The 258,619-nt window shown below is 42.7% G+C and overlaps 2 protein-coding genes and 1 long non-coding RNA gene across 15 annotated transcripts; 2 read left to right on the top strand and 1 right to left on the bottom strand.

The window, feature by feature from the left end:
- Positions 1-57,865: 57,865 nt before the first annotated feature.
- FYN (FYN proto-oncogene, Src family tyrosine kinase) lies at positions 57,866-196,343 on the top strand. Of its 7 annotated transcripts, XM_038133627.1 has the most exons (15): positions 57,866-57,998; positions 118,937-119,007; positions 142,833-142,969; positions 155,415-155,672; positions 156,212-156,308; positions 160,290-160,388; positions 161,492-161,595; positions 165,876-166,025; positions 167,818-167,982; positions 168,455-168,610; positions 172,268-172,447; positions 174,095-174,171; positions 174,274-174,427; positions 182,929-183,060; positions 193,414-196,343. In XM_038133627.1, exons 4-15 carry the CDS (start codon positions 155,426-155,428, stop codon positions 193,620-193,622), a joined length of 1,770 nt encoding a protein of 589 aa, XP_037989555.1. In that variant the 5' UTR covers positions 57,866-57,998; positions 118,937-119,007; positions 142,833-142,969; positions 155,415-155,425; the 3' UTR covers positions 193,623-196,343. The 7 variants fall into 7 exon arrangements, with proteins under 7 accessions (XP_037989555.1, XP_037989554.1, XP_037989548.1 ...); XM_038133626.1 differs by lacking the exon at positions 167,818-167,982 and having other exon boundaries at positions 142,835-142,969; XM_038133620.1 differs by lacking the exon at positions 168,455-168,610 and having other exon boundaries at positions 142,835-142,969.
- LOC119699731 lies at positions 142,976-155,407 on the bottom strand. The gene is made up of 3 exons (XR_005256510.1): positions 154,626-155,407; positions 154,468-154,536; positions 142,976-153,311 (listed from the first exon to the last, which is right to left on the bottom strand). It is a non-coding gene; the product is annotated as an uncharacterized LOC119699731 (long non-coding RNA).
- Positions 196,344-201,689: 5,346 nt separating the features above from the next.
- Positions 201,690-229,269, top strand: TRAF3IP2 (TRAF3 interacting protein 2). Of its 7 annotated transcripts, XM_038133616.1 has the most exons (11): positions 201,694-202,491; positions 202,609-203,077; positions 210,270-210,354; positions 210,604-211,353; positions 214,396-214,585; positions 216,837-217,012; positions 218,417-218,505; positions 220,225-220,293; positions 222,562-222,678; positions 223,795-223,869; positions 228,658-229,269. In XM_038133616.1, the coding sequence occupies exons 3-11, from the start codon at positions 210,339-210,341 to the stop codon at positions 228,802-228,804; spliced, it is 1,629 nt and encodes a 542-aa protein (XP_037989544.1). In that variant the 5' UTR covers positions 201,694-202,491; positions 202,609-203,077; positions 210,270-210,338; the 3' UTR covers positions 228,805-229,269. The 7 variants fall into 7 exon arrangements, 6 of the variants coding, with proteins under 6 accessions (XP_037989545.1, XP_037989544.1, XP_037989543.1 ...); XR_005256509.1 differs by having other exon boundaries at positions 201,690-203,077; positions 220,225-220,288; XM_038133615.1 differs by having other exon boundaries at positions 201,694-203,077.
- Positions 229,270-258,619: the final 29,350 nt, after the last annotated feature.

Here is a 258,619-nt window from a genome sequence, read left to right as displayed (position 1 = left end):
TACAAGCTGCTCCAAGTTTCAGGGCTGAAAGGATTTATTCCTTCATTCAAAGGTACATTAAAAATAGCAGAAGCTGGGGAACTAGTGGTAGAAAGTCCAAAGAGCAAAGGCCAAGTGGGCACAGCAGATCTGACCAGGGTCCAGGGTTCACAAAGATGGTAACAGCCCATGTTCAGATGCTTGAATGGGAAGACTTTGTAAAGGGCATAAGAGAGTTTTTGTCCCAGCCTTCAGGCTATGTCTTTCATGGTCTACAAAGCAATGAATTATCCAAGAGAAAAAAAAATCCATACCTCTTTATGACAAAGGTATGGAAATTAGGGTATGAAATTTCTTTATTTTTCCACTTAAGAATCTTACCGTAGCATATTTGTATCAAAGTTCAAAACCTATGGGAAAACCAGTTTAAGCATTCACACTTGTCTGGTTTTTTTTTTTTTTTTTTTTCCTTTTTCCTTTAGAGAAAAAGCATCAAAATCTACAAACATCCAATCAAAACCCCCCATCTTCTCAAAAGAGGGATTGCAAGCTTGCCCAGCTTGCAGGAAAAAAATGCAGCTGACTTGTGTTGGGTTGACTCCCTCAACAATTCAGTTGTACAGTTATCCTTCCTCTTGCATGCCTAATGCAAAATTCCCTGTAAATCATCGGGGGGAAGCAAACAAACACCTCTGTTGCACGACTATGTCCATTTATTTTATCCCAATTCTTTGGTCAAAATAACATGTTCACCATCACCATCAGGATGAAAGAGAAGAGATGGTAGGATGAAATCAGCAGGTGACTTGCCCAAGTCTCATTTGCCATGTGGGTGGAAAGGGAAGGATAGGGAAAAAAAAACCAAACAGGAAGGGGTTAAGGCAGAAATCTCCTGGTGAATGATTGCACCTGAATCAGACATTTCCAATCCAGAAAAGCCCACAGGGCAGTTCAAACAAGAGAATAATGTGTCTGGGATCCAAGGTTTTCAGTACTGTTTTGCTTAAAGGATTACTTCATTTGCATTTTCTATAAATGTGTCAGGACCTATTGATAGCTACAAAACGCTCCGTATCTATTCTGCAAAAGTTGCACTTCAAAGCTGTCACCTTATGGTTTTTTACCCCATTACAATTCTGTGTCCTCATGGTGGGGGACATGGTGCTGACTCAAGTGGGACAATGCAGTGACAGAAAGCAAACCCAGGGAAATCCAAATGGAAGAGAGAAACAGAAGGTTTAGTGCTGCTGGAGCCAGATCATTCATGAGGCAGGCACTGCACCAAATACCTCATCCTGCCATTCCTGCTGACCAGTTACCAGAGGAAGGATACCCTGGAGTAGCTGGGCAAACACCCAGAAGGCTTCTGAATAAAACAGGCATGGCTCTGCACTGCAAAGCTAATTAGGAAGAAGGAAGAAAACCTTCCCAATGTAATTTAAGGCAAGAAAGATATTAGGGTTTTCTTTTATATATTCTCAATACTGCATCTATCCCTCCACCCCTTGCCTTTTTAGATCTCTTTCAGACCACCTTAAATTCACTGGAGAAATGCTCACTCTTGCATTAGGTACAGCCCTGCCATCTGTCATATTTTTTTTAATTTAAATTAAACACTTGTTTAATATCAGGGAAAAAAAAAAACTGCAGCAGTGGCTTGGTTTTTTATTTCAGTCAAATACATGTTTGCTCTCCTAAATGAGTTCAGAAACAAGCAGTAACCCTGACATTTCCTGGGGAATCCAGTTCATCCGGGACCTCATCCAGACATCCTGAGGCTGGACTCCTGCCTCAGAGCCTGTCTCACCAAAACTGTAAACCAGCTTCAGTGATGGCAACATCCCCCTTCTGTGGGCATCTTCATGCATGAAAAAGAAAAGCTTCATTTTAAGGGAAAAAGGTTGGGGTTTTTTTTCTCATAAGACTAACATGTCATGTATGTTTATCTGTGCTCCAGAGAGAGTCTCTGAGGGAAGACTACCAAGGTACCAAGAGACCCTTTAACCAAAGAAAGAGAGGGCTAGGAAGACACAACAATGGGAACCTCAAGCCAGACAAATTCTTGTATTCAACAGAATGAACTACAACACAATATATAGAGGCATGTGGCAGTTCTCTGCCTTTGTTTTAGGTGAAATTCCCTTACGTGTCCTCGTGGGGACAGGTCCATGTCAACTAGGAGCCGTTTCTGGAGAACCACAAGTACTTTCATGGTGCAGATCATTTCTTCAAACAGACACTTCATCTTCAGGCTGAAATGGATTGCATCTCTTTGAGTATCTCTGTACCTTTTTGTCTCTGGTGACCATGCTGGGATCTTGGGATGACATCTGGTGAGACAAGTGTGAGTTTTCTGTCTAGGCATCTCTCTGGCACAACTACTTGAATGAAACAAGTAATTGTGCCCAAGGCTTAGGTGACCAGGTACCGTGTAAAACTTGCTGTTTAGACATGCTCAGATGACCCCACAATCCCTTCTGGCCTTCTCTCTGAGCTTCTGGAGCTGTCACCACAGCAGAGCCTTGGCATGGCATAAGCCATCAGGACCAGCTCGCGATCCAAATGACTTTGAAAAGTGCTTTTGGTTCCCTGCATCATATGAGGGACAATGAGAAAGGATGGCCCTTTGGCAGTGCCCAGAGTGAAGTCACAGAAGAAATCAGCCACCAGCAAGCATTGACCTGGCAGGTCTGCCCAGCACAGCACTCTCTACCAGCTTCTTCCTTTCAATATGAAGTGGGCTTCAACAAAAAAATTTAAAAGAGACTCACTAGAGCACCTCTGAGCACGGAGGATTCATTCATCGTCACTGTTCTGATTCACTGTTCTGAAGATGTTGAATATGCTCACATTACTCATTCACTCTGAACAGAAGAAATGAATGCTTTGGCTTCTGTTTCCATATACTTAAGCTACACTCAACAGAAAAGAAGCCCAAAGTGTTTTTTGTTGAGAGACCCTGGTAAGGTTAGATAAACTGGCAACTGTTTTTTTTTTTCCTTATGAAACTATGAAAGGTGGTATTTAGTAACTGCTTGTTTGAGATGCTGTTGCAGCTGTGGACAATGGCAGATGTTCCCTGAAGTATGCTGTTTGGAAGTAGGATATTTAGAACAGTTGCTGTACTCGTGGTGGAGAGCTTGCATTGTGCCTCCAATAGCCTTGTCTAGTTTCACACAGTAACTCTCATTGCTGTGTCAAAACCCAGGCAAATTTCCTCTCTGAAAGCCAGCAGGCAGATAAAGGAAGCAACTGCAAATAATGCCACGGAGTTTCTATACTGACACAGAAACAACAGGAAAAAGCTCATATCTAATCTGTACTTGTGAGTACAAGTACACCCTCCAGAAGTTCTTCCCCACAGTGGACTCAGACTAACTCAAAACCTTTCAGAGGACTTAGTCCTGCCCCAACTGCAGTTGGATCCTGACAAAAGCAATGGAGAACCGAGGCAAAAATGCTTCCCTGAGTCATGTATCTGATTCAAGGCAAGGTCGCAGTGTGCTGGGAGACAGCCCGGGGTGCCCACGCATGGATGAGCGGCACTGCCTGACACCCAGCCTGTGTTATGACAGCAGCGAGAAGGTGACATTAAGTGGACTGCAGAACTCACGCTCCAGACCCATTTGCCATGGGCAAATGCACTCCCACAGACATAGCCCAGAGGATGGAATTGCAGTGGTACAGAAGGGTAAAGCTCAGCTGTCAATTAAAATCTCAGCAAAGTCTCACTTAGCATCCACGTTGCTCATACACATGTATGGACAGCCTGAACTTCGCCCAGACGGAGACGAGGCTGGAGGGGAGGACAAAAAGGCCCACCACTTCAGGCAGGGTGGCCACACCATCTAAATTTAGCGGCTCATGTATGGATTGTAACACCTCAGCTCCATGCACAGCCCATATAGTCTTCAGGCATCTTCAAAGCAATGAACCAAGCTCAACTTTTCCTCAGTGATGCTGGGCCTCCAGCTGCTCACACTCTCCCAGACAGTCAGGGCTCAGCATGGCTCTGGCACCCTTTGCAGTAGTTAGGGCACAGACACTGATCCAGTTTTGGGGGAAAGTGAATTTACTAGTACAGATACAAGCAGTGCTGTGCCTGCAGCCCTCAGGGCCAGGTAATGATCTCTGCTCTGTTTTATTATAGTGGAGAGACAGCCTCTGGGTCTAAAATGTACCTGGTCATTTTTTCATGTACCTTCTGCTAACAGAATCCAGAGTGCAGTTGCCTATTATGCATTAAATCAGGAAATTACTATCATTAAAAATCACTTTATTCAATCAGTTTTATAGTCATCTGGCAGTTGCCAACTTTTGTCTCCAACTACACACTGAGACTGTGTCTACGTGACTGTCAGCCCTTTGTAGGTCTCTTGAAAATACCAAGTACACCTTTAAAATATCTACCTGGGGTCCTGCAAACAGAGTTGCCATGGCAGCATGGAAATCTGGCCCAGCAGAATATCTTTGCTTGCCTTTCCAAAGGTGAAAAACCATTCAGAGCATCCAATGGATACTTCTTTAAAACAAACTGGGCTTAAAGAAAACCTGGTTAGTCCCTCTCTCTTAAAACAGCAACCTGAGACCTAAGATCAGTAGTCACATAAGAAAAGGGGGAGGCCAGTGGCATGAGAGGCCTAATAGGATCTGAAACCTGTGTAAGTCTGTCCTGAAATCAGAGCAAATCCCCAGCAATGAGAAGACAGACAGTGTTGCTGTTGGTGGCTAGAGCAGCCCTCAGCACAGCAGTGTCTCAGCTCTCCCTTTGCCCTCTGCAGATGTCTGTCACAGTAGCAATTACTGCTGTTGAAAATACCTGCCTTTATTCTCCTTCCTTCCTTCCTTCCTTTCCTCCTGACAGGATAAACTACTGCACTTGGAAAGTAAACAGCTTTTGCAGTTCTCCTGAATATCAGTGCTGCTATAAAACATTTAGAAAAAATGCACACAATGCAGAAAATAATACTGAACAGCAGTTGTTAGTATTTTCATCATGCCATAGGAGTGCCTCATATTTAACTGGTATTACAAGCTGAGAGTACCTTCCCTCCAGGATCCCAGGACTCAGTTCTTCAAAGACTTCAGGACATGCTTTCATCTGACCAGTGCAGTTGCACTGAGGGACTATTTGATGTGCATAAAGGTTTGTGCCTAAGTGTTTGTAGGGCTGGAGCCTGACCTGATGAGTACAGAAAATTGGAGAAAACTACAAGGAGTAGCAGATCAGTTCAATCTTGATTGGATGAAATCAAAGCTGAGGCACTCAGCAGCGCCAAACGCCATTTAGGACAAGTAACTTCTGACCCTTTGAGAGAGAAATACAGAAGTTCTTCTTAAATTCTCAGACTAATTGAGTCCCATCAAGGCCTGAAGCATATAAACATTCTCAGCTCCATCAAGTTGCTCACATTATGTGTCCAGTTGTACAATGATGAACACAGGGAGGTAACAAAGGGAATCCCTCCTGATTTATGCCCTGTCACTTGACCTATAATTTAAAATCTCAGAGGTCTCTACATCTTTATATTCTACCTCACCCAACACAGAGCTTTATTTTGAGCCAGATACCTCCAGAACTGAGTGCAGAAGCTTCCTGTTGACCTACAGCATTTCTGCCTGCAGACTGTCCAGTCTGGATTTGAGGCTGTAAACACTTGTTTACAGCCTTCTTCTGTGTAAACAAATCTAATGCATAACCCCAGCCTGACTGAATCTGAAGTTCATCTGCTTGACTATTGTGCTCCTTTTAAATAATGACCCTTTAAGTCTTCTCTGAATGCATCCCAGACGGTTTTGTAGGCTATAAGGAACTCCCACATTCATCTTCTCTTGTGCAGGCTACAGGACTTGTATCTTCTTCTATATTGGCCTTCTCCTTTTCTCTATCAGCCTTTTTATCTGCTTTTTGTACTTTGGCTCACACCCAATCTCGGATGGAGCTCCTGCTAGTGCGAGTTCCAGGGAACAGCACAGTGCAGGGTGAGGGGCTCCCTTTGGTCCAGGCTCCATCAGCCACCAATTCTCACAAGTGACTCCTTGCTCCTACCATGGATCATGCACATCAGCAGCACAAAAAAATAAGGGGACAAGTAAGCTGCAGCTTTTCTCCAGGTGCTGTGTTTTTTCCTCTAAGTGATCTCTTTCCTTATAAAGGGTGGGAGGGAAGGAAGGAGGAAAGGAAGCATATCTGGGTCATATCTTCTTTGTTTGGGTTTTATTGCCCCTCCTTTCACTTAGAACATGTCACTAATTTAGAAGCCCTCTAGTGGAACGCTTTTGTTGACACTCAGGGTCAGAGCAACACATATTGGAAAAGCCACAACAGAACAAAAGCTTATACAGATTTTCTACAAACTCAACTGCCATTCCCAGCCAAGAGTAGCTGCTACCCAGCAGCCTAAAGAAGTACCCCATAGGATGGCCCGAGTGCCTCTGTCCCCACTGTCAACCCCTGCCAGCCTCAGCACAGGCTGGCCTTGGCCAGAGACTGCTTACAAAGGAGCTGGTTGCTTATTCACTGGCTGGGGTTTTTCAGACTTACTGTTGATTGGATAAGCCAGTCTTTCTTGAAATTGAGGGAGGAATTGCCATGTTAATACAAGAAAAGAAGGAGAAGCAATGAACCAGACCAACATGGGTACCTGCATGCCCAGCAGCCACAAGGGAGGCTGTTCAGGTGTATCTCTCCACTGGCCATGGCCCCTTGGAGAGCAAGGCTTTGACTTAACTGAGAGCTGCACTGTCTCCTGGTTTTGCCCAGGCTCTCATAGACAGCTGCCTTGGTGAGGCTGGCAGAAGACTAAAAGCCCTTATTCCTGAGGCTGTCTGTATTGTCTAAGTGTGGGTGGTAACACACACTGTTTCACAATCATTATTCTCCTTTACAGAGGGGCAGGAGGGGAGTTTGGGCTGAATTTTGTGGTGGGGAAAGACTGAATGTTTCACAGTCCCCTTTGTATCCTGCCAAGGTCCTATACATCAAAGAAATCCTTATTTCTGCAGAAAGCAGAATACCTGGTGGGAGATAGGAGAGAGGAATTGCCCCACACCCAGCAGCATGTCCAGCAGATCTGACATCACTCACCATTTGGGTTATTAATGCCATTTTGGAAGTGTCAAGCAGAGCACTGTGGCAAAGCCTGTATCCTGATAATCAGGAAAAAAACCACAGAAAATGTAAAAGTGGCTTTGCTGTGATATTCCTGGATGGCTACAGCTCTGAGAGGCAACCACTGAAGAGTTCTTTTTATAGCAACAGCAGGTCTAGTGTCGCCTAATAGGGACTGAGAATTTGGGTCATAAGCTGGAGCTTTTGCAAAGGGACTTTTCCAAAAGTGTCTGTGCTCTGTGCAATGCTGCACGCTGAGCATCAGCAGGTGGAAGAGGAAAAGGCAGCGCTGGGGCGTCCAGGTGAACCCTGCCCTTCCAGCCTGCCCACTCTGAAGCATTGTGTCTCAGTAGCCAAAACTCCCAGAGGGACAATTTTTCCATCGCACCGCGAGGCATCACACAGGGAGCATGAGCAGCACTGGGCCGGGAAGGTCAGCAGCAGCATTTACAGGGAGAGCACTGATTCCTCGCCTCATGAAGGAGGACAGGGCGGCTGGCATGAACTGGCCGAGGCAGCCTCGCTGGGAGCACTTTCTGCCCAGGGAAAAGCGATTTGGCTGCTGCCGGAGCAGCTGCCGGCTCACCCCGTCAATGACAGGGGGTGAAAATGTGGTTTTTGCAAGGGTAATGGTGGGAGTGCGCCAGCTCACAGGCTATCAGTGCCAGGCCATGGGCTGCCCTTTCTTTGCCTACCTCCAGGCAGCCCGTAGCTGTGCTGCTCCCGGGGAAAGGCCGGGAACTGGCATCGAGCAGCGCCGGTGTCCATACCGAGGGGCCGGGACACAAACCAGGGCTCAGGCAGCTGCCAGTGCCAAGCAGCAACCAGGGCAATTTATAGAAAAGAAGTACACGCTACCCGTGATGTAGCAGCTTACTTTGTACTGTCAGAGGGAAGCAGGGAGTGATGATGGTATTTGCCCCAGAGACACGTTTCAAAAGCTGAGTAAGTAAAGAGGAAGGCGTAAGCAAAATTTGGTGTGAGACAAGAAATATTAATAATGAATGGACGCTTTCCAGAGTGGAAATAGGTTACTAAAACAGGCTGTTCCTCTGACCAGCAGCAATTTGGGAAAAGATTTAGACAGCGACGTGTTAATTTGGCTAAGAATAGAAATACATTTAATTTAAACACAGCTTGTAAAGTGCCACAGAAGCTACAGATGAGCCTCTGCAGTGACCATTGCTGGGGTTTCAAAAGAAAAAAGTTTTGAGACTTAGGAGATATTTTGTGATATAACACTCCTGGTTATCCCTGCGGGCTTTTGGGGGAGGGTCCTCTGTTCTCCCTCTTCCCAACAGCCGGACAGAAAAGGTTCGGGTTCTGCAGCAACAGCTGCCTTTCAGGAATCACATCAAACAGCACAGTGTTGCAGAAAAAATACACGGTAAAAAAAGCCCAATTTCTTTCATCTGAAAAACTACGCAAATTTCACTCCATAACAATGCTGGGCCAAGGCATGACCTCTGATCAAAATGAAGGAGCAGCAGCTGGGTTAGATACCCCAACCCACCTTTTCATCTGAGGCTGCTGGATACCAGCTCTCCGCTACAAAAGAACAACAAAACTCCACAATTTGCCTGGAAAAACTAAAGGTTTGGGCCCAGGGCCATATTTTCTTGGATCATCAACTGAGTATCCATAACTGTCCCCAGCACAAGGAGTGGTGCCATGTTGACACACAGGGAAGAAAGAGCTCATCCTCCCAAATGTGAACTGATACTCCTAAATTAACACGCTCAACAACCATGCCACAAACCTCAAAACTCATAAAGTTGTTTTGAAAAGCACATGATTTTTAAAAATGAATGTTTTTATTATTTTTCTGTTTACTCAGTCTCTAGACTTCTGGTCCCTGAGGTTAGCTCTGCAGCCAAAGGGCTACAAACTTTTTCCAAAACTGAAAGCCTGGTTTGCCAAGGAATTGTTTAGTCACACAAACTGAGACTGTAAGGAAAAAACACCAAAGATCACAAGACTCCTGATAATTTTCTGGACTTGTCATCACACATGATTTGTCATGTAAGCTTGTGGAGAACGATGGTTTCAAAATCCTCTGAAGTGCTCTGGTTTTATGGAAACTCCTGAAGAACCAAATACTGGATTTCCTTTTTAACTTTTTCTTTTATTTTTCCTTTTTTCTTCTGTTTTTCCTTTTTTTCTTTTGTGGGGTTTGATTTGTTGTTTTGTTTTGGGTTTTTTTTTTAGGGGGGCCAGGGAATGTTTTTCTGTTTGTTTGTTTGTATGGTGATGGGGTTTTTTGTTTTGGTTTTGGGAGAGGCTTGTTTGGTGTGGGTTTTGGTTTTTTTTTACTAGTGCAATACCTAAAGTACTTTGAATGTTTTTATACTTAATATTTCAGAATCTATGTAAGGGAGAATTCAGAAGAACCAGATTTCCATCCATCCAGCTGGATTCAGCTGGGAAACATTCACTCCTCTCTTCAACATATTCCCCAGTTCAGATTTTCTAATAACAGAAGAGAGAAGTAAATACTAAATTGGCTTCTTTTATTGAGCAACAGGACAGACAGAAATGTAAATAAATGTGTAATATATGAAAAATGAGTTTGTAAAATAGGTTAAAGTAGGTTAAAACTTTTTGTCAAATTGTATAATTTGTAATCCCACAAATAGTTCTGTTAACCTGCCAGTGGGTTAACAGTTACTTTAATAAAAAATGAGAAGCAGCAAAACATTTTATTACTTTGTCTTTTGTCTGTTTGTACTGTCAGTAAAATACCAAAGAGGAGTAGCTAGCTATCAGAATTAAACACCCTCTTTTCCAAAGTCTGATCATGTACAAATAGATGGTGCCAGGCACTAAAAGAGAGATTTTTACAGCTGTGGAGTTTCTGTGTCTGTCACCACAAGGCCTTTCATGCTGGGGTGTGCTGAGAGAAAGGCAAAAGGCTCAATGATCCCAATGCCTTCCTGCATCCTGGAATTTCTGCCTGCAACCAGTGCCATTGCCCTGTAACCTCAATAAAGCCATGACCACACCAGGTCTCTCCCCTCCTGCTTCCTCCCGAGCTTAGTAAATAAACTTCCTGCAGCACTTGCTAAAGAACAGACAAACACACTTCTTAGCAGCATGACTGTGAAAGCTGCAGTCCCTCTTCTACTCACCCCCCTGTGTGTAAGGAAGCTCGGTTAATGTGCCTGACCTTAGCACTAAAATGAAATTTTGATTTTATCATAACACACTAGCTTGACAGTTTCTCACTAAAAGAATCAAAAGCTCCACAATACCTGTCCTCCCAGACTCACACGCCACTTCCTCAAGGCTAAATAGCTCACACTGCACTGCTGTCTCCACTACTTGAACATAATTGTATTTTCTGTGTAAGTTTGTGTGTGTTCCTCATCTCACAGCAATTCATACAGACACACTCAGGTGGCAGACTCTTGTGCCTGCCTTTGGAAATTGTCTGTTTTCTGTGAGATTAAGTTCTTCCCTCCTAATTAAAAGAATTGCTCAAATTTGGCAAAATTAATTGAATATACTATTAGCTAATTTATTTTTAGTTAGACCTAAGGGAAAATCCAATTATAGATGACAAAGTTCTACAGCGGATCTCCATCTTCTCCTTTCCCCTCAAGAAACTATTTCTGATGAGCCAAATCCTCCTAACATTTCCTACCTCCAGTACACCACTACCACTGCAGGCTGTCTGGAGAGCTACATGTGACCAGTCTACAAACCAGGGTCACCCCAAGCACCTGAAGTCTGGGTGCTGGAGGTGGCTCTGAGTGATGACAGCTCCCTCCACCAGCTTGCATTCTGTAGAAAACCAGGCAGTACCCACTCTCTGTAGCTGCAGTGTCTGGGCCCCCGCTGGTGCCCAGATATGAATTTAAAAGAATTCCCTGATAGTTAAATTGAATATTTGCTTCGGAAAAATATCTTCGAGGGTAAACGCTTCTTTGAAGACTGAAGGGTATTGCAGTTCTTCAGCCTGATGCTTCACAGTTATGCACGTGAATGCCTTTTAGACATCCTGCTCTTTCTTAGTTGAAGCTCTCCTGGTGGTGCACTGACAGTTTCCCCAGCTTTTGTCTTGGTAGAAAAGGACAATACTGCAGCACTGGCTGCCAGGCTCTGCTGGGAGTGCTCTGAGGAGCCCAGTGAGTGGATGGAGTGCATGCACACCATCGGAAACTGCCCAGCTGAAAGACCACAACAGCTCCATTTTGCCAGCTGGCAGCTGAGAAGCAGGGACAGGATTCTCCCCTCACAAATAAGAAGGTGAAATAAAAGAAAACAGTTCTGTGTTAACACTCAACTGAGAGGCATCTGGCATTCAGGTCCAGGGCAGTACGTGCACTCGGGATTTAGGATGACCTGTCAGGACCAACCTCTTCCCAAATCAGGATGTTTTATACAAAAGGGCACTGCTTCCCTCCTGGATGGGAGTGATTTTAGGCATCCGGGCATGTGGAGATAAGGAATGCACTTCAATTTGAGAGACTCCTTCTCCTACCTGAATTTGCCTTGGATTATCAGAAATGCAGCTTCTTCTGCTGTTTGTCCTCTTGTTGGATTCAGTGTGAGAGAGAGGGAAGGGAAGGGAGGAAGGAAGGGAGGGACGGAGGGACGGAGGGACGGAGGGACGGAGGGAGGGAGGGAGGGAGGGAGGGAAGGAAGGAAGGAAGGAAGGAAGGAAGGAAGGAAGGAAGGAAGGAAGGAAGGAAGGAAGGAAGGAAGGAAGGAAGGAAGGAAGGAAGGAAGGAAGGAAGGAAGGAAGGAAGGAAGGAAGGAAGGAAGGAAGGAAGGAAGGAAGGAAGGAAGGAAGGAAGGAAGGAAGGAAGGAAGGAAGGAAGGAAGGAAGGAAGGAAGGAAGGAAGGAAGGAAGGAAGGAAGGAAGGAAGGAAGGAAGGGAGGGAGGGAGGGAGGGAGGGAGGGAGGGAGGGAGGGAGGGAGGGAGGGAAAAAACAAAAAAGGAAAAGGAAACAGTGAAAAGAAAAAATCAGGTGTCTCTCCCAAATACATATAACAATTACACTGGCTGTTTGCTGTGTGCCCCTCTACAGCCTCAAGGCCGACTTCACTGCCTCTCCAGAGGCAGAAAATGCCAGTGACTATCAGGAGGATTGCAATTCTGCTGTGAGAAGTTTCTCTGTCCAGCCTGAAAATGTTGGTAGCCTGCATGAAAACTGGATGCTGCTGCTTTCATCTGGCCATCCTCAGCACTCAGTTTTCAGACCACATTTGCATTTCCTTCACTGCAGAGCAAACCAGACCCTCCCACCATTTCAGCATGATAGCAAGTGACCTCAGGGTTCTACAAAGCCCTCAGGGCTGGTGAGAGCTGCCCAGTTCCCCGGAGGGTGGCACCAGCATTGCCTCCACCTGCAGTCAGTCCTTCTTGCTGAGGCTGTGCAGCAGGAAGCCGGAGCCTGATCCCAGGGAATGGCACCATCTGCCTCTGGCACCCCTATGAGGAGGCTGCCTAGAGTAGCTCTGGACACTGCTCCTTCAACAGACCATGTTCCTCTCAGACACCAGCAGTGGTGTCCATCTCCTGGTGCAGGTACCTGTGGTGTCAGCAGCCAAATCACCCATGCCAGGAAGAAAGAGGGTTTGGGCGGGGCTGTGCTTCAGTGGAAATGGCCTCCCAAAGCACTGTAGGGTGAGGTTTGTTGCCTATTGAAGGGTCACCTGCAGTTCTGGGTCAGCAGGGGATGTTGCAGGCACAGCCTTTGCCAAGTAGTTCCCCACAGCCAGCTCACCAGCTCCCAGACGAGCGAACCAGCCACTGCCCCGAGGCCTGGAAACAAAATTCCTCAAAGGCTTAGTGATGCTCTCAGCAGCATTGCACAGCTGTTGAGTGCCTGGCGCTGGGGAGAGATGGTTTGCAGCTAAGTGCTCTGCTGGTGCCTGCAGGGCAGTGGTGACCCATTGGAGCTGCTGCTGAACCATTTCCTCTGACCCTGCTGTGGGGATCTATCTTTGTGTACCACTGCAGTGACCAACAGATCTTGCCTGCTGGGACTTGGCTCTTCCACTGGGAAGGCTCAGGGCTGTAATTTGTCAGACCAGATGCAGCTGACTGTAGGGGTTTTTTGGGGTTTTTTGCAGGTCTTCAATTGCAAACAAGGGAGATGTCTGTTGCAAATACACATCTAATGATACCCACCCTTTGTTTGTCCTCATTGGATAAAAACTATTATTTGGGTGCATTTTGTCTTCTCAGAAAAAGGGGTCTAAGCAAGTCAAATGACTCATATGCAAGAAGGGTCTACTCCTGTCCTTCAGCTGAAAGGGGCACACAGGGCGCCCAGGGCAGCAGTGGGCACCAGCAGTGTGCAAGCAGCAGAGGTGCTCCCCAGTACCCCACCTGGCTTCCAGGGCTTCCAGGGACCCCCCCCCCCCCAGCCTTGGCACTGCACAGAGATCTGCTTTCAACATCAGCAGCTTTTCCTCCTGTGAGCACCCTCACAAAGCATAGAGCATGGAGAATCCTGACTGTACAAACAGAAGTGTGTAATTTTGTTACAAACTCAGTGGATATAGTAACTGCATGCATCACCTTTTTTCTGCAGACCTCTCTCCTGGCAGTTCTTCATCAAGCACAATGTCTGCCCGGGTGAGATGCGGTCATCTCTCTACTACAAAGGGATGCATCTCTCACCATCTGAGCTCTCATTTTCCTTTCATGGCCAGAAGATCTCACCTAGCATGGAGAGTAGCCAGACATCTGTGCTGTGTGCAGGGTAACAAGTGTCCTCTGTTTTCTCCCATAAGAATAATAAGGCTTTCACTGGATGTGCTCAGAAAGAACAGACCTCTTGCTCTGCTATCAGATGTTCTCCCTTATGGAAAATGCAAGCCCCAGGAAATAGTTATGGCTCTACATCATTTCAGACAGGGCCTGGCCCCAGCTAGATTTTCAAAACCCTGTTAAAAATAGATTTTCACTCCCCGATTTCATTCTCTATCCAATTTTCTCTCAGTGCTGCACCACGCCCACACTATTTCTCCTTAAACTGAAGTGCTTCCCACCACTGCTTCCTTTCAACACCCCTTGCCAGGCTTGTCATTTACTGTACATCTGCATTTTGCAAGCCACAGTCAGCAACCAAAAGGACAGAGCCTTTCATGTTTTGCTTAGCACCAGAGGTGGAGGAAGCAACATGTTAAAAGGAGGCACCCACAGCTGACGAGGCACCCCAAAATGGGGGAGGTGTGAGGCTGAAGGAGCAGTGTGGGAATGTCTGGTGGTTCTGCAGTAGTTAAGCATGGAAGATGCTGGGGCAGTCTGACACATGAAGGTTATTTAGGGCTAAGAGCCTTCTTGAGGTAAATGTTCCACTGCAGTCACCAAAGAGAGAGAGCAAGACTCACAGTCAAGTCAGTATTGCAATTTGGAGAAGGGCCTTAAAATACAGTGTGAGCTAGATAAGTTGTGGAAATGCAGTGCAATGAAACTGAGATTTAAGAAGACAAATGTGAAATGCTTCCTATCTAAGGGAGACATCAGTTGCATAAACACAGAAAGTAGGGATTTTGTTTTTGCACAGCACAGCCCAGACCTCAGAAGAGAGTGGATCCTGAGCCATACAGGAGCACTGCATGTGCATCCCAAGCAGAAACATTGCTCTTGCCTAAAACTAGCAGGGGCTTTTCCCGAGGTAGACTGACACAAGTAGGTCTTGGTGTGAGAACAGCATTTTTCTGTGGGGCATTCTCCTGTCACAACTGACCAAAAAAAATGCTGGAGGAAATCCTGAGAGACAAATGAACAAAAGAAGTTTTAAATAATCTGGCAATTGAAAAAGGTGAAGCTAAATGTGTTCAAAAGAGGTAGCAAGACACCCAAAGAAATCAGTGAGGTGTAGAAGATTATTTCTACAATTGCACAGACCACACCCCCGTCCATTTATTGAGAACAAAATAACAAGCATAGCTCAAGCAGAGAAAGGAAGGATGAAATTACATATATCTTTAAGAAACCGTGCAGAATTTCCAAAACTGATGGAAATAGATGGGACATGCTGTGTAGTCCAAGCAGGCCTGTGCCCCTGGCTGCAGCTACTGTGAGCACACCACAATTTCATACAGCAGCACAGCCCTGACAGCTCCTGCAGCTCCAGGGTGCTGCTGCACCAGCTTGTGCTAACCAGGCTCCCTCCTCCTCCCACCCACAGGAACTTTGCCCCATTGCCCCCTGATAACACTTCCCACACTTCATTCAGTGGAATTATCTTAACGAACATTTTTGACACAGGTATCCTTGGAAGGATTTTCTTGCTCAGAACTATAGGAACTTTAAAATGTTGATCTTGCTCATATAAGCTTTTTTTTTCACAGCTTGTTTATATCACAGGTAATCTGTTGAAAATAATGTAAATTTATTTTTTGTGGGTATCCAAAGTGATACATCAGCCAGCACAGAGAGGTGCTGAGGGACCTTCCCACAGTGTGACACTTCAGAGGGTCCCCCGTCCTCTGGCTGGAGCTGGACACTGCCTCCTGCAGAAATGGTGAGTTGTTTTGAAATGCTGAGGAGAAATGGGTAACCCTTTTCCTAACTTCAGGGTTTCATTTTTTTCCCCCAAATGATGCACCGTGGATGTTCTGAAAGATTTATTTTGCTCTTCAGAGGCAAAGCTATGCTAGCTGTAGCCTCCTCCCACAGCTCTCTTCTGCAGAGGCTGGGGACCAGAAAGCCCCTTGGAACCCCCCAATGCTCCACAGCTCCCCAGAGCCACTGGGCTTACATGGCAAAAGCAGATGGGTTCATTCACTGGAGCAAGAGGTCTGCAGGGAAGTGTCTCATGGGCTCAGTGAGCAAGGACACAGGACTAAACTGTTTATGGCTTCAGCTGCCAAATTTCATGTCAGCCTCTCTGTAGTGAGAGTCATGCTGCTCTTGTCTTTCATCAGGCACTTTGCTGTTTAGTTTAGCCAGCACCCTCTGTATTAGAAACCCCTGGGCACATGTACAGGCCTGGGCTGTCTCACTTGGACGCAGGGGACACCACAGCAAGGCGTGGCAGATGCCCATCAAATATTATCTATCTGGCTACACCAATGCACAAAAGACCCTTCTTCTGTACAACGATGATGAGAGGACTGCACACACAGCGTGGCAGCAGGAGGTGTCCCAGAATCCCGACAGATTCCCTCCAACATCTGCTCAAGAATAGATTTTTCTTTGGCTTTTAATATTTTTTTCAGTTTGAAAAGAAGAAAACAAGCAAAACCACAGGGTGCAGTAAACTGCTCAGAAGGGCAATGATCTGAAGTTGTGGAAATCACCACAGTGCTGTGTTAGGACACTGGGAATTCAAAATGTTCAACAATAAAAGGACAGCTCGCATTCTAAGGTGACATTCAAAGCAATTCAAACAGCATAATAAAGCAGTATGTAATGAGGTACACAGTTCATATCAAAGGTCCTCTAATTAAAGAGCTGCTGAGTGTGCTGTGCAAAAGGATTTAAAATAGACATTTCTGGTTAAACAAGGTCTCTTTCTAACATATCTTCCTTTTTGACTGTTCCTGCAGTCAGGGAGGTCATATCATAAGGCTAAATTTGTGATGACATAGCTGTTTCCATGGTAGCTAACTATTGTCATAAACACTGAGCTTTATGATTTCACAGCTGGATTAAGAAAAAAAGAGAATCGGGCTCGAAAGGGAGGAAGTTTTTTATTCCAATGAGAGTTAGGGGAATACAGAAGATTGCAGGCAAAGAAAATTGCTTTTTGTGTAAATGTTCTTTTTTAAGTTTACCCCAGTGTGAAAGTCCTTTTTAAGGGATGTAATTTGGGTAACGATCCCTCTCCTATTTAAATGCTCACAAGGCTAATGAGCAAGCTTTTCTATTTTTGGAACACTTCAGCAGTAAGGCTGAATGTTTTGCAGCAGGAAGCCAACAGTATTAAAATGTGTTTTCTTCCCTTTCCTGAAAGCTCCTGACCCCTTCCTCCATGATTTTCTGTAACTTCACCATCTGGAAAGCAATGTACAGGTGAGGTTAGGTTATTTATGATGGTGAATAAACCCCACCAGCCACCCTTCACCTCCTCATTACTTGAATTATGGCTTCTTTTTCTCAATTATATTGAAACATCCCTGACTACTTAATGGAAACGCCTGTCAAGGTGGACAGATTGAAATACAATTGTGTTTTTAGGAAGAGTTGTTTTCCTGACATGGTGATTTATGTCCTTAAGTTAAATTAGCATTGATAATTATCAGTAGCCCTTGAATATGAATATGCAGTCAAAGAGATTTTGTTGTGGGTGACCAGAAGTGGTCTGTGATGCCAGACCACCAGAAGGTGAAATATACCATCACACCTTGGATGACAGGACTCATTTTGCCAGGGGCAAATCCCAGGACAGCTTTGTGGGCATGAAAGTCCATTCCTGCATCCCTAGCCTCATATCCCAGCCCCTCTATGGGCAACATTGAGGACTGGAGAGATCCCTGGCGCCCATCACTTGCCATGGGCAAGTTCCTCTCCAAAGCAGCATCCAGTTCTGCCTCCAGGGGAAATAAGGCTGGGGTGTCTGTGCCTCTCTCCAGGGAGAGGAGTAAAAGATTCAGTTCTCTGGCAGCCCTCAGTGGCCCTTGGAGGGATGTCTGGCAGGTAACTGGCTCGTGTGAGAGGGCTTCCTTCATGCAGCTACAGTGGAACAGGACAACCTCCATCCTCACTGTCTGGGAAGAAGCAGTATCACACAATGTAATCCACAGTATTCCTACAGGAATACAAGTGGTGAAATATCCTGTGTTGGCCTCCAACAAAGACACAGCTCAAAGCTAGAGGAAGATTATTACCTTGTGTCCTAGTGATTCCCCTGGAATTTCTACAGCAGAAACAAATTAAACGTAATTCATCTTACAAATAATTAGCACATTTCATTTCAAGAAATCCCAGCTGACTTTACCTACTAGGCACTAGATTAGTGTGTCCTGCCCTAAAACGCATCTGACATTTAGCTTTCTAACAAAGAAAATTCATGTGCAGGTAATCTACTTTGTCAAAATATAAAATAACAGCACAGGCAGTGCTACACGCTGCAGAATTTCTTCCTGAGCCACTCCAAAATGAAAATGTTTTAGAGCATGAAGGCTGGGCAGCCACAGATCCAGCGTGCTGATGTAGCCTGACTTTACTGACTATTAAAGTCTCAAGGGAGTGTTTTTTATTTTCTTTGAAAGAAATCCAAAATAAACAGAAAGGTCACTTGGTAAGGCTGCTTCCTTCCCATGAGATGGAAAATGGCCTTGCTCTGCAAGCTGGAATTGCCAGGTCTGGATACTGAGAGCTGTACACTAGAGGTCACTGCTATAATAAAGGAAAGAGCTATCTAGCAGCTAAGGCACCCTACTTATTATAAGGTGACTCACCACGAAAAGCAACAGCTAACTGAATTATACTCTATCAAGTGCAAAGAATCACTGAATAATGCCTATTCAGCTAGGGATGAAAACTGAGAGATACTGAGATTTTTGGAGAAAGAGGATAAAGGCACATATAAGGCCCTTTATTTGGAAACACCAGTTCACTTTTATCGGTTCCTATTGCTTTAATTGGAACTTGATAATTATGTCAGCCTGTGGGATTTCTGTCCCACTGGTCCTCTTCTTTATATTTTTTTTTCTCTGAAATGGGTTCTACTGGGTTGGCTTATCTTGACCAAAAACCCAATGCTGCCTTTAGCTCCAGCACTCAAGTTGTGCTTAACTATACTAGCAATAAATGGACACAAGGAATTTTAATATGAATCAGAGATGCAAAGCAGTGGGTAATTAGTTGAGGATTACAGATGGGATGCCAGTGAAATAGTTTCCTGTAGAGAGATTGTCACTGCTTACTGTGCACAAGTCAACTTATCCTGAAGCTTCCCAAGTCTCCAAGCATGCTTGCCTCCTTGTATCTGTTTCTTTATACTCTTAATTAGTGTCTGGGACTGTTTGTTTAATGAGGCATCCCACACTGTGGCAGTGTAGCTTCTCTCTCGCACGCATCTTGTAGGGCTGAGCACAGATGATCAGACTCAGTTTTCAGCCTGTATTTCCCAAGCTTGTGTCATAATGTTATGGTGCTAATTAAGTCTCTTTTTTCCCAACCTTGCTGAATTATTAATTTAATTCAGGATCAAGCCATGTAACCTGTCCACAGCCTGTTTGCTGATGATTCATGACATTTCCTGTTTTGTTTCCTTCATAGGAACCATGGTTCCTGATGATTTTGCACATCTTCATGTGGCACATCCTGTGCAGGGAACTTCTTATCACAGTAGACAACAACATATTTTGTCAGCTGTTTCTCCTTATTCAGTCTTAGTTCCAGCATTTCACATCCTTCTGGCATTATTTTATCCCGTGCACTTAATTTTCAGAAGCTCATTCTTCTCTTGCATCAAGTGGCATGCCGAGCAGGAACATGACAGAGAAAGGTATTTTTGTAGTGGGCAGCTGTGATGAAAGGTCGGCTCATCTCCCAGTCCTGGCCCATGCCCATGCTCACCTCTTGTAAAATCTCTCATGCTTTATCTTGGGCAGGTGTCAGGCACCAAGAGACAAACTCATCATGACTACAGAAGCCACCTAAGGCCTGATCAGCTTCTGCACAGATCACTCCATCTCTATAAAGCATTCTGCCAAAACATTTTTCAGGAAACTCAGTTTATATATTTCTTTAGTAGCTATCATCTTTCTTATCCCTGAATAGTTTTCCTTTTTCCTTGCTTGTTTTCTGTCGCTAGCAAATAGTAAAATTATTATTTCTCAGTTCCTCTGACAATACTACTCAAATATCTGCAAATTATTTTTTCCCTTCTGAAATCTGATCTGCTGTTACACTTTTAAGGCATCACATCTGCAAATGAAACTTAGAGTCAGCTTTGTAAAGATGCTTTATACTACAGGTCCAGGTTCAGTTCAACCTTCGCCTGTCTGTTATTTTTCCCATGCCTTTTTCAGCATGATAATTTCTCAGGTTTCCTACATCTTCTTGAAAATCCATTTTCACTTTGTATACACCAAAAACTGTTTCTAACATTCATCTCATTGCTGAGTTATTCCCCACCCAAGAAAAAGTTATTGGAGAAAAATTATTAGGGTTTATTTTGGTCTAATAATTTTCATTTAATGTAGTATATGTAATATTACACACACACACACACACACACACACACACACATATATATATATGTATGTATGTATGTATGTATGTATGTATGTATGTATGTATGTATGTAGTGTGCCAGAGCAAATTTTGGGAAGCAGCAATCCAGACCTATGAGTACTGGTAGTGTTTTACATGAATATTAAGAGTACTTTCTACCAAAATGTTGCTGGTCATGTCCATTATCTTCCTACAATTCTTTGTAATTGAAAACAACCTTGCTGTGAAGCTGCTGAAATGCAGACAGGCTAAGAAAAAAAAAAAAAAGAAGACCAATTATTTCTGTGCCCTGAATTGAATAAGCAAACTGAAATATGTTGGTCATTTGGAGGAATTCCTGTCATAGCATAATTCCCCCGGTGTTGCTTAATAATTGCAAAGCTCTTCTAGCAAATGCATCAATTTTTCCTGCCTTGCCATACATCTGCTGTGAAAGGAAGTCCCCAGAAAAGCCCCTGAGCAACCCAGGGTGTCCTTCTCTGCTGCTCCCTTGAGCATCCTCTGCCACAATGCCTGTCCCCCGGGCCTCAGGAGCCTGAGCCTCCTGGTCCTGCTGCAGCCACCGAGCCGCTTCCTCCCCTTGCTGTCATCGACTGCCAGCCACCCTGCTGGCACCCAGCCCTGCAGCATCTCTCTGGGCCTCCCTGCAGTACAAATAAATAATAAGCAAGGGGGTTGCCTCAGAGCTGCTGGCCAGACGGTGTTTCCAGGTCAACAGTTCCCTCTCTTGGAGCCATGAGCTTGGAAGCACTCATGCCAGTGCCACTGCCACTTGAGGCCACAACAGAACAAGGTCATGAGAAGAAAAGTTTAAAAATCAATGCTTCAGACTGTTCATTTTTCTCAAATGGGGCTTTCTTTCAAATGTCTTTATAGAGTATTGCTCACACTGACCTTTCCAATGTGTCATAAGAAACAGGGGAGACTGCATTCATGTTGGGTGTATTTTGGTGCTGTTACATGCAATAAATCCAGAAACATGACTACATTTCTAGGCTGGGCTGCTGTACACACTCTTTATTGTCACACATTCTCCATTCTTCCTCCTGGGGTCTAAACACGTGTGCACACATGGTTTATTCAGCTTATAGCCCTACTCCTATTCTTTATTTGAAGGTACCTTGGGACCCTGAGATCTCCAGGAGATTTTGCACATGAGCATCAGCATTGTCTGGAAAGTTTTTTGGTGACGTGCACATGACACCTGTGGAGGGCAGAACATTTGTCAGAAGGCCACAACAGCAATAATTCTGAAATTTAGTCACAAAACAGAAGCAGGCTATGTAGCTGGCACCTTCATCCATTTTTCTCATTCATAAAAATTCATTCCGCAAAGGAGTGGTTTTGAAGACTCTGGTAAGCCTAGACTATAACCCAACCTACATTAAATTCCAACTCCACATTTTATATAATACTTTTGTTGAGTGTCTATTTCCCTTTTGCGGTTACAGAAACTCTAAGCTTGCATATAAAGAGAAGAATAAGTGAGCCATAAGGTGTGTCGCTTCATCACTTATTTACCTGGAATGCATGAAGATGCATGGTTGCAAATACAAGAAGCAATTTTAATGTCAGATCTAAATGTTTCCAAAACATGGGTGGAAGAAGGACAAATGCCCTAGTTAGCTTGAAGATGGAGCTGGGATGAGATTTGGGACACAACTTCCTGCAAGCACAAGGACCTGACCTTAGTGACCTCCCAAGTCCTTTCCAGGCTGGGATTTCCACATCTGCTTTATCCGAGTTCCCCAGCGGGTCAGTCTGATCGCAGTGCACTTCTCCCCGAGCGAGTTCATGCTCTCACATGGTATTTGTGTGGATGAAGCTTTTCATTGTTTTCAAGTGTTGTCAAGGAGTAGGATTGCAACTGTACATGTGAAATTTCATCATATCACTTGGCTGAATGCTCCTTGGGGCTGGGATGGAAGCGTACAATGAGTTTTTGGATACTAAACAAATCACTATTAATATTTAGCGTGTTGTCCTGCTGAGTCATGGAAATTTGTGTGTAGAATTTCATTGTTTGAAAGATTTTGGCTTTTTTTTTTTTTTTCCCTGGGTAGACTTGTGAAAATGCCTAAGTCCTGGCATCAGCCTCTTCTTGCTGTTTCCCAAGGATGTTTTTGGAAAGATCTTGGAGACTAATACCACTTTGCACAGACAGACTCTTAAACCACAGAGCTCAGCCATCTGAGACACTCTCAAGATTTTGGGAGAGGAAGATCTAAAACATTTTGATTCCCCCATGATCTAGGTTGTTTAGGGGAACAGTGTTTGTCCATGTCATAAAAATAGCCATGTGGCCCCTGAGCGCTATCCCTTTGAGTAGCACATGCTGGCCACCACTGTACAGGACGTCTTTACTGGGAACAGCAAGCATGGGTAGTGTAGAGCCCATGGAAAGGTCTGAGATGACTAGAGAGGTCCTCTGAGCAGTAAACCTTCTCAGAGGAGCTTTTACAAACCATTTTCAAAACTCTTTATGTTCACAGACTGATAGCTAACATAGGGTTAAGCTGTGGAGGCTCCTGAGCTTCTGTGACTGTGGAGGGAAGGTTCCCCCTTGTTTGCAAAGGATCAGTGGTAGGCAGGCTGCTGTCCAGCCAAGCCATGTAGATGCCCCACATTATAAAGGAAAGATTACATCTCCTCATAAAGACTTTTGTTTGGTACTCACCTGCTATTCCTGCTTTCCCATCCCATTTTTTCCCAACCAAAATAAGAGTGCATTGATTGTGAGCATATTGCCATCCTTCGTGTGTGGAAAACATGTCAAAACAAAAGCAAGATATCTGCAAAGGGTAATATTAACAATGTCTCTCTGCCTCAGAGGATCCTAGAGAAATTCATTTATTTGCAAGATGTTCTGACTGGAGTAAGGATCCTGTAATTAAATACCACTTACTCATTGTCAATGCCTTTATGTGCTCTTAGTAAGAAAACAAAGGAAAACATAAACATGCAAAGGTACTCAATTTCAAATAAGACACACAAGAGACTCTTGTGCTCACAGATATGATTGTTTTTTCTCAGGCTTTCATTGCCCAGATTACTTTCCACAGACATGTGGCATTTCATAAACTGCATCTCTGAGACTACAGGGATGTGGGATTTCTGGAGACAGCACAGGGTGACACGTGCCATGCTATCCTCCCTGCCTGTGTAACTCCTCCTTAATGGATGACTACCTACCACCATGCCACCCTGGCAGGACATTGCCTCATCCCCCAGCTGCAGGAGACACCCTTGCTGCAGGAGACTTCCATGGTGCCCTACCTTGCTCTGGCAGACCCTTAGCTCAGATGGGCTCTGAAATTAATTACCAGAGTATCATCAAGAAACTTGCAGAGACAAGGGCAGGGGGAGCACAGCCCCCATGTCAAGGCTAGGAAGAAGCATTGCACAAGCAAGGGGGGAAGGAAAGTCTGACAGGAAGATCCTGGGACTCCCTGCCTGCAGCAGGAGATGTGCTTCTGGGACCACAAGTATACATGTACAACCAGAGAACTGGTTCATCAAGTCATTTAAGAGACGCACAGGGATAGAAGATACAACATCTTGGTCACTAATCTGAAGAACTTTCATTTTAGCAGAGCTGCTGAGGCAAAGTCTTAAGAAGACTGTTAATGAAAACTATTACCTATGATTATCATCACCATTGACCCCTGTGTGAATCTGTATTTCTGTGAAGTCTGGATCAAAACCAATTTTTTTAATCTTATCAGAAGAAAGAAATTTTTACTACTGCTTTCACGCAGAACAGTGCAAGGTTACCTGCAGACTTTAAGTGGGAAGCACTGTAGAAAAATGAGCTCAGTGGAAGGTGCTAATGGGGCTGATCTCTACAGCACCTGGAGGAGATAAACAGTCTGTAATTTAAAACCAAACTATTTTTTTTAAATGCTTCAGGAAAAAAAGGGGAAGGAACACACCACAAAGCACAGCCCTCTCTTGGCAAGTCCAGAAAAGCACTAGGCTTGAACTTCTTTGGTTCATTTACTTATAAGAAATACATGTCTACACAAAAACTATCTCTTAGTGGCTCTATACTGGGTATTACTGTACCCAGTGCTGCCATTCAGACTGGACAAGGAGCTAGCAGATTACTATTTTCCAATTTGATTGAAAGAAGTAATCTCAGAATAGTACTCTTTGTCCTAACAGCCATGCAAGAAAAATGTGCATGTCAACATAGAGAAACAGAGAGAGTCAGATCATCAGCTCTGGTAAAATTAGAAAGAAGCACAATGGAATCTCTTAAGGCTACTCATAAGCAATAGGGACTGTAACATAAAACTGAAGAAACATAAAGAGCTTGATCATCCACAAAGATTATAACAAGGTCATCAGAAATAACAGCAGCAGGGGACTTCCTATGCCAAAAACAGACTTCACTTTCTTTAGTATCATACTTACAATGAACTATTATGGACAATAAACTGCAACATGAGCATGAGGGTTCTGGAAAGTTAGAGAGCAGTCCCATTTTAGTTTTTGAGTTAGTTTTGGTTCAGAAAGAAAGATACCAGAAAGGGACACACCCCTCAGTTTGTGTTCACATGAAGGATACCCACCAACAAGCAAATCAGGTAGGTCCTGACTATTGCTCTTGCTAGCACAGGGCAACACTGAAGCCACTGCCTGTGATGCTGCCATCAAGAAAAGATCCTCTCATCCATGAAGAAAACCCAACACAGACTACAGCCAAAAAGCACAGTCAGCAGTAGATACATCTTGCAAGGATGACAGTAGTACTTCGATCAAACACAAGAAAAGATTCAAGCTCAGAGGCTAAAGGGGTCACCTGGTGGTGCTGCTTGACAAGAATGTGAGTGATTGCATCCTGACGTGGTTTCACCCTATCCAGCAGCCAAGCCCCACACAGCTGCTCGCTCACCGCCCTGCCAGCAGGATCAGGGAGAGAGACAGAAGGGTAAAAGCTGGAAAACTCACAGGCTGAGATGAAAGCAGTTTAATAGGGAAAGCAAAAGCTGTGCACACCAGCAAAGCAAAACAAGGGATTAATTCACTGCTTCCGATGGGCAGGCAGGTGTTCAGCCATCTCCAGGAGAGCAGGGCCCCATCACGCGTAATGGTGACGTGGCAAGACATCATCACTTCAAATGTCCCCCTCTTCTTCCCTATTCCCTCAATTTTATATAATTATTATTTATGTAATGAACATGATGTCATATGTTCTGGAATATCCCTTTGGTCAGTTGGGGTCACCTGTCCCAGCTGTGTCTCCTCCCAACCTCCCAGCTTCTATGCCAGCGTGGCAGCAAGAAAAGCAGAAAAGGCTTTGGCTCTGTGTAACCCTGCTCAGCAAAAACAAAAACATCTCTGTATTATCAACCCTGTGTTCAGCACAAATCCAAAACACAGCCCCATACTGTGAAGAAAGTTAACTCTACCCCAGCAAAAATCAGCACACTTCCCCAGTCTTCTGCTTTGTAAAGTAAGAAAGAAGTCATAAGAATTTGGGTTTTTTTTGTTGTTGTTGTTGTTGTTGTTGTTTTTTAATTAAAAAAGAAAAGAAAATAATTTGGGCATTCTCACTTCAAAACAGCACAAACTTAAAACTTCATGGCTGCTCTGCATATGTGTGTGTGCATGCTGGGCCATGGGAAGCAAAATGTGTTAGGAAACCAGAATAGTAAATTGTAATTTAATTTACCCTACCCAATGTAGAAAAGGGACCTAGCTGTTTCTTCCCAGCTTATGCAATCTTTCCCATTGAACACTACCTCACAGGTCATACACCTCCTTTCCAAACATAACACTGCCTCATATTAAAACTTAGGAAAACATATTGAAAGGTCAAAATAACAGTTACAAGTTATAAAACTATTTTACTTATTCAAGGTTTCTATTTCCAATATACTCTCTTTAATCTTACACTTTCAATATTTGCATACACTTTTGCAAACTTTATTAGGGTGATATTTTGAGTTTGGGTGGACAGTGTTAAAGTGTTAATCCCTGAATGCATTTAAACACCCCCAACCAGACTGTGTAACTAAAATATTTAATGTCTCTGTGTGTCTCTCTCTCCACTTTCTTGTGAGCAGTTTTCCTTAAACTAATCCTGAATGCCCTAGCAGAAGCTCACTTTTTTGTTGAGATGTTCTGCCAGCATCAGTAGGTATTTTAGCCTCATCAGAGAGAGGCTAAGCTGGGGTTGGTCCAGATAATGGAAAGTTCAGCAGAGCAAGCAGTCTCACCCTCCCAACATAAAGTATTCCTTCCGATGGAAACCAGATCATGGAGAACAATGCCTGTGTTCAGGCATTGTCCTCACTAATTTGAGACATTCTCCAGTGTCCTGCTATCAGACACAAGTTAAAATACCTTCTCATGATCCAGCTTCTGGGAGGTAATCACAGACACTCATGGAAGTTTCATCAAAGGAAGTTTCCAATTTATTATTTTGAAAAATGTCCATTAAACAATTTTCCCAAAAGCGTAAAAGAGGCTGATGCATAGCTAGAAATGGGATTTTGGTCTTCTAAAGAAAGTCCTAAAACCCACCCCAGACTTCAGTTCTTCAGCACCACTCACTCTCCTGAGACTCAGAGCATGGGCTCATGGTTGAGTGTGAATCCCACAGCTCTGGCTTTAGGAGCTGCTGCTGATCTGTGGAGATGCTGCATTTGTTGTGTGCAGTATTCACAGAGCACATGCGTTTCTCAAACTGCTCATGATGTGTTTCTCCACTGTTTGTCAGCACCTCTCTGTCCTGGCTACCTCCTGCCATAACAAAGCAAGCAGAATAGAGCATGCATCTTTCAGTCCCCTGCAGCAGTTCTGGCTCCATCGCTGGATGTTGCATTGAGAGAGGTCAGGATTGCCCCAAGGGTCCCTGACTTGTCCCACCTGTCAGGCAAATTGCTCCCAAAAAACAAGTGGTAGAACATGACTGGGGCTAGAATGTAGGAGGAAAATTGCAGCAGAGTCTTACACTTCCATAGGTTTTACTATGACAATGTTTGAGGGGAGGGGGCAGATTACAACCTCAGACTTGCCCAAAGGCAGAGTAATCTTGCTTTAGGTTAATCCTCACTGAAGCTTGGTACAGCAGTGTCACCTTGTGCTGGGGAAGGTTATGAATGGCACATTGACAGCTTAGCTAACAGGCAGGTGTAAGATGAATTTGTGCTAACATGATTGTGTGCTGTCTCTTCCTTTGCATCCGAACAATATTTCTTGTGGTATCATGTGAAATGATGGTGTCTTAATTGAACCTAAAAGCTCCAAGTCCTTGATGGATCCTGAGGCTTCCGTGACAACAAAATTGGGTAATGATTCCAATATGAATGAAAAATTTCAAATACTAAAGCTTCTACTACAATTTCTCTGTTCTTAGCTGTCTCTTTTATCCCACTTTTACAGCTTTTTCTGACTCTGGCAAGGAATGCAAAACCCTACAGGATTTTTGCTGAGGTCTTCAAAATTGTGAGGCTATTGTAAATTGAGAGTGTTGGTGGATAAGAAGGATCGCTCATTTTCTGAGCACTACACCAGCTGCTGCATATCCTGTCCTGTATCCTACTGCTCTGCCTGAGCTACAAGTGGAGCTACACATATGCTTTGGCTGGGGCTCCTGCATCTTCAATGAAACAACTAACACTTTCAATTGTGCACATTCGGGATGCAAATTGAACTTCAGTAGCTTCAGCTTACTGTCTTGGACTACAGGCTTAACCACAGCGATGTTACTACAGGAAACCTTTGCACCTTTGCATAGAGGACGTTACTTTTATCTGCAGGAGTAAAGGAAGTCACAGTTTCCCCCGCACATCCGCCGTGCTTCATCTGCTCTCATCAGCACTTCAGTACAAGGAACACAACGACTTCTTCTCGTCAAAGGCGAGCAGCGGGTCCGGGCTGAGGCACTCCTGGAGGCGTCCGTGTTGTCCCGTGGCACTGGCAGGCGGTGGCATCCCGAGGCAGAGGGAGATGAAGGCTCTGAGGGTCTGCCCGGGCGCCAGAGGAAGCTCACACGGCGCGACTGGCTGCTCACCAGCAGTGCCTCCGGTCACTCACAGCTCAGAACTTCCCCCCCACGTCTTCTTAGCACGAACAAGGTCCTGTCACCTGTGTTTAGGAAGAAGGGAGAAAGACTGGGAAGAGATGGAGCCTCACAGACTGCTCCCCGGAGACTGCGCCTCGCCTCGGCATCCGCTGCACGCTTCGGACGTGATGGATGGAGGGCTCGGTGCTTGGAGACCGGATGAATCATATTTTCCATGTTCAGCTGTAATCTGTGTAATTTCTTTATCACAGGGCAAAATGCATTAAAGCCAGGCGGCTGCAGTGCTCTGTGGGCTGCACTCTGGTTTCCTCTGGCGTCAGGACACTATCCTTGTGCAATCCCCGGTGTTCTTCGGGGCGCTCGCCTCTTGGCAGCTGTCTTTCTTCTTTCCTTCTGGTGCAGAAGGGTTCATGGGTGCTGAGGGATGACAACTCCTGCTCAGTCACTCACCTTGGTGCCCCAGTAACACAAATCAGCTTGGAAAAACTCACAGAGAGCATTAGCATCTGCAGCCCTGAAGCATGTTTGGCTTCTCCTCACCTTGCCTTTCCCTTAGGAGGTTTTGGTTCCTCCTGCTGAACGTTGCTGCAGAAGGAGATGGACCATGTAAACGGGGAGCTGGAGTTGTGTGATGTTCCCTGCTCAGCTACTCCTACCTGCTTTGGCTGTGGAGGCAAGAAGTGGCTGTACCTCTGAACCGAGCACGAAGCTTCCGCTCCTGAGCATATTGCCAGGAAATGCTGCGTGCGTCTGTCAGCCTCACCAGGGCCCAGAATAGCTGTGCTCTCTGCCTGCCCCAGATCTTCACCAGCCGTGTGGATTTGCTTTTTTAATTCTATCACAGCCGTCACATGAGCTGCGCAACTTAAAGCAAATTTCTTAGTCATGTCTCTATCTACCAGACATAATGACACACTGGCCAGTGTGCCTTTCCATGTCATGGGGTCCTGGTTTTGACTCTCCAGCTACACCTCCGCTAGTAAACGCTGCTGTGTCATGGCTCTTCTCCTGGGGTTTTTCCACACTGTCAAACTATCCTTGTGGTTATGTTGCATGATTCAGGCCAACACCCCACAGCGCTGTCTCAGATGGTGCCCAGGACCAGCTTTGGGTTAGCAGGGACAGGTGCCATCCTCAACAGACAGGGTGGGTGCAATTTCCCTGACCTGGAGGGTGAAATGTAGCACTCTAAGAACAAAGCTCATGCTGTGCCCCAGTGATGACAAACAGTCCATTTTGTGGATGAGGATAAGAGCAGGAGAGCCAAACTTCTTTCTCTGTAGAGTTGCCACCCTCTGACCATCATGGGATGCACACCTCTAGGTGGGCTTCACCTCACAAGCCTTTGGCTGCTTGAATCTAATCATCCACTAGTTTCCCTCTTAGTAAAGGAACAGAAACAGGAACCTCTAATGGGCAACCTAAAATAGATGGGGTGAGTCACCAACAGGAGACATCTGTTACTATCCACTAATTAAAGACAGAGCCAAGAGAACCAACTCAGACAACTTTCTTCACCCAGCAAAACTTGGGTGACATGAATCTTCCTTTATGTGGTTTTGCCTCTACCTAGCCTGCTGAGTCCTAGGACAAGGCATTGCCATATGCATGCTTAACAGGTACACTTGTACCTATGTATGATTGCAGAGTTTCCTATGGCTTTTTGAACTGATCATTCCTGATTTTCGAATCATTATTTCTGCAGAATTAACATTCTGAACATTTGCTTTCCAGAGGAATATATGTCATGCCATACAGTCTGTAATGTGCAAGATTCTAGATTCATATAATAAATTAATTTCTGATATATTTTTAACCAATATATTTGTTCCCTGGTTATACTACATGGCTGAAGGAAAATACACACTTCTGTTCATCAGATGCCACAGCTCAAGCAGCAATGTATCAGTAGTAGTGACTCTGACCACCACATGTAACAATATCTTAGTAGCACCATCATTTTATACCCACTGAAGGTGGCATTTATGACAGCAGGAATAAGTGAGAAGCTAAAAAGTGGTACTGCCTGAGTCTTGTTCTTTTCCACTTATCCATTGGTGCAGCAGGATGAGATGTCAAAAGCATGCATGTTTGCTTCTCCAAAATACTGGTATGACAATTCTCTTTGAAACAGGGAATAAAACTCATTTTCCTCTTGTCTCCATGTGCTCACAAGTGTGTGAATAAATATGAGCTGACACAGGATTTGTATGAGTGCGATACTGCGAAGCATCACTTTATTTTGCACCGCCAAGCTTTTGGCACATCTCATGAGGAAAGGAACGGTTCACAAACCATGCAAGTCTCCCTAAAACACACATCACAAAACCTGTGGTGTGTTCCTAGACACTGTACATGCTGTTTGTTCCACTTACTCCATTCCAGTGCTAGTCTTCACCTTTCAGAATCCTCTGATTTCCCCCCTCTCATTGAATAGCATTAGTTACTATGGAAACTGATCTGTGGATATGGAACTTGGTGACATATCCACATGGAAGGGATGCTTCCCAGGAACCTAAATATCGACTGGATGGTTATATGCCAACACTGCATATGGCTTAGATTTTGTAAAAACCCACAGAAGGTCACTGAGGGAAAAGAGGTATCAGCTGAGGTTATGATGAAAGAAACCCCAAATCCACCCACTGGTATGTTTGGCAGTCCCATGACCTTCCTGGTGACACAGCCCTGTGACTCAGAGGGAGAAGAACCAGAGACAGGTTGTGCTGGACCACAGGACTGTGGATTCCTCCCAGGAACTGCTCTGTATTGAGAGAAACACACAAGGTCACTACATCTTTTGTGGTGAGCATTAATGATGCTTACCAGAGAACTGTTAGCTAAAGTTAAAAATAATTAAAGAAAAAAATGTCATACACAGCACACCAAAAGTATTTGTGACCTAGCTGTTTCAGAGAGGTCCTTTCTCATTACACAGAAATTCACATATTGCAGAAAACCCTTTGTGAAGATACACTTGGCTAGGTGGTACTTTGCTGTGTCACTACGAGGAGAAAAACTTCTTAGAGGGATTAGGTCCACCAGAACACAACCACAAGGAAGAGAAGGGGGCCCTGCTCTCAAGTAGGCAGCAGCCAGCAGAGGATTAGGAGCAGGCAGGTACCAACCCCTTTGTAGGTGTCATCCTGCACTTCGCTGGAATGACCAGCCCCACCTGGCCATGGAAATGCCTTTTGGTCTCATTGCTCATTAAAAGCTGTTTTCTGTTCTTGCTAATAAATGTACTAAATACCGCCTCACTCCTCCCTGACCTCCAGAGGCCAGGCAGAGGCAGTGTGGGGAGGACAATCCCCTTTCCTTTTGGGTAGAGGGAAATCTGTGGGGCAGGTAGGAGGGTGGTGGCAGTGCAGGCAACAGGGCAGAAGACTGGCATGAGACGACTGGACACAGCGTGATCTCAGCCCAGATTTATGGATTCCCAGCCCTTGTTTTTGATTAAAATGTGTTTTCCAGAACAGAGGCACACAGGCTGAGCTGGGGCATCATGCTGCAACCAAAGGTGGATGTTTCAGAACAGCAGTTTTTCATAGACACTTTTTTTAACTGTGTTTCTAGATGAGTAGGAGACATCTCCAAGCATCTCCCAGTGTTTATCAGCACAAGTCACTGCCAAGGCAAATGCTGTCAAATTAATATTGTAGGCTTATTGTGGAGGGACTGTTTGACTTGGTTTGGGTTGGGTTGGTTTTTTATTTATTATGAAATGCCAGAATAAAATCTGACCCAATTTCAAGCTCCTCTTGAAAGATTAAAAAAAAAAATAAAAAGGAAAGAAAGACGTTCAGTACTTTTTGGAGGTTGGTGCCATTGCAGCAGTAGCAGCCCTAGTAGGGGCAGAAAAATAAAGAGGTATACATTGCATACTTTAAGTGGAACTATCCTCAAAAACAACCAAGTAATTTAACACCTTGCACTGTGCTGTCACATTTTTGTTTAGCATCTACGTGAAAAGTCATCATGTCCCATTTTTAGACGGCCACCTCCCTGTTCACACTGATCTGTATAACAAGCACGAAAATGCCCATTTATATTTAAAGAGGGATTTTTGCAGAACCCTAGAAATTTCAGTGGGACAGAGATTTTAGGCTGAATACTGACAAGTACGTAAAGTGATGAGTTTTGCACAGCTTCCCTAAACTTTCAGGACCTGTTCTCTCTTGCCAGGCTTCCCTCTGGCACTGTCCCCATCCTCCACTTCTCTACTTTCTCAGGGCATTAGCAGAACACAGGCTACCCTAGAGAGGGGAGTGGCTCTAACACACTCCCCTGTCATTTCCCAGGGCATCAATTGTAGGGATTTTCCAGAGGGCTTTTTTAGATCCACCTGTTGTTTGTTCAGCCAGCCCCACAGAAACATATAAACCTGTTTTACTTGAAAAGGGAAAGCAGGCAAACCTCTCTGTGCAACCTCTCTGAGCTGTCTGTCTGCTTTCAGCCAAGAAAGAGCTGCCAACCATGTTGAAGGAACAATTTACCTGACTGACATCTGAAGAGGAACAGAAAGAGTCCCCTAAATGAAACTTTCACTTCAGCCTCAGGAAAAAAAAATCTATTCTGTTCCCAGGGTTTTGGCTGATCCCCTCTGAGACTGTGTGAGGCATGATGGCTATGAACTGTTCTTACTTGAAATAAACTGGCTGACCACCCCTAACCAAAACCAGTATTTAAAATTGACAGAGGAGCAGCTGTCCAAAAATTAACAATAAGCTGATGACCCAGATGTAGAAATTAACTGCCAAAAACTCGGGTTCTAAAATACATTAATTCAAAATTAACATTAAATAAATATTGCTAGATACCAATAAATGAGCTACAGAAATAGGCTCAATCTACTTCTGGCATTGTAGGAATCTTGCGTGCCACACACTTAAAAAAAAACACATAGAAGTGAAGCAATAGCAAAAAAAAAAAAAAAACAGCAAAAATTGCACTTGATGGGAAATCCACTGGCTGAAATCCATGCTGGTCAGAAAGAGAATGACTACATGTCATAATAAGTTGTGCTGAGGAATAATTGAGTGGAGAAACGGAAAGAAAACTCAGCAGCAGCCTCTCCCTGTCTTTTCTAACAAGAAGATGCCTCAAAATTTAGTGACACTTTTGAGATGGTAAAAAGTAGCTTCAAAGCAATCAGCAGGAGAGCTGACACCCCAGAGCTGCAGAATTCCAGACAGAATGGAAAAAATTATGCTGAATCTGATTGCTAACGTACTCTGTCCCTATACAAGCAATGCCACAGGAAAAGGCAGTGGAAATTCCAGAGCCAAGACTTGCAATAAGGTCAAAAATGAAAGACAGGAAAAAGATTAATAGAAGGGCAGCATCATCCTCTGCTCACTTGCATCAACCAGCAAGACCTCTCCCTTATTTGCATTTGTTTTTGCATACTGATGTGAGCTCCAGACTTGGAGCCAAGGGACCGAATTTTTATTAGGCACGGGCTGTCAAAGCACAGACAGCAGCAGCACAGCAAGGCTTGAGCAGCCTCAGTTTAGCTAAGCAGGACCACGGCTGCTCTCTATAAATATACGTGTGGGGTAAGCGCCAGGGGGAGGGGAGAGCTATTTCTGATGGGAGAGATTTCCCAAGAAGAACAAATGGCTGTAAAGGGAGGGCAAAAGCCCTGCCAGAAGAGGGGACAGGCTCTGCCACTGTGACCGCCCTGCCGGGCATTGCCTGGACTCAGGCCAGTCCATTGGGAGCAGCAGGTGGGCTGGAGTGTGCCATGATGCAGGGCATGGGCACGAGAAGCAATGCAAAGCCAGTGGGTTTGCCAAGGTGTGCTCACAGGACTCAGGGCAGCATCCCTCTGCATGCCAGGGACGCCAAGGCTCCCAGCACAAGGGCATTGTCACACACTGGCACCCTGGTCTCATGTGCCTCTCCAGCAGCATCCATGTCTCAGGTCTGTGTGGGACAGCCACACATTCAGTAGAACTTTCCTAAAGACTTTTTCTGGAAAGCCCAGATTTCAAAACAGTGGATGGGATGTCTCTTTGCTGCCAGCAGCAGTGACTGTGAAATGAATACTAAAAATCAAATAAACATTAAAAAATGTTCAGGGAAGAACTGCAGTGTATTTCTTCAGTGCTGGTGTTCAGAAACACTCAGTACACAGCCAGACAAAGGTTCTGCTTGAACAGTGAAATTATCAGACTTGAATAATCTCCATGTTTCTGTTTCCAGGACAGACGCAGAGCAGAAGAACAGTGAAAGAAGGAAAGCTCCACCATAAAGGGTGGCAAAGAAAGTAACAAATGGGACATGTGACAGGGGAGATCCTAATGTGCCTTTAGCACAGGGCTCTGGAGAGCCAGAATGGTGCAGGATGGAGCCTTGGCAGGGAATCACACATCCCTTCTGCTCCACCATCTTGCCCCTGGGCTGCAGGGCGTGCTGGGCACAGGTGCAGCTGGCCTGTCGTGCTCTCAGCCCTGCTACTGGACCCCAACAGGAGGGCAAATTGGTGGCCACAGACCCACAGTCTTCATGCAGGGCAGTCCTTAAGTATCTGGCTGCAGCACAGGGTTTTCTCTCATCAGTGCTAGGTGGTTATCATTATATTTAAAAGGCTACTGTCAGCTCACAGACAGACTGCTTCTTTTTTTCTCTTTTCTTTATTTTTTACCAGAACTTGAAGTAAATGGAAAATGTTTGAAAGGTTTGCTGGGGAGGGGGGCTCTGTTCCAGTAAAAACAGCTGGTTCAGATAAATAAATATTATGTTACTATGTAGTAGCCACACCACAAGCAAGACAGCACTGGGAACCTAACAGCAAAAATACCCAAATTAAAAACGGCATTTCATTCCCCAAGCTAAGAAACAAACACAGAATTAAAGGAAGTTGTTGTTTCGTTTTTTTTTAAACTCATCTCAAAAATAATAATAAGTACTGGTATTTCTGGCAGCACTAGTAAAGAAATTTGTGTTAAAAACATAAATTTTTAATACTGAAAGCAAGGCTGTAGACTGTAAAAGTTTCCCAAAAAAAATTCTTCCTTTTCAAAACTCAAAGATATCAGAATAAACCTGATAAAAACTGGGCTCTTGAGGCTACTATGAAGTATTTGTGCAGAACAGGGAAACAATTCTGTGAGAAATAGTGATCTCTAGGTTGAATCCTTATGTTGGTCTCTATCCAAATTTACTTAATTCTTAATTGTCAAGACCACATTAGAAGGCAGGTCTGTGGCTTGCAATCATGGCTTTGCAGCAGCAGGATTGCAAGATGCAAAATCAAGCTGCCACCAGACCTATCTTAATTCCCACTGCAGTTGGAGAAGTTCACCTTAATGGTTTACTCACATTGTGACCGCACAATCCTATCACTGTTGGATTTAGAGCCCCCCCAGAAGGGTGATTTGGAGACCTCCAGCACTGAAGGTGTTCAAACAAGTGAATAAATGGTCCTTGTTTGTTGTAGATTTGTCTATATTTGGTATCCATCTGCTTTCCTGACAAGACCATCAATGGCATAGTTTGCAAAATGCATAGTTTTATTTTGCCTGCCTGGAAATTACCTCACCTTAAAAGTCTGTTCAGCTGATTGGTTTGAAGTACTGTACACTGCAAAAATACTCTTCTTCAACCATGTAATCTAGAGCAAATCCAGAGTTTATCAGCCTTCTTGTCTGACTTCCTACATCCCATATCGAAGCCCTTCACTTCTCTGGTGATACTTTCAAATAACATAAGAGGCTTTTCCTAAATGTGGGATTTATTCAGCAGATCACACGGGGATCTCATTCATACGATGAACCATGCTGTGAAGGAGATGGCAAAGAGACAAGAGCTAAATGGTATTCCAGCTGGGGGTATGGGATGATACAACTTTAGAAAACGCTGCTGGACTGAAGGAGAGCTTGGTAAACACCAGCCCAGTTCACCCAGACAACACAGCTGTGTAAGTGAGGTCTACAACTGGCTGAGAGGGGTTTTGCTGCAACTCACAGCAGAAACCAGCTGTTCCCCTCAAATTTTGGCAATCTCACCCATTCCTCCTCAACATGCTGCTTTCTGAAGCTCTGTCTACCAGAGTTTTGAGGAAAAGCCTCAGGATAACTGAGCAGTTTCCCTTTTTATCTGGCCCCTCGATGAAGTTCACCAAGAATCAGCCTTGGCCAGGGTAATTTGAAAAGCTGACCCAAGCTGTCAGCTTCCTGTGCCTTCTAACCTACCTCCCTCTTCTCACCCCTCAGGACAGTGATGTTTATTGTCACAGCTGATTTTGATGGCAGTGTGGGGACTTGTTTTCTTTCTTTTAGTTGACGTGCTGCAGAGGTCGTGCTGGGAGCAATAAACATCCCCATCCATTCACAGGGACCAAAACCAACCCTGAGGTGATATTTTGGGAGTGCAAACCATCAACTTCAATGGGAAATTGACCAGAAAAACCATTTCCAAGCAGCACTGCTGATTCCAAATATGTGGAGAGGAGTTCAGCTGTGTTAAAATGATCCCAAGAAAACAGCATAATAAATCATTAAAAGGGAAGAGAAGCCCTATATCCCTTGTATCTGCCTTGCAGTGAAGAGCTAGGCACTGATGTGCCTCCTGCCCCCGTGTCCAAACAGATCCAGAGTTATCAAGAGGTGTGGAGTTACAGCAATAAACATACAGCAGTATTATTATATTTATATTAATTTTAAGATTCTCTTGTCCCTCTCATAGGAGAGTGGCAGTCCTTCATTTTAACAGGAGGGAGATATTCACATTCCTGAACATGGACTATTGGACCTCTCCCAGTGACTGTTCCTACCATGTGATCTAAAATTCCTGTTTTCCTTTCCCCAAGCTTGCAGCAAACAAAAGCATTTGTTTAGGGGGAAGCTTGTCTAGAATTATGCAGCTCTAAATAGAGTCCCATGGAGAAGAGAGAGGAAGAAAACATGGCTTAGGTAGGAAAGGTGGAAGGCTAGAAGGTTTACTCCAGACTTTCACAAGAGGTTGTGAAAAAGATGTACACTCCCCTGCCAGAAGTTTAGCAGTTCCATCATGGATGGTCTCCTTCTAGCTCATCTCTTGCCTCACAGACAGCCATGATCTAAATATAAATGCCAGGTACAGCTGCATGAGGAATACACTGCCCATTTTTTAGCGACACCAAGCCTGTGTCAGTGTATGCAAACCTAGAGAGGCAGTAAAAGGCAGTGGAAGTCATGCCTGAGTGTGTGACTGAGTGGAATAGCAAGATGAGCAATGCTGGAATGAGATGTGACTCCACTGAGGTCACAAGGGCTTCTAACTGCCCCCAGCTGGCTCCAGCCTCAGACCTAGGAGGATCTGGGCATATATAAAAATAGGGTGTGGAAACAGCCTTATCTTTTTAGCTGCTTTCCTGTTTTACATTTGCTGCCTGCTTTAAGCCACATCCCAAGGGCTGGGTAGGGTTAGTACAGAGCTGTTATGCCAACTCATTCTTGACTCCCCGGTGAGAGAATCCCCTCCCTTGCTTTTTGTAGTGCCCAAGTGCTGCCAAGGGATCATCACAGGGCTTAGCACAGAGCTCATGTTGCTGTCTCACTGTATATTGTACTGTGCTGTTATTTCTTCACTTTTCTGCCTAAGCAACAACTGCAGTGACTTTCCATCTCCAGGCTAACTCACCAATTAATCCAAGCAGGGATTTCCATGAGGTGGCACACACCTGTATCTGGCCACATTTTCTTTGTTTGCCTCATTTAGTGCAGGCAAGAGATGGGAAAGTCTGTCCAGTGAGTAAATCTACCCCAACATTTTGATATCAGCTGGCAGCCAGCAGACAGGCTCTGGGCACATGGGTAACATGTCCAGATGTGTCACTGCCAAAGTGCCTAGTGCCAGAGAAATATCCCCTGTCATACCAGGCTTTTTTAAACTTCTCTCCACAGATCAAAATCCCTGTAGCCAAACTAATGTTGTTTGCCTTGTAACTGTTTCCGCCAGAGGAAAGAAGAGTGGACCTGCTTGGGGACATCTGCTGTACACAGCCACTTCAGGCAGAACAAAGGGAGCTGCAAATAGAGGAGCCTGCATCCCAACACTGGCTGCCAGAGTAACAAGCCATATATTTTCACCTTCCTCTCCTTTCAGGAGGCCTCTTTGGTCTCAGGTGTCCACAAAGCCATACAGAGAGGGGAGAGGAAAACTTGGATTTTACACTGTTGGTGCTAACCCTGGGAGAGATCCCCAGACACATCCCTCCTCATTATCAGCTAAAGAGCCTCATCAGATTTATGCTGAGCTTTTACGGAGTCTCAGTGCTAGTGCCCCAGCTACAGTGGTCTGTTCTGTTTAAGGGTGCCATGGGATTCACATAAGGCTGAATTGCCTTGCAGCCCACACAGTTAATGGGGAAAAACAACCAAAGCCCACCTGAAGCCCACAAGAAGATCACAGGCACTGTGCGCAAGTTGGTAGGAAAAAGCAGGATAGGGATCAGTAGCACTGAGTAGTTCTGCTTTTGTTTTGTGTGTGTGATCCAGCTACAGCATGAGCCTGGGATGACTCCCCTGAAGAAGGAGGGATCTCCCTGAGGAAGGGTTTCTAAAAGAAGCTTGGTTTCTGCAGCCAGTTACCACACAAAACTTGGCAACTTGCAGCACAGACCTTTTTGAAGGCTTTTTTCCCCCCTTCTTTCCCTGCCCCTACCACAGAATGTATATCATGCCCAGGACCCCAGAGAGCAATCAGGGCAGGAAAACAGTTTGACTAGGAAATCTTTCCAATGTCAACATCCTCTATCCCAGGGCCTTGCTTTCCGTGAAAATACGGAGTTTGTGTACACATTTGTGTGGACTGGGCTTAAAGGCAAAGACCCATCCTGTGGGTTAAAAAAAAACCTTAAAAGATATTCTATGACCTAAAGAGATTGTGCTCCCTGAGTACTCCTGTGATGAATTTAGCAACATTTAGCAATATATTTATTTAGACTGAGCAAAACCTTGGGCATTTCAATGCAGAGAAGTCCTGGGGTGACGGGGTTCTATATCAAACCTTATCCATCAACAGTGTAAACTGTTGCTCCAGTCCTCAGCAAAAGTTGTGGAGTGATTTAGGGACTCCCAGGCTATTCAGACTCCCAGGATCTGGGCTAGAACATCCATGGCTAAACCGATCCCTAAGGCTTTTATGTCATCACCCTTAATTTCTACTGGAGCAGGAAAACCTTGGCTTGATCAGTGCTGTGACTTCTCCACGTAGCCGGCCCAGCTAGGGCAGAGATAAGCAACTGAAGCAGTGCATTGAGGCTGAAAGTCAGACTGGTGGTGACTGGTCCTGAAGAGCGACCCAGCAGGATCTGCCAAGCTGCACCAGTCAGGGGAACCACTGGTTAGGGATTGCCACAGCATCCCTGTCTCTCTTCCATGCCTCATCCCTCCTCAGTCTCAAGGTTGATGAAAGGTAATCCTTGATGCTACCCAAACTACACTTCCCTAAGGGACACATATCCCTGCCAAGAGAGTCCATGAAACAGGGACATTTTTGACTATCATGATGAAATATTGCCATTTCAATAGAAATATTATTAATTCTGCAAGGCAGGAAGGCATGAGCATTTTGAGAATGCACAACACCAAGAAGCAGCTTACTTCACAAGACTGACACACGCGTTATTTTGAAGGAAGTCGTATCCATGACTAAAAATAAACCTATGCCATTTCCCTGCTTGAATTTCCTGTACATCTTTAAAGAGTACAGAGACCTAACCAAGTCATTCTCTTTGAAGGAAACATTTGAGATCATTAGCAACTTGCCTGCTGGGAGGTTCTCAAATCCAGATGTCTTTGTGGTAAATTTGCACAGAGCGTTTGATACCTATTTATCCCCTCATTTTGAAATCACGTGCAACTCATAAAGTCAGCACTATACTGAGAGAGGCATGACTGGAGATTGCTATGCTTGCAATTGACAGACCTTGATTTAAATGAGGTTTCATTTTTAAGTGAAAAGTTAACTTCCAGGCACAGTTCTTAATTTAAAACATCTGAAAAATTAACATTCTCACTTGGGAAGTTTTCCAGATCAGATGGTAGTGCCTGGATATTCTCTGGACAAACTATCTCATCCACAGTAAGTGTCTAAATATTTGGCTCACTTCTCTGACGTATGTAAGTGAAGAATTATGTTATTTTTATTAATCACACCAGACTAAGTTCTAAGTTTCATCCCTCATCACAGGTACTTGTTCCATGGCTGTGTTTGGCTCACCAAAAGCAGAGCACATGTTACACCCTCTGACAGTCCCCACACACTTTGGCAGTTTCGTATTTGGGTGACTCCAGTTGCTTTCATTTTGGATAATTTCTTGAATCCTTTCAGCACCTGTCAGCTCTAGAGCTTAAATATGCTACTGGTTGGGGGTGGGGGGTGTGGTTTATTTTTTTTGTTTGGTTGGTTTGGTCTTTTGGGTTTTTGGGGGTTTTTGGGGTTTTGTGAAGTGGTTGGTTTTGTGGAGTGGGTTTGGTTTTGGTTTTGTTTGTTTGTTTGGGTTTTTTCCTACAAGGTAAAAATCTCTTAACTTGTTTATATTCCACGATTCCAAGAAGATTTAAAACACAAAGGGACTGTCCACACAGTGCATCCTACAGTGGGTCTCCACTCCTTTGGTTTGTTTTCCAGGCTCTTGTTATTACATCTTCAAATAGCACCTTTGTTCATGGTCACTGCAAGCCTGAGCAGCCCTTTGAAGGAAGGAACTTGCACTTCAGCTAGGTGGAAACTTGGGCTTACCAGACTGGAGAAGTTTACATGGGGTCTAATGGACTCCAGTAAGCCACACAGCAGAATTTTACTAAAACATGTAAAATAATCTTTGTGTTCTATTTGGTGCTTGCTTTTTATGTCTCTGATGGAAAATATCAACCAGCTTGGGGCACTGTCCTTCAAAAAAGTCAGAAATAAAAAAAATGAGAATGTAGGAAAAATGAGCTGCTAGGAAGGGTTGAAGTTGATTGGTCTAGCAGAAAAAAAAAAAACTTCAAGAGAGATATTAAGAGCCTTTAAGGAAAAGACAGTTGCAAAAAGGGAGAAAAGAAATTATTCACATGTTCTTGGGAGATAGGAAAAGTGTAATGTATTTTGATTGCACCAAGAGAGACTAAGGGTTGGTGCCAGAGACAGCTTCCTCTAGTGATAAGGACAGTAAACAGTGGAAAAGATTGCCTAGGGAGGTTGTGGAATATCCATCACTCTTGGCTTCTAAAAGCAAATGTGACAGATGTGAGTTGGAATCATTCTGGTATAGCTGGACCTGCTTTGGGCAAGGACTGTGGACAAGTTTATTCCTCGAGGCAGTCTACCAGACCTATTTTTTTAACACTTGTTGATATTGTGCCTCATGGGCAGAAAGGATTAAATACATAATAAAATTTTTTAAATTTCTCAAGAAAAGAAGGAAGATAAAAAGGCCTTGGACATCACCAAGTTTTGGGAAGCTAAAGGTATGCTATAGCCTTCAAAGAGTCCTCTGATCTGTTTTTATTTTGCATAAAGTTAATAGAAAATATCACTTTGCAGGCAGCATTACGAAGCCTGTTGACTTCAGAAAGGTCACTTGAGGGGGATAAGCTGGGTGGGTACTGAAGCCATTTGAGATACCTCATCGATTTTCTTGTATCCATCCCAGGGGTAGGCCTCATCTGAGGAAGTGCACATATTGCCTGGCCAAGCAAAGATTTGTGCTATAAAGTTCAGAATCCTTTTGGATGAGATTCAAAGCTAAACTTTTTTCCTTCTTTTTTTTTTTTTAAGAAAAAAAAAGTGGGGGAGGCACAAAAAAACTCCAGTTCCAGGAAACTGAACTAAGTTTAATGACCAGATACAGAAAGGAAGAGAGAATTAAACTGGTCATTAATGCTTATGATGAAAATATTAGAGATCTGCTCCCAGTGCATGTCATGGAGTCTCAGTTTACCATGTTTCATACTGTGTACTAGGATTACAGGTATCCAGGTGGAGGAGGAGGTTGCTGGCTTGTCCCTCTTCCCACAGAAGAAACAAGAAAAGTATGTGTTTCACAGAGCCAACAGGACCATATTTCACAATTCCAGTTAACTTCCTCTTCTCCTTAAATCATCCAGTACTCTTATATAAGCCTCCTAAATCTTCTTCACAGTTACTTCAGTAAAATCCAAAACCACATCCATCATATTAAGGTGCCTTCCCCAATAGCAACTCATTAGCAGATCTTCCAAATTCTGACTTCACTGACACAGTATTTAATGAACTGTTGAGATTCAAAGCAGAATTCAAATGATGGGAAAATTGAGGTCTAAAACAGCAAAGACATAAGATGACATATTTCCAAGAGCTTCACAGCCTTTATTTCTGTGAATATTCTCATCTGTGCTAGTATAAACTGGGAGCAACTCCACTAAATGTGGCAAAAACCCCCAATAACTGCACATCAGCACAATCCCACTGTGTCATCATGATCAGTCATGAAAGTGCTCTCACCACTAAATTATCATTTAGATCATACCTTTTTTGAAAGCCTTTAGCAATAATGGAGAAGAAAACAACTTCAATAAAAGCACCTCACTGTTTTTATCACTACACAATGACATTTGATAAAAAGAGAAAATCTATATTATTTTTTGTTTATGAAGCTGATGTGCTTTCCAAATGCATACAGCAAACTCAAAATACTTAAAACAATAAAGCATTTCCAAGGTAAATGTAGTTAGTTTCAAGATAATGTATGAAAAGTAGATGAAAAACTGGCATTTGAGAGGTTATGGGTACATTAGAGACAAAGAAGAAAAAGACTGCTTAAAATGACATACAGGGTGTTTTGATAGTCAAGATTTTCAAGGTATGGTAAGTGGACTTGTAACAGCAATTAATGCTTCCCTTTCCTTTCCAAATCACTGAGACCTGTGACAAAGTTCATTCAGAAGCAAAAAAAAACCTCAGAGAATCCCCCTCTATCCTGATACAAATGTAAACTTTAAACTCACAAATGACTAACTGGAGCAGTCTGTACTTCTTGAAATAACTTTAAATTAGGAAACTTTTGACTGTGATTTGTGAACCACTTAAGTCTCATAAACAATATGCAACTTAGTAATTTTTTTTTTCAGCTGGAAGATTGGAGAGGACAGAGTTTCCAGCAAGTGTTAATTTCTTCGATTTTTTTCCCCTTGAAACAGAAAATTGCATTTTTTTCCATTCAGTACAAAGCAAAAGCATAATCCTCAAACATACCTAATATATAGCCTAAATCTTCCAAGTTTGCATAACAAAAAAAAAAAGGGGGGGTGGGGGATGGGAGGGAGTTGGGCAGAGTAGGAGAAAGAGAATTACTTTGGAGCTAAATGACAGCAGTTGGTGAAGATGAATGAAGAAATTTGAATTCTGTGTGTTTGTATTGTGTGGATCAATTTATGGAGCCTGAATGTCTTTGAATGCTCTTACTATGGATATATGAATACTTTTGATCAAGAAAAACACCCTTGGTGAAGAATAAAGAAATTACTAGATTTCAATACTTCTAAAATCTGTATGAAAAGCCTATGCTGAATAAGAACGAAAATCACAGGTTCTTATAAACATGTGCAATTAGTCACAGTTATGTAAACATGAGTATATATTCAATTTGTAAGCACATCTTAAAAGGAAATACATTAAAAAATGTTTTCAGAATAAGACGTGTTATACTGAACAAAATCATGGCACAAATAGGGAATTTCTTTCACACGATAAAGTCATTACAATAGAGGACCCTGGGGCTGCCAGAATGGACTGTATTGGACTGAGGGCTCACCACAGAGCCACATTTCTCATTCTTGGCCATCAGTGAGGGTGCTAACACTGACATCCTTTACTCTGGCACCAGTCCCACTTGTGTAGAAGTGTGGATAGCTAATTCTATATATGCTTACTCTTGCGGGGTGGGGAGTGTTGTTGGTTTTTTTCCTTTATTTGGCCCTGTGAAGCACAGTTCAGGTAGCCAGGACAGCTCACTCACATGTATTTTAACACTGAACAGAGGATGTTCAGGTAATGAGAAAAGGTCTCTATAAGGCAAGGGACTCCTTGGTCCCTTACTTCTTTTATTTGCTACCTGTCATGTTTCCTGAGGTCCTCTAAATTTATACCTAAGCCTCATACTACCGTTCTAGGTCATAAATTGGTCAAGTTCCCCACAGCTGCTTTCTCCACTCTTTTTGCTCTTATATGAATGTTCTGATACAAAATGAAAATGTTGTAATTTCTAGACATGATACAACTTCAAGTAGTACTTATCAGACATTTTTGAGCATCTCACCTAGCTTTTGACTGATCAAACACTCTTGAAAATGTTTCCAGCATTTCATTTGTAACTTCTTGCAGCTATTAATTAAAAATAAAATCCATACTACAACACTTTCGCTCCCTTTCTTGAAACCTTGACACTGTTCTGCAATTATCCTGGCATAGATCATATCACTGTCAACAGCTGATCCTTAAACTGGAAAATGCAACATTAACTATCCATTCTAATGCCAGCCACCAAAATTGTTGACTGCAGTTCCAAGACAACTTTGCTCTTTGGTGTGCAAGTTGGTGTGACTCACAGCAAGGCTAGAGGGGTTTGTGATTCTACAAAGGCTCCTCTGTGCCAGCAGTGTGAGCATGGAGTAAGCCCAGCAGTGTGAGCATGGAGTAAGCCCAGTGAGCATGCTGGAGTGAGGACTACCACAGGAATAGCAGCTGGCTCTGGAGGCATGAGAGAGCTGCTGGAGGAATGGTAGGTACCTCTTCTTCTCTGCTTCTTCCCCTTTTAGTTTTACCTAGGCCAGCCCTCCAGTCTTAGTGTCTGCCTTTCTTTCTTGAGAGGTTCCTCTTTAGCAGCTCTGCTTGATTTTACAGGTGGATTTACTCCAAAGACCATACAGTTAAAATGCCTGAACTCACTAGACGCCAAAAGTCTTGCTCAGAATTGCATGCTATGAGGCATACAAAGCACCTAGCAGAAATCTTTGCCTTGCTTCCCAAAACATGCATAAAATTAGCAAATTTGTTGGGAAAACGGGCAGCACAACAATGTAATGTCTTCCCGGTCTAGAAGAGCTCATGTGATGCTAACTGGTGGGGCTCTGCAGTGTGCTGCACTGCACAGTGTTAAGTGATAATGCCCTTAGTTTCATAGGGTCATTAAAGCTGATTAGATCTTAAGTGTCTGCACTTTAAAAAGATTTGGGACAGGACAAAAGTACTGTGCCAGCAACAGCTCAAAACAGTAGCCCAAAACAGATCAAGGGGGACAAGCCAAAAATTGCTGATTTTCTGGGCATTTGGGATTGTTTATGGAGCATTTCCTAGCTCTATTTTCTTTTTCTGTTATAATATTTAACAATACCTGTTTTGTACAGAAAATCAGCCACAGCAATTTGTGAGTACCCACCACACATGTTGTGATATAAAATACCAGTTTTAGCCAACTGGTACTGTTACATTACTTCTGTGAGACATGCTCATAGTAAAGTCCATTGTTTTTCTCACTGAGCTGACCTAAGAATTCCCTTAAAATTCCCCAGGTAATTACAATGAGTTTTGGTAGAGCTGAGAATCTGGCCCATCTGACTACAAGCATCAGTGAAGTGTGAAGCACAAACCTCTGAAAATTAAATTGTTTTGTCAAAAAATCATCTTAAACTTTAAATATTCCAGAAGCAAGAGATGTCAAAGTAAATTTTGCACACCTCAAAGCAGAACAAAGTAACAGGCCCCAAAGAGCAAAAGAAGATTCCTGGCTTGTGATTTAAGTGTTCCTTTCTCTAAATTTAAATACCAAAATATTTTTCAAAGTATGAATCTCTCGGGCACTGTCATATTATGTCACCAAATAATTCATTAAGGAGTGTTATCTCTACCTCTGCTGTTTGAAGTGCCAGAGGTTTCTTTGCCTGAAACGGCCTGCTATTCCCAAGGATGGAGGGAAGAAGATGCCTCTCTTCGTATTTTTCTTTCAGAGCACAATGGATTAAAAGAAAACAAAGAAATCCTAAATACCGAGATAGTGAGGAAACACTTTCTAAAGTATTCTAGCATGCTGTAATAGTACGTCACCATCCATAGTAGGACAAGGCTCTGTTCCCTCTCTGTGCATATATTGCTTGATTGCTTTCTCTGCCACAGTTTGCTTCCTAATATTTGGCATGACATTTCCTGTTTCTAGCCTTGGGCTTATATGGGCTTGATCCAGCCCGCCCTGAAATTAATGGAAAGACTGCTCTGTACTTCAGTGTCCCCTTTTCCTCTTGCTGGAGCCTTTTGGCTGCTCCAATGATTTCTCTCACTTTCATTTTGGCTGGCCTTCAAGTCCTTCTAAAACATCATGCCTCTTGCTCTGTACACACACACAGACAGAAAGAGGGAGAGCACACTTTGCCCTGTGTGGTGGCCAAGAGGCATGGGATGGCTCACGTGGCAGCAGTGTAGGGAACAAACTAGGCCTCCTGTCCCAGGCAGCCCTGGACAGGCACCCCAGCCTTCCCCCACTACTCCCACTCCACTGCAGCTGCCAGTCCCAGCAGAGCCAAGAGTTGCTGCAACTCTCTACCATTGTCAAACACTACATGTTGAGTTTCTGAGGTCCCTAGACACAATCCCATACCTAATCCTGGTATAATGCCTCCCGCTTGGGCGATTTGTCTTGCAACATTTAAATTTGTCTCAAAAAATGAGAGTGAATACTGCTCCTTGTTTATGTGTTAAGATACCACTTCATTATCTCTAGAGATAATCTTTCTTTGAGCAATCTGCTTGTTTGACTGCAAACACCCTGGGTTTGTGAGGCATTGTAAAGAGTCAGGTGCATACCTTCTAGGTGCACAATCCCAAAATATGTATCAGGCTATTCTCCCACTGATGACCAACAGCCTTGCACTTCTGGTGGTGGGGTATTTAGTAATTGTGGGCTGATATTTTCTCACCTGGCTTTATCAATTTAATGTTAAGTTCTTGGAGGACTGTAGTTTGCCCACAGTGGCAGGCTTTGGCCCATAGGTATTTCCCTTTCATCCTATTTCTTGCTCTTACTACCACTTCTGTTCAATGGGGTGAAGTACCAAAGGCATATATTCATCTTGACAGCAAGCATTTTCACCAGGCTGCTGTTAACACATTCTGCAGGGAATGTTACTTATATTCAGGGATGGCTTGGCATATATTTTCTTTTTAGCAGCTTGCTTTTAGAGGTCTGTGGCACTTTTAAGAAGGGATTAAGCTTTATCATTGTAAAACGATGATGACGTAAGACTCCTCTTCCAAGGTAAATCATCTGAACAGAGTGGCCTGAGTCATGGCTATTATCTGAAAGCACGAGGCTGAGGGTAGCAGGCCTGCTGAAATGATTCCTGCTGTGGTCAGTGCAGTGTCTGACAGTCATCTGCTTCCTGCCAGACTGAAAGACAGTCCACAGTGTGTGCAGAGACAGGGAGGGATGGGCAGCCAAGGCAATTTCAGGGTCTCGGGTAGGTCAGCTCAGTCTGGCAGTAGCAAAAAATATCTGTGGTGTGGGTGGGAGGGTACAACCAAGATTTAACTTTTTCTGAAGCACCTTAAACTATCTATGTCTACACCATTAAATAAGAGAGGATCAGCGACTGATTCCTGGTCCCAATTTTCAAATGGATCACACTAGATCATGCCTACTAATTTGCAGTGTAGTTGCTTGAAGAAATCTAAGTTTGCATCATCCAAGAGAAGCCAGGAACGATAATTAAACAGTGTGGACAATGTGCTACCTATACTCAAGTTCATTCCCATGCTCTCCCTTATTTAGGGCACAGACAAACTAAATGTTATGTACATTTCATCAGCTTTGGGTTGCTTTGGCACATACCCACATGAACCCCAACCATTTACCAGGTCTTTGATATCCCTGGCCGTGCCTGCCAAACAGTGACATCTCCAGGTTTTTAGAGACACATTTCAGTTTCAGAAGGTGCTCTGAGGAAGCATCTGTGATCTGAATGCTGCGAGCCAAATGCCTTTATCTATGATGCTCTATCTTGTAGGGCCAGACTGCCTCAAAAATTCAAGTACTCTGTGCATGTGGGTGGGAGTTCTCCTTTGGCATATGCCCAGTTCCACAAAATTATAGATATGAGCTCTTGTTTCATATGGTTTGTTGTCAGCTTCCTTTCAGATGCTTCCTTGACAATGGTAAATAATTGGCTTGATTGCTTTCTGTGCCTTTCTCTTACCCATTTTTCTAGCTATTTGAGGATCTCACATATTGGTTCATCTGCTGTACTTTCATGACCAGAAAATTAAGTCAGCTATGTATATCTAATTCCCTCTTTTTGTTATGTACCTCACAGTTGAAGCTTTGCAGTTTCAGCATCATGAAGAGTCACAAGCAATAATTCTTTTAAAATGCTCTCTAGTGATTTAGTGTCGTTTTCTACTTCAGTTGCTTTACACCCTCAAACTTAATGGTGAAAAGACTCACATCAAACATGATTGCTAGACATTTCTTCCTCCTTTGAGTGTCTTTTGGTTCTGTGGTGACAATGAACTCACTCAAAAAGCTATCAGCTGTCTTCTGCTGTAGGAATTGGTACTCTAAAATACAACCCACTAACATCCCATAGTGTTGTTGCCTTTTCAGTCATACAGCCTTATTTTGGGACAGGATAAATGGTTGTCTGTTTTCTGGTGGTATGTAATGCTTATATGTGGTAACCATGTCCGTGCTGGGTTTTTTTCCCTTTTTTTTCAGAATTCAGCAGCTGTTTGATGGTGGGAAAATAGTACAAATAATGTCTGCTAGTTTAAAAAGCTATTATTAAAGGCATTTAGAAATTATCTTTAGATGCAGCTTTGTGGCTTTTACCTCTTTGGCACACAATCCTAAGGAGGTCAGAAAATGCATGTGAATGACATGGCAGAAAAGTATACTTTACTGTGGTTAGCGTCAAATTTTATTCCACTTACTGAACTCTATCAAACCAGGTTGTGGCCAGCAAAAGGTTGTGAGATACACGCTGCTCTCAGGAGATTCAGTTAATTCCACTTACGTTGTTGACAGGGATTACTCACTTCTGCAGAGAGGAGCCTAAATGCCACTGCCAACTTTCTTCATCTAGATGAGGTCCATAATCTTGAAGAGGAGCAATTTGACTTACCTAGGTGCTTTTAACATTACCAGAGTTGGCCACGAAGCACTGGGAATCATCCTGCTCCTCCAAAGCAAGCAATCCTCATCCAGGAAGGTATTTAGTCATGAACTCCAGCTGTCCTGTCCTGGCTGCTGTGCTTGCTGAGCTTTTTCATCCAGTCACAGCACCGGGAAAGTGGAAGCACACTTACATACATGCTTCAAAGACACCCAAAAGACACTTTTGGGAAAAGGGAGCTTGATTACCAGCCAATCCTTCCTAGCTCTCAAATGAAATAAACACTGAATTGAAGAGAAGCATGGGTATCTGAAAGGAAAGAACATCCTGCCATTCCTGGTAGGAAAAGTGTGTAAGAGAAGGCTGCAGCAAAACACTCATGCACAGAGTCATTGTGATCTGTGTAACAGAAGATGCTTATCCTGCCTGAGTTGGTACAGTCTTTGACAGAGTGACACTCATGACAACTCTGTTGACCTCACCTGCAAGGGACTCAGAGCAATGCTGGCAGATTGAATTTTATACCATCCTACCACCATTATAGTACTTTGGTTGACTGAGTTTTTCTCTCAGACAAGACTGAAATCTTATCCCTTCACATATTTCTTACTACCCTACTGCTTCTTTTGCATTTGATTTCCTGAGGGTTTTTTTTTTAGTTTGCATCATGGTATTTTATCTCAGAACAGGTTTTTTGATGCTACCTTGTATTCATATCATTAGGTTTTCTGAGGTTTACAGCATCATTCCTGTTTCCATGCCCTTGCACCATATTAATAACACGTGTCTGCAAAATCTGACTCTTGGTCTCACTTCCTGCCTGCTTGACAATGTTATTTTGTATTACTGCTTTTATCAGTACATTTAATCTCAATGACTTCTCTTTCCATGAATACTGTATACAAAGTCTTTGTGCAGGGAGACCTTTATTATTCCTCACATTATTCATTCTCTCCTTTTAATTTTGGTTGTCTGGATTTTGCCTCTGTGCATTTGGGTTTTGCATTCATATGGGTAGCTTTCTGTGTTTTCTCTCTTCGACTAGTGGATTAACAATTCTGGGTCTGGTTCATTTTAGGTCTTGCATTTACATGGGACACTGCTCCTCACCCTTGCATGCAGCTCCAGCTTTGGGAGGCTTGTTGAGGAACAATCTCATATTTAGGTACTTTAAGATTTGATAATCAAAAGAGCTTTGAACAGTTCAGCTAAATGGCCATCTGTTCCAGACTCAGCAGATACCCTTTCTGGGTAGAAACAGCCTTAGAAAGTTTTTGCACTTGGGTGAAGACAGCTTAGTGGCTGTGCATCTCAGAGGGCAGTGTGGCTGCATTTATTTCATTCCTCCAATGTTCTGCCTGGCTTCACTACATTCTATATCTGTTTTCCAGTGCAGCTAGGGAATGTCCAAATGATGAGCATGGTCATCTGTAAACAGGCAGCTATGGCACCGTGCCATGATTATTGGTTTTTCTTCAGCTGAAGGATCCAGAATTCATCCCTACTGACAGATGCAATTGCAATTGCCAAGCAATAAAGACTCCCAGTTAGAAAATAAGCCGATGAGGGCACAGGTTCATTTTGACATTGTCAACAAAATAGTCTGTTCAAAAATACTACAAGAGGTGAGAATGATACAAAAGGAGGGCAGTGGCATTACTGCAGCTCCACAACAGCATTCCATGGTGCTGCCAATGTGATGACAGCAAGGTGAAGGCTGCTCTGTGGGAGGTTCACACTGAATCACATCCATTTGCAGGTGCCAGCAGACACAGCGTGGGTAAAGAGCACGATGAGCACACTGCTGGCCAGGATGTGTTTTCCTTGGAGATAACACCAGCGGAAGAGGCTCTGATTAATAAGCTGAAAGCAAATGCAAATCCTATTAATGCTTACTTGGAATCCAGTCCACAAGTCAGCATCTCATTAGAAAAAGGGTTACTGTCAGTAAAACAGTGAATCAAGGCTTTTGGTGTGTGATAGAGACAAACAGATGGGGCACTAGAGAGAACACAGACTCTATGAGCATGAATAGAAAGGGGCAGATTTGGGACAGAAGGCATGTAAGACAATCTGTGAGAAGCTTGGTCCCTACCCCAAATGGTGGGAGCACCCACCAGCACTCCACTGTGAGCAGATAGCTGGAAACTCGCTGCTCGTATTTGTACCTTCTTCAAGATTGTCCCAGGCAGACAAGGACAGCCCACTGCTTCTGAGTGGTAACTGCAGCCTCCAGGAGGAGGAGTGCAGGCAACCAAAGGACTCTCCCAACCCTCTAATAAGCTTATTTGCATATGTCTTTGCTCATGATACACATGGAGCCAGTCTACTTCCAGCTGACAGACCTCTGGGTTATTTTACCATTAGAGAAAAAAAAAGAAAAAAAAAACAACCAAAAAAAACCCCAGCAAACCAAGAAAACTGGGAAATCACACCCAAAAATAGATTAAAAGAACACCAGGAGTGGAAGGTCAAGAGTTCAACAGTTGGGCAGTGCCAAAACTGGGACAGTTTACATAACCTTGCTGTAGCCTCCCTGAGTGCATGCAGCAGTTAGTCACAGGAACATGAATAGTTTTGTTTTTTTTTTTTTTTTTGAGAGGATCCTGACTCATTTGGTGACGTAATGGCCAAAAGGATTAGAGAGAAAATAGAAATATGCCTCTCCTCACATTCAGGAGGTGGCACTGTGCAAAAATTCAGCCCCACAATGGAAGGAGTATTACTAATTTTCTTCATGCTTCTGCAGTACAGCCTGCCCAGAATATTGATAATCTTCACAAATAGTAATTAATCTTCAGGCTGCACAAGTAAGAAGACATTTTCGCCCCCATTTTGTATGTTGGTAACAGAAGTACTACAGTCAAAGTGCTCCCTTGGATAATCTGAGTATCCTCATGGACTCAGTCAGTTCTTAGCACGTGCTGACATTTTAGACCTGAAGATTGCTGTGTTAGTTCTGTTACACAGTGTGGCTTGGAGACAGTGACAGACAAGAAACGGTATACTTCTATTCTTTTGGCATTTGGAGGTAGTTCTTTGAAAACTTTTGGGAATCACAAAGCTCTACGTGGGTGTATTTCCTGGAAATATATCTGCAGTTTATTAGAGCATCTACTATGGTGTTGGTGTCTACAAATAAACGAAGAAAGTAGTATTTAAGAATAAACTTGGGCTTTATTCTGCTATAGGAAGCCAGCCTTTCCAGCATCCTCTGATGCTCAGCAGAGAGCTAATGCTGACAGCAGAAGGAGGACAATGACACATCTTTAAGCATATTATATGTTCTTCATCTCTACAAAATTATGTGATGTAACATACGCACTGCCTCCTGAATCTTTGATAATATCTCATCCCAAGAAGAGAACTGCTATATTCCTTGGCTGGATTATAAATGCAACAAATTACTGTTCTTATCCCACAGGCTCCTCACTGTAATTTAAAAAATATTTTTACTGAAAGTCAATGCCTTTTACCAACTTTCAGAGAGTTTTAGATGTTTATTTGAGTACGTAAAATATGAGTAAGAAATTTTTTTCTGACTTGAGCAGGATGTGACTTCTAATAAATCTGGAAGTTATGAAAAATGGCTTTAATATTTTTATGCTATTTCTGGATTTCTTAAGGTTGTCCCATGTCTGTTTTTTCCCCTGTGTCCATGTGTAGCCACAGAGAGTGCAAACACATCTGGAACTTATAAACACAGAAATTTGACTTTTAGAAAATGCAGGATGCCATTTGAAGATGCTATTCTTACAGTTTAACACCTGCTTTGCTGGTTTTGGAAAACATCTGTGTAGTGTCTGAGGAAACATCTAATTCTTGGGTTTGGGACATTCTAAGACAGTTAGAAAAGCAGGCTTATATGAGTGTAAATGTTTGAGATTAGACCCTCTACAGCAATAAGGAAGGCCTCTTCTGTTTATTCCTTAAAGATATAAGGTGATGATGTTTCTCCTGTCTACTTGCTCCCACAAATGATCCACCTAATGCACAAATGTCAAAATGCTCTTTTCCTATCCCTGCCAATACCCTTCCTTCAGCTCCTGTGTATTCGTGTGACTATTGCTGATGAGCATGATGAAAATCTCCATTCAAACCCTCCCTTCTGCTTCCAGGTTGCTGTTCACACCTCAAAGATGTTGTCCCCAGGGAGGCAGACCTGTCACCTCAGCATTCCCTGGCAGTAATCACCTGTGAGTCAGCAAGACCCATTTAGCACTCCCCAGTTGAAGCACCTCCTGAAAATATAGTGGGATGTTTGAGGCAGATACTGTCAGCCTCCTAAAATATTGTAGGCAAGTTCAGATCCCTTTCCCCCCCGCCACTACTCTGTAATTATTTATAATATGCTATACATGACAGGCTGGTAAAATACACCCAGCCAAAACCAAAACAAATGGAAGTGTTGCCAAGTTAGCAATGCAAAAAGGGAGGAAGTGTAAGACAGAAGATAAAATGGTGAAGAGATTAGTGACCTATCAGTCTGTGACTAGTGCATTGGTTTGAATGAAGAATTTAAGCATGATGTTTGTTAATCCTTATGAAAAGTAATCTCAATAATAACATTTGTTATTCACTAAAAAAAAGAAAAATAAAGACACTATAACATTTAATACTTCAGGGATCTTTTAAAATACAAGTTCCTTAGGATCTGACTTTTACAAATTATGGCTCAGAAGTATTCAGCAAATAATTCTGATGGTTATTCCTGACAGTCAGCCTGGTTTTACCAAGAGTGGCTTGACACAACCAAGGAAACTGAACTGATGTCCTGCCCTGTTCTACAAAAGAGCTGCTTTTACATTTCCTTGCTATTACAGCTGTGAGTATGTTTGGCTTCTCAAAATATTACCTTTCATTGAAAACTGTGGATATTATTTATTCAGCATATATTCATGATAGCTGTCACTGACTTCTTGCCCACTGACAAGTCCAAAAGATAGATGCTTGTGTGTCATTTTGTGACTGCTACCCTGTATTCCCAGATGCTAAATTATTGATACCAATAAATCCTAATCAGACTCTGTAATTTTCATATTGCTGTGAGAAGTCATGTATCACTATAGAAAGATAGGAGCAGGGAATAGGAAGAGAGGAGAAAATCTTGACACCACATTGTTCAGCACGTGATTGCATATTTAAGGTTTTGACAGTATTTCCATGAAAATGACTGATGGAGAAGCAGCATTTCAATGGACACTATTTCAAGATTTTAATGAATAAGTGTTTTAAAGTGAGGTTGGAGAAAGGAGAAAATAGTTTGGCATGAGGAGGAAGGCTACACAGATGAAGGTGGGAGAAAACAGTGTCATGAACTTAAAGGTTAAGGTATTTAGAAAAGTTCAGAGAATAAGAGGAGAGTATAAAGAACTGTTCCTGTGTAATGTAGGGAAATCTAATTATTTCTTCTGTTTAACTGGGAGAATGTCTGTCAGGTTCTCTGGGTGATTCCTGAAGGCATATATGAATACAGTCAAACCATAGTGCTGAGTACTAAAGAACAAGACTTGTGTGAGGAGGAGGAGCTGCTGTGGTGTCAGGCGGGCTTGGCTCACTCAGAGGGATCACTCCAGCACGGCTGGCCTCTGCCACTGGGGCTGAGGGAACCCGCAGCAGCTTTGTGATCCTAAGGGAAGTACAGGTACCCTAAAGGGAAAACCTAAGGCTTCATCCCATGCAACTACCAGCACTCAATTCCAGGCTCCACACATTGCTCCTCTTCAGCTGTACTAGCTCAGAATCAGACCTTCAATGATATACTGCTGAGCCAGTTTGTCTGCCCAGGCTTACAGCAGTCCTGTGGCTGCTGTGTGATATTGTTTTGGTCTGATTTCATTGACTATTTGGTTACTTTCTAGTTTGGCTCCAAAAAGAGTGTCAAGTAGGTTTTTGTGTGTTTTGATTTTTTTTTCTTTGTGCCATTCTAGTTTTAATTCAGAGCAAGAGCATTCCAATTTCAGACAAAGATTCTTTATTGTCGCTTTTTTTTTATTATAATAGTAAGTGCATTTCTGCCCTGTAGCTTTTGCAGAAAGAATATCTGGTTGTTTGATTAATTTCCAACGTGTTTAAGGTCCCTAAGAAACCTCTATTGTCTTGTGGGGAGGTAAGATGATGTATAAACCCATAGAAAAGGCAAACAAAGCATGCAAAAATGCCCCTTTCCATAGAGCCACGTGCTGGCTTTCTGCTGAGCAGCCTGGAGTATTAAGACATCATTTGCAGTCCTGATAGTCTCCAAGCTGGAAGTCCATAAATCTGCTCTGCCTCCAAACTGCTCTGGGCCAGCTGAAGCTCTGTTCTGCATGAACTGCAGAACATGAACCTGCTGCCTGCTGCTGGCCCAATGGCTGCAGCCTCAGCTCCTCAAAGTCTACAGCACCAGCATCCCAAAGGGTGTTTCTGGGAAGGCATAATCAGACCTCTCCACTGAGCTGCAGTTTTCATCCGACAGCAAGAAAATCGAAAGTTGGTTTTTCGTTTGATCTATATATTTCTACTCTCGTATTGGTTATACCTTTCACAAATAAATGCTTAAAAAAAAACAATCTGCATAGAAGGATTAGGATGGAAACTAAAAATGAGCTACCTAGGAGGCTGAAAAACTTGCTTCTTGGTACATCTTCAATGAGGTTTAAAATGAGAAGTGACACAAGTGACATTTTATTTTGGAATTCCCCATCTTCTCCAAATTCTTTATGTGAACTTGTGGAACAAACTCTGTTCGGTCCTGAAATGTAATGATCAAGAGTCATCTGCACACAACCTACACAGTCACCCAGACAGAGAGGGGAAAATCCCTTTTGTTCTTAACACTCAGCTGTAGACATCTTGATAAGAAGCAAGTTTATATTTGAACTTGTAAAACTGAAATTTCATCAGGAAATCAAATTGCCAAGACGACATAATTCTCTGGTTAAATACCAGCATACAAAAATGAAATCCAAGGAGAAGTGGGAGAGAAATGTAAACCTCATTTATTTAAAATTTGTGTTATAGTTCTCTTTGCTATTTCAACATACTTAATTAAGTTTCTCTCCCTCTGCTTTTGTATTTTGTATGTCTCTCCTGCTCTTGTTGAAGCCTAAACTGCAATTTCTTCAGTCCTAAGGCAAAAGAGCTTTCCAAGCCTAGGAGAGAAGTGACAGTGAGATGTGCCAATCTGTCAGGATGGGAGCACTCAAGGTCACAGACGGGGCGGTGCTGGGGACAGGGCCTGAAGCTGGAGCACGCGGTGCTTTCAATGGGCGTTGGAGGTGGATGCAACACCTTGAGAAACGCTGGGAGCATTTATGGCGTTGCCGAGAACCTGAAGGGAACAAAGTGTACAGAGAACTTTTCCAATCACCTGCCTGTGGAGCAGGGTGCTCCGTGACAGGGCTGCCCGCACATCTTTGACTACAGTGCAAGACCGAAGCCCCCGCCGTGCTGTGGGGACAGCAGGTACACCCCTGAAAGACCAACTTCATGGGGCTGACGCTCCTCCCAAAACGGCTGGCTGAATACTCCTTGATTAAATGTGGAAAATGGAATAAAACCATAACTCTGGAAAACCTCAGCGTATTTCATTACCACCGTTGCCTTATCACCCACTATTACCAATTTCAAGAATTATGGATAAAAAAAACCAAACAACATAATAGTAAAACAAGCCGTCGTCTTTCACAAAGACGCATAATCTGCTTAATACTGTTCTCCCATTCATCGGGGATGTTGAGACGTTCAGCTCACTCCTCCCTCCTCCTCCCGAGGCGCCCCAGCGGCGCGCGGAGCATCTCGAACCGCTCCGGCGCTGGCAGCTGCCGGTCGCGAACCCCGACACGAAGCGACAACCCCTCCTCTCCTTCCTCCTTCCTCCTCCCTCCTCTTCGCCCCCTTCCCTTCCCTTCCCTTCCCTTCCCTTCCCTTCCCTTCCCTTCCCTTCCCTTCCCTTCCCTTCCCTTCCCTTCCCTTCCCTTCCCTTCCCTTCCCTTCCCTTCCCTTCCCTTCCCTTCCCAGCCCGGTCCGCCTCCCTCTCGGCCGCGCCGTGCGCCCGGAGCGGCGGCCGCTGCCCGGGGGCGTCGGTGGGCGCTGCCCGCCCGCGGCCGCGCGCCCCGCCTCCCCCGCCTCCCGCCAATCAGAGTGGCTGCTGCTGCGGGCCGCGCCCCGCCATTGGCCAGCGCCGCTGTCAGTCAGGGGCCGCCCCCGCGGAGGGGCGAGGCGGGCGGGGGGGCTGCCGGCTCCGGGCGGGCGAGCGGGGCCGGGCGGCGGCGGCGGCGCTGCGGTTGCGCCATCTGTCAGGAGCCCCGGTGGGAGGGAGCGCCCGAGCCGCGCTCGCCCGGGCGGAGCGGAGGCGAGGCGGCGGCGGTGGCAGCAGCGCGGACAGCCCGTGCGAGCTCATCCGTGCCCAGGCTGCGGCTGTGCCGCCGCACGGAGTGGCCGCCTCCGCGCCCGGCCGCGGCTCGGCGCAGCGCGTCTGCCCCGGGGAGAGGCAGCGGCGCCCGGAGCGGCGCCCCTCGCTGCGGGCGGGCGGGGGCAGCCGGCGGAGGAGCGGAGCGAGGAGGATGCGAGTGCGGCGGCGCCGCCCCGGCCCCGCGCTGCGCTGAGCCGAGCCGAGCCGAGCCGCCTCAGGTAACGGAGGGGCCGGAGCCCGCCCGGAGGAGCGGGGGCGGGGGGATGCATGCACGGATGGATGGATGGATGGATGGATGCTGCGACGGGTCTGTTTCCTTTGTGCGCCCGAGCAGCGCTGACGGGGTGCGGGGGCTCCCGGCGAGGGGAGGCGGCCGCGCTGCTGCGGGTCTCCCCCACGCACGCACACGCGGACCCCGCGCCCGCCTCCCCCGCCGGGAGCCGCGGCCGCAGCGCGGGCAGGGCCGGGGGCAGCGCCCGTGGCCGCCCGTGCGCGGCCCCTGCCTGCCCGGGGGTCGCCCGTGTCGGTGTCCCCCGCCCCCGCGGACGCCGGCCGGGGAGAGGGGAGGGGGCGCAGCACAGGGACGTATTTGTTGTCGCCGAACTGCGAAAAAGGGGAGGGGGGGAAATAAATAAAAAGACCTTCTCTCCCTCTGAAATAAATCGTATAGGATTTGCGCGTCTATGACAAAGGCCTCTTTCAGGGAAGAAAGAAGGGACGCACAAAATGCCCAAGGGTGGTAGGATGTGAAAAGAGGCTTGTTTCTTGTGTCTCCCCTAGAGCCTCTCTGTTCCTTCCCAGACGAGGCCGCTGATCTGGTGCCAGTTCCTTTTCAGCTACATTTGTGATTAGGGAGAGATACCAAACGCCACACCACGGGTGCCAGCGTTTTGCTGCGTCTGCAGAGCCACAGTGTACGTGTCGCCCGACCTCCTTAATAACGCTCAGTTTGGCCTCTGCTTCCTCGGGATCTCGCCTGATTTCTGCTCTGTGTGGATTCTGCGTGTGCGTGAGCTCTGGGAGAGGGCTGGCCAGGGAAGGGGGTCACTTTGTGGAAGCAAGCCCATGATACCTTGGTCCGTTCAGCAGTGACGGGGAGGGCAGGGCTGAGGAGGTGCTGGTGGAGAAGGTTTGGGCTGAGTGGAAAGCAACCCTCTGCAGTTGCTCATCCGTCACTCTGATATGCTCTGATTCTTAAAACGCTAAATAACGAGTGGCCAGGGCGGACCGGGCTTTTGAAATGCACGCACAAGACTGGGAACGCCTTTGAGACCTTGTCATTTTCCTCCTTGTATACAACCTCCTTAACTCCCACATCCTTCCTTCCACCATCCCTGCAGCTGTAACACTTTTTAGGATCTCCTTCCCACACCCCTTTTTGTTTTCTTTTTTTATTCTTTTTTTTTCTTTTTGTCTTGATGTCTTTTTAACTAGTGTTCTGGAAGCTGAGAACAGTTGCAGGTGAAGATCTGTTTGTTTATGTGCTGGTGGAGGAAGTGTTTTCATTAGGGTTGACTGGTCTGGTCTCCCATGAGGAGAAACAGTAAGCCAAAGGGACACTGTCAGCTTGAAATCCAGAGAATGTGCGTGATGAATGGAGAGCTGTGTCCAATATTACACCCACCGTTGAGCTCCCTGCTGGAGATCTGTGGTTTTTATAAGCCTGTCTTCTGACTGTGTGGGTTGGTCATGCAGTGAAGGAGTAAAAACACACTTCAAACAAAGTCCTGTTAAGTGAACAAAGGAGTGCTGAAGAAAAATACCAGAGTGGGAAGGGAGGGAAGGCAGCATCTCCAACTTCTCAGTTACATCCATTGTAGCCACTGCTTGACCCAGTGGGAGACTGGAGGGGCTACAGTTCATTTTTACAGTTGCACATTTATTTGGTATCACTAAAGTGGAAAGGTTGTTACTTTTGCCTCAGTGTTTCAGGAGTTTTCAGCTCCTTGAAGTGTTTACTCAGAAAACTGGTAGCACTCGATGGATGTCAGTAGGTCAGTGTCTTTTCACAATATAAGAACAGTTTTAAGAATGGTATCTCTCATGAAAAAGACATTGGATTCCTTCTTGAGCCCTTTTTACCCCATGAAGTTATAATTTTGATGAAAAAGAGAAAGATTGCCTAATTAATGCTTTAGAAATTTGTATTTTGTTGATAGTAGGCTGCAGATTTGTTGCAATGTTCAGATGCTTCTTAGAGGGTGCCTGTAAGCATCCTTCCTCTCCACCTCCAACAAATTACTGCCTCATCTGCGTGGCTTGTCTTTGGCAAAAGAAACAATTTTCAATATGAAGTTGTCTGATGGTAGGCCACTGGCTGTGGTGTTTTGTGGTTTATGCTTCAGGTACGTTGTTTCAGAAATTCTGTGTTGCCTGCTAGTGAAAGACGTAGTGGCATAAAATACCAGTTAAGTATAAAACTCTGAACAGCCTTCTTTGGAAATTATTTTGGTGTGGAGTAAATACATGTCTTCAGTGAGGGACAAATGACTTTGGCATACGGACATGGCAGTCAGTGTAAGCCAGAAATTAATAAGGTGGTATAAAGAAGTTGGTTACTAATAATTTTAACAAGTGTCTTTAAAAGTTAGGACCAGTGATAAATCCGTATGAGTAAGAAAAACATTGCTGAGGAACTTTTTATTTTTGACAGACTACAATAGATTCCACAGTACTTTTATGTGAAATAGCTAAATGGTGTCATCTGAAATCATGAGTGGAGTCTGATATGGTGAGGGCCTCTGTGACCACTGGCCCTGTGGCTTAGCTGAATACACTAATCTGGACATGGTGTCATTGGCACTGATTTACAGTGTAATAAAATTGTGACCAAGGTGAGTGAAAACTGCTCAGCACATTTGTGATGATTTCACACTGTAATATGGTACATCTACAATATCATATGTTTAATTGTGTTAAGGAAAGTATAGAGCTGTTTGCCATCTTATGCCCAATTACTTTTATTTAACCAGCACCTTCACTTTTCTGTCTTACTGCATTACTGTGCTTTTTACTTCAGGGAGAAAAAGAGTTGGAGGCATGTGCTTTCCCTTCGTCCTTCTCTCTGGGGTGCGCATTAATATTTGATTCAAACTTGTTCTGTAAAGTTCTGCTTAATTCAGTTTGGGCACTACTTTGAATATATAATAATGGTGTTTGTTTGTGTCATGGACAGTGCTTTGTAATTTGCTTTACAGGCAAGTCTGCTGCTGGCAGTGTGTATTGTCAAAGTGACCTTCCTTTCAGAGGGAGAAAACCAGTAACTCCTGGCCCTCTCCCACCCCTGCAGCTCCCACAGAAGTGTCTTCACAAGTCGCTTTGACCCATTACTCCAAAAACAGGACTTGAACCGACAAATCTAGTTCACCCGAGCAGTCTCATTGAAATCCAGCAATTAAGGATTCCTTTGGTGACAAAAGGCCCACGGATCTGTATTGTGCAAGTCAGCCATTTACTTGAGGCGAAACCCACAAAAGGGTTTGCGTGCCTCGGTGAGGAGCACCCTGAGCTGTGATCCCTGTAGATGTGGCTCTCCTGAGCCGGGGATGTGGCTGCTTGCTGTGCTGTGCTGAACGCTGTGCACCTCAGAGCTGGCTTCCCAGCAGCCAGGGAAATGCTGCCAGGGCCACCCAGTGCAAAGTGCCTCAGAAGGAGGTGAAACTTCAAGGCTGCATCTGCCTGCTTGCTGGGTGTCTCACTTGGTACCACGGTGGCTTAAGGTTAACTATTAGAGGTTAAAAACCCTAACCTTCTTTTGGTGAGGTAGTAATAATTTATATATCTATATTAAAAAAAGAAAACACACCAAAATGCAAACAAACAAACAACCCCCCCACACAAAATTACAAAAACCCAAACAAACAAAAAAAAAACTAACAAAAAAACCCCAACCAGCTTTGCATTTCAGTAGACAATAAACATGCGGGTGTAGAAGAATTGGGATTTCTAGCATTTGCATCCTGCCATGGGTTTCGCCCTTAGTGCCCGACTTCCAGACAGAGAAATGACAGGTGCAGATGAAACAGGAAAGGTTGAAGCTGTGTCAGTGCATCCGAGGCGTGTGCGGCTCTCCTCAGGGAGCGAGAGCCCCGTTAGCACTGTGCTCTAGGGCAGCCTCACCTGCTGGCTCAGGCAGGGCTCTGGTTTCGGGCAGGTAATCTGCCTCCTGGTGTGGCAGTGGTCAAGTGAAACCTGTCTGTGGGAGGTGTCCTTGAGCCCTGAAACTGGAAACAGACCTGACCTTACAGGAGTTGCAGTACCCTGTTGCTGTCCTTACCACTGACTGCAGGAAAACAATCACATTTTGTGCAGCTTTTTTGGAACTTTAGTTCACTTGGAACAGAAACAAAATTGAACGGTATCACTGCTTTTACTGGGGGAGGTGAAAAATCATATTATTTCAAGTTAGTCAAAACATGATGCCTCATCTTGCTTCTGACTGTTTTAAATGGTAACTTGCTGTGAAAGCGAGGATTTCAACTCAAAATACTGCCACCTGTTTGGAGCAAAACAGAACCTTTGCCACCTTGACTTTCTACTGGAGTATAAAATCAGCAGCAGTTTTGCAGAGCTTTAAGGTGTCGATAGAACTAAATCATCTTGCAGAAAATGACTGTCAGATTTTTCCTGACCAGCTCTATTCCTTGTATACCATGAATTTGAATGAATGTTTTTAATCTGAAAAAGCTATCAAAAAAGATAGCCTGTCAGTATCAACTGATTTGAATTAGATGGTCCAGGTTAAATCTTTTTTCCAAGAGAGAAGAGGACAGCAGATTAATTTTAAACTTGCTCTTCCTAAAATGTAGCTCCTTTTTTGTATCAAAGACATCCCAGTTTGAATGGATGATGTTGGTTGTGACAAGGTGCTATGGGGAGAGGTTACCCCACATTTTCCTGCCCACCTTCTCCTGATTCAGAGAAGTCTTGCGTCTCTGAAAGTTGCCTCTCTCTCACACTATAATTTTTTTAGGTATCTGTGAGTAATAAGTCCTTCTTGCTTAAGGCAGAAACCTAAATTTTTAGAGCAAGTTCATTGATGTTCATCGTACTGAGATGTGGTTTAATGTGGTAAACTCCACAAGGCAGTGCAATGTGAGAATGTTTTGATGAAAATGGGGAAGGTGACCCTTCTGTGCTTGTTTTGCTCTGTCTTGGTGGATTTTTTCGGAGGCAACAATGACTGGAGGCCTTTTCTGGCCTACGGAAATTCTTTGTTCCATCCTGCTTTAGGTTCCCTGTGGCTACAACCAGAAAGGAGGGATGTTGAGAAGCGGCCGTGAGTGATGTGTTCAGTGCTTTAAAGTACAAAGGATCCCAGCCAGAGCTCCTCAGAGGAGCCAGAGACACTTTTAATAGTATGGAATCCTGTGCTGTGAGAGCAGCTAGTCTGCTCTCCCCAAAACAAAGGCACTATCACCAACCAGCCCTGAACAAAAAGACTCCACCTCACATAGCTCACTTTGCTTCACGGCTCTTGGCATGGCCTCTGGAAGATCATCTGCACATCCTCCAAGCTCCCGTGCAGCGGCTCTGGGAGCTCTAAAAGACAGATCAACCTCTAAAGCTTTGGCTGTGTAAGGACAATTATAACCTGAAATTGAGACCTTACATTTCAGACAAAATGTACCATCAGTACTGAAGCCTTCATAAATGCTTGGAAAGTACTGTTTTATTCACCAAAGTGTTGTTGCTCGCAGTGGTGAATGTGGAAAGTGTTTTGAAGCTGAAAGTGATGGTAATGGTACCAGAACAATATATGAAGGGGAGGGACATTGAACAAACCAAGGGAAGAGCTGGCTGAAGTGGGCAGAGGAAGCTGCCCTTGTGTGTGTGTGATTGAGGACATTTGCTTTAACAGAAAAAAAATGTTTGGCACCACTTTAACATGAAAATAACTCTTGTTTAGTGATTCTGGGAGGAGTAAGGAGGAAACCTCAAATGATTGGCTTGGCTTGCATGAAATATCTTCTCTGTTTAAAATTGTCCCTTTTCCTCTTGGCTCCAATTTTCCTCTGTTAACAGATTTGACCAAAATAGTTCTCGATCCTTTTTGATATAGTCCAAGTTGAAAATATTTTTGCCAGATAATCTCAATCATCGCAGGTCTAAATTTGCTATATGAAGCTATACAGAGAAGTTAAACAGCCTGTGAAAATGAAGATAATATTAAATGCCCATTCAGGTTTGTGCTTGCTTTTTTAAAGAAAATCTTTACCATTCCATGGCAGTTCCCTAATGACCTGTCTGGTGATTTCCAGCATCCTTTTTTCTTTACAATTTCAGTTCTTTTACTTGTTGGGGGTGGCGAGGGGGTGGCGAGGGGGTTGGGTCTTTTTGTTTCACTGGTTTTTAACAAATAAACTTTAACATTCATTTGAAGGCTTTTTATTGTATTAATAAAGACCTTTCAACCTCCCTTGTTTTTGAATAACCTGTGTGTGAAAGAGCACTGTGTGTAACGTTGATCTTTGACTTGCAGCTGTACCACTGACAAAAAAGACAGCTCTGAAAGTTTTCCTGGCATGACTTTGGAATATCATGTATTTCCTATCTTGGCTGCTGATAACAATATACAGATAATTCTGTTGGGTTGGTTTTTTTTATTTTTTTTTAACATGTATGTTGGATTTTTTTCCCCTTTGTACCTGACCTTTAAACCACTGAGTTGCTCTGGGGCTTATAGTTGAAGTTGATGCGCTTGCCCAGAATAATTGAGAAGAATTGTTGTTGGTTAGTTCTGAAGTTCTCTAAGCCAGAAGCCACCACAGTGGGTGATGAAAGTGCTGGGCACATAGCTTCATCCCATCCCTGGTCATTCCTTAGGGCTTAGCAGAGAAGACCAGCTCATAGCCCTGTTTGGAAGACAGTGATGATAGTGTCCTCCAGCCGGCTGCTTTCACCCCAGGGACAGAGGGGGAGAGCGGGTGTAAGCAAAACAAACTCTCACACCCTGAAAAGAAAGGCTATTTTTTTGTTCTTGGGACTGTTTTTTCTTTATGGGCACTCCCTCACTAGGCAACTATGATATGTTTTTTCCAAGAAAAAAGAGCATCTCTAACACTCAGTATGAAAACCTCTGTTGTCTGAGAAGGCAGTTAGACTGTTTCTTGTCTCAAACTATATGTAAATGGTCAGTTTTTGTTCTTGGTCATGAGGTTAATGGTGGAGAGAGTTTATTATGGTGAAGTTAATGACCTCTTGCATGCTTTTAGGACTTCCTGTGAACAGGTCCTCTTGTATGTTGTCACTGTATGCCAATAAATTTTGAATTACAGAGAGGGAGCCCATATGCAGCAACATTTTCGTCTAAAGACCAGCAAAAATGTCAGTTCTGTTGCCTATCTTCTTCTCTGGGAAGTAACTGAAAACTCCTAAATTTCCTTCTGGGGTTAGTCTGTGAGATAGCCAACAGATTGTGAAATTTTTGGATCTTATCAGTCTGTGCAGCATTTAAATTGGTGATTTCATCAAGAAACACTCTCAGTCCCATTTCCAAATGAATTGAAAATGTTTTGCTGGTTTCTTTCTCTTCAAGAAGGAATAAAACTATTTAGCACAGTACCTGAGGTTTTTCATAATTTTAATTTACAGTCTTTAGCTAAATATGCAGGCCTTTCTTTCCAAATATTAGATTCTCTAGGTATCTTTGAGTGGTCAGTGATTTTTATATTCGTAAGACCTCATACTTTGGACTTGTGAAGAGAAATAGATATTGGATTTTTATTTTATTTTTATTTTTTTAATATCTCTTCTATTTTATTCAGAAAGGCTGAAGCAAACCACCTTTAAAAGGAGAAAAAATGTTTAATGAAACCCATTGTACTAGCTGTATTCACTGTTGAAAAACTTTTTAAGCCCACCAGCCTACAACTGGGATAAGATCAGTGTGCAGGAGCTGAGAAGCTGAAAAGGCAGATTTAACTCTCAGTATAGCAGGCTGTATGCTCTCAAAAAAAACCCACACATAGCATTGGCTTCAATTTCTTTTGAATACCTCTCTAGGAGTTTCTCTTTTGCAGGAAAAGTAGTGAGCCCAAAAATTTGACTGAGAAGAGAGCTGCTAAATGTTGTGACCTTGTGGAAGAAACATCCCCTACATTTGGAAGTCGGAAGTGACCTTTTGTGCACGGGGGGAGGTAGAGGACAAGCATTGACTGTCTTTCTTGCTTAGGGCAGCATTACTGGCATGTCTAAAAACTGCAGAACTCCTTGTCCTAATGTTCAAGTGGGGCTGCCAAAAAGGAACAAATAGGGCTGCAGATAAAAGTGTGCAGGGAAGACTGTGTCCCTTTTCCTCCTCCTCAGTCATGGCAGGCAGGGTGGGGAGACCATCGCTTTGCACTGCTTCATGACTCGACATTCACAGAAATTTGCTGCTGGTCCTGTAAAAAGTTTTAAAAATTCTTGCATTTATAGATTTATTTTTTTTTAAACCACTGACCATCAGTGTGATTCAGTGACTTCTTTAAGGGTGAGGTAACCTTGTCTCTGCCCTTCCTTACATTTTCAGCAAATCTTAGTTCAAAACCATGAGGTTACGTTGTTTGGGGTTTGGGGGATTTTTTTTCCTCCCTGTGCAGTAGAGTTAGTAGGCAGTTCTGCTTTATGAAGCTGAGTGTATAGATGTAGATGTTAAACGAGTCAGCTTAATCTTGCTTTTGTGGTCAACTCCTCCATGATTTTTCATGTCAGTTTGTGTCTTGCAGAAGATATCTGTCATCCTTTAGAGCTGGTGTGGCACAGCAGGACTGTGCTGAGAACAATCGGGGCCTGCATGTGCACAGCATTACTTTGATTTTATTTCCTTGGGTAGGGCAAGTCTGGGGCCCAAGCTGTGCCTGCTCAGCACTATGCTGCGGTGGGCAGAGGAGCTCACATGGGAGATTCAGGAGAGCCCCAGAGGCCCAGAGGAACACTGTGCTCATGTGCCTGCACTGCTTCCAGGACCACTGTGACATGTTCATGGTTGCTGTGAGTGTATTTGTGTGGTGTGGTAGAGGCTGTGCTTCACTTCTTGACTCAAAAAAAGGAGAGACAAGAGAGCAATGACCAGAATGAGCGGGTTAACTAGATGAATGTTCATTTTCATAGCATCAGACTACTCAAACTAGTTTTTTTTTTAAAGTTGTTACTACACTTATTATCTTTTGGTATTATTATAGCCTTTTGTTTTGTTTTTGTTTTTGGTTTTTTTTTTTTTTTTTTTTACATTATCTGCCCCACTAAAGACAAGGATTATTATTATATTATTATGGATTATTATTATTATATTATTATGTTCCATAGGAGCTTCATCTAGAACAGCTATGCACGAACTTTAAGGTGACAGAGTTTGTGATGGTATGCAATGTTTATTTTCAATCTACCTTGTTTAAAGAAGGATGCATTCAAATAGTATCACCCTAAGAACTGGAGAGTAAATCTTGATGAGCGAGGTCTTACCAAAGTAAACTAGTGCAGAGAGCTTGTGGTTCAAGTTTAATTTTGATGTTTTAATACATATCTGTGAATTTCTTAATGCCACTGACTGTTGTTGACGCTCTCTTCCAAAAGTGAAATATCACAGAAATATTAACAAAATGCAGGTATAAGCAACTCTGCAAAGGGAATAAAATCTGTTTGCTGATAATGTAGGTACACCAAACTGCGATAAGAATTTCTTCCATAATCAGCAATTGCCATTGTGAGGTATAATTTCTGAGAAAATATCTTGAAAATGGCAGTCAAACCACGACATGTAGATTTACTTCATGATTGTTGGTATGGGAACTTGCTAAACGTTTTTAAATTGTGACAAGTGTGTAGCTTTGAACTCTTTCACATCATACTTTAAGAAGGGGGAGGGGAGCAATGGGGAGAAACACCTAATGTTGTTTAAAGGAATGGTCACCTATGGGTTTTTTCCCCAACCATATTGTAAAAATTTATTTTCTGTATCTGATCTCTCTAGAGAGAACAGATTTCCTTCTAGAACTACTTTTTTATTAGCTTTTTCATTAAACTACTTTTTAATAGTTTCTCTAATATCTCTGAGGTGAGCTGTAGGTTTGAAGGAAATAATCTCCCTGAACAGAATAGGGGTAACTTCAAAGCCAGGGCCTCATCCAGGCAGCTTTTGAGTATCTCCCAGGACAGACTGAACAGACCCGGCTCTCAATCTCCCCTTCATATGTCAAGTGCTGCAGCAGCTTTGTGGACATCCACTGGACTCACTCCAGTACGTCAGTCTTTCTTTTCCCAGGACTCCCAAAGCAGACCAGTACTCCAGATGTGGTCTCCCAAATGCTGCAGAGAGAGGAATAATTACTTCGCTCCACCTGTCGGCTAATTAAATTTCTCATTTGGTGCCAGATCTTCAGTTGCTGCCAGTTATCTTCATTTCTCTCAAGCTGGAGCTGGTGGAAACTCTCCCTTAAAGGGGAGTACAGTTGTAAGCTCTGTGACCTCAAAAAAGAGCTGGAGCAGTGATGGTCCTCTGCTTAAGTTCCATGAAGGAGGTGACCAATCCAGTGTTTGTGTACAGAAAACTGCAAAGGTTTTCAATTTCCCTTTAGTGAATTTTTTGTACCAGTCCTTCAGGCTTCCTACTACAATATAACCTGAAGCAGCAAGATTGTATCACATTTTGGTAGAACAGTAAAGAAAATGCATAGTAAACAGCATATGCAGAGATGCATTGTGTGTATTCTGTTTGTTTTCCTGGCAGTACTTTGGCTATTCTATTAGCTAAGTTACCTGCTTTAAAGTTAATGTTTGGTAGCAAATGTGAGGACTGAGCTAAGTGTTGTGCCACCCAGGTGAGCCTTACGGGAGCTGTGGGACAAAAACTTGTGCTTAAAATTTAATACCCAGAAGGTGTTTTCTTCTCCACTTGATTTCTGAGGCTCTGTCATTGTGAGTGGGCTGTTACAGGGTCTGACGTACTACGTGTGATTTTCTGTAGTTTGTGTTTTTTAAGGTCTAATCTTCCTACACTATTTGATTATTTTTTTTCCAAACATACACAAAGTGAAAATTTCATGATTAGTGGTTTAAGTCATGAAATTAATGTTTGCCTGAAAAAAACACAGAACAACTGGAGTACAAGATAAACCCCCAACCATCAGCAAACCTGTGCACGTGGGACTTATCCTGCAGTTGTTGCTTCTTCTAAGAGAGTGTGGCTCACATCACCTTGCTCAGAGGTCCAGTGTGGGAGATCAGCTGAAGGTATAGATTTTATACCTGCATGCTTTAATGTGTAATATATTAATGTTTAGTTTAGGAAATTCTGGCTCACAGGTAACTGTGGGAAGGTGTCTGAGGTGTTGAGTGTATGCTGTGTGCTGCCTGACTGACTGGTGGGCAGGGAGGTGGCTGGGTTGAGTGCTTGGTGTGCCTGGAGGACCTCCTGGCTATCTATTCCATCAAAGAAAAAGGAAGCCTTAACAGCCCATTGGTGCAAAAGGAAGTGGTAGAGAGGTTTGAGCAGGGGTAGGTCACCAAGGGAGGGGAAATGTCAGGCTGCTCTTTCTTATTTTCTTTTTTTTTTTTTTTAATTCAACCTTTAATATTTATTCCCACCAGAGTAGTTGTTCAAAGTCTCCCTTCCTACTCTGGCTGTTGCTACCACTGTTTTTCTCCTCTGATTTTGACTTAGGTGTTTGTTCTAGCTCTGTGGCACTGGCTGTTGCTGACAGAAGCTCTTTTAGTGGTCCCTCTTTCATGTGTTCTCTTCCCATAACCCTTCTTACAGCAATCCTGTCTTCATGTTTGCTTACCTTGGTCTTCTCCACTGCTCACCTTCCTTGCCTTGCCTGCAAATCCTCTCATCTCCCAGCACAAATGAGCTGTTTATCCCTGAACTAATGGGTGCTCACAATGCTCTGCTCATAATGTTGCAGAACTGCTTAAATTCATGGTGATTAAAAAATAAAAAGACGGATTACTTTTTTGCCCAGCCCCGTAAAATTAGTTGTATTTTTTTCACTCAGTATGGTTATTGCTGTAGGATGAGTTGTTTGCAGTGAGCCAGAAGCCCCTCCTGGTTTTGAAGCAACCCTTGGGTTACCCAGCTCATTCAGGTTACTGAGCCATTGTCACAGAGGAGAAGGACTTTGTGCAAGAGATATTTCAAAGTGGAGGCTTACTACTAATCTGATCACTGGTTTGTGTGGGCAAATGGGGAGTTTTGCCTGTTCCCACACACCCTGACCCCTTGGGGACACACCCTCCCCAGGTACTAGTGGCAGTGCTGGTGAACAGCTCAGGTGAGGCTCACCAGCTCTGAAGGGTGCATGCTTTTATTTATTTGCTTTTATTTAATCAGAAACTAGGGTCACTTGGCCCAGTATTTAAGCTCTTGTCGGGGAGAGAATGAGAGTTGAAAGCATTCAGAATTTTTTGTTCCAGTTTTGATTTAAGTCATGTGAAGAGCTCTCAAGCTTTCTGGTGTTCAGTTGCAGCTTGAGTAAAATAGTTCCAATTGGAAGATGAGGGGGATGTGTGTTTCAACTCACATTTAGAATTTTTTCAAATGGGCTATGCAAGACTAAACTTAGGTTATTGACATCTTAGGTCAACAAGACAGAGAAGTCAAAATCTCCTTTTTTGAAGAGTGTGATGTGTATTATCTTGGTAGAAACTTTGGGACATGAGGCAACAAACAGCACTGAGTGCAGGAGATCAGTATTTACTCCAGACATTGCCAGCAACTTAAGTCATCTTCATCCTGACCCTGAGTAAAATTTGGATGGTGGCAAGACCGGAAGCCAGTGTTAGCAGTCTTAAATATTTAAATACTTGAGTGGTTTTGAAGTAGAGAAAGAAGGGGGTGGGAGTTTAGAGCTAGAGATATTACATATTCATTTGGCCACTGACGTCCAAAGTAGTTTGGTGGCTGCTGCTGCTGCTCAAGATCTCAAAGGTGACTATCTTTTCCTTATGGAATAAATGTGTGTGTACTTGTCAACACCTTCTAATTAAATCTAACACATTCAAATTGTGTTGGAGGACGGCTCCACCAGTGTGACTCAGGTATTTTTAATATATATATTCTTTGATTGCTCTGTCTGGAAGACTAGTTGTTAGAGTTGATTTGTGGCTGATCTATGCTGTTTTGAAATTGCTGATGCATAAACAGGGGTAGTAGAGGCTGATCCTAAAAATATTCTTAATTTTCTTATGTTAATGCTGGCAGATATTTCTAAGCAATACACTGACTTCTTTGTGTATTGTTTTTAAGCTCAAAAAAAAATTTAACAAGGGAAGTCCTCTATAAAAGGAGTAGTAAGAGCTGGAGCATTGCTTTGTATGAAGTATTTAACACTATTTTCTCTTCCCTGTTTTGCAATAGTTAAGGCACTGTCAGTGCTGTCCAAACAAACAAGCCCACTGACTCCCCATGCCCTTGCCCCTTCCACCCCAGCCAAATCTCAAACCTTCCTGGAGATACAGGTGCCCTCCAGGGTGACTGACCTTGGCTGTTCAAGCGCACTGCCGGCCTGTGTGCAACATGTGTATGAACCAAAAATGTCAGAAATGGTCCTTTCATGTTATAGATGTGAGTCAGGTTTTTTTTTTTTTCTCCTCTTTTTGTGACTTTATTCTCTGACAAGCTTGTGGTGGCTTACTGCTCGAGAAGCGGTGCCTTGGGGTTTCACCCTGAGCACATCACGTATTGACTGCTGGTTTAAGGTGGCTTCTTATTCCCTCTGGTTCAGGAATTTCCAATGCCCTTCTGTCAAGAATTACTTTTTAAGAACTTATAAGAGCAATTACCCCCTATGCTAAAGAGACAAAGTAAGGCATAAACTGTATTAAAACAAAAGGATTGGGAGTATCTCAAGTAACTTTATCTCTGAATCATAATTTTGCAGACCATCTTTGCTGATGCGCTTAAATCTGAATACATGCCACATGCATGGACTAGAGGTGTAATACCTGCCATTGCCTGTATATATAGCTAACTGGTTTTGAACACTTTTCCTTTGTGTTTTGGTTTTTGGGGGAGTGGGCGAACATGTTGAAGCTATCTTACCCCTTTTTGACACAAAGGGAGAGAGATCTGGATGATGATTTATATTAATTAGCAATGGCTGAACCCAGAAGGAAAGCAGCATAAACTACAGCCTTCTTGGCAGTAGTTTTGTTGTGTTTTCGGGGCATTTTTTTCTTTACCTAATGTTCACAAGAAACTGCTAACCTAATTTTGGAATTCCTATGAGAGCTCATTTGTGATGACTTGCCAGAATTCCTCAAATAAATTTTAAGTTCCGTGTTGGCACCTGTGGTTTGGGTTCCTTTGCTTCAGTTTTTAATACCAGTTCTTTTTTTTTTTTTTCTTTTTGCCTGTGTACAAATTTGCATTCTTTAACAGAAATATGTATCAAGCAAACTAAGAATAATAGTAGTATAAGAAGTATAAGAAATTACTTGGGTTTACATAATGAATATTTGAAGATTCATGCCATGTTTATGGCTTTCTGAAACTGTACTTTCAGTCTCCTGTCCATGTAGTGTGAGGAACCACACAGTACAGCTGTCCATACATTGCAAAATTTAAAAAGTATTAAGTAGTACAGTGAGGTTTTTAATATAGAAAAGAAATAAATGTTAAAAGCATAGATTTTTTGTATATTTTGTTTCTTGTAGGCATAAGCTTTAAGCAGTTTATTCACTTGTCCCTCAAACTTGGAGTCTTTTGATGTCTCAGAGTAAATCTGAAGATGATTGTGAATGAAATTCATGACCAATGTTTTTCAGAAGAGGCAGGTGTGCAGAGGAGACACGGCTTTTAACCTTCCTGGAGGGACTCTCAAACTCAATGGTTGTGGATGTCAAACACCTGGATGCTGCCAAACCAAGTCAGCATGTATGCTCTGCTTGACTAACCATAGCTCTTCTCTCACCTTTTCAGGGTGGCAGGAGACATGGAGCAAAAGGGAAGGTGAAAGGGAAGGCTCAATGACACAACTAACTAGGAAGTAAATGGGAGAAAAGGAGGATGCATTAGTAAGAAACAGAGCTTTGTTGGCCCAGGGATTACAACTTGTTATTTAAATTCAGTGACCCTTGTTTCCAAGGAAGTTCAAACTGTAGCTACTCGGTACTTGAAGTAATGATTTTCTTTTTCATTTTTTCAATGCAGAATTTTTATCAGTAGATTTATTTATCGGGCTTTTATAGAGCAAAAGAAACCCAAGCCACTTGAACTCACAATGCTCTATAGAGGGTTTGAAAACCTGATAGCCAGTTTGCCTTCTAGGCATACCCAGCAATCTCCCAGACTTGCTCTACCAGCCAGTCATGGCATTTTAGTGACGTTACTTGGCTGCATCTGCGTCTCAGTAATGTTCCTCCTCAAGTTCGTTGGAGAAATGGTTGACTGGTGTGTAACCAGAAATAATGCCTTACTGTATTTAAATTCACAGGGGTAGTACCCGAAATGTGTAATTTTCAGTCTCTTCTTCCTAGGAGTAGAGCTTTTTAATGTCCCAAAAAAGATGTTTCATTTGTATCCCTTTCATTCTCCAGAAGTTCGGGAACTGTCTGCTTGATCTCTTTAAGGTCTTGCTGGTTTGATTTCAGTGACATGCAGTTACGGAAACTACTCAGTATAAGAAAATTTTAGAGGTGAATTGAGCAGAAGGGGGAGCAGACAAAACTTTTCATTCTGTTTGCATGCTGGTGTTTCTATGTCTGTGCTTTATTCTAGAAGTTTTAGCTAGGGCCAGCCCATTCCTCTGACAATATCATGCTCTGAAATTTCATATTTGTTCTGCATTTTCAACAGCAGCAAAGGTAGCAGCCAACATGCTGCTTTTTTTCTTTGCTTCTTCTGCTTTTACTGGAATTGAGATAAATTCATCCTCTAGAGAAAAAGAAAAAAGAAGGAGGGAGGGGAGAGGAAGAAATAGATTGCTGCAATATAGGGTGCTGAGAAACTTGGTGTTTCTTGAGACTTCCTGTTAAGCATTTAATGGTTTGTCAGTTTTGTTAACCAATCTTTTTGTGAGTAAGCATCCTGCATTAGTTCTCATTGAGTAGAACTGGACAAGTTGTGCCACCTTGGCTTAAACTGATATTATCTTTTATTAAACTGATAAGTGAAAAGGATTTATCTGCACATGTGTGAGCTTTAATAGATTTATTCAAGGTTGGACAGGATTTGGGGGTGTTTTTTGCTTGGTTCAGGTTTGGTTTGGCTTTTTATGTGTTATTGGTCTGGGGCTTGCCCTTCTGCTGGATGCTGCTGAGTTGGACACCTATTAGTTACTATGGATTACATGGTTTTTGTTGGGTTTACCCTCCTGCAGGCTGCTCACACCTATGCAGCTTGCTTTGGCTGGGGTGTTGGCCTTGCCCTTGGTGAAAAGGGTAAAGGGGCATGTAGGTGTCTGTCCATCTGTCCACACTGCTGTCAGCAGAGTACCTGGGCTGACAGGTCAGTGCAAAGGCATCGTACAATTGTAGGCTGGCTGAGCTGCAGACACTTAGTGTGGATTCTTACCATGGAGTCAATGACACTCTGAACCTCCAGAAGGTTTAACAGGCTACTCACAGCCAGTAGAATGCCTTCTTTTCTTCCCAGTGATCTTCCCCTAAATTGCTATGCAGATGTGTCTAGAAGAAAAATATAATGCACATAGTAATTTGTTTTTATGATCTTCTCTGTGTTGTATATTTGAGGAGTCTGCTAATAGATGTCCAGAACAGATCATTTCCCACCTACTTCAGAGAGTTAGAAATTTGCAGTTGCAATAGCTCTGTTGTCTTTTGAAAGGGACTTTCTATGGTCCTCATAGAGGAGAGTGGAGTGTTTGGAGATGTGCAGCTCCTAAGGTATTGCCAGTACTTCTATACTAATAACCTGCTGCTTCCCTAAGGGAAATTGGTTTTCTTAAGTACAGAAGAATAGCCTTGAGTTGCCAGCTCAGCTGCAAATAATTGCCCAGTGCTTTCCAGCTGCTGTTAGAGCGTGTACATCAGCAGTGTTCAGTAATGGTGCTAAGTGGGAGGAGTGCCCACCCAGAATCTCTGCCAAGTATCTCTCATGGCTTTTTGCAGTGTCTGTATCCAGAACTGACACAACATGTATGTATTTACATCAGCATTGACTCAGGCTGCGTCTTAAACCACAAAGCACACAGGCATGTTGAAATAAGGGCGGGCAGATGCCAGCTGAGGTTTTGTGAATCTTGCTTTTCTGAGAACTGCTTCTGAGAGTGACACAAAACTGTGCATGGTAGAAATTTAGAATAGGCAGGGATCTTAAATCATTCCAGTGCTAATGGCACAAGTTAGGATACAGTGAACGCAGGTTACTGCCGATTTCCAGAGAGTTCAAGGGAAGAGCATCTCCAACTGCTCTCTCCATCCTTTGGTTATTGGAGAGTTTTTAATATCTAACAGTCATCAGTATTTGCACAAAGCATCTCTGTTACCTTCAGTGTACTCAGAGAAATAGCAGACCAAAATGGAACAGGTCCTGGAAGATTGTCTGTCTGTTCCTGCTTGCATTTCTTGTGCAAGTAAAAATGCACTGTCCCTTTGTAAAAGCCTTCCTCATCTCAAGGTTGCTCATGTGTTCCTTTCTCATTCTCTCTCCTTTTTAATCATCCTGACCAATTCCTCTAGCCTCTCTGAATATGTTTTCCAGCAGAGAAAAGACTTTAAAGCAAGTTGAGCAAGAAGTCAGGGATTATAGAGTCTGCTTTGTCTAATCTGGAAGTAATTGAACTGAAGATTTGAGGGCTTGGGCTCTTCTTCTGCAGGTAGCAACAACCCACTCTTGATAAATGGTGTGTACCCCTTGTCCTCCCCCTTGACTGTGGTTAACCCAGCAGTAAAAACAGCATGAAGTTTCCCATTTCTCCCTGAGCTTAAAAAGGAGAGACAGTGCATCAGCCTGCTGATTAATCACACACACTCATATGATGAGAACTTCTCAGGAAAGGGGAAACATTTGCTTTTAACAATCTTAAAATAGTCTTCTTTCAAAGAACATATCCTTGATTTTCTTTTCCCTGATGTCAAGGATGATTTTCTTTTCCCTGATGTCAAGTGCTTGCAATATCAGTGTTTGTGTGTTACGGTTTGGGTTTTAGTTGCCTGATGTGATCCTGGGCTTTTCAGCTGAGAAGATCCGTGTTTACCTTAGTGCCCCGTGGAGCAGACCAAGGCAGTAGCAGGAGAGATTATCTCCTGCTGAATCACAGCTTCACTTGTTGCAGGAGCTGGGAGGTGCTGCATGAAAGCAGTAGGGAAGTTTGGAGGAAGGGAAAGGCAAGAACCTGCTGGGCATCCGGGAAAGAGGCTCCATTTAAGCACACTTTGTAAAGAAAAGTGATTTATTTTGCTGCATAGCAATCTAATAAATTCTGGGATGGCTGGAGAAGTGTCAAGTTAGTACAACTGCAAAGGAAGTCAATGGACTCATTGCTGTGGATGTACTGAATAATCAGGCCTTGGTTCTCTCAAACTGGGCACCTAAATAAAGAACTTTGGAATTTATCTTGTCTTTGTCATCAAGTACCAGTAATACTCCTGGTGTCTTAGGACACTATAAAAAAATGCATGCTTTGTGAGGGAGAACTCATGTGCTGAGCAGTGCGGGGACCCATAAGTGAGCTGGTTGTGTTTCTGGAGCAAGCTGAGATCATTCTGTAAATGACAGTGAAACGGGAAAAAAAGTATTAAACATCCACATTGAATAAGCACCAGCCATTTTAGGCACTGAATGGAGGACTCTGCTCTTATGGGAAGCTTTCCATGTGACCATGTAATTAGGAGCTTCATTACAGTAAAGTCTTGGGCAAGCTGGAGGAGGGCAGGCAAATGTGAGCAGCACAACCAGTAACAGCTCTGGGAAGTCTGGGGTTTGGTGCACAACTTCACACATAGCCTTAATATTTTTGTCATGCCAACACATGTAACTGGTCTTTTGCCACAAATCTGGCAAAAGTGAGATGGGGGAGAGCCAAAGCTGAGGCGTGAGCCTTTCTGTTGTTCAGGTATGAAGCAGCACACTCAGTAACCAGAGAGGTCTCGCTGCGAACTGGTGTTGCAAGTCGGCACATGTGAAGCACACGAATTTGCTGTTGCCTGCAGTGCTTGTGGCAAAGATGACAAACCAGCCTTTGTGCGAGCGAGAAACCAGCGAGACACAATGCGGAATGGAAATTTGGTGCTGTTGGGAGAGTAGGCGTTCCAGGCTCCTCACCTCTCCCTTCCTGTGGGTGCGAGGGGGTTGTACACGTGCGTGTGGGGAATGCTCTGAGCCACAGGCTGGCTTTCCAAACGCCTCAGTGGGTTAGGGACAGCATGGTTTATTCTACAAGGGAGCCTGGCACCCTGGAAAGAGCTTACAAATGGAACTTCTGGTTTTCTAATTACCTGGCTCTAGTTTGGGGTGACCAGAGTGGTTTTGTTTCTTTTTGGTTTTGTTTGGAGTTTTTTGCTTGTTTGTTTGTTTTTTAACACTAATATTTAGGAGTTCAGTCTGTACCATGCTAAGAGCTCTTCAGACAAAGAATGTGAAGCAGCTCTTTAATGCATATGTATGAAATCTTATTGTCCTTTACAGATAATACAAAGCAGAGTCAGAACATAAACAAGCGATCCCGTGTCTGTCAGCACTGTTAGTCTGTTTTATTTTAAACCTAATTATACTTGAAATGTGTAGGGGAAATTGAGAACTTGACTTTTGACACTTATCAGCACAATCTTAATTAACCATCAGCACCTCTTTTCGTGGATTTCTACAAAGAGCTCAATCCTGTGATCTCACTTTCGTCTTCTCATTTGACAGTTAATACTCTCACGTTAATTTCTCTTAACTTTATAACATAGTTTATCATCTGTTTAAAAGTAAGAGGTAAAAAACTTCTGAAAGCTGTTTGGGCTTCTTGCATGTCAAAGGACAAACTCATCAAGCTGTCCTTTTCTGACTCTGCAAGAGCCTTCAAGGATATATATAAATCTCTCTACTGTGGCAGTGGGGTGATAGGATATTGTGAAATGCACTTGTGATGAATGAGATTATAGGATGAACAGAAAACATTAAGGGGATGAAACTACATACAAATTTTACTTGCTAAATGAGGTGTTTGTAAATGAGCCCTTTGTTAAATGTGAACTGAAATTTTTTGTTGTTTTTACTGACAGAGTGGAAGTAGAAGGCATTAAAACAGTCATTGAACAGCTGGCATGTGTCAATCAGAAAAAAAAATAGAATAGAACCAAAAGGTTATGTTCTTTGTGTTTTTCAAAAATTTCTACTTTTCAGTGCTACAATGACTTTTACCTTGAACATGACAGGTTTGACAAATTGTCAGAGATATTGAAAGTTGTTGGGGTTTTCCACTTTTTTTTCACTTTTTTTTTTGGGGGGGGGGGGGTTGTTGTTCTTTGTTTTGTTTTGTTACTGCTACCTTGGTTTTAGAAGAAGGGAGAGGATTGTTAGAGGCAGTCAGGGGTGACGAGATCTTTTTTGGCAATTGACTTTTATTTGAAGTAAAGATATTTTTAAAGCCACAAAACAGCACTTGAGTCATATAATCCCTGGTGTGTTTGTATAAGCCACTTATGAATTATAATAAAAAAAGAAAATCCTGGAAAGCCCATGGTCAGTAGTATTTGGATACTTGATAAAACACTTAAAAGAGTCTAAAGAAATAATAAAAATGCAATCACATCCTCTGCCCATTAATATTATAGTATGAGTAAAAGCTGGTTCAGTGCCTGCACTGCATGTGCTCAACACAACATTGATGACATTTTGAGAGAAGTGGGTAAACATTTATACTGCGCTCTGAGAAAAGGTTACCTGAAAGCCCTCTGATGGAATTTGGATTTGCAATTTCAGTTTTGTTTCTTTAAACACACACAAAAAACAAAACAAAAGGAAAAAAACCCAAAAATGCAAAAAACAACCCCAGGTCAGTTGTGTCTGTGAAAGGCTTTCTTCCTTGGGCTTAATGGAGCAAATCATTAGTTATTATGTATATATAACAGGTATTGTATCATTCCTTCTAGACTTAAATATATTAATATTTATTTAATACTATATTCATATTCTTCAACATACTAATAGTAAGCGATTTTGCAAAAATTTTTGTGATGCTGCTTGTGGTTGTAACTGAAAGAAAAATCCATTTGTGTTTAATGACACAACTTGCCAGAGTGTACACTTACTGAACTGAAAGGAACACATATCCTGTGACTGGTTTCCTGTGAACCCCAGAGGGCAGAAGTCTTTTCCACTGTCATTTTGTCTGTTGGTGTAAAATAGAGATTATCTGCTGTCTGCCATTTCCTCTTCTCCCTCCATCTCTAGTTCTTTCTGGGGAGAGGGGGAAATAAATTTTCTGTCTTCTGCAGATGTTAGCACTGCAGGGAGCCTCTCTCTCTCCAGCTCCAGGAAGCATTTCCCAAATCGACTGTATGGTCCTTTGTCTTTCATTTCTTTCTATTTGGTTTTATTTAGGATCATTAGTGTTTTGGGCTGACAATTTTTTCTACATGCCAGTAGTATGTGTTTGTGGAAGAGCAATCATGCTGTGTGGAGGCACTCGTGTTAAAACAGCGCATGAAGAAAAAATTATTCAATTAAAAAAATTCTGAAATACAGCTCTAGTGCATTTGCCTCAGAGTCCAGGAAAGGTGCTTTTAAGCAAGTTTACAGTAGCACATATTGTACTGCTGTGTGACCAAAGCATCTGTGTGACAGAAACACTGTGAGAAGATGACATGTCCATGGTATTGAGAGATTCACTTCTTTGAGAACTGAAATTTTCTACCATCTATTCATTAAGACCTCTTTCATTCCACCTGTGGAGTGGGATGAAACCCAGACTTCAATCTTCTTGTGTCTCAGTACAATGAAAATCTTGCTTGCAAAACTCCCCTGAAGCCTACCGGAAGGAAGCACCATGTCTATATGATTTTCAAACACTTTTAAGGATCAGAAATATTTTGAATAGGATTTTAATTTATCTTTAAACGTTTTTCCTTGCCCTCTCCCTCACCAATCCAGTGGTCTGCAATACCAATGTATTGTTTCCACTCCCAGACAGAGCTGCAGCATAGGCTAGTTAAAGAGGTAGGGAATGAAACAGAGTGAAAACCACATTGACTTACTTAGTGTTCAGGAAAAAAGTGGTGTCAGTGGAACATTCAGGAGAGACACTGCTTGTGCTATTTAGTCTTTGAAGAAAAAGTAGTATCTATCTGCAGAGTGAGGGATCTTTGTGCCAGTCACAAGTCCTGAAATAACCAGTACTTGCATGTTCTAGTCCCACTTTATTCTTTTGGTGCTTACTTGCAATCAAATTGCATTTCAGTAGTATCTCTCCTGATCTTTAGAGCTCATGGAAAGCTCAAGTAGTAAATGAAAACCTTCCTGCTTGTTAATAAAGTGGACAATAAAGGGATTGTGAACCCTCCTGTGAACCTGCTGAAGTCAGGAAATCAGTAGTGAGAAAGAAGATGCTGTTTCTTGCAAACAAAATAAGGTTTAAGTGGATTGGTGTTATAGCCTTTGCAAGGAGCAAAGAAATGAAGATCCACTGACAAAAACTTACTAGAAATCGCATGCTTGCATTATTTTCCTTTCTGTGCTGCTTCCCTGCCTTCCTCAGCGGAGGCTGTTTATTTATATGGAAATAAAACCTGTTTCTCTATTTGAGGCAGACCAATGTTGTCTGCCAGGGCACAGCTGCAGCCACCACTCTTTTTGAAAGAAACAACTCTAGCAGAGTGCTTCTATTCCAAGGTAAAGGAGAAACAGCAGCAGGGTCCAGGTGGGGCTGGCTTTTTTGTCTGGGCTTTTTTTGTTCCTCCAGTGTGTGTTACAGGGAGGTGCTGGGGGCAGAGATGCCCAGAAGGGCTCTGAGCAGAGCGGGCAGGCAGCAGATCACAAACAAGCCTGGGAGTTTGAGCGGGCGTCTGTCGGAACACGGGTGAGGTGAGAAAGAGAATTTGGGTGGGGTTTTGTTGGTCTTTGGTTTTGGGTTTTTTTTTTTAATAAAAGTTGAGGAAAGGTTCAAGGGTGGAGGTAGTGAATATAAAAAATACAGCCAGGACAGGAGAGCATCTACAGAAGGCAGAAACTGTAAAGATAAAGCCAACAGTGTAGCTGCGAAATGAGGGAAAACCCACAGTCCTGTATATAATAATATAATAAATAATATAATAATAATATAAGTCCTGTATATAATTATATATATATATATAATTTATATATATATATAATTATATATATATATATATATATATATATATATATGTATGTATGTATAATTTATAAGAGTGGGTCGCATCCAAGAAGTCAAATGGAGTTTAAAAAAAAAAAAAAACAACTTGAAGTACTTTACACTCACTGACCAGAAAGCTGCTTGGTTGTATTATTAGCAAATGTAGGCATATGCATTTTGGTATTTCAGAAAGTGCTTTTGCTTAGAATGTAGCAAGCTGGAAGTTCTTTTGTTTAGCTTGGGTTATTGCTAAAGAGTGGCATAATGGCTTCTGCATTGTCCCAGTCTGTGCATAAGGCTGGTGAGACAGAGGGAAATATGCTGAAATATGGAAGTGCTGAGTCAAGCTGAGGGCAGAACAGCTCAGAACAGCAGGCATGGAGGTGGCTGCAGACAGAAGGAGGATACGAGGACTTGAAGAGGGATTGAACTGGGGAGAGGGAAGCAAGAGGCAGCTTAATGTCTTATTTAATTTGTGAAAGTGTTTGGCAGTTTATTTTTACACATATGTGCTTTATCAAGCACATGCATTGTAATTGCAAGTTCATTGACAAATATGCTTGATTAAGAGAGCTAGGAGAGTTGGCAGCAGAAGTCTCAACTGGTGGGAGAAAAGATGAGAATTTTTATTTGGAGGATGCAAATTTAATGTGGTACTGATAGGAAAAGTCACTGTACAAGGGATTTTTCTGGTGTCTGCCTGGGAGAGTAAAATATAAAAATAAAAAGGAAGAAGAAAGAGAAAAGTGCTTTGTTGAAGTGTGAGGGAAGAGATTTGGACAGTGAACAAATGTCAAAGTTCAGACCCACAAGTCAGATGAGACTTGCTCAAGCTGTTGTAGTTTTCCAGGACAAGTTATTGAAGAGGATGACAGGCAGGTGAAGTGCTTTCTACTGGAGAGGAATGGGAATCTCTGCATGAGGAGCAGGAGACGGTCTCCTTTCTCCTGCCATCTACAAGACAGCAGTCCTCTAGGGAATGGGAGAGAAGCTGGATTTTCTGGGTTTGTGGTTTATAGGGGCAGGGAATCTGCTTAAACTAATAGGAGACACAGTTAGTGTTTCACAAGCTCAGTTTCTTAAACCTGTGGATGAGCTATTTTTGAAAAATCATACCCCACTGCAGAAAGCAGGATCATGTCTCACATCCATCTGAAGTGGAGAGGAGGCTTTGGCTTCCAAGGAAATTTTCTTACCACAGTGATGGTGGAGCTGTTGTGTAAATCTCCCCTTGTAAGAGGGACCAAGTTGCCCAAAGCTATTAAGGTGAAGAGCAAGTTAATCTTCCCTGAACCAGAGCTGTGGGCCAGGTGCTGTGGCATTTTACATATTACTTGTGACAGGAAAACATGGCAATCTCTGCTTGCTGGTCCATACGTGCACATGCTAAAATGTCAAAACAGTTCTCCATAGCTCTAGCTGTCTTGGAGTGGGGGATGTACTGCTGTAGGGCTCTCAGGTTTGTTCTCAATTGCTTCATTTCCTTTCTTGGGTTAAGACAAGAAAGTCCTTTCTTGGGTTAACACATGGAGGCATTAGGGTTTTTGTGTTTTGGTGGGGTTTTCTTGGAAGGCTGTGGTCTGCAGCAGAGGGGAAGGAGCAGTGAGTAGTGTCAGGGAGTGGGAGACAGCCAGGGGTGGACTTAGCTGTACAAACTCCCGTCTGTCCTTCTCCAGGAGGAAAGCAGTGTAACGGCAGTAAAACATACTTTCCTTTAATCTGCTTCTCTCTGCCTTTATCTCAAGATAGACTGTAAAATTCAAAGTATCGAATAAAGGCATTGCATAAAGGGCAGCTATTGCTGTACCCTGGAGCATGATGTGCAGCACAATAGGAAACTCTTCAGCAAACCTGGAAATCACAGTGAGGAAATAGGACAAATGTTCAAAAATGCTTTTAATTAACTTGCATTATCAGTAACTGCCCTGAGTTGGTTTCTCATTTAAAATTTCAATCTAGAGGTCCTTCTGACTAGAGAATTTCATCATTATTGCTGCAATTTAGCTTTTGCAATTGGGACACTTCAAAAGTGATGGCCTTTACTATCTGAGAAAAAGCTGCTCCAAGTTCTGGCTTTTAAAGCTTAAAACTTATTCTGATATAAATGAGGAAAGCATAGCTTTGCTATGAATCTTACTTTTTTATTTGAGAAAGTTGGGAGGTTTTCATATTTATTTAGATACTGATGTTTCGAAATTTGCATACAATTTTTTGAAATTCCACCTTTTGTTGCCACAAATGTCATTTTTGGTTCAAAATGAAGAATGATAAATACTTTTCCAGGAGTCTGGAGCTCAAGGATTAATGTGGTTGAACTAGTTAAATGTTAAATCTATTCAAAGTAAAGCTGCACAGAGACTGCAAATGTTCTTGCATGCAAGTAAATCCTTTTTATATTGAGTGTGGTTTGCTAAAGATGTAACTGCACTGCCAGCTTGTTCTGTACAGATAAGTTATGTATGTTATAGGCACTCTATCTTAGGGTACTATATTTGCTGTTCCCATTAATGCTGAGCTGAGATTGCAGTTTAATTCTGGTATTTTTAAATGGGAATCAGCCTTTTTGAATGGAAAAGAAGTTGCTGTAGCACACTATATTTTATACACAGACTTCATATCTCTGATGGCTAGAAATAAAAGTTTCTCAAGAAGATTATATGGACCATGATAAAAGTTTAAATATTCTCTCATCTCCTGCAAGTAACTATCTCTTCAGCCTTCATCTGATAAGAGTCCTCAATGGGTTTTGGTTGAACTTAGTTACACCTGTGAAATGTAAGTATCAAACATCCCAACACCATCATTTTGTACAAGTAAACGCTGTTGAAACTTGTGCTTATCAAATGACTGAGAAGCGTTAAGTCCTTGATTTAGGAGGCTGGCTATCTGTTCTCTTATATCTAATTTTAAACAGGAATATTTTGCAAAAGAGTAGTCAGGATGATGTTTTTATTTCACTTGACTTATACAAACCTGGGGAAAGACACTGTGGAAGAGCCGGTTTGGAATTCTGAGTTCAAGTACTCACAAGTTGGGGAGTGAAAAGAATTTATGCTGGGACAAGTTTCAATGCCCTGTGTTCTGAGAATAAAAGGTTCCCTTTTTTGCCCAGCTACATTCTTGGAAGTGACTGGGTTGTTTTGGCTGCAGCTCCTCAGAACACTCAGCCTGAACTCAGGGCATACAACTTCAGCACAAAAGGTCCACAGACACAAAGGTTTCCTAAGCAATGAAGTGCAATGTGTTGGGAAGTTACAGGTACCCCCAAAAGTAAATCACTGCTTTTTTCCCATAAGGATCTGGGATTTTAAATTTGCATGTCAGAATTCCACTTGATCCATTTCTTCCTTTTCTGCTGGAATCATCACACAGCCTTTTCTTTTTTTTTCTTCCTCTTTATTAAACAAAAGGCAGAGTTGCTACACCTGGGTCATACCTATGGCCCAACAAGTCTAGTAGCTCATTTTGACTTAACCAGATTGTGTTGCTTTGGGAAATGTTTTTAATACCACATGAGACAGAGAGTAGACAATGAATCTTGTCTTACCTCTTTTGTAATTAGACTGTAATAAAACCTTACTCGTGACATTTAATAGCCCTTCTAACACGATTGGCAGCAATGCAGCAAAGCTAGGCGCTGTTCTGCATGTAGCAGATATGGAGGAATGGACTTACGTTGCTGGCCCACTTTCTCCCAGAACCACAGAGCAGTTTGGGTTGGAAGGGTCCTTTAAATGTCACCTAGTCCAACCCCTGAAATGAATGGGAACATATTCACCTAGACCAGGTTGCTCAGAGTCCTATCCAGTCTGACTGGGCAGACTACTAATGTAGAATAAAACTTACTCCTTGTATTTTGGCTCAATTTCTATAATGGGTCTTCTTCCTGAGTTTGAATTCCTTCAGGGTCTGCAATACTCAGAGATGCCCACCTTGACGTCAACAGCAACAAAGCTGCCCAGATGGTTCTGCAGATGTTATCAAGCACCATCTCTTCACACATACTTTTCTATGGGGGATGTTAACCTGGGACTCAGTGTTTCTTCAGGGTTGTTGTGGTCCTGAAATAATTAAAAAAAAAAAAAAAAAGCTGCAGGGCATATGTGCAGTTAGTGAAATTTCTGATGGCAAAGATAGGACTTGATATGTAAGTGTAGTGTTAGTTTTTCCAAGTAGAGACTTGAGGGTAATCTAAAGGCTTAAGTTAAGACTATATCTGTGAAATCAGGATAAGAGAATTCATGTAATTTGAGGCTTTTCTAATTGCTTATGCCATGTGATACTGAAAAGAAGAGAATGACTTCTCCCACTCCTGGGAGAAATCTGGTTGCAAGATCACCGAGCTGCAGACCAGTCATCTATGAATGGAAATATCTGTCATTTTCTTTGTTTTCCTGACTAATTCTCTGTATTATGAGAGCTGTAGAATTACTGTGATGGAATCAAACATAAACTCATCCAAGAAGTAAGCAGAGTGTTTCAAAAAATTATCCTGCTTGGGATATAATAAGTTTTAAATCGGTGCTTTTATATATAAAATCTGTGGCCAAAAACTCAGTAAAACATTCAAAAACCTTCGTTTCCACTTCAAAGAGAAGATTTATTTAGCTTTCAAGTAATCACAAGGCAAACATGGCTGTGGTCTGTAATTTTTCTGGTTGTAGTTAAGAAGTTTTTTTGGGGGTTTGAGAGCTGTTGATAAAATGACAAACTACTTGCACTTCACGAGCATTTCCCTCACTTTGGAAACTGCAAATGCTCTAGACTGTAATGGTGATAAGTTATGTATTTCACCCATAAATAATACATGTTTATGTTAATATATTTAATCATTAGTGTGGCATATTTGCAGGATTTATTCTGTATCCAGCCTAACTACCATTGTTGCTTTCTGTTTGTCACTACTTACGTTCTCAAGAAGTAGCTGTGCTTTGGGGGAGTGGACTGGAAGGTGGTCACAGTCATCTGTCATATTTCTCTCAGCTTTCTTACAGGAAATAAAGGCAATTCCTGTAAGAAGTGGTTTTCTGGTCTTCTAAGTGTGCCATGGGGGAAAGGAGGCTGTTTGTGGCTTTCCCTTCCAGTGTTTCATTGTCTAAGATGCCACTGCCTGGCTGCAGTTCTCCAGGACTTGGGTAACAAGAAGTGTGCAGAGGTCCTGGAGCTCACCTCCTTGTGGAGAATGAGGACGCTGGGGGAGAAGCAACCTCAGCCTAATCGGAGGCATTTGTTATCCATAGAATTCAGAAAGGCACGACAAGACAGGGCTGTGTGATAGTTCATTTCCATGCTGCGGAAATGTGACTGTGTAACTGTTCCTCCAACACATCTGCATGTATGGGGTTGAGGGCACTTCCCAACCTCCTGCTGGGATGGCTGGGTGGGTGAGGCCTCTCCATCTGAGCCCTCTTTGGCTCCTGCACAGGGAACACAGGCGCTTTTAGACTTCCAGGAAGTCATGGCAGCCCCTCCTACAGTGAAGTAATCTGCCTTCCCTTCCTTTTTTATCTAGTTAGGTTTGCTGCTGCTGCTGGTTTTCTGTTTGTTAGCGTTTTCCTTAATGTAACTCTGAGAAGCTTCTGAACTGCCACTAGTCACAAACAGCTAAAACAGTGGTTGTAAACTTAATTCTGTCAAATATACCTCTACTTTCAGGAAAGACACAGTTGTTGTTTTTAATTAAATCAGACGTTACCTCAGCCAAAATTTTTTAAAAACATAGGAAATTTTAAATTCTGGGAGTATATTGAAATGTAGCAAATTTGTAACAAAATGGACAAACTTCAGCCACCTTGCTTTCTTGGAATAAAAATGCTCTCAGGTAATTCTGTCAAATTAGCCTGGTAGAAAAGATAACGTATCACATGGGAAAACATACACCTTTTAACAGACTTGAATGTGCATTTGTTTGCAAGAGGCTTGTGTTGGCTCCTTCACATTTTTCTTTCTTCCATCCTTCCTTTGTTATCTTGTGCCTTTAATTATTTTTGAAATCCCAAGAAGCAGCTGTATCTGTGCTGTGTCTCATAGGGTAGAGACACAGTGATGTCTGGGAACTCTGTGAAGTGCTGCAGAAAAAGCTCTAAGAAGAAGAAATGAGAGAGTATAGGCTTCAGCAGAGATTCCTTTCATCAGGACATTCAGTGTTGCAGCCATCACGTAAATGGCAAAATCAGGTCAGAACTATCAGACTTCCCCTTTCTGAAAGAAAATTTTGTATAAAGCTACCACTTAAAACTTTTGGAACAGAAGACTTTATAAACAAGTATCATTATGGTTTTTAATACAGAAAACAATATTGCAATAACTACGTTGCCTCAGGCAGCTTACTTTAGAATTTTTCTTCACTCAGTTTTGTAGTATGTATGGTGCATAAATAAAATCTGTGTTCTGACACTTGTGATTGTTCGGGAGATTCTAGTAATGTGCTTGCTAATGCACTCTCAGTGCTGTAAGGCTTTTGCCTTGGGCTTAGCTCTTTGATTTTCACCGTGTTAAAGCGAGGCGAGTGGTTATGGCTTGGTTCAGTGGGTGGTGAGGCATGTGGCCAGAGCCACAGAAGAGGTTTCTTCTCGTCTTTGTCCTCTGCAGAAGGTCTGACGAGCTGGAATGGAGGAGAAAGCCTGCGGTCCTGTGACATGACAGCTCTGAGCAAAGCTGAGGTAGCCACGTTAAAACAGGTGGGTGAACAAGTCCCCTGCTGCTTCTCTTCTGTTGGTAGCCTTAAATCTCAAAACTTGCGAAGCCAGCTGGGTGAAGGAGCCAACATTTGTGGTTATATAGTGTAGAGAGCTTGGATTGGCACATTGGTGCAGAGCGGCTGGTGGAGCTTGGAGTAGCAGGGTGGACTCAGAGATGAAACTCTGTAGTTGTGAAGGAAAGGCTTGTGCAACACTGACTAGTTTGTGAACAAGAGATGTGGCTCTCTAGTGTGGAGCCAGATGGAGAAATTGCTCCCCAGTCTTTGCCCCAGTTTTCTTGTAAGTCTTTGCTCATCATCCTGGTCTCATCAGTCTGTATTTTTTTGAGGTTCCTCAGGGCTCTCAAGTCCTGGGATACAAAATGAAAAGCTTAACTCCAGTAAGTGTTGGCCTCTTTGTCGAGTTTGGCTTCTTTTGTCTCGTGGTTCACATTAGGACACTGGGCAGCAAGATGAGGAGCTCAACTTCCAGTATTCTTTCCAGTCAGCACCTCTGTGTCAGCATCAGCTTCTTCTGTCCTCCTGTGAATCTCTTCAGACCAAGTTTGTGTGGCTCTGATAGAAGGGAAACAATGTTTTTTCACCAAACTCAAGTATTTGCTGAAGGTCTCTGCTTTCACAACATCTGTCACTGACAGCTGTAAGAAAGCCAGAGTCATCTTGGCTACTGCAGCAATTTGACAATTTATTGTGTGTGTTTCAGCAGCACTAATCAGAGCTAGATTTGACCAAACTGAATTTAAATTTGTTTGCTTCTTCACTGGTCAATGGAGGTATAATAATGTCTTCTGGGAGGTTGATGAGATTTCACTGCACTGGCTAGAAGGGTTTCTCGTAACTGAATCTGACCTCTAGTAGTTCACTGTTTTTGTTTGCTTTTCAACTCTTCTCTCTAAGCCTGAGTACCTTGACCTTCTGCGACCTAAGCCGGGGCTGCTCTCATGTGAAATGCCACAACTTGGACATGGTGATCCTTGTGGATCCTTTCCAGCTCAGCATATTCTGTGATTCTGTGCCCTTCAGAGACATTTCCTTTGACAACATGACTCCTAGATTGCCCCATTTTTGTAGGGCTTAAGCAATCGAGTTTTACAAGTACAAAAAATGTTGTGCATAGCAGGGGTTTTAGTGGATGGATTTGATTTGTTTCTTTTTGGGGGAGAACTGCACTGGAGATTGCCTTTATGTTGTTGACGTGTAAATTTTAAATTAGTAGTATGTTTATTAATGCTTCCAGCTGTTTTTCTGTTTTATTCTAGAAATTAACACTTCAGCCATTTAATTAAAACATTTGGGATTTTTATCTTTTTTTTTTTTTTAATTTCAGTTTCCCTTTTTAGTTTAAATATCTTCTATATGACTCTTAAACCAAATTTTTAAAATACTTTTAAATGGTTGATTGGTGATCTGAGTTCTAGTGAGTCAATATAATATTATTTCTAAATTTGACCAGTGAGATGAAGAGCAATTCAAAGTTTTCTGATAAGCATGCATGGAGCTTTGGATTATTGCTTTCTTTCTGTGTATTCTAATGAGTACAGTTTCATCCTTTTGGTTGCTTCCAATGGGGAAATTAACTTAGAAGATATTTGCCGTCAGATCATGCATGCAGGAAAAAGAGTGCTTGCAAAAAGTTTTTAAAGGTAATTTCAGCATGATCTTTATTTAGTATCGCACCTATTAAATGAGTGTGGGGAGCAGTAACTATTTAAGAGAAATGAGGCGTTAAAACAAGAAGTGTTGGAATAAGGTGGGGGGTGTGTTGCAGCTTGCGGGTTTCTGAGCAGCAACTGCTGTAAAAATTCTCAGCCCTTTGTCTGGAGTAACTCTGGGCTCTCCTGCCCAGTTGTAACACAGAATAAAAGTATGCTTGTGGATAGCTAACACTCAATATACACCCTCTACCAGAAGTTCAGAAGCTGCCACAAGCTATTATATAGCATTTGGGACCAGAACATGGGTCTTGTGGCCCAAGGTTCATGCAATTTGAGCTACACAGATTGTGTCTCCATCTACACAGAAGTTTGTATGAAACACTTACCTTGTAGTCATGTTAGTGCAATCTGCATTTTAGGACAGAGGGTTGCTCTGAAGGAGGCCATTGTCTTCCCTCATAGAAAACGTTTCCTGGTTAATCTGGGTAAAGACTGTAGTTGTCTTCGTATATGTGTTTAGTTCCATTCCAAATGGCCATGACATTTCAAGTTCCTAGATAAACCTTCATCTGTTACCATTTACAATATGCAGATTCAGGATTTAATCATTCACTTGAGCTGCCATTGCGTTCTGGTGACATGTATCTTTGAGACTACTTTAAAATAACCCAAAAGTGACTAGATCCTTGGATTGGTTCAGCTTTCACTGTTCAGTGTCAGTAATGTAAAATCAAACCTTAATTTTTTTATTATTTTTAAATTACTTTTCTCAATATAAAGAGATAACACAAATTTAATTCCTTGTTAATGTGTCAAGCTGACATGTATCTTGGTGAAAGCATAGAGAAGTCCCAGCTTTGTTGAGGTAAAGAAGCCAAAAACTAAACAATTCTTAGCTCTGAAGTGATAAAGCAAGGATGGAAGTGAGAATTAACCTCTTCCTTTTTCTTTTTTTTTCCTTCCCCAAAATATTCGGATGCCCTATCAAATGATTGCTAATGAAAAATAATTTTGCTACTGTATTTTAAAATTATTTTTCAGTTTCGTAATTGGGCCAAAATAGATGCTTCTTGTGTCATACATGATGCTTGCTCATCTGGTGAATGTATGTTTATATGAACATATCGTAGGAGCCTAAGATAAAACAGTAAGTAGTGTTAACAACTGCCTCATATGTAATGACCACAAACCAAAATGCAAGAAGCTCCACTTCAAGATGAGGAAGAGCTTCTTTACACTGAGGGTGGCAGAGCACTGGAACAGGCTGCCCGGCAAGGTCTGGAGGCGTTCCCATATCACTTGTTGTAGGTCCCTGCCTTGGTAAGGTGGGTGGAGTAGATCATCTCCAGAGGCCCCTTCCAACTCTAACTGTTCTGTGATTCCGTATCCAGTTCAGAAGCAGTGATACTCCCCTCCCACACGGAGCTTTCTTCATGGCACTGAGGGCTGTAAACTCGCCTGGGAGGGGGATTTGGTGAAGGCTGTTACAGTGCAGGGTGAAAAAGTGCCAGCCTCAGCTGTAAGCTGAGCCTAGATTGTTTGTCAGCCTATTTTAATAACAAAAATCTGGAGAGTGCTAGGGAACTTGCTGAAGTTAATGGAAAGACCCTAATCAGTGGGATTGAACCAGTCATTGATAGTGCAATTCTTTGGCAAAAAGGCCCTTCTGTAGTGTTCTTTCAAGTACTTCTCTAAAAGCAGGGTGCCATTGGCTGCGTGGAACCATTTTCAGTCCTTTTCATGCGCTGGTTTCTCTTTATCATGAACTAGTTAGCAGCTCTTTGTGTTTGCTGGTCGCATGGCTACGTGTGCAGTGCTAGTGCTGGCTGCTGAACAGCAGACTTTGAATGAAGCCTTTGGGTGTGCACCGAGAGCTCAGCTGCAGATGGGAAGTGCCTTTCCTGTGGAATTCAGATTGAAATTGCCACATGTAACATATCATTCTGCAGTAAAAAATGTAGATTAGGCTGTAATTCATGAAACAGATATTGAAATTTTAAATATATGATCTTGATGGATTATATCTTTCTCCCCAAGCTCAGTGTTGTCTGTTATCTGTTGTCTGTAATAAAGCAACTTCATGAAATTATACATGAGTGAAGAAAGTAGACCTTAGATATGAGCCTAGGGTTAAAATATTTCTGCATATTATTTCCTTTGAGTTCTCTGTTCAGGTAAGTGTGTAAGTGTGGGGTTTTTTTAACGTGCAGATGTATCTGTAGATATCAATCATACTTAATCTGAATAGGCTTTTCAAATATACCTATCACACAATGTGGTTTTGTGTTTAATTAAACATATGTCTAATCTTACAGTTGTTAATCTGTCAAACTACCCTTGGAATCTATAGCCATCTGATCAACTAAAAGAGGGCTAGATAAAATCTCATATAAGGTTTTGAGGAAGTGCATGCCTAAGATAAATCTTTGCTCCTAATTTTAAATAGTATTCTAGTACCATGTAAGCTTTTAGTTATTTAGCATTTAAAGTGTTTCCTCCCATTTTGATGGTGAGTTGCTGTATCTGTATAATTTTTCTTGGATCATTTCCTGTCCACAAAAGACTTTATCTTAATATTGAGCCTTTCTAGTAAACACTCAATAGATAGGAAGTTATAGCTTCATAATAGACCACATCTCTGTGGAAATCTGTAAACATCCTTTTACCTCTTTTTTTTTTTTTTTTTTTTTTTGAGATTTATTCATTAGTCATTCCTGCTATGCTGTTTGATTTGTGTGAGAGCTTGGCAAGGCAGTGCTTGTCAAATAGGAACCTTTTCACTTTGTCCACACACCAAACTGAAGCTGTACAGAGGTATATCAGTTTGAATGTTAAGGTGTTTTATGTAGCCTCAAAAGGAAAGTTAATAACGTAATAGGCATCTTTGATGGCCAAAGGAAGAGCTTTGCACAAGCATAAAAGTTGCATAATACCCTGGGAATATTTTTTTTCCCCATTAGCACTTTGGAAAAGGTTGGTATCAGGAGAGGGATAAGCTGATGACCATAGATTGAATACCACTAGTAGGCAACCCGAAACAGTAATTTTTGTGCTGAGCTGATGGTCCTGCCCATAAGGTGATCAGAATTTTTACCTGGTTTACAGCTTGTTCTCTGCACACTGAAGAATGTTGGTGTTCACTGGTTAGGTCTCCAGCTCACCAGTTTTATGCCTGAGGTTGTTTCCACAGCAGGACCCCTGTCCTGCTCCACAACACGAGCTCCAGGGCCCTCAGCACTGCAGTAAGCACGTCTGGGACTGGGATCCCATGCCTGGCCAGCCTGGCTGCCTGCTGAACCTGCCACGCCTGCTCCTGGTCCACCAGGAGAATGCAGCACCTTGAAGAAGCTGCAGGGCTTGTGCTTCCTTCAGCCACAGCTTCTCTTTGGGTGTACCCCATTATACGTCCCAGGGAGGAATTCTGTCAAAAACATCTGCTCCATTGAACATGTCTTTTTTTCCTTATGGATCAAGACAAATAGAAATTACCTCAATGGAGATCAACTTCTTTTGTACCTTTTAGCATAATTTCTCATATTTATTGGTTCAAAATTTGAGATTTATTTCCAAGAAATTCCTCTGTGTGTGCATAGATAATACATAAAGATTTCATCATCTGCTTTCCTATAGTCACTGACATAATTATAATGGCTCTTAGGAGAGATGCACAAAATATTCTGCCTGAAGTTGTTTAAATTAAGACTCTAATGCCTGAGAACCAGGCAAGTCTTGATTTTTAACTCCAGCAACTGCACTGCTGATGTTCGTCCTTTTAATTCCTTTGCTGGTTAATTTGGCAGAGTGATGGTGAGGCGATTTTCACTAAGAAACCTCCATATCATGTCAGTTTTGAAAAGTATCTATTTCCTTTCCCCCATGACTAATCTCGCTTAAGAGCCCATAAATAAGTTACATCGCCTAAGGGAAGCTAAGTTGCATCAGAGGTGGCTGATGTAACTTTTCTGAAGCCCAAAGCATTGCTCTTGAGGCAGCCACCTGAGTCCCCTCATTTTGGCTCAGTGAGTGTGATTCTTGCTTATGCATCTCTCCTTTCTCATGTGAGCCAAGGAGCAAAGGGATGTGCTGCCTTCATCCTGGCTGAATTGAGGTTGTGAATTCAGTGGGTCTGAGGCCCAGAGAGTGCTACTTCCCCTTTACCTACTGAATTAATCTGATTTTTTAAATTATTATTTTTAATATCTGTTATCTAGGAAAACTGACAAGAACATCATCTCAGGTCAGGCTTTACTGTGCTGCTGTAATGCAAACCAAAGTGGGAGATAACTTCTGTGTGCCATAAAAACCAGCTTTTACTGGCTTTCTTTGGAGAGCTCTCTCAAATCCGTTTACTTTCATCTTCTTACCTTCCTGTTTTTCTCTCATGCTTGCACCCTGTACAAAATACCTGTATTTCTGCATGTCTGCTCTATATTGTTGGATGTTTTTGGAAAAAGTGAGTATCCCTTTCACAAAGCCTTTTGGACAGCTGGTATAAGGAAGGAAATGGCCTGATTTGTGTATTTGAATTACTGACAGCCTCCAAATACCTCGGATTGCCAAGTCAGGAAGGTCTTTTCAATGAAAGCAATACTTCAGAGACCTAATTCTTTCACTTAGATAAACCACGCAGAATCACAGCTCTATACTTCTTTCTGACAGATCTAATGTTATTGATGAATTATGAGCTGTGGTGGGTTGATCCTGGCTGGATGCCAGGTACCCACCAAGCCACTCCATCACTCCTCAGCTGGACAGGGGACAAAGAATATAGTGAAACATCCATGGTGCAAGATAAGGACAGGGTGAGATCACTTGTGACAGGTACTGCCACAACCAAAACAGTTAGGGAAATTAGTTTAATATTACCAAATCAAATGAGGGTAGTGTAATGAGCAATAAAAACTAAATCATAAAGTACCTTCCCCCCGCCCTTCCTTCTTTCCAGGCTTAACTTTACTCCCAGTTTTCTCTACCTCCTTGCCCAGCAGTGCAAGGGGGATGGAGAATGGGAGCTGCAGTCAGTTCATTGCACAGTTTTTGCCTCTCCTGTCTCCTCAGAGGGAGGACTTTTCTTCCCACTCTCCACCTGCTCCAGTGTGGGGTCCCTCCCAGGGGAGACAGTCCTTTCTCCATGAACTTGTCCAAAGCACATCCTTCCTACGAGTTGCAGTTCTTCGTTAACTGCTCCAGTGTGGGTCCTTTCCAATAGGGTGCAGCTCCTCAGGAGCAGGCTGCTCCAGCATGGGTCTCCACAGGGTCACAAGTCCTGCCAGCAAACCTCCCACAGCATCACAGCCTCCCTTGGGTCTCCACCTGCCTTGGTGTGGGGCCCTTCAGGGGCCTCAGGTGGATCTCTGCTATACCATGGACCTCCATGGGCTGCAGGGGGACAGCCTGGTTCGCTGTGGTGTGCACCAGGGGCTGCAGAGGATTAAAGTTCTCTGTAAGGCTGCATGTTGTGCTGTTTATGTTTATCAAGAATTAGCATTTTTCTCATGTTTTGTGCCTTCCATAATCCAGAAGAAGTACAGCTGGTCAGGATTTTTTTTTCCCCAGATAGTGTTCCATTTTTATTCCTGCATGAATTAGCAACCAAAGAAGATCCTGCAAGTCTCCTGTTTCCCTAGCCTCATTTGGAGCTAGCAAAAAGGAAGCAAATATAAAGCCAGTCCAGCTTTGCCACTGATCTTCGCTCTGATAATGACACATTCTAATACATTCATTCCTGAAAACACACAATCACCATGCCCTTTTCCATTTACTCATCTGCTCTTAAGTACAATAGAAGTTTCATAGAGACTCAGAGATTAATATCTGATAATCAGAGTAAGTTTAAAAAGAAAACAAATCAGCAGCAAACAAAAGCACCAAAAAATTATTTCTAAGAAGATTCCTTTTGTATTTTCCAACTTGAAAATAAATGACTGCAGCTTGTATTACATGAATCACTTAATAATTAACCAACTTCTGGTGAATGTGTAGTTGAATAGTATCCTGTGGTACTTCCTAGGCGAATGCTGGACACAGAGATGTTACAGGTCTTGTCTCTACCTGAAAATAATAATATATCATCACGTAACTTAGTAGAACTGGTAGTGAACATGTCTTTTATGGGCCTATATTAACTGACAAGCTGCAGCTGCCATCGGTGTGTTTGGCGCTGTGAAGTCCCAACTGGTGCATTGAAATAGTAATACTCTGGGTGCTAGTGCCTCGTGCTTAAAAATGCTCCTTCCTGTGTGGTGGCATTTGTAGCTGTCCTGTGCTCCAGTGAGAGACTGGTCTCTGAGGTGTCTCTGTGTCACCCCTTCCGTGCACTAACCTGTCTCCTTCCCCCGCAGTGTTGCTTGTGCAGAGCTGCCTCTTGGCTACCCATTGGCGTAACTGTAGCACTATTTCAGAAGCAGGCGTGTGACTTTCCAGTTGCAGATCATTTGCTTCCTGCAGAAAGTCCTGAAGCAGACCCGTGTTGTAATGTCCGCTGTGCAAACCGTGCGTGGGCGTTCTGCTGCCATCACTGGTGCTCACTGCGCTGGAGGGAGCGAGAGGGACGTCAGAGCTCGTTTCTGCAGAGCTGCCATCCTCCGCATCATGTCCCGCTGGGCATGGACGTGGGGAGAGGTGAAGGGGAAGCGCTGGAATGAAAGCTCTGATCTCATGGCACATGGTCAATATCTGAATTAATTATATAGCTGTCTTCTCCTGGAGTGACTGCAAAGCAAGAGATGATGGAAATGAGAGCGGCTTCCTATTTCCTACTAGAAAATAATTTAATTGCCGAAGAGAATGAGGCGACTGTTTACAGACAGGGCTGTCTGAAGACAGATCTGAAGGCAGGAGTTAATACCACCTACTGATTTTCCTACTGTAAAAGGAAACTGGAAATAATAAAGATTACCTGTTTCTGTGGAATGGTTCTCACTAGTAAGCGTGAAGGGAGGTAGCTGCCATTGACCTCCTAAGTGATGGTGCAATAACTAGCTATCTTGAGAATCATGTGGCCTTGAGGAAAAAGGAGTAATTGCTTCATATCTCTGGCTTTCCTTCTTCGCAGTTGTGCTTTTCACTGTGCTGTTCAAGAAGCTCCTGCTCAGGTGTGAAGGGAGAGGGTTGTTTGGTGTGAAATACCCTGCATCACTGTCCCATCCTTGAGATCTGCATGGCAAGGCTTGCCAGCTTGGGCATTGGTAGGGACACGTACAGTGTGTGATTAATCTGAGAGCTAATTAGGTTCTTACCCTGACTGTACTAATGTGTGTCTCATGGGGTGTTCAGATGGGCATTTAAGATTTCATTCTTCTCCAACTCTCCCTGTCCATTTGCTTTCTATGAAATAAGGATGTGTATGATTTTAATCTCTTAACTGTTGCTGGGTTGCCCAAAGGTGGTGGTGTCACAAAGTGACTTGTGGTTTTGGGACTATTTGAGGAAACTGCCTGGAAAAATCAAACCTCATTCAAATGCCAAGTTGTATGCCTGGGATAACTAATCACTTTTTAAAATAGTAATTGTCATTTAAGAAGCCTACTTATTTTAGTCTTTTAGAACTGTTTTGTATAATATTCAACTCCTTATTTGCATAGACCTTGGAGTGCTTTGTAGACTGAGTATACTTTGCTAGCTTGGAGTAAAGTCATACTTTTAATGTGGGATTTTATTAGGAGATACTCATCATTTTTCCATTTGAGGTTTTGAAGAAGCATTAGACCGGCAATTTTAAATTGTGCAAGTGCTGTTTCCCCAGGATATAAAGAGTGAATAGTTTTGGGGTTGTTGTATTTGTAATTATGCACACTGAAGCCTTGAGCTTTTATTATCTCATGTACAGATGAGGAAAAGGACACGTGTGAAATCCCTAATTATTTGCCCTTTTCCAGTCTCAGTTTTGGGAGCTGCACCAGTAGATTCTTTTAGTATTCAGTAAATAATTTTTCTTTTTGAGACACTTTTAGGAACAATAAGATGCTTAGGTGCAGGGGTATTTGGTGTCAATACAAATCTCCCATGAAGCAGCATTACAGTAAAGGTTTTGAAACTGGAAGGTCTTTTCTTTCATGAGATATCTGGCCCAACTTACTGAATTACAGGTAAGAGAGCATTCTTTTGCTGAAGTTGCCAGTGTCCTTGGTGAGCCCTGGGCTATTCTTCCTCTTTCTCCACTGTGAACACACTGCTAGGGAAATTGGCAGTAGGCGTCTCAGATACCACATAGCCTCTGTGAGGGGACTGGGTTTTGTTCCTCACTGCTCCATTTTTCTCCTGGAGAAATGTTGGTCAGTTTGTCAAGGTCCTTACACTTGCCCAGAAGGAAATGTATCTTTTTTTCTTTCTCAGAAAGTTCACTAATACTTGCAGTTCCTGTCTCTGGCACCTAAATTTCCCAGCCTAAAATGGGTGGGGGATTGTTTAATGAGTTGCCATCCACAGTGGTTGCAGAAGCCTATTCAAGTATGACCTGACTTTGCTTTGTAAGCTCTGCTGACCTTGGTGAAGCCAGAGGATGTTCTTTTTAGGTGCATTGAGGAACATGGAGGGTGACCACAGAGACAAATAAATGCATCCACTGACCTTGCTGCTACATTGCTGTTGCCAGCTTACCTTCCTCTCCCAAGCTCACATGACAAATCACAGCTACAGACAGCTGAAAGGAGATAAGCTTAAAGGGAAAGAGAAATCAGACTGACACAGATGTTTCACAATCTGAGAGTTGTGTGGTCACCCATGTAAATCAGGTTACAATTAAAGAAAGCTCGTGTTTTATGTGAAGGCATATATCTAATGGCTGCTTGCAGTTGTGTTTAGCTGTTTGGGTGGGTGTTTCTAATGCAGATTGCATTCAGAAATACCAGTGCAAAGTATTTTAAATTCTTCATGCTCAGTTGCTTGTGCACAGATTTTCTCTTCTCTTTTTAAATAAGAAGCATGAGAACATGTTATTATAAAACAGTTATTTTGCCACGTTCTTCTTCATGAAAGTAAAAACACCAAGTTGAAGGAACAGTTGATTAATCAAAATGTTGTTGGCTACCTTGTTAAAGCTGTAAAGCTAAAGTCAAGGTGATCCTTAAGGATTTAAACTTATATTGAATAGAATTTAGAAGCCAGTTTCCTAAATACCATTTTTGGGATTCTTCCCCAAATCTTTTAACAGTGACTACGATCATCTTCACAATTTGTCACAGCTGAGAAAGCTACTAACCATCTTTCCATATGAAAGGAGATGATAGAGAAGAGAACACAAGTTAAAGGGAAGCAACAAAATTGTTACACTGTTTTTTACTACCCTAATGTGAAGTTCTCCCTAGTTATTGCCCAGAAACCTGGAGAGCGGAACAGAAAGTGAAACCAGGGTCTGCCTCCACAACAACACAGTCTTCCTTTCAAACCCCTGTGCAGTCACCTGCCTCTGCAGAGAAATAAGGATGAGAAGCCTCTGCTAGCACTGGTCATTCTGGTGTTTGCACAGGGGACTTGCAGCTGACAAAGCCTGCATCAGCATTCACCCCTCCAGAGGGATGTAATCCAGAGAGATATGTCAGATGCTTCCTCCTCAGAAATCACATGCTCTTCTGAAGAAATGAGTAGTGGCTTCATAGCAGGAGTAGGTACTTAGCTGGAAGAAAATGGTGGCATGAAGCAGATGATGCTTTATCTTCAGACAATTGCTCATCCCAGTTCTTACACAAGCCTGTGGGGCTCTGTCTCCCCATACTGCCTGACCAGAGTCTGGGTGAGCTTCTGCTTTGTGACTGTTCAGGGCATGTGCACACAGATACCCTAAGACACAGCTGTTGGGGTCTTGGCTACGAGGTGTGCAGCAGTAAAGGCGCTCTGTAGAACGTCCTTCCCATCTCCCGAAGCAGGGACTCGCTTTGGTGTTTCCAGAACTTGAACACCTGTACATTTGTGACCTTTTGGTTTCCACACCTGCTGTGAGTGGTGCCACCCTGCCCTGCTCCCCACCAGGAGGGCATTGTGCAGATTGGAGAGTAGATGCTACCAGTGCCAAGCTGCTTGTGTACTGCGAGAGGGAGGAGCATTGGTGGGGGATTTTTTTGTGGGGATAACTTCTTCCCCATACCCACTCCAGACCTCCTTCACTGTCCAGAAAATTTCTTCCAGTAACTGGGCAGCATCGCCTGGCATTGAGGTGCATTGAAATTACATTTCTTTCACCTTCTGTAAAGGACTTCCTTCCACCACTATTAGGCAGAAGGAAGTAGGTGTCTACCCCTCGCCACTCTCTCCACAGTTTAAGATTTCTGCTGAAGTTCCTACACAGGGATGAATGTTTGATCTGCTATCAACCTGCCTCCCACAGTTTGGGGTTTTTTAGCTAGACAAAGATAATGCTTTGCATGCTTTTTCTAAGCACCCTCCAAAATGAGTCTGCCCTCTGAAGGGAACTCCCAGGTGGAAATAAGAGGCTGAGGCTGGGCTACTGTCTGCAGTCCCTGCTGAAAGCTTTGGGACTTGCCCCAGGCATGTGTGCACGGGGCCACAGGTTCTGCTTTCGTCTCACACATCAGCCATGCTCTCAGCAGTGGTGCTGTTGGGCAAGGTGGTATTCCCCAGCTGGGTGTAGACCTGCTAGGGGTGCTTTCTGACTTCAGAGCTGGAGGGCAGCTCCCTGGCAGAGAGGGAATGAAGGGGGTTCATCTGGAGAAGGACCTGGATTTACTTTTCCAGTATATTCAGGGGTTTGCTTATGTTCAGGGTTTTGAGCTCTTTCTCTTTCAGGTGTTTGCTTTGCCTTGGGATTCAGGCCACTATGGCAGTGTAAAGTTTAAATGAAAGGTTCCAGTTCCTATCTGAGGTTTTTCAAACAAAAAGGTTAAATGGTTTATTTGTCCCTTTTATCTTACCAAAGTCCTGCAATATATTTTCACTAGGGTGTTGTACTTTATGTTAGGAGAGAATACTTGTGATTTTGGGAATGCAACATTTGTGGTGGATTCTGCTGCTCCCTAAAAAGGAACTTACATTTTACTGACAGTATGAAGCAGTTGTACATGCTTTCTGGGTTTTTTTCCCTGTCAGAAGGAGCATGCTCCTACAGAAATGAGTGAGAATTTTCCCATTGAAAATTAGAAGGATAAGAAGAACAATACAGAGCTGCCATACTAGGAGTCCTCAGTGATGTTGATCCTTTTGATGTAAAGCATCTCACTTTGCCCTCATGAAGATCCTAGTCCATAAAATCCTTGTTGGTGAGAGTGGTGAGTTCTGGATGTAGAATGATGACAAAAAACACATTTCCTCTCTGTGGCTAAGCCTTTGAAATTGTTGGCCCAGAGACATTATCATTAGAAATTTTATAGGACAGAGAGTATAAAAACCTGCAAGAGGGGAAGGCCTCACATAGCTGATGACTGTTTGTATTGTGTGGACACTTAATGGCATGAAGTGGGCTTCACAGAAGCAAAAAACATCAGGAGCATTGAAGGTTTGGCTGAAAGTGAGCATGGCACTCTGACATTCCAGAGATTTAGTACCTGTGACTTAACATCCTTAACTCACCCAAGTCTAAAGTATATAGTTACAGCTTTCTAATACAACATGATAGATCAGCTTTCAAGATTAAAAAAAAAAAAAAAAAATCTTTTTTTTTTTCTCTTACTAGTATTCCAGTAATGTGTGTTTAATAAAAATGTTGCCTCTGCTAGAGGAAAAAAATAGAACTTGTAAAAGTTCATTAGTGAAGTCACTAGACTGGCAAAGGGCTAAGAAGATAAATTCAGAGTCTGAAGAGTTTTCCCAGGAATCTTGGTCTTTTAAATCCAAAGCTTCAAGCAAGGTTTTGCTCTGTGTCGTATATAAGGACTTATCCTTATACAGGAGACCTGATAGGGCAGTCTGTGCAAGATGTGTCAGCTGGAGCTTTGCTGCATTCATCTTCAGTGCCAAGCAACTCCAATTCCTCTTTGGTCAAACAAACTTTTTATTCATCGAGGTGCAGTTGTTTGCCAGAGCTATTTGCAGTCATGTGTCAGAGGGGTTACAATTAATACATTGTAAAAGTTTTGGGTTTTTTTTAATAGCGTATGCTGTGGAGATTTAATAGAGCCCCGCTGGCAGTGCTCTGAGAACCAGTGCAGGGTAAGGATTTGCCAGATCATAGCTGAGCACTTGAAATTCTTCAACCAGCAAGAAGGAAAAAGTGTGTGAGAGAGCCCGTGGGAACTGTATTTTGGTTCAGCTGCGTCCGCTAACACTGTCAAACTGCCTGTCTCAAACTGTTAAAGCTGATAAACTGCCAGTAATTATCATTTAGAAAATTAGCGGCTGCCAAAACCATCACACGCATCGCATGTGTTGGTTGGACTGGTTGGAAATTACTTTGCTTAAAAAAAAAAAAGAAAGAAAGAAAAATTCCCGAGCCTGCATCTGCTCCAAGAATAGCATGGAGTTTTGACATATGACAGTTGGTGCTGGCAGAAGTTATTTTTGTTGTTCGTTGGGGGATACTTTCTTGGAGTGCGTCACTACTGCTATTTACCGTCCGGATAACAGGACAATTGAGACCTCTGAATATTTGCAGCAAATCTAAATAAATAACTGAAGTATGTGGGATCTCCTTTCCCTTCCTTTCTCTCTCCTTTCTTGCCTATGACACTGGACAGAGAGAATTAAAAATACCCGTTGCCAGAAGGAAAACTTTCTTATTTTGCAGTTGATTTCCAACCACTGCAAAGAAACAGAATCATCATGGAAGGGCTGAGCAGGGTAGAGCAAAAGCTTAAAGGCAGCTTTGGCTACACACCACCATCACTTCATGTCCTCACAATCCTCCCAAACTGCTCACATACAAAAAACATGACTTGAGGCAGAGCAAATTTCATTCATTTCCTCCCAAAGGAAGCTGAGTGCCACCATGACCAAGATCTAGGGGTGATATGAACACAACCGTATCACCCAGATCTTGCTGTGAAGGAAGATGAGGGTGGTGAAATGACCATGTAGAAGCTTGCACAATGTTTTTCATGCAGAGGTTTGTGATTTGGTCAGTCATCAATGAATAAGTTGGTGCAAAGTCTCTGAATCAGTGATCTGGAAGGCTGAAGAACTCAGAGTCGTTGGCACAAGAAAATATCACTTACCTTTTAGCTTGCATTTTAGTGAGTGTACTTTTCTACTTCTATTGAATGCAAGGGTGTAAAAACTTTGTCTGCACTCTGCTTTTCCTTCCAGGCTGTGGTTCAAGACAGGACTTCTGGGGTGACGCAGGCAACCTCTGAAGTTCCTGCTCACACATGCTCTCCTGTGTTGCTCACCCATCACTGTCCCATAATTTAAACCAAAACATTTTGGAGTGATTGGTATTAAAAGCCCATGTCTCAAAGATTCAGTGACCAGTGCAATGTAACCAGTGGTGAACTGAGGTAAATGGAGAATAGTAGCAGAACAGCCTCTGCATCTAAGGGATTGGGACAGCTCAGGGTTTATCTTCATCAGCACTTTTGATTTATTTTGGAGGTACACCTTTTCAATAAGGGATGTCGTGTATCAGCTTAATCAAACTCTTTGTGAAATGCAGAAGGAGAATTTTCTCTTTTCAAACAAAATTTCTGGTACTGTGAAGCAAGTACTCAGGGAGTACTGAATGGGAATGGAAATGAAAGGAAAATGTATTGCATTTCATTATTTCATCTGTGTGAACACTTTAGTGTGTCTAATTCTGTTAATCTAAAATTATAAACAAACTTAGCCTGATATAATCTAATTTTCATTATAGACACCAAATGCTATTATATTCAGCAACAAATTGGCTTAAGATAATTCTGTCTTTACAAAATAAGATTGTAATCAACAGATTTATAGTTTAATAAAGTCTCGTGATATATGTATACCCTATAGCTTTTAGAGCTTTCTTTTCAGTTCAGAGTTCCCATTAGTCTAATTTAAGATTATTGGTACAATAATTTGATTTAAGATATGTCTTTTTATAAACCAACTAAGCGTGTCAGCATGAGATACTGAAAGGAAGCAGTGTAAGGGAAGCATCTATGAGATGTTTTATTGCAGAGTTGTTGATGGATGAGACTTAGTGACAAAAGTACACAGGGAGAGCCTGTGTTCTCTCTAAATTTGCAAAGGGGTGGGGATAGTGAGGATATGTAGGGTCCCAACTGGGGAAAGTGAGGTTATTTTAGTCTGAAGTAATGCTTTTGCCAAAATACAAAAACTTTTTGTAGGTTAAAAAGACTTTTTTCATTATTTTCTCTTTTCTAAGTCACTCTAAACTGTAATCTCTGAACACCAAGGTCTAGTTTATTGGCCAGATAGCACTGATCTTGAGATATAAAAGCCCAACAACAGAACCCTTACTGACAGGGATATAGAAATCAATTGCATCTAATTTATGTAAGTACTTAAAAGAAATTAGGGATTTGTCTGCATGTGCATGTTTTAGTTTCTGATTTATTCATCTGCTATTTTTGTACTTTGGAACAGCAAAACTGCTCCATTTTGCGCTTTTTTTTTTTTTTTTTTTTTTTAATAGAATCACAGAATGGTTGGAAGGGACCTTAAAGATCATTTAGCTCCAACCACTCTGTCAAGGGCAGGGACACCTTCCACAAGACCAGATTGCTCAGAGCCACATCCAACCTGACCTTCAACATTTCTGGAGTGAAATGTGGCATCCACAGCTTCTCTGGGCAACCTGTTCCAGTACCTCGCCACCTCTGAGTAAAGAATTTCTTCCTTATATCTCATTTAAACCTACTCTCAGTTTAAAGCCATTTCCTCTTGTCCTGTCACTACATTCCTTTGTAGAAAGTCCTTCTCCAGCTCTCTTACAGCCCTCCTTTTGGTACTGGGAGGTGCTATAAGGTCTCCCTGGAGCCTTCTCTTCTCCAGGCTGAACAACCCCGGCTCTCTCAGCCTATAGCGTATATAGGAGAGGTGCTCCAACCCTCTGATCATCTTCACGGTTCCCCCCGGACTTGAAGGATGATGGACAGGACATGAAGGATGGACTCCCACATCCTTCCCATGTCTGGGGCCGCAAAGCTGGATGCAACATTCCAGGTGGGGTCTCACAAGAGCAAAGGGACAGAATCTCCTGCCTGGCCATGCTGCTTCGGATGCAGCCCAGGACAGAGTTGGCTCTCTGGGCTGTGAACACACAGTACCAGGTCATATTGAGCTTCTCATCCACCAACATCCCCAGGTCCTTCTCCTCAGGGCTGCTCTTGATCAGTTTTCCATCAGGCCTGTATGTTTGAGACTGCCCTGACCCTGATTGCACTTGGTCTTATAGAATGTCCTGAGGTTTGCACAGTCCCACCTCTCAAACCTCCTAAGGTCCCTCTGGATGACATTCCTTCCCTCCAGCATGTCGACTGCACCACACAACCTGGTGTCAACAAACTTGCTGAGGGTGCAGTCTTGTGCCTGCAGTTTGCTCAGCTTCTCGTCTGAGCAAACTGGCAGAAATAATTAATTAAGCTTGCATAGTAAGCAGACTGTGGATCTGGGTCATTTGTAACAAATAGGTGAGACTTCGTGTAATGATTTTGCTAATGTGATGAGGTTTGTGAAACTCACAGGAATGTGAGTTTCTAGCTGGCTGGCTGTGTGTGATCAGAATTAAGGTATGTATACCCTCATTTCAGAAAGTGTACAAAATATGAGGATATGTACATGTTGCTCGTTGCTCTGATTTGGGATGTTCTGAAGGGCTGGCTGGGGAGAGACCGGGTTCTCTCCCTCTTGGTTTGTCCCTATGCCCTTTCAAAGGAACTGTATTCTTCCTTAGGTATACTTGGATTAACGTTGCTTAAGAGCCTGTAATTAAACATTCAAGTCTTGAGAAACCTGGGAAAGAGCAGTCCTGCTTGATCCTGTGTGTCCATGAGCAAGGACAGGCACAGCTCAGAGCTGTGAGCAACAGGCCATGGCACAGGCAGCTCTCTCACTGCTGCTGCATGGCTGAGGGGGCTGGGGAAGGGTGCTGTGACTGCGCTGGGCCCAGGCCATCAGTTCCCTTTTGTGCCACAGCACAGGAAGACCTTATCTCCAGTATAACTGGAGCCAGCAGGGTGTATGTCAGAGAGTAGCTTCCCTTTCCCCGTGCCCCCCTTCACCCATGCTTTTAGAGTAAAGAGAGGGTTTCTCTGGATGAAAAGCTGCGTTTCACGAGGACAGGAACCAAGAGACACTTCATTTCTATGGCGAGTTGCTATAAATAGCTTGCTCTGTTAACATAAATTCTTTCTGTGAATCCTACAAACAGGGTTTTATTCCAAGCCTACAAAATGCTTTGTATACCCTTGTTACTTTGTACGTGCTGGTGCTGGTGCTTCCCCCCACAAAATGAGAGGTAAGCCTGACACTTTCAGGGCAACACTGCAAGTTCTGTTGATGGAGTAAAGGAGTCAGTCTTCCTAACAGGCCTGTTACAGAGTTAATTTTTTACATCACTAATACCAAAAGGACCACTGAACATTTTTAAGGCAAGTAGGGCAGGACTTGCTGAAGTCCACACACATCAGGTTTTATTTATTCACCCAGGCTGCAATGTTTTCTACTGCTCTACTCTCTACTAATGCTTACAGTGAGTCTGGGTCAGAAGCTGTAGCTACTGCAAGCCTTAAAGCTTTGCAGGGCTTTTAGGAAGCTTGTAATTGCTCCACTGTGAATCCTGGAGTGAGAAAGAACTTTCCTAGGAGGAAAATGTCTTATTGCTCATGCAGTGAAAACTCTATGGACATAAATGGTCCCAGCTGTATGATATGCATCTGTCACTCTGCACCTTTTTATTTTCTTCCTTTTACATAGTCCTGGTACTGGAAACCCTCTCTTTGGGAGATGATTTTCAGCTTCCATTTAAATCCATTTCTGCATTTGACTATTTGATGCTCAGTCCACATCCCTTCCCCCTCTTTACATGAAATGGAAGGCAATGGGCTGTTGAAATTTTCAGACAGCTGAAAGATGTGACCCAGAGGTGTCTGTCCGGAAAAGGGAAATGCTTTGGTGTTCAGGCAGTTGATAGAACACACGTGTTTATGAGGAACCATGCTCTCTCTTACTTTTTATCCTCTTCTTTTGAATGCGTCCATCTGCTTGCGGAGAGCGTTGTTTTCACTCCCCATACACGTGTATGACAAGGTCAAATACAGATCCCTTTCTTGATACCCTTCCATGCAGGAGGTGCTTCAAAGTACTTGTAGCTCTCTGTTTGTGAGGTTGGGCTAGAAGTGCAGTAAGCAGTGGATGAGCACATGTGTAGCACGGGGGGAGGAAGCAGACCAAATACACTGGTGGTTATCCAAGGTGAAAACTGCAGTGTGTGGTGAGCAGGGCACCTTGACATGCCAGGTAGCATTTCTGTGCATACTGTCCAGCTGCAGTGCCAATGGCTTTGTGGGACTGTTCTGGTCCCAAACTCTATGGACAATTTGTCATTTGATGTAAAAGTATATGCGAGGAGAAGGAACCTCACGTTTTTATCATGTACAGTTTAGGTTTAAAATATGACTGTTGATTAGCTGTTGATGATGGTGTTTACTGTTGAAATCTTCACAACTGGCCCTCACAGCAGCTCCCAGATTGTGCAAATGGGTTTTTTTGGAGGGGAAATTAATTAGCTGGCTTGATTAGTCCAAAGAAAGAGTAAAAAAAGGTCTTATCTCTTTGTTGCTGTCAGGCGTGCGTCCCTCTTTTTCCCAGAGGATTGTTATGGGTATGTACTTCCAGGGATTGTACCGTCAGCCTGTACCATTCATGCATTTGGTGGAGTTCATAATCAAATGCGTTCACGGCTGAAAGTGGCACACGTGCTGCTCTGAATGCTCCTTCTCAGATGTCTCCTGCTGCTGGTAACCCACATTCTGCAGCTGGAGGCTGCGCTCCAGGCACCGCATGAATGGGGCGTCTTGTGCTTCAGCGAGGCAGAGTGAACTTCATTCTAGGTCAAAATAAAATGTGACATTTCCTAAATGCATGAGTCCAAACTGGTTGCAGCACTAAAAAGCAGAGCCTGTGAGTACTTTCTGTGTGTTATTTCTCAGTGATTTACAGTCTATTTTACTTGAGATGGGAGGGACATTGAAGGTGGGTTTATTATTCTGGTTATACCTGCAAAACTGAGAGTAGGAAGAAAATAAACCAGTGTCACCTCATCACATAGAGGGGCAAAAGACTTACCCTTACCCAAAAAGCCACTTCTATTGTTCCGGGGTGAGGGTATCCTGTTTACAAACAGTGGCCTAGATATTACCTGCCAGCACAGCTCCTTAAATCCACAGCCTGCTTCCACTGTTCTTCCCCACAGTCCTCACAGGCACAGCGAGAGCAGGCAGTGACCCAGATGCGCTGCTCTGAAAGTGCCATTTGTTTCCAGCACTCAGCATGCTGGCAGATTTGACACATGGCTACACACGCATCCATCACTAGACCAAAATACGCCTCTCCCGTGCTGTAAGGGGTGTTGTATCAGATAAGCCACTGCTGACAGAGCCAGTAGCTGTTCACACATCCTCGGAGGTGTGTGGCAGTGTGGGTGCATGGGACACCTGCCCTCCGAGTGTGGAAGGATTTGTTGAGCTGCATGATGCAGTCCTGGTGCTAATTTTTTTTTGACTGCTTAAACTTTCCAGGGGGTTAGCAGGCAAGAATTTTGCTACTACATGCTTTGTTACCAACGCTACAAAAAAAGAAAAAGGAGAAAGGCTTTTTTCCACTTCTGTTTTTTGTCAGGGAGTACAGGGCTGTGTTCTTTCTCTTCTCCTATTCTGACCATGGCTTTATCTCTGATTCCTTTACATACAGAGCTATTACATGTATGTATGCAAATATGTGTTTATAAAAATATTTCTTTACACACACACACATGCACACACACACACACACATATATAATCACCAGCCATAGATACATAGCTATATAAGATTGTTAAGACTGGAACATAAAACTAGTTCTCTCTTCCCTCATCCAAGCTATAACCTCAATCAGTCTTTTTTCACTTCTTTGTGGATACCAAGCCATGAAGTCTCATTCAACATGACTAAACAGATATCCATTGATACCTCCCTTCCTCCCTCCACCTGCAGCTCTCCCCATTATCTCACACTGCTGTTGCCATGGACAACATCAGTGTCCCTCAGCCAGGCCAAAATCTGTCCATCTCTGAGTTCCCTGTGTCTTTGCTCTGAGATCAGCAGATTCTTCTTGCATATAGTGTATATGTATAGATTCTTCTTGCATATAAATGCCCTGTGCTATCCACCCCACACAGTTGAAATTCACATCTAAGTACTCATTTGTTGTCTTGAATTGCTGCAACATCATTTTTTCTGGCACCTTCAGATTGTAATTCCATCTGTCCAGAATGTCTTCACAAAAGAAATTTGTGCCATTTCCTCATTTTTTAGCAGTGTAACCTTCCCTATGCACTCCTCTACTGATTTCATCATTCAGCACAAGATGCCTATCTTTATCACCAAAGACCCTCCCTTCCTCTCTACTCCCATCTGTCAGCCAGCTCCAAGAGGGCATCTTTCTCCTCCAGCCTCCTGTGATGCCTGTCTCCTCCAGTGCATGAGTTGCTTTCTGACATGTCGGTACAGATTTTCTGCTGACCTAACCCACCCGGTTAATATCAGCAGTACTACGTTCTTCTTGGCCTTTAGGTCTCTCCTTTAAAATGTTCTCTTTTTGTCCTGGATGCAGGCAATGCAGAGCAGCTCACCACCCATCTTCAGCTTTCAGAGTGCAGCACCTGCACAAGTAGTAAGCACTCATTGTAATTTTAGACCTTACTGAGATTAAGGCCTTAACCAGCATCTCCTGTCACTGCAGGCTTTCAAAAATAGGCTGAACATGCATGGTGATAGCAGCGTTGTAACCATGGCAATGGAAGGAAGGCAGGGTTTGCAGGCAGAGATCTTACCAGACCAACTGGCGTGTCTGAGGGCTGGACCAGGGCAATGCAGGGGAGAGGTTTCAGGCTCAGCAAGGGACTGTGAGCCTCAAAGCACATCTCTTTTTCCTCAGCCAGGTCAGGAGGCCTAATAAAAAGAATAACATAGGTATAGTTGTTCCTGCCTTGAGCAGGAAAGCCACCTGGATGGTCATTCAAGGTCCCTTCCACTCCTATAGCTCTGTTTTAATAGGCAGAGCTGACTTCTCCTTGTCCGTGTGCCGTGTGTTCGAGCGTGTGCCGATCTTCTGCTGACACCCACAGAAGGCCTCTGAATATCAAGAAACCAGAATATCCTCATTAAGGATCTTCTTGGAGGATAGGAGAGTTAATATATTGCTCTTTGAGCAAAGGCTGGTTTTGTGCAGCAATAAAGCATGAATATTAAACAGGAAATCAATGACACTTCTGAAACATGTCTGAGACAGAAATCCAGATGCTGTATGGGGATATAGGCCCTTAAACCTTATGTCTGTGCTACTCTTTTTTTTTCTTTTTTTTTTTTTTTTTTAAGCTACATCTGCATAGTTGGTGGTGTAAGAGGGGGGCACAGCCAGAGAAAAACCAGATCTTTTAGCCTAGTTTCCTGAGGAAGTGGGGGTTAGGCTGTAACTCAGTGTGTTTGTACACCAGTCCTCCTCTTTATAAGTTTGCAGGCTGTCTCCAGCCAGCAATTCCAACCTTTCAGGGGCAGCATTTGACTTCCCAGCCCTTTCTCCAGGGCATTAGCTGCTGCAGGGATATGGGCTGGGTGTGGTGGCAGCAGAAGCAGGGTGCTGCAGACACCCCTGGAGCAGCTGAGCAGTGGCTGCAACAGGGCTTGTGCAGTAAATGTGACTGGGTACCAGGCATCTGGGGCTGTGGGAGAGCCAGGAGCACTGGGATGAAATATGGGAAGGATTACAATTACTTTCATTGTAAAGTTAGCATCACACGTCCAGATGAGCTGGAAATTCACTTCCATTAGTTCCACGGATCAGGCGTTTGCTTAATCTTGAAAAACAAACCGGAAAAAAAAAAAGTAGTAATGGCATTTTAAATCCTTAGAATATTTCAGAAAAATAAATGCTTTTGTGTGGCTTCTGTGCTGCAAAGAGGTTTATATTAATGTAGCACAATCCTGGAATTACATGAACCTTGTATTTTTCTGGTTCATACTGGGACACTTGCTTTCTGAGGGAAAACCTGTTGTCTTTAAGGGCGGTGTGAAAGAATAAAGACTTGATCTAGAGCTTGAGGCTGAAGCATTGCATCAGTGCAAAATCTTTTCATTCACAGTTCTAGTGTGTTGTCCTGAGAATTTAATTTCCTGTTTGTACTATGGGAGAGTCATTTTTGGAAGCCACTAAAGAGCAGAGGTAGTTGTTCAAGGTGTTTTTTAAAGGTAAATTGTCAAAATACAGTAAATTTTGTGGTTGGTCCTTTTATTTATTTATGTATTTATTCATGTTATTTCCTGAATATAGAACCCAGCAACATAAAGTCTCATCATTAAAGTAAGTAAATAAATAATCAGTGAAGTGGCATGAGGGACAGCCTGCTTTTTTTTTTTTGCTTTTTTTTTTCACTTATCCCCATCCTCAGCCCATTGGTGAGTTTTCCTAGGTTTTGCAATGCTTCTCAGATTTCAAGGTTATGTTCTCTTCCGTTTTGTCTTATGTGACAATGAAGGACCTTATTTATTTTCTTTACTTGTCTCACTATTAAAAAAATAAACCAGAAAGTCAAGTTTTTTTGTTCTTCTATTTCCAGTACTCTTGTTTATTTTGAAACTTCCAGAAAGAGATAAGAACAGCTTAAGAAAAACGCTCTCCAGAGTAATCCCTTAAAGAGCAGCAAACAAACACTGCAGATTGGTCCTAAAGGCTGTGCTTCCTTTCTGGGGAGGGAGAGAGGAGGGGAGAGAGGATGTTTTCTTTTTAGCTGTGCTCTAATCATCCGATCTGGGATTTGATAAGCTCCACACGTCTGAAACCACTGCCTCCTCCTGTCTTCCCCCTTCCTGCCTCTCAGAAGATTAAAGTGAACATGGCAAAAGGGAAACAGTTTATTTTCAGCTTGTTGTAGTTAATAATTAGTTTACAGTGCAGCATTCTCATTGTTTGTATTCTAATCGTGTTGCTATATTCTTTTCTTACACTGTTTACTTTTCACATCACGGGCCTTCTTTGATACCGAAATAAGTTTACAAATAGCCCATTCTTGCAGAATTTCAGCCTCTTTTCAACATTTTCATATTGCACATCAGGAAGTGTGACACATGTAGGTGGGGTATCTCTGCAAAGGCTCACCTTGCCTGCCCCCCCATGCTTTCTTTTCACTCTCAGACAGTTTGGAATTACAGCAGTTGTGAAACCACAATAGGAAGTGATCAAGCCATTAAAGTATTACATGTACAAGATAGAAGTATTATTTGGCTCATTTAAAATTAGCTAAATCCATGTATTGACTGAACTCAATAAGAAGAAGTCTTATTATCTGAAGAAGTCCTTCGTAAACAGCCCCAATTTGTCCTAAGAGATACTTGTGCTGAATTCTTTTAACCTTTAAAGCCTCAAACTAGATTTGCCAGGACTTTGAGTCTGTGTGTTCCCATGTGTGTATTTTTAATGATGTCTTCCCTAATGGGAATGGCTGACATTATGGGTACTGTAAGATTGCAACACTAGCATATATATTCTATATATATTCTCTGTGTATGTGTTTATTGTATGTCATGGAAAACACGTCCTTAATTAAAACCATGCGCACTGATCAAAGCACAAAAATATTTATTGTATAACTAAGATTCTCTCTTAAGGGGAAGGGGAAATTTGTTTATAATAACAATTGCTTACAAAAGCAAAATTTTGTATACAAAAAACCTCCATTTGCATTGCAATGTAATTGTACTTCTAAATGGCCTTTACTGCTTCTGCAGAAGGTTTGTAAATACACTGTCTAGCCAGTTTCTGCTAAAGGTCCTTCTGGGTCAATCCTGTATCTTTAGAAGGAAGGCATTTTCTTCTTGGAAACAAACTGGAAAATCAATTATTAAAACAAAAGCTTCTGAAACCTTGAATTATGCATGGGGACTTTTCCCCCTGCTGTATTTTTTAACTTTCATAATGGTGTGAGTACTTATTTCTGGCCATAGAAGTGTTTCACTGATGCCACTGGGATACAGGGCAGGTAAGGATGAGCAGGCTGAGAGTCTGGGAGAGGGATGCAGCACTGGCTCTAGCCACCATGTCCCCGCATCACTGTCTGCCTATGCCTTCTCTCAGCTCCAGAGATGCCCAGCAGCATTTCTAGGAGCCAGCTCAGAGGGATAGAGAGTTCAGTCTATTTTTAGGACTATGATCTCCATTCATTCATTTTTTAAAATATTGTTTGGGGCATAGTACTTTTCATTTTTCTGCAAGAGAAATGCAAGTGCTCTTCCCGTAATTAATGAAGTATTTTTTTCTACTATTTTGAGAACTGAAGTGTGCTGCTGCAATCACATGCCCCTCATATGTAACACTCTCAGTCTGAGTGCCTACTCAGTATTGAGCTTGCTAATAGCTTCCCCTATGGATTTCTCAGCCCCCATGGCTGCCCACAGCCTCCTGACCCAGGGACAGGAGTTCCAGGGGGAGGCTGAGCTGCGCACAGCATGTGCTGGTTTTCAGCTCAAACAGAGCTGCACACTTGCTTCTCTTCCCAGCAGTACAGATGACCAGGGGTGCTACAGGGTTTGGGTTCTTCTCAGAACACTTTCAGAGGGCAGGATTCATGAATGGGCCATGAGTGCCATCGCCTTTCTGTCGCCAGTGACTTCACTGTGCCGTTCTCCACTTGCTCACCCTAACCACTGGCTGTCCCACTGAGGGTTTCTTAAAGCTGTTGGCATCTTTTGATTCTTTGCATCTGCCTCCACTGGGTCTGTGTACACATGCACCCTCTCTGCCTGTACTGGTGCTTTCCACGCAGGAGTTGCTGGTTGGATGGTGCCGTGTTTCCAGATCCCACCTTTATGCTTTCAGCTCTGCTGTGGCTACAAGGCCAAGCTGATGCATGGAAAAGGAGTTGTGAATGAAGATTTTGTTTTGTTTATCCAGTTGGAAAGTAGAGAAAGGGGAAAGGTACTGATATCACTGATACTGAGCTGGCATTATCAAAGGGCTTGAACTGCCTGGGTGAGGAGCACAGCCCAGGGTGAAGGAGAGCAAGCAGCTTTGGCAGGGCTGGGAGCCACAGAACATGGGCAGCCGCTGACAGCAGCACGTCTGCTAAAGGTAAGTCAATATAGCAGCTCAGCTTTTGATCTTTAGCACAGTTTGTGGGTTTCTTTCTCTTCATAGCTCCATTTTATTAAATCAGAAAAAGTTTGAGCAAAGCCTCTGTGTTTTCCCGGTGTTTTCCTCCCACGTTTCCTGTTTCTTAAGACTCGTTGCCACTGCAGTGGTGACTTTGCATCCGAGTTCCTTCTGCTCCAAATGGAAAGGGCAGACGTGTTTTTAGACAGGAACAATTTTAATGGTTCAGACAAACATTCTTGTTTTGAAACTACTAAACTACTTTTGGACTCCTTTAACAGAGGGACCCAGTTATCCTTATTTACATCCTGCATGTGCGGAAGCTTTCCAGTAACTGTTTTAGAAATCCAGTGACTTTGACATGAAAAAATGCAGAGTGCCTCTCCCATAGCCACTGTCCTCTTTCCAAGTTTTGGCACTGTTGCATGTGAGGACAAACCACTAGAATAGTATTGTCTTGGTATAAGTCTTCTAATGGTGTTGGTGGTTGTGGTTTTTTTTTCCCTTTGCATTTGTCCTGGGTTGTGTCGGGACTTGTTGCAAGAGCAGATTTTTGTTGGGAGCTCTTTCTTTCTGCCCTCAGCTCTCTCTCCCCAAGCCTGTTGATGACCAGGCTTTTTCATGTCATGTGCCAGCTATCTGGGACCTCACTTAGAAAAGGGGTGGTTTCAGGCTAACAGGGAGACTTTTGTCTCTGTGTAAGAACAAGCCTATAAGCTTCCCTTAAACTTTAAATGTTTTATTGTTGGAAGGCTTTCAGATGTTCACAGGATAAGGGCTCTTTATATGTAATCTGGCATTGCACAGTAAAGGATTACTTTATGTAAGTTAAGATGTGCAGTTCCTTTATAAACTGGCTGTGTGAATTCAGCATGTAGGAGATTGTTTTTCTCCTTCTGTTCAATGTTGCTTCTAGAAGGGGTTTCTTTGTTTTGGTCAGTTGGAGGTTTTTGGTTAGTTGGTTTTTGGGTTTAGTAGGGTTACAAATCTTAGGTGGTGGGAATAGGTGGAAAATGCTGCATGCACCCTATTAAAAACTGAACATATGTGCTTCCATAGATTTGTTCAAACAGGCAGTGTCAGCAGAGTCCTGGGTGACAGAATCCTCAACCAGTCTGTAAAGGGTAACTCGAGATTGTTAGAGCAAGTCCCAGTAATCTACTGCTGAAAAGAACTTTCTGGACCAATTCATGGCCCCAAATCTGTGTGGTATAATGCAGTGTAACATAAGCATGACTGACATTGAAACAGATAAAAAAGGCAGGCTATTACTCTGAAGAGGCTAACCAACACTTTCTTTTCAAAGTGGATCCAGCTCATTTATTGGTTACACACTCTGATCCAGACATGTTCCTTTGTAAACTGTTCAGCATTAAAAACTTAATCTTCCTAGTTTTTGCCAAGTAAAATAGCAGCCCAAGCACCAGGAATGCCTGCTTCTACTTGAGGTTTGAAAAAACAGCAGCAGAAGCATGTTGCTAATAGAAAACTGACAGATGTTCATAATTATGTAGATTTTCTTCTGTGTTTGAGTACCATAAACTCAATTGCATCTACTGGCATTTGAAAAGTATGTAAGACCATTTATGACTTCAACCAGCCACTTCCTCCAGCTGGGTGAAACTCGTATGAACTGCAACATATACCAGACCAGCACCCTCTGTGTGGCTGTTTTTATGCTTTCAGTCATGCTATTATCTGTTTTCAATGGTGAGTAAATTGTCACAGAACAGTTTTTGCTTCAGTGAACAATCAGGAGTTTTGTGGGTTCCCATCTAGGATTATTCACAATGCGTTTGATTCAAAGATCCTTGAAGTTGGTGAGTGCTGATGGATTTGGGAGTGCAGGCTTGAGAAAAAAGTACTTAGCATGTCTGCTTTCAGTGATTTCTCTTTTGTCAGTAGTAATAAACTTAATTCTGATCCCAGTATGAACTGACAAAAACACATCTGAAAGCTGATGAGGAAAAATAGAGGTTGTCTCATGAAGCAGACGATGTCATGAAACCCAACACGCAAATGATGTCTAGTTATGCTACTTGCCACATTGTTTCACAAAATACTTCTTTACAAAAAGAAAGTAACTTTTCCACAAGGCTAAATCACTACACTGCTGATATATATGTAACACTAGGAGAGGGATATGGGTTTTTGGTAAAAGGTGGCAGTTTGTTGAAGCTGGTGCTGCCTGCAGGGAAAGGCTGTTCCTTGCAGATAATAACTTGGATTATCCCCCAGAAGTGTTTTGCTTTTCTTTAATGTTTCAAATCATGTCGCTCTGAGACTCAGCGCAACTTTTGGTGTCCATTGGTGTGCTAAGGATTTTCTGTATCTTATCACATAGGATGAGATGCTTGGACAGCTTTCATTTGGATACTGGTTGGACAAACTGCTTGTTTCCTCTTCCTGTTTGTTATACTAATTGTAAAATAAGCCTATATTGGTGTGTCTTGAGGCCTGTATTAGTTTATTTTGCATCTCCTGTGCTGTACTCTCCAAAGTGAGCACAACGTTTTTGAAAAGTGCTCATCAAAATTTGCAGATATGTATCATGATCCAAAGCCTTCAAGAAAAAGGAATATTTCCCCTACATTCTTGAGTAGAATGAAAAGAATTAAGACTGAAATTGAGTTCTGTATGGGACCCCAGACTGAACACAAATAAAGAGTGAATAATCTTTGGTTTACTCTGCATGCTATATGTCCCCCCCTCACCCTCAATTATGCAGCAAAATACTTCCCTTCTCCTTCCTTGTTCCATCTCCAATCCTCTCTTCTCCTTTGTAGCCTAAGATGTAGACCACGTTTTTCATCATCTAAAATCAAACAAAAGGCTTCCCCAAGCTTTCTATCTGCATCCCTACAGTTCTGAAAAGTTTGCAAGGCTAGAGATGTGGCAAATTGTGTGGCTGCCTCGGATTTAACAAGACACCCCTTTCCCTAGCCCTCTTGCTAGCTTTGGGCATACATGGTCCCAGTGAAAGGCTTGGGCTAGACTCCCTTGGCACGTATTAAAGCAGCTGCCTGCATTCCCATGCTGTAACATGGGAATGTTATATGTTACAAGTGAAGCTGTACTCTTGGTCCATCCTTTCCATCTTTTCCTCCCTTTTATCCTAGAGTCAGTACAGGCCTTTTTTATTTCTTCTTCTGTTCATCTTTTGGTTTTATTTTATTATTTTATTTTATTTTATTCAGTCACTCCTCAGACAAACTTCTCTGAAGAATTTCCCCAGTTTGGTTTAATCCTGGTTGCTGCACAGGCATTTGTGCTGGGGTGAGGGAGGAAGGGAGCATTGCCAGGGCTGCATCCAGAAGCTCCACACCAGTGCTGGGGGAGTTCAGCCCCTTTTGGCAGTGGTGCCAGCCCTTGTCTTTCAAGTATTCCTGGGACCAGCAGCATGGAGTACAGAGTTCCCTTATTTGTCACTCCTCTGGGGAAATTTTTTAATCAGTCTCATGGTGTAGAAGAAAATAATGAGCTAATCCAGAGTTGAGATGCCATTGGATTGTTTTGGACCTGGCTCATTTCTTAAGCTTCTAACTTTTCTGCATGCAGATTTTATCCAATTAGTTCGGAGGCAGAAGTAGAGTTTCTTGACTTGATGTTTTCTTTCCAGGCCAAATGCCTGGAAGCTAGGGAGGGAAATAGATGGCGCTGGAATAATAACCACCTTCCCTGAGTTTGAGCAAAGCAGTTAAGACCCACTTTTTTTTCAGTGTTTTCATAAACTTTGCCAAGCTGTACAAAAGGTGATGGGAGAGGAGGGGGTGTTCATTTTTTTTTCTTTATTCCTTGATATACCCACTCTTTTTCTCAACTGCTAAACAAAGAAAGAAAGCAGAGATGCTTACATTTTTACTTTTCTATTAGAAAATGTCTGTTTCTAAAATCTCTCACAACAGCCTCCTCTGATTTGTAATGATGCTTTTTTTTCTTCTCTCCCCTCCCTGATCCCTCCACTCAAATGAAGTCTGAGCTTTATAATATCAAATGCCTGCTTGCTAATCGGGACTTAGAGCAATGTGATTCAGTTTCCATGTTTTAGAGGAATATTTATTTGGTTATTCCTTAGTAGAAATTCTAATTTCGTAACTGCTTTTTATGTAATGATGACCAGTAAAAATAATTTGATTTCAGAAGCCATTCCCCTTTTGTTTCCTGTTTATGCCTACAGCGTCTTTCAGGAGAGGTGCTGGCACAAGAGTTGCTGTTTCTGCAGCTGAGGCAGGTTTTCATGATCAGTAGTGCAGGGCTCCGAGTCATCTGTGAATAGCTGTGAAGTTACTCATTCAGCAGTAATTTCACAGATACCTCTCTGCTGAAAAGTTCAGCCACGTACTTGGGGAAGAATGGGACTTAGAAGCAGTTCAAATTTAGTCTGGCTTCACTGGTGTGGACACCTGGGCACTGAAAGTTATGTTCTTCTCCATTTGCTGCAGAGTTACCACTCCCAATTGTGAGCACCAGCAGAATCCTTGCCTCCTCCCTCTTCACAAATGAAACATTTTAACATCATTGTTAGTCTGTGCTCCATGAGTTATTCTTTCAAAGATTTTGCCTTAAGGGAAAATAAAGCTTAGCTGTCATTTGAAATTTACTCAGGGTCGGCAAAATGATGGCATTTGTCACTTTTGCTCTCCGTCTTCTTCAAATGGGCCCTAGTGTGTGTCAAGCTGGATATTGTGTTGGCTTCCTTCTTCTCCCTCTTTGTTCTCCTAGAGAATGCCAAGTAATTAATACAGTCTAAAAATGAAGTATGGCACAACCCCTTTTTTCCCTTTGTGAAGTTTTCAAACAAGGAGGCTGTCATGAACCTATGTGCATCCAAATCCAAAACCAGTTTGTTAAAACAAAATTACTTAGAGATACTGGGTTGACCAAATTTTTTTAGGGTTGGATTTCCCTTTGTGAAGTTTTCAAACAAGGAGGCTGTCATGAACCTATGTGCATCCAAATCCAAAACCAGTTTGTTAAAACAAAATTACTTAGAGATACTGGGTTGACCAAATTTTTTTAGGGTTGGATCTAAAATAATTGGCACACTTGCTGTGTGCTGCTGTGCGTTTCTTGTTGTTGACCTTGTCTCCCTGAAGTCTGAATAGCCATCATGTCAGTGACAGTGATGTGTCTGAGCAGTCTGAGGGAGTCCTGCAATTATTTTAATATTTTGCATAATACTAGTGAAATTCAATAATTAGTTGTGAAGGTTCAGATCCAATTACCTCCTTCCCTATACCAGGAAAAATGGTGGAAGTTGTTGATAAATGTTAGTAGAGAGAGAAGAAAGTGTAACATAATTTGTGGTGTTCCAGTCACTTATTATTTTTCTCCTTTACTCTCTTATTTTACAGGGCGTGTTTTTGAGCCATTTGTGAGGAAATGTGGTGAATGTAAACTTGCTCTGTTCGGGGGGGAAATTGTGGTAAGTGGTGCTGTCTTGATCAATTTTGGTTTTCAACAATAATTTCAGAAAGATTGTCTCAGCTTTCTGCAGTTTAAATTTTGTTTTGTTTTGTTTTGTTTTGGGTTTTGGTTTTTTTTAGCTCTGGAAAATAAAAAGATATAGTTGATTATATGTGTTCTTTCTCTGCTACGGAGACTCGCAGTATGAGAAGCATTAACAGAGAACAGCATGCTGGGCCTCAGGGCAAGGAATGTGTTTTCATTTGCTCCAGTGGCATCTGCTTATTGTGTTTGTAGCTGTTCCATTCTGCTGAAGAGTGGTTGAGCTAAAACCTGGAGTAGAAGAAATAAAAAGGCCTAATTAAAAAACAAGGGGTACAAAAAAAGCATGCTAGCTATGTAAAAGACCAGGAGAAAGGTAATGCAGGGGAAATATGTATTTCCCAGAGTGGTGGGGGTGTTCAGTCCCTCTACAATCTTTCCATCTCTTCCTAGAATGTCTGACTGACCCCCCCTGCCATGTGGAACTGGGATGGTTTGCTTATGTCTGAGAGATAAGGGGATGGTTAGTATGTGCTGTACAAGTTTTCCTATTCCTCCTTTCCATTCCAGATGACAAGCTTTGCTGCTTGTCTGACTGTACTGTATGCAACACTTCCAGAGGCATCAGCCTCCAACAGACTTCTCTGGTCCTCTGTGCCCTGGAAATATGGCACATCATTTGTCTGTGCTGCTGAGCTGCACCACTCTGAAGTAGAAGGAGAGAGAGAAGTGCAGGAGGTAATTAGTGACATGTCCCAACTAGAGGGAAGTGATTCAGAGAAAGCTCTTCAAACCTGCAGAAAATAAAGGCAGCAGATCTGGAGCAGTTAGTGGGCTCATCTTGCTTTTCCCTCTAGGAGACCGTCCATATACACAGTTCTGGATAGTACCAATCAATCACCCTTGGGAAAAGAAACATGTCAGCAGAAGACTGTGTCCCTGCTTTCCCTTGGCCAAGCAGGGTATTGGGCTGGTGCTTTTTCTCCAGGCAGAATGTGCAGATTGCAGATGAAAACTGGTTTATTCTCTGCTGGCAGAAGACTTAAGAATCTGATAGCCTGCAGGGTAGAAAACTGAAAATTAAAGACTGGCTCAGTGAGAACATTTGTTCTTTTCTACCATTTAAAAGCCCCTAGATGTTGTTACATCATATAGAAAGATTTGGATTAGCTAGCAGATGTTTAAATGTAGATCACTTACCCTTCTGCAGAACATTTATTCTTAGAGACAGGAAAAGATATGATAGTCAAGCCACAAAGAAGCTGGCCAAACACATGAAAAGTCCTGCCCAATTGTACCTGGTAAACCCTACAGCAGCTCATTCCTGTAAATAATTTTCTCTCTTCGGATCAGCTTTTCTGACAATTGTGTGTGTTATAAGTTTGCACCTATATCCCTATGAGAAGTACAAACAACAATTTTTTAACTAGAATTTGGTTGTAGGGTCACAGATGAGCCACAGATCAGAGCATGAGTTCATTAGTCCATGAGATTTTGTGGTGACTTCCACAAAACTTTGTGACTTTACTCCAAAAGAGGGTAGGATCTATATGTAGTTTTCTTTTCAGTGGTAGTACTCATACTTGATCCTAAAAGTTATCCAGTGTTCTTCCTTACAAATTGGTTGAACTTTGTGTGGGATATGACAAAGTTCACAGGTGGAAGAGGAGAACTATTTGGAAATAGTGATGCTATGTAACACCAAGGAAAAAAGTTTATCAGCAGACTGGTGGTTGGATAGTTGTGTTCTAATTTCTGTTCAAAGATGCTTCAGCTGAGGCCAGCCTGGTCTCCATGGCTAACCTTAACAAGAGAGTACAGTTCAGGAGCAGCAAGGGGAAAGTGACAGAAGCATGCTTTTTAGAATCCTGGAATAATACTGGTTGGAAAAAACTGACACGAAACTGCCAAGAAACTTGTACAAACTGTTGTCTTGTCCAAACTCCCACTTGAAACAGGTCCTATTAGGTCAGGTTGCTCAGGGCCTTGATTTTCAAAATTCAGCTGGCTGGAAACTTTACAGCCCTTCTGGGCATCTGTTATGTCTGACCATCCTCAGAGGGGAAAAAGTGCTTTCTTCTTGCTTCTTGCTGTTGTTCGCTGTCCATCAGTGCGAACTCTGCATCTTCTCTGCCTGTGAGAGGGAAGTCTTGAAGAAGATCTCAGAATCAGGAAGGATCTCGAAATCAGGAGCCACAATGTGGCTCCATAGAAATTGGTGTCATGCAGATGCAGTAAACTTGCTAGTGGGGGAAAAAACCAAGTGACAATCTGGTTCACAGAGGTTCTACTTGGGCAATGTTTCTCAACCTATAGCTGACATTCAGACTCAAAGAGCTTGAGTGGCTCTTGACTTGGTTGAATTTTGAAATGTGGAAGAGGATTAGCTGACAAACTGATGCACCTGAAAACTGCCAGCTTTCCTCACTTGCCTATAGTGATGTAAGTCACTGAAAAGAGGCACTTCTCACTGCTGGGTTGTAAACATCCGGGAATTTTTTCAAGCCAGTCTGGAGTTGGGTTTGTGCTCCAGGATTTTGCTCTAAAATTTGTTTTCCTGCAGCCATTAAAATACATAAACAGAGTGCAAATTTCCTTTGTTTTCGCAGCTGCTCTTTTCACGCTTCCCACTTCAAACTAACTGCAACATCTTATTTTGAGGTAGAATAATAGGGGACCTTGATTTTCTCACATGTGAGGATCTCTGAAATATCTCTGACCCTACTATATGTTTGCCTATGGCATTACAAATTCACAGGGAGTTTAAAAATAATTGCAAAAAATGTAATGATAAGGAAACAGTTTTGCCCAGCCTCTGTCCCTAACCTACTGAATCCAAGAAGTCGTGGATATAAAGAGGACGTTTTGAATTTATCTTGACATGGCTCAGAGGCTCAGCAGTTATTTGTTCATCTTCTATCAAAGGTCATGCAGCCTCTAGATGAAAAACTCATAATGGATTTAAGATCTGATTAGAGACGTATACTTGAATGCTGGGAGGGGAATCTTGGCTGAATTTAAAACTCCCTCAGCTAAGCTGATGACAGTGTGAGAAGACCCTTCATTTGGTGAGATTTCTGTGAAGCAGCCTTGTGGATGCCAGAGCAGATATTCCTGTGGCACTGTAAGTTGGCCATGGCATATCATGGAACGGCCACCCTTCCACATCACAAGGAGTCACAAGAAGCCTGACTGATGTAGGACAGAAATCCTTGGGGTGATCTCTGTTGTATTTTTTCCCACAGTGCCACTGCTCTTTGCCAGTCCACTCTACCCTTGAAACTCTTGCCTTTCATAACATTTTTTTTTCCTAAGCATGACTTACACTTTGGGGTTCTGTCCCTATCCTTGCAGCTGGTTACAGCCATCAAGATCAGGGGAGGATAAGCTGTGAAGTGAATTGAGGGACTGCTGTACCATAAATCTGACCTGCATCTTTCTGCACCAGGTGTGCAACTGAGCATTCATTGATTTCCTATAGATTTCCTCTTCCCAGAAAAGCTGTGAATGCTTCAAACACAGGCCTTAATGTTGAATGTGTATGTCAGGGCCTGGGAGTCCATGACTCTTTTCCCTCCGAATTTAGACAGGGATACCTTCCCAAGTTGAGAGCTTTTTGATGTTTCAGCTGAAATCTAAGATTTGCTTCTATTTGCCCACTTCTCTGTAGACTAGAAGCACCTGCACGTCTTAAACAGTAGATTCAGTTATTATATCAGTAGCTCAGATATATCAAGGAAAATTTGGATTTCTGCTAATACACTCATCTGCTATTTTGTGGTTTTCCCCCCTATTAGAAGAGTCAGGTTTTTCTTCTCTCTTTATTAAGAAAAAAAAATAGCAGGTAATGGCTGCTTTGACTTTAATAAATTATATAAAAACAAATTTTATATATTTATATAAGAAATTATGTAAAATCAGCATCTTTATACATAGTAAATTTGTTTACCTTTAGAAAGGCTGTGATGCCCTGTGCTTTCCTGGGTGTCCAATTTGTATGGTACAATTATTTATATCCCTGATGTCTACCAAAAATGCTATTGCATTTCTCTTGGTAATTCTTCACACCTGTCAGGTTTCTGACAGAAAGTGTTGTAGACCAACTATGTATTATCTGTGCTCTCACTACAAAAGTAAGCTGCTGGGCCTTTTTCTTTATTACCTGTATTTTGCCATACCCACAGGAGGATTTTCTTGAGTCATTAGCTGTTCTCTGTAATTAGGGCTGACCTGGTGCATTTTGGCCCTACTTCTAGCAGCTTTTAGTTTTCTGAAGTCATTTATTTGGGCACTGATGTGCCCTAGTAGTGTTCTTCTGTTGCTTATCTTCATTATCCCTTCCTATGGGCTGAAGATTATCTTTCTCCTAGGAAGGAATGTGTGTGAAACGCTTGAACATTTTGATATATTTGGGGCTTACCAATATTTGCTATGCTATGATTGTAATTCCTTCCATTTTAGTCTGTTTCTCTTCTTCCAGTCTAATTCATTCAGAAGACGTGAATGTTGATGCTGCTAGGTGTAGTAAATGTTAAATCTGGTCCATAAGATTTCTGAGGAATGTGGTTTCTCCCTTGCCCAAAACTGCATGTGTCCAGTGCCAACCAGATTGGATTTAGTCTGCTCTCTGTGAAGCATTGTTATACTTGTGTTCACTTTATTAAATCAGATAACCCTACACAGCGAGGTTACGTTCCAGTCTCCTGCAGAATAGATGTTTGTGTCTCAGACTCTGTAATTTTCCTACATTTCAATGGTAATTCATTTAATATAGCTTTTTTCCCTTCTTGCCCCCCCACAACCTCCATGAAGTTTGAGGTCATCCAGTTGTTGGAATTACTCAACAAAAGAGAGTTGATCTGTGGGCCATCTATGTGGATATCTGTCCCGGTGTAGCCACTGGAAAAGAAATGGGGAAGGACAGGTAAAGCAGCAGGTGGAACAGAGCACTCCACACAAGAGAGCTGCATTTCCCAGCTCTCTTGGCTGGCTCAATGGCAAACATGCTTGCCGTGGGTCACAATTTTAAAGCAGCTTGAGTATCCATGATAGGGTTTAGCAAGTGCTAAATTGGTTGTGGGTGGGTTTTTTTTGGTTTTTTGGGGTTTTTTTAATCTAGATAATAAGCCTTCCAGTTGCTCTGTTAAAAGAAAAACATTACATTTTGAAAATTCAGATGTTGCATTAGGGAGTGTTACATCAATGTTGCTCTTTTCTGTGTGTACATTGGTGCAGTTGATACAAAAGCTCTTGTTCCATCACTTGGGCATGTTTCACACCCTTCCTCCCCTGCACAGAACTGGATGCAAACAGCTGCCTGATACAGGGCCATCCCAGCCTTCAGGAGCTCAGAATTAGCAGTGGAGCAGCCTTGGAGCTGTCTCGTGGCCAGCTCTGATCGCTCACAGTGTAACTGCAGCTTCAAGCAGGTGCCACCCAACTGGTCGTGGGATCCTGGAGTATTGTAGGTGGGATCTCCAGGGAATTTAGTTGCTAGGAAGCATCACCTCCTTAGTGAGCTCATGCAAATTAAGGTTTATTTTTTCAGAGGTTAGTAATTTAGTCATGTTTGGGAGTTTTCTGCAGAGATCAAAACACAAAGATTTTGCCTTGACACTTTGGATGTTTATGGTCCAAATCACGAAACCTCTCGAGCTGTTCAAGGAGAGACCAGAAGCTTTTCACATGAATAAACCACTCCAGTTTCCCATGCCTTGCTTCAGAATTAGCTTGAAAAATTTTGGCTGACGTCATGCCAAAAATCCAAAACAGCAACAAAGCAAGGGGGAAAAAAAGCCTCCCAGCAGACACCCAGCAAGGAAAATATTGCCAAACTTGGGTCTGTTTGTGCCAAGTTTATAATCAGGCAGCAACAGGGTCTTAGTAGGTAATGCTCTCAACCCACAGCTAATGAGCCCTGCAGTGTAGGGAGTGAGGAACACTGTAGAGAGAGCCTGTCTGCAAGACACAGATCATATCTGGGAATAAAAAGAAAAGAGAACATGATCTCTGGGCATCAGATAAGGCCATTTTTGTGGATATTACTCTTACTAAAGGAATAAGTGTTGTAATGACAAAGAGATCTATAGGTAGAGTATAAGGCATGTGGGCAGATGTAGATTTTCCTGACCTAAGTGTGCTGTATTTTGCAGTCCCAGCCACAGCACTGCTTTTCTTCCATATTCCTTTTATGAAATATAGGAGGAGGGAGATGGTTAAAGTAATTTTTCTCAACATTAATTCTGCCTCATCAATACTTCATGGATTTAATAGATTTTAGAGTTACAGTCATTTGGGAGACTTTTATCAGCCAGGTTCAGTGGATGTTGCTGAAACTAAGTGGAGGACAGAATGCATGTGTGTGATACAGGATGCTGTGGTATCAGGATTTAATTATTATGGGATTTGCTCAGGAGATTTCTCTGAGCTATTTGTGAAGCTTTATGTTGGGCACTAAATATATTGTGTATAGGCAAGTGATCTCTTCAATAAGAGTGTGGCATGGATCTCCAGGTACAAGTGTGTCTGTTTCCACCTCATAGCATTAGCACACTGCTCTAGTTCTTCATCTCTCATTACATCTGCCTCTCATTTAAATGCTCATCTGACACAAATGTAATGAAACTGCATATAAAGGATCATGAAGAGGAGGAGAGATCTCATTGCAGATTACCAAAGCTGAATATTTTTGGACATTGAGTTATTTATATTATCATTCTACTAAGCTCAAAGATAAAAGAAAGCCTTGGATGCAATCCAGAAAAATCAAGAACAGAAACTCGTGTAAAGATGATGCATTAATGCGTGTCTTGAGAATGCCTGCAGTGCTGTATCACAATACCCATTCCAAAATAAAAATTAAGATGGGTGGATCTTGAAGGCCAGTGCTCAGTGATGGGGGAGATTACTGCTTGAGGTGTCACACTCCATTGGCTGAGGTGGAAAGCTCTGTTAGGGAGTGTGCCACATCGTTCTGCAGCCGCCCTGCTAGCAATGGGCAACAATATTCCTGTGCTCTAAGGGGTCCTCTGCAGCCTCCACTGGTCTGGAATAGTCTGCTCTCCCCAAGACATATTATCAGGGAACTCACTAGTGGTGATTTTTAGAAAATATCCAGTGAGCTTAATTTCATGACAAGTTTGTGTTCGTGTTAGCTCTGAAAACCTCAGAGCTAACAGAGGTTTATACAACCTTCTCATAAATAGCATTTTGTCCTGGTGACCTTTATACCTGTTCAGCACCCACCTATAGGAGTCTACCTAATATAGAAAGTCATATTGCTGCTATTGTTTTTAAGAAGAAAAAATAATAAAAGATTCAACTGTGTAAATGTCATTCCTGCCCAGCCTGTTTAGTATTACAAGACAGGGAGAAGTCTGCTTTGAGATTTTCCCTCTGGCAAAAGCTTGAAAAGCCTTGAATATTGTGTGCATCCTTGACCATGTCATGCAATGCTGGTAGTGAAAAATACAAAATCCACTATCTCATTCTGCTAGGGTTTTGAATGCTGTGCTGAGTGCTGAGCACTAGTCTTCGTAATCTTACAAGGTGGTGTTGAATCCTGTAGCAACTTTTCAGGAAAGCTGTGACATAGCTGCCATGATGGAAACGTGATGGGATGGCTTGCATGACTGGAGTGATGCAATGGATGCTACAAGCTCTTCAGAAGGGACAGGAAAGGAGAGGAGGCTTTGTGTGTTAGGGACCTTTCAGACTGTGTAGAGCTGAGGATAGTGACAGTGAGGTGTGGAGCACCTGTCATATGAGGGGCAGCTGGGGGAGCTGGGGTTGTTCAGCCTTGAGAACGGGAGGCTCAGAGGGGACCTTATCACTCTCTGAAACCACCTGAAAGGAAGCTGTGACCAGGTGGGGATCGGCCTCTTCTTCCAGGCAACAAGCCATAGGATCAGAGGACACAGCCTTAAGCTGCACCAAGGGAGCTTTAGGTTGGACATTAGGAAGAATTTCTTCACAGAAAGGGTGATTGAGCATTGGAATGGGCTGGAGTCACAATCTCTGGTGGTGTTTAAGGAAAGACTGGATGTGGCACTTAGGGGCATGGTCTAGTTGACCATGGTAGGGCTTGAACATAGGTTGGACTTGAATTGATTCTGTGTGATTCTGTGATTCTGTGATTTCAGAGAGCACTGATTTACTGACATAAGTTTTGTGCTGTTACCTAATTGAACAGCATTTCTTACCTTAAATTTCGTTTTATGCAAAATCATGATAACTAAAGGTAGTGACTTTGCAGGCAGAAGGATAAAAATAGCACAAGACATTTTAGATTCTTTGTGAAATTATTAGTTAAAAATAGACATAGATGTTAAATAGGATGTGAAATGTTAACTACTTTGATCCCTGGTTAACAGACATTCCCATTCATGCAGTTAAGGTGCTACATAGAAAAAAGACTCTATGTGAACAAAACTTCAGTTGTACACTATGGAAACAGGATTTTGGGTCTTCTCTTGTCCTGTTTTGTTGTTTATCAAAAGTTAAAAGTTTGTCTTTTTCTTCAGTGGAAACTTACACCAAACTGAAGTACAGTATGCTTTAAGCTAGTGATTTCATCAGTCACCAGCATCTGTTACTGAGGGGTGCTGAGTCTGGCTGGCTGTAATTGGACAGAGTCATCAGTCTGGGGAAGTCCTCATTTTCCATTATATTTGTTGCTTGTGCGTGACACTTAAGAGTTTTTTTCCATTTTTTCCTCCTCTTCTAATTCCTCAATATTAGGGAATTAGTGTCTCTCTACATGCCATTTACTATCAAACATAATCCCCTTTTCCTCTATTTCCTTCCATTTACATCCTTTGATGAGAAATATCTAGGCCACTACATGTCTTTATTCTTGCCAGACAGAGGCTGATGAGAGATCTGTTACAGGAAATTCTGCTCTATCTATAGAGCAAGGTATTTCAAAATACATGCTTAGACATATAGAAAGCAGAGACTGACAGCTGATAGATGCTGTAGACTTCTCATTGTTTTCTACCATGGTCATTATGCCAAATGTGTCAAAACACAGGGAAAACAATTTGTATACAAGTGAAGGGGCATATTTTTTGGCAGGGAAGACAATGCAATATCCACTGTCCTAGTTCTAAGATACCCATTATGACCATTTTGGTATCTGCTAAATGCCTTTGTAGAAGTCCAAGATCACTCCATTTGCTTTTTTAAATGTTTTTTTCTCTTAAGTTTTGCCCTCTGACTGACTGTAATTACACAGGGAGGCTTAGTTTGAGTTTAACCACTGGCTTTCCTCTATGTCATTAGATAGTGTTGGGGGATTATCAGACACAGTTGTAAACTACAGTATATGTCTTCGTTTTCTTTTTTAGATTAGACTATTTATAAGCCAAGTGTTTCAGATGACAGAGAGAGAGCACTAATCAAATCTGACAAAGCAGAAGGACAGCCTGTGTTGAACTACAAGGCTGTTTGCAACAGCCTTTTGCTCAGCCCAAGGAAATAAGAGCATGCTGAAGACACAAGCTACATTACTAGTGTAAAACAGAATTCTCACATGTTGGTACTAACATGTTCACCATTTCTGTGTTAGTGCAGCATGTGCCTTCCATGTGTGTGTCACCCTGTACATCTGGTCTGGTGTTATCCAGACATCTAACATATCTTGCAGCAATGTGCAAAGAGGCTATGTATTACACAGCAGGCAAAAAGCAGCCCAGCTTGAAAACACTTCAGAAGGTGGATGGATGTTGGGAAGAGCTCTGAAGAAGGAGCTCTGTTTCCAGGCAGAGAGAGGAAGCACTGGAGCTGCTTGCTGTGCACAGCCAGTGGTCTTTGGGAAGAGCTCACGTTCATATCGGGTTTGTGAGTTTGCTTTACCATCCAGTTTAGGTCCCCTAACTTGCATCTGCTTTTATCCGTACTTCTCTGCATGTGTGATTTGGGTGAATGTATGTGAGACCTGAATTTTAAATTCTGTGGGACACAGACCTGTTACTCTGGTGTTGCAAGACCCCTTTTATAGCACTTCTAAGTTCACAGAAATCAAAAGAAAATTATGGGGTTTGATTTGAGGCATGTGTTTGAGAGAGCACTGAAAGTAATTTATGTTGCAAGGGTCTTCTAATTGCTGTATGAAGTATTTCTGTTAACATCAGTAGTTTCTATTACTGTATTAAACATTCCCCTGGTTGTGCTTCTGATTAAAGAAATAAATAATTCCTAAACTGTCACTTTTAACCACCTCTTTTTCTCTAAGAAAACTCTCAATACTATGAGAGTCCAGTACCATTCCAGGCCACCATCCTGCTTCAGTAGGAGCTGTAAGAGTGCTGCTGGGTGGAGAATTATTGTGTCAAGTTACCAACACTGTTCCGCTTCCACTGTAACCAGCAATTCTCAGGGTATTTTTTTTGCCCAGAATATTTCTCCTCTTTTTGAAGCTACTCATGAATGTAGTCAATGGCTTGCTATGCTCTTCTGAATCTCTTATGTCTGGGATAAATTCCAGGATTTTTATGGTGTGACTTTAGGCTCCACAGGGCTGGAGATCCTTTTACTTGTCACCCAGACAGGAGCTCTCCTTAACTATTTAACGCAAGAAAATAAAAGAAAAACAAACAAACAAACAAAACAACAACAAAAATGTAAAAGTACAATAAAAAATACAAAACCATTTTTGTGTTCCAGGCTGGAGGAAGAAGACACCCTAGGCACGCCTGGCAATTAGTTGTGTATTTTCTTCAGGTTTTTAACCAGCTCTCATAGAAATGTGGTTTTTGATGGACAGCTCTCTAATGATAGTGGACAGTCAGAGCAGCAAATTTAATATGGTCTGCAAGTCAGGGATGGTTGAAGTACCAGAAAACTGTGAAAGTCTGAGAGAAATGCCCTTGGAGCTTGCTTTGTCTGCTCACAACTTGCCCTTTCTTGTATTTAACCAGTTTGAGTCAAGGTTGTCTGCTCTAGGCTCCTCTGTGTCAGTGGAATGGGGGAGTGTGAAGGGAGCTGATTTTTAAAAATCTTTTTTTTTTTAATTTTATTTTTAACCCAGAACACATGAGCAAAACAACAGGCTGTATGCCAGTTGAAATCATGGTGGCTGATGCAAAGTGTCAAAGTAGCTGTTGGTGCTGTCAGAAATCTGTTCTTGGTTAGTTTGGCAAGACATAAACTAGTAAGTGACTCTCCAGAGGTATTTCTGTGATTATGTGGCAGGTAATGACACATTTACTGTGTTAACAAGCTTAACTGTAGCTTGCTTGGCATGTCCAGCAACCTCCAATTAAAATTTAATTTACAGAAATAATTCCTTCTGATATTCCATGCTAGTACTCTGCAAGAGTCTGGAAACATCTAAGCCATCCTAATCCATTTGTTAAATTTTATAGGTGTTGCTTATCTTATGATTAAACAAAATCTTGAGAAATAGGATTCTTCAATGAAGCCCAGTTAAATCTTTTGCAAGGACTGCTAAAGCTTGCAAGTAGAAGAAACTGACACTGCAGATAATTTAAATCTGTATTATCTCATCAGTGGGTAATTTCCAAACCCCACTTATTATGTAAATATATTCAGTAACCAGAAGAAAGATTAAGTTTGTGAGAAATCATACTTTTATGTGCTGTAAGTCATCTCACCTGTGTTATGTTTGTTCTGGGTGAAAAACAGTGTCTGACTGTGACTGGGAGCCTCTCCAGGGATCTCATCCTCAAAACTGCAATGCTGTGATTTACAGGAACAACCTTGTGATGCTTCTTGAACCTTTTGGAGCTTCCTGTTTCTTCCTTATTCTTTCCAGGACTAATGTAATTTTAGCTACTTCTTAGCAATTAGATTAGGCACAGGCAATTTCCTTGTAAGATTGCCTGAGCAGGTTCTTCCATAAACTGTAATAAACTTGTTGTGGCTCAGCGAGGCTTGGCAGAAAAATTAAACTGGACTTCAGTGCCACAAATAGGTAGGTAGTTAAAAACCACAGATCTCCTCAGGTGCTTGTTTGAGTTTCTATAAACATAGTCTCTGTCATGGCCATATGTGCCTTCTATTTATGGTTTCTGCTGCAGTCTATGCACCATTCACTCTGGAAAATCATGTTTCAAGTACATTGGACAATAAAGCCCTTGCACCTCTTATCCCTCAAATGTCCCAACATTAGAGGGTTTCAGTTTGTGCCATGTGTGTCTTTGGTGTTTGTTTTAGAATAATACTATTTAAAAACAATACCCTTCAATGTTCAGGGACCTTTAGACAGAGGAAAGAGAGCAGATAAACATTTCATAAAAATCAAGACTCCCCTTTGTGAGCATCTTTCCAAATACTATACAAACCTGACAATTTCTTTTTCATGCAAGGGCTGTATTGATTTTGTGCAGCATGACACATTCTGCTAGGTCTTTGTGTAAAAGAAACTGTGCTAACCTCCTGCCTCTTCCCCTATCAACCTCATCACTTTCTGACTGCATGTGTCTAGTGCCCCTGCAGCCACCCCCATAAACACAAATGCCCCTTTAACCATCATTTCTCAAGCATTTTCCTCTTCGTTCCAGAGAGCACAGAGAAAGCAGAGTGTCCCTGTTCACACAGAGACATACCATTACATTTCCAGCCAGTAGTCTGATTGCTAAAAAGAAAAAAACCTCACCCATGGGCAATTAGTACTGTGTGTGTAGTTAATCGATTTAAAATTAAATGCCACTGGTGCTGCTGAAAGGTCGTGCTAGGTTTTGTTATTGCTTTGAAAAAAATCTGGTTTAGTGAAGATGTCTCTGAGAAGGAATATTGGTTCTTTGTGCACTGCCTGTGATAAAAGAGAAGCTGGGGGTGCAGTTTCCACAAAGGATGCTGTAAATTTTATTATCACCTAGATCGTGGGGTTTCTTTCATTTTAAGAGAGAAGCCCTCCAATGTAAGGAAGTGGCTGTATCTTCCTACAGCAGAAGAAACTTGTGTGGCAGCGGTCTGGTGGGTGAGATAGGAACCTCATCTCCTGCTTCCTAGGCCATCATCCTCATCATTAGATGATTCTGCCTCCCAGGCAGACTGATTACTTCATATTTTCATTCATTAATGATTTATCAGACAGCTCCTCCCCTAAAGGCTCATCTCCTCTGTTATACTCACAGCCCACACACAACCAGCAACATGTAGCTGCCAGCTGGCACTCTGGCTTTGGGAGAGCAAGCTGCTGGTAGCCCTTTCCACATCTCCTGCTGCCCTCTCCTCCCCTCCCTTCCCAGCTGCTCAGCTCACCTGCCTGCTCGTGTGTGGCTTCTTAGACTGCACCAAAGCCATGAAATGCCCCTATGCCATCCCTCCAATCTGGTTGTTTAATGTGCTTTTCATAAGTATTTTTTGAATTATAAAAAAAAATAGAAAGAGAGATGAGGTGACCCCGCCTGTAATGCAGCCACACTTGTGTCTTTGTTACAGAAAGAGAGGCCTCTCATTTTGGTGAGAGGATTTGCTCAGTGGTGACTTAGATTTTAGCAGAGAAGTGGGAGTGCTGGGGAGAGACTGAGCGAGCTGTGTCTGTGAGCAGGAAGGTGTGGGTTGGCAACAGTTTCAGGTTTTGCTATCAGGTGCTTGGCACAACAGTTCTGTTGAAATCCCTCTCCAGTTGTGAGAGAGTGTGAGAGAGTGATTTTTATCACGTTGCTAAAGATTAACTCTATCCTTGTTCTCTGTTCTGCTCCCAGGAATCAGGCATGCTCTGAGGTCTGGGAAAGAGAGTCCAAATGAATTCTCATGATGAAAGGGGGGAAAATCCAGAATTGTTTGCAACTGTCCAACTTGTCCTCTGCAGGCAAGTGGTTACTGAGAGCAGTGGGAACAAGAGCTGCAGGACAGGAAGAAAAAAATATATAAGCTGGAAGGAAAAGAATAAATGAAACTCCCTTGAGTAATTTATACATGAATATATAACTTTGGAGTGCTTAATCTACTCTTGGCAAGTGGTGACTGATAACTAATTTCCTCTCTTACTTCTCCCACACCCTCCCAGCATCTTCAGAAAGGACATGTGACAGGAATAATAAATCTCATTATTTTAACGGACTAAAATGGAAATTATGGATTAAAAGTGCTATGGATGCCTCAGTAGAGAGAAACTGACTGTTCCTATGATGCCTAAAGTATATTTTCATTTGCACTGTTTTTGAGATCTTTCTGATTTATTCAGGGCTCTCCACTTACCTCTTTGGCACAACACTTTAAAGTAAACCAGCGTTAAAGGCATCAGCATCCAATTGAGCAGCTCTTTTGCTCCTACTGCTTGAGGGTAGCTAGAGCTACTCTAGCTAGACACTGCTCAGGCTTTGGAGAAGCCTAGATCTAAATCTATATTGGATTATCTTTTACTCTAGGTATCTGAGTTGGAAATTTGTGCTATTATTTTATGCAGGGAGATGGAAGGTGAAGGGGAGTTCAGGCTGACACACAGTGATGCTGCAAGACTGATCAGTTTGGATGGCTTTTGCTTTGGAGCAGAGAGAGGTGTGTGAGAACAGTAGCTGGTTGTGTTCTTTGTGCAGCCAGGTGTCTGAAAAAACAGTGTCAGCTCTGAGGGTGTAGCAACTCTTGCTGCTCCATGTCAGAGGAGGCTTCAGGGCTCTCACAGAGAGGGTGGAAGACCATGGCAAGGCTCTGCTCATACAGGCTGAGGGGAAAGTGCATTGTACGTGACTCAGGTCAGAACAGGGGGAAAAACAAAAACAACAGCAAGTAACTTATTTCAAGGGGTAGTTTGTGAGCAGAGCAGGGACTTGGGACATGGCTCTTGCAAGCCTCTAGACCAAGGACACAGCCCACTGCTTGCTGTGAGATTAGTGCACCCCAGAACTGGGGATGAGGCTGGCAGCTTAGATGGGTAAAGCACTTCATGCGTTAGCAGGTGTGTCAAAGCTTCTTCCAGGTCTCTCAGTAAAACCTGTCAAACCTGGCACACGACTGCCAACAGAGCTGAGGGCTTCTTGCCTGAGGAGATTTCCATCAGAAAGCTGAGTGTAAATTTACAGCACCTGACTACTTCATTCTCTGTTTTCTGGGTGTGGGTTGTGTTACCTTGTGCATAGGATGCATTAACTGTGCAAGAAGTTGCTGTAGTGCAAAGAGTATGCACTGAAATTCCACCTAGAGCTAATTGTCTGAGGTAAAGCACAGTTCACCAAGCAGTTGTTTGGTTTTTCCTTGCATCCCATCTCTTAGCTTTACCCCTTGGATTGGAGCACAGGACATAAAAAAGAGGGAATCTGAGCCACACCTTTTTCCCTGCAAAATGTGTACTACACTTTTGTTACCTTACTGAATTGTTGCATTTGTCTCTATCTTGTAAAAGGAGTGAGAAGAGGATTTTTGTAAGTGAAGCAGGTCTTCACATGACCTGGCAGAATCACAAACTGCTGCAGTTAAAAAGGGTGTCTGGAAATCATCTACTCCAACCTTCTGCTCAAACTAGGGTGAACTTAAAGTTGGTGTCTCAGAGTCATATCCAGGTGGGGTTAGGATATCTCCAGCAATGGAGACTCCACAGCCTCTCTGGGCAACCTGTGCCAGTGTTCAGCACCCTCACAGTACAAGAGGGTTTTCTTCATGTTTAAACAGCATTTCCTGTACTTTAATTTGTGTCCATCACCAGTTACTGGAAACCACTGCAAGGTTTTGCCTTGTCTCATTTACTGCCCTCCATGAGGTATTTATACACATTAAAAAGCCTCCTCTTCTCCAGGCTGAAGAGCCTCAGCTTTCTCAGCCCTTCCTTATAGGATGGATGGTCTAAAATCTTAACCATCTTTTGTGGCCCTTTTACTGGATCTGCTCAAATAAGTTCATATCTCTTCTGTACAAGGGAGCCCCAAATGTTCAGGGATCCCTAAATTGAATCCAGCACTCCAGTCATGTCTTATCAGTGCTGAATACAGGGGAAGGATCATATTTCTCAACCTGCTGGAAGTGCTTTTTCTGATGCAAGCCAGGAAGCTGATGGCCACCTTTGCCATGCCATAAGGGAGCATTGTTGGATTGTGTTCAACTTAGTTTCCACTGGAACACTCAGATTTTCTCCTGCAGTGCTGCTTTCAAGCTGGTCAGTCCTGGATTGCCTGAACCCTGCTGATCTAGGTTGGCATTTTCAGCTATTTCTCGTGTTTAATGTGTCTGTGGCAGCTATTTCTTTGTGCAGACTATTTGGTCATTTTACATAATTACACTGTTGAACTAATTAAACTTTCATCCTGAAATCATGTCCTGTGGAAAGCACTTCACAAAACAGGGCTCAGTGAGGCTTGCACCAAAATGGAACCTGTAACCCACCTAACATATTGGGGTTTATTTCCTCCCTTTTTCTCACGCTTAAATGTAAAATAAGCATTATACTGAAGGAACCAGGCAAAGGCTAATTTGCCTCATTTGAATGTGAAAAGGAGCCCACATCCTTCCTGTGCCCTGCAAAGAATGCAGAAAGACTTTACAGAGAAAACAGATGTACTAATATGTATCACTTGTTGGGGGCAGGGGGAATCCAGGGTGCTGCCATCACAGCAGTGCTGAATTTGCAAGAAAACAAAAGCACCAGCATAGAAAATATAGTTCTGGGAAGCTGACAAGGTTGGGACTCTTTTCTTTTGCTTATATTTATGCTCCTGGCATCTGAAAAAATATAGATACAAACGGAAACATGGAGCCTTATTTTTCATGCTTCATCTTTGGGGAAGATGGTTAAGTGCCCAAATGCAAACAAAAAGCAGAGGCCCCAGCCCAGCCATAGGGAAATCTACTGCATTCCAGAGACAGTATAGCCTCGCCAGAAGAATACAGTACTGACATCATATACAAAATAAATATAACTTTTGGAAGTATCCCTTGATTTCATTTGTGTTTTAAATACCTCTCTAACGTGTAAATATGAAAGAGTTTGTCCTCTTAGCTCACAAAAAATGCAGGATACAGTGGGGAGTTTTAATGGTCTGATGGTTTTCAACAGAGAGATAGAGAACAAATGAACTCAGATGTTATTTCTACAGCTATTTAGAGTTCTGTCCTTTCCTGACCCATCTGTTTATCCCTTTCCAAGAACTTTGGCATTGAGCAGTCAGCACTGACTGGTCAGCTTGTGAATTCGCTGGTGTTCATAACTTACCAAATTCAACAACTTGCCTGATACAGATTTGGCCCTGTAGCAGTATAGAGTTTCTTGCCAGCTTTTAGCTTGCAGACTGGAGGCAGTAGCATGTGGCAATTTATTATTTATTATATACGTGTATTGTCAGTCCCAGTAACAAACAAGAGAATGCTTTAAAGTTTTCTCTTAAAAGGCTACCTCAGACTTCCTAAATTAAAAACTGGTTTTCCAAAAGCAGAGAAGTGAAGTGTAGCAGTTACTCAGATGTCTTTGTTCAGCAGTGGTAGCTGAGTAACATCCATGGGTAGGTGCAGTGCTTAGTGAAGATGTTGTGTTCTTTTCCCTTAATGCAGCACAATGGACATTTTCTTACAGTCTGAGGTTCACTTCAAATTGACATTTCCTGTTCTTTCTGCTGTTTGCAACTTTGGAAAGTATTCTTTATTCACAGGAGTTTTAAATCTATAGCACTGGCATACAAATATCCGGCCGTGGATAAGACAGGCTCAATAACCTCAAAAAGAGAAATTTAAGCCCACTCACGTAGATGAACGTGAATGGAGCACCACAGCTTGAGGTGTTTGAGCTGCAGCTTAAGAGCTGGCTTGTTTTGTACGATCAGGGTAAATAAAATCTTGGCCTTGAACTGGTATCTGTGTATTGGAACAAACATCTCAATGCAGCACACTGCAGAAGGAAGGAAGCAGAAGAGAAATTAGATCACTTTCCTGCATTATTTCTTGTAAGTGTAGTCTTCTTACGTATGGAACACACATTTCCTGTTGTAAAAATATTGTAACAGCCTGCAGTAGACAAACAACAAATAATTTGCTGTCGCTGAAAACTGGAGTCAGAGGAGCAGGTTTAGAGGGAAGTATTGGAAGACTGCAGATGATTGGATCTCTCAGGCTCTGAAAAGACAGTGAGCGTGAACTACATAACCACTGCTGTGGTTGTCCTAACAAGCACAGCTTTACGGTGTGGAAGAAATAATAGACTGACTCTTCACACAAATGGCAGTGTAAAGGTATGAGTGCATTTGGTTCTTGCTTTTTGTTTTGTGTCATCTGTGCATTTAGACAGAACCATGTGAGCATCTTAATCCCCCCTTCTTCATGTGCCTTTATCCTGGAGAGTATGGGCTTCCTTTATCTCTGCCTACAGTGGTATGGGTTTGTACCCATATTCCACATGTTCTCTTACAGCACCAGTAAGTCCCAGCTGCATGAACTGTACCAGCTGCTTTGTGATAGGAATCATGGAGGTGAGAATCCAGTTCCGTAACAGAATCACCAATCACAGAACTGTTTGCATTGGAAGAACTTTTAAAGTTCACCTACTCCAGCACTCTTGCCCTGGACAGGGAAACCTGCCACTAGACCATGTTACTCAAAGCCCCATCCAACTGACATCAAACATTTCCAGCAAGGGGACACCTGCAACTTCTCCAGGCAGTCTGTTTCAGTGTCTCACCATCCTCATTGTAAGACATTTCCTCCCATATCCAGTTTAAATTTACCCTTTTTTCAGTTGAAAACTGAATTTTTTTTAAAAAAGTCACTGTAGGTCCTAGTAAAGAGTTTCTCTTCATGTTTCTTGCAAGTTTCCTTTAAAAGTGTTCTAAGGTCTTCCTGGACTCTTCTCCATGCTGAACAACCCCAGTTCTCTCAGCCTGTCTACATAGGAGAGGTGTTCCGTCCCTCTAATCATCTTCATGGCCCTCCTTTGGACTTGTTCCAACAAGTCCAAGGTCTGGGGATCCCAGAGCTGGATGCAGAACCTCTGGTGGGATCCCACAAGAGCAGAGTAAACAGAACAGAATCACCTCCCTTGACCTGCTGGCCACACAGCTTTTGATGCAGCCCAGGATTCAGCTGGTTTTCTGGGCTGGAGTCCCTTGTTGCCAGCTCATATCAAATTTTTCATCCACCTGTACCCCCAAGTACTTCTCCACAGGGCTTCTTTCAGTTCCTTCATCCCCCAGTGTACACAGATGCTGGTGATTGCCCTGACCCAGGTGCAGGACCTTGCACTTGGCCTTGGAGAATTTCGCAGGGTTTGCATAATCCCACCTCTCAAGCCTGTCAAGGTCCCTCTGGATGACCTCCCTTCCCTCCAGTGTGTCAGTGGCACCACTCAGCTCAGTGTCATCCCCAAGCTTGCCGAGGGTGCACTCAATCTCAATGCCTGTGCCATTAATAAAAATCTTGAACAAGGCTTAGATGAGATAAGAGGAAGAAATTCTTTACTGTGGGGGTGGTGAGGTACTGGAACAGGTTGCCTGGCGAAGTTGTGGATGCCCCATCCCTGGAAGTGTTCAAAGCAAGGATGGGTGGGGTTTTGAGTAACCTGATCTCATGCAAGGTGTGCCTGCCCATGGCAAGAGGTTGGAACAAGATGGTCTTAAAGGTCCCTTCCAACCCAGACCACTCTATGATTTTATGACTAAATTGTATATAATTCCTGATGATTGGTGGCGTTAAAATCCTTATTGCCTGAGCCTTGTGATGCTTATGCAGGTCCCAGCATAGAGTAAAAGATTCTGCGGCTTCTGATGCTCAGCCAAACTGTGGACCGCAACTTGTGGCCACAGTCTGGGGGCAGGTCACATAAAGAGCAGTAGACAAAGGACCAAAGTCTGCTTCCACTTTGTGTAGGGGTGGTTCAATGTTCCACATCAAGTAGCTTCAGTGGCTATTGCACATGATCACTCTTCTCTCAGACTACACTTCCTACGGAAAGTTACCATTAAAAATGGTAATCTTTATCTGTCTCTCAGTCGTGGTCAGGTAACAGATGCAGGCTTTTATTGTGGTAGAGTGACCCACACAAGTAGCTGCAGAAGAGCAAAATGAGAATCCTCACAAGACTTTCTCTTCCTGGAAACACTCCAGGCACACAGAAAGGGGAAGCCTTAAGTATCTCATCTGTTTTTTGTGTTAAACCATTGCAGACAATCTTTCTGTATGGACTGATGGGGGAGGAGCTGGAGGACTGGGAGAAAAGAAAAACTGTAAATAGCAGAGCTGGGAGCCTTTCTTAGGAGAAGCAGTAAAAGGGAGAGGAGGAAATGAGCTTGAGATCTGCTTTTTTTGTTTGGTTTTTATTGTATAAAGTTGAGGGATCAGCCACATTCAACCCTGGTATTTTCCCTGGTGAGTTCTGAAAAACTGTATCATTGATGTGTGGGTCTTCCTCTTTTTATAGAAGTCATTTCAGGAGCAGCATCACCAGGTGGAGAAGAAAATCTTTAGCTCAGTATTTTCTTCTCAGGATAGACATTGTAGAATCCTTAATCTGGTTTCCTACCATAATTCATCTTTCTTATGGAAAAAATATCCCCAGCTTCTCTTCTTGTTTTCCCTGTGCAGAAAAATGTCAGTGTTGTCTCAATGTTCTCTGACTTCAAACTATGCAGCCCCAGAGCATGCTAGAGCTTGGATATTTAAGTGAGTGGCAAGGCAGGAAGGTATAGTCCTGACAATTATATTGAGAGCAGGTCCATGCAGCCCCCTAAATTTTAGAGGCATGTGAGAAAGAGAAGAATGCTTTACATTAAGTAGAGGGAACTATATTAGGAACTCTTTTGAATGTACTGTGGCCATAAAGGACTGCATTAGGCTGTTCATGGGGTTTTAAATTAATACTTCCTATAGGACAGATGTTTCATGCATGTTATGTGCAAAGAGGCAATTATATACACAAGTCGTGTGAATTTAAGCTATGAATGAAATGCTGTGTGTACATATAAATGCTACTTTAGGAACATTTTCCTGGGTTCTCCCTTTCTTAGCATGTATCAGTATTGCTGCTGGGAGGTGGGCATGTTGTTTGGCTGGGGTTTGGGTTGTGCTTTGTTTCCTCTCATTGTTTTCTTCAGTGAGGAAAGGAGATTGGATAAAACTCTTTTCTGGTCTCTGTTGACATCAGCACATTCGATCTGCCTGCGTCCAAAAGAATTATGTCAAAGCAATTGCCTGCATTTGTTTCTTAGCGTGTTCTCCAGCAGCACTGTCGCTCGAGGGTCAGACTGGAATACATTAAACTGGAATTGGGGCAGAAACTGCAGCCAGCCTCAGGTCAATGATGCCTCTTGAGATTTGTGAAAGTGACACTTCTGGGGTTCATTGCATTAAATTCCATAGCATTTCTGTGTCTAGTCTGGGTGAATTACAAAGGCAGATGGGATGGTTAGTTTCACATTCTCCTATTTAATTCTGTGTCTGTGTGTCTAGAATAAAAGGAAAAGCCTTGCATCTGAATTATTTTGCAATATTTCAAAAAATAAGATTTTTTTTTTAAATCCAAGTGTTAAAGCTCTTTGCTTCTATGTAGTTTTTATCATTTATAGTCAGGAAGATTATCACAGTTACTTAATCTGTAAAATTCTATTTCTGGAGTCTGGCCTATGTGATCCTTGATACATCTTTTGACAGAAGCCTTTACAAGCTTTAGAAACACAGTTTCATGTCTGTTTAACAGAACATCTTCATCTGGTAGGATGTAGCTGGAGTTGTGCCAGAGGGAAAGGGGGAAAAATGTATCCAGGAGGACAGAAAGTATAAAGATGCTAAAATGCACAATTCAAACTGTACTTTTGCAGGCTCAGATTCATCTTTTATTAGTAGCTCTGAAACCTTGTCCTCAATCAGCTTTCCCTAAACTTCTGCTCTGCTCTGTTAGTGACTAAGGAGTTGCCAATCACAGTTTTGAGCTGACTGTTGACAGGAACTGTTGATAGGAATGCTGGATATAGCAGAGCTGAAGCGCTGGGGTGTGTGTGAATGCATGTACCCATACACACACTTACACACCACATTTGGACAGGCCTTTTTCCTCCCTAAAATTTTTACAAACTTCCTTGATGCGATTCACTCTGCAGAAGCTTTGTACTACATGTTTTCTGAAGACAGGATCTTTCTTTTATGTTTGTGACATATGAGCAAGATTTTACTATGCTGTGCACGCTGTGTTTTAGCAGGCATCACTTACTGAGCGTAACCAAAAGTTTGAAAAACACTTTTTTTCCACCTGTTGAACATAAAAATAACTGTAGAACCATAATTAAATTTAATTAGATGTTTGTATGAAATAACGCCTTCTAAATCTCTGGAGTGGCATATGTGAACTAGTCCTTAGTTCAAGTAATTGAGATTATTTTATCTGTTTTATTTTCAGAATTTACACTTCAGCATTCAGTCATAAATGGGTTCATTCCAGGAGCTTAAAATGAGATGATGCCAGCAACTGGCACAAATCAAACACTTCCAGCCTTCCCACTCCTGTACATTGATAGGATTAATACTTTCTGGCCAAAGGCCCAGGTTAAGACAGACAGCACGCACAAAAGCTTGTGCTGCCTCTTTAAAAAACACCAAATTTAAATATTGGCAGGCTGTGAGATGAAGCAAATTCAGTCACCAGGGCCCCACAGCTAAACACATGGTCCTCAGGAACCCAAATGCCCAACCCCAGCCTTGGGACAGATAGCCAAAAGCTTTCTTGGCAACACCCAGTTCCCTCGGCATGCAGAAAGGGAAGGAGGAGCCAGGTAGATGCCCTGAGTGACCTGGGAGGTTCCTGCAGGAGTAGTGCTCACATCCATTCATTCTGCATAAAGGATTTCCATGAACAAGGCAGCTACTCCACCGGTTCATCCTAAAAGGGTGAATTTGGGAGAGGAAATACCAATGAGGTATGGAGGACTCTTTTCCACAGCATAATTCTCTGAGGTCACCTTCTGTGGCCGGGTGCTGCTGGGATGAGATCCCAGCCAGATGCCCGGGACAAGGTCCCAGTGGCATGCAGCAGATGGAGTGAATTGCTGAAACAAGGAGTCACCGGTGCTTTCTCAGTGGCAGAGTTGTAACAACACCCATCGGTTTCCTAAAAGTGGTTTCCTTGGCATCTCAGTGTGAGGAGCTTTGTACAGTGAGGTTTTGTGTGCAGCCAGGTGCTGGGAATTGAGAGAGGCTGCCCACGGATCCTGCAGAAGATGGACAGTTGGGTGTCATCTGTACTTAAATGGCACCTCATCCCCTTTGGGGTTTCCCCGGAGATGTTTTGTAAGCTGTGAGCAGGAAGGTTGCTAGGATTCATACCCTGCAAGGAGAAGGAGAGTTTCTTGGTGGCAGCAGAGCACAGTGTGGTGCAGTGACCACTCATCTCACCTGCAGGAGCTCCTGCTTTGTAGCAATTAACCCAAGCCATGTGGGCACGCATCCTTTTTGAATCAAGCGTGGTTCCTTTCACAACTTTGCAGAGGTGGGCAGTACCTTATAAACTGTGATACAAAGGGTTAATTACTGGTTAATTTGCTATAACACATCATTGCTGAACAAGCAGAACAAACTTGCCTGTTCACAGCCTGGATTGGAATAATTTTCATTTCAGTCCCGATGTAATTTCTGCCTTTGCTAGATCAGAGTGTGCTGTTATCAAATTTATTCAGTGTAAGGATACTTCTATACCATGAAAAAAAAAACCAACAAAATTCCCTCTAAGATTTTTGTTTATAATTAAGCCTTCTGTAGCCCACTGTTTTCAATTATTTAATTTCTCTTCCCTGAACACTCTGCCAGTTTTTCCAAGTTTTTTTGTAAAATGGAGCAGCAGAACCTGATACGTTATTCACGGAACAGAGGAACAAGAACCAAATACAGTGTCACCGTAACCTACCTACTCATCTTTTGATTTTCATTTGTTTGTAGAGCTGAGGCTTGCATTAGCCCTTTTGGCCACAGCCTTGCGTGGGGAATTCATGTCGAGCTGATTGCTTCCCAGGACCCTGGGTCTCACATTCAGTCTCTGCTTCGGAGGATAGAGTCCTCTCTCTCCCTCTCATCCTGTAAGTATGGCCTGGATTCTTCATTCTCATAAGGGGATTTTGTACTTGGCCATATTAACACCTAAACTGGTTTCTCCCATCTTTCTACAGACCCCAGTTGCTCTGTGTCAGGCTTGTTCTTTTGTGGTTACTTTTCTGCTGTTCCCAGTCTCATGTCTAACCACAATGACTTAACTTTCATCCAGGTCACTGGTAAGGCTATTAAATAGTAAAGGGATGGTCACCAATGCCTGTGGAATCCTACAGGAACCCATTTGTTTGCTAATAAATAGTTTCCAATTTACAGTTACACTTTGGCTTCCTTAATTTAGCAGCTTTTAAATACTTCTAATATGGCTGTGGACTCAAAAGTGACTTTAGTATAAAATAGGTTCAAGGTTTTAGCCTGATCTTATATGATGCTCTCCACCAAAGGAGTCCTGCTCTCCCTGTACAGATGGAGACATTCCATGTAGGCTTCAAAGCATTCATAAAAATATTCTACAGAACTAGTCAAATGACTTAGGCTTGTAATACTGTTAACGATGCTGCCTTCATCAAGTGTACTTGTAATTTTTGCAAGAAATTACATCAAATTAGTTTGACAGGATCTATTTTCCTTAAAGCCAAGTTAATTGACTTTAATTACAGAGCTTTGGAAAAAGTTATTAATTGAAGCCGATGTTGGTTGTTCTATCCTCTGCAAAATACTGGAGACTCATCCAACTGGCCTGTAATTACTTTCTACCCTTCTCAAATAGTAGCCCAGTATGAGCCTTCTTCCTGTCCTTGGTCCTTTCCCAAGGGCCAAGAACTGCTTTAGATGCAGTAGCAGCTCCAAGGCTACCTCTGTAAACCTTCTGAGACAAGTTTATTTCTAGCAACTAATCTGAATCACCCAGAATCATTTATCTACTGCTTAACATCCCCTCTCCAGGGGCTGCTGTGGTGGGAAGCTATTTCATTATCATCATAAACAGATCATCCAGCCTTTTACCTGTGTGCTAATCGGAAACATTTACTGAATAACTTCTGCTGCTGTCATATTGTAATGAATGTTTCTACAATTTTTATTGTTCCAGATTCATCTTTCATAATCTGCTTTAAAAAATTTAAAAGGTATTTCTGATTTTATGTGCTGCCTTTTTTTCCAGTATATTCTTGATTCCTGTATATAATCTTTATTTTAGGTTTTTTTGCTTCTTATTAGCTCTTCCTCTTTCCCCTTTCATGTACTAGTTTTCTATATAACATTTTATGTGTTTTTTCACTTCCCTGATAAACCCAGCTGTTGGGTTTTTTTGGTTGGGTGTTATTTTTATCTAGCCCATTTCCATGGTTGTAACACTGTAGGCATTTAGGAAATGTCTTAAACTGCTTGCAGATGTCAGCAACTTTCTGTATGTTCTGCCTTCAGCCTGATTTGACTCCCATTCACTCTAGTTTTGTGGAATTGCTTCTCAGAAAGCATGCACTAGGATTTTAATTTATGTATCTATAAAGAGCGTACGCTCACATATTGTATCAAATTCTGCGCTGGATTTGATTGCAGACAATGTTAACTATTTGCACAGGAAGCGTTGGTCCTTTTCAGTCTAAACAACCAGTAACTTTCTGGTTTGTGACCGTTTCCTCTCTACCGAGACAAAGTCTCGAGCAGGGATGCTCTGGCTCCCGTGCTAACCCACGTATGACTCACAGGCAGTTCAGGTGTAGCTGCATTACTCAACCAGCGGTGAGCTGTGCGTGTGCCAGCACTGCAGCTCTGCCCAGAGCAGCCCCTGCCTGGGGCAGGAGGTGAGGGGGTTCTGCTGCACGTGGGGTGGGTGCTTGTGTGACCACTGCGGGGTTTAGCTCGTGTGTGGTGGAGCTCAGCTCTTCACCTAGCTGTGATCGTGCTCTGAGCTGCTCCTGTCCCCTTTGGTGCTGCGAGGCCAATGTTGTAGATGACTCATTGGCAAAACTTAATTTCACAAGGTTAGGAAGGCCAATCCTTTTTTGAATTTAGGGGCTAGTAACTTGTCATTTGTAGCCCTTTGGAAAGGACAGGCCTGTGTTAGTGTTAGTGGCATAAGGTCTCTGGAGTAACACAGGAAGGGATCTTGTACTTCTTCTACGTAAGTGTTGAAGAAGCTCATCATCCCTGTAACTCTCCATGATTATTTATTTCCTAGTTTTCAGTCACTCAAATGTCATTTGTGACACTGGCACCACCCTCTTCCATTTGGAATTTTTAAATTGGCTACAGCTGTTTCTGTTAATAATATAATAGTCTAAATATAGCTATTATTTCTCAAGAGTACTATTTTGCATCGCTACTTTATAGGCAGAGGGTTTATCCATTTTTTTCAGAATCCTGTAATTAGCATATAAACAACTGAAAAGGGTCATCTTCTCACAGCCTTTGCTTTGGTTGATGTTCTCCTCAATATCTGGTTTGTGCTAAATGTGCTTCTGGTTGCTTATTTGACCTGACCCTCCCAGCCGTCCTGGCTTAGAGTGTCAATTTGTTCCCTATCAAGAGGTCCTTTTCCCTTTACAACACAATCCACAAATCTGACATGTGTCTCCTATTCAGTTATTAAATTCAGTGGCCTTCAAGCTTTTTGTCTCTTTGTGCTAGGAAACAGGGAGGAACTCCTGACAAGATCTCTAGATCTCCTGAATTGTCAGGAGTTGTGTATTTCACAAGGTGTATCACAAAGTCACTTTCAGTGAAACCTCCCTGTCTGCTCCAGATTATCATCCATTTGCCTTTCTTTTTTTAAATACACAGAAATAGAGAAACATCTGTGGACTCTTCCTCACACACTGAGGGTGTAGAATATACCTTTGATCAGTTGGGTTCAGCTTTCCTAGCTCTGTCCCTTCCCAAACCTCCCCCTGCCTACTTGCTGCAGTGGCAGAGTAAGAAACAAAGAAGGTCTTGATGCTTTGTGAGCACTGCTCAGCAATAACTTAAACATGGGTGAGTTATCAACATTGCTCTGCTCACAAAGCTGAAGCACACACAGCAGGGTTTGGGACGCTGTGGAGAAACTGAACCCCGTCCAGACACAGTAAACTTACCTAAGATGTCATCTAGCAGTAAGCTGCTGTCATACGCTGAAACCACAGTGGCAACAGCTGGGTTTGAGAGAACAGGTCTCACTAGAGAGCTTTTCTGTGGGTGTGTGAGCACAGGCAGGGTTTTTGTGTGTCCCCATTACTGGTGCAGCCGGTACTTTCAGCACTCACTGCCTTTATCACAGTGTGGTTGCCACCCAATTTGGGGACCCTGCCTGTCAGCATCTTTGCTGTTGTAGATGAAGCCAGCTACAATGATGGTGAGAAAGATGGGGGTTTCTTTGTGGGCTGGCCACAGGCAAATGTTTGCTCATATTTAGGAAGAAGAGCATTTTTCCCCCAGTGTAACTGGACAAATAAGGGATTTAAATAACTCTACTAAAATGTTAGCAATAGCAACCTAGAAGAAATGAGAGCCCCTTCAGGAGGGAATGGTGTCTGCAAGGAGACGTCAAAGTAAATCTCCTGATTTGAGACTCAGTTTGCTCCCTTTTTCTTGCTGTCACATCCTCCAAGTTCTTCAGTCACAACACAGAAATCAGACAAGGCAGAGAAGGGGTTTGTTTCATTCCTGCATGAGTGAAGGGGGATGGGGAGGAGCAGTGAGGGTTTTTTTTGAGAGAAAATCTTTTTTTATGCCTCTTTCATAGTACACAGTGGCAAACAGGCAGAACTTCTTTACTGTGTCCTTCCCCTTTCTCCCCTTCCTTCCCTGCCCATCCTGATTCACATTTGGCACTCTGCTCTGCACTGCTCCCATACTGTGGGTCAGATGAACACCCATTAATCCTGGGTAGAATCTAAAAATAAGAATTGCAAGAAAAAAAATCAGAACAGTGTGAATCAACCTGCAATCATCTTTCTGTATGTCTAATGGGAGAAAAGAAAGAGGAAATCAGTGGAGACACTGTTTTACTTCTTCTCTTTCCAAGACAAAATTATTCTGGCATTTGCAGCAGTTGTTCTCTTGCTATAGGTTTTCTAATTTACACACTTGAAAGGCACTTCAAAATTTAGGTGCATTAGCTCAAAATGCTTATGCAGACCATCCACCCACTTCTCTCTGCTCATGAATAGGGCTACCACAAGCAGCCTGATGAAGGAGGAATGTAGCTTGAAATCAAGCCATTGAATTTACATGGTGTTCTCTCAGAACCAGGGATAGATCTGTCCTTTGTGGGGGTTAACTCTAGAGTAAGCAGTGTGTTTATTGTATGTAGTTGCTGCCATTAGTTCTTAATTTCAAAGATTTTTAATACATTTTAAGCATTACAAAAATCCTATGTGCAGTTTTGAGTCTGACTTGCTGTTCAGTTCATGAGAGTAAAACCTGCGGGCCTTCCCTCTGAAGTTAGTTACACATAAGACTTTTTCTTCTAGATTACAAGTGAAGTTTGGAGGTTAGTGGGAAAAGAAAAAAAAACAAAACCACAGAAGAACCCTTCCTCTGAACTACTGCGTTTTTCTGGGGCATCTTTTTTTCAAAGTAACAAAAGCCCTGAGACAGTATGAAGTATAACTCAGTCACTGTAACTTTAAGAGATTGCAGCGTGAGCCTTTAATTGCTTCTTGTGTTTTGTTCTGGTTTGGTTTTGCTGAAAGGGATGTATCACAGGGAGTGGAAGAGAATTCACTGGTTTTTGAAAAAGATGAGGCCCTGACATTCGCAGACTTGGCTGGCAAAGAAGCTGCACAAAACCAAAAGGGTGGAGACGTGTCCTTTCATGGGCAGTTTGGAGGGTTTATCTTCTCTTCTTGCACTGGGGAGCTTTTGATTACGGCTGCTCCAACAGCATTGTGGTAAGGCAGCTTCCTGTGGCCTTGCCAGGTGACGTCCCCACCAGACAGCAGCCCGCCAGTCCCACCACCACAAGTGACCCTCAAAGAACACATGGACGTGGTTATTGTTCCTCCTGCCCAGCTGGAACACTGACTTCCTTTTTCCTCTCTAACTTGTAATAAATAGATCATATAGCTATATGGATAATAAACAGATTGTCTGGGTTGTAGTAAATCTCTTGCCAGAGGGGGACCAAGACATTCATCACTCTTCCTTCCTGGCCCTGAGTAACCACTCACCCTGTCCCATGGACAGCTGTGCTCACAGCCTCTGGCAGAAGCGAAGGCTCTGGTTGTAGCTCAGTGAAGTCCTTCAACATGCACCTCCTCTTCCCTGGTCCTGACCCCCAAAGCTGGTTGAAATTAAACAGGCAAGGTGAAGCCCCTTCATTTTTCATAACTGTCTTTTAGTTCCTGTCCCGAAGGGGAAAAGAGGGAAGGCAAGCACAGGGCCACGCTTTGCAGGCATGTGTTACAACTTAAACCTTGTCTGTAGTGTCAGGAAGCTGCTGTTTCCAGGGCTGTGTCCCCAGTCACTCAGTACTGGGGAGGAACAGCAGGGCAGAATATGGCACTTCAAAGCCCCTTCCAGGGTCTGCTCTTCAACAGCAGCTGGAGCTGCTCCCTTTCCTGAACCCCTTCCGCCACCATTGTAGAGGACTTCCAAAGCTGACAAAAAAACAATAGTAAGAGGACTCCAGCACTGTAAAAGGCATTTGCTTTGAACCAGGGCAGTATGGCAGCAGGAGCTCAGCTGAGACTGCTCTTCCTGCCCTTCCAGCTATGGATGGCCATGGACACTGGGCAACAGCCTGACTTTTGACTGCTGCAGATAAACAATTGAACTGTTGGGATTTTTTCTGCTCAGACCACTAAAGCAGAATCTGGGAGTGAAGCAATAAAGATCTCCCTTAAAAATCAAATTATGCAGCCTAGGAATTTTTGAGTGTTGTTTTGAAACATACTTGAAGTTTTGCCCTGGTGTTTCTGGCTTTTTGTTCATGAGGATGACTTTGTGTATGTGAGATTTTCTGCATATCTTTAACAGTCAGAGGACATCCAGTGGTAGTACTGTGTCTTCTCTGATTTACTTTTTTTTTAATGCAGCATGACAAGTGTGGTGCACATGTAGATTTGCAAGAATTCTACACAAATCTCCAGCTTTATTCAAAGCTGAACTGGATCTATCACAATGCAGTAAAATTATATTCTTTCTGGATTGGACCTTAGTGTAAAAATTATATGTATATATAGCAACCTGCAACCCACAAGCCTGGGAAATAATGAATAAAACCCAGTAGTTTTAATTTTAAAGTATTTGTTGTATCTCTCTGACCTTAAAATTGGGGAATCCCTGGCAAAGCTGGAATGTAGGCAGTCCTCTAAAATGCCCCAGAGTTTATAGATAAAAACAAAAAAATAATGCAATAAGTGCTGCTGTTTTATTCCATCTGTTTCATTTGAATTGGCTTGAAACTGACACAGTATTAATTCTGGAAATCCAAAATGCTCCCATCAGCATAGATATGAGTCAAAGAGAGGTCAGCAAGCAGACAGCATGAGAATTACTGACCTACATAAGACTGGTTTAAAGTGCCTATTTGTTGCCCAACTTGGAATGCCTTCCTAGTGACTTGTAATGGTCAAAGTGGGTGAGTGAGACTTTTCTGAAAATTGGGGAGTTTAATGTGTCTCAGAGTTGTGTTTCAAAATACCTAATCCATCAGTTTCTCTCTAGGAGCTGCTAATAGGCATGGAAAGTAAAGACATTTCAACTTCGGGGTAAATTTCTGTGTTGATTATTCCCATATACAGCCTGCAGGAGGCATTCCACAGTCATTTTTAAAGTCTCTTTCAAAAATTCTTGGAGTTCTTATTCTTGGAAAGCCTTTTCTGTCCTCCTTGAACCTTCACGGTAACTCAGAATGTGGCATTTTGAATATTAAATCCTACGGTAGCTCATAACATTTGGTTTATTTGATGTCACAGACTGATAGTTCTGTGATGCTTTCAGTAAAACATAAAGCACCAAGAAGATGGCCCTTAGAGGTTTCATTTTTCACAGCCATGCTGGATGCAACCCTTAGTTTGCTTCATGCCTGTTCACCACAGAGACTGAATAAAAGCCAAGGACTTTTTGCTTCTGATTTCCTTTTAGCATAACTATTTCTTAACTCAGCTTCCCTGCTGATGCTTTCCAGACAAGATTTGTAAGACTTGGTCAGAAAAAGGCAGTTACCAGTCACCCAGCCTATCCCTTTCATGTTTTTACTGAGAGAAGTTATCTTAAAAAAATGCCATTGGATTTCATTCCAGAGAAGTCCAGGAGGAAAGAGAATGCACCCTGCTGGGTCTGAACCTGCTTTCCATCTCTTCAGCAGGCTGGAGCCCTCTCCTGTGCCAGTTCCCTTTCATGTGCAAGGGGTTGGAGGACAGAGACCACAGCATGGATCCAAGGGTGCAGGGTAGACAGGTTTTTCCCTGCATCTCACTGTACCTCTCTCTCAAACACTCTTAGGACCTATTTTCTCTTACAACTCTAAAAAAAGAAGGTTCTGAAGATGTACCATAATTCAGACTTTCAGCTGTGAGTTGCAAAAGCTTATGAGAAAACTTCTGATGCTTGGAAGGAGTGAATTTACACCATTCTTCCCCCCATCCATATGCTTACTACTGCAGAAGCAAAGGTTAATCAGTACTTTTGGCTTTTCAGCTATCACATGTTGGAGCTTTTACTTTTAAAATAGAAGTATAAAAAAAGGAATTTTCCTCCTACTCTTGGATTTTTCCTAGGTTTTGATTAGCTAGCAGAGGACGGCTTTTGTTTTTGTTAATGATGTGGATGTCTGGCTTTTTTGGGTGTTTCAGTTTTGGCTTCCATTTTGTATCAAGAACAAAAAGAAAAACTGAAGGAGGATGATTTACAGTAATAATAATAATAATGTTACTACATCTCCTTAGCCTTCATCTGTATCCTACCTATAATTGATTAAGGTGCTATGACTATATAAATGATTAATAATGATATAATGAATTTTGTATCCTTGTCGACTAATGTTTCCACAATGTGGGAGGAAACTACTCTTCTGGTTAGACACATGTTGGATTGCTTGCAATGTTAATATTGGAGTCCAAGAAATGTAATAAGGACAAGAAAGGAGACAAATAATATGATGTTTATTTTCATTTGTCTCTTAGGAAGTCTCAAAACCCATGAAAATGGAGGGGTTTATATTTTCATAAAAACACGTTTTACATTGCCCACAAAAACACAACTTCAAAATAACCAAATTCAACTTACTTGCATTAGAAAAGTTCTTTTTAATTAGTTCATTTTAATAAGTTTCATTAATAATTAGTTACACACCTTTTAACATTACCAGTGTCAGACTATGGTAATGCTGTGCGACCCATAGCTCACACATTTGAGAAATGCTGCCTTTCCTAGTGGAAATGGATTAAAAACTTGTTCCTTTACTCTAAGATGCACAGCATATTGGATGAGCAACACTGTGTGCTCATCTCTAGAGAGTTTAGTGTAAAACAAGTCCAGATTTTGTTTGGTGATCTCAGAGCTGGCTGAATAATTCCAGCCTTCCACAGCTCCAAATGCTGACATGCAGGGAGATGAAGCTTTTGGATATTAAAATCCTGCTCTGTGATACTGAAGGAGATTAGTTTTTGGATTCCATTCATTGACACAAAGGCCAGTGCTGAATGGAGGTGATATTCATTGTCTATGAAACCCCTGAGTAAGCTGAAATCACTTTAGGCGTGTACACTCATACATGTATTCTCTCCCATTTAGCCAACTCCCCACGATGCTGTTTCTTTGAGCCAAGAACAGACAACTTTCAGGGACTTGGCTTGAAAAGATGTGTGCATGTAACACCCTCTGTCACATTTTACAAGAGGCTGCAATCAAGCAGTTTTTATTCATGGATTGTCTAGACACTGTGACAGTGGGAGGGGACAAGAGAAAGAAAAAGCCCATTTTGTCAGTCGTTCACTTTGCATCAAATTCTCCTTCCCTGTGTGCTGCTGTTGCCAGTGAAAAGATAAAGTAAGCAAAAACCAAGCAAAAATCAAGACACTCATAATTTACCGGTTCTCTGTACATATAATTCCTAGTAATACAAACCCAAACCATTTTTTAAAACTACCAGTACATATGTATATGATCCCCTTGTTTATTCACTTTTTCCAGGACAGATACTTGTAGCAATTTTTCTTTTTGCAGCTGATTTATCATTTCAGCTTTTTCCTTATCATTGTGTAAATGAAATATGTAGGGTTGTCTTGTCAGCAGTTGTAAATTTATACATGAAATATTCCCAGATTTCAGTAGGGATTTTTTTTCCCTGCTCAGATGAATGCTTGTGAATGAGCAACAAGAAAACCACTTTCCCTCCCACTGGTCTCACAGATTTCATGTTTCCTATCTCGTTTTTTCTTTAATTTTTTTTTCTCCACTATCTTCATGAAAGCACATGGGAAAAAATAAGAGCAGAAACAGAGCTGAGAGGGGAAAGGGAGGAGGTGATAGAGTTTCACAGGGATGTAAGTCTGCAAGCCAACAAAAAGGCTGTGAAATTCTTCTTTAAACAGTAAATCCTGCATATCACTTAGTTGCTTTGAGGTGAATAAGCCCATGTTGCAGCTTTTAAGCAGGCTGATTTAATGGCTTACCCTTCCCTGCTCAGGTGGTCAGCACCTCTCCACCCTTCCTGTTGAGCTGGGATTTTTCTGGTGGTATCTCCCTCGGAGCGTTCGCTCACTGCCCATGTTTTGCTCTCTGCACATCACAGCCACGCTTTCACAGAGGTGTAACAGGGTCCAAGCAGTGAGTCCCAGACTCATCCCCCCTGCCCAAAGCCTTCCGGGCTCTGCCCGTGCTGAGAGCAGGGAGATGAGCCATCACCCCACAGGGCTCTTGCCTTCCGTGTGGTCCTGCTTCACTCCCTGGCAGTGCTCACAGAGGCTCTGAGAGGAGCCAGGAAAACCTCAATTCTGAGTGACATCTCCAAACAAAGGGTCTCCAGAGCCAGACTGTCCTGCTGTTGAAATGGTAAAAGCAGTAGCCATGGTTCCACAAGCAGTTTTTCACAGCTGATATGAAGCTGGCCAGGGCACCTCTGCACCTCTTGTGCTCCCTGTGGGCTCACCTGGTGTCACTGCTGGTCCTGGGAATGCACAATACTCTGCACCTCCAGCTCCAGCCCAGCTTCCAGAGTGAGCAGAGGCAGGAGGTCAGCATGGCTACTGCAGCAGTAATAGCAGCAGTGTGTTTTGCAGCCTCCAGGCTGCAAACCCCTTTCCCTCAACCAGTTGCTGATTTAGTTTCTTGAGGGATCCCAGCTCATGCCACCCATGCAGCAAGCGAAGAGTCAGGAGTCCATTTTTCTGTTCTCCCCAAAAGACATTTTGGTGAGGGAGCCCTGCTGAGCGGCTGTGGTGTCTTGAAGGGAATAAAGAAATGCATAAAGGGCAGTTTTAAGTCAGGCTAAGAGCAAGAGAGCATAGACCTATGCTAACTGCAGGCACTACAACTCCAAGAGATAAATAAAGATAAAATTACAGCATAACAGAATCATTTAGGTTGAAAAAGACCTCTGAGATCATAGCATCCAGCCTTTGACTGATCACCACCTTGTCAACTAGGCCATGGCACAGAGTGCTGTGTCCTGTCCTAAACCCAATCTGGCTGGGTCTGATCCTGTGTGTGCCTTGTGATTGCACTCACTAGGAGCTGTTCCATAACCTTCCTGGGCACCAAGGGCAGACTGACCGGCCTGTATTTTATTTTCCCAGATCCTCCTTCTAGTCCTTCTTGTGCATGGGTATCACATTGGGCAAACAAAAGGATGCTTGTTTTTCTGAACTGACTTGTAGAATAACTGGAAGTATTTGCAAATTATAGAAAATACCCTTCAACAGAAGTGTTTTTCTTTTTAATTAGGCAGGTGAGATGTGGGAAGCAGGTATCCAGACTGTGGACTGTCACAGAAAAACAGGGAGTTGCTGCATAATTTTTCAAGCATTAGCACTGGTGAAACACTCTTTTTCTGAATCCCATGAGTTTGTCAAAACTAACGTCCTTTGTTGATGTTGGGGTAAGGCATAGAAAATAGCCAGCCTGGCAGCTACAGAAAAATGACAAAATTTTAAAAAGCATAGACTTTTTATTTACCAAAAGTGAGAGATATTGGTCTGAAATGTGAAAAGAAATGGGGGAGGGGGGGAGGGGAATAGTACTTTACTATATTTTTTTTCCGTTCTCTGCATTTTCTCCCTGTCTATTTATATATTCTGAAAAAAGTAAGTCTATTAAGCAATTTTTACTAGGGTTTTTTCTGCCACTTCTCTTCCAACCCCACTCTTTAGAGTATGTTGTTTGTGTGCTAGGCTGCGTCTAAGAGTCATTGTACTGGTTCAGATCAAGGAGGCATCCAGACAAGTATCTGATTCCCCAGATTCATCCCACCCAACTCCAGAAATTCAGGTTTTGTGTCTAGGTTCAACTTGGGCCAATAGGAGAGAGTTCAGTAACACCACCACATGGATTAGAGAAAGTTAGAGCTAGCAGATGAAAGGCACCGGGTAACAGGACTAACCTTGCACGACTGCTTCTGAGCTGTGGTGAATCACCCTCTGTCTCCTTCCACGCAGAGAGAGGCAGGCACCTAAAATAAAGAAAGATTAACCCAGGCTGGTACTGCCTCATGAGGGTGCTGAACAAGAGGTTACAAGAATTAAAAAAACTTGGAGCAACCTTTTTGAAGCTGTAATTTTTGAAACCCTCTCAGTTTCATCCTGTGCAGAATCTGTACTTGGAGTTGCTCTTTATTTGAGGTGTTAATTCTTCTGGGACTTTCTCTAGTTTCTTAACATGTGTACCTTTGCCAGCCCCACCTTCTGTTACCAGGGGTTTTAGCCTTCAATTTGGTACTGCTTGAAAAGGAACTTTCTTTTTTTTTTTCTGCTGTGCCTTCTGACAGCTCCCTCCTCCTTTCCTGCTGTAATAACTCTTGGCTCACTGTGGCTGCTTTTCTGCCTGCCAAGCAGAGGTCCAGCAATGGAAGAAGGGTTTTGTCTTTAGGTGAAGTCCACTCCTGTGTAGTTGGCAAGGTCAAATATGAGCCATAAGCAAAGTGCCTGTTTCTGTGTTCTGAGGGCAGTCTTGAACACCTCCAGCTGGGCTTTTTTGGCTGAGTCCTTTGCCTGCCAGTTGCATCCACTTGGCAAAGGGTGAGCAAGGTGGGTTTCATCCTCTTGGTCCCTCCATGCAAAATATTGCCTGTCAGAGCTGGACAAAGATCTACCACTACCCTGAGAGCAGGATGGACCCTTCCCCAGGCCTTGACAGAAAACTCCTGAGGGGAAGATTTTGTGTGAACTTTTTTCCAACATGTTGCTGTTTATATTCAAACCACTGCAGGTTTTTTTCCAAAGTACTTAACTTTTGAGCAGTGCACTTAATTTGAGCCTCATTATATGTGTGTTTGGAGGACATCTGGTGAGCATCAACTTATGAGCACCTATCCTGTCCTTCCTCTCCTAGGATTTTAGATAATGGGCTGTGTGCAATGTAAGGATAAAGAAGCAACAAAACTGACTGACGAGAGGGATGGCAGTTTAACTCAAAGCTCAGGCTACCGCTATGGGACAGATCCTACTCCTCAGCACTATCCTAGCTTTGGTGTGACTTCAATCCCAAACTACAACAACTTCCATGCCACAGGAGGCCAAGGACTGACTGTGTTTGGTGGAGTCAACTCGTCCTCTCATACAGGGACGCTGCGTACAAGAGGAGGAACAGGTGAGCTTGGACATCTTATTTTAGTGCTCCTAGTGTTAATCATGTGTCTACAGCAGAGGCCTGACTGTTTCAGCATGTTGCTTTTAGGAAGAGTTATTTCATGAAATAGTGCAAAGAATTAAAGTAGGGTTGAGCTGGTCTTCCCCCCTACCTTTGCTAATTTGCAGGTGCACTTGGGGCCGAGAAATTATGTTACATGCCAAATTTGGCTAACTGCCTCATCCCTCTACCAGGGAGTGTAAAGTGTGGGCTGAGCCACCTCCAGACGTTAAATACTTGGCATGGCTATGTCTAAACTGTCTCTTCAACCCCCTTTGCCTGCTTGGGATCCTGTGACTGTACAGAGTGAAGGAGGTGGAGTGCCCAGTGGCTGCATAAGACCAGAGAGATGAGAGTCATTCAAAAAGTTAGAGGGTTCAGTTTGGTTTGCTCCTCAGCAAGTGGAGCAGCTTACCTGTGGCTTATCCACATCATCTCTTGAGGTTCCTCTCCCTCCTGTCTTTTGTGATGGGATATAACCCACTTATCTTTTTCTGTAGGTGTAACTCTTTTTGTGGCGCTTTATGACTATGAAGCAAGAACAGAAGATGACTTGAGTTTTCACAAAGGAGAAAAATTCCAGATACTTAACAGCTCGTAAGTTTTAAGCTTGGGAATCTACTTTTTCATAGTTTCAAACTTACAATATTTACAATAACATTTGCTTATGTCTATGCTTACTTACTCATCCTTGCATGTAGTGCACTTTTGCAAAGTGCTGTATTGTTGGGGAAAAAGACTTCAACCACATGCAGCTTTACTTTAAAAAAGTGTTAGGTTGTGTGATTTACTGCTTCCATTTTACAGTAACCACACATTCAGAAATGAGACTTCCAGCTCTGTACTTTATCAGTAGCTACAGAGGTTCTGCAAGGCATGTAATAACACTTTTTCCAATCTGCTGCAAGTATCCCTACACAGAAATGAGCTAAAAGCTGATTCACTAAAGAGTCGTTATCCAGATGTATGTGCCAAGTTTAAAATAATTTTCGTCCTTTTAAAGGTAGGTGATGCAGTCAGAACTTCCTAGGTTCTACTGCATCTGACATGAAAACCACATTTCCATCCTGGAAATCATCAACTTGAAATTAATTTTATCAACTGCCCATAGAAAAAAAATCCCTTAGCGATTTAAAAATAACTTCTAAAACTCACTGTGCTACTGACCTATATCTGAACATCTTGTAATTCTTGGCTAAGAGCATAAAGCGGCAGGCTCTGTGTTATGTTCCTACTGCTATCATGTAGAGGTACAAATGGGTTAACAACCAAGTATGTCACTTTCTAAAAGCTTTGTGATATTGGTCTTCTCTTTTTTTCTTATAATATGTGACAATGAGGTGAATTCACCCCTGGTGCAACTCCTGTTAATTTTAATATAGCAACTGCAGGGTTGGAATTAATGTGCATTGAAGCTTTTAAAAAATCAGGTAATTCTGTGGAATATTTCATGAAGCCAAAGAGCTTTGATGTAGATGAAAGCACAGAAACTTCAGTTACGATTTGTAGAGGGAGCAGCAGTTTAAAACCTTTCTGCTTTTAAATTAGAGGTTGGAAACAAACCCTTTTTAAATCTGTGATCCATTTTTGTTCAAATTGCCTTCTGCTTTCCTAACTTTGCACAAACTATGCCATAACCTGAAACAAGAAGTTCCACACATTATAAATACCTTGTATGTGCCAGCTGGTGGAATCTGGCAGTGCTCACCAAGACTTACAGAGCTGTCATCCTTGGAGCTGGTGAGACAGAGAGATTCCCCTTCATGTCAGTGGCTGCAGTACGTGCATTTTGATGCAGGTAATTACTGCCTGGAAGAAGGGTTTCCAAGCAAGGAAAAAAGACCAGGCATTCATTTATTTTCCTGCAGGATCACAGAAGCTCAGTTCCCATTGTAGTTAGGTGTATTTGCTTATAAACATGGCCCTAACCACACCCCTGGAGTAGTGACAGCCAGACTGGGAATCTCCAGAAAGCTGCTTTTCTGTAAGAACACTTCCTCTCTTCACTTACATCAGGAATTACATGAAATAAGCCCATTTTTGGCACCTGCCAATGCTGCTTGAAAATAGAGAGCATATATGTGCAAAAAAAAAAAAAAAGTAGTTTCTCTGGAATTTTGGAGGATTTTGGATTTGGATTTTGCTTTAGCTTTCAACAACCAAAATTCGATTTGTGCTTTGGAGTAAGCATTCAGTGCAACACCTGAAATGACATACAGGGGGTATCCCTGTGATTCGAACCCAGAAATTTTACTAAAGGCAGTCTGGCTGAAAGAGGTACCTGTAGAGTGGTTCAGAGCAGAGCCTGACTCTGGGGCTTCGAAACACTGGGCCATCCCCAGCATTCCCACCACCACACCCTGTCTGGCCCCATTGACTAGCTGCCTCCTACCTCAGCTGCAGGTCTGAAATGAAGAGCTGTGAAAAAAACCTGCATTCCTCCTCCTTTCTGGCAGTGCTTTGAGAGATTTAAGCTTCTCTGTCAAAGCAGAGGGGGTTGTTCCTGACGTTGGGATCATCCACAGGACGGCTTTTTTCCTCCCTAGATATGACAAAATACCTCCATCTAGTGGAGCCTCTGCACAGTAAGGAGAAGGGATGGAATGGTACAATTTATCAAGCTCGGTGTGGCATAATGCCTCAGAAATACTCTACAGCAGCATGTGAGGGAAGGGTTAGCACTTCCCTGGCAATACTAGAGACACAAACAAAAAGGGCCATTTGCCTGCCATACTAATGCACACAGGGTGTATTAAAACAGTGTCAACTGCCAGCCTCTGCAAAAGCTATTTGCACTTCATGTTTCTTGAACTGTAAAATTGGAAGCATCTCCTTTTTTGACTAATCACAGCTGTTTTCTAGTTGTTTTCCATAGAATTTGTGCTCCTTTAAACTGTTAAATAAAGTGAAGTTGAAAATTTAAAGAATTCACCTTGACACAACCTTTCCCTCCAGTAACAGCTTAGACACTGTGTTCTCTGTAATTGTTTGCTTCAAGAAGAGGCTGAATTCTCCAGTCACGTTTGATAATAGTGTTTTATTTAGTGAACAAGTCTCTGGTTTACAGAGAGGGGAACTGAGAAAGAGTTTCTAAGCAGTCCAGAAATAGAAAAGAGAATGCTTATTAGTAGTGGTAGGAGTTAAACACTGGTGAATCTGGTGCTGAGAATGAAATAAAAATTGCTAAATCCCAAATCATTGCATCCTGCAAAGAGCTGAGAAATAAACTTCTCTTAAAGCTGCACAGCCTGCAGCAATGTGTATTTTCTGAAAGGCAGGACCAAGTCCCACTGTCTGCACCAATGTAAGACAAAAATTCATGCTAAGCCTACAAGATGCTGCCTTAAGATGGTCCTGCATGAACCTCTTCACATTTAAATGTTGCAGAAGAAGAGATTTTTGCAAGTATTTGAAAATGCAGCCTAGTCCTGTGCTACCTCCTCCCAGTGGCCAGCAGAGGGAATCTAGACAATGAAGTGTGATCCTTAAGGGCCATCTAAAATGCCATGTTGATAGATGGCTTTTTGATCTCTTTGGGTTTCAGATTAATTGTGCTCATAGAAGTTTAAAATTAGCAGTGAATGTGACACTGTGTTGTGGTTTAACCTCAGAGAACAACTCAGCCCCACACAGCCACTCATTCACTTCTCCCGTGGTGGGATCAGGGAGAGAATCAGAAGGGTAAAAGTGAGAAAACTCATGGGTTGAGATAAAGACAGTTTAAAAGGTAAAGCAAAAGTCATGCACAGAAGCCAAGCAAAATAAGGAATTCATTCATGGCTTCCCATAGGCAGGTAGGTGTTCAGCCATCCCCAGGAAAGCAGGCTTCCATCACGCCTAACCATGACTTGGGAAGATAAAGGCCATCACTCCAAACATTCTCCCCTTGTCCTTCTTCTTCCCCAGCTCTAGATGCTGAGCATGCTGCCATATGTTATGGAATTCCCCTGTGGTCAGTTGGAGTCGGCTGTCCCAGCTGTGTCCCCTCACACAGATCCCTGCACACCCCCACCCCCTCTCTGCTCGGGTGAGAGGCTGAAAAGGCCTTGACACTGTGGGAATGCTGCTCAGCAGTAATGAAAACATCCCTGTGTTATCAGCTATCAGCGCTGTTTCCAGCACAAATCCAAAACACAGTCCCATACCAGCTACTTTGAGGAAAATAAACTCATTCTCAGCCAAAAACAGAACACAGCATTCAATTTGGCAATTTTCCTATAAGCTCTTTCAAGGGTCTTTGTTAGAATAATTGCTATGGATACAGTTTTCAATGTTGCAGTCCAAATTCAGCCCTCACCAAACCTGATTACACTGGGCTGTTCTGCCTCTCCACGCCATTATGCTGCATCTGAAAGGCTACAGTACGTATCACTGCTGCAATAATTCTAGCTGTAAAGAAACGTGTACATTATTCGGGTTTAGATGCAAACAGCTCTCTCAGAAGCATGCTGGTGATAAAGAGATGAGTTGTGTGGCTTCTTAGGGCCGTGAATTTCTGGGTGCTGTTTACAAAGTCATGTCATTGTCTGTACAGCTGTGTCCTGCTCTCACTTCTCCTCCTCACCTCTGTTTCCACAGGGAAGGAGACTGGTGGGAGGCCCGTTCCTTGACAACAGGCGAAACTGGGTACATTCCCAGTAATTATGTGGCTCCAGTCGATTCCATCCAAGCAGAGGAGTATGTTTTCTTTTTCTCTTCTAAAGACACATTAGTGCAGTATTAGAAGGAGGTGTGAGGAGTTGGTTTTGATTGATTGCAGCAATTTTTCAAATTACTTACGTTATATTTATTTCAGTTCTTAACTGCACTGATAAATAATTAGGTAATTTGTAACAAAAGAAGCATGAGCTCAATGCTTTTTCAATGTCAAAACAAAGGAATAAAACCTAAAGGAATACAGGCCTGCTTCCTTTTTTCAACTGTCAGCTAATTTCAAGCTTTAACCGAAAGATGTCCTTGCTTTTCCTGGACCAACTTGTAAAAAATATTTTGAGTCAATTAGAGTGCAAACTGTCCATTAAAGAGGGCACATTGTATCAACAAATACAAATCCTAGGATAGGTGGGATGCCCACAATGCATACACAAAGGTGCCTAATGAGGACCCATCTATGCAAAGAAAAGGAGTGATGTGTGTATTCACATTATTTCCAGTATAAAAGATACAGTGGAGGAGCTTATAGACCAGAGCAGGTACTACTGGAGTCTGTACTCCAGGTTGTCCTTGGTTGATTGGGAAAGAACACAAAAACGTTGCTTCAGGAAGGAAAAAAGGCTGTAAAAGCCTCTGAAAGCCTCATATCAAATCTCACCAAGGCTGAATCTTATCCTGTTACTGAGATTTTATAGCTGTGCTGCAACAAAAATATTGAGTACTAGTAAATCACTGTGTATGTAAAATATTTATAGCAACATCTGCACAAATACTGCTCTTAGGCAGCAACAGTTTTCTGCCCTTTTCCTTGTGTATACCCTCCACCCACCACATCTTGGCCTCTGTTTGTCCAAGTCTGGCCTTTGTTGGAGGACACCAAGCACTCTCAGCACCTGCTGATTACAGGTTTAATGCAAAGAGCTACTGCCCAGCACAGGGAACATCTACTATGTGGTTTGTCTCAATGGTTTTCCAGCATGATAAAAGAGATAGTGTGACAAAAATGGTCAACTGTATCCGAGTAACACACATTTTCCACACAAAATCCTCTCCGTGTCTGGGCTTTGTGACACTATTTAGTGTTACTACATCACATTTTGTCTTACTACTTCTGGTATTTCCCTAAGGTGGTACTTCGGCAAGCTTGGCCGAAAGGATGCTGAGAGGCAGCTGCTGTCGTTTGGAAACCCCAGAGGTACCTTCTTGATCCGGGAAAGCGAAACTACCAAAGGTAGGATGGGCATTCTGACTATGAATGAGAAGATAATATGGGGAAAACTGTGCTGAGTGTGTGAAATACTGTTTTCAGTGGCATGAAGGCAGAGATTAAGTGTCATTTTTGCATGTATTTGTGCTAGGGAATTGGATGTCTGGAAATCCTAGGTCTTAGGGTGAGTGTTCAAAGTAAAGAACAACCAAAGTACAACTCACGCTCAACCCATGGTATCTGCAGTGCAAGCCACCTGGTGTGATCCTTTGAAATGGTGGATCCTTGAAGGGAAGAAATAAAAAAGGAGAAAAAATTATGCAGCAGTTTTAAATTCACATATTCACAGGGAAAAGACTTGAATATACTTCTAATTAATATATTCATAAACTATTCAACTGTATCCATTCTGTTGAAGTCAAGTGGAAGGGTGTATTTTCCTCCTTCCCTTTAAAAATATTGGAGGATTTCCAGTTTTCTTGGTGGGTGCTATTTTTGCTTTTACGTTTTGCTCACAAGGCTTGTCAACATCTTCTTCAAAAGCTTCACATGTATGAAAAGATCTTTCTAATTCATACAACTACTGAGCAGAAAACTTGCAACTAAGTAAAAACAAACCTGGCCATTTCTCAATTAACCAACAATCCAAAACAAAAGCTGTGGGAGGCATAAGTCACTAGAATTTATTCCATACAAGTTCTGTAGTCTAATAATGGTTCACATAATTAAAACACTGACTTGTCAGTGCTTTGATCAGAGCACACTATCAGCTAGGCTTAGCATGCAAAGTGTCACAGCTAGTGAAGGAGTTTAAAGAAGAGAAGCAGTTCTGCACTCCCCTCTCCCTGACCTATCTTCAGATGCTGCATTCAATCATCTAAAATTGTACGCTTTGCATCATTGCCTCCTGAAGTCACTGGATTCTTCCTTTGCTGCCTATAACTCTGAAAACTGGTTTTGATGCAAAATCTGAATAGACTTGCTGTTGTTCCAGGCAGACAGTTCCTTGTCACCCCACAGCTTCACCAGGCTTCCCATAGCAGTGTGGCATTCCCATCAGGAGCAAGACAGGCTCAAACTTGCTCTTTTTCTGCAAATAGCCTCCACCTGTTTTTTTTCACCAGCAGTTGCTCTGATGTGTGTGAGGAGCAGGACTTCATCCCACTCTTTTTTAAACTTGGGATTTAAGTTTAAAAAAGTGTCAAGTTTAAAAACTCATATATGCAGCCATGGATCCTAAAAACAAACACAACTATTTCTCTAAAGCACATTATCAGTTTAGTCGGGCTTCCCCAGTTTTAATACAGTGATAGGGGATATGTTTTGCAGCGCTGTTTACTTAGCTAAGTCAGGGTTTTTTCTAATTTCTTGTGAGACACAAATGCATTGGAGAAATGTAGAAATCCATCACGGATGGACTTACAGCAGCAAGTTTAATTTCTCTGCATTCAAACTTGAGGCTCTCTACATCTTCAAGCGGAGTTTGCATCAAAGCTATAGGAAAAAAACAAACATGCATGTTTTATTGTAAAAAATGCCTATTTCCTTTCTCATCCTTTCTCATCCTTGTGGTGTTTAAGTATGTTGTTAGAAGAAAACAGAGAGCTTGTTGTTCAAGAGGGATAAAAAAATCAATTGGGTGGGCTCAAGTGGTGTGTTCTGCCATAAGTCTTCTCAAAATGCCCTATCCCAACTTAAGCCACTGTTGGCTTAAGGCTGGAATTGTTTTATGACCTAGAATTGTCCCTTCTGCTTTAAATAATAACAATAAAAAATTAGGATCATGCTAGAAGTATCATCGTGGATGATTTCAGCATGAATTTAACTTCCCTTGATCATGGTTGCCTTCTCTTCTTACTTTCAAAATAAATCATGTGGAGCTGGCTTTTCATTTTTTCAGTGCCTGACTACCCAGGTGCTTTATCAGCTCTTGTCTGTATAATCCTTCACCTGGTTTCAATCTCCACCTTTCAAGACTGTCTGGTTTTAGTTGTTTGGCTTTTTTACAAAAATCATTAGCATGATATATTGTAATGTCATATTTCTATCCCAAATTTTTATTATTTCTATCTCTTGTATTTAAATTTATCATCAGAGAATAATGAATAGTATAGATAACGAACAGCCTAAATAAATGAATAATGAAATACGCCTTGGTTCTTGTTTATGTCCAGGTTTGAGCTAAAGCTCCAGTCCTGCAACTTGATCTGAGGTCAGCGGGGGTCCACAGAGGGCCACCCACACAGCTCTGATTGCAGACCTGGAACCACAGATTGTTTACATTTTCCTAAAGAATCTAAAATAGTGAGCAGATACGCAGGGAGCGTGACTAAAGAAAATACAGCTGCTGCCAGTGGATCAAAATTCAAAAATGCGGAGGTGGAGAAGAATGCCTGGAAAATTCTGAGGGGAGGCTGACAATGTACAGCCCAGAGTGGTGGTACAAAGCATGCACAAGATGTGCTTGCAAATCACCAAAAAGCTTTGAACTCCTAGTTGATACAAATGTACTGACTCGGGGAGAGCCTCTTCAGAAAACTGTCCTAAACAAACAATATTTGTCTACACTTAGAAATCATAGAATCACAGCAAGGCTGGAGTTGGAAGGGACATTTAAGATCATCTAGCTCCAACTCCACCAAAATAAATACATGAAACTAAAATAATTTTTTTAAAGGGAAAAAAAAAAAGAGAGACATAAAACAACCCCTGATGCTCCTTTAAGTGTGTCCCGTTCAAATAAACCAGAATCATCTGTTTTAAGTGCTGGCTCTTTTCCTCCTATATAGGGGACAAATAACAGGGAATTTGAGAAGTCCTTGGAGTCAGGGTGGAGAGGTTTTGCTCACTGCATCTCCCTCAGGGATAAGCCACCCATCAGTGTAACCTGTTGTTGGTTCATGTGATCAAGAAGCTTCTTCCTGAGGATACATCCAAGAAAGACATCTTACACTGGGACCACTTTTCATGTCATACAAAACTGTTTGCTGGTGGTTTTTCCTTTTCTGCCCTTAGCTGACATGGTTACCAGTGAAAGCAGCAGAGGCTCCAGAAGGAGGGCCTTCCTGAGCTCTCTGCAGCTGACAGTTTCCTCTTCTCCTTTTAATGCTTAAATTCCCTTGAGTAAACACAGTATTTGTCTGAGCCATGAGCAAGAACTCGTTTCCTCTGCTGCCTTTGAAAAGGGCCATGTTTTTGTTCAGATGCTGCGTTACGCTGTAAAAAAGTGGCTTTGCTTTTGACACTGTAGAGAACCAACACGTGTGTCACTGGCTGTAAAACAGGACTGTCCTCCAGAGTGAGACACCTGAACGTGCAGGTCCCCACGGAGGTGGCTGAGGTGTTTCTGCAGTCAGCAGGAAGCTGAGGCTCCGTTCAGCTGCCCGTGACCGCAGACACCGAGTGCCCACGCTGGCATTATGCCACAGTGCCGTGACACTCATGGAAATTGGGCTGGCATTCAGCCACCCTCACAGCACCAGGGGCTTATGCATGGGCATGCCAACCAAGCCCCCAGCCCACCTGCAGACTGCCACCACTGCACCTGAAACTAAATCCAGCCCATCAACTGAGGTTCCTTTACATGGCCCTGAGCATCCAGAGCCACTTCAAAGGCCTGCAGGGCATCCACATGGCTGGAAAAATGTGACAGCCTGTGGGAAAACTGCCAAGCAGCGTGTCCTGAGGCATCTCACATGGCACTTAATCCCTGTGCTAGGGCATCTGAATCCCACCAGTAAGCTCTAAAGCCCCACATGGATTTGGGAAGTTAAACATGAAGCTCTTGCAGACCTACTGGTGCTCTTTCTTGGTGTAATATTACCTTCCAAAGACTGTGGTGTACAAAGAATGCTTATTTGGTTGTTTATAAAGAAGTTTGGGATCCATCCAGGTAACAACACTACCCACATATAAAGTCATTATCTCCAGAGCTTTCTGTGAAAATCTTGATATTTACCACCCACTGGCATTTACATGAAGTACAGTATTTGCAGTGTAACCTGACACTTAGAATAGGAAAAGTCAATTTAACAGCCTGGAGCAGTTAAATGTTAAAATGTGAGTTTTCATTTACACAGAAGTCCCGGTATCTTTCTAGAACATTGTGAAAGGGACATGGTGTGAACATCCCAGGATTTCTCTGATGCTTACCTCATTGTGTTGGATTAATTTGTTCTTTTTCATTATACAGTAAGCTTTTTGGAAGCAGTTTCTCTTTCACTTTGTAGCAACTGACCAGGAAACCAAAATCTTTGCAACTAAAAGCTAATTACAATTTTATATTTCTCCTTTGCTTGGAACAGGTGCCTATTCCCTGTCTATTCGAGACTGGGATGATATGAAAGGAGATCACGTCAAACATTATAAGATTCGTAAACTTGACAATGGTGGATATTATATCACAACTCGGGCACAATTTGAAACTCTTCAGCAGCTGGTTCAGCATTACTCAGGTAATTTTTCAGATAATACATGGCACTCTGAAGTATTTTAAAACAAAAGTGTTTGCTGCTGAGCTGATGTATGTGTAAGATGCCCTAAAGAGTCATTTGATCTATGACTCCAGCTTGTTGTAATGCATCTTCTGTTATCCCTTTCCCATTAGAGTTATAAATGTCTTTGAGTGCTGGGATACAGCAGCAGAGCTTTTAAAACCTAACACTTCACTGTGCTAAAGGTTTTGTCAGCTCTCCCTTTTCTAAGCAAACAGAATTACCAAATTTGATTTGCACATCTTCAAGCATGAATTCCCTGTGAACAATTGCGTGCTAATATGTGCCATTTTGCAGCACACTATTGCTAATAAAGCAAATAGGAATTGCACTGTGGAATTCAGTCACCTAAAACAATGGCCAAAAGGTTTGCATGTATTAGATACATTAAATATATTTTTCCCACTGGATTTTTATTCTATGTGCAAAGTATTAACATTTAAATTATGTTAAATAAATAAGGCTGTATGGGTGTTTCTTTATGCACACTATTTGTGTCCACCCACCAAACTTTTTTATTATTATTCCTGAGAATAAAATGTGGCATGCACTATTCCACCCAAAAGTACATCCTGTTGTCACTGGCAATTGGTGTACAACAAATGCAACTTCAAAGCCCCCCAAACCTCTGCACAGGACAACTGGTTCTTACACGGAAGATTGCCATGCTTCTCAGCATGGTCAGTTTTTAAGCAGAAATTTGTATTTTGAAGTAGTTGCTCTTTGGGGTTTTTCCCTTTACTTTAGCTTTTCATAATATTATTAACAGATTACCCCAAATGCTTGCTGCTCAAAAACTTTTCATAATTTTTACTTGGGAAATCAGCTTCTCTGCGGGGCATTTTTTCTGTATTCTTTGTATTCTGTCTGCTGCATTCTTATGCTATTCATACTAGACATCTGGCTGTCTTCTCCACCCAATTCCTGATGGGTGTGTGCTGCCAGGGAGAATTTCTAGTTGTTTCTGGTGACTCTACTTCAATCTAAATGAGGTATAAAAACTCACATATAAGGAAGATAATTTACAGCCTCACTGTACCTGTTGGTATATGTCAAGTTTTAGTTTCCTGTGGTCAGCTTATTTGGGTGGCGTATTTTTCATGCACAGATGCAGAAACAAATAGATCTGGAAGCAGCCATTTCTGTGCAACACGGAGGCATAATCAGTAGGATCCAGGCAGGGTACCTCTGGAGGCATGGTACTGTATATGCTAATGAAGGTTTGCTCTAGAAAGAATGTCAGACTTGCATGACATCTACAATGACCTTTTCACAGAGCAAAATATAGAAATTGCCTTTTCCCAGGCTACAAAAAGCCCACCAAATTTTCATGGCTGCGATTTTTCAGAAAAAGAAGTAATTAACCTTGTCTGTGTTTCTTTTACTCAGTTCAGAAACAATTCAGCTTGTAATTGACAGATTATTTTTAAAAAGCTATACTGTACCATAGTAAACCAGTCACTCAAGAGGTTATCTTAATGCAGCATTGTGGGAGGAGGGAAATCCTGAGTCTGCAAGAGAAACCCATGGCGGTCACCTTCCATTTCAGGCTGTGCAGAGACTAAAATATTTCCTGTTCTGTCTCAAATGAATATGTTTCAATGTTCAATTCCTAATCTTCCAGGATGCTTTGTGGTATGCAACTAACAGCTGTTGTGAGTAGCATTGTTTTTATGCTTACTGTATTTGTTTCATGTCACACTTTTTTTTCTTTCCTCTCCTTTGCTGTTGGCTTCACTTCTGGCTCCATCAGAGAGAGCTGCAGGTCTTTGCTGCCGCTTAGTAGTCCCCTGTCATAAAGGAATGCCAAGGCTTACTGATCTGTCTGTCAAAACCAAAGATGTCTGGGAAATTCCACGAGAATCCCTACAGTTGATCAAGAGACTGGGAAATGGGCAGTTTGGGGAAGTATGGATGGGTATGGAGCAAAATAATTACTCTAAAATAGCTCGCTGTGTGGGGATTACAAGATGGAAGGTGAAAATGTAGGACATTGTGACCCACAAGAAAAAAAATTAGTAAAGCTCAATATGTTAGGAAAAATGTCTTTGGAATCATGTCTTTGACTTTGAAATTCTTTAATCTTCAACTTTCACTATAATTGATGGCAAAAGAAAACTGAAAATCCATGTTTCCTTGGAAGGTCTTGATTTTGACAAATTACCACTGTCTTAATAATAAATCAAGGCTCGCGTAGTAATCTCTTAGCTATACCAAGGAGCCTTTTTCTGCAAGATAACAAAAGAAGTCCTTACCTTCAGCATCCAAAAAACAGTGTTTGCAAATGAACTTTATTGCAGCACTGAGAGACCCTCACCTTCCATCTTTCTCAATGCATGCATAATTTTGGATTATAAGTATGTTTTTTTTATTAATTTCCTCTCCTATAGAGAAAGCTGATGGTTTGTGTTTTAACTTAACTGTGATTGCTACGAATAATACCCCACAAACTGTTGGATTGGCTAAAGATGCATGGGAAGTTGCACGTGATTCATTATTTCTGGAACAGAAGCTTGGTCAGGGGTGTTTCGCTGAAGTGTGGCGTGGTAAGGCAGAGAATATATTTTGCTTTGGATGGATCTTTTAAGGCCCTCTTGGCAGAAATAAACATTTCAAGTATAGATCTTAAGGCTAAAAGATCAAATTAGTATGAAATGTTAGTTTATATTGCCTGAAACAGTCAAACATAAATACAGTAATCCATGGGGAAGCTTCCTTTCATTTGCACGCAGTGGTATGAGAGGTTAGGGCATTAAAATTCATTAATTGCCTTGGGTTTATTTGGGTGACTACACAATTGCTAGGTATTAAAATAGGAATGATGCTAAACCTGTAAGGCAGAATGGCTAACCAGAAATTAAGCTGGTAAGTAGACATTTTTCTTACCTTTTGTGCTGTAGCACTGATGGAATCAGACCCTGAAAATGATTCCATCCGCTCTCCCAGCTTAAAAATAATGGCAAATATCAGCAAGCTGATGTTGTCAAGCTAGCTTTCCCATGCATCCACTTCTTCAAGTCTGTTTGCAATTTGTGTCTGAAGCAGAACCCAGTAATTCGATATAGAGACCAGGGACAACAGAGGCAAAGCTTGCTGGGCCCAGCTGAACCCCCACTTTGAAATCCAGAAATACTGACCTTTTCCAAATCCACTGACATTGTTTTCTGCACACTTGCCAGCTTAACTTACCCATCATGGGCCTCATTCTTTTAATGAGTATAAAACAACAGCAATTTATAATATAATTCTTAGTATGGCCATAGCATTGAAACACAATACAGTGGCCATTTCATGAGATGTGGCTCAATTTCTATGCTAAATTCTGTTCTGTATAGACTCTAAAATTACCAATTCAAATAAAAAATTACTATATGTTGTTTCTTCTCAAAAATTTGAGGGGGCAGTTTGACCACTCCTTTTGTTGCAGTGACACAAAAATATGTACAGCCAAAACAACCAGTGGGTGCCCCAGCAAGGAGCACAGCAGCAAGTCTGTGAGATTTACAGAATTTATAGACTAGAAATAAAGAAATTTCTAGAATCTCACGGAATTGCAGTTGACTTGTTGCAAAGAAAGCTGCCCACATTTCTATTGGCACTTCCAGATAATTGCAGTTTCTCCTTCTCGTTCTCCATCTTGAATGCACACACAAGTTTCCAGTTGATGTTCATACTTAGTGGTCAGCTCTGTGTGCCATAGACCTTAAACTTATATGACAAGTTAAAGGAACAAATGTAAAACAGAAAAAAAAAAACCAGCTATGGGAAATAAAGTGCCAAGTACCAGTACCAAGTAGTTGTCAGAAATGCAAAAATTATTATTACAATTGTGAAATTCTGTTTCTTAATGTGTAGTAAAAAATATGTTAACAGCCCTGAAGCATTACCAAATTGGAGTCAATTAACACAGTAAAAAATATTATAAAACACATTAAGTAGTAACTAACTACATATGGGAGGAATTCAGAAGGAAGTCTATGCTACTTTTCTATTAGAAAAATCTACCAAAACAGAAAAAGAAAATTTAAGAATTTAAACTGGAATCAGGGCTGAGAGGATAAGTTAGCATTTTTGTTTTATTTTCTTTTTTTAAACTGGAGAAATTAATAAAAGTATTTTAAAACAGACTTGCTGAAAACACTTCACGGTAATAGAATGAATCCTGAGATTTTTATTTAAACAGATAGTACACAATTAATCCTATTAACGCACGAGGCGAGATCCTATTTTATGAATGCCAGTCTGGCACCCATGAAACTCTGGTTTTATTCCTGGCTCATATAATGTCTGGTACCTCTGCAAAGTGGCCATGACTGATGTCACACTGCAGTCTGCAGCCTCAGGGACTCCAGACAAAACACGCTCCCTGTCACCCATCAGAAAAGATTTTGCCCGCTCTGCTTGAAATTGGAGGCAAAACCACATCCTTCCCAGCTTACACAGGAGTGTCACTAGAGCAAAGTCCTGCTTCAGCTCTGGTTGGAAGAACTGAGAGAAATTAGGGCTTCAGGAGTCCCTCTGAAGCGTGCTGGAGTAGCAGAGGTGGTAACTCAAGGCATTAGTCCACGGACAGTACAGTGAACTGTCAGTTCAGTGACAGCTGGCACTGACTGGCAGAAGGAAATAAAGGCATAATCAAAACCAACTTGCACTGCACCGTTTTGACTAATATGTGCCTCAAGCTCCCCCAGACATTTAGGATTGCCCTTTAAAAGTGAGGAGCAGCACGGGAGTAGCAGCTCCTCCACTGCTCTTCTGCTATCCTCAGCCAGGCAAGGTAGACCTGGGACCTGAGCGTTTGCACAAAAAAAAGGCTCATTTTATGGCTCATTTATACTCTGGCAGGTTGCAAAAGCTCATGATAAAGTTATTTTGGCCTAACGAGTTCCCATGCAGCAGCTGAGTCCTGTTATTGTTCATGGACTTTTAACAAAGACAAATGGGGTTATTTCACACCTTACCTTTTTTCACGACACAGCCTTTGTGTACTTTGTGGGCTTTCTGCTGTCCTCATGCTTAAGTGCAGAGTAGTTTTTAAGGTGATTAATTCCTGAAGTAATTTAGTGTTGTTCTGCCTTATCACACAGCAGCTCCCTGTCTACTGATCACATTCAAAGCCATGTCAGCCCTGACTCTGGAGCAGGGCTCTGGCTAGTCTGGGCAAAGGACAAACAGAAGGCAGTAGGAAAGGGGTATTTCTGCCCATTTTAATTTTCCTTCCTTTTCCTTCCCACCAAAAAAAAAAAAACCCCAAACCAAAACAAAACCAAAAAAATCCCCACTGTTTACATAAATAGGTCTTCTGGGTTTTCTTTCTTTCCAGTCCTCCTCCCCCTTTCTAATACTCAAGTGAAGCCCCACCTCTTGCACAGTGCCCTGCGTCAGCCTTCCCCAGTTCTCTCCAGGTTCTTGTGCAGGCTTTTGGATGTGCCAGAAGGTTTGGTAGCTGATGGCTGAGAAATGATGCAACTTGTCTATTTCAGTGCTGACCACGAGTAAAGAGCAAACTGAAGTGGACAGGAACACCTCATTTTATGTCAGCAGCTCCTGGGGATAAGAAGGGGAAGGAAAAAGACACATTTCAGTTTGGAAACACATCTGTGTTTCTAAAATGAAATCAATTCAGGATTTATTTCTCAGGAAGTTTTTGTGGGTTTTTTGGTGGTGGTTTTTTTTTTTTTTTGGGGGGGGTTGGGGTTTTTTTTTGTTTTGTTTTTTGGGGGTTTTTTGGTGGGTTTTTTTTTTTTTTAATCTGACTCAGAACAAAACCAAAATGTTAAAATGTGTTGCAAATGAGAAATTCTGGTTTAACCAGTTCTGTTCAAGTCTGTGACTGGAGCTGTGTTGTTGTTTGGAGCAATTGCCTGTTAGCAAGGGAATACACAAAGATGGGTTTCAGCAGTCCCAAGTTTCTGACTCAGAGAAGGTTTCTGTGGAGATCACTGGAAACACTGTCTGAGTAGGACAACAGCAATTGTGCCCCAGTGCCAATGGGAGTATTATTTTTCAGTGTAACAGAAAAAAACTAAAATATGAAGGAGGTGTGGGAGGAATATAATGATAAGGCAACATGGAAAACCAAACTTTTTTAAAAAAAACTTATATTAAATGTCCTTGCTATTTTTTTTTCCTTGCTTACATTAGGCATCAGGCAGAAAAAGGAGCAGAAGATATTTAATCTAACTAAGTGTCTGTGCTTGTAGGTACGTGGAATGGAAATACTAAAGTGGCTATCAAGACCCTGAAGCCTGGCACTATGTCTCCAGAATCCTTCTTAGAGGAAGCCCAAATCATGAAGAAGCTAAAACATGACAAATTGGTCCAACTTTATGCTGTGGTATCTGAAGAGCCTATCTATATTGTCACAGAGTACATGAGTAAAGGTGAAGCCAGAGCTGCTGTGCTTGATAATTTTTTTCTTTATTGTTTCTCCTTGGGGATACAGAGGGAGGTGCAGTGGGGTGCATGCGAGGAAGGAGAGAGGGAACAGGAAACTAGAGTCACCTCTGGCTTCAGAAGAATTATGAATTCCACTATGAACTGGGCCCAAAACCTGATGCACAAAGAAAATCTGCACTAGCTGAGGGAAAGAGAAGTTGGTGCAGGCTATGTGCTAGGATTTCTGTTTCCTTGTTTAGCCAATCCTGTATCTTGTCACTGCACCTCATTGTCAGATCACACTTCACTTTCAGTCCACCCCATTACCATCTTAATACATGATTTGTACATATTATTCTTTCCCTCCTCTTTTTCCCTCACTTTCCTCTTCCATCTTGTCTCTTCCTTAAGCTACTTAGTTGGTAACAGTGAAGTAAAATGAGAAAAAGAAAACTTTTTGCTCCATCAGATCTCCAGCAGGGTGCTGAGAGCAGAGCAAAAAATCTGCTTGTTTTGGAAAAGCAAATGAACCAAATAGGAAACATAAGTTCTCACAGGGAAGTTTCATTGTACATTGGAGGATACACTCTGAAATTTTAAGTGCATTCTTTCAGTCTATTTGGAGTTGACTTTTATTTTCCTGGCAGGTGCTTGCCCACCTCCCTCCTCAGAGGCATCCAAGCCCTGACTAACTCACACTTTAATCATATGTCTCAGTGACAAGCATATGCTTTTTCCCTTTAAAAATAAAGACTTTTCAAAACCCTTCTGAAGTATGGGGTTTATTTTGGCTTACTTTACTGGTTTGTACTGTAACATTTTACATCTTTGGATCTGAGCTTGAGGCTGACAATTTATCAAGGGAGAAACGCTTAATCATCTGTCTTTTTCCTTTATTTTTTTTTCCTTTATTTTTTAAACCAATTCTCTGACCTTATTTAAAGGAGACTGCTACACTTCTCTGTTCAGATACAAGATTAGGACAGAAGCTATAACACCCTAGGCTCTTTTTTTAAAGCAACAGTGTACTTTCTTGTTTTCCCTTGCACAGGAAAGTGATGTTCTTATAACTTTTGCTAAAGTTGCTTTCATTTCATCTCTTCTTTGTCTTCTAAAATTAATTAGTTCAAGCTGTATTTAGTTCTGGGTTACCTAGGGGAGAATCACCACTAATTTCTAAGGAAAAATAGCCTTTGCCAATGCTGTCCTCCTTGGGCTCACCAGGCTCTGGGCTGACCTCTCTTTTGGAGCAGGTTGAGCTGGGATCCGACTTCTTCCATAACTTGTGTGGCTTGGAACTGAGCTGCTGCTTTGCAGTTAGCTGAGGCCTTTAGAGAGCAGCAGGTATGTAGTTTTAAAGAGCACTGGAAAAGTTAGGAAATATCAGCTTTTTCAGTAATGGTCAGGAAAATTTAAAACAATCCTGTTTCCTTTCCCTGCAACTTCTGTTGTACTAGTGGCACATTCTTCTGCAAGCTAACTTAAAGAGCAAAGCGAGTACAATGGGAGAATTGGGAGATATCATGGGTTTTTCGAAACTGTGCCTTGAACTTGAAACGTTGCTGTCTTTAATATTGCACATATTGCTGCACCTTCATTCTGACGAGTTGTCTTCCTAACATCTCTCTATTATGTCAATGCTGCATTCGCAGGGAGTTTGCTAGATTTCTTAAAGGATGGAGAAGGAAGAGCGTTGAAGTTACCGAACTTGGTGGACATGGCAGCCCAGGTCTGTCTCCAGAGTACTGAGCACTGAATGTATGTGTTTTATGGCCCACGTATGAACTGAGTCTGTTTTAAACGCATGGCTTGTCTCTCCTGCTGCTCGCAGGTGGCCGCGGGAATGGCGTACATCGAGCGGATGAACTACATACACAGAGATCTGCGGTCTGCGAACATCCTGGTGGGCAACGGCCTAATATGCAAGATTGCCGACTTTGGATTGGCAAGACTGATTGAAGATAATGAATACACAGCCAGACAAGGTAAATGCAGCACTGAGTGTCATTCCTGTGGCAGGGAAAGAGTAGAATGTGGTTTTGAAAAGCTCTCTCTCCTATGTTTCCAGGTTTCTTTCAGTAAATCCTGAACTCAAATTAACTCCCAGTCAGAAGTTCACTGCTGAATGCATGTCCAAAGAGAATGTCTTATTTTGTTGTCTTTTCTTTGAAAACTAAAATGAAACAAAGGTGGTGAGTGAGAACGCAGCTGGAAATGACAGCAAAGACAGGATCTTTGTGGTGCCATAGCGAAGAGGATATTTTACTTACTGATTATGAGAGTCTGAATGTGGTAATCTAGAAAAGTGTATGTAGGGTATTTCTTTTGTAGCGTGCCTTCTAGTATTTACTAACCACTATTATCACTCCTGTACTACTCTTACTTTCTTTATTCCAAACAGGTCAAAGAGTTGTGCCTCTGTGCAATGGAGCTGCCTCTCTGAGCACTCTATTTTCTTTCTTTCTTTCTTTCTTTCTTTCTTTCTTTCTTTCTTTCTTTCTTTCTTTCTTTCTTTCTTTCTTTCTTTCTTTCTTTCTTTCTTTCTTTCTTTCTTTCTTTCTTTCTTTCTTTCTTTCTCTCTTTCTTTCTCTCTTTCTTTCTTTCTTTCTTCTTAAAAAGTTGTTTTAATAGAAAGGCTATCTTCCAGTGCTACACAGGGTGCTGGGCACAGATGACCACTGATACACTATAGAAATGTATCAAAGAGTTTTGTAGCTTTTTCTAAAAAGCATGTGTGCTCAAACTGAGCCATGTCACAGGCTCTTTTTAGTTATTCTTTACAAGTCATGCTTAGTTGTCAGATGTTGGTCCAAGCTGCAGAGCTACAGTTTTGTTCTCTTTCTGCTGGCAGTACTTCGGTAGTGCTTGCTCAACATGTGTTGGTAAACACGACTCCATCCTTTCAGTGCCAAAGCCAAGGAGGATCCCATTAAACCCTGTTGTGCATCACCAAAAACTCTCTTCGTGGGTTTCCTCTTGTGAGTTTCTTCTCTTGAGCAAAGTCCCTGTTTCAGCATGGACCCTGCCATTAATTCTTAGTAAACAGCTAGCCTCTTTCTGTAACTTTTTCTCTAAGTGTTGACAGAAGGAGCCAGAGAGTTTCCAGCTTGCCCTGCCCTGGCCTGGGGGCAGCAGCAGCTCTCAAGCTGTTCTCAGCCCCCTGAACTGCCATCCCAGTCACAGGGGTGTGGACCACAGACTGCATCCACCCCAAAAGGTGCCTGCTTCACAGTCAGACAGCAAGGCCTGATTATTTTGGTGGGGTCCTTGAGGAACCCGTGACAGATACTAATGCAGAGCCTTAACTACTATTGATTTCAGCCTGAGGGTGGGAATTGCTTCTTGTTAGAAAAAAATAGGCTTGTGTCATTCTCTCTAGAGCAATAAGAGTGTCTGGAGAGGCTCTGGCAGACAGAAAGCTGCCTGCTTGCTGTTCCCCTGTGTAAAACAAGAAGAGTTTTCCCTGAACAAGACGGGCAGATCCAGTCTGCAAAATGGCTTTGAAACACATCTCCATTTCTGCCTGGTTTGCTGCCGTGTCTTTTGTTCCTTTTGGAAACCACCCAATGTATAGTTTTACATGACTAATTTTTTGTTTTCATAGACAAGTATGTGACCTACTTCTGGCCAAATCTCTTCAGGCTCCTGATCCCTAGGAAATCCTATGATGATCTGTTTGCCTCCCAGTTTAAATCTCTCAGAATAGTTTTGCCCTCTTCACATGTTAAAAAAGCTGTGAAAACCTACCTGACTGATATAGAGGAGAAGTTTAGATTTTTAAATACAACTCACTCTATTTGGGGTGGAGAAACTGTGAGAAAAGTATAACACCAGGCCTGGCAGGGAGAGGAAACATAGCTGTGGTTATCTCCTGCCCTTTTTTCATGGCAGAATTCACTTGTATTGAGGAAAAAGTGTCTGGGAAGGGAGAATTAGTTTGGCTTTTAAAATGCATTGCTGATGATCTGGAGATCTGAGTCATGTTTGCCTGGCTTCATCTCCTTGTGCCAGTCATCCAGATGGAGAAGTCATCCACCTTTCCCATACTTGAGGGCAATGGACAATAATTCCTTCCCCTGACCCTAAAGTCATGCTGAAGTCCGTCAGAGCTACAGAATTCTTTAAAAGACAGACTCAAAGTGCTGTAACCACAGGCATCACGTAGAAAGGTTTTCCTACTTTCATTAATGTTTTTTGTCCCTTTCTGAAGGAGTAGGAAGGGTTTTGGTTTTTTTTTTTTACCAAATAGCACATACTCAATTTACATTTCATTGCAATTAACCTGGCTTCCAAGCCAGGGTGAGCCTAAGACCTTTAATTTATTAAGGGAGAAACATGGTTTCTAACACACCAATGGATTTTTTTTTTTCAACTGGAATTCAGTTCTGGCTTGTTTAGTTAAGCTTCAGTTTGAGCAATGCTTGTTGGAGACCACAGTATCAGGAGGAAATGGTTGCCTCTGCTTGTTTCCCATGACCTATTACTTCAGCCTCCAAGGGGATGCATCTGGGGACTGCTCTGTTTATCTAGCTGACTACTGCTTCAGTGGGAATTTTGACACAGGAGGAAAACTTGGCCAGCAGAGGGGAGGGGAACAGGGAGCGCTCCAGACTGGCAGCTCCTGTGGGAGAAAGGAAATGTTTTTCCTTGCAAAATCTGAAGATTAAAGTCTCTGGTCACTCTTCTCAGCAGTCATCCTTCTTTTGGCTTAAGTATGTTAGTACAGAGCTCATTGTTGGCGTGGGGAAGAGGTGGTTTTCTCCAGCTTTGCTTGATCTCCTCCTCCCTTCCCCCACTGTCACTTTTGTCTCTGATTAAATATTTTGAAAGGAAACAGATGGGGATGCTTTGAGCCCCAGCAGGCTAGAGTGCAGGATTCCTGAACCTGTGTGGGTATTACTTAGCCTGGTGGTAATGTTTTACTGACTGGTTTATTTTCTTTTGGGTTTGAACAAAGGGGGCCTGACTGCTCCTGATTTATGAGAGGTAAATAAAAAGCAGTTCGTTGTCTGCACTGCCATTTCTCAGCAATTGTCGGGAAGGAAAGAGATGGTCATGCCACTAATGATTTAAAGCGTGTGACTAGCAGCCATACACTGCCATTAAATAATACCAAAAAAAAAGTTCTTGGCTTGTAATGAGCATTTGGCTCCTCTTGCTTTTAGAGGAAGTGAGTAACCAAAGGGGAAAAACATGCCTGTTTAGAGTGACACCCATTTCAAAGGCTACACTGGGGGACTGTATTGCAGCCTGTCCCATTGCTTCCTTTGGCTGTTGCTGTTGCAACATCTTCCCCACACACAGAGGAGGAGGAGGAGTGTTGCTCCCTTCCATTGGTGATGATGCTTGTGTCAGCCCTGTAAGGCAAGACTTAAAACTCCGGCTATCCTACAGAACAAACTTCCCATCACCCCCACCAAAGGATTTCCCACGAAGTTCTGCTATCCTTGCGCTGATATGGTTCACAGTTATGTGGAGTTTTGGCCGAGCACATGGCATTTTTGTGGAGAGTGCCAGTGCTCCACAGTCACTGGGCTAGAGTTGTTACTATTCTAAGCAGCAGCAGCTGATACAAATTTAAAATTTTCTCAATAAATAAAAAGTGCAGAGCTGTTTTCCAGGCCTTGTTCCTGCTGCACACACCAGCAGCACTTGCAGTAGTGCCACTCTAAGCACACATGAAACAATAAGGATCTTTCCGATGCCTTCCAGACGAGTCAGAGCTATTTTGGGAGCTCTAGAACGTGTTTGTAAACTCACAGATCATTTTTGCCTTCTCAACACTTAGAAGTAACTCCTTCCTGCCCTGCTTAAAATCAAGTCATGCTTCTTAACTTGCTTTCCTATGAACAGGCAGGGATTTCATCACCTTCCAGGCTCTCTCCAGTCCCTTTGCAGAGACTTGATCAGCAGCTAATCAGAACTGGTTTGTTTGTGACTGACTGTAGTGCGGGCTGGAGCAGCCCGGGCTTTGTTCTCGCTGTTCACCTGCGGTTCCCTGAGCCGGCCCAGGAGCGGCCAGGAGAAAGGGCTGCTGGTTCTCAGCCAGAGGGCTCCCGGGGGATCCCGCTCCGCTCCGGCAGAGGTGCCGTCTGCCCTGCGGGAGGGAAGGAGCGCGGCCAGGTCAGGAGGAAGGGCGAGGCAAAGGAAGGGAAGGGGAGGGGGGCTGCCGGCAGGGAGCCAGAGGGGTGTTCAGAGCCGCAGTGCCGCCCCTCGCCCCCCGCTTCCTGGGGAGGGGTCGGCCTGCGGAGCCCGCTCCTCGTCGCCGATGTTTGCCAGGCTTGTCATTCCGCGTTCGTTCTCGCGGCACAAAAAATGCGATTGCACGGTCCCTCCCACACTGCACTCATCATCGCCTGCCGGGGCTGACTGGTTTTCTGTTTCGTGCTTGCTTCAGCACTTCGTTTTTACCTTTTACAGCTTTCCCTTTCCAGCCCCCGAAGCAATCCAATGCCGCACTACATTCCCTGATTGCTGACCCAAGCTGTCCCCGAGTTTTTGGGTCACAGAGCTTGGAGTCCTCCGATGGGTTTGGTTTAAAGGTACAAGAGGTAACGGCTTTGTAGCATTTCCAGAAACAGGATCATTATCAAGCTGGCAGTGACTCTGGGGCATGAATTTCAGAGGTTTCTACTTCATCAAGATTTAGATCTGAAAGGAAACCAAAGGTCTGAGGATTTTCACTTGCCTCAGAAGAAACCATGCTGAGAATTGTATCTCAAGGTCACTCAATCGTCCCAGCCCCCTCTGCTCCTTCTCATCACATGACCCGCTTATAGCCAGCAAAGAATTAAAACAGGACCATGGATTGATTTTTCCCAGGGAGATCCTCCTGGGAGATAACCTGTGTGAATGCCTGGGCAGAGTCGGGCAGAGGTCCCAAGAATAGGGCTGAGCCTCACAGAAATCCTCCCAGGCTCGGGGCTGCTGCTGTAACCATAAATTGTATCAGCAGCTTTGTTTTCATGTGGTTACAAGCAGTGCAAAAACCCAAAAAAGGCTTTCTCCGGGCTGTAACATTAAAAAAAAAAAAAAAAAAAACAAAACAACAAAAAAAACCAAAAAAAAAACCCTGAGATAAAAGCTGCAGATTAGTACCCTCTTTTAGGACAAAGACAGGTTATCCTGACCTCATGAATGCAGTCTGCTGTTGGAGTCCATGCATGGGGTTACTGATGTGCTTAGTTTGTAATAAATCAGGTTCCAGCAACGAAAAGAGAAATCCCTCCCACACTGATGCAAAATTCTCCTCAGAGCAGAATATGGGCTGTCTTGTCAGCTGGGGTGATTTGGCTTATCAGATTTATTAACATGCTTGTCAGTAATACACATTTTATCTGATGCTGTAATTTGTTTGCAGCACAAAGTCAGTTTGTTTAATAAGCTTTTGAGGCCTGGGCAGAGAGAGGCATTGGGTTTTTTAATCAGTGTGTTGGGAAGAGAGTTAAGCACAGGAACTGTGTGTCCATCGGGAACCACACGCAGCATCCAGCCTGTGCTAACACTCCATGGAGCTACAGCAAGCAGGAGGCTTCAGGGCAGCGCTCAACACATTTGGGTATTTTTGTGCTCTCCAGCAATGCACTGTCTCTCTCCAGTTTCAGGCATTGAATGAGGGGCAGCACCTTGGAGGGATCCCTGTCAGACAAACACACACACCCCCCCATTCACTCAAGCTGTGTGTGATCTCCTCATGTGAGGGCGGTGCATGTGTTGTACCTGCAGGTGACCAGCCCGGTGTGTTCTCCCTGGTCTCTGCTCTCCCTTCACTGACAGCTCTGCCAGTCTGCAGACTCTCTTGTACCATCTAGCCTCCAACATGTGTTGCAGGGCCAGAAAACCATGAGGCAGAGCTCTGCTAGCAAGCTCTCTGCCAAGCTTGCATTTTTCTCCTCCCCATCTACCCCTCCAAATCTGTCATCTATCAGGAAATGCTGCACAAACTGCAGAACGTGATTTTTTGTATTAGTTGCTTTAGACAGAGAATCATCCACAGCAGGGGCAGCATAGAGAAGTAATGAATAGCTGTTCTGTTGTTGGAGAATCCTCAGCACAGACCATTCATCTTTCCAGCAGTGCTCATCACACCCCAGTGAGGATTGTACTGCTCTAGCTCTCAGGAAAAGGGATGTCCTGGAATCTATCCCCCTTCTGAATCACTTAGCTTGCTTCTCATTTTCCTGTGGTTTGACAACATGCTGCATACTCATCTCCCAGTGACACACTGGCAGTAGGTTGAGGAAGACAAAAATACTGGGGGAGTTGGCCATAAAAGAGTCTGAAGAGATTTCCTTCCTCCAAAGATGAGTTGTAGGTGGTTGCTACCTTTGGATCTGAGTTTGAAGCAAAAGGGAATTAGAGCAGATTTGGCTAAGTTTCTCAGAAAAACACAGCTGATTAAAGAAAAAGAAAATTGTTGAATAAAATGTGTGCAACATGTGAACAATCAAACCCCCCTGCATGGCCTTCCCACACAGCACCAGCCAAGGTCCAAGGCTTCAGGTTCCTGGCCAGCCTGGAGCTGTTCCTTCATTCAGCTGGCACAGGGTGTGTGTATACTATCTGGGCTGCACGTAGGAGAGAGCACAGGGACATTGGCCCTCTCGTCCAGGGCTGCCTGCCCAGGCCCATCTAAAGGCATGCACTGCTGGCCTGGGCAGCCTGATCACCAGATACATGCAGCTTGCAGTTGTTCCAGGGACTGGCATGGGCTGTACAGCCCCAGGACCTCCCGGCAGCTGGAGCAGTCAGTTGCCAAGCCCTCGTGGCTGCTGGTGCTGCTGAAGCAGGGCCAGCTTCCTGGACATAGGCTCAAGTGATGGCAGCTTCTGGACTCACACAGCACAGCCAAGGCAAAAAGAGAAGATGAAGTTCTGCAAATTTTGAGTCCTGTAAGCTGAGATTGGTCACACAAAGAAGTGTAAGTGAAGGAGACTGAGACTAAAGCCAAGCACCCAAATTTTAGTTCCTGCCTACATATCAACCAATGAAAACACATAAGAGACAGACTTTAAAAAGTGAACAGGCATCCAAAATCCTCCAGCACCTTTGCAAATCTAGCCAGTGATGTGCTGATGCTTAACTAAGTCAGGACTTAAGTTCCTGACTTCAGGCATTAGGTATCTGAAACTTTCTCTTGCATCTTTTTCATCCTTTAGCAGGATATTTTCAAGTCATTTAGCAGGACTTACTTGATCAACTGCAATACTCCCTAAGAAAAAAAATGTATTTGTACTAGAGTACTAGCCTTTCTTAGGATCACTTACATGTAGAGCAAAAAACATTTTAGCACATTGAAGTTTTACTAAGTAAGGAGATGAGAACTGCCATGTTTACTTTTTACTCTTAAGTCACGTCAGATTGGGGTGTGTGGCAGAAGATACAGGACACTGAGCCCTGGATGTGATGGCGGAACAGTGCTGGCAGGAAACTCTAAACAGTGCTATAAGTTCACTCCCTGAGAGTGATTTGTCCACGTTGTTACATTTTCACACTCCTCCTGAAAGCAAAGGGAACTTTTATGAAAGGGTGATGTGAAGTCAAAGTCAGTCTGTTTCCAAATTCAAGAGCGTTTGTCACTAGGGATCAGCAATAAGCAATGCAACTCTTTTGCCTGTATGTTAATACAAGGCACCAGGGAAATGTCGGCATTTTTTTTGTGCATGCTATGAGTTAATTATTACCACAAGACTTTTCTTTAAAGTCATACTGAAAATATTTTTCTTAAGAAAACAGTCAGTGATTGGAAAAGCAAATAAATCAGTGTTTAAAGGTTTGTTATCTCACTATCCTTAACTGCAACTGGCTCCTGCAAGCTCTGATGATGGATGAGCACATTAGAATTGCACGTATTTAAGGCACTACAGACTTTGCAGTGCCAGGAGCTTAAAGTACACTGTCAAGTTATAAATCACAGGCCAAAGTCGTGCCTTGACATCAAGCACTCAAAGCAACTCAAATGGTAGTATTACTTTAAATACTGTGTGTTTCTAATGAAATATTTGATTTGCTTTTCATTTTTGTTTTCACCATGGTTGTTTGTTTGCATTTTTCTCAGCTTGAGCAGGCAAACTGGGAGGTACATATCCAGTATATATCTCAGTTCTGCTTCTACGTAGTAACTGTGTTTGATTTGCAAATATTTAAACCACTTTAGGAGAAGTTATTTCTATTATATTTGGCTTATTTGTTTTTAAAAGCGGGGTGGGTTTTTTTTTCATTTCATAAAAACTTCAAACTTGAGTTAAAGTGTCTTATTCTTCTCTTGTGATGTGGGACAAACTGACCCTTTCCCTGCTTAATCTTTCCTGATGCCCTACACTTTCTGCCCACCTGTCCACTCTGAGTGTACTCCATGGAGCTGTTGGGTAACACTTGTCTGCAGCTCCTTCCACCTGCACGTCTTGCACAACACAAGAGTCACCTGCAACCTGCTGCTTTGGTTCTGTCTCTGTTGTGGTTAAGACTCGTGTAATTCTCTCTTTAGGTGCAAAATTCCCCATTAAATGGACTGCACCAGAAGCAGCACTGTATGGAAGGTTCACAATAAAGTCAGATGTGTGGTCTTTTGGGATCCTACTGACAGAGCTGGTAACAAAAGGGAGAGTGCCATACCCAGGTAAGAAAAATGTCCTGCTTCACCTGGAAAAAGGAGTGGGAATGGGCCATATGTTTAAGCTGCAATGTTTATTTATATTCTCTGAGCTCAAAGGAGACTGGCTGTAATGTGTAAGTTTTGTGTATGCTTGAAAACAGTTGTGGCTCAAAGCTGCTTTGCCATGGTCGTGATAAAATTGACAAGGGGACAATCCAACATATTCATTTCTACTTTTTAATTGTGCGCAATTCAATTAATATCATTTCTAGACAACTAATGAAAGCAGTGTAAAATTATTATATTCTGGAGCAAATAGGTCTCCACAGTATTGGATTTACTATGAGATATCTACAGTTAAACTCCCACAGAGGCCTTACTCCGTTTATTCTGTCAGTCTGGTTCACTGCAAGGTTTGATGAGTGACTGAATGTCTGGTACTATCAAATCTCTTTTTCATAAACTCTTAAATTTTAATCCTTGCTTTTGAGATGGATGGAAAGGGAAGAAAATAGTTCTGTAATGTGCAGACCAGAGCTCATGGCAGGGTCACAGCAGGGCCAGATTCTCTGCATGGGGGAACTGGAGGTCCCATGGCTCTTTGTTGAAACCCTGCCAAGTGTCCAATGGATTAAGATTTGTAGGAGGGGGTGATTGGATCTGCCTATGCAGAAAGAGCTTTTTATTCTTGTTGCCCCCCTGAAGATTGTGGGCATTCAGGTGAAGAGGAAAGGGGTGAGGTGAAAGCCATGCATTACATGGAAAAGAATTTAATCCCTTCTTTTTCTCATCTGCATAGATATTAACAGGGGATGCCCTGCATTTCAAGATGCCTCTAGCTGCATTTTTAGTCTTTTTATTACAAAAAAAAAATATCTAAATACTCAACAGTCTGGCTGTGTGCACTGCAGCTGATTTAATGGAAAATGCCCTACAGCAGTTTCAGTTTTCCAATCTGTGCTGTGATCAAGCAGTCAGATCCATGTATCAAATTGAGCAGGAGAAGCATCACGGTGGCGTTCAGTTTACCCTGTGGTGTCTCACACCACTTCAGAAGACTGAACTCAGCAAAACTAATCTTCCAGACTTTTACCAGGAATTTCAAGTTTGCTAGCACCTAGCAGCCAGTAGCTGATATTTGAGAAGAGAATATGGGGACTGGAAGGCATCTTATGATCAGCAGTGAACTTTGGCATCATTAACAGGGAGCAGCTTAGCAAAGGTGTGGCTATGAGAACTGAATGAGGTAGCAGAAAATATAACAGCATTTTTCTGTGGAATGGATGAGTCCCTCTGCCCAGCACTTCCCCATGTGGGGTTTTGCCTCCAGTTAGATCAGCTCTGTCACCAGTCAGCTCAAAAGTCTTCCTGCCGTAAGGGTTCCTGGTAGTGGTATGAGAAAGCTATGATTTCTGCAGGTTTATTGAGGGTTTAAGCAGACATTGCATGCTGTGCAAAGGTCAAAGAGAGAAAAAAGATGTATAAACTTTAGTTGGTGCAGTGTTGCTCCCAGAGGGTTGGCAATGTTCCTGACTGGGCTGCAGGAATTCTCTAGTCACTGCCAGCAGAGTGGATGCACAGGGGCTGTCACCAGCCTGGGCAGAGTTAAGGTGAAAGTACCATTCCGTGCAAAAGCAACCACTTAAGCCCTATGTTTACTCACAAGTCTACAGCCGAACACAGGGTTGGCTATGGCTGCAGAGAATGCCTGCACTTCATAAATGTTTCTTTCCCTCACCAAAGGAGAGACAGCCCACAGGATGTGCATTTAAGTGCTTGCAATATATAACTTCTTGTAGGAGCCATGACAGTAATCTCAGGCATGGGCTGTGTCCTGAAATTCTGGACAGTTTTATTACGTGGCAGCTTGAGCACATCAAAGACAACCAGTGGGATCTCTCCTCTTTCAGCACCATCCTACCCCTTCATCCCTCACTACATAAAGCCCTCACATGCCAAAAGTCCTTCCGGCTCACTCTCCTCCACCTGCACTAGGAAGACATCAAGTAGCTGGAAGCAATTTTTTGTGTGTTGCATATCACTAAGTCAGCAATTTTCTGGACAGTCATGTAGTTCCTTGGTTGCACCCTGCCCAGCTCTAGGCCAGGGCCATTCCTTCCCATCAGGACTCCCCTATTGCTTATCTAGGAGGTCTTAACAATTCTCATGGTCACCATCACTCCCCCCTGCCAGTTTTACATAAGGGCAGCCTGGATCTTACATTTGAGTATTGAAAGTCTTTACAGATTTCAGTCCGGTCTCATTTCCCAGGCCCTAAATGGGAAAGCTTTTATAGGCTGAGGCAGCACTGGAGGGGAATTGGGGCCTTCTCAGAAGGATCTGTCTTTGCAAGTGGATTGGAAAGAGAGCTTGGACTTCCCAAGGTGACATAGGCCTCCTGAGCTCCTTAGGAAAGGTTCTCTTTTCCCCTGACATAGAAAGGACCATCTGTCTCCTGTTTCACACTGGGAGGAGGAAGGACCTTGTGAAGAACAAAGTTTTGTGAATACCTATCCCTGTCTGAGATAGGCAGTAAGGTTTAGATGCAGCCACAGGGCTTTTCTTGCCTTTATGGCATAGCTTGCACAAGGAAGAAAAATGGGATTTCTGTCACCCTAAGAGGCAAGACTTAGCCCTCTTCATCCAAGTAGACAACCCATGGGTGAGAGAATGCGGTCTGTTGGCACTGCCAGCACTTTGGTACCCAACATGTGACACTGAAAAGTGTCAGCCTTGAAACAAAGAGGGTCATGGAACTGCCTGTCTGCTGTAATATCCAGTTTCTGAAATAGTTGTGGGCATGTTGTCCTGATGTTCCTGCTTACAGCTTGCAGCAGGCTGGGAGAAGTGGAGAGAGGCCCTCAGACAAAGGGATTGCTTTCTTGCTTGACAAGCTCTTAGTGCCTGGAGAGATAATTTACAGCACACATCCCAGTCCTGGGGTGGTACCCATGCCTGCAGGACACCCTACCTCGTGCCTTCCCATGTCTGGAACCAGGCATTGTTTTAAGCTTGTGTAGAAGGAGGGAGAAGCACAATGAGTAGGATAGAGGGGGAGGGCAGGCAGTTACAGCAGGGAAGCAGACTGGGTGGCACAGAACTTGGCATTCTTTGTCCTACAGATTTCAACCAGTCCCTGTCCTGATGCCCTCTTTTGGAACAGAGGCTGGTGCAGTGGTGAGATATATGAGCTGTTTTACTGGTGGAGATAAAGATCAGTCTAGAGTTCATAATAAAGCCTTGCCCCAAACTCTATAGCTCCCACAAGCAAGACCAACTTTTTGGAAGGTGTCCTCATGTTCATACTTCATCCAAACCTGTTTCTCTGTCAGTGATCATAATGGGCCACTGTGAAAACTAATTTATGCTTTTTTATCCTTTTCACAAGGTAACAGATTTAAATAAGCAACTTTCACAGTCTTTTACGCAGAGTCTCTATTTCCAGTATTACAGTGGAGAAATTAAAAATAGTCTGGGCCAGAGGAGGAGCCAAGCTTAAGAAACAGTCTGCTTAGTGGATCTTTTTCAGTGTCAGTTTTTCTCTTTGACAAATGCCCTTCCCTAGCAGTAGTTGGGGAATTTGTGGGGTTTTAACATGTCACCTTTGGGATAGGGAAAAATATCAGCCATACCAAACAAGTACCTCTGACCTTGCCCCTTGTGCTTTCTGCTGCAGTTGTCACGTCAAGAGCATTTTGATTTTAACTGTAGTGTGACAACTATGGTGCTACTCACATCGCTGCCTCTGGCCAGGCAGGTCTTTGAGTCTGGGCTCCAAGCAGCCCTGCAGCCTTTGGGCAGCTGTATTCAGCCTCCTCATCCCTGGGGGAAGCTGGGTCACGAGTGCCACGGAGCATGTGTTACCCTAGCCTGGGGCCAAGTACATAACAGTGAGCCAGCATAGGTAGGTGGGTATAACATTGTGGATGGTAAATAAGAGGTTAAGAAAGAGGTGTACTTGTCACTTCGGATAGATAAGGGTTTATTTGTAAGCAAGGAAGCTCCACTCAGAAATGCTGTAGCTCAAGGTTGCATCTATTAATCTGTTATACCAAGGAAATAACTTATTTTAAAATATAAAACCCAAGCAAAAAACAGATATTGATAGTCTAGCTTTGAGGATGAGGAGATGTTGGGGGTTTTCAGTCTTTAATTTCTAAGTGAAGTGGCATGACTTCCAGAGTTTTAAAACTTGTCCCTCCTTTTCCACAGAAATAACTTGGTTTGCATTGCAGTCAGTAAGAACAGCATTCAGAGGCTGTCTTCCCTTAGGAGCAGCTTTGCTGATCCCTTCTGTGCACTGTATTAGTTTGATCGCTGGTCTGAAAGCATGCATTGGGTCTGGAAGGAGCATCATTCCCAGTCTGTGTATTGGGTTTGCATGGCCAAGCTATCATAGTGGGAGGATGGGGGGGCTGTGACCTTGTGGGAGGCCCGTGGAAAGAGAAGCCCCTGCTGGAGCAGCCTGCCCTTGAAGGACTGTGGAAGAGTGACCCACTGCAGCAGTTCGGGGAGCACTGTTACCCATGGGATGGACCCATGCTGGAGACGTTCATGGAGAACTGTCTCCCATGTAGGGACCCCATGCTGGAGCAGGGTAAGGACTCCTCTCTCTCCCTGAGCTGCATTAGCAACAACCAGTGATGAGCTGACCATAACACCCATTCCCTGTTTCCCTGCACCACTGAGGGAGGAGCTAGAACTGTTTTTAAGGTCTTATTTTACTTTTCATTATCCTGCTCTGATTTTGTTAGCAATAAATTCAATTGTTATCTCTAGTTCTAACCTGTTTTGACCATTCCACTATTTGGCAAGTGATCTATCCCGGTCCTTAATCTCAACTCATGAACCCTTTGTTATATTTTCTCTTCCCTGTCCAGCTGTGGAATGAGAGAGAGGCTTTGGTGGGTGCTTGGCATCCATCCAGGGTCAACCCACTACAGTCTAAGAGAAGAAAGCAATAGTAGCCTAAAACAATCTCTCTCCTCGCTGGGCTTCCCATGTCCCAAAGTAATCTGTATAGCTCATTAGTTTGCATGCAGGGACACTCCCTAGTTACAGTAATGTTTCCTGTCTTCTGGAAGAGCAGCATTGCCCAAATCCATGCTATTTGCACATCTGCTGTGCTCCATCTAATCAAGCTCCTAAGAGCACACCAAAGTACTGTCCAATGTTTTCTTTAGCCACAATTGGAAACTCCACATCTTTTTTTTTTTTTTTGTCACAGTAACTCTAAAAGTCACTGTAACTTAAAGTTCCTACAACTTTTCTAAGAAAAGCCAAGAAGTATTGCATTTCTGTCCCCAGTCTATATGGACAGTAGATTTTTATTGTACTGAGCATTAGAGTGGCCATATCCTGTGGCATCCTGAGATTATTGAAGGTTTCACTAATAAAGCTGGATGGTGGGATGTTATATGATTTTTGGTCTTCTCAGGGAATAAAAAGCTAATGGAAAAGCCATCTTTTGGGAATTGGATGTTTTCTTCATGGCCAAATCACAGTCCTTGAAACATCATGAGCACTGATTTTTCATAGAATTCTACAATGATAGAATAGTCTGGGTGGGAAGGGACCTCCTAAAGGTCATCTAGTCCAATCCTACCATGAGCAGGGATATCTCAGGTTACTCAAGAGCCCTGTCCAGCCTGAACCTGAATGTTCCCAGGGATGGAGCATCCATGACCACTCTGGGCAACCTGCTCCAGTCTCATTGTAAAAAACCTTTCTTTCTTATACCTAATCTGAATTTAGTTTCCTTCAGTTTAAAACCATTACCTCTTGTCCTATCCCAACCAGCTCCGCTAACAGGCCCCCTTCAAGTACTGAAAGGCCACAGTAAGGTTTCCCCAGAGGCTTCTCTTCTCCAGGCTGAACAATCCCGATTTTCTCAGCCATTTCTCATTTCACGGCCCTTCTCTGGACTAGCTCCAACAGGTCCACATCCTTCCTGTGCTGGGACCCCAGGGCTGGATGCAGAGTTCTGGGGGGAATCTCACCAGAGCAGAGCAGAGGGGCAGAATTCCCTCCCTTGCCCTGCTGGCCAATCTGCTTTGGATGCAGCCCAGAACACTTTTGACTTTCTGGGCTGCAGGTGCCCATTGCCAGCTCATGTCCACCCCCTCATCCACCAACACCCTCACGTCCTTCTCAGCTCCATTTGTCCCCCAGCCTGGATTGATACCAGGTGTTGCCCCAAGCCAGGTGGAAGAGCTGTACCCAACAAAATAATATTGCTGAGTATTTTATTTCACAGATTTAAGGATTTTAAGATAAACTTTTAAGGGGTCTGGAAGCATACTGCAAGCAGAATGTCATTTATTATTTATTAAGAGTTGAAACTCTTGGGTATTCATTAGGAGAGAGGAGTTGTACAGACTGCTCAGATATTCTCTCTATGGTGTTAGAAGTGAAGATATGACAGACTCCAGCTATCAAAAAGAGAAACACTAAAACTTGCAGGATAAGATAAGTAAGTCTATAGAATAGGTTTGTAAACATAAATAGGCCATTTAAGAGGTAAAATGTATACCTGAAGCACTGCTATTTTTATGTCTGACTAGTAATCCAATTGTTTTAGACATAAAAGTCTTTGAAACTCCGTTTTTAAATTAGCAGTTCATGTCAAAACTAACAGAATTTCTTTGGCAAATCCTAGGTACTTCAGCCCTTGCTGGATGTACGAATTCCAGTGAGGAACATGAGGATTACTTGCTTTAGTTTCATAACCGGGGTTTACTGCGGGGGGAAGGGAAAGGGGAAAGGAGAAAGAAGAAAAGAAAAGAAGGGCATTTTCCTGGATTAAACTGTGATGAAAAAACCTAGCTTGACTCACTTTCCAGGGACAAGAAAATGACTATGATTTCAGACAGCAATGTCTCTTTCATGTTCTTTTTTCTACCTTTTTGTTAAACAAAGGGAAGTGAAGAGCTGTTTATGTTTTTCCTCCCCCTTCTGTCTCCTCAGGGCTTTTCTTCCAGCACACAGTTTGTTATCAGGTTTCAGACTGTGCTTTGCAGCACTGAGTAAAGCACTGGATAAAAATACCAAACATTTGATATCTTAGAACAACAAATCAGTTGGGAAGGAGCTTTTCTGCTGCTGTTGCTTCCATCCATGTTGTACTTAAGGATTTACTGCCAAAATAAAAGCAAAGAATGCAGTTTGTTAGTGGTTATTTATATACAAACAGATGAGTTACCAGTAACAGTTATTTTCATAGCCTTTAATATGTAAAGGAAGCAAAGCACAGCAAAAGTTCTCAAAACACGAGGTAATTCAGCTGATTCAAAGACAAGGATATAAAAAAGGTGCAGATTTTTGTTCAAAACACAAATTTATAAAACTAATATTGAGAACACACCGTGAACAAAATGTGTGTGTTTTCTCTTGTAGTGTCTTGAAAACAGCAAGGCCAGAAAGTTTAGGTTGATGCTGCCTTGGGTTTGTGGTATCTAACAGACCAGTAGTGTTTTGTAGTCTAATGAAAAAGTAAAATATCTTTGGAAATGGTCTTGCTGGATAGTGAGGAATATCCAAATATTTGTTCAGTGTGTTCTGGTTTGTTGTGAGCCTCTGTGACCTAACAACATCAATTTGGAGTCAATAATATAGGAGAACCTTTATGCAGAATCTGATGTCTGCAGAGGCTTGTTATTTATTAATAACAAGCTGTTATTAAGCTGTTATTAAGGCTGTTTTCATCATTTTGAAGACCTAACTATGGTCCACTTTAGGAGCCACTCACAGTGTTTGCTTCTAGTTTATAAATACCTAACACCAAAAATATGGTGGGTGGATGCATCTGATAAATGAAACCCAAGAAACAAGTGCTGAAGTGTTGGTCTGCAGGTTAGGGATACTGTAAATCAGTAATCTAACCTTTCTTTTTGCAATTATCCCTTCAAAAGGGAGCATTAAGGAGAGGCCTGTAAGAGTATGAGACAGTTTTCTGGAGAGGTTCCTCAATGCACAACAGGCATCAAAAGAAACAGTGCCCTACTTTTCCTTTCTCCTTGCAGTAAAACCTATATATGAAACTAAACCAAGTACTCCTCGAGTCTGAAAATGGGAGCTGCTGCAGTAAGCTAAGCAGAACCATGCTGTGACCACAACATGGATAATTGAGAGCCTAAATATAAATACAAGGAATAAGTGGGGAGACCATGCCAGGGGTGTTTACAGTGACAGGATAGGAATATGATCCTTGTCCAGACACTGCAAATGGATATCAGTGGGAGGAAATTACCCTGACAAGATAAGAGGAAGAGAGGTTTTGTAATCCTAACATGAGATGAGAATCTAGATGTGGATGGTCAGGAAAGGCTAAATGATACAGATGGGTTTTTTCCTAAGCATCCTTAATAATTGAACACAGCCAGGACATGAGGATGCAGACTAAAGACCAAATCCAAGGTTACAGCTAAGCTACCGGGCTAAATGCTATGTAGTGTAAGGATCTTATTCCCTGTCATGACTTAACCCCAGCCAGTAATTTAAATACCACACAGACACTTGCTCACTCCCACTGCCCACCCCCAGGCCCCCCAAAGGTGGGATGGGGAAGAGAATCAGAAAAAAGGTAACCTTTTCTTTTTATCTTGACTGGGTAATATCCTCCTGCTGATATCCAAGAGGTTGAGATAATAACAGTTTAATAACTGAAATGAAGTCAAATATAATAATAATTATATTGGAAATTAAAAAGAGAGTCATATAAGCCAAGAAAAACAAATTATGCACAATACAGTTTCTCCCAGCTTCTTGTGCACCTCCTCACTGGCAGAGCATGAGAAACTGAAAAGTCCTTGACATAGGATGAACTCTACTTATCAGAAACTAAAACATCAGTGTATGACCCACATTATTCTCATACTGAATCCAAAACACAACATTGTACTAGCTACTAGGAAGAAAGTTAACTCTATCCCAGACATTTCTACAAGTCAAACTGTAGAGTGGATAAATGAATCTGTATTGAAAAAGGTGATTGAATTATTCCTCACAAATAAGTTTACAAAAAATATGAGAATTTGGGTTCTGGAGGTGGGACAAGACTCCTCAAAAGGGCATCCTGCAAGAAGAAAGCGGAGGTTTCCCAGGGAAGGACAGTGTCGGGGAAGCCAGGAAGAGGATAAGCTAACACAAAGTGCAGCATTGAGGTGCTGGTTTCTAGATTCAGTCATGGAGAAACTAAAATGTCCCTGCTGGTTCTCCTACAGAGCTGCTTGGCACGACCTGCTAAGTCAGGAGAATGAATTCTGCAGATATTTTTCAGCACGGGACTGGAGTAGGGCAAGCACAAAGCTTACAGCGTGCAGGCTTGCTCTGAAACACCTCTTCATGCCTGTGGTGCCAGTCTTACCTCTGGTAGTGTTAAAAAGAGAGTACTGGGAGGGAGGTGTAAACTAAAGCTTAGAGTGACTTGCAGTTAATGTTTAGCGCAAAGCACTTCAGCAGAGGAATCAAGGGGTTACATAGAAAAGAAAAAGTAGCAGAGAGCCTGGCCTTACTCTCAGAGTCAAGCAAGATGAGTCACCATCCCTGGAGGTATTTAAAAGTCTGTAGGGACACGGTTCAGTGGTGGACTTGGCAGTGTTACGTTAACAATTGGACTCAGAGATCTTAAGGGTCTTTTCTAACCTAAACGTTTCTATGATTCTGTGAAGGTAATCGACTTTTTACTTTTTTCTTCTGAGTGAGAAAGAGAGAGCTGTGGTTCTTTAGTGGAGATGTTTTGCTTGGCATTTGACTTGTCTTGTGAGCAGCTTTGTTCTGTTTTGGTTTGGGAACAGTCGACTATGATAGAAACTGTGCTAACCTGCACAGATGGAGGGAGTGAAGGTCAGCAGCAATAAGCTTCTGGGCTGACACCGAAGGCAATGCTGCTGGACAGCACTGGTAGCCAGGAGTAGCACAGTTTGTCTTGAAGTCCCTGCAGCATGACCTCACAGAATGTTTTCACAAAGGCCCGTGCTCAGTGTGAGGGTTTCAGAACTTCATCTTAATTTCTAGCATTTTGAATTTTCCATTTTTTGCAATGCATTTGTTTTCCTTAAGCACATCACATATTACATTTCACAGTTCCTGCTGTCAGAGAGGGAAAGCACCAAATCCTGCCCATTGTAAGCCAAGAGGGTAACCATGGGAGCAGTGTTCTGCTCATCACTTGATCCTAAAAACCCTCTACTGAGAAAGAAAATAATCCAGGTTACCTTGCAGTAGACGAGGAGCCGAAATAGGACATCAGTGTGGTTGTGTTTCACTTGTCTTAACCAAAAGAAATTAGTATGATTGAGCAAACCACATGTGTTGTAGACACAGTTGTACTTGGTTAATTTTCCTGTAATTTACTGTGGATTTGTATGCCCTTCACAGGCATGAATAACCGGGAAGTCTTGGAGCAAGTAGAACGAGGTTATCGGATGCCGTGTCCTCAGGACTGTCCCATCTCCTTGCATGAGCTTATGATTCACTGCTGGAAAAAAGACCCAGAGGAACGTCCAACTTTTGAGTATTTACAGGGTTTTCTTGAAGACTACTTCACTGCAACAGAACCCCAGTACCAGCCTGGTGACAACCTGTAAATCCCTGGTTTCCAGACACTGTCATGAATTACCAGGTATTTCTCAGCCCTGTCCCACCTGCTCTCCACCTTCCAATCTGTGATCGGCTTCTCCAGAGTGCAACATCTTCCAGCACTGCAGTGCACAGGAGGGGCTGCAGCTGGGAACTTCCACAGCCCTTGCCTATGACCACTTGTCCTAATAATCCGAATGTCCTGGATGAAAAGGAGAAAAACACTTGTTTTTTCTTAATCAAAGACTCCAAAACTGCATTGTATTGATGTTATGTAAACTGCAAAACCTCTGTTTCATTGTAAATAGTAACTCAGTGCCAATAACTGATCCTAGTGCTTTCCTTTTTTTAAAATGCAAAACCTATGTGATTTTAACTAGTCTTCTCCTGATTCAACTAAAAGTATTATTTTCCAAAAGTGGCCTCTTTGTCTAAAACATTTTTTTTTCATGTTTTAACAAATAAAAAAAATCAGGACAGGTGTTTGGGTTTTTGCTTTTTTATATATAAAATATATATAATATATATACATACCTGTACATACAGTATATGGGTGCTATTGCAGAGGAGGCTCATTTGGAATTGAATGAATCCTGCTGCAGCTGTACCCAGAAAGTGATAATTTTACTGCAGACATGAAAACACTGGTGGGATTCTGAAAGCCAGTGATCTAATTTTTGGCTTTTGCCAAGCATGATTTTTTTAAATTGGATTGCACTTTTTGTTTATGATTATGTACCTGTAGATGGTTGTAACTTTGCTCTTTCAGGAATCACGTGCTGTATTTACAGTAATGTTTCCAATGTTTGACAAGTGTGTGATGATTTGTTCTTGAAATTAAAACGAACATATTTAAAGCAAGAAAACTACACCATCACCATTTGAACTGGAAAATTGAAACTGCAAGGACTTCTTGTATCAAAACATGTATACTGAAATGTTTCAAAAAGGTTTATTAAGCAGTGTAACCACATTCAGATGGTCTTAAAATAATAGCATTTTAGCCATGTCCCCCTGCTAAACTGTTGGTCATGCAACTAGGATTTTTCTGTTTTATGTGTAACATTTTTCCATTGTAAAATAAGTGTGTTGAGTGTCCTGTACTGCTAATGAAATTACTTTCTCTGTGTCTGCAAGTTCTCCAGTGGAATTACTATGCACTTCTTTGCATTTCATGGGGGATGCACAGAACAAAGTATTACCTTTTCAGTTGTCTGTACCAGCCTTGAATTACTTACGTTTAACCAAAAAACGCAAAAAAAAAATTCCTTTCTATTTCTATTGAGTTTTTAATACTGAGTTGCAAATTTTAAAGTCTTAATTACATTTTGTTATGGTTTATTCACAAGTTTACATTTTAAAACTGTTTAACTTTCTTAATTTAGTAATTAAAAAAGAAGAGCATTTTACATTTGGATAGTTGTTTTTTTGTTTAAACTAATGGAGCTAATGGTGGACATGAGATTAAAAACTTTTCAGGAAGGGGTGTCATGCCATTTGGAGCATCATATTTCAAAGGAGTATGCAGACCAATTACCTATGGGTCATAATTTTCCAAATTATGAAGTCAATATGTTTTTAAATAGCTGGAGTTCAACTGCAAGGAAGATGGCTGAATGCATAGCTACTCTCTCATTTCTCTCTTCTACAGCAGTTTGTTCTTTATTAGTTCTGTTGCATTTAACATGAATACTTTTACATTTACAAGTGTTGCAGGAAAAGCTTTTCTATGTCTTGTATTGCTGTTACTGCTTGAAAAGATTGTGGCCAACTAAGACTTCCTGACAGTTGAAACTTTTTTTTTTTAATTATTTAGTACTTAGATTGTGAATTCATATTCTGAAGATTCACACATTTTCTAAAGAGAACCTTTCTTCGTTCATGAAAACTAACCCAATAATCAATTGAGATTCAGAGAACAAATTGTCATTGTTTTAATATTTTCTATACAGAACTGACTGAAAATCCTCTTGCAAAGGAGGCTTCCACACTTAGCCTTTCTCAAAGTGTGAATTTATATGGCAATGTTGCTTGTTACCAGATTTCCATGATAAATTGGTTAACGTTTTACATGTAGAGTCTATAAGTAACGTTATGTACATTATCTATTCAATGTTGCTGTACCTGTAGCTGTGGAGTACTGAAGAGGCCATGATCCTTGTTGGACTTCTAGCTTCCTCTTAGTACTTACAAAGCAAGTCGTGGCCCTCTTTTTTTTCACACAGCTACCCCCCTGCCTTAAAATATCATCCATGGAACTGAGGACTCCATAGTAACTCAGCGGGCTGGCGAAGCCAAAATGTCACCTCCTCAGCCCAGAGCCCGGTGGCGAAGCATGGCCATTCTGCCAAGTTCCTTAGCAGCCTTTGCTATGCCACAAACTTAAGTGCAGATTCCATCTGTAATGCGGGACGAGCCTAAAATGTTAGTTTGCCTATGTTTCTCATTGGAAGTAAGACTCAGATGGGGCGTTGTTGGGGTTTTATGGCCTTTATTTCTGATTCTTGGGTTTGCTGTCTCTTGTATTGCATTCGGTCTCTGAGTACCATGTTGGTCTCTGCCGGATCTCTGCCTGCAGCTGGCTTGTGTGCAGACTGGTGCCACTGTTAAGTGGCAAGTCCAGACCATTTCTCATCGGTAGCTCTTCTGCTTCTTTTTCTTAATGTTGGGAGTTTTGTTGTTTGGGTTTTTTAATCTCTCAAATAAAAAACATTAGCAAAAAATTTAAACAAGGTTGTTAGGTTTTTTTGCTATAAATTAATAAAAGCCTTTTCTTAAGCGCTGTGTATACACCACAAGTAGTTGTGTGGTGACTCTAAAAGTAGAATTTATGAGATTAAGAATCTTCTGTTCCTTCCAATAATTTTTGAAATAAATTCCACCCAGGTAAAAACAATTGGCCAGATGCTCCCCCCACCAGCCCACCTGGTTCAATCCATGGTGTGGTGGCTGATTTCCAGAAGAGGTCTTCTAGAAGACCTACCAGCAGCAGAAGGGACTCCATGGGGTGACACAGGCTTCTCTAAGCCAAGTTTAATCCAAGACTGGTCTCAGGAAAAGTGGCAGGTGGAAATGGGACACTGCTGCGAAAGGGATGGTTTGTATGGTTATTATATTTCTGTGAGAAGGCAATTATGTGAGACTTGGTGGTCTTTGAAAAAGACAAAAGGCACTAACATGATATTCTTTGGCTTTGGTAAACAGTGCTCAATGTAGTTCTGGGTGATGCTCTGGTTTTGATTTAATTACCACTGAAGAAAAACAAAGTAAATACAAAACAGAAAAGTGATTAACTGCTAAAATTACAAGAATAATCACAAATAGAAAATCTGTCTCCAGTGTGAGTGTTTCTCCTGAAGCCTCTAGACTGGAAAGGACTACCTGCAGCCCAAGGAGGCAGATTGCTAAATATCTCGATCTTGCCACATAACTTCAAGGTGAGTGGAAAGTTGCTCAAATTTATTTTAACATGCACCATCCTTTTCTCAAGTGCTGCAGTAAAAAATGCAGCACGCTAATGAATGCTACCATATTGTCCCCAGGGGGTTTAAGGGCCTCACACGAGGCTGAGCCCAAGCATGCAAGAGCTATTAGGAGATATACAGTAGCCCTCTTCTGAAGTGTAGACAATATTCATTCATCAAAGAAGCCCTTTCCTGTCTAATGGGAAATTACCACCAGCAGTGCAGACAAAAGGATATTTATTTTCTCCAGTCGTGTCAGTTTGAGGGTCTGTCTGTCTTTCAAGAATAATTGAAGTCTCTTTGTAGCTCAGAAATCTCATTGTGTTCTGCAGTCTTGGAAAGCAGTGATTATAATTTCCTGTGACTCATACAGAGGGATATTTTATCACTGAGGGGACTCCTGTCAACTGGAGCAGCATTCCCTGCCATCTTAACAGAAGAAAGGGGCACTTTAGTTTCAGATTTTCCTGCACAGACCAAACCAGAACCCATGTGCTTTCAGCAGAAAAGGAAAAGAGGCCCCTTGCTGGGATTGCCATGTGAGTAGGGTGCTAGTGTCCCCTCTCAGTGCTTCTAAATTTCTCAGAACTTCTGACAGCTAAAACCAGGCTGCTGAGGTCCATTTTGAATGTTAGAGAGGAAATGCTGGCTTTCCTTAAGTCTGTGAGATATTCTGTTGACCTTTAATACAGAGCCTGATCTTATGTGTGTGTAGTATCTGTAACTCAAAAGGAAATTCACCCATAAAAACATCTACACAAACATCAATCTATCTCCTTGTATTCCTCTCCTGTAGCTGAAAGCTTAACAAAAATGTAAAACTGGGATATGAGTAGGTTAGAGTACAAAATGTTGTTAACAACAAAAGAGCTGCTCTTTTTTTTCTTGTTGTTTTCCTTTTCTTTTTTTTTTCCCCTGCTGGTTCCCACTGCATGACCTGTTACAATCCCTATTCCCAAACCAGGAGAGGTGGTAGCAGCAAGCGCTGCTGCTACAGCCCAGAGATGCTGTGGGTCTCTAGCTACTACAAAGAGCAGCCTGCAGCTATCTTAAAGTCGGGGAGAGAAAACATTTCTCCCAAGGGCGTGGCTGCAGTTTGGAGCCTGCGGTGGGAGTGTGCAGGATTGCAGGGAGAACTGCCCTCCCAGGAAAAGCAGGTCATTAGCTGGTAGGCACTGCATCGTGCGGTGGAGAGGCAGAGCCAAAGGTTGCAGCAGCAGCTGTGTTTGCAGCACCAGCTGTGCTCACAGCGCCTGTGCTTCCTCGTGCCCAGGGATTTGGGTGATGAGATTAGAGCAGGCTGAGGAGCGTGAACTGTGGTTTCTGCTTCCAAACGTAAATATCTTCTCTGTTACAGCATAGAGGAATATAGTGTATGTTCAAGATGGGGGGGAAACCACAGGATTGGTGTGGCTTGTGACTGCGAGGCAAGTGTTGGTTCTGCCTGACCAGGCCAGATGGAAGTTTGATTGTTTGGCTCATTGTTGGGAATAGCTCGGCATTAAGCTCTGTGAATAGCTAAAAGGGCAAAGAGTAAAGAAATGAGATTATCCTTCTTCCCCTACAGCCAGGCTAGAGCTTGCCAAGGGCTCTGGGTTGCTTTTTTGTGCATCAGCATTTGTTGCTGAGCTCCTGCACCCAAAGCCTTGCTCAGCTACCTATTGTAACAGCTTCACACAGAATTCCTGAGCCCTGGAATGGATGAATTCTAATCTGGAAAAAGAAAAAAGAATGCAGGGCTTCTTTGTGACTGTTTGGGCTCAGCCTTATGCCAGAGGCTTGTCTGTGAGCCCTGGCATTCCCTGTGCTTTATTCACTGCTGCAGTTCAGGCTCTGGGCTGCCTCTAAATCCTACAGGCTGCTGGCATTCCCCAGCTAGAAAATGTTACTCATATAGGAGGGTCCCTGGTGTTGGGAAAGGGCTGCAGGGGTCCCAGCACACTGCTCCCGGCACCACACAGGGCCTGGGCCATCACTGCTCCTGGGATAGGCTTCCCAGGAGGGAGTGGCAATGGAGAAGGGCTCTGCAGCTTCCCTGGAGGCCCCTTGGACACCCAGAGCTGCCGTGCTCTGTTGGCAAGCAGCTCAGGCACAACTGTGTGGAGCTGCTGACGGGTCTTGGGGTGACTTGGCCGGGGCTGTGCTGCTACAGCCCATAGTCCCAGTGACAATGGAGAACCAGATGCTAAATCCTGCCCTCCTAAAAAAGCAAAGGAGACAAGCCACATGGGGAACAGCTTTGTGTCTTAAAGAGAGAGGACTAGGTATGTTTGATCACATGAGAGCTCAAGTGTTCCCTCAAATTCCCGTGCCTCCCAAAAGCAGTGCAGCTGCCAGCTGAGCTTTGTCTATGACCTCATATACATCCAGTGTATAAAACACATACCACATATTGAACATTTGCATATGTTACATGTCTTTTGTTCCACTTGGGTGGCCTTTTCCTCCCCTTCCCCCACCTCTTGCCCCATTACTCATCCACACAGCTCCCATCACGTTATTCTGGACGTGTCATTTCCGAAGGACTACACATCCCTGTCCTGCAGAGAATGGGGGCTCTGTTAATTGTCAAATGTTGAGTGGGTAGTGATCAATGGGTGACTAATTGGACGCAAGAGGGAATAAAATAGGTATTACTTAGCTTCTGCTCTTAATTAAGAGGATACATAATGCTGTGGGGAAAATCTTAACAAATAGCAGGAGAGGTTTTTTGTCATTATGCAGGGTTTAATTACATGCACTGCACAAGCTAACATCCGGGTACTGTTTTCCTTCCTTTCAGGTGTCTCTCCAGGGTGTGACTGAAAAATGCCAAAGCAAGAGCCTTAAAATAAATTAGGTGGAAAATATTTTTGCAGGCATGTGCCTAGCAATGTAAACAGCAAGACATGGGAGAAGGACCCAGTTTTCCTCACAGTGCAAAAGCAGCAAGGGACAAGCCACATGCAGAGAACCAGAGTGAGACCATCATGTGCATTATGCTGAGGCAGAGGGGGTTAAAGGCTCCCTGCAATGTCTCCAGGTTAATTCACAGCACCAGTGTTAAAAGAGGAGCAACATGACAGTGCTTTATTTAAACAGTTAATCATCTGGAAGCAAAAAGATTAATGATTTATTTCTCCAAATACAGAGATGTGGTTGGAAATATGAGAAGGGGCACTCAATACCAACACTTTCTTCCTAATGAAAAAAGAAATATTACAACTCCTGCAGGATTAGGAACCTTTTTAGAAAAAAAAAAAAGTCCGTGTTACTTGCCTTGCCAAAGAAAACCATCCTGTACTTGAATCTGTCCTTTCTATGACAGGCCCAATATGACTCATCATGTTCTGCTTGTAAATAATGTACAGATGAGATACTAACTTTAGAGAGTTCAGAGTTTTATCTGGCTTTCAATGAGTGAAGTCAGTAGGGTAGGAAGACCTCAAATATACAAAAGAGGCCTTCAGAAGGCAATTATGATGGCTTCAGTTTTGGGGATGAGGGAGGTTTTTGAAATGCTGAAATAAACCTGGGTATCTGTTGTCCAAGTTTCCTAATTAAAAATGAGTTTATTGACGGCAGTTTCTACAGCTTTGTGGGAGGGTTCTTAGTTTGGGCTGGACCTTTGAAACCCACTCAGCAGACAGTGCTGTTAACAGAGTCAGCAGAGTGCGACTTTCAAGCTATTTTTCCTCTCTTTGTCAGGCTGTTAATAAAGTACATAAAGCTCAAGTGAGAGGAAACTGCTCCAAATATCTGCTGTTTTCTGGGGCTTGGCAAGTTAAAGATGGGACAGAGACCGGTTCTTTGGCCACATCTGCAGACACCATTAGGTCTCTACATTTCTGGACCTGGAAGCGCTCACACAAGGGACAGATCTCACAGCCAGAACCTTCCTCTCCTGGCCAGCTGGCAGCTGTCTGCAGGGCTGGCAGGTGGACACTGTTGTTTGCTGGATGTTACAGACCAGTGTCCCGGCTTTGACCAGAGGAGAACAGAGGACTGTCCATACCCATTGTCGGTGAGGGAGGCCATCCACTGCGTGAAGGGAGGTGCTTGATGGCTCCATAGCAGAGCCTTTTTCAAAGAAAGGCCCCACAAATGTGGGAATTAATGAAACATTCCATGAGACAGTCTGCCTGCCGAGTCCCCATGCTGCCTGCATTCCCTGAGGAGCTGGTCATGGCACAGCAAACACTACAAACGCCCCTCACATGCATCCCAGGAAGGTCAGGCACTCCCCAGAGCAACCCTCCCTCCCTGTTTTCATCCTGTTGACATTCACCAAGGTCCTGATCTTGGCTCCTGTGTGGCCGTGTGCCCCTCACAGCCCTCACCCACTGTGGCGCACAGGTGGCAGTGGAGCCATCACTGCTCCCAAGCTGGAGGCTGGTGGGGGAAGTGGCAGCCACCCAAGCCCAGTGTGGTGCAACTCAGGGCTCAGGCAGCCTTGATGAAAATGCCGGCTGTCAGGGTGTTCATGGTGCAAAACAGCTGTGCAGCAGAGGCCAGGCCAGAGGGATTAAACCTTCAGCTGACTCAAATGACTGTGGTTATAATGCAGCCACTCCAGCCGTAAGCATCTAGTGCTCATCACATCTGGGTCTGGCTGGGACCAGAAGGGACTGTCCAGGAAGTCTGGCAGCAGTCAAGGACAACTTCAGGATGCTCCAAAAGGGAGCCCTGGTGTCCTGCTGGCATTTGCCTTGGCACAAGAGGGAGGAAGTGGGGAAGGAAGGAACCAGGATGGCCAATTCCAGGGCCAGGCTGATGTAGGCTTTCTCAAGAGGGAAGGTAAGCCCAGGTTGCAGGGCATCACTGCACTGCCATCAATACAATCACAGCTGGCGCTCAGCTGGGGGCACATGCTGCTCCCAGCTGCTGGAGATTTCCCTCTAAAAATGTGGACAGTCATTCCCTAATGAGAGGAGATAATTGCCTGGGTCACAGCTTTGCCTTTGGATCAGGAGGGGCTGGCAGGGCGGTGGGCATGCAGAGAGAGCCTTTCCTGGGGGCAGGAATGCTGGGCATGTGGCTCCTTCCTCCGCTGCCAGTGTCACAGGAAGGGCACAGGAAGAAGCAGCGGTGGCACTGCCAGAGCAAGGATCTTGGGGGATGCTTCAGATGTCCCTGTGTGCGCAGGCAGGCCTGCCAGGCACTGAGGCAGCGAGTGGTGCCCGCCTACGGTCACTTGGAGGATGAGGAGCCGTGCCCAGGCTGCAGCTAAGCGAACCTCCTTCCAGGGTTAACCTAAGAAAATGAGGCTGGAGATCAGGAAGAGCTTCTCAGCAGGGAGATGCGCTGAGTGGAGGGTCAGGACAGTGCTGTGGGCTGGGATAAAAGCGGCCAGAGCGGCTTTCCTGGGGCAGCTCACCGGGCATCTCCGGAGCTGCTTGGCTCAGGAGCTGTGAGAATGCGGAAGTTTCAGCTGGTAGGAAAAGCGAGTTTCTGCTCCTTGAGAGTGCAGAAACTTGGAAGTGTCTAGAAATCTAACCTAAAAGAAAGAACCAGTCGACAAATCCTTTTTTTTTTGTTGTTCTTTATATAGTTCTTACCCGCATCATGTGATTGTCTTCAGTAGTCTGAATCACAGCTGATTTAACATTTGGCACCGACAATTAGCGACCGAGGGCTGAAAGCAAGGGATGACTTTCCCGACGAGGCACACCGTTTAGGAGCCACACCGGGGCTCCCCCTGAGTGGTTTATCCGCGCTTCCCGCGGGAGAGGCGGCGGGCCGCGGGCAGGCATCGCCGGGGAGCCGTGAGCTTCGAAGTGTCACTCCCCCACGGAGGCTCTCCCGCCGCCGCGCCGAGCCCTGCGTGCCTCTTGCACTTCCTGCTGCAGAGCCAGTTCTGCCGCTTACCTGGGAGAGGCAGGCAGGGAGGGTGTCGTAAAAGGAGGGAAAGCCGCCCGGCCGGCTGAGGAAGGAGCCCCGGGCGCGGCGGGGAGCGCAGGAGGCGCGCAGCCCTCCCGCTCTCCTGGGGCAGCCCAGCGCGAACCTCCCTCGCCCGCAAGGTAAGAAGTGTCAGAGGTGCCGCCTCTCTCGGCCCCTGGTTGCCGGCAGCTGCTGACCCACGCCCGGCTCTCGCTGGGGCTTCTTTCCCCCCGCCTCAAATCGCTGTCTCGCTCGCTTTCTCCTCCCTCTCTCGGGTCATGAGAGCCCGGCTTTCACAGATGGTTACAACATGTTTCAGCCATTTCGCTGCAGTTTGTGTTGTTTGTTGGTTATTGTTTTTTGGTGGGGTTTTTTTGGTTTGGTTTGGTTTTTTTTTTTCTTTTTTTTAAATCAGGAGGGGTTTGGGGTAAACGCTGGGGACGGACACGCCTGGTGTCGAAATGTTGTCCTGCCTATTTACGTAGTTGCCTGGCGATGACTGGCAGCCAGGCCTGATCCCGATCCCGCCCTGCCTGGCTCTGCAGGCTCGAGGTGGTGTCTTGGCCGATGGCCCTTTCCCTCTCCCTTTCCCTTTCTCTTCCCTTCCCTCTCCCTTTCCCTTCCCGTCCCCTTCTCCGGCTGACCCGGGACTGCATGGGACGGGTCCACAGAGCTGGTGAGGGAGAGGTGGCTGCAAGGTGTTAAGAAAACAGGATCACGCATTGTTTTTGCCCCGTCCTCTATAGCCTTGGCACGGAAACACGTGGGAGCAAGGTGGTAGTATTTCTATTCGATTAGGATAAAATCAGCCATATAAAACCCGCTCCCATTTCAGCCAGTTTCAGGATACAGGTTTTGTAGGTTAGCTGGGTGCCGAGATTGGCACATCTGGGCTTACTGGTCCTCAACCACCACCAGCAACCCTGAGACCAGAAATTCCCATTTTCCTGCAAGCCCTAGGTGGGTCAAGGCCTGGACTGGGCACACCAGTGCCCCACCATGACCAGGTGTTGCTGTGACACCCATGGCGGGTGATTCCAGAGACAGGGATGGGAGGGGCACGGGCGGCTGGGCCAGGGTGGGCAGGTGGCTGCCAATGGTGCTGCTGCCTGCAATGCCGTCAGCCTCTAAAGCCGGCCTTGCCCTTGCAGAGTGCTGGCAGTGTCTGGAAGCATGCTGTATTTTTTTTTTATTTATTTTCCAATGGAGTTGAGTTTTCTCTGTTTTCCTAAGGCAGGAAGCAAGGCATGTGCAATTATGGTGTTCGTGTCTGTCAGTGCCCCCCACCCCCAGCAGTGGCTTTTGAAGTTTGGCAGTGGGTACATGTCTGAAAGATACACACATTTCTGCACGTTTCATGACTGCAAGTGAGCGAGGCTGTTCTCACGCCAGCCGAGGGAGACACGTCAGGTCCCGCAGGCTTCCCTCAGCCTCCTGCCGCCCACGCACCGCGCAGCCCTCGCGCTGCAGAGCAGCCTAAGGATGGGAGAGACATCAGCCCTGTGAAATACCAGGGGCTCTTTAGGGACCAGAGTCTTCAATGTAAGGCATAAAGCTGTAGGAAAGCAGGCTGAGGAAATTGATGCTTCTCAGAGTAATCCCCCCCATCCCACTCCACTGAGCCACCCTGGTTTTGTGGCAGGATGTCCCAGGGCCATGGGATATCCCAGACTGGGGGTTCTTAAGTGCCTGTGAGAGTTTTATCAGCACCAGAAATTGGTGGGAAGTAGCCTCTGGAAAACAATCACATTTTTAAGAATACTGAAGATAATTGTAGATGTTTTCATATTTCACAAACTTTAGAAAACTGGCAGGGAATGCTGCCTGTATCTGAGATGCCTGTTTGGATCCTGCTAGAGGGGTGTCACCCTTCGAGTTTCTTACTACTTACTGCCCAGCATTCCTTCAACATGTGTATCGATGTCTGCACTAAAAAAGGCAAAAAAGAGCAGGTCTGCTCTAGCCTTTGCACCATGGATTGTCCAGTGAAGCAGCATTAGTGCTGCAAAAGAGAATGTGAAGTTTGCCGTGGCACATGTAGATTTTCCTGCCATGGCTTCAGAAAATATGTGAGAGCAACCATATAGCCAGAGGAACATTGTTTCCTTATTATTTTTCTAATTTTTCCAGAAGTCATAAAAATAAGCATTACCTGCCCTAGAGAGCTAAGAGTCTGGGCTAGGAATGTGACACATCACCTTTCTTTGCTGTGGAGGTACCCAAGGGAGAGGGTCAGCGTCCGTGATGACAGCAGCTGAAATTTCTCATGGTCAAGTGCGAAACTCTGAAGCTTGGATTTCCTTGGCAGTGCTTATTAGAGTTGTAGACCCAAACTAGTTCCCACATTTGCACTTGCTCCTCCTGTAAGTATTTCTCTCTGGGATTTTTTGAGGAAAGTTGTGTCTAGTGTTTCTGTAGAGAAAGCTGCACTTAGAGCAAGTGCTCTTGAATGCTTACACTCATCTCACCCCGTGGCAACAGCATTCCTTGGGATCTCAGCATGTGCATCCTCACAGCAGCTTGCAGATTCTGCATCCCCTTACTCCCATCCTGCAGATGGATATCAGCAGCAGCAGGGAACTTAAGAGATTCAGCCAAAGTACACAGGAATTATTTGGAAATCAAGAAATACCTGTCTGTCCCCACCCCTTGTGATCTCAGCTTTGCCTTAATCTCTACCCATGCCGTTTCAGAAATGCTATGACTGGCAAATAAAAAACTCTGTCCTTGTGTGTTGTGCACCAAGGAAGGTGAGGTTTCTTTCTCATCCTAATGTTTTCTGCTTTAACAAGGTAGACAAATAAAACTTTGATCAAAAGAGCAAAGATATTTTCCCCCTCTCCAGAAGCAGCAGAGAGCACAACCATGTTCATATTGCAGTCTCTCTCCTCTGTTTCTTCATGACAGAAGGTTTCTAATCAAAAGCAGATAGATGGTTAGTGTGTGTGTTTTGGGACAAGTCTTCCTACTGGAAAACAGATGAAATAAATACCTGATGGATTTTGCTATCAGCTGCAAGGAAACAGCACCGATGAGCTAAGCCAAACAGCCTTCCCCTTTGTCCCCTTGCCTCCGTGGGATGATTTTTTAGGGGACTTTGGCCATTGCGTCAAACTTGGGTGCTCAGGCCCATCTCTACTGACCTTGCAAAAGAATTTGCTCCCCTTCATTTATGCTCTCCCTCCAGGAATGGCCATGGCCAGCAGCAGCTGGATGTGAGCAGGAGATCTGCTCACAGAAGATGGGTGGCTTCCTATCTCCCTGGCAGAAGTGGAGTAAGAAGCTCTCTGGGTGTGGGAAGCCTCACAAGGAAGCTGGAAGGGGGTTCTTCTCAGGAGCTTGAATCACTGAGCACCCACCCACAAAGGTTATTTGCTGAATTAATGCACATTGCAGAACTGGGTGTATAAGGAGAGGAAGGAAAGAGTGGTTTAAGGAGTTCCCTTGACGTTTTTGGGAGCAGTCCAGGCTCTGTCCCTCTAGGAAGGGCCTCCTCACTTTATTACAAGCAGAAATATATGCAATGGCTCCAGGTGGTTGTCAGTAATCTCCTGAATAGTCAGAGGTGCAGAGGGGATATTCAATTCTTGACGTTTTCTGGCAATATCATGAACTGACTTGAAGTTGCAGAGTCTTTCCAAATGAGGTTGGGCACAAGCTCTGCACTCCAGCAGCCTCTGTGCCAGAGAAGGGATCAGGCTACAGGTTTCTGAGGGTATTTCAGTATGCTGAAGCATTCCTTTCCTCTAGTTCTTCAACACAGGAGACCAAGCAGGTAATTTTTCTGCCCTATGCCTAACTGTATTTGCAGGATAAGCTAACTAGAAAAGTCAAAGGAAACAAAATGAAACTCAGCAGCACAAGGCAACATAAAATACAGGGATAATAGGCTCTTTTGGGTCTTTTTCCAAAAGCCAAGAATCTTCAGCTGAGCAAAAACAACACCCTGAAGTACTGCTTTTGGAGGAGGATGTTTTTGAATAATCCGTTATATTTTCAGCAGTGTGGGGATTTCTCTTGGGAATTCCCATCCACATGCCATTGCCGGCATTGCTTCAAAGATGTTCAGTGTGTCCTGGGGTTAATTTATCCCCGGGGCCATTGCTACAGACAGAGCTCTGCTGTTTAACAGCTTCTCTCTCCAGCCAGGGCTACTGAGGGAGGAGGAGGAGGATGAAGTCATATTTCCTACTTTTTTAATGCCAAAGCCCTCATCCCCTTGGTGCCTCCTACCTTGACCCTGTGAGAGCAGGGGCAGTGCGTGGGTGTCAAAGCTCAGCTTTTGCTTACACCCCGCAGCAGGGTCTAAGCAAAAACCTATCTAAAAAAAAACCTAGAACTTTTTGCAGGTAAAAACATAAACGATGGAATTAGTTGTGTCTTCTGTCTGACCAAATTATTTCACCCAGGTATTTGGAGTAATTTTTTCAGGTCACGTTACACAGGAAGGAAATAAGGCTGTCTTTTAAATATTGATTTGGGAGATAAAGAGGCATTTATCCATTCTGAGATAAACTAATAGGAAAGACATTTTTGAAGTAAGACATTTGAAGAGTTTAGTGGCTGGTGATTTGCAACACAGTTTAATAAAGTCCTAATATCCCTTCTCCAAAAGGCAGGCTAAATACATTAAATAACAAACTTCAAGAAAGCAAACCTGAAGTTTTCTTGCCCGTGTTGTCCCTTTCATTAGATTCATGCAGTTCATTTCACAGATAGTCAGATATTAGCGATGGAATTAAAAAAAAAAATACTAAGAACACTGGAGGTTGTAGCCTCCAAAGGAATTTGGTGGCTTTTAAATCCCATCTGACACCCAATCCAAAACCTACAGAAGTCAATAGAGAGATTTCCATTTACTTCACTGAGCTCTGGATTGAGATCTCAATTTCTCCACAGAAATCTGTTCTTCTTGGCATGGTGCTAAACTGAAGGCTCTTGGATACAGAGGATTTGAATTCAGAGTATTTTCACCCAGGTACTTCAGAGACCATCAAAACAGCATCTTGGTGTATAAGGCACTGCAAATTTGTTTCTGAAAAGTCTAGTTTGTATGTTTGCTAAGGATTATATTGAATAGAGGGATGATCAGACAGTCCATGTGGCCTGCAAGGTGGAGCTGTACCCCAGTCCTCAGCTGAGTTGTGCTTTGTGAACTGGTTAACTGGAACCAGTTAACTGGAGATGCTCAGAGGGGAAATAAGAGATTGCCATGTGATTTGTGCTGCTGGAGTGCGTGTCATTCACTTTACGACCAAACATACAGAGATATCCTCAAGCTGAAGCATGTCTGAGCAGGCACTTCAAGGCCAGCTGGTCCAAGGGTCAGGTTTACAAAACTGTTGAGGTAAGCAGAAGACGGATGCTTTGCAGGGCATTTGACACCTCTCCTTCACAGGTGCTTCTCTGTCAGGGGACCACTCAGCAGCTTTACAGCCTGGTTGGTGTAAATCTGACTGTGCTGTGCTGCCCCGGGGCAGTCCTCATTTAAACTGACTGTGACCAGAGGTCCCAGGTAAAGGACACTTTGCCACCCCTGCACAGCATCAGGTTCCTGACAGGGTCCTGCGCTGGTGCTGGGATCTCGAGCTTTTTCTCTTTCCCGTCACATCAGTTATGTCGGTCGGAAAACCGGGACTCCGTGGGCTTGGCTGATGTTTGAGACCTGGCGTAGAGGAAAAGGGGTGCAAACCTCAGGGAGAGACGCGATGGTGGTGAGCTGACTGTCAGCCTTTCCAGCCTGGGCGCTGGAATGGCAGGAGCTGGTCTGGCACCAGACCCAGCTCGCCCGTGCAGGGGCTGCAGCTGTCAGAGCAGCAGCAGCGTGTGTGCTGTGCTGGTGCAGCTAATAGCTGCTCTGAGGACTTGCCTACGTGGGAAAATTTACCAGCGTAATTATTCCACTGTAATTATCCCAGGATAACTCTCCCTGTGGATGTGCTTAATATAACATAGGGTATGTATGAATGTATGGCAAATCTTCTGCACAGATGGGGTTTAAGTTACATAGAGGAGGAATGTTTACATTGCAGCCCAGCAGCAAAGCACAGTTTATATCCTACTTCCCAGCAAATGTTACACCCAGAATTTTCTGTGCCAGAGGTACTTTCAGGGGGAAGTACGTGTCATTTGATCTGATCAGCAAAAATGTAAAGCCTCAACCTTGCCCTGTAAACATGGGGCACAACGCTTGCTTTTACAGAATCGCTGTGGAAGCCAGGGTAAAGGCTGGGACACTGCTTTGTACCTCTCTGTGATCCTGTTCACCTCTTTTTCATAGAGTGATCATTTAAATTCGTTGCTGATTTGACTTTTTTGTTCAAAACACTGTGACTGAAGTTGGGAGAAACCCTTGGATCTCTAAAAGCTCTTCAAACACATGATTTTGACTTTTTCTACCAGGCTTTCAGGCCACATTCTTTTGCCAGATGTTGTCATTCCTATTGCTTGAGTGCTTAGTCCCCTCTCCTCTGATAACTCTCCTACTTGGGATTTTGGCTTCTTCAATCTGATATAAGGTGAATGGCTGGGGAAATGATGAGCACCAGGCGTGTTTTTCTATACTCCATGGTAAAAAAGAGAATTTGCTGGGAGAAAGCTGAGCTGCACCCTTTAAGAGGATGAAGATGGCTGCACTTCCTGAAGCCTGCTCAGCATTCACCCATCACTGCTGCTGTCATCCTGACTCGGGGGAAGCAGAGGTGTCCATCATCAGGAGTCACTTGGCGAGACCAAATTTACTGGGATAGCAGTCCCAAAAGGAAGTTAAGATAATTTTGTTTTGGGCTCAAGTCAATTCTGACAGAAAGAGGAAAAAAATCCAACCAATAACTAATCTCTCTAAATTATCTCTTAATTTTTAACAATTAAAAATAGTGAGAGTCATGTGATAATAGACTGGAAGAAATGGTACAATAAATTCAGCAGCAGCACTTGGAAACAAGATTTCGAGTTGAAATTACTTAGCTAGATGTATCGTGAAGTTCAGATCCAATGCATCAGCTGTTATTAGAAGGTCAGGAGTAAAATAATTGTAAGTGGTTATGTTGCCTGGATTATGCCTGGACCAAACCTCCAGACCCAAGCAGTCTGATCTACTGTCAGGTGCCAGAATTACTTCTGAGAGACAGTTCATCTGCTTTCCCCCCCCACCCAGTGTCAGCAGGAGCAGTAGGTTTCAGAAATCCCATAAAAAACATTTGATTTGCGCAACACAATTCCCAAAACTTCAACTGCTATTTTTTTTGCAGCATCTGAGATAGAGTTATTTTAGGATTATTGCCCATGTGAAACTGTACTATGTTCACAAGAGTCCTTTTTCTTGTTTTCCAGTTTGCTGAAAAATCCTGGCCTTGCAGTAAGGCAGCTGACTCACTTCCGGTTCATCAAAAAAATTTGGAAATGGCCTCTGTGTCAGGTTAGTCCAAATTATAACTCTCTACTAGCTTCACTCCAGCTAACCCTCTACTTTCTTGTTTTGCCAAAAGTCAGCCAGACTTTTCTTGCTGTTTTCTGCCATCTTTTTAAAAAGCATTAAGTTATAAAGAATGTAAAGAATACATATTGCTCTTCAGTATTCCAGCTCACAGTCACTGAATGATGATGGATGATCGGTGTTCGACTGTGTGGCTGTCCATCTCCAGTGTTATTTCTCTCAATTTTTCAGGCACTTTTGTGGGTCGAAGCATACCAGTCGAAGTGGATGAATCCATGCCATGGCCCCAGTTACCTGAACATGTCTTGGAAAAGGCTTTGCAGCCTTCTGGAGAGGATATGGAGGATGAGGAGGCCCAGAGCACACGTGTTGCTCGAACACCTCAAGCCGATCCATCTAGCCTTTGCAGAGCACCAGCACATCATCATTCAGTGCTGTCCGTGGAGCCAGACAGCAGCTTGTGGTCAAAATATACTGATCCTGATGGAGGCGGACACTCCCGTTCCCCTGGTGAATCAATATCAGGAGTATTTCCCTCGAAGACACATTCTATAGCTAGGGACAAGCCAGGCATGCAGCCAAGATCACAGCTTTCAGCTGACACCAGGCACAAGTCCAGTAAATCAGAGCAGATCTTGTCTGATGTTCCTGAGGACTCACTGGAGGAAAGCAGCCAAGGGAGTTCACAGTCACAGCAGCCCTCAGGAAACAGACTCCTGGCAGAGCTGGGGACTGTAGATACCGGGTACAACTCCCAGTCGCAAGACGTCATGGGCATCAGGCATCTGGAGCCCCCCTTACCCCTGGTGTCTGTGCTGAACCCCCAGGACCTCCCGGGACCACTGATCTCCAGAGAGTTTTTGGGACCTGAGCATCAGCCGTGCCCTATGTGCCATCACTTGCCCCATCCCAACACGCCCTCGCAAGCCCAGGGCTGCTTCAGGCACCGCTGCCCGGCACAGCAGCCCCCTCAAGGCCCATGTGAGTAGCACCTCTCGCCCCACAGGAGGTTCTCTGGGTGTATCTCAGCCATCGGTCACCAAGGGCGTGTTTCCAGCACAGCATGCCATTATTAAGCTCTTTAAACATCTAATTGCAGTCCATTTTACAATTTCAGATTTTTGGGTTATGTGTCTGAACTCTCTGCTGCAAAACCTCTGAACCTCTTAAGTTAAAGAGGTCACGGTTACTCATCGAGTGCAGGCGAATGATTTTGCTTAGAAACCAGCCTTTGTCGGTCACGCTGAGCATGCACAGCCTCTCCCTGCTGTTATTTCATATTCTAGTCATTTCCTTCCTTCTTGCATCAGTCATTCGGCAGCCTCCTATACCCACTCAATTCCTGTTGTTTTCATAGATTTCCTTGCTCCCCCTTGGATCCCCAAAGTTGAGAATTTCCTGCCAGCATCAGGATGGGAGGTTACCCTTGATCTCCATAAATAGTATCTCCCAGCACTATGACCAGGCTCACCCATGTGTTTTATTTCTATGTGAAAAGAGCGTGACATCCATCATCTTAATTTTTTTTTTCTGTTGTCAGCTGAAATGAGAGCTCATTACTTAAAATGGAGCCCTCTCAGCTGCTGGTGATTGTGTCGCTGAGTGCTGATGTGACTCCCTCAATATGGGCGTTCTGGCTCTGGGAGACTACAGTGCAGTTTACAGCCTGCTATTAATTAGTATTCCTTTTCAGTCTCTGAGATTTTTATCTGTTATGAAGTGAGCTTTGAACATTCAACAGCAATATCATTGTTTTAATATAATTTATATTACATTAGGCTCATGAGACCCTGACCTGTTTTGGGCTGGCTTTGTAATAAAAAGCTGTAGGCCTGTTCTGATAAACCTTTTTTTTTTTAACCTTTTTTTGACTCCACAGCATTTATATTGCATCTGTTTAAGGAGTTTTGTCATTTCAGCTATGTGCTATAATTAGGTATATGAAAGAGGAGGGTTTCAGAAACTCAGTTTCCAGCTCTGATTTTGGAACTTTGTAAAGGGAAGGGGGCTACAGATAGACTTTTAACAACATCTACAGCTTAAGATTTGGAAAATTTCCTCTGGTTTTCCTTTCATACCTTCTCCTTTCAGTTCAGCTTTAAGCAGACAAAGAGCTGGTTGCACAACACCCCTCCCTGTTTACCTCAGTTTACCTCCTCCACAAGCAGGCATCGTGAGAAGTAGGACATTTACTGAATGAGGACATTTTGTTTGAAAGCAGGACCTCTGAAAGGCTTTCTTCAGAAAAATCACTACCGCTCCAGCCATATCCAGAGGGCAAAAAGAGTAAAATAAACTCAGATGGCTGGGGCAGATTTGCTCAGGACCAAGAAGCTGGCAACTGTACTCCTGTTTCTCACATGCCTGCTACAGCGTAAATCACCTCCTGACAGCTCCTTGTGTCTCAGAGAATTGTTGGGCAGTGGCAACCCACAACAAAGCTCTGCACCTCCCCTGGGGAATAGCAACTGTGCCCGGAGGCTCTAAGCTGGCCGGGGCACCTGCTATTTGAGGTACAACAACAAAACTGCTTCTGAAGTCAAAGAAATGTTCACAACAATGCCCTGTGCCCGGGGACCATAATTTCACATATTTGTCTTTCAGGGATGTGGGGGTGTGTGGGCAACCGCGCCTGGCCACGCCATGCTTTGAACTGTGGCTGCGTCCAATATACTGTAGCAGCAAACAGATCTAAAGGAAGCTGGTGAAACATTGGCCTTAAAGCCTCCAAACCAAACCGAGTGTCCCAAATCCCTGTCACCTTCCCTAGAGCTGGTCATGAGGAATCCAGGAGGAAACCATTTTGGCCTGCAGTATGGTTCTCCCAGTCCCTTTCACCCCGTCCTTTTGCAAATAGTTAAGAGGGGGATGGGAAAATCTCCTAAAACAATCTCAACAAATACAATGTTGCTGACTCACAATTTCATCAGGAATCTGTGTAATTATGGGGTTGGTTGGAGGGGTTTTTTTCTTTAGTGTTGGCTCCTGGAATTAGAGTATTCCATCAAAGCTTTGTTTTCTTTCTTTATCTTCCCCTTAAAAAAAAAAATAAAAAGATAGATGGCCTCATGGCTGCTAGGGAAAGGAAGGCATGACCCAAAAATAGCTAAAAGGATTTTAAAAAAACAGTTTTGGGGGAAAAGAGCATTTGAGTACTGCAGCTTTTAGAGTCAGCTCATAACACCATAATCATGCAGTGCTAATAAGCCCTGCCAGGCTGGACTTTGATCTGCACACAGCAGCTTGGAAGTGCACAGAGCTGCTGCCTAATGAAAACCACAAGCAGAAAGACTGAGAGGAAAAAAAAAATTCCTTTTCCCCAATTGGGAAACAAACAGCTTACATTGCTTTCTCTTTCAGTTTATGCCAACAGTTCCCTTGTACAATAGTTATTAATCAGTATTATGTGTGGCCAGCAACAGTAAAGGTTTTCAGAATTACTTGAGCAAAATTATCACTTTGGGCTTCCCCTGCAGCCTCTCGGATGGTAACGGGAGCAGCAGCAAGTCCTTAAAATGTCACTTTGACAGAAAATTCACACAGGGTGAAGTAACAAACTAAGCGATTATTTTTCCTCTTTCATTTACAATAATCACAGTCTGTTTAGCCTTAGTGTTGCAAACTGATTTGTTCCAGGATTTTGCATCTGCTTTCATGAGAACTTCGGGATGATTCATTTTCGCAAGTCATTGCCAAAAAGAAATTAAAAAAAAAAAAAACCTACCAAAAAACACTGAGGCACAGTAAGCGCAGGGACAAGGCAGCCCTGAATGTTTAACTGTCAGCTGTCCCAACAGCCCAACCCCGAGCAGGGATCTGAACCCTGCCGTATGTGAATGGGAAATAGCAAGCTTTAGACTCCAAAACATTCCTTCATCTGGCTTCTTTCAGAGTGAGATACCTGCAAATGCCTCCAAACTGCTCAGTTTCCTGAGACATGCCTGGAAAGGAATAAACACAAACTGAGGCAAAAATGTGTTGGCTGAAATGATAGTTGCTGCCTTTATTTTCTCACCCTCCCAGATGGCAGAGCTCCTTACCAACATTTTGCTGAGCCATCGCAACCACTTCCTCCTGTTCCTGGACCTTGCATGAGAGTTATCCGCCCAGCCCAGCAAGTCATCCCAAATTACTCAAACCTCCGTGCTCCCAAAGGCACTGGAGATCGACCACCCCAGAGGACGTGCTCCTCCCCTGGTCCTCCTCGATTCCCGTAAGTATTGACTCGGGGGGGGGGGGGGGGGGGGGGGGGTGGGGTGGGTTGTGGGAAGTGAAGTTCCTCTGTTCCTCTGATCTGATTTTGTGGGCTTTCAACCAGTAATTCTGAATCCTTGTACTGTGAGCAAGCCCAGGCTGCAGGAATATGTGTGAGATGCTGGGTTGTTTACTTCATTTGCTGTTTTACACCCAATGGGGGCCTGACCCTTTTCCTAAAGGACTTCAAAGCCGGATACCTGATAGGTTGTTAGAGCACAGCCTGAAATGCATTTGTTAAGGAGGATAAATGCTTGAAGGTTAAAGGGATGAGGGGTTGAAAAATATCTCAGTTGAAACCTTAGAGCTCTCCCACTCACGGGCAAAGGTCAGTTTGGTGGCTTGCTGGAGTCTTCAGCCTGGGACAACTCAATCACTGGCTTCCAGTGATTTCCTTCTTATCTCTTCTGTGGTGCAGAGAAAAAGGGAGAAAATCCCATCAGTTGCTGATATATCTCTACACTGCAGTTTGCAGCCTTTTCTATGATTTTTCATAGCTAAATGTCTGGCACTTTTCATCCAGGGCTTTTTGACTGATTTTCAGATATTAATTACCAGGCCTTATATTCTTATAAGTATCTCATTAGAAGATGGGAAATTTTATTCATTCAGGAGTTCCTTCAGACTCAGCTATCTAAAATCAAATTGAAGCTTCAGGTTTTGAGAATATCTGAAATCAGGCTGTTTTTATTCAAGTGCCACAGTACTTTTAGAGGTGTTAAACTAACAGGCATCTGTGCTTGAAAATGTCCACTTATGTGACATGGTCTTGGCAGGGAACTGTGAGAATGGGCAAGACAAAAGAGGGCAGACAGTTGAAATATCATTCTGCTCTGGCCTGTGAAAAATTAAAGGCTGTAACAGAAAAGTGACAGCAAGATCAGGGAGTACCTGCAGCAGAGAGAATTGCACTGAAGAGTGTGTATGAAAATGTAAAAATACTGGGAGACAGTGGGTATTCTTTGCAGTAGTAAAATTTAAAACCAAACTCCTGATTTTTGGCACATTTTTTAGATAAGGTGGAGTTTTGGGAAGATCTGTGAATTAGCCACCAGGTAGTGTTTTTGTGGCGTTGATGAGGCATGTGTTGCTTTTGTCAGTACTTTCTTCTGCCAAAAGAGTTCCAGAATACTCGGGGCCTGTCCTGCGGCTGCGTGGCTGCTGCTTGCAGGCTGACTCCAGGAACAGCAGTTATATGCTGGTAATATTTGCCTATAGAGTATTTTGTAACAGAAAACATCTGCACCGAAATGAATAAACCAAATCTTAATGTGACAACAGAAAACATGCTGCGACCAGCCTGTCATCATTCATTTAAGGAAGGCTAAGGAAAAAAAGAGAGTGGTCTTGATTGACTACGCATCATGGCTCTGTGGGGAAAAGCTCGCAGAGAAACCTAAAACTCATCCAACAAATTCAGCTCAGCAGATTGCAAGCACACCTCACATAAAAATCTCTATAGATTCACCTTCCCATTGACTTAAAATCTGAAGCCAAAGTGTAGTAGGACAAGAACTGCTAAACTTCCTAAAATCATTCCTCCTTGTCTGTTTACTACAATGGAGAAGACATTAGGCAAGACTATTGCAGGTCTGGAATGCCAGTCCCTGACATGAGAAACCCTCCTTGGGGTCTGCCATTGCTGAAAGAAATTAACTTTGTTCCCTTTGGCAAAACATTGGGTTTGTCCAACACTGGAGGCCCTGCAGAGCTGCAGTTGGAGTGCCCTTGTAGATCCATTTTCCCAGTTTCCAGCTTTCTCTGAGCCTCTTGCGCTGCCCAGGACATCGTGAGAGCATCTGAGGTGCCATGAAGCATTCTTTACCTTTAGATAATGGGAAGAGGTTACCCAAGGGCCACCCTGCTCCCATGTGTGCATAACAACATCCACGACATGCCATTATTTCTCACTCAGAAACAGCCTTTGCTTCTGCTAATTGCAAACTGAACAGCTTTCAGCTATAATGTGACTTACTTCCTGTGATTAATGTTTCTCTGAAAAACTGCTTCTTGTGGTAGCCTGTCACCAAGGTATCCCTTCCAAAGACACTGTAATAACCACGCAGATGTGCTGAGCCAAGCATTTCTGCAAGAACTTTTCATAGCTGGTATGCAGATCAAGTTCTTAGTGTGTTATTAACAGGAGAAGAAATTCTGAATTCTGCCTAAAAATAAGTATTTTCTAAATCCTCCATTGCTCTTCTTTGTAGAAACCATCTATACAACCAGCTACCTAATGGTCAGCTTCCCCCCAAGGCATGTGGACCAGATGAAGCATGTGGTTGTCCTTCAGACAATTTTCCATCTCCAGCTGCTGTCCCAAGACCTCTCAGTAACCCTGCAGCCAGGGGAACTCTGAGAACCAGCAATCTGCCGGAGGAGTTGCGTAAGTGGTTAGCAAATTTGTTCTGTGCAAGATTTTACAGCATGGCCTAACAGCTTTAGGTGGGAGAGCTGCAGAGTGGTGAAGGGGGAGGAGGAGGCAGGGGGAAATGACATTAAGACAACAAGAAAAGAAAATACCAAGTGTCATCACATCTCTTGGGTGTGAGTGTCTGTGTTTGGTGGGATGGAATTACCCCCTTGAATCCTGAAAACATGATGGTCATTAGTTGCTTGTTATTTTGTTTACAAAAAGTAAATACTGTTCAGATTGTTTTCATGACTCCTTGCTAAACAGGATGTCCCTTTGAGGCAGAAGGGGCTGGAGCTTACAGTAAAAGACTAAAAACAAACAAAGCCTGAGGGATAAAGTGTTTCTGCCTGTCCCAAACCAGAAAAATACATTAAGCCTTGACCTCAGTTTCTCCCTGAACTGGTGAGTTTGGAGAGGACTCTGGGACATACTGAGGGCAGCACAGGCTCTGACTGACATGCTTCTGTTGCCACCAGCACCACAGATGCATTCACCCTCCAACTCTTAGGGGAAAGTTAGGTTTCAGAATAATAGCTTCTTTCTGAATGCCAATCTGACCAGTAGGTGAGATGTACCATTGCTAAGAACCCTCCACAGCTCTCCTGAGATTTTGATTTTTCCTTTATTCTTCATTCTGCATATCACCTTTCAAATCCAGAGAGTCACACCTCTCTGGCCTGTAGGAGTGAGTTATGGTACCAGATGCCACTCTTGGATAAACCCTACTTTATCAGTTAGTGTGTTCTAGATGGAGGAATTACTGGGTAAAACAGGGTCATGCACAGCTGGATTAGATCAGCCAGCTGCTTTACCCTGATGCAAAGCCATGAAAACCCCTCCCACAAGGGCAAGGGCATTGCTGTCACCAGCCATGCATCCTGCCTGCACAGGCTGTTAATGCTGCTCCAAGGAGAGGCAGTTTGACATGCACAAGGGCCCCTCCAGCTCTGTCATATCAGTGGTTTGGGGAAAGCTGTGCTGGCTGCAGCCTGTGTAGGTAACTCGAGCCGTGGGTGAGAGCCCAGGCTCAGGTATGTCCAAACACTGGGAAAAAGCAGCGCTGGCCACAGGGCAGGGGAAGCAGCGGAGGGATTTATCCTCTGCAGCCTGCCAGTAAGGCGGAAGGAGCTCAGATCTAGAGCAGGGCTTTGTGACAGTGGGTTGGTTTCAACACTGAGCCACTGCACTATCCCACACCCATTTTGTAAACAATCCAAAGAGACCTAAGTGGGCAGAACCTGCAGCGTGGTGGAGAAGGAGGGCTGTGACAGTCTCACCCTCTGAATGATGAATTTAAAGGAGGGCTGTGACAGTCTTACCCTCTAAATGGTGTATTTAAATGTGTTATGTATTCATACAGACTCTCTCTCCCAGGCAAGGTCTTTATAACCTACTCAGTGGATACGGCAGTGGAGGTTATGAAATTTGTGAACTTCCTGTCTGTAAACGGATTTCAAACTGCTGTAAGTATTCCTTCCAGAAAAAATTACTTTCAACCAGGGAAGAGTTTGTTTTTTTTTTTAAAAAGCAGAGGCAATACACTGTCTATTTAAATGTTTTTCTGGTTATCCTCACATTTTGTAGGCTAAAGAAGATACAGATAGGATGAACTAGCCTTGGTTTTGCAAGCTGTGACTTAAGTGATCTGTCTTTTTGTTTATTCTTATTTTAACTGAATTTTATGCTTTGAAATATGCTATAATGATCCTGGAAAATTTCACTTAGTGACACCAGATGGGCAATAGTATGAGGTTTTGTGAGGTATTCCATTAATATTGTCTCATATTTGATGTGTAATATCACAGTATTACAAAAGGTCAATTTTACATTCTTCCCATCCTTTCTTTTATTTTCTCCAATGCTGTTACATCATTGATTCTTCAGATGTAACTTTCTGCTAAAAAAGATCTAAAAGTAGATTCTAAAATTCACACAACTTAATGAAACAGCCCATCTCATGGTTTCGTTTGCTTTGTTATCCCTTTAAAAGTGATTTTGCTTTGTTATATTTTCAAAAGGGATTCTAAAAATCATTGGCCTAAAAAGGTCTGTGTCATACTCTCTAATCCCATAAGCCATTCAGATTTTTACTGAATTTCTCATGAGTTTTCTTCATCTTAGAGGCCCACAGAGGCTCTAGGATTCAGTGTTCATCAAAATCTTGATTCATATTTTCTTATTTCAAGAGCATATGCTATCTGACCCCTCAACCTTCACTCTTTGGCTCCAATTCAGGAAAGCATTTAAGCAAGTGGCTATCATTAAACTGAATGAGACTCAGTGGGGAGTTTTGCACGTGTTTATTTGTTTTCATGAATCAAAGATTTTTTTTACAGAGACTGCAATTACACTTCTCTCCAGCAGTTCTGTACTACGACCAATTCATAAGAAAACTTTTGGGCACCATAGCTTTACAGAGCAGAAGGCTCATTAATAGCACTTTTGCTGGACAGGCAACTCTTGGAGCCTGTTGCAGAATAATAAATACAGCAAAATGGCCCCAAAGCAGGGAAACAAGTGGGCTCTCTGCATTCAGAAAGGGAAAAAGAAAAACTTGGGAGCAGATCATGACTCTTTTCTCGAAAACTTGGAGAAGTTAATAATTACTCCATTGGTCACAGTCACTGATTGCTGGTTTCTGGGTTTACTGGGTGTGCAGAGAAGCCAGCAGTGTTGGTCATATTCAGTTCTATGAAGTCCTCCACTGCTCTGCTGTCACTGAAGTCTGGGTAACTGCACCCAATTATCAGTGACCTGGCTGACTTCCTACCACACACCCTGAATATTTAGTTCAATGTGAAGCTAAAGCTTCCCACTCAGTATACCCTTGCAGGCAGAAAATAGCAGGCATTTGCAGCTATACAGATGGAGAAGGTGAGCAGCACTTTCTTCTGTCCAGTAAAAAATGCCTGGGAGTTGGGGACTGGCAGGGCAGCCAGTCAAAGGGCCAGCTGAGTGGGAGCCCAAGGATGTGCCTGCAGCAGCCCCTCTCTGCCTGCCTGCTGCCTGTCCAACTTGACTCTGGACTGCACGGAAAGGGGAGAAGTGCATGCACACGTTTTTTTCCTAAGGGAATTGGAAGTGCTTGTCATAAACAAAGAAAGGAGTAGGTGCTCTATCAGTGCCCTAAAATGGGGAGGAAAGGTGAAAGGATGCTCATACAGGCTTTCATTCTCTTGCAGATTGATATCTTTGAGGACACGGTACGAGGTATTGACATCATTAAGTGGATGGAGCGCTACCTAGGTGATGTATGTAAGGGCAATTTAACCTTGTTTATAACAGAGGTGACCCGAGGAAAATGGTTGAATTATTCTAATACACAGCAGGGACAGAATGAAAATGCAAGACCCTACTGTTGTCTTCCCTGCCCCTGTAGAAATGGCAGAGGTGTTGCAGAGAGAGTGTAGGCAAATCTCTCTGATGGTCCCAGAGCTCTTTCTTTAAGAAAAGAAGGGCTAATCCTGGCATCCTTGCGAAATTCTAATGCTGCCGGTTGCATCCAGCCTGAAGCTGCCATTGGAAAATTCCTCTGTCCCATTTTTGAAGGGGGGGATTTATCATTGGTTATAATGATACCTGTATTTCATCCCAGGCTGCATAGTCATGGCCAATGTTCATCCTTCTCACCTGTAGCTTTTACACTGATGTCTAAAATGCTGAAGGGTTCTTCTGAATAAACCATCCTGCATTTAAACTGGAAATTGGTATTCTCTTGGTTGATATATAGATTTGCTCTCATCACTTTGTATCTATCTAAGCAGTAAAACAGAGATTTATCTTGCTGCCAGGGCTGTCCCCTGCAGCAGCAACTTCCTCTGAAGTTCCCCTGAGCAGTGAGAGCACATCTCCTTTAGGATCAAGCCAAGTGGTCAGACTATACCAGCACAGCTGAGCATAAACTGGCAATTCTGTTGCTGGACAGGAGCCATCATGGGCTGCCTTCCTTGGATTCTCGCCTTGCTGAGTGGCCGCGGGGTCTTTGACTCACTCTGGCCAGATCTCCGTGGTTCAGGAACAGGGTGACAGGAGTGGTGGACTCTCCTCCACCTGAGCAAGGAAGCTCAACCATCTGAGCCAGCCCTACACAGGTTTCCTGCAGGTGTCCATGCATGCAGGATACAACTGCATGCAGAGCCAGCCTGGGACCTCTGCCATGGAAATGCAGCCATGCCTACTGGGGCTTGCATCAGGACCAATTAGGCTCGGGCTCACTGTGTGTAATGTAGGTAATGAAACCAGAAGACAGGGTGACTTTGCTTTTGCCAAAAACATCATTATCACTTAAAATACAAGCTGGCAGATCTCCTCTGGGACTTGTGCACAGTCAGTAGGAGAAACCAGTACGTGCAGAGGACAACCTCCTGCCTCCACCTGAGGATCTTCTCACTACCCTCCCCAGAAAAGTTTGGTTTCCCTCACTGACTGTAGAGGCAGTTTCTAACTTCAAAACCCTTACATGTGTGTGGAGGAAGGGACTGCTTGGACACAGGCAGAGGAAAGTGTGCAACTGGGCACACCCTCTTGCAAACCCTCAACATCTGTAAGTGCTTACGCACATGTCAAGCACAAGCAAAAGTAATTCAGGAGTATGTTGAGTCAGTGAAAGGGATAATGGCTCCTTACCAGATTTGACCCTATGGTGGGGCAGATTCTCTTGATACAGCACAGGAGGAAAGAGTTAATTACATGCCTGGCAGACTGTAAGATTTGGAAGCCTTACACAGGCTTCATGTGCCAGGGATGAAAGGCAGGCCCCAGGTAAACACAAGTAGGAAGCTTTCATCTGCTGCATTTCAACTGGCCTGCCATTAAGGAGAGATGTTTCCTAGGTATAAAGGATGGCCCCCTCACTGGAAACCTGAGCTCAGTGTGGGGCTGGGATTAAACAGGTCAGAGGCAGGATCTGGGCTGTCCTAGCAAGGTGTGGGAGCACTGCCATCAGCCCATTGTGACAGAGCTGCCAGGTACCCCTAAACCTGCCCAGGCCATCCACAACAGCCCCCCTCTCTTCACAGCCACCTCTCTGCACACTTTGCTACTAAGACCAGCATGAAAAGGCATCATTTCTACCACTGAGAGCCCTAGAAGCAGCTTCCACAGACCGCTGTCTTTAGTAGCTTTTTGTATAAAAAGCCATAGATGACTAAAGAGATGCACTTCTACATAAGCTGTTGGAAAACATTTGGGTCTGAATTTAAAGACAAAAGTTTTCTGTGTATGCACATAGACACTCTACACTGATAAAAAGTAGCTTTTTATGACAGGGATTCCAAGTGTCAACTGGTAGCTGCTAATACATCTCTTGACATTTAGATTCTCTATATTGAGATGTTGAGAAATAACGAGGAGAACGAGTGTGCGAGTTCTCCTGTATTTCCTGCCAGAATGAATGAGATCCTCTTGTGTTTGCCAGGAACACAAAGATCACTTAAAACACAAACTGGCAGATTTCCGATCTGCCTCTACCAAACACGCTGCGTTTCTCAATTTCATGAAAGTGCTTTTCTCCCTAACAGAAGACGGTGATGATAATCATAGCAATCAGTCCAAAATACAAACAGGATGTGGAAGGGGCTGAATCCCAGCTGGACAGGGATGAACATGGCTTACATACTAAATACATCCACAGGATGGTAAGCAAGGACATGCATTTGCTGTTTTACAAAGGCTGTCTCTTCTTCTCAAAAGACAAATCTGTCTCCAAATGGCAGGTTCTTTGCTTTGTTTTCCCTAATCCCCATAGTTAAACACCCCTCTTTGGAATTCATTAATCCTTCCTCTCATCAGCTCCGTATGCTCATTAACATCTGCTAAGAGGTTCAAGGAAGAAAAATCCTATTAAACGTGCTCATCTTATTTCTTCATATTCTTTATTGTTCAATGTTTTTCCCCTCCTTCACCTTCTTGAGCCCTTGTATAGCCCTGAGCACTATCTTATCTAACAGTGCCTGACCTTCCTCCCTCTAAACCAGCCCCTGTTGCTTCAGCCATCCTGGAGCTGAGGTCTTTCCTTAGGCAGCAGTAGAGCTGACTGAAGGATGGAATTGCAAAGCGGAGGCCAGAGATGCAATGTGGGGCTCCTGGGGAGTGCACAGAGGTGCCAGAGGACCAGACAGCCATCTCCCCAGCCTGTCACAGGATGCACATTCAGCCCAGAAGAGCCCATAGAGCCATGAAGCTGATCCTTTCTCCCTTGGTTTGCAGTTAGCTGCCTTTCTTAGCCTGTAACCCATCTGATCCCCCAGCTGGAATCTGCAGTCAGGTTTCTCAGAAGCTGCCACCAGCAGCTGAGCTCTCGGCAGTACTTTGCTGTCCGTACCAGCCCTGGGATGCCTGTGTCCAAGGCCATGGGGAACAGGCTGGGCCCTGGCTCAGACACAGACCTGGCCTCTGGCTGAAATCTTTCATCTGTTTGTAGGCCAAACAGGAATGTTAGTCAAGTCAGGCTTCACCAGTTCGAGATGGATTTCATGGGATTGCACCTGCAGCTAAACCCACAATTATTTCACACCATGAAACTAAATGTTCAAGAAATGTTGACAGATCTTTCCTGTATCCTTTCTGTTGCAAAGAAGAATTAGATTAAGTGGCCAAACCAAATCACACCGAGTCCACCAGCAATAGATCAACTCATTTAACAGAAGAGCAGTTTAAGTAAGCAAGGAATGTTTTTATACATAGGGTTCAGATGCATGCAGAGAAAAACTGTCATGTCATTACAATAAAACTGGCTTTTTGTTCTATTCTAGATGCAGATTGAGTTTATACAGCAAGGAAGTATGAACTTCAGATTCATCCCTGTGCTTTTCCCAAATGCCAAAAAGGTAACATACATGCATGCTTATATACTTTCCGCATGATTAAGCGCATATTATTTTGATCACAGTGCAGCAGATGGAATCTTAAAAACAAAACACTCAATTTCTTGGTTCTTAATAGCCTACAAGTAATATTCAAAGCTTATAGGTTTATGTATTCCAAAGTTCATAGGTTTGTGTACATGCAAATAAAAAACATTTCATCCACAACATAAATCAGTGTATAAATGTATTTCTGATGATGAATGTACAACTAAAACTCAAATTGCTTTGAGCACTGAAAGAATTTAAATGGAGAGGGGCACTCTATCCAGGAAGCATGTTTTTTATATTAACCCTTTTATAATTTTGTCCAAATGCAATGCTGATGAGTGAGATGGGCAGGATTTATGACTAATGTGAAAAGAGGGTCTGGAAGAGGGTGTGTTGAGAATATAAAAATAAAGAGTATAATAAAGTACTAGGCTGTTTCTTCAACTTTGACGAGCCCATCAAAGGCAAACTAAGATTTTTTAGGACTTGCAATGTCATCTGCCCTCCTTACTTGTTTTGAAGATTCATTTGAGAATAAGAAATAAGTAATGCAACAAATTCCCATCTCGTCCACCTCACTGAGAGAATCTCTTGGATTTTTAAAGACAAAAATATTAAAAGGCTTCAGTTATAGCTTTCTCAATCTCCTGCATTGTATTTGTGTTTACTTTGCATAACTAAATGCTTTGTGCACTGTTGGGTAGCTATCATGTTGCCCCTAGGTACAGCTGCATTTTAGAAAAGTATGGAAAATTTTTTTATATTTCTTTGGGTGCCCAAATTTTGGAACATGAGTCAAAATTTAAACAATGTTATCAATGGTTACAAGGCTGTGCAGTCCCACTGCACTTGTGGATTTTAGTGTAATGAAGTTCTTTATTTAAGCACCAGCTTAAGATCAGAAATTTGAAAATATGTCTCTGGATTTGTAAAATATGTGAGCTCCTGTGGGTTGAACAGTACCTCTGGTATTTCATGTTATTCAGATCCTTTCCTGAATGATCTCAGTCAGCTACTTACCTTAAGTGAGTACCTGGAAGACAGCAGTGGTGGGAACTGGGCAGGCCAAAGGCAGGGAAACAGTCAGCATTTTTTCAGTCAGTCTTTGGTGGGGGAAAAGGGCTCCTGACCTTGGGGCTACTTGAGTGCCCACCATGTGAACAGACCACACAGTCTAGAGCCACTTAAGGCTCTAGACAACCTTAAGGGCTGCAGAGAAAAGTGTCCCAGGAGGCACTATATCTGTCTTGGGGCTCTGAGACAGAACACTAAGTTATGTTTATTTGGGCTCAACTTTATTTATCAGAAGACTATTTAGTGTATAGCAGCAGTTCTCTCAGACAGTGGTTTGTAAGGAATTTCCAGGGTTGGTTTATCCAGCTGCCTCTATCAAGGCATCAGGCTCCAGGAATCCTTCCTGCCCATCCTCTATAGTCCACATAACCCTTCAGTTTTTTGAGAGGTGCCTTTCTCATTAAATTATGCAGATCAGCATTTTCTACTGCTGTCAAGCTTTAGTCTCTTTCTCCACGTAATCCTTTGGTACATCACCTACCTTCATCTAGCTGCTTAATGATAATGTAACTGAGGACATCATGGGTGGAAGGAGAGCACCAGAGCCTGAACAAGTTGCAGTAATGAAGTCTGGAGGCAGTCAGAGGAAGTGAGGTGCCTGAAAAACTGCCAAGTGTATGTACAATTGGATGACGTTGGCGGGCAAATTACTTCAATTTTTTCCTTTTTATACTGTCCTTTATACGTTCAAGTGTTAGCATAGCTGGCAGTGGAAAAAAAGCAGAAAAGGAAGATTTGGAGGTTTCATCTGGGGATGGAGCTATTAGATGAGTTAATCTCATACACAGCACATCATAAAGCACTGCTGGTATGTGAAAATTAGTCGACCTCCAGCAGGAAGAGATCTGTGTGATCCAAGGAGCATTCATTAGGAAACTGAATAATGAGGCAAGGAATGCACAACACACGGTTAAGGTGCAACTGGCGTTTCCAGCTTCCAGCCGTACACTGCTGAAGGAAACATGGGTCTTGCTGGTTCAAGGTTTGCATCACAACAATCCACAGAAATGTGTCCTCCTCATTTGGCCACCTGATGACCAAAGCATTGAGCCAAGATGCTAGAGGCTTCCTCTGGAAGCAGCCAAGGGGTGAGATGAACAGGACTGGTGCTAGGGAAGACAGGAGATGTCAAACCATGCTTTGCTGTCACAGCCCTGAACAGTGCTGTCCTCTGCACCAATACACTCTGCCCTCTTCCTACCAGTTTGAACTGTGGAGTTATCAAATACTCTTCCTATGGCATAGAGAGAATTTCCTCTCAGCTCACAGGTACACAGCCAAATTTTAAAAATGTAAAGGACGGTAACCACTTTCCCATTACTCCCACCTGCAGTGACAGATGCTGTTGTGTGGCAAGGAAAAGCCCCTTTCTCAGTCTGGATAAAAATAGCAGCTATAGCTACCCTTTACCCCTACACACCTCCCTCAAATTAAAAATACTACCAGAGCTGATTCATGTCCTTTGTCAGCTTTTTGCACTGACTTCGTTATCGAGGGTATTAAACAAAACTGCACGAGCAGTTTTGGAAGCAAGGCACAGAGCTTGTCTCTGGATGAATAGTGCCTCTCTCATTATATCCCCATGTGCTGATTTCTTACCTACTACACATTTCTTACACTGATTTCCATCTTAACTGAGTTACCCACGTGGACCTCTATCAAATGCATTTCTGCAGTCTAGACTGACTATATCTACTAATCTACTGCATTTCCTTTGTCCAAAAAATGTAGTTTCTTATCAAAGGTAGAGAAAGGGCTCATTTGGTAAAACCCCTTCCCACATTTAATTGCATTTCCTTCTCTAGCTCTTAACAAGATTTAGTAAAGAAATAAATTCCATGTAACAATGCTATGCATGTGCATGCAAACATAGTTATCTTTCTTTCTTCCAGTAACATTTGAGTCTCTTGGCCAATTCCAAAGAGCTTTGTCAAAGGAGTAAAATTCACAAAGATTAAAATCCATTCCTATGTCAAAGTAAAAAGACTAGCAAGTGGAGGCAAGAAGCTTTATTTTTGCTCCTACCAAAGGGAATGCTGTGGGATCTTACCCCTGTGCAGTGAGATGTCCATCTGGAAGAACAACCTCCACTTTAAAGAGACCATGACCAAAGCCTATCCTTTCTCAGCTGCTGGAGAAAGAGGAAGGTCAGGTTTGATAGATACTTTTGCCAGTCACAAAGCTGCTTGTTCAGAAGCCTAGGTGAGTTCACACTAATGGGTCTGTAGGTGCCTGTGTGACTTACCTCCTTCTTCCTGTACGTAAATCCTGTAGCTCTAACAGAGTGATTGCATCAATTAGCACAAACCGCTCCCTGAACAGGAAAGCAATGCAGCCTTGTTCCTACAGCTGCACAGGCCAAGGAAAAGACAGCCAATTTGAGAAGCATGACCATGGGAATGAAAGGTTTGGACTGCAGCTAGGCTGTTTGCTGGCAGCAGGACATGTGCAGCCCATGCCAGGGCATCCCCTGGCGAGGTGCCAGAGATGTGCATGCCAGCAGCTTTTTGCTCTGTCCTCTTGGAGCTAGCTCCACTAGCTTGACAGGAACTGTGCTGCTCCTAACAGGGGCTATCTTGAGAAAACACTGCTAAATAAGAGGTCCAGGGACCAAGTGCTGGATGTCCTGGCTCCTTATGTTGCTTACCTGCTGTCTCATTTTAGCTAGGTTCTGGTGTCTCCAGTTCCAAAACAAATCTCTCTCATGGTGACCATGAACTGGTTTTGGTCAAGGATCTGTCCCTCTGTTAATTAGTGATATTGTAATAGCCCTTCACCCCTACACATCCAGGCTGTCCATATGGAAACTTCCCAAGGCTGTGGGAACATGGGAACATGAGGTCTGAGCAGGCTCGTTTCCATTAGCCGGCTGTCACTCTCCAATGCCATGCTGGTCCCAGCTTCATTGTGTTAATGGACATTAGCCAATCCCTGTGAAGGACTGCACCTTTTCCAGGATGCAGGGATTGGTGGAAGTTTGACCCTGCTAATCTGGAGATGCCTTTGTCTCTCATCAAGCTCAGCATCGGCCTCAGCCTTCTGCTCAGTTGATCAGAGCACACCATGCTTGACAAAGAAAGGTGCAAGGGGAGAGGGAGAGGGCTACCAGCATGTGAAATGCTCCTCTGGGGTCCCAGGCTCCCAGGCTTTCCCTACGGGTCCTCATCCCAGTGTTGAATGTGCTGTATGGATTCTTCAGCAGCTACTAACGTGGCAGCCTTTCCCTGCTAGGGGCACTGAAATCTCTCCTCTCCTCTCCTCTCCTCTCCTCTCCTCTCCTCTCCTCTCCTCTCCTCTCCTCTCCTCTCCTCTCCTCTCCTCTCCTCTCCTCTCCTCTCCTCTCCTCTCCTCTCCTCTCCTCTCCTCTCCTCTCCTCTCCTCTCCTCTCCTCTGTTTATTTTCACAAGCTTTTCAATGCCTGTCATTGACATCAGACTTCCTTTGAAACATGGTGAAATTAGCCAACGTGATGGCAGAAGAGAGACAGGCAAGCTGCGAGATCACACGAAGTTCATTTATTTAGGAACCCAAATACAAGCCAAATTAACATTTCTTGTTGTTACAGGAAGTGCCTAGAACAGACAGAATTAAATCTTCCCTGGCAGGGTGTGACGGAATCTGAAAGATTCTGGTACAGATTCAGAAGGATGTATGGGATTTAGCTTTTATTTTCTTTGTTTTTTTCAGGAACATGTGCCTACCTGGCTGCAGAACACTCACATTTATAACTGGCCAAAGAATAAGAAGAACATCCTTTTGCGGTTGCTGCGGGAGGAGGAATACGTTGCTCCTCCAATAGGACCTTTACCAACACTCCAGGTTGTGCCGCTATGAACATTATAACTTAAAGCACATGAGGAGTGGTTGTTAAAGGGTTGTTCCTGGCAGGGAGCCAGCACTCTTCCAGATGGCTCTTTTTGATGACAGAAGACACTCTTTCTGCTAAAGGAATTGGTTGTCTTGGGTTACTCAGGCTCAGCTTGTTCTCTACCATGTTAAACATCTATTTCCAAAGCTGATGGGGCAGAACTCTCTTCTCTAGATTTTTTAATAAGCTACAAATGGAAAGAATGCCCAGTTTTATTTTAACATCTGGTTTTAGCATATTCCTTTTATTAGTCATTATAGCAAACAAATACCAGAAATTATGTTGCAATAAGTGTAAAATAAAAATTACATCCTCCTTTTTGCTCAGGGTTTCTTTAAAGATATTCCTGCTTTGTATAGCATTATTGAACCATCAATTTGTATATACACTATTAAATATATTTGCCTTTTGTAAGGCAATCTTATATACCACGTCCACTTCTATTATTGCTGGGGACAATGGAGAAATGGGTTGGGTAAGGCAGATTTTCCTTAGCCTGTCTTGCATAAAGAGACTCGTCTACAAATAGAGGACTTTCAGATCTGGAATCTCTAGAGTTCCCTTTCCTTACAGCTTGGTCCCTCACACCTCCAGCACGTTGCAGCAGCAGTCCCCAAAAGGAGAGCTGAATGCGTGGCTACGTGTGTGCTGTCAGTGCCATGGAACACTGCAGCAGTTTTTATGGCAGGCCTTTAGCCTCACCGTTGCTCTTCAGCCTTTATTTAAAACAGAGCATGTCAAAGGACAGTTGGCATTTGGGAAGCCAGCGATTGTTCAGAGAAAGAACACTGACTCCTACAACTTGCAGTATGCAGTATGGAACAATAAAATAATCAAAAATGGAGAGCCACAGGATGCTGGCCACCAGGATGGCTCAACAACATCATGTCTGCTAAAATTAAACACATTTTAACAGACCACATAAGCATGACTTTGGTGAGGGTTTTTTTGTTTTTTAACAGCCTTAACCCTACTGAGGTAACAGTGGGCCCTGTTGGCTTAAAATTCTGCAGCCCTTATTCTTTAGAGCAGTCATACCAAGATCCTCCTCAGCTTTCATATTTGTCATAGAATGACCCAAACACAGCTTTATAAAAAAGTACATGTGTTTGGTAGCCTGACAAGAAAATTAGCCCAGAAGTTGCTACTCCTCCTACAGTATCCAAATTATTTAATTAGCTTTCCATGGAGGTGGTGCCAGCATGGTGTGTTGATGCAGCACATGCTTTGTGGTGCTTATGGAGAAAAAAAAATTAAAACTCAGATTTTCCTTTAGCAGACTTGTGCAAAAATAATTGCAGCCATTTAAGGGAAGGGTGTATTCAGTGTTGTCAACTCCGGTGATTTTTATTGTGGTATTTTCTGTGCTTCTTGCCACTCCAGTTTCAAAAGGGAAGCTCAACAACTGAAACAGGCTAATGCCTGACATGCCAGCAGCTTCCTGAGAAGGCACAATAAAACTGTGTTAGGCAGTGGTACTTCTTGGCACCTACTTACAAGTGGGGAAGGGAGGTCTGTTTCTCATGTGATAAATTTTTAATTAAGAAAATAATTTTCTAGTATGTGGTGACAGCCTAAAATCATGACAGAAATTTATCTTGAATGGTCACCAAAGTAAACACAAAAGGAGTGGGATGTGGGTTGACATTTGGGGTCACCTGGAGTGCAGTACAACATCGAGCTCAGCCTCTAGGTTGAGTGAGTCTCCTGAAATGCTGGGGCATTATCTGCCATCTCAGTACGGCTGCCTGCTATTTTAAGGCATCTGAAGTGTTTTAGCACTGTGAAATAGTCTGTCCCAATTGGCTTCTGAGCCTCCTAGGCAACTTCTGCCACATTTAATAGGGAGGGCTCAAAGATACTAAGTGCCTGTGAGTTTCATGGAAAGACTTACCCAAGCAAAGAGCAAGCCCCGAACCCACGTGCTGAGGAGGGAGAGGTTCTGGTCTCTTCCCAGAGGTGGACAGCTGGCCACCCTGGCCCTGGCAGGGGGCTGGCTGGGAGACCTGGGCTCTACAGCCTGCACAAGTCTGGAGGAGAGAAGCATGTAGGCAATGAGGCCGTGTCAGTTTAGCTGCTTGCAAAGCAGCGTATTGGGGAGTGCAGTTAAGCATTCAGAATGATTAGTGAGGCTGGGTAGTAAATTCCTTTCATCATTTTGGCTGTCATCCGAAAATATGTGCTCTAGATTTACCACAGATTTGTTTGGTTTGGGCCAGGGAATTTCATTAAGTAATTCCTGCATCATGTGATTGCCAAGGTTGCATTAAATGGTCCGGTGATTATTTCTATTCTTCTGTTTGAACGATCCTTTTCTGCAAAACAATACTAGGAGAGTGAGGAAGAAAAACTAAGCTTTGCTGTTTGGGAAGTACAAAGAGCCCAATCTATTTAACTGCTGAGGCCTTTTTTTTCCTTTTTTTTTTAATCGAATAACAATTCCCAGGATTCATTGATCTTTACATTAGTTAGAGCATCCTACAAGGACAGAAACCATGATGGGGAGAGTGTGAGTAATGAGCTAGCAGCCGAGTGAATCATTTCCCCTAAAGCTTTGTATTTGTAGAGAGACAGATGGTGGGAGCTGTGAAGAGGGAGAGGCAGGAGAAAAGCTGGTTTTTGCAAACAGCAGAAGTAAAGAGGACAGTGAGGAAAGGAAAAAAAAAAAAAAAGAAAGAATCAGCAGGTAAGGAAGAAGAAGAGGCTGCGAATACACCAGCAGTTTCAAAACTAATGCATTAATGTTAAAATGGATTAGGGTTAAGGGAAAATACAAAAAGGAAATTGCAGAAAACAAGAGCTTTGTGGCTGAGGGAGGGAAAATTTACTGAGAGTAGCCCTAAGTATATATTTGTAGATGAACTCTTGAGTCAGTTATCAAGTGCAAATAACAGAGAAGTAGCTGAAATATGCAAGACTCCATCCTGCAGTCTGGCAGTGCTGCTGCCCAGCTGGAGCTGCCAAGCTGCAGGTGCCCACAGAGGCAAAAGGCATCACTTGGATGGCGACAGCACCAGGGGTTTTTCTCACAGCACCGGTAAATTTGCAAGGGATGTGTGGGAGAGGAATTCCATTGTCCCTAACGTGGAAAGTAAGCAAAGCAAGAGAGTTACATACTTTACACTAGGATGAGTGCAGCTTTAAGATGGAAATAGAGGATTTAGAGACAGCCAGCTTTGAAGGCTTGCCAAAACTCATATAACATTAATGCATGTAAAGGTTTTGTTACGCAGGTCACCTGTGTGACAAAAACAGGATTGCAAAATTTTATCCCCCAGTTAAGTTAGATCAGCCTCTGCAGAGAGGGATGTGTAGAGCGATTCAAGTACAAAGTTAATTTAATAAAGCCTTGTACACAGGACAAGAAATGCTGCCCTAAGAGTTCATTTGCTCCTGGTAGGGTCTTAAATGCCATCATTTGATGCCATTTAAGAAAATAAAGCCGCAGACTTCCCTGCAGCCTCTCTGGGACCACCAGCAAGGCAGGTAATGAAACTGGCTCATTAAAACAGCTCCACCAAAGGATGCCTTGCTGAGAGCCTTTCCCTCATCTCCAGCCACTGACCAGGCTGCAGGTAGCAGAGACATGGGCATCTCAATAACAGCATCAGTCTGGGCAGGGAACTTGGGCAGTGTGGTCAGGAAGGTCCTCGGTGAGATAAGAAAAGGAGCAATTCCCACCATTTAGGATGCTAGGGTTGTCAGATGGAGGCACTGGTAAAGCTGACAGAGACCCCTCGTCTTAAAAGGGAAGGGGATGTGGGAGGGAAGAATTGGGAGCTCTGTGGCCTTGTAGTGCAGGAGGTCTACTGTGGCAATGAAGTAAAACATGTCTCAGAGAGTTCCCTCACCTTCAGTGTGCAGAACAGGTACACGTTATCTTCCAAAGCAAACATCTCTCTTGTTACACTTTGGCTTTAATTTAACAGGTTCCTCCATGCCCATATCTGTAGCAGTCTGCTAATGTTTTACCTGTGTTTGGGAAACAGATCCTGCCCAGAAGGCCACAGCTTTTGTCAGCCTCCTCCTCCATCATCTTTTATCACGATGTTGCTGCAGGGAGGCACTGCCACAGCACCCCGTTTGCAGTACTGATGGGCTGGCACTGCTTCTTCTCCCCAGAATCCCCAACACGGGTCTTCTGCATGAGTGCCAGGCTGGCACACAGCCCATGGGTATCACTACACAGCTCCAGTGTGTCACTTCTCGAGCAATGGGTGCTCACACAGTCCCCTCAGCCAGCGTGCACCACACTGGCACGTGAACATCTCACAGAAGTCACTTGCAAAACCCTCTCTGAGACATCAGACGCACCTCTCCTACCTGCATATTACAACCAGTGCAGGAAGAGAAATGCCTGTATTTATGTGGTATTTGTATTACAAGTTATTGCTCACAGCAAGAGGTGTTCTCTGGGCTGCAGAGGCCAGAGCAAGCAGAGCAAGCAGAGGCTCTACTGCCATGGCAGAGGGGTGCTGGATGCTGCTGCCCACACAGGCAAAGCCAAACCAGGCCCTGAGATGCCAGAGCACAGAAGAAGGCAGCAGAGTAGCAGCCTGTCCAATCCCCCTCCACATTAGGCCAAGAATAAGATGGAATTGCTCAGCCCCACTCCAGCCTTCATCGGCTCAGAGCCCAGCCTCAGCCTGAGCAGGGAACAGTGCACAGACCACCAGCTGTGTGTCCCTGTCTGTGGCCAAGATCACTTGTAAACAAACAAAAAACCATCTAAAGCTAAGTTGCCCAGCCTAACCAGATCTGCCAGCTGGGCTACATTTCAAGGGCTTGTTGATGTAGACAGAAATATACTCCCTGCATCGTGGCTCTGAGCACTGCATGCCACTGGACAGATCCATGCAAACTGGAAAAATGTCACCAGAAGCAAAGGCACGGTTTTTAAAAACATTTGTTCTTTATTGAAAAGTATCAGGGACTTCTCCAGGTTCCAGAGGGTGAGAGGCAAGCACCTGCTTGCCCACCTAACCCTGAGGTAAGGGGAATTTCACAGCAACCTCTGCAGACACCAAGTCCTTGGGGCTAATGGACAGATACAGGGAATCTCAGGTGAAACTTGGATGAACCCAGTGGATGTAAATCCTGTCAGGACTGGCTGTTGTGGAACAGGGACCTGCCAAGGAGTAGGAAACTTCCCAGGGCCTACTTTGATGTGGGGCAGATGAAGCCCTCTCTGTCTGACATGTACAACTCGTCTAAGAAGGGGAAAATGCACACTGTTGGAAAGCTCCAGAGAACCTCAAATGTGTGGATTTTCTGGGGTGCAGAAGAAGGTGCAGAAGAATGGCAGACACTGGACAAACACCCTCCCCCACCAAAAAACTACTAAAATAGTTAATAACTAAAATTGATTTTTTAAAAAAATCATTACAAGCACCACCTGCAGTGAGCTCATTCTGTCTGAATTCCATTCTTTGGATTTTCCACTTTTTTCCTAAGGAATTATATTCTGGAAATACCATCTTGGAGGCCTTCTTCAAAGTTACCTTCCTTTACTTGGGCTGACAGTTCTTAGAGCATGTCTGTTCTGGTTTTCATCAGCTGGGCCCAATGAAAATCTGGTAACTGTGATGCATTGTGACTGCCACGTTCAGCACTGCAATGCTCCCATGCCAGCCTTGGGATTTCCAGCAAGCAGCAGGTGCTGCAGTCCACTGTTAAAAACCCTGCAGTCTTCAAAGGAAGAAATTCAGTGAGAAAGACTTCTGAACAGATAACACTACTGGGGATTGAGCTGAACATCCCAGAAGCAGCAAGTGCATTAAAGAATCTTTCATCCCTAGGCTGGGAGAGGGAATTGAGCCCAGCTTGGCACTGACCAAGCCCAGTCCAGTCAGTATCTGGTAGCATCAGTTCTCAGTGGGTGCTGTGTGCATCTCACACGTGTGCAAATGCACACTGCTCCTGCCACAGTCCTCCTCCCAGAACTTCCCCCCAAACAGACTGTACAGAGACACTGAAATCCATCCTCAGCACTGGTAAGGCACTAGTGGTTCCCAAATGCTGAACCAACAGCACATAGGGGACAACTGACCACCCCTCTTTACAGCAGACTAAAAATATCCCAACCAGCAATGGTTCCAGATGCTCAGTACTGGCATTCTCCACATACAGGGCAGAGAATCATTTGGAAAACAGAGATTTTATTCTTCACTTTATTACTGCACTGCTGCAGACAGCAGAAAGTTACCCACTCACTCCTGTGCAGCCTCCTTAGCTGAGAAGCTGAGACAATAGTAAAGTGGCCATTTAGGTAAGGTTGTTGAAGACTTACTGATTAAAGAACCATGTACATACAAAAATTATTGATTTTTATGGGTCCATTCTCCTCACAGCCTTATAAGAGACAGTTTTTTTCTTGAAGCACCAGCTGTGTAGAAGCTGAAACAGCAGAAAGCCTGCAGTAAGACTATCCCAAAAGAGAGATGAAGGGGAGCTCTTAAAAGAGGCACAATAGCACCCCAGAAGACAGAGTACAATAAAGAAGTGAGAAAGAGGAAGGGAACTACACTGTAATAAAACTGAACACAGTAGCAAAATTAATCAGCTAGCATCGACTCATCTATTTTGGTCTCTTTTTTTTAAGAGGTAAAATAATTTAGCATTTACTATTTTTTAAAAGAAGACGAAAAAGAGAGAAAAACAGTATTTTCCTCCAGCCAGGTTTTTGTGTCCCATTTTAACTTAGTAGTTGGAAACCAACCTACTAAAGCAGCAGAGTCCCTCCTGAGGACACAGTCACACTGATGACAGTGTGATATAGCAGTATACTAGCAGCCAGGAGACAGCTGCATCAAGGCAAGACAGACAGGTATAGAGGCACGCACATAAAACACAAGGAATGCAAACTGCACATCTCAGGCCCTAACACTGATTGATGTAGTCAAGACTCCTTGCTCACTCCAGGCTGGAGTTAATTATTCCCAGGAGTAATTAACAGGTTGAATTTTAAGCTCTGGGCTGGATGGATTTGGCATTGGAGAGACAGGTTTCACAATTCCCTCAAAGCAGTGCCCAGACAGTGGTGTGAATTTTGCGACTTGCTTTACTGGAGGGAAAAAGCACCATCCTCATCAAACCAGGTTATGGTTTTTCTGTTGCCCATATTTCTCAGCTGTGCACACTTCCCTGGTTTTGATGTCTTACAGAGTAGCTTGCCTGAAACAGTCCGATGTTCCAAGCCCCAACTGCAGTTTTTTTCACTACAAAAAAAAAAATAAATTCATCCAGGGACCCACATCAGGCTCAGCCTGTGCATCCCTACACAAAATCAACACTGGATGTGGTGTGACCCTGTACTGCCTTCACATGATGTGAAATAAGAGGTGTAGTTCAGCAGTGATATTGTATGGAGAGAGGGTGGTGCTTGGGCAAAACCATCGGGGCATTTCTATATTAAGTATGGTCTAAGCCTACATCTCTCGTGATGCCCAAACTGGTCTTTTGCAGAGGGCAAGACAAGCCTTGATGAGACACTGTCTGTGAAGCAGCATTGGTGAGAAAATCCAGCGAGTGGCAGGAAATCTGGTGTCACATTGTTTGTGGCAGAGCTTAGTAAAATGAGCTCTTCAAGGAGGCAGAGGAGTCCTTGACCTACCTGCTCCCTACAACCAGGACATTTCTTCGGTACGTCACAGGGAAAGGCATTTATCCTACCAGACATATGGAGTACAAGCACAGGTTGCAAATGTCTGTGGGCTCCAAGCCCGTCAGACAAGTCTCAGTGCCTCAACCCCTTGGTGCACATGGGGGTTTAGCAAAGGCATTTCATATCAGCCCAGCTAGCAGCTCTGACTATCATGCTGTAGATGTGCAAGATGTAAAAGCACGCTTTCAGTTCTGATTTCTCTTTTCTCTCACACCCTTCCGTTAGGGAACCTCTAATGAAAAGAAGGATTTTTCATAATTTTTTTGTGTGTGGCCTTCATTTTACAACATTAGAAGCAGCTATGGAGATACAGCTGCCTTGTGCCTAATGCTGAATACCAGAAGGCTGCTCTAACGAAGAGCTTACAGTCTGACTCTAGCTGGGATTTGAGTGGCTAACTAAAATCCTTTGCAAATTATCTGTCACTTCTTTGTAAGCTCTGCTTCCTTTCTTTACGTCTGAATTCGGGCTGGGGATAATGAACTTCCTGTATCATGGACTGGGATACAAGGAAACTCATTGTACACTCACCAAGGAAGAGTACATCAGTGAGTAGCTTATGAGGCAGCTCTGAAGGGTCTTATTAGAATGACTTATTCTCCGAGTTTCAGTGGTTTGATGAAGTGCATCATGTGATAAACACTCATAATGAACTTCTTCAGATGCTGCCAGGGAAAACCCAGCAGATAAAATGCAGAATCCCATGGCATTGCTCTCTGCATAACAAACTGATTACAAAGATGGAAAAATCATGCAATTCACTGGCTTCTCCCACTCAGGACAACACAACAGTGTTATACAATTTTCTCTTTGCTGTCCCAGATTAAAGTATCCTTGCTACTCAGTCCAGTTCAAACTAGTGCAATTTTTCTCCTACAAGTCACCAGGCAGATTACAGCTAAATGTAACTACTTGCAACAAAGTCCAGTCATGCTTCTGAATGATTTCTTTCTTATTAAAGAAAACAAAATAATACAAACAAACATGGCTATGGTTAGAACTCGATGATCTTTAAGGTTGCTTCCAACCCCAACCCTTCTATGATTATAGGGGGAAAAAAAACCCTAAGAACTAAAAAAAACCAAACTTAACATAAACTCACAAGTAACATATGCTAATTTGGTTTGTTTAAAACCAGCAGGCCATAGTTGAGAGCATCCCTTGCAGTTTTGGCCTGGCCAATACCTGTAGGACCAATGACCCAAGGTAATACATCAGCATCTGCTCTGCTCTCTCCTACCCCCAGTTTGCAGCTTCATTGCTTCTCCTTCTCAGCAGCACAGCCTCTCTTCTTTACTCTCCCAAGTTGTCTCTGCCTAACAAGCTACAGCACCTCTGCAAAAGGCATCCTGGTTCTGGCAAGAAGCATGGGATGTATGCACTGGTTCCTGTCCTGTTAGCCAGCATAAATTACAGCACTGCTTCTTCAAGGCCAGTGCTATATCCCTGGCTCAGGTGTCAGCTGGAGCAGGCAACTGCTTCAGCTGGGTGTGCTAAAGATGTCAGGAAGCACAGAGATAGACAAGTGCTGGACTCTTAAGTAAGGTAATTTGTATTACTTGGGACCCTTAATTCAGTAAAAGGTTAATGAGGGCATCCCCTTCCTTTAAGCTAGTTACTGACTGGTTTCCCTCAGTCCAGATCCCAGACTTTACAGAGCAGTAGTTGAGATGGCAGAAGCTGCAAAGCCAGCCCGCAGTAATGCCTGCCCTGAGGCTACCTTGCTCCATCATCCCACCGAGTAATCAGCTCTTTAGGGTCACTGGGTGAATCGCCTTAAAGGGAATTGCTTTGGCAGTTCAGGTGTCAGCAGAAACAAGAGGGTAAAGGGTCACCTGACACCTGGCAGGTCACCTCAGCAGCTCTGTCCTGCCTGTCTCCAGTAAGTCTGATAGCTGCCAATGCCAAAGAGGGGAACCAAACTGGCAGTGCTAATTCCTCTGATGCCTCAGGTTTTAGCTTTTCTATTTTTCAGATTCTGTACTGCTTTAGTGTGTAGTTCTGAGCTTCACATTAGGGGATAGTAAGCTCTCTTCACAGAGTAGGTTGACAAAACAATTCCTTCTCTAGCTGGGGACCAAGGACAAATGATCCAAACTTCAGGCCCAAGAGGATAAACAACACTGGACTGAAGAGAGAAAAACAAGAAGGGTGGGACTTCATAAGCTAAAGCTATAACTGGACAATTAACTCCAGTATGCCAATAGACCAGAACTTAGGAAAGTGTGAGACCCCGTGACCGGTTGTCCATTTTGTGACCATTTTGGGTTCATCTTGGGGCCCTGGCTGGGCTCTTGTACTGCCCAGGGTGTATCCACTGAGGCCTTTTAATAAATACCTACTTTATTCTTTAACTCTATCTAGCCTCCGTTCTAGGACAGCCTTCACAAGGCATCACCTCCATCGTACAGCCCTTGCATTTCCCTCCTGCCTGCCTCAAGGCAAGAGTGCCCAGCCTGGCACAGAAGTTGCCATCACCATCACTTGTGCACCATCACTGGAAAGCCTACCCCGGCACAGCACTTGGGAGAAGGTTTTGGTTGTGGCTGGCACTGAACTGTGCTCCCCACTCCATCTGCTTCCCGTGCCCAGGAGCAGTGCCACACCCGCTGTGCGTTGCACTGAGCAGCCTGCTAAACCACCTCACTAAATACCAGCTGCCAACCCCCCAGATGTGGACAGACACACAGACAGCCTTGCGAGTGAGATCCCGTGCTGGCACTTTGCACTGACACTAGAGCTGCCCAAGGCAAGTCTAGGAGCATCCTTAAGTACAATACCAATGTGTTGATATGTGGACAGCCTCATCACACCTAGTGCAGCTGTTACAAAGAGATCTAGGGAGGAAACATTTGCCAGATGAAGAACACAGGCAGGAATATCAAGTGGACTTGTCAGATGAATTACAGCACTGTTGGGGGGAAGATGCCCTGCTCCTTGGCTTGACCATCAGAATGCTTATCCATCAGTTCTGTTTTGAAGAATGGTCCAGCAATTATGGCATCTCAGAAAAGTCCTAGAGGATGGTAAAAACTGTTTGTGTTTTTTTCAAGCAGCCAACCTGGAAGCACAACAGCAGTTTAAAATGTACATCAAACCATATGTGAGCTTTCCTATGTACCCTTACTAGCCATTAAGTTTCCCCAGGCCATGCTATTATTCAATTAATAGGATTGCAAGCTACAGCTGAAGGGGTAATACACCTCTCAGAACTCATCAGTTGTGATGCCATGTGAGAAGAAGGGCCTTATCTTGATTTATTTTGCAGCCAAAGAGAATTCATGTATCTAATTGCAAGAAAAAAAAGGTTATCTTCAAAACATGGTTCTAGGCAATCAGTAAGAATCAATAACAATAATAATACTGCTATTAGACTCAGTCATCAGAGAACAATGGAATTTTAAATCTGTAAACCAAGCAAAAATTTGCACATTCAGTCATTTCCACTTAATAAAGGAGCCTTCCTCCTACATGACAAAACAGGTAAAGGTGTTTGTGCTTTAAATCATGGATGTTAACTTATCCACAATCCAGTCTGAAACTGTGAATCAATTTGGAGTGCCATTCAGCAGCCGCCTTTTTACTGGTCTCGTATTTGTATGTATTAAATACTGTCCACAGATTTCCTTTGTAGGCCTGTCCCCAGGGACTAAAAACCTGGTGTACTCAACTCATAAATAAAGCTAGTGAGACATGAGCAAGAAAAAACATAGCATACTTCTGGGCATCACTCCAGGAAAATAAATATGCAAGATGGCACATCACCCTACACAAAGCTGGCAAAGGTAAAATAACATTTGGGTTCGATCATTATGGAAAAGAAAATAATTCTGTGTTCATATGTACACGCTGATCTTCCACTGAAACAAAAGGGCAAAGGTAAGACTGGAGTTTGACTCACAAGAAAACAAACCTGGAAACAGTTGTGGCTTATTTAACCAAATGGAGGGAATCAAGTCTGAATCTGATCCCCAGCTTTCAGAAGGCCCTCGAATTCTCTAGGAATGACCAACACCCTTATTTCCTATCTCTGTGGTTCATGACTCTTCTTATGGCATATGCTTGCTTTAAATTCTAGGTACGCCTTTCCCTCAACAGCTACAATGCATGACTTTATAGATTAGTATTAAAACATGGTAAAGAACAAAAGAGGAGGAATTGTCCTGCTTTCCTACAGTGGGTTTGGATGAACATGCCCTCCTGTTTCTATCAGTGCTTCACTCTTTTTTTCTTGAACAGGATATTACATTTACTGGCATTGACTCTTTCCTCATAGTTTATTATTTTGCTCCCCTTCTGCTCTTCTCTCATTTTCAGTCTTCTCTACGTTTTTGGTTGGTTTGTGTGGGTTTTTTTGTTTTGGTTTGGTTTTTTTTTTGTCTAGTCTCCTGAATCTTTATTTTCCTATTAGGCTTTGCACTGTCTAATCCCCAGGTTAGTTTACTGTTGTTATTTATGAGATACTGAAAAGTTTAAGCCAATCTATATAATATATGACAACAACAGGATTGCACAGAAATATTCATTATTTAAGGGATGAATTGGCAGAAGACACATCCTGCAACTGTGCAGATTGCAGACAGATGTCTACCTGTGTTTTTTGGCTGTGATTTGGAAATGTACAGAATTCTTTGAGAACAAATGTGATGCGCTCTTGGCAATTTTAATTTCATTATAGATTGGCCCATATTTTTGCTTTTAGGGATGATGGCTTACTGTTGTCTTATAACTGTTTGCCTGGTGATGTTTGCTGGCAATTTTGCTTGTGTTCTTAAATTTTATACATGACAGCAGAACTGCACACTTGCTGTGAAGACAAAGGTTTAGAACAAGGTATTTATTGATGCCACATCCCATTAATAAGTTTCAAAATTCGGAGTTTAAGGAAAATATCTTAAAAGTAGTGACTCACTCTATTTCAAATATTGTTTGCTCGGGTACTTTACTGTTACTTTGTGTGTGCATTTTAAAATTACTTTATCCTTTGTATGATGAACACGCTTATGCTATCTGGTGTTGCTACTTGCATTGCACAAAGAACCTGCAGGAAAGATATTCATTCCTGTGATTGAATGACTGCTAAAATATAGCACCAGGGTTCAATGAGAGGTATATATGCGTGTCTGCTGGAGTTGCACAATTGTTTAAGGGGCTGCAAGGACTGACATAGTTGATATAGCACATGTAAGCCTTGAGGCACCTGGAGATTTTAATTTGGACACTCAGTGTGCCTCTGTGTGTGAGAATCCCAAGGGTGCAGGAGTACAACAAAAGGAGAAAGGAGGCTATGTGGGATATGTGCACATCTAGCACTCATCATTATTGGCAGGTAACTCATGCTCTGTTTTCCTCCTAGCAGTCATCTGCATGTAGCATATATCCATATTTTCAGCACAGTGTACTCAATAACAACCATTAGTTCCTTCCCTAGCAGACTCAGATTCTTGAGGGGTTGCATTTGGAGCAACACTTGATGTTGCAAGCCATCAAGAGTTGTTAATCTATGTAACATCTGTTGAATTGGGAAGACAGAGCTTCAGGATGATGTTGTGTAGATGTCTAAGATAAATAATTTTCTTGCTGAAATTGTCAGCACAGATGCTGCTCTGACACAGTATGATCTAACGCTTTACCTGGAATCGCTATAATAATCTTAAAACAGACGTGCAGTCTGCAATAACTAGGTAGGAAAAGTCAAGTGAGTATCTTAAAATACTTCACTTTTTGTAGTTAGCAGGGCACTTGTTACATCCCAAGTGTAAAGAGATGACTGACTCCAATAATGTGGTTTGAGAGAGGAATACAGAAAGATGAATTCTCTAGTTCAGGTGGAGCTCCATAACCATCACTGACAGAAACTGGAGGATTCCATGAAGTGCTCTGTATCCAGAGCACAGAAGAGGGATCAGCTTGATTTTTCCATCTCTCTTGTCATTGAAGTGATGGCCAAAAGTCACTAAGGGCATAAAAGTTTTGTCAAGGGTAGGGACTTCTGTGAGCTGATGATTCCAGACACAGGTCCCAGCGTGAAGCAGAACTACCTTAGACACTTCAAGAACCTTCAAGAATTCAGTGAGGTGGGCAAAGACACTGAATATAGACTGCTGCAAGTTCAACTTCTTTTGGTCTTTCAGGACTGGCCACTGCTCCAAAGCCAGAAGATGGTTTAAAACATCATGTAGCAATTCCTGAAATGTACTCAAGATACTTTATAGGTCTAGGAGGAAAATCTCATTTTCTTTACCAATTAGAATTGCCTCAATGAGATCGTACTGTTGTGCAAGAATGAGTGAAATGCAGCACTTCCTATTCTTAACAGCTATCCAGCATGCAGGTTAAGAGAGGGAACAGCTTGAAGTACACATATCAAACCATTCCTTTGTTTGGTGGCTCCAAATGCTGGAAGTCCATTAGTTCTACAGTTACTCTTTTCAGGATATTGGGAAAGCAGGGCTCTTTTGGCAAGTAGTGATTAAAAAGGTTAATTTTGCTGAGTCTTTCTTGATTTTGCCAAGTAATCCACCAATTAGAAGGACTGACAGGAAAGAATAAATGGAAACAGCTATCCCTGGAACATGGAAATCATTGCCTTATTGGGCCGTGCTTGAAGAGGGCAACTCTATTCTGAGCAGATGCCTTCAACTGTTTTTGATTTCCTGTCTTGTGTTTGGAGGAGGAGTATCTGCTGAAATCTTTCAAGCAGATACTCTGCAGACTAAGCACAACATGAAAAAAGATTTTATGCAAATACCGTAATTTAATTTCTTCCTGGCACAGAGAGTAATGTCACATTCTCACACTACTGACATGAAGCCATGTAAGATTGCTAACAATCATGATGACCTTTCTGGTTCAGATATTCGTCCACTGGAAAGGGGTTTAAGGGTCTGACTTCACTGTAAATAGTCCATCCAAAAACTATCAGATGACGAAAACTTTCTGTCATAACTTGTATGGTGTCAAGACCTAATCTATATCCTGTAAGTTATCCATTTCCTACAAGGAATTACTTTATACTATCATGTAACAGAATAGCAACCACCTATTCTGCACTGAAATATTTACCTACTTTCTAGTGTTTCAGCAAGCACAATTTCCTTGAACTGACAGAATTTTTACAGTAAAAAGAGAGGTAAGGGTTCTGTGGTTTGGGGAAGTGAAAGGGAAATTCACTGCCTGGTTCAAAAGCAAATATCCATGTGACCATGTCTAAATTGATGGGTTTCTGTAGCTCACTGCCTTCATCAAGAAAACTTTTAAAAAAGAGGAAGGACACATTGATTTGTATGTGTGAATTCTCCAGCTAATCTTCCCACTTGACTTAAAAGAAACTGAGTGATGCATTTGGGATTTGTTATTTTAATCCCCGCTGTCTAAAAGCCCCCCTCTGAGGATAAATGAGACCACCACAGCTGTGTGACACTATAATTGAACCAAAAGTCCTTTGGACCATGAGGAAACATGGTATATAATCCATAGCCCCTCCTCCCCAAGCCCTATCCACTCCAGATGTCTTATGGCACAAGGACCACCAGCAGACTGCTCATGACAATTAGGATGCTCCTGTACTAACCCACCAAACTCACTCAGGTGCCCAGATGCCAAGGTGCTCTAAGGAAAGGGTAACGTGCCCATTTCTGAGGTCAGTCCTGTATCCTTGCAGTACAAAATGTGGTTTAGCACTATTTTCAAAAAGGTTTCAGGTCTGCTTTCATTGGAGCATAAATCTAGGTCTTAAGTGATTATGCAAATGAAGTAATTATGTAAATCTATAAGACTTATGACAACTGGAATTAAGACTGAGGATGTAAATGTGGACCTTGCTATCTTGCATTTGGTGAGGGAGTTTTTATTTTTCAGAACATTGTAATATATGAAAACCTTAATTCTAACACAAATCTTTACTAACAAATCAGGTTGATGGGCAGAATGATAAAGGTTAAGCATAATTTGTTATTTACAGTTTTCAAAATCATACACAAATCCCCGTGTTCTGAGTGCTAAACTCTTGTGACCTATACATATGTTGTTTATTTTATTAGACTACATGTGAATGAAGTGAACAGCTGTGACCTCCCCTTGTACTTTGAAAGGTCTCTGATAAAAAACAAACAAATCCTCTTTAAGAAAAAAAAAATCTTAATTTGGAGCCATTCACTCTGCTTATATAAGGACCTCTGAATGTAATAAAAACATGGAATAATTTCATAATTAATGGTGAAGAGGCAGGTAAGGGAGAATCTCACACCTGTTCATATGTAGTTTTGGAATTATCTCTTGACATTTCAGTTATAATGCACTGTTCAACACCACTGTTTTCTAACACAGAACCAGACTCATTGTAAATGGATATGATGTTCATGTAAGCCTCGACGTGGGCTGAAACTGAGTTCAAGCAATGCCATTCCCTCTTTGTGCAACTTTCAGTTACCTAAAATATGTTATTAAAAGGATCTCCCTCCTTCCATACATAATTTAAACAATTCTTTGTTGGATTGGGTGTGACTTTTTAAGTGTAATCACTAAACTGATACTAGTATTTATTTTTAATAAAGTCACTAAAATGGCTGTGTCTACTCTGCAGGCTTATATTTCTTTTATTACACCAAATGATTTATTTCAAATAGCTAACAGTACAAGAAAACTAGGTGTGTGTAACCCATTGTTAAACTAATGCATAACCTGATGTAGTCTTATAAAGATTTAGTTTATGTCAAAAAATGAGACAATTAATCAGTGTAAGTTTTGAATGTGACTAAAACACGATACACATATTTCACTGTAAAGCACTTACAGCAATTATCACCCAATATCCCTTCTCTATGCCTCCTGGACTGCACACACTCCTTTTTTTTCCCCAGAAAATACAGCTCTTCAAATATAAGCAGGCATAATGAGAATACAACAACAAAACAAGAAAGAAGGCCTCTGAACTCAGCTGGAGAATGAGGCTGCTGCCTCCCCAGCTACAAGATGGTGTTGATCAGCTTGGCTTTCTGCAAGACAGCTGCTCGCAGCTTCTGCTAAGCTGTGCGCTCAGTATGGGATGCGAAAGAGACGAGATAGAGGTACTGGGATAGGAGCCCGGAAACAGGGAATATTGTAGCTCATGTTATGGTGTGGAGGGAACACAAGAAGGAAAATACAACCAAGCCATTGGTTTGTGACTCACTGACACCATCTATTTTATTTGCCTTGTTCTTGGCCTGTGCAAGTTTGATGATCTCTGTCCTTGGTCTTCTTCCACTTACTCCCACTGCTATGTGAGCTTTCGCATGTGTCAGATGACCCAGATGTTTCTCCTCCACTCACTGTCTTCCAATTTGACTGATCTTGGGATTAACAGGCAAAAAAATACATGAACGGGGTGTATATTCAGTTACAAATTCTGTAGCTAATTGAAAAATAAAAATTAATTAAAATATTTTTAAACATTTAGTCAGTAGATAAGTGATTTGGTGTCTTCTACTTTTTCAAATTTTCATATGTAATCATATTTAGAATAATTGAAATGCTATGATGAATTACCAGAGTCTGTTACAGATTCTCTGCCTTTTAAGACTGAAGTAACAGCAAATTTGTTCACCCTTGCCATATCACTGCCTGGAGAGATGCAGGAACACACAAAGAAAGCAAGCAGAACATAGCTGTAGCTGGCTAGGCTCATTTAATCCAAATGTTTAATAACCAGATGTTCCTAACAATAAATAAGAAATAGCAATCTATTCTGTATCAAAGGATATATTTGAACTCCCTGGGCAAGTATGGCTTAAGCTTATGAGGTATGTGTTAGTGGAGAGGAAATACACAAATAAAAGATGGATTTGTTCTGAACTACTTTACCAACAAAGAGGAGGGGAGGATACAGGAATGAACTACACAGTTCTGTACTTTGTTCTTGAAACAAGCAGAATAACTTCCCTCAAAGCACACACTGTGAACTGCACAGGCTCTGACAAGAGCCCAGGCCTGGCCAGATACCCAAATCAGCTCTCTGTGCCCAGCTGGAGTCACTTCATGTCAGTGGACACGTTAGCTTAAGGCACAAAGCAGTGATAAGAACATATTTACCCAGCTAAGAGGAAAAGTGCAGTAAATCTCTCTGTGTCATTTTCCACCATGTTCCTCAAACAGTTACATAAACCCAACCCACATTTCTCTCTTACTATGTCACAGACATAATACTCCCTCTAATAAAATAGTAATAGCAAAAGATCTACATTTAAAAATATGTTGAATAATGTGCAGGCATGATTAACAGTTCTGCTGAATGGTAAAAATCTGGTTATAGCAGCTAGGGTATGGTGGTTTTTTAGGGGCAGGATAAAGTTTATTTGATTCTCGGTAACTGTGTGTCCTCAGCTGAACCCACCAGCCCTTTGCTGTGTGAGGATTATAACTCACGCAGTTGGATCAGCCTCTGTTTCTATTTTTAGTGCAGATCTTGCTCCTTATTTAGTCCTGATTGCATAGCCAGAACTGCATTCTCAGCAGCTCAGTGAAAAGCCTGCCTGTTCCATTTTATAACTTTTCCAGACAAAAAGATGGGAAGCCTGTAGCTTTCCAAACAGTCTTATTTTAGGAGCTTGCAACACAATACAGTCCAAAAACCCAAGGGCCACATGAATCCCTGCTGAAATACTATAGACTTTCCTGAAGCTTTACACAGCAAGAATTTGGCTGCTTCTAAGTTAACTGGGATATTAAAAAACAAAAACAAAACAAACAAAAAATCCAAACCAAAACAAACAAAAAACCCTACCAACCAAAATATCCCAACAAACCCAAACCAAAACCAAAGAAACCCCCAAATTCCCCAAAAACCGTCTTTGCCCTAAATACTTAAAGTATATCTATTCAAACAGTAATAGACATCTGGATTAAATTCTTCAAAAAGCATTTTATCCTCCTTAGATTCATAGTTTATAAATCCCAATTCAGTAAAGCAACTACTAGCCAAAAACAAAATAAACAAGGAAAAATGGAAAATGTTGGTTTTAAAGAATCTCTTAGCAGGGATGACCACACAGAAGTAATTTTCTGCCACTCGATTAAAACCATAAAACATTCCTGGTTTTGAACAAAGTTTTCCCACTACAGCAAGGAATTTCTGCAATTCTGTCAGCATCAGCTAAAATGCTTCACCTTCACTTCTAGGATTTGCTTCTGGAATATCTCCTCAGTCATTTATACTTCATAAGCTATAGTTCTATTCGTTGCACACAAGTGCATAACTGAAACCCAAGATTAAGATGATCAAGACCACTGTGAGGCTATAAACACACAAAATGCAAAAAATCTACATGGATATTACATGAAAAATACATTTTTATCCACCTGTACTCAAATACAATGTCAATAATGGGTCTTATTTTCATGTGAGAAGACACTGCATCTTACCATACACTGAAATTACACATAACTCCAAACAGGTCTTTTATTCCTAACACAAGATACTTACAGCCTTGCATGCACAGACCTCTTGAATGTAATCCTGAATCCTTTCTCTCCAAACCTGCCATAAATTGCTAAGGAATCCTTATGCTGGTCAGGGTCACTGAATTCAGCCTGTTGTTTTGTACATGTAAGGATATCCAGCACTCCTCCTGTAGTGGGGAGATTGACTGCAGACAGAAATCTCCCTCAACTGCCCCTGTATTCAGGCTGTTGACTGGTCCTTTCATGGCACACTAAGAACACAAAGGCAGATTAAAAGAAAATTAACTGGAGGAGTAAAGAATTAAAATCAATGAAGAGAAGGAGGGACTGATATATTCTCATTGTAAATTGAATTACCCCTTAGTCAAAAATTGGACAAATTACAAAGCCAATACAAAACAGAAGGGCCATAAAAATTATTCAGCAGGTCTGCATTTGCATATTCTGTGTTCCCCAAATATCTTAACCGATTCTGTGAAAATGGAGAATATTCCAAATACTTGACGTCAAGTTCCATATCTTGATTTAAATAACAAGCTTGGAATGCCACAAGAAGTACTCTAGATCACTATCTGGAAGGCAGAGGGTTAGAAACTGAAAGAACTGGAAGTCATTAACTGAAAAGACACAAGTACTTGAAAGCCTGTTCATTCTAGCAGCTCTCAGAAACATTGCACCCTTGTACCCTGAGTGGAGATTACTGAAATTTGGGTATTTGGGATGTGGAATGTCTTGGCTGAGCTTCTCAGTGTAACACATAAAGTTGAAACTCTAGCACATTTGGACAAATATAATTTTAAAATACTGATACCAAGATACCAATGTGCAAACTGGGGCAATGAAATCACAATTGGTGCACCTACAAACTGGGAACAAAAATTTAAGCATTACTATTCTGAGAAAAAAAGGTATTTAAGAACAGAGTTTTATTCTCAAAAAGCCACTCAGATTTTTTTCAAGATTATACTGAGAGACTGAACTGTACTTGAAATCCTTCAGAAAATGCCTAAAAAACGAACACAGCCAGAGACTAGGATAACTTCCTTTAAGCCCTTTTCAAGGGCTGTGCCTGACAGAGGAGCCCAAGAAGCTGATACTGCGTTGCAGGGGTTCAGGACATAGTTTGAAGGTCTGTACACCTTTATATTCCAGGAGGGTGTGGAGAAGTTTTTCACAGGGAGATACTCTATGGAATCATTACAAGATTTTCTCTAGCAACCTCTGGCATGGATTTTCTTATGAAACACCACAGCACAGTGCAAAAAGTATCAAATTACTCACAACTACTCTGGACATATTTTTTCATAAAAAACGTGACTGCTGAATCCATTTGAAAGAAAACCTGATTTAAGTGTATATAGCTTTGTTTGTAATTGAACACTATAAAGAGTACCCTAACAAATTATGAGTATTTTGCAACTGATGTGGTAACTATTTCTGTATTTTCAGTTAAGAGTGACCATTTCTCTGTTTTGGATTAGGAAATCTGCATAACATTAAAATAAATTACTCAAGTGCCATTTTAAATCAAAATTAAGTAGGTCACTTTGAAGTCAGCTTTGATGGGTAGTTTTGTTGTTGGTTTTGGTTTTCTTTTTCAAATGAGAGCATGAGTCTGTTCCCTCAGCACCACTTAATCACTGGTAACTTTTATGAAGAGCAAACAAAAGGCCTCTTCTATTTATCCATTATGTCCCTAAGAGGTGAGAACAGCTTGATGCAAATGAAAATCATTAAAGCATTCTGCACTACCATTAACTGTCTGAGTATGTGTCTATGCAAATGCAGCACATTACCCAGTGAAACTGCAGCCTCACGACCTTTTGCATTGAAAATCTATGCCTTATGACTCTCTTAGCAGCTGAAATGCTTTCTGTGATGTGTCTTTGTTTAAGTGTTTGGTTTGGACAGGTACAGTAATGGAGTGCAAGCCATTTCACAGGAACATATTCAGTTTCAGATACCCCTTCTACCTCTCTGGGGAAGGGATAACATCAGAGATACCCGATTTGCAGCAGTGCTACAGTACAAATAATACGCCAAACTGTGATTGCCCAGATCCAATCCTGCATGCATTTACACCCATAACTTCACTCAGATGAGTACTTCCATTTAAGACACAATGAACATATAATAATGCAAAAGTGTGGCTGGTTTGTAGGATTAGAGGCCTAATTAATATTAAACCTACTGACCTAATTCTTTAGAACTTAGTCCTTTGTGCAGCCATGTATGCCCAACCCGAACAGTGTGCAGAACCTGGCTACTCCCACTCAGTGCCACGGCGCCCACCCGACAAGATGGGTGAATGTATGGAACTCAGAGAGTTCAGTCCTCCAACAGCAGTACCTGCTGACAATAATGCACCACAACTCCTGTTTTCTTAAAAGCTTGAACCAGAGACGTATTTACAGTAGCCCAGACAACAGGTTACAGGACATTTATTGCTGTTCAGTCTGTCTTTCTCATTGGCAAAATTTAGGTCAGTCTTCAGGAACAAATTTGCACCCGCTGCATAAGCTTTTCCAGAACTAGGTCTTTGGCAGAGGCTATCTCCCCCTCCTTTGAGACATATACCTTTGTTGCATACTTTTATGCAGACACAGAGTGGTTAGGACACTGGTTAGGACATTCAACAGCACCTGAAGAGGCAACAGCAGACTGGCTTCTTCCATTTGAAGGACACCAAGCCAACCTCTCCTGTCTCACAGTCTTGGCACACGCTGAGGAGAATGCTTCGATCAGCAGGTAGTTGCATGTAAAGCATCTCTTACCTCCAGTTTGGGATTTTGCCTATCATTGCTGATGACTGGAAGACTTAGAGGATAAAAAGAATAAGGAAATTTTAATTTCCTAGGCCTGCTGATGATTTTTGTTGGGCCTTAGATACCTTACATACACAGTACAGAGTGCAGGGACAAAGGACCTTTAGGCAGGGGCCCTTATTACTCATTTATTTGGATGTTGTGAAAAGTTATCAATGCATTTCAAGGCCAAGTTGGATGGGTGTTTGAGCATGCTAGTCTGGTGGAAGGTGTCCCTGCCCTTGGCTGAGGGTTTCAAACTAGATGATGTCTGTGGTCCCTTCCAAGCCAAACCACTCTGTGGTTCCATTTGAAGCACATGGAAAAGAAATCAATCAATGAAACTGAATAACCATAAAGGCCTTTTTCTGAATTTGGCAAATTGGCACATTTTAAAAATCTGATTTAGTAAAATGATCCCAAGGAACAAACCTGAATACCAGCCTGCTTGTTACCTGGCCAGCATGCTGGGGGGCAGTTTAGGACTATAAGAGCAAGAGCCATCCAAAGCAGCATCCCCACAGTGGTCAGGGACAGCAGTGGAAGGCAGGGTGATGCAGTGGTTTCAGAGCCCTTTTCCCACGATAGCTACAATATATGGTAAGTAACATTAAAAAGGATCCAAAGATGGAAACTGTGAATTCTACTCTAATGCTACAGTTCATACCAAATAATTTGGAATTTTTTAACCTTGGAAGTAGCAGTCTTATAATTAAGCTTAAAAGGTTTTGGGTTCTTAGCAACATATATATTATGCTAACAACAATACAGTATTTACTGAAAAGTTGTGCCTATAACAGGCTCATTCATCTCATTTTCTGTCAGAACACAAGAAATAAAGCTGTTTATGTTTCCAGGTAACGCACTTTATCCCGTTGGCAACTACTGCTGTATTTTCTCTTTATCTGAGTGGAACTTACTTCTAAACAGAACTATTTAATTTAAAAAATGCTAATACTTTCAAATTGTGATAAAAGATTAAAGCTACTCGGGATAAGCTAGAAAAACATGGATGCTGTAGATTCCTTTGTTTAAAAGAAGTAATTTCTGAAGCACTTAAAAAAAAAAAAAAGCAATTCTGTGCCAGTAAGAAGAAATTAGGGAACTGACTAGTAACCTTGGCTGGTGCAAGAGAGGGGAAACTCAGATTAGTGGTATTGAAGGCTTGATCACAAAAAATAGTGGCAGCTAAAACATGTGGTCTTTAAACATTTTTTTTTCCGCCAACATAAACTAAGAAAAGGTGGATATTTTTAATAAGAAATCCAATTTCCTCTTCAAACAAATAGATATTAAAAAAACCCAACTTAGAATGCTTTAAAAAGCTTATTCATTACAGCACAAAAATGCAGTCTAATTTTTAATGTGTATCTAAAGATCTACCCAGAATAGCCACCATAGCTGCTATCTTTAGACAATGATGAAGAAAAAAAAATTAAAATCAGGGTATGGAGAAAAGGTATTGTTTAATGAAAGACCTGCCCATTTTCCTCAAAGCACAAGAGACCTTGGCACTGACAATTCTTGTTTCAAATGACCAGCCCTAATGCCTTATTTCAGACTGTTGCTACAGCTTTGCAGACATGCCTGCAACTACACTTGATTTACTGACTGATTATCTTCTGTTTCCTTTTAAAGGTAAAGAATGTGTCTAAAGCTGAGCTGGAGAATGTGATCACTTCTTAGAAGGTTCTCTTCCCTCTCTGAACAATGTGAGACCCTTTCAAAGTTATTTTTATGGCATAATCATTTCCTATTTCCCCCTGTGCATTAGTAATTTCACTCACCTTTTTTTTTCCCCAAAAAACCACTGTACTAATGCAAACACATCATCAATTATTAGAGATTAAAAATGAAACAGGTTTCATTTTTAATGAAAAGCCTCAGTCTCATCCTCAGAAAAACAGGACAAAATACTGTCTCCACAAAATAGCTTACAAAGTAGCACAGGGAAAGGAAGGTGGAGGTAGAGTGTGTGAAGAGGCTGGAATATGAAATAGTACTTGATGCTTCACAGATTTTGGGGGCAGTGTTGTTTCATCTTATTAGCCAAGTCATCAAGTTCCTGCTTTTGGACAAAAACAAGTGTCACTGATTTTCTAAGTAAAACAGCTGCAAGATTATTCAAGACACATCAGGAAACATGCACCACATTATAACAGAATCCAGTCCCAGTCACTTAACTGCACAGCTCCCAGAGAGAACATGGCCCATTTCTGTACATGACTACATGTGTTTATAAACAGCACACATGATTTTCCTCCCCAAAATCTGGAAACAGAACACAGTGTCTTGCCTTTCAATCTGTCCTAACTTCAGTTAGCACATGGCCTTAGATTAGGGGATTTACTCTATTAACCCCATCTTGCATCTCCAGTGGTACCTCCCTCATGCTTTGAGACATAGAACGATCAATATGTTGGTATGAAAATCAATTTTATTTGCAAAATTCAAATTGTTGAGGTAGAACTGTGTGCTGATGGGGTCTGCACACTGTCATAGTAATAACAGGAAGGATATCTCAATATTAAAATAACATAATAATATCATCCCTTCAGTGTGAGTACTGAGGAAAAAAGAACACTAGCAAAAAGTATTCAGTAAAAGAACACTTTTGAAACTAGGCGTCAGTAGCCACAAAATTAGCTTTTTAAACATCTAGAGAAGAGCCTTACCTCTGAAATTGCATTAAACTTAATTTCAGATGAAGCCAGATTGAAAATATTAGCCTTAAAGGAAGCAGAATACTAGGCAATATTTATCTTACAATAAAACAAACACCTCAAATTCCCCCAAAAGCCAGAACAAAATACAGGGTCCAAAGGAACTCTTTAGATAGTACATAACTCAATTTTGGAAGGCATATGGTACACCAATGAAACCTCAAAAATCTCTTAGGATGTCCTGCATAGGTCACAATGCAGAATGGAGGTCCAAAGGACTGTGTAAAAATTCTGTAGCTTAAAGTAAACAGTGACTATTACAGGGCTCAAGATAAAACTGGAATATAAGAAAAGAAGTAATTTATCTATACCTGTGGTGCCACAGGAACCATTGTGAGGCCTTGTTTTATTTGACAACTTCATTAATCCCCAAGAGGCTACAACATGGGCAACTTGGAGGACACTGAGATACTTCAACATAAATTAGTGAGGCTAAAATGCAGCCAGAAAACTGTAAAATTAAGTTGAATACAAGAAAAAGCAAGCTACTGCTATGGAAAAGACTGAGAGAAATATTCTGGAACAGATTCTGGAATATATTCAGTGGGATGGCAATACCCCAGAGACATCCTATTTGTAAATGATCTAAGGATAATAAGCAAACAGAAACTACAAATAGATTTGTGAGAGTACCAACAAAGAGACTAATTTAGATTTGGGCTGCATACTTGGAAGCAGGGTATCCTGGAGCAGGAAGGTAATGGTTTGTCTAAACGTGGCTGTAGGCAGACTGTGCAACACTTTATTTGTGGACAGCCAACAGAGTCCTTCAAACCTCGTGGTGGACCAAACATCAATACTCCCAAGTAATTAATTCTGCCCTACAAATGGAGGTCATACGGTTGCCTGGACATAAAACATAAATGCTTTATCCACACTCTTTACAACCATGTCTGGAAATCACAAATGTGTTCTAGGCATATTACAAGAAAGATCTATGCAAACTGGATGAAATTCACATAAAAATAACAGAAATTCTTTGGGAGCTGGAAAGAATCAAAAGGAAATGTTACCAGCCTAAACAAGTGTTACTTTACTTAGCTTAAGCTAAGCAAGTGAAAAGTAAAAAATGCTTTTTTCTTAACATTCACTTTGATCAGGAAAATTATTTCTAAGGAACAGACCCCAGGAAGGAAAAATAATTATTTCAGGTGACAAAAGGTTAAATATACATACTTATTTAGGAACTCAGAGAAAGCATATACTGAGTTCTAAACTAGAGGTAATTGTCCTAATAGAAATAAAAAAAGCAGGCATCTGAAATTTCAGTATAATGTATACATTTGTATATGACAGCGACCAATAGAGATGGACAAAATATTTAATGGAGCTCTGCCATCTCTAAGCTAATCTTAAAACATTTTAAGTTAACTCTTATAGCAACACTCCTCTTTCCTTTTCAATAACAGATGGCTGTTTGTGATCTACATATTGCGCTGGGGCTTCTTTCACTTTGTCTAATGCATGAATGAAGAATGCCTCCCGTAAGTCAGACTACATGGCAGAAAAAAACCGAAGCATCTAAAATTAAACGGCTTTCACTCCTTACCAGCCAGCCCCATTTCTGTGATTCATTCACAGAAACCTTTTTCCCATTTTAAAACAACAAAAATTCAAATAATAACCACATACTCATGTGTATTTGGCTACACAAGTTATAGAAGAATGATAGGGCTTTTGGCAATTATAATACTTGAAAATTTTCCATTATGACATCCTTCTAATTACTTATTATTTGAACCATTTGGGCTAACTTCTTCACACCAGACATATTTCTCAATGGAGACTTTCAACTAAATGCTTCAGCTATTCATCAGAACTAGAATATGAAAAAATATGTTTCACTTTCCTGTTTAAAAGCAATTCTTACAAGCATCTACCTGAGCTGCATTGTGCAGAATAGAAATTTCAGAGTATGGAGGATTGGCAGCTCTCCTGTAAAAATAAACCTATTAGTTTCATTTTTTTATAAAAGCTATTCAAATGCTTAACCAATTTTCTTTGTATACTCCACTTCTTGCTAGTAAATCTGTTGAACATACCATTTCCCAAAATAGTGTTAATGCTCAAATGTTATATGTCATTACACACAGTTTTCTTTTTTGAGTCCATTCCCAACTTTTACAGTCAGTACAAAGCAATAGACAGAAGGTTTTTAAATAATGCTGGTTCAGCAATGCCAACAACTGTAGCACTACTCCTCAATTATCTAAGACTTAATCAGTTCATCTTAAGCAAATTTCATATACGAAATTCTCACTGTCATATATGCAATCTCTGAATGTCACTTACTGCTATACTGTTAACTGCTTCCCAACAATGTGTGTTCTTGTTATACTAAACTGAATTCCTTATACAATCATATAATTATTTCACTCTTGACAATAGGTCATTTTCCAAGCATGGCAGGGAACCTCAATCACTTCTTGACATGTAGAATTCTGTCTGCAAACCTCATCTTTACAAATAAGTGTTTACTGGCACTCTTCTTACATGATGCATGTGCTGCTTCTCAACTAACTACACTTTCTCAATTTTTCAAAAAGTGGCATAGTTCTATATTGTTACACATGTAATTCTTTATTAATTTTTACATTTCAATTTATATAATTTCTTGAATACTTATGCATTTTCCCGTAGGCACATTTGGTGGCAGGTTTTTCCGATACAGGGCAACAGCAAGACCTGAAAATATTAAAAAAAAAATCATTATTTAAAAAAAAAACAACAACAAAAAGGATAACTTTCAATGAAAACTGTTTGAAACATAAGCTGCTAAATGCAAATACTACCCAGGAAACAAAAGTGGTAAAAGGTAGTTTGCATTTTCATATAAAGATTATGTATGTGAGTTTGTACATACAACTCATTTACAAATAGGAATATATACATAAGGACACCATGCATGTTGTAGAAGGATTGCCTTTTACACTGCTGTCCAGATTTTCTGAAACAGAAAGCTGTACCATCTTCATGGTATACAATGTGTTTTGGACAGTGATGATGAGAGCTCATTTATCCTAATGGCTAAATTGTCTGCATTGATTAGAGGAACCCATTATTGAAATGTTCAGGGATCTACATGCAGTCCTTCTAGAATTTTCATAATCATGTGCAATAGCCAGCAAAGATATAATCTTTTCCATAATCTCGCCAATCTCCATATTAAATTTACTGAAATGCTCTGCCCTGCTGCTTTCACTGAGAGAAGAAATCCATTCATCCATTGGATAAAAATCTTCTTTCATGGAAAGTTAATTTCTAGGTTATGTCTAATCACTCTACATTGAGAGTGTTCTTTGTCTTAAATACTTTTTCTTCTTTCTTAACTCCAAAGTTCTAGATCTTATTTGATATGCTGTTCTCCTTCAAATTTAAAGTTATTAGCAACTTTTATTTATATGCTAACTAGGACTGCACTAAAGACATTAAATGGGCAGACTCCACCTGCAGCCAGCTTCCAATTTTATAGTCCTTCTCTCAAAACAATCCATCAGAACTTCTCATCAGCAATTCTTTATGTTATGCATCTTCCTTCTTTTGTCATATGACACTATACGGAATCTTTATATGAAGCACAGATTAAATCTGATTATAGTGGTGCTTGGATAACAGTTGGACTAGCTGATCTTGAAGGTCTCTTTCAGCCCTGATGATTTTGTGAAATTGACTTAATTTTGTCAAATAATTATTTTACTTAAAAAATACACAGTTACCTCAACAGAATCTAGTATTACTACACCAAAGATATAGCTCTCTTTTTTTTTTTTTTACTTCTATGCCTTTGCATACCCTATATTATCATTTGTTTTTTATGTCCCATACAATGCCCATGGGCTCTCCTTCAAGCACATTTGTGACTTTCCAATCACGTGGCACTGTTCTTGTCCTGACAGGTTTATTAACAGTCTTTGCTAAAAGACTTTTTTTTGATACTTCTAATATTTTCATAACTGAGACCTAGTTTCATTTTCCCATCAGGTTTCTAGTGACAAGACACTGATGGTAATGCCACTGACCACACTTCAGAGCCTACTGCCTAGCCAGTAGCTAGTTACTGAGAATTAAAACAGACAAACAAATAAATACGTCTCATTAATTAGGATCTTAAGCATTCTTTCCAAAACACTGTTACCCCTACAAATTATTTCAGCAGCCTAAGAGCCAATTTGAGGCAGTTTGGTACACACAGGTTGCTCAATTCCTTGCTGTTCACATACTGTCTTTAGATTTTTATCTGATAACATCCAGAGAGTAATTGTCTTTCACCTGGTCTGATGCACATGCATGGTATTGCTTAAAATTCTGGCTTTAGTGGGCTAAACCACTCCCTTGCTTGGAGTACAAGCAAGGCTTGTCAGAACCCTCACGTGAGGACTTCTTGCACTGGGTGTGTATGGAGCCTTAGAGTCCAACAAGACTGTGGACTGTCACACATGACAAAGCAAGGACACATTTGGCAGGCCAGCACTATGCAGCACAGCACCACATATTTCAGTGTGAAGATTTAGATCTTCTTCATTCACTCAGTCAGTTAGGCCACACTGGGAAATAACCTTCCTGTGTAGTGCAGACAGTCTGACTGTCTAGGTTGGGATACCAACTGGATGGACCACATACAACTCTTTATCCATGTGTCCAGGTTTTCTCCCTGCAGAAACTGTCACCTGCAAAAACAGCACCGGAGAATATGAGCCACACTCAGCTCTCATTTTGAAATAACAGTCTGGATAAATCCCCTGACTGAGAGAGCACTCAAAGATTCCAGACCACAGACCTCAGAAATACTGAACATCCTTGAAATCAGTAGGAACTCAAATATGGCTGACTAGGTGGGTTTTGAAGTTAAGATGTACTGCTGGAAATTTTACCTTTGTGTCTAAACTCTTCTCACCAAATTTTGTTGCACTCTGCTACTATTAATAGTAGCAAAATGTGGATTTTCCTTTGGCCTCCATCATGTATAGTCACTAGATAATTTTGTTAATGCTTATATTTGCATTTATAATTTTTTGTGAACTGGAGATATCATTTTGTGACCATTTTTTTAAAGCAGCTACACATTAAGCATTAAACAAAAATAAAAACTGACATGCCTTTTGTTTAAAAAAACAGGGCAAACCTTTATTGATTTTACTCTATGGAGAAATTC

Source organism: Motacilla alba, chromosome 3 (assembly GCF_015832195.1).
Source record: "Motacilla alba alba isolate MOTALB_02 chromosome 3, Motacilla_alba_V1.0_pri, whole genome shotgun sequence".
NCBI classification, from domain to species: Eukaryota; Metazoa; Chordata; class Aves; order Passeriformes; family Motacillidae; genus Motacilla; species Motacilla alba.
The sequence above is the reverse complement of the archived record's forward strand: the minus strand, read 5'-3'. Positions and strand labels throughout refer to the sequence as shown.

Excerpts from the sequence above, each read along its gene's own strand:
- TRAF3IP2 (XM_038133614.1), top strand. The coding sequence starts at position 210,237 with ATGTTCACAAGAGTCCTTTTTCTTGTTTTCCAGTTTGCTGAAAAATCC. Across the intron at positions 218,506-220,224 it reads TAAACGGATTTCAAACTGCT|ATTGATATCTTTGAGGACAC; the intron begins GTAAGTATTCCT and ends ATTCTCTTGCAG. Across the intron at positions 222,679-223,794 it reads CTAAATACATCCACAGGATG|ATGCAGATTGAGTTTATACA; the intron begins GTAAGCAAGGAC and ends GTTCTATTCTAG.
- FYN (XM_038133627.1), top strand. The coding sequence starts at position 155,426 with ATGGGCTGTGTGCAATGTAAGGATAAAGAAGCAACAAAACTGACTGAC. Across the intron at positions 168,611-172,267 it reads TTTCGCTGAAGTGTGGCGTG|GTACGTGGAATGGAAATACT; the intron begins GTAAGGCAGAGA and ends CTGTGCTTGTAG. Across the intron at positions 174,428-182,928 it reads TGAATACACAGCCAGACAAG|GTGCAAAATTCCCCATTAAA; the intron begins GTAAATGCAGCA and ends TTCTCTCTTTAG.